We start from the raw sequence: 288,358 nt of genomic DNA, 5'->3' as shown, positions 1-288,358 counted from the left end.
TGAGATTCTTATCTTCAATTAACCACAAAAAGCTGGAAGTGGAGATATGGCTCAAGTGGTAGCACATTAACCTTGAGCAAAAAGTTCACAGACAGGCCCTCAGTTCAAACCCTAGTAATAATATAAACACAAAAAGTCAATAAATGTGGCATACCTCATATAGGCAATGAAAAAAATTTTAATCTTATGATCATCTTAACACAGTCACAGAAGCATTTAACACAACTAATCAGTTTTGCATGATAAAACACTAAACAAAGAATATAGGAATTTATCTTCATATTTAAATATATGAAAAGTTTACAGTTAACATCATACTCAATGGCGAAACAGACTTTTCCTCTAAGATAGGAAACAAGGGAAAGACGCTAATCTTTTCACCTCTTTAACAAAGTATCAAGAGTTTTAACATGGGGAAATTAGTCAAGAAAAAGAAGTAGAAAATACCATTTGGAAAGTAAAAAGTAAACTGAACTATTTGGAGAGGCCACAATATTATAAGAAGAAAGCAAAGGACTACACATATGCACAAGCATGCATGCATGTGCACACACACACACGTAGTTAGAACTAATAAATTCAGCAAAGTTGTAGATCACAAAAGCAACATCAGGATATATTGCACCTATAAACTGACAAGTTGAGTGGCAAACCCCCTTCTACAACTACTTAAGATAGTAAAAATATAATTTTTAAAAATTCTATTAACTTTTATGTAAGTATGTATGCATGTATGTAGTATGTATGTAGTTATATTTTTTTGCTGGTCCTGGGGCTTGAACTCAGGGCCTGGGCCCTATCCCTTAACCTCTGTGCTCAACGCTAGCACTCTACCACAGTGCCACTTTCGGCTTTTTCTGAGTAGTTTATTGGAGATAAGAGTCTCATGGACTTTCCTGCCCAAACTGGCTTCAAACCACAATCCTCAGATCTCAGCCTCCTGCATAACTAGGCTTACAGGCATGAGTCACCAGCACCTGGCTTCTATTGCATTTTATACACCCGCAATAAGCAATCTGAAAAGGAAATTAAGAAAACCATCACATTTATAAAACCATTAAGCAGAATAAAATATTTAGGAATAAACTGATAAGGAAGCAAAAGACTTGTATGCTAAAAACTACAAAGTATTGCTGGAAGAAACTCAGGAAAACACCAATGAATCTTGGGTTCAATACCTAGGTATCAATCTAAACAAAGAAGTGAAGGACCTCTATCACAACAACTACAGAATTGGGCTGGGATGGGGGTGGGGGGGCAACTGAAGATATTAGAAAGTGGAACCACCTCCCATGTTCCTGGATTGACAGAATTAACACGGTAAAAATGGCAATACTGCCTAAGGCAATCTACCAGTTCAACACATTACCCATCAGGATATGGTATTTGCAGGTGATATTTCAAATACTGAATGCCATAGAAAAACAAACTCATAACCCAACAAAATGAATATCAGGAACCGACACTTGAAATATATAGGGAGAAGATCAAGGGGAAGGAAGTAGACTAACAAAGAGAAGAAGAGGGGAGAATTCTGTCATAAATATTCATTACATATCCAATGAACCTGGGAAAACTGAGAGGAAGGATTGGGTTGAAAGGAATGGAGGAGAATGGTGAAAGGAGTGACATCAATGAAGATGCGTTGCATTTAGAAACTAATTTGTTGAATGGTGACTCCTTTGAACAACCACTTAAACATAATTAAAATACAATTTTAAAAAAAGATGCCACCATGTGAACGAACCTTAAACACATCAGGCTAAGTGGAAAATCATAGTCACAAAAGGACAGATATTATTATAATTCTGCTTATATGAGCCAGCTAAAATGATGGTTTCAGTCATAGGACTTGAAAAAGTACAGCTTTGTGCCCATAGTTAGTAAAGCTTGTGATATCATGACATAATGGTAAATGTGTAAGTACTGTAATTGTAATTGTATGCTGTTTGGTATGTATTTTGAGTATAGGGTTAACTTTCCTACAAAGAGCAGGAATCCATCACCTTTTATAAGTTTCAAGCTGTCTTCTCCTCTTCTAAGTATCTACTGTGTGCAACCACCTGCTGACTTCTCCCAAATTCACCTCACCTTACTGTACAATTTCTAAACTGCAGTGCGGCTCTTCAGGACTTACATCCACTTTCTTTAGTCCACCAATTAGAATTCCTCTTGGGATAATGGCTTGATTTCAAACCAAGGTTTGGGCCCATGTGCACAGTGCCCTGACTGCACTTCCCAGAACCCCTTTGCTCATGGATCTGTTGCCCACTTTACTGCAGTTCCACATGTTTTAATGTCGTTTTCCCTGTGTCTCCCTTGACCAGCATAGACAAACCCTACTCCTTTCCTATCTAGAATTCTCCTGTGCAGTACTTGCTTCAGCAGGAATAAACTAGGCATGGATGAAACAGGAGCCACCAGGGGACCTTCAAGATTCTTATGAAGGTATTGGGCTACAGGTTGAACATCTGGTTATTAGGCCATCAGCCAGGATGATGAAGTCTCCTTTGATAGAGATACTGTAAACCTCAACAGACAAGTCCTCAGAGACCCATCAGCAACAGGAAAGGGCTAAAGTTCATAGTTACTGTCCAAAGAGAGATGTCAAAACTGAAATTAGAGGGGGAAAAAAACATCATAAGATACTCTTTGTCCCAGGTCCCTAAGATAGAGCCTTTTAAAACTCTCACAGAGAAATTAAAAGTATCTTGTGTTTTAATACACATTGACCCTGGTTTCTAACAGAGCTAAAGCATTTGCCATTTCCTGAGTGCTAGAAACATTATTTGTTTCAGTAAAGCTCTAGGTAAGCTCCTGGATAGACCTAGGATAGAGACTGGTTGCCAGTGAATGAAAAAATGGAACTTTCACCCTCTGACTTCCAGGTAGGAAAGAGAGACTGAAGGTTAATTTGATCACCAAGAGCCAATGATGTTGTCAATCATGACTATATAACAAACCTTCATAAACCCCCAAAGTACAGAGTTTGAAGAGCTTCCAGTTTACTGAACCACTTTGTGAGAGTATTCTTCTTTTCCTGTCCCTGGCAAATGGTCCATTTGAAGCTTCAACCCCAGGATCTTCAATAACCTCTCTTCTCCAGTACATTCCCACCTTCCAATTTCTCCAGTGCCTTAAGGATGGCTTTCCTTGACAGATAGCACAGATAATCAGCTCCTAGAAGACCACAAAATTTCCACCTCCTCTTTGCTGCTACTGATAGCCCTTTCCTTTAAAGCTTTCTGCTCTTTCCCTTTCTGTTCATGATGGGTTTCTTTCCTGTTTTAGACCACAGCTATGTAGTTATAATGTGTTTTTATCATTTTACTTATAACTTATCTGCACCAGATGGCAGAGAAGTGAATTTTCTGGAAGCATTCAGTCCACCATTAAAAATACAGAGGTGCATTTATTAATATGGGAAGATATATATGATACATGTGAGAGAAAATAAATGATCAGACTGGAGGCATGCATGCACTATGCCTAAAGAAATGGAGGTTACAGTCAGGTTTGGGGGCTGATTAGCACAGAGGTAGGTTTAGGATACCTTGGATCGCACACTAGAAGAAATATAAGAAGAGGAATGCAAAGGAGACAGTTTGAAGGCAGTACATTCAGTCCTTGTGGGATCACGCCAACCTCATCACTGTTCCAAATACAACAGCAGCTCTGTGCTCCAATCTGGCAAATCTGGAAGGGATGGTCAGGTGACACTCATCTTGTCATCACCATAGAGATATCTGCTTTATCCTTTCCCTCACTCCCACCCCTGAATGCGGTTCCTTTGGTCTCAGCTTCAGTTTGACCACTGCCAAACTGTCACCACATCTCTTCTGTTCAGTTTCTGCTTACTTGCTTCTACTGCCTCTCCACCTCTGTTCACAGCTTTCTTTGCTGTTTGTCTATCTTGGGGATAGAATCCAGAGCCTTGCACACGCTAGGCAAATGTTCTGTCACTGACCCACATTTCCAGTCTATGCATTCTCTGCTTGCATTTTTCCACCTCTCTACTTCTTTCCCTCTCTACCTCTCTACTTTTCACCTGTTTATTCTCCTGCTCTAACTCCAAAAGAAGGACAAAATTTACTGCATTTTGTGCATTACTGCACAAAAATTAGTGCGTTTTCTGTCCAGCATATGGCAAATTTTTTGGTTAAAATTCTCACCTTTCATTCGAGAGAGACTTCTGGTTGCTAGGTGTCAGGTCTAAATATGTTATCTTTCCCTTTAGGATGAGCGTTGATACCAGTTCCCTGTGTAGTAGCCAGGATTACAAAAACATGACCTGAACTGGACATTCCTACACCTGTAGTTACTTGACTCTGGGAAATATGTATACAGATAGATACTTGGAGCACAAGAATGCACATTACAGCATTAAGAGGAGTAAGTGTGAATGGGTGAGATCTTAACTTTCTTTTCCTTTTTTTCTTCCTTTTTTCCCTTACTTAAGTAAAAGAATATTTTTTTCTCGTGTAAAATTTTAATGCTTGGCAAAGCTAAATATATGTTGACATTTATATTTCTTTAAGCCTGCTGTAAATTGTACAATCTATTTAAGTGATGTTCTCTGGCATAATAACTTGATTAATAGACTTGGAGTTAGAGATACCAAAGGATTTTATTCTTTGATTCACTGGAATGCATAAATGCAACAATGTTTGTCTCTATTAGCCATGTGTTTGGAAAGTCAGGGCATTCAAACCCCAAAGCACCAACGTACTTTCTGTGGAAGATTACCCGTGTGGGGCTACCTTAGAGGAAACAAGCCAAAGATTTGTTTTCAAAGTCAAATTGACAGAATGGCAAGCATGATCACATCTACTTTCCAAAACTTGGAATGATCTAATTATAATGTTGATGGCCTGCTACATTTGCATGGCAACTACACTATAAAATAAAATTTCAGGCATTTCCTCACACTTCCTTCTGAAGCAATTCTGTAAACTAGATAAAAACATAGTATCATCTCCAATTTCTAGTTGAGCAATTGGCACTCAAGAGACTAAATAAAATTATGAGTGGGAATGAGATAGAGACATGTTGACTTCGGGTTCATTTTTGCACTTTCCAGAACAAAACTGAGGAATAAAAATGAGAAGCATTTCTAGTTCTAAACACTATTACAACTCTCCTTAGTTACCTGAATCATCTGCCATATATGACTCATACGTATCCTCAAATGCTAATAAAATGACATCAAGTCCCAAAAAAAAACAACAACATTTTTTTTCTTCTTTATTGTGTTGCAGATGGTCCTGACATGTTCAAATTCTCATGTGACACTGATTTCTGCTTTTGAGGCTCAGCTGGGGTAGTGGCTGTACCTGTTTCATTCAAACATGTCTGACATACCAAAATATCCACCGGCTGCAGAAAGAAAAGCGATGTGTAACCTAAAATAACTTTAAGATATTTAGCATCACTATCCTGCAGCCAGTAGTTCTCTCACGTTAAAATTTCCAAGATCTTTAAAGAGCATAAAATACGGAATATCAAGAAAACTTGTGCTTTAAATAACAATACAAAACTTTGCTCCCATAAATTAGTCAAATAGAGTTGGTCCTTTACTGTTGTTGTTGTTGTTGTTTGTTTGATGTTTTCCATTTCAAGAAGCCTTGAGTTGAAGAGGCAGGTTTAGGCAAGTATGGAAGGTACCTTCAAGGAACCAAGTGATGGATATTATTCTGTCTATCTACTGGTCACAAATAAGTACTGCATTTCCAGGCCTCATGTCCACATTCAAAGGAGAAGGAAAAGAGGCTTCTCTGTTCACTTTTCTCTGTTCACTTCTTTTATGTTATTTTATTTTTGTTTAATTGTATTGGTTATTTTATAAATGCAGAGAGGCTTTCCCAGAAATTTCCACAAAAGAAGTCCCCTTATAATTCAGGATCTCATCAGCCAGGACATGTTGACATGAAAACTTTTCCTTGCAAAAGAGGCTAGGAAATAGAGCAGGAGCAGGCTTATCATTACCAAATTATGATCAATCACAGACTACTATCTTAAGCTGGATATATGATTACTGTAGACAAAACCTAAGTTTGGTTCTAGTGATATTCATGGACCACACATTACGTGGTACTGCTAATAGATACTTGAGTCCAGAGCAAATAAGGCTGGGTTGTCGTAAAATGTAAGGTAAGCTGGGTGCTAGTAGATCATGCTTATAATCCTAACTACTCAGGAGGCTGAGATCTGTGGATCGAGGTTCCAAGCCAGCCTGGGCAGAGAAATCTGTGAGACTCTTATCTCCAATTAAAACTCCAGAAAAGCCAGAAGTGGAGCAGTTGCTCAAGTAGTAGAGTGCTAGCCTTGAGCAGAAGTTAAGGAATGGTGCTCAGTCTCTGAGGTCAAGCCCCAGGACCAGCACATAAAAACAAAGTGAGGGGACAGCATCCCCCATCCAGCTTCCTAGCCCTATCCCAAATGTGCAATGAGCTGATTGTTTTCCTTATACTTGAAATGAATAAAATAGGAAAAAAAACTGAAACTTTCAGTGTTGTATATGTAAGACCATATACTTATATAGACGATTTAGTTAACCAAACTATGTGTATATGCAGGAGTAAAACTCCATGAAGTCAATCTTTGGAACCCTTTAACAAAATGAATATCAGGAAGATGAAATGAATTTGAATGGGGGGATAGTGGAAAGGTGGAGGATGAATTTAAAAAAGAACGGGAGGAAAATATAGCAACACTCAATGTTTATACATAATGAGGAAGTAGGAAATAGGAAATGAGTCTTGGGGGAATGGAGGTGAATGATGGAAGGGATGGTTCTGATCTGGACACTTTAAACATGTTCAGTTGTAATCCCTCTGAACAAACTTTTGAAGTTTAGAAAACAAAATGTTTCAGTGTTGTCAATAACAATGTTTTCGTACATGTCTATTTTCAAATGTCTATTTGCCACCTGAAGAAAGCTTTGGAACCTATGATCTTACAAGACCTGTAAGTCTCTGAATGGATCTGTTCCAGGGATGTGGATTTTGAATGGCAGCAGAGCTGGCCTGGAATGACACTGCCAGGAGCAACATACCACCAAGAGGCTTACAATGATTCAAATTGCTCAAATGTCCATGAGCCATTTTCATTATCCTTACTGACAATTAGGTTTGATGGCAAGATGAAATAATTAGTCAACAATGAATATAGAGCATATAGATAGCTCTTCCATATTGAAAGAAATTCAGTGGTAGGAAGTTTAGGAAGACAGGGCCTTTTTCTGTGAATGACTAGTATGGAAATAAGCTTACGAAGAGAAGCCAGGAAAATATATAGTCACTGAATTCATTAACAGAATTAACATTCAATGTGGCCTTCAAGCTATGGCTTTACAAATTATCTAAGATAATTGACATAAAATGTGCTACAGTAACAAATGATACTTCAATTACTTCTTTGCCAGTATGCTTTACAAAGATCACTGATACTTAAGACAGTCTACCTTGTGTGTGTGTGTGTGTGTGTGTGTGTGTGTGTGTGTGTGTGTGTGTGTGTGTGTGTGTGCTCGCTTCTTGGAGGGCATTGTAGCAGTGACTTGTTATGCTTAACATCTTTCTTTGTTGACTTTGTCCATGTTAACAGAGCTACCATTTGTTTCTCAGTCACCCTCTCGACTCTAAAGGACATGAAAGCTGGGGCAATTTCAGTGTGTCTCAATGGTGATTGGTTATGTTTTAGTTCAGAACACATTCTTGAGGTGAGAGACTGATTCCCACACTGCATGGCATTTGTCACCTGCAGTTCCCACACATTAAATGCCAATAACAACTCTCAATCATTCTAATGACCACACATTCAATGAAAACCAAAGTAATAGATTAGCAAGAGGTCACCTATGAAAAATGTCATCTCTCCTGTTAGCTTTTTAATTATTTTTATTATGGCAAAGAAGGTTAGCAGTGACAATTCACAGATGTGTGCGGTGTATTTCTCTGTAACACGCTTCCACTGTCTTCACTACACTGTGCTTGCTTTTTCCAACTCCACAACCCCACTGGTCCCTGGATAGTCCACCTTTGATACTTCTATATCATTACCACCACCACCATCACCATCTTTAGGTACAGATTCCATATATGAGCAAAAACATGTGATACTTGCCTTTTTTTTTTGAGCTTGGCTTAGTTTGCTCAAATTGATGATCTCAAATTCTGTTTTCCTGCAAATAATATGATTTCATTATTATTTGTGGCAGAATAATATTCCATTGTGTGTATATCTATTATATTTTCTTTATCCACCACTTGACTATTGAACACTGCCTCAATAAACATGGTGTGCAGGTATCTCCCTTATAAGCTGATTTTTTACTCCTTTGGATATATGATCAGGAGTGGTATAGCAAAATATACCCATAAGAATTTAGGTCTGCTACCTTTTAGTTTTTTCAAGAACTTTAAGATTTTTAATGAACCTCCATACTGATTTCCATGGTAGTTGCACTAGTTTATGTTCCTACCAAGAGTGTGTATGCTTTCCTTAATTCCATATCCTCACCAGCATTTGTTGTTTGTTTTCTTGATTACCATTCTGACTGGGATGAGATGTAATCTCAGTGTAGTTGTGATTTGCACTTTCTTTATGGGATAGATGTGGAATGTTTCTTTCTATATTAGCTAGTTATGCTTCTGAGAACTGTCCAATTCATTTGCTCATTTATTAATTAGACTACTTGATCTTTTGGAGTTTGTATTTTGAACTCTTTATATATTATGGAGTTTAATTCTTTATCTATTGAGTAGCTGGAAAAAAATTTCATCCATCCTGCATGTTGTTTCTGGTAATTGTTTACTTTGCTATTTATAAGCTTTTAATTTAATACAGTTCCATTTGTCAATTATTGTTCTAATTTACAATCCAATTGATGGCCTTTCGGAAAATAATTGCTAATATCTTCAAGTGCTTCCCTGTAATGGTTTCAATCTTATATAAGGTATTTGATCCACCTTTAATTGATTTTTGTACACAATGAAAGGTAAAGTCTAGTTTCAGATTTCTATGTATAAATAACCAGTTTTCCCAGCCCCTGATGAAGAAACTATCCTTCCAACAATGTATGTTTTATTGCCTTTGTTAAAAAATCAGGTGCATGTCGCTGTGTGGGTTTATTTCTGAGACCTTTTGTTTTAGAGGTTGTGTCTGTTTTTATGCCAGTACCATGCTGATTTGGTTACTATGAGTCTGTAATACAATTTGAAATCTGGTATTGTGATGCCTCCAATGTTACCCTTTTTTTGCTCAGGATTGCTTTTGATATTAGGAGGTCTCCATAAATAAATGTTCATAATAAATAAATAAATAAGAAGCAGCATTTTGTATTGATGTTTCACCCTATGGCATTAACTGGAGGGCCTTATATTTTACTCTGTTAAGAAAAAAGGACTAAGTGTTCTGAATAGGATGAGTTGGGGGTGAGGGCAAAGGCAGAATGGGTTCCACAAATAAGACAGACAGGGGGCTAGGAAAGCATTGTGCACAACATCGTGCTTGTACATCCTGAAGAAAGAACTCAAAAATATTTTCATTCCTATGCCCCCTATTTCCTTTTACCAAATGAGCTTAGTGGCATTTTACTCTCATAGCAGAGCCTGCTGCCTTTGTTAAAGGAACAATAGGCATTTCACTAAATAGGAAGGAAAGAAAAAGACCATTTCCTTGACAATGGGATAGACATTTCCTGGGCAGGAATGTATCAAGCCCTCCTTTGGGATCACAGGCATGTGCCACCACACTCAGCTCAACCCAGTTTTAGGATCTGGCATACCTAAGTACAGTTCTGTTGTGGTGAGTGCCAATATAGTTATGGACTACATAAAACCATGTTTGTGCAATAGAAAGACTAAAAACTTCGTTCTCTATCCAAGAGTCAAATCTCAAGCTCACCATTGACCAGCAGTAGAATTTTAGAAAGGCTAATCATGTCTCTATCTTTCCTCGTTTCTAAAATACTTATCTCATGAAAGTAGTGTGAAAATTAAATTGACATAATAGGATCAAGTAAAAGCTTCCCACCTAGCCAATAGCAGCTTTGACTCATAAAATAAGAAAAATTCTACTTTCCTTCTTATTCTGGAAAAGCCTCACTCCTTTTTTGAGACTTTGACCCTGGAATGTCTTCTCTGGACATTTCCAAAACATCCCTGACTCGTGGCTGGGCTGGGCATTTCTCCTTTAGATGTTTTATCTCTGTGCTTCTGCCACTAGATTCAGAATTTAGAAAAATCCAGGGGCTGATTCTGATGTTTACACCCTAGCTTCTCCTGTGTAAGAGGTGCTAAATGTACATTTGATATTTGAAAGCTGATTTAATAAATTCCTTCATAAAGTTCTACAAAGCCACACCTCAAAATGTTTTTTTTTTAACAATTTTCTTCCTACTCTCACCAGCCAGAGGAGCAGCAATCTTATCACTGAAACAGAAAACTTTGAAGTTCCTTGATAACTGCATGAGTAATGCCAATGAACAGATCAAAAGAATCTCTAAGGGCCTGTTTTTCTCTTGATTTTGAAAGCCAATGTCTAAACTGAGATTTTTGTGACAAGATGTGATAATTGCTTTAGGACAAGCAAGAGATAACTTTCAGTTACCTCTCTTTTTTTCACTCTGAGGCCATTTCCCTCTTAAATGAATGTGGGGTTAAAAGCAAAGAGATGGTAGAATCCAAATCATTATTCATTTAAGACCTGAATACACACAGCGGAGCCAAGGATAACTGTCTGCAGTTGTCATCCTATTGGCTATTTGTCTCCTCTCCCAACAGGGCAGTCACATACTCTGCTGTCTTCACCAAATGGGAAATGAAAAGATATCTATTGCTAAAAGGGAAGAGAAGTTATCTATTACTAATTTATTCTGCCAGCCTTCATGCATTTTGCATACATAATTGTGTTTAATCATCCCAAAAGTCCTGAGGTAGTTAAGCAATTTATTATCAGTTTTATAGGTAGGTCTATCCCTAAACACACAGAGACATTTGGTAACTTGCACAAGACCAAACAGGCTATGAGAAGCTCAGATTTCTCACACCAGATTTTCTCAATAGAGACTGCATTGCTTCATTCATTTACAGACTTTGGGGTCAAAAGGATCAAGTTGCAGCAATTGAACATCCTGCATGCATATACAGTCTGTGGATACATTAACTACTTGATTTAATTCTATTTTATTTATTTAGTGCCTGATCTGGAGTTTGAACTCCAGACTTAGGCATTGGCCCTTAGCTTTTTTCTTTCTTTTTTTTCCTTTTTTTTCCCCCCCTTAAGGCCAGTGTCCTACCACTTGTGTCACAGCTCCACTTCTAGCTTTTTGGTGGTTAATTGGAGATAAGAAGGTCTCATATTTGTCTGCCTGAGTTAGTTTCAAACCTTGATTTCATTCTCCTGAGTAGCTTAGATTACATCACCTGAGTAACTGGGGTTACCGACATGAACCATTAGTGCCCAGCTTGACAACTTTTAAAATATTTCCTTCTAACACTCTGAAATAAATATTACATTATTCATTCTACTGTGCAAAGAGCACACCAGAACTTCTTGCTCCTATCTAACTAGAACTTAGTACCTATTGGTTAATATTTCCCCATCGCCTCTCCCCTGACTCCTGTTGCTCTCCCCAGCCTGTGGTACCAACCATTCCACTCTCAACTTCCATGAAACCTTTCAGTTTCCACACATAACTGACACCATGCAGTACTTGTCTTCCTGTATCTATCTTATTCTCTTAGCATAATGATCTCCAGTTCTATCCATGTTGTTAGAAACACACACACACACACACACACACACACACACATCACATTTTCCTTACCCATTCATCAGTCAATGGATGATTAGTTTGTGAAGTATTTCTTGGCTTTGTGAATGGCAGTATTGCAGTGGGCATGGGAGGGCCCCATGAACTTGTGCTAATTGCAACTAGCTTTCTCCAAGGACACAGGCTGTGAATGGGATATCTGTTTTCTGTTCTTCCTTCAGCTTAAGATCTATAACTCAGGTCCTCTCTTCCTCATTACCATGACTAGGCCATCAGTGCTCGGTCTCTAACATCAATTGTTATGTATTAAGAACAGTACTGTTCCAACTATCCATATCCCAAATAATTTCTTAAAGACATTTTAAGGGTCATGGCTCCCCTCACCTCTCTTCAACACTACTTCTGTCATAATCTTTCATGATTTCAATGAATATAAAAATGGTCTGGGTAACACTTGGCATTTGTATTTTTTTGAAATCCTTTCCCCTAGTGATGTTGCTCACTTAATCTCAGCTACTAACTCTCCCAAAACCAACATTAACAATAAGAGCAATCCATCCAGCAGGTATTCTGCTCTCTGACACTACATCTATATTTCTGCTTGGTCCTTTCCAGTGCCCAACCTCCAATAATTGTTTGGGCCTTAACATAGATAAGGAAGAACATCAAGACTATTATCTTACCAACCTCTGTCCCAATTCCTTTTCTTTCTTCCTTCCTTTCTTCTTTCCTCCTTTCCTTCTTTGCTTCCTTCTTTCATTTTTGCAGAACTGGGAATTGAAGCCAGGACTTTGCACATGCTAGGCAAATACTCTTAAATAGTGTTTTTTTCCATGAAAAACTATTTTTTTCAAAGAGAAGCCCTTTAAAGGGCACCAGTCAATCTCTTTTTCTTTGATGATTTCAATGTTGTGCATGAGAATATACAATGATACCTTTATATACTACATTTTGTGTAGTATATAGGGTTAAAGCAATTTCCTATCAGTTAATGGATCCAGGATTTTTTTAAGCTGTTTTCAGCAGGCAAAAACAACCTGTCAGGATAGTTGATTAAGTGCTCTCTGCCTCCTACACATACAAATACATAAATTCAATAACGGGGGGAAAAAAATCAGCCAGCCATTTGTTTGGCATTTGAAAACAAAGAAACCAATCAATAAACCACTTCTGAGCTGTGTGTAGATGGGTGTTGTCTGTTGTTGCTGCTCTTCTTTAGACAAGTACTGTTTTAGGGTTTAGATAAATTCCATTTATTCTGTTGTGTAGCCACTGATTGTCTAGCACTGGATGATGGCCTACAAGAAAACAAGCTAAGCCTTTCTCCCAAGAACTTCAGGCTAAAAAGGTGGAAAGAGCAATATAAACACAAAGAAAACCATCAGGAAAGACTTAATGGAAGAAACAAATACTTGCGAGGTTACATGAAGATTTCAAGTCACCAATTTTTTTTTTTCCCTAAGAGCTGACCTTTAGAATTAAGGTTTTAGTAGTCTATGTATTCCAGTAAATTATGACAAATCAGAAATGCTACTATTAAGAGGGACCCCTGGGGCAAAACTCCTTACCAAACCAATTTGAATTCAAATTGACAGCAAAATATACAAAGAGGAAAATAGGCAGTATTTCCAGCACTGCTTTATAAAGATAATTAACTTTTATGTATTCAGACACAGGAAGATGCTGCATAATGGAGAACTAGGACTATTTTAGGATGTTACTAAAGATGCAAACATTTCAGAAGACTCCCTCCCCTAAACTCACCCTTTCTGAATTATTGTGCCCATTACCAACCCTATGGGTAAATCAGAAAATTACTGAAATGCAAATTGAACAGAGCAATTTATCTGTGACTGAAAATATCTCTGAGTTAATAGAGCTCTGCTGATGAGATCTAAACAAGACCAGGCAACAGTGGTACCTAATTTACAATGGTGTTATTTAGCAACATAAATTTAACCATGAGCAATATATATCATGAAATCATAAATAAACACCAGTGGAAAATGAAGGGGGAAAATGAGGAGCTACATAGAACGTGCTTTATTAAAGGAGAAAAATGATTGTAAGAGCATCAAATTAATGCTAAATATATGGTCAGAATTTCAAATCGGTGAAAGTAATTAAGCTAGGATATTTAAAATCATGTTTCACTTTATTTTCCACTCTAGATTTACAAATAAGCAATTCAACTTACTTAGTAATTTAAACTATCTTTTAAGATTTCCAAAGAAGAGTATCTCTCCATCAAACTGCCATTGTGCCCAAAATTCCCATTATTAAAAATGTACAGATTTAAGTGGTGTACTGATGCCTCAAATCTGTAGTCCTACCTACTCTGGAGAATGGGCTCCAGATCATATTTGTTCAAAGCCAGCCTGAACAGAAAAGTCCACAAAACTGTGTATGCAATTATTAGGAAAAAAAACTAGACCGATAGCATGGCTCAAATGGAAGCACACCAGCATGAGCAAGAAAGCCAAGCCTCTGAGCTCAAGCCTCATTGCCAGAGGGAAAAGATTGCAGGTGTCCAATATTCCATATTAAAATGCATATACTAGACATTACTTTGAAAATGAACTCTACAACTTGGCATTTGAAAACAAAGAAACCAATCAATAAACCACTTCCGAGCTGTGTAGGGAAGTAGAGAGGAGGAAAACTGGGAGAGAATGAGGGAGGGGGTGACACTGTACAAAAGGAAATATACTTATTACCTGGCTTATGTAACTGCAATCCCTCTGTACATCACCTTTACAATAAAATTTTTTAAAAGACAAACCCAAAAGCAGTAGACAGAAAGAAATAATAAAAAAATTGGAGAAAAAATACCAATCCCAAGAATCAATGAACACAAAGTTGGTCCTTGGAAAGATAAATGAAGCCAGGCGCCAGTAGCTCACACCTGCAATACTAGATACTCAGGAGGTAGAGATCTGAGGATTGCCATTTGAAGCCAGCCCAGGCAGAAAAGTCCCTGTGAAACTCTTATCTCCAATTAACCACTCAAAAACCAGAAGTGGTGCTATGACTCAGGTGGTAGAGTGCTATCCTTGAGCACAAAGAGACTCAGAGACAGCACCCAGGCTCTGAGCTCAAACGCCACAACCAACAAAAACAAGAAAGAAACAAAGGAAGAAAGGAAACAATAAATGAAATTGACAAGTATTTATTCTTCATCCTAATTTCTCCATCCAAGCTAACAGCAATGACACATGCATGCACAATATTGAAAGACACATAGAGCTCCCCTATGACCCAGCAATCCCACTTTTGGGCATTTACCCAAATGTTTACAAACAAGACCACACTAAAGCTACCAGCACAACTATGTTTATTGCAGCATTATTTATCATAGCTAAGATATGGAACCAACCCAGATGCCCCTCAGTAGATGAATGGATCAAGAAAATGTGGTATATATGCACAATGGAACTCTATGCCTCCATCAGAAAGAATGACATTGCCCCATTTGTTAGGAAATGGAAAGACTTGGAAAAAATTATATTAAGTGAAGTAAGCCAAGCCCAAAGAAACATAGGTCCCATGGTATCTCTTATTTGCAATATCTAGTATATGTATGAGTCAAGCAGAAAAGGTCAGATAATGTGATGTTAGGAAAATGAACCCTTAGATATGTATTTTAATGTTTTTTTCTTTCATGCATTTGTTTCTAACTCATTTATAAGATTATTTCTTTGTTGCTTTGTATGTCCCTCCCCCACAGTATAACCCCTGCTTTCACTGTATTTGATGTCGGTATAATTTGTGGAGGAGATGGGGAAAAACAAGTTGTTTAAGGATACAGGTGGACCTGTTGCAACTATGAGAAATACAAGTTGTCATGTCAAAAACAAACTTTACAACTTTGGGGGGGGCGGAATTAGGTGGGGGGGGGCTGGGGGAGGCTGGGAAGGGATGTGAAGGGTAAACAAAGGAGGAGGCTGCAAACTTGATAAGAAATGTACTCATTATCTTGCCCATGTAATTGTAACCCCCTCTGTACAGTATGTTCACAAAAAATTAAAATTAAAAAAAAACAATGTTGAAAGAAAGAAAGGAGAAGGGAAGAGTGTGAGGAACAGGAAGGAGGAAAGAGAGAGAGGAGAGAAAGAAAGAGAGATGGAGGGAAGGGAAGAGAGAGAAAGAGGGATGGAGGAAGGATGGAAAGGAAAGGTAGGAAGAGTGGGAAGGGAAGGGAAAGGAAGGGAAGGGAAGGGAAGGGAAGGGAAAGGAAGGGAAGGGAAGGGAAGGGAAGGGAAGGGAAAGGAAAGGAAGGGAAGGGAAGGGAAATATATGTGGATCCCAAACAAAAGAACCTGAGAATTGTGAAGGAAACAGAAGCTACAGACTGGCTAGGGCCAGGATGGGGAAACCAGAATGGAGCTCTGGAAAGAGGCTGAGCCCAATCACTGCCCACTCTCTGACAGGAGCCATGGCTTCCTGGAAACTTACCAGGGTCAGGGAAGAGCAGAAAACAAGCTAGCCCTCAACTGAAAGCAGAAATAAATTTTCTCCTTTGCTCAAAAACCAAATCCACATTATTTCCCAAGGTCACTGTATAGGCTCCAAATTCCATTGTAATATGATCTGTCTTGCTAGACAAAGAATAGTAAGCACTCTTCTCAGTCCAATCAACTAAAGCTACCTAGGACAAAAATGCCACAAGAACACTGAACTTAATGGCTCATTGCTTTGAGGGAGACAGCACCTCTACAGAAATGTGGCTGTTCTCACCAAGCAAAGGCTAAAAAGAGAATTTGGACAGGATTTGAAGAAGAGTTCAATTCAGGGGAAATTTAAATGAAGATGTGTGGGTTTTCTTGACCATCTTAACCATCTTTTTTTTAAGTGGTCCTGGGGATTGAACTCTGCATATCATACTTGCTAGTCAAGAGTTTCACTACTTGAGCCAAACCTCCATCCTTGTTTACTGAAACCTCCATCCTTGTTTTCAAGGCAAAGATTTGCTTCATGCTCAAGCTGAAAGGCTGTTATCCTTCTATTTGTGCTTCCTTATGTCACTAGGGATGACAAGTGAGCATCCCTGCACCCAGCTATTATGTTTCTCCTCAGCTGGGATGACAGATGTAAGCAACCATGCCCAAATACTGCTTGAAACAGAGTCTTGTGAAATTCTTTTTGCCTGGGCTAGCTGTGAACCATTATCCTCTCATCTCTCTCCCCCAAGTAGCTAAGATTACAGACTAAAGCCATTAAGCCCAGCCATCTTAATCATCTTCATCACACCATCCAATGACAATAAGAGCATTTACATTGTCATGCAGCTATCATGACTGTCTTTCCACAAACTGTTTTCATCTTGCACAACTGAAACTGTGCACATCAAACGCTTTCTCTTTCCTGCTTCCATCCCCTTCAGATAGCAGCCAGCATCCTACTCTCTGTCTCTGAATCTGACTATGCTGGTACCACATGTGAGCAGAATCATACAGTGTATCTGTCCACTGAGCAGAATATCCTCAGGATTCATCCACGATGTAGCCGGTTTCATAATTCCTTTCCTGTTTAAGGCAGAACAATATTCCCTTACATGTACAATCCACGTCTTATGAATCCACTTGTCCATAAGGGACACAAGGTTTTGTTCCCACCTTTCAGCTGCTAGGAATAAATGCTTCTATAAATATTGCTGTCCAAACATCTCTCTGAGTTCCTGCTTTCAATTATTTTTGCTATATATCCAGATGTGTAATTGTAGGATTATATGGTTATACTGTATTTAATTATTTGTAGAACTGCCAAGCTGTTTCCCATGGTAGCTCTGGCATTTTATTACTCAGTATGTAAGGGTTCCAGTTTCTCCACATCCTTGGGCACATTTGTGATTTTACGTGTTTTTCATTATAGCCATCCTACTGGGTGTGAAGTGGTACCTCATTGTGGAATGAAAGGACTCAACATGAAACAGGACTAAGTATGAAAAGGTCAACATCAGGTCAAGATCTTATTTCCTTGAAAATTGCAAAATTAAATGAATGTGAAATGTTGTGTTTCAAAAATTCTTCCCTAAAGCATTCTGAGTCGGAAATAAAGGTTGCTTCTCTATCACCAGATAACTTAGATCTTTCATGTAAAAACTGAAAACTTCATTCTACCCATCTACTTTCAAACTGTGAAATTTCAGACAACCTATGATTTTAGAAAACAACATTTCTCAATGTGTATGCAAAGAAAGACCCCTTCAAAAAGAGGGTTGTTGTGACATTTTACAATGGCAGAACGTCCTTGGGAGGAGTATTAGTTGCTGCTAGCTTTGCAGCTGTCTTTATCTGCATCCGGTATCCCAGAATGATGAATAGTGGGAAGATATTTGACTTTTCTTATTGAAATTAAATTTTACTTTCTTAGCATCAAAGGAGAAACGGAAAGAAAGAAAAAGTCAAAAATGAACTCTTTCCTTTTCAGGTTGGTCTATGCCTGTCATCTCAGTACCCAGGAGCCTGTGATACGGAGATCATAGTTCAAAGCCAGCCTGAACTACATAGCAATACCCTGTCGCAAAACAAACAGAAATTTCCTGCTTAACATAAGATAGTGAGCCGCACCTGCATGACCTTTAGCTCACAGAATAGCTGTGCAGAACCACTACCGCTCTTTTGAGTTTTAAGTTTTATGTTGAGGTTGACAGCACTTACTCAATAACCTTGATACTGGACAATTGAAGACATAAAACTTCACCCTGCCTTTCAAAGGTGAGTTATTACTATTACCACCATTTGTTTGTAGCTGAACAAATCGTTCAAAGACTGGAGATGTGGCCAGCACTGAAAGCAAAGGCATTCATTCCTCCCTCCTTCCATGTTGAGTGAGGATCATGAACACAGAATTATCTACCAAGGGAATCAGGGAAGAGACTCCTAAGAGTCTCTTCCCACAAGTTATTCCATTGACTCAGACTATATATATATATATATATATATATATATATATATATATATATATATAAAGAGATGGCTGAATTCTCTTAATATTGTGGTCTTTCTCTTTAAGTAGAAGGAATGAATAATGAGCACATGAGAATGAATTGGCAAACTGTGTGGTCTCTATTCACGGCTTCATAATGAGCAACTAGCTGAGCATGAGGGGCAATTCTGCTACTAAAACCTTTCCACACCACCCAGACAGGAAGATCATGTTATTTTTTCAGAGCAAATTGGAAACCATCTATGTATTTAGCTGGAATATCTGATGGTATTTAAATGAACTGTTTGGAAATGACCATGAGAGACTTTGCAACATTAGTTAAGACTTCCTTTGGGGACCTTGTTTTTTGAGATCCAGCTTTCTGAGCCAGTTGTTTTTTTGTTTTTTTGGGTGTGTGTGGGGGGGGGGTGTTGTTTGTTTTGTTTCGTTTTAATGAAGATGAAGCATTATGGTAGGCGATAAATACAGACCCTAGGCTACAGTTCGCATTTGACAAAGGACTGAGGCCAAAACAAAACATGTGAGAGAGCTAACTGGCCTTTTCACCTTACTTGCTCCTTGCTGAAAACCAAGCATTTTAGCCCCTCACCATCATGACAAAGAAAGCAGACCAGTATGACCAGTTCATCCAACAGGTTTGCGATTAGAGGAATAATCACTTGGCCCCCTAATTTTCCTGCCACCATAGGAACTATAAATGGCATTCTAGGAGCCACAAATTGCTAGCAAACACTTGGTGCGTGAGGGAAATTCTCTTATTGTGTAAATGGATCTGTTCCCACCCTAAAATTACTGCCTGTCCCTGGCAAAATGATTTGGAAGCCATGTTACTGCCTGCTGAGTTGTATAAAATCAGACTCATTTCATAGGAAAAAAAAAGCTATTCTCTCTCTGATAGTCCCTCAAAATGGAGATTGCCAATTTGGGGTCAAACCAGGAGGCCGAAGGATTGGTCATTTTCATTTTTTTTGCTGTTGTTGTTGTTTGTTTGTTTTGGGGTTTTTCCCTGCCTTTTTCTTCTTCTCAGCATAGCTATCTCCAGAATTGTCATGGCCCCAAAGGAACTTCCCGTTCGAATTATCAGCTGAGAACACATTTTTTTTCCTATTCTTTTCCTCAGTGTAATTCTAGGTCTTCACTTTCTAAAATGCCTCCTCCCATTTACTCCTACCATCCCCAAAGATCCACTATTACTAAGTGCCTAACTTCTCACCTCCTTTGTAGAGCAGTATTGCTTGCAAATACACATTTCACATTGTCTTCTTTGTGCTGCTAAAGTAGCTCAGTGCATTCTCCTCTGATCAACTGTCTCCCTGTTCAACTGTAATGCTCTGCAAATCAGAAACTAGATTCCATTCAGCTTTGCATCCTTCAAACAGATCACACATAGTTGATCTTTGGAATATACTTGGTCCTAAATAATTAATGTTTAGCAATAAATGTATCTTCTAATTCACAATTTACCTGTCCTTTTATAAAAGACAACTTCATCAGGGTTGAGATACTTATTTTGATCTATAAAAAAGATTTGCTTCATAAGACTATATGTATTGCATGTCACTGATCTGAGCAACCCAGATAGACAAAAACTATATTGCTACCTATAATCAGAGGAGTTCACCAGCTAGTGGGGAAACAAACCTGAAGGCTAATGATGACAAGGTGAGAGTAGAAGACTAAATCTAGTGCTATTAAGTAGAAGAATAAATCAAATTTTGTCAGGAGTAGCTGAGAAGTCTCAATCGCAGAAGCAACCTTTAAAGGTGATCTTAAATGGGAAAGATTTTCCAAGTCTAGAAGCATGAAAGGCATGCTAGGAGAAAGGAACACCTTCTGAAAACAAAAGTTGTAAGTCAAACAGTGTAAGGAAGGAAGGCCACATGGAGTTGTGCTCAACCCAAGCCCTGCTGGTGGGCTTTTGAAGGTAATCTGTTCATTCATCTTCCCTGTCCTACATTTGAGAACTATAGGTCCCTCCCACTAGGTAGGGACAGGGAATTTCACGACAGTTAATAGCTTCTGAACTCTTCTCAAAGAAGGAAAAGCTTTCCTTGGTTTTCCATGAGGTTCTCAGTAGCAGCCTATATGTACAAGCCAAGAATCTTTTATTTTCATTTTTTATTGATTTTGTTATGTTTGTTTTTTTGTGTATGTGGTACTGAGGAATTGAACTCAGGGCCTCATGCATGCTAAGCCTCATACCCAGCCTAAGCCAAGATTCTTATTGACAGAAAAGGTTTCAGAGGCCTCCGTATCTGAAGGCTCAGAGAGATTTCCTAAGGCAGTCCCCTCAATCATTCTATCATCTCTGTGTGTCGCTGAGTTACAAAGACCCTTGGATACAAACTCTAGAGCAAGACCAAGTAACCAGCTAGAGAGATTCTCATATAACCATAGGACTGACCCAAGTTCTTACCAGTAGAAACCAAGGTGTGTTATTTGACCTATTTTTCCTTCCTCATTGCTATTTTGTCATCTGTGCTTGTACCTGAAATGACTTCTTATAAGGCTCTGAGAACTGGGCGAGGTACCAAATAGTCATGTGGAAACAACACATATTTAAAAATTCTGATTAGGTTGTTCTTTTAAATCAAGTCCAGCATTAACCATGTTTCTGAATTATCATTAATTTTTTATCTGCACTCCTCCTGATTTAAGTGGCCTGGAGAGACTATATTAGGCTGGCTCGCATCATTGGCTAAAATATAATATGTATCAACTTTAAGAGACTTTGACCTACAAAAGTCCTGATTCAACTCCTGTGTATTATGTCTCTCTTCCTCTTTGGGATCCCTCTTGTTAGTCCTGTCAGTTTTGTAGACATCAGACTCCATCCCCCTCCCTTATCTGTTCAAGGTCTCTGTAGAGGTCCCTGCCTTACTCCTGACCTCTTTCCTGTCTAGACTAGTGGTTTTCCAAGCTGGATATATAGTATACTCATCCGGGAAGTTTGCTTTTGTTTGGTTTGTTTTTATTAAATGTCCAGGCTTCCCTAGCCAAATAAATCAGATCTAGACTTGGGGAATTGCTACATTTTAGAAGCTCCAAAGAAATTCTACTTCGTAGCCAAGGTTAAGAATCACTGTTTCAAATAATTTTTAAAAAAAAACTTTCAAAAGTTCAAGAATCCTTTGATCAAGAGAACAGAAACCAAAATGTGAAAAGAAAAAAAAAAGGAGAGAATGAAATTGCTTTGATTGATGAAACATGGAAGGAAACATACTCATGAAAGATTCTATAAAAACCTCCAAGACTTGGGAGGGAGAGTACTATCTAAAAATCACACCTTTACTTCCTTCTCCATTCTGTGAAAATGTACTTTACCCAAAAGTCACAGCTTTAAACTGAACATTGACAATTATTTTCTGTAAAGAGCCAGTAAGTAAATATTCCAGGCTTTGTGAGCCAGGTAATCTCCATTGCAACTATTCAATATGATTATTGTTGTGCACAAATGCAACACAGACAATGTATAGTAAAACTTTGTTTACCCAAACAACCTGTGGGACTGTGTTGTGGTGCCAGCCATAGTTTGCCAACAGCTGCTTTAAGACATTATACTCTAACTATTTATTATATATTTATTATGCTCTAATTGTTACTCTTTCGAACGAAATGGTTGTAGTCATTTTGACCCTTTATCAAATAGTCACTACATAATACTTGTGTAAAAACTGCCTTGGCCTATAAGAGCTCTAGCTTCTATTAGCTGAAGCATCAACATTCAGTTCAAATCTGAACCAACCTGAACTATAGCAATCCAGGAACAGTGCAAAGGGTTCTATAGATAAGCCCACATCAACTGAGATGGTCACTTTTTAGAGCTCAGGGGTTGGTCTTTTCTCTACACTTTAGAAGGTACATTTGCTTTTGTGCTGCTGGGTCTAGCTTAGTTTTCTCTTGGGCCACATTTGAGATTGATTTTGTCTTCCTTGTCTGACAGAAGAGCACTCTGGTCTTCTGTCATGCTGCTCCTCAGATTCTAGAACTCATTTATTTAAGAGCATTTTCTCAACCACATTCATTTTGTTGCTTTCAGTCTCCAATCCTCTTGACACTCAATTTTCTTTCTCACTCAAGAAATGCTTTGATTTCTTTTATACTAATATTCCCCCATAAATCAAATGAATATAAATGGTTGGGCTAGTTAAAGATATGAATGTTGAAATATTTCATAAGAAATGTATTGGTAATTGCAATTTACTTTGAAATGCAATTAAAAAACTAAGATGGATTCATAGATGAATAGTAAGATGAATTGATAGGAGATAAAATAAGTACAATATTAGTAGAATCTAGGTATATGGATATTTACTGTAAAATTCTTTGAAATATTATGTATTTAATATTTTGATTATATAATGTTAAAATCAAATGTTGGGATATTCATGAAAAGTAATTTATTCATACAAATTATGTCAGTGTTTGATTCAAGACGTGAAAACTAGGATCAGCAGGTGAGAATCACCCCGCTTGGAGTACTAATTATGAATAATGTTATCACCATGGAGCCTGATTAGATTCAAATATTTTATTCTATTTTACTCTGTCATCATTGCTCTGAAATTCTGTTTAATGCTAAGTACTAAATGAAGAGTTCTGTGGCAGGCATAATTTTTTCCTTTTCTCTTTGGATCTCAGGTACTCAGAATTGGATCCGTTATAATGTTTTTATATAGCCTCTAATCACTGGCTCATTCGTGGCCTACTTCTATTCATTTATTTATTATTTGTTCATTTATAGCAAGCACCTGAAAATCTACCACCCAAAATAAAAGCCAGAAGGATCTTGATAACATCTACACAGCTACTAGGTAGAGCCGATTAGGGATTAATGTCATTTTTGCAGGACTGGATTAACTTGGTTCTTTCTGCACATGGTTGATTTCCTCTCTACTTTAGTCTCATGTTATGACACAGGCAGGAGACCCTTTTCAGGGGTACTAGCACCATGTTGTTTGGACCTTCTGATATCCAGAATTATGGGACAAATATAGATAGGTTCCCTAGCTTTGTCTGTCTGTCTGTCTGTCTGCCTGTTTATTCTGGGGCTTGAACCTAGGGCCTAGGCCTATATCCCTGAGATTTTTGTCTGAGTCTAGTGATCTACTACTTGAGCTACAGCTCCATTTCCAGCATTTTGGGCAGTTAATTAGAGATACGACTTTCCTGCCTGAGTTGGCATTGAACTGCAATCTTTAGATCTCAGCTTCCCAAGTAGCTAGGATTACAGGTGTGAGTGACTGGCACCCAGCAAGATTGATAGATAGGTAGATAGATAGATAGATAGATAGATAGATAGATAGATAGATAGATAGATAGAGAGAGAGAGAGAGAGAGAGAGAGATAGAGAGAGAGAGAGAGAGAGAAGATACAGATATAGCAATACAAAACAGACTAAGATAATGGGAGTTGTTTTTTTCCACTTAATACTATATTAGAGACATAATTATATTGTTGCAAAATTGCTATCATTCCTTTGGTGACTCCTTTTTGACTATATTCACTTAGATGAACCTAGCATTTATTTCTTCTCTTTGGTTATAAGCATTTGTTTCCAAGTTTTATTATGATGAACGTCCTAATATGAATCCTGTGCTTTATATGTATAAGAATACACTTTGAGCACATACCTAGGAATGAATTACTAGCTATTAAAGTACATTAAGTTCAACATTAGAAGATAGTGGCAACTTCTTTTCCAAAATACTTGCACCATTTCCACTCCCTCCCGTAACATTGCCTGCATCCCTAGACTGCATTGAATCCAGTAATACATAATACAAGCTAATGGAATCATTTAATATTCCATATACATAGAGGAATGATGGAGTAGAAAGTTCAAGATATGCTTCTTAGGGATGAGAAGAAAGTAACGACTAGATTTGTCTCTTCTTCTCTATTGAGATTCACTGAAGTCATCTAAATAGATGTGTGTTTTTCTCCTTCCATTCTTATTTTCTTAGTTTTGACACTGTGTATGGGGTGGACTCTCTTGGGTTTTCCTCCATCTTAGAGGCTATGAAAATATTTACCCTTTTATTTCCAGGCAAAGCTAAAAAAAGAAAAAAAGAAACTCCTCTCTACAGTAATTCTTTTCTTCTGGGCAAAATGCACTAACCCCTTACTTGCCACTTCTAAAAAGTTATTTGTCTTTCCCTGTCTGTCAGTTTTCTTCTGTCCAGTGAATGTCATAGTAGTTGGACATTAGAGATGCCAAATCAATTCGCCTTGATATTTAGCATCCAGATATGGATCTGCTATAAGAAATAAATTGATGGGATTTATTTGGTAGCTAATGTAAGTCCAGTCTGGCTGTGGATTTTCCATTCATGTCCAGCCTGTCCCAATTGTCTGATGGACAATGCCAAAAATAATGGTCTTGGGTGGTCCTACTGATAAGCCTATGACTCCTCCTCAGCCCCCATCCTACAAGCTTTTATGCATTTATTCTGCACATCAGTTCCCCCAGATAAGGGAGAAAGCTGGTACCGCTGCTGCAGGTTCGAGGGTCACCTTAGGTGTTCTGACAGCCCAAAATTCAGTATGCTGTTCCTGCCTGACAGTGAGACTCCTCAGCAAAGCAGTCTTATCAGATAGCAAGTTTCATTATGCATTGTCCACCAGGGACTCCACTAAAAGCAATAAATTCATTTCACTGTGCCAGTCTCTGGACTATTAAAGCATTTTAGTCTTGTTTCTCCTTTAACCTCCCATGAGCCAAATATTCACTCTGACAAAATGCTATTCATTACAAAGTTAAGATGACTTTGACTCTATTTTTCTTGCACATAATACAATGAAAACGCTTTGTCCTAGATTCATCTCCAGCCCGATGGAATTACAGATAAAAACATGCCAAGATGGACAGTCTTTTTTTTTTCCTCCAAAAATGGATTGAAATTACCTCTCGCTATCTATGTCGTGCTTAGATAAAGAGTCGCTGGAAAAAAAATGTTATTCTGCTCATTTTTAATATCCTGTCCAATATACATTGCTTAAGGGAGAATGATGGGGGAAAATAAAGAAGAAAGAAGAAAAGTGAAATATCACTAGAATATTAAAAAGATCAAATCCCCTTTACTCCTCTTTTATCTGCATGTATTTTCGCCTGTCCATTTCTCCTGTACTGAGAGTTAACAAGTAGTTGGGGGAACTTGTTGGAGTTGTGAACACCCCCAATCTGGGCACATGATAGACTCTCAGATATATCTCACTGATTGATTCACTTAAGCAAAAATTATAGCTGTATTTGATTCATGATCTAAGTCAGCTACAGGTCCAAATCGTGTCTCTCATACATATTAAAATTGAGGAAATTTATTAACCTCTTGAGGCCTCCATAAAGTGAATGAAATAGTGCTTCCTTCCTAGATTTATTATAAAGATTAAATGAAATAACACACGCATTTAAACGGAGTGAGGAAACGAAAGTAAGTATTTACTTTGTTTTTCCCCATCCTCTCTTCAATGTAAAGATTTAAAGTGAGAATTCAGAAAGGAGGAGACCATAGAACTGGATTGTTAGGAGTCTGTTATATCTAGTCAATATAGGAGATGTGATTACTCCTCTACCTACATGGAAGGAATAAATACTGAAAATTCAGTCATCGTGTTTGATTGAATTATAGTGCTTTGAATGTTTCATATAAAAACTATAAAAGGATTTCTTTCCAGTTAGAAAATGTTGGCTATCTATGTATTCCACGAACCAGGATTTATTCTGGTCTTACATATGTAAGTTCCTCCATCCTCTGTATCAGGGACTTCATAGCTGTGTTTGTATGACTTGTACAAAATTTTTCCTAGTTTCTTCTTCCCTCTCATTAACTGACTATTCTTCTCAACTTTCTTATTTTCTACATCACTGCATGCTATGCACCTTTGCAAATCACCGTGTACCCTAATCGAATTACTCTGTTGATTAATTGAAACTCTATTCTCTTGATTTTCTCCTTATGTCTCTGCCTGAGGTATTTTTCTCCTCAGGTGATAGGGACACTGGGGGCTTGTCAGCTCTGGCAGCTGAATCCCAGGGAGTTCTGTTGCTTCCACACCCATGGTAAGCCCTGTCCTACAAGAAGAAGAGATTTGGGCTGAAATTTCCAGAACCTTGGTGAAAGCCCCCTTCCCCCATGTGCCAAGAAAATGTGATCCAAACCATTCACCTTCTCTCTTTTTTCAATTGTTTTCAGTTATTTACTCTTTCTCTGGAAATGTTCCCACGCATTCTCTTTTAAATAGAGTAATTCTTAAATAGCTGATATTGTCACTCTTGGTTTCCTAAACATATTGTTTCTCAGTTATTTATTATTTTTCTAGAAATGTTCCCACTCATTCTCTTTTAAATAATTCTTAAATAGCTGATATCATCCTCCTAGAGAGTATGTGTAGAATCTATAAAGGGACTAAAATCATCTATTAATGTGTTCCTAGACTATGAGACAATTTTTGAAGGGCATCATTAGACCTTTGTATTATGACAGAGGCAGATAATGATGGTTGAATAAGGACAAATAATTCTCCAGCTTAAAGTTCTATATTTATGTTTTGGTATGTTCAAATAACATCAATTATTAACCAACTGGGAAAGTTTCCAAGTTCTGTAACAAAATATATAACACCAGAAGGCATTTGCCTTAGTAGGGTCTACTTGCTGAGTCTTATTCACTATGTCTTAGCAGCTTTGAGTTTTTAGAGAATGTTTAGAAGTCTCCCTAATGTATGTACTGCTAACTGGGGAGATCTCTATTTGGATTTCTTAAAGAAAAGACTGGTAGAAGCCCAAAGGCAAGTCTGCTAACTTCAGTCTCAGAGAGATAATTGAAAGTTGTTCACCAGCAAATCCACCACTGTTGAGTTTAGGATTATTTTTTAGTTGTCCTAAGGATTCCACTCTTAATGCCAGGATACACTATGATGTGTATCAGAGCCTAAGATGTTCTCATGTGAATAGGAGAATGGATTTTTGTGGAGAAGAAAATTCATAGTATTTAAGATATGGATTAGTATTATCCATACTTCGTAGCAATGAAATTTTCATTTTTCCTAAAATCCTTTCATCATTTATGTAATTCTCAAAAGTAGGGGAAGTTGAAAAAGTAAGAAATAAAAAAAATTTTATTTTGCATGACTGGTTTTTCTAACATGTGCAAATAAGACCAGACTTTCAAACATATATAATTAAGTAATTTTCTGAATAGAAAATTCTGGTCTCATTAGGATCATTCTTTGACTTTCTTCTGAGATGAGCATTTTGTTGAAGATTTACTTTTAAAGGAATTAAGACTAAGGTGAGTAAATACAAAATGGAGCTACTATGAGTTTGTACCCCTCAAATGTTGGGGTACAAAAGATGACAGAGCAAGTCAGTTATCCTGCTGAGCCTTAATAGCTCCTGCACAAGACACAGGAATTCAATGGATCCATGTATCTAGAGTGACTGCCTCATTAGCTGCTTCCTCCAAATTAACTGTGAAGCCCAGGTCTCTAGCCTGTCTTAAGTGATGGGCCTGGAGTCTGTGATATGCAGTTGAGGACCAAAAGGATGGAAAAGTGTGTGGTATAGTGTCCACTAACATCTTCTGTACACCCGCACCTCAGCTCAGTTCACAAGCTCAGAGGAGAACCATGTGGGGCTGTTCAACACTGAATATCACATCATATAGATAACTGTGCTAGCCAAGCAATCAAGTAACTTCTCTATACGAATCTCTAATTCCAGAGAAGTAAAAGTTGTTGCTCAAATCTACCTGAAACAAGACAGTGACTGGGAATTTACTAAAAATCCATGTGTTAAAGATTCCATGTCCATGGTTAATCTTTCAACCAGGCTGTTTCTCTCCCTAGGATATACTGGGCATGAAATGTGAGCCTTAGAGTCAATTCCATAATACAGGAATCAATAAAACCCTAACATTTTTGACGCTAGCACATAGAGGCATAGATGAAAATATTCCCTGTGGGTTTTTAAGGAGGGAAAATGCATGGAAGCATCGTAATCTATTAAAAAGGAAGATGTTTCACAGATCTAGGGTATGATTGTTTCACTGCATTATTTCATCATTTGTATTTCCTAGAAAATTCCATACCACTGAATTTCCAGATGTTTCAAAGTGACTCAGAAAGTCAAACAGTTGGAGCATTGGGACTCTATCTTTGTTGAGAATTCCAAAGGAACTCATTATATCTTTGCTATGTCATCTGAAGACATATATTCCCAAAATAGCCATTGTAATGTAGGTGATTGATAGCAATTGGATCCTATAACATCATTCAGGTGCACTTGCGCTACACTATCCCTAATACCAAATGACAAACTATACATAACCATCCCCCTCTCCTTATTTATTGCTCATTCTGTGAAAGCAATGTCAATTTTTTTTCTCTGAACAGCAGACCTAACAAAGACTTACATTTTCTTTTTATTCCTCCCCTGAGGAGCAAATTTCACAAGAAACAGAGTTACATCAACCAAAAGCAATTTGTGTACCTAAAGTATTCAGAAATGCTCAGACTGCAGAATCATTATTAGTATTCCATTGCACATTTTGTTCCTAACAAGCACTCCTTGGCCCTACAAGAGGTAATAATTGAGCTCTTCTTCATCCACTTGGAATTAGTTTGTCCGTGGGGAGGTCACAGTACTGCCAGATTAGCAGCCCTTGACGATAACCTCATAATTATATTAAACTATGGCCTAACCAGCCTCTTCTAGCAGTTTCATTTGGAAAACAAAACAAACAACAAAGGGGAAAAAAACACCTTCACCATTCTTTCCACACCCTGAAGGTCATAAAATAAGCAGTGAAGGTCACAGCAAGGTGGACCTGGAAGTTGATTTCTGAATTACATTAGTAAAGAGACAGAGCCCTCTGCCTCTTGTTGAGACTCACAGGTATTTGCAAGACCCTATTAGATGGCATGCTCTGAGTCATAAGGAACTAAAGAAAGTGAACAAAATGCATTTTCCCCTGGAGTTTTCTCATCTTAATTGATTTTAGCCTGTTGTCTCTTCCCTTCTATCCCCCACATCTAGTTCAGATCTAGTTAATTGTAATAATGTCAAGATGCAATCTGAAGTATTCAAAATACAAACCTTGTGGAGATTTGAATTATCTTTTTGATGCCACTAATTTAAGTGGCAGATCTAAACATTTGCTAGACCTTGCATTATGTATTTTACATTTACCGTCTGTTTTCAGGTTCACCACAATCTACTGAAACAGATTGTAGATACATCAATCAACCATGGAATTTGGTGTTCCCTTAATGGTAGAGCCAGATTCCATAACAGTGGCATACAGCCTGTCTTTTCCAAAGCCAACTACAAATATGAACAAGCAAATTCTACAACCTCCCTTTGTACTAAAATCCAGCTCTATCTTCCCTTTATAACAATTCCAAAAGAATCCATTTTATCTTCCTGTAAGTCATCTGAAGACTTACATTCCTAAAATAACCACTGTCATGTAACTAATAGAAATCATATCCCATAGTATCATTTAAATGCACTTGCTCTATACTAAATGGGGGAGGAAGGATGAATCTAACTGTAAATAAATCTAAAGTGAAAGCAGTAAGATCTGAATCTATGGGTACTGGGATCTACATATTTGATTAAGCTCCTAAAGTTTTAACCCAATTGATCAAATCTGATAAATTACAGGGTAAAGTACTTCCCTCTGTGGCCTCAGGAAAACTAAACCCACAAGAAATGTTCACTACAATGAAAGCCTATTTGTTAAGAGTCCAGGAACAATTACAGGATGTGTTGAGCAGAAAAGAATAGCCATTCATTGGGTCAGGATGTGTTCACAGTATAAAGAGGAGTTGAGCAAAGCTGAGAGGAAGCTGAATTAGTCAAATGTCAACACAGAACCAAGCTGGTCTGAGCCCTTGGGCAGCTGCTCTGGAAATGCCTTGAATGTTGTCACTGTTTAAAGTGATAGCTTCAAACCTTACCCAACCTTATTTTAAATGCCTTTCACTCTAGTAGACAGACAAGCTGCATAAGTCCTTCCAGAAATCTTGGCAATACTTGATGATTCTAGAGAAAAGTGGGAAGAGAAGTTTGACTGTTGGTTTAATCCTTTGTGCCCCCATGGCCAAACATAGTGCTGAGGCCAGAGGAGGGACTCAACTGGTATTTGTGAAGACAGTAAGTGAGGGAAAGAATGAGTGGGTCACATTCAAAGGCCATTAACAAACAAGGTGAAAAAATGTGGGATTCAAGGTTGTTCATCAAGAGGGAACAGAAAGAGCCATTGCTGAGCTCTGAGGAATGAAATGGAAGTCACCAGAAAAGTGCTCAGGACCCACTCACTAAGAGCCCAGCCATTGACTAGCACAGGAAGAACAAGAACTATGTCCTACCTCCAAGGACAGTGGGATGGAAGGAAACAGAGAGATACACTTCAACTTTGTCCTCTCCTGGCTATACAGTCTCTGGCTGTACAGTATTGCTCCCAAGGTGGGTTTTGTGAATCCTTCTTTTCCTCTCACAATACTTAGTACATTTTTTACAATTACTTATTTTACTATTATTCCTTTTTAGACAGTTAACTTTAAAAGAAGAGTTACCATTCAAGAGTGGGGCTTTTCCCCCATTTTTGTGTTCACAGAAATTAAATATGATTGCAATGCTTGATTAATAACAGTGGAGAAAGAAAAAGGAAGGAAGAAAGGAAGGAAGGAAGGAAGGAAGGAAGGAAGGAAGGAAGAAAAAAAGGAGGGAGGGAGGGAGGGAGGGAGGGAAAATGAAGATTGATCTCCAATTTCAATCACAGGCAAGAAAAAGAAAATTTTAACAGCAAAAGACACTAGGATTGTGTTGTTTCTAAGCTTCTAACCTAGAAAGGTCCTGATGTCCACCATGTAATAATATAAAATCTCTCTCTACACAAACTAGGGACTGCAAGTCTAAAACTTAGAAGGGAGGAATGGATTAGGAGATGCAGGCTGTAACTTAACAGTAATTTCTAGGTCAGTTGCAAATGATTACCATTAATAATTACAAGCTTTTATTGAGTCCTTTCTATTTTCAGTGTTTTAGAATCATTAATTTATTATTCCTCACAACACCCCTATGAGGTAGATCATTATTAGTATCACATTACACATGCACTAAGATGTCAAGTTGGATTTAATTGACCCAGGAATGTAGCTATTCTTAGTAGTTCATTTGCTCCTCTGCTTTCTGGTCTTAAAAATCTATTGATGCTGCCTAGAGGGTGATACTGCTAAAGTGCAATTTAGAGAGAAACATTGCAGACAACCAAGAGAGTCACAGGAACAGAGTGGGTACTAAATTTCTGAAAGGTAAGAGCTTCCAGAGAACAGCCACAATGTATTCTAGAAGCAAATGCATTAGCTTCTAACCATTTCCTAAAAGACAGCTTTTCTCCTAAGGTTACTACCACCTTGGAAATATAATTTTAGAGCAGTTTGTACAATTTGGCCTTACATTGTTGTGGCAGATTTCCCACCATTGGTCTATGTGAATCCCAAGACCAAATTCCCGTATTCATATAGAAGCTACTTGTGATAAGATGTTTGCTCCACAGACTAAACCTAATACGATTACTTGCTCAGAATAGCATTGTCCAAGAAGGCTAGAGAATCCATGGGGTAGCATTTGATTACTGAACAAAAGGGCTTCATCTGCCAGACATGGTTTTAGTTGCCTGAAAGAGGAAGTTTTTCTTTGCCTTGTAAAGAAAACAGAACTATTCTAGTCATCCATCTGTGAAGCCTTCTGAATAGGCACAGAAATTGTCCTGGTGGTAAGTGGAATTGTTTTTCTCTGAAAGATACACTGGAGCCCTAATTCCCAGTAATCATGTCATGATTCTGATTTCCAAATCATGACATGAATTGGAAATAAGGCCTTTATAGAGGCAATAAAGATAAACATGAAATCACTAGTTTAGGAACTAATTCACTGTGACTGGTATCCCCCCAAAAGGAGAAATTTGAACACAGACAAGCATACAAGGAAGATGGCTATATGATGATTGAAGACTAAGAGTAAAGCCTTGAGAAGCCAAGGAACACTGAAGCTTGGCAGCAAACCAGCTATCAAAGGTAAGAAAAGGGAAGGAAGGATCTTTTCCTATGAGTTTTAGAGGGAATATGTCTCTGATCACACCTTGGTTTTGGATTTCTTCCCTCCAGATCTATAAGACAATGAATTACTGTTCTAAGTTACATAGCTTGTTGTACGTTGCTTTGGAAGCCATGGGAAACTAACATAGCCCCATAACAGATTAATCTCAAAAGAAGATGAAAAATGACACACTACCCCAGGCCAATGCTAGAGTGTCCAGTTATACCTAGTGCTCCCTACTATACAATATCCTGGGTGTAAAAGTTGATCTCCATCAATCAGATCATTGGGCAGTATTTTGCATTGTTACACTATTAATTATAAACATGACCACAGCACTATACTAGGGATATTTTCTGCTAAAAAAAAGAGACTGTCATAAATAAAAAGCAATATTCATAGTTTGTTAAAGATCCTTCATTTGGAGATAGATGCCTTTGGTTACACAAAAAAATGATTGCAAGGTGCTGGCAAAATTGGTTAACTACTTGTAGAAAACTAAAGCTAGATCCTTATATATCACCCTGCACCAGAATCAACTCCAAATGGATCAAAGACCTCGGAGTCAAAGCAGACACTCTGAAAACATTAAAGGATGGAATAGGAGAAACCCTAGGTCTCCTTGGCTCAGTCCAAAATTTTCTTAATAGAGACCCAGAAACACAACAAATCAAAGAAAGGTTGGACAAATAGGATTGCATGAAGTTGCAGAGCTTCTGCATGGCAAAGGACATAGCTAGCAACATCAATAGAAAGCCTATGGATTAGGAGAAGATCTTCACGAGCCATACAATAGTCAAGGGTTTCATATCTAAAATATACTTGGAACTCAAAAAATTAAATCCCCCAACAACAAATCCTCAAAGAAACAACTGCCCAATAAATAAGTGGGCGAAAGACTTAAAGAGAAACTTCTCTGAAGAGGAAAGAAGGATGGCCAATAGACACATGAAGAAATGCTCAACCTCCCTAGCCATAAAAGAAATGCAAATCAAAACAACATTGAGATACCACCTCACTCCAGTTAGAATGGCTAAAATCAAGAACTCTAATAACAACAGATGCTGGAGGGGATGTGGACAGAAGGGAGCCTTACTGCATTGTTGGTGGGAGTGTAAACTTGTCCAACACTTTGGAAAGTAGTATGGAGGTTCCTCAAAAGAATCCACATAGAGCTCCCCTATGACCCAGCAATCCCACTTTTGGGCATTTACCCAAATGTTTACAAACAAGACCACACTAAAGCTACCAGCACAACTATGTTTATTGCAGCATTATTTACTATAGCTAAGATATGGAACCAACCTAGATGACCCTCAGTAGATGAATGGATCAAGAAAATGTGGTATATATCCACAAAGGAATTCTATGCCTCCATCAGAAAAAATGACATTGGCCCATTTGTTAGGAAATGGAAAGGCTTGGAAAAAATTATATTAAGTGAAGTAAGCCAGGCACAAAGAAACATAAATCCCATGGTTTCCCTTATTTGCAATAACTAGTATATGTCTGAGTCAAGCAGAAAAGGTCAGATAAGGTGATGTTAGGGAAATGAACCCTAAGATATGTATTCAAATGTTTTTTTTCTTTCATGCGATTGTTTCTAACGCATTTATAAGATTATTTCTTTGTTGCTTTGTATGTCCCTCCCCCACAGTATAACCCCTGCTTTCACTGTATTTGATGTCGGTATAATTTGTGGAGGGGAAGGGGAAAAACAAATCATTTAAATAAGGATCCATTGCAACAATGAGATGTACAAGTCGTTATGTCAAAAACGAACTTTACAACTTTCGTAGGGGTAGGGGAGGAGGATTGGGTGGGGGGGGCAGAGAAGGGGGAGGATGGGAAGGGATGAGAAGGGGAAACAAAGGAGGAGACTACAATGCTTGATAAGAAATGTATTCATTATCTTGCCCATATAATTGTAACTCCTCTGTACAGTATTTTCACAATAAAAAAATGAATGCAAAAATGGTGAATGGTATGATATAAATGCTCACCTTACTAGTAGGCATCTCAAACAATGAGAAAACATTTGCAAATTCCACATTAAAAAAAAAGAAATAATAAACAGGGAAACTGATGAAATAAGAAATATGCTACAAGAAAATCAACAAAGTCAAAACTTGGCTCTTTGAAAATACATCCTAAAGTGAAAGGTATTTATCACAACTAATAAGAAAAATAGAAGCCGGGCGCTGGTGGCTCACGCCTGTAATCCTAGCTACTCAGGAGGCTGAGATCTGAGGATCGCGGTTCAAAGCCAGCCCGGGCAGGATAGACCGTGAGACTCCTATCTCCAATAAACCACCAGAAAACCGGAAGTGGCTCTGTAGCTCAAGTGGTAGAGCACTCGCCTTGAGCTGAAGAGCTGAGGGACAGCGCCCAGGCCCAGAGTTCAAGCCCCAAGACCAACAAAAAAAAAGAAAAGAAAAGAAAAATAGAAGAGGAGGCACAAATTTCCAAATATTAAAAATGAAAAAAGATGTTGATAAGAGGATACGAACAACATTGTGCCCATAAGTTTGGCAACAAGCTTTAGCAAATGCTATAATAGAATCACTTCCCATGTTGCTTTATGAAGCTAGTATGATCTTTTTGTTTTTTCTTTCTTTTTGGTGGTACTATGGTTTGAATGCAAGAGCTTGCATTTATTACACACGTATTTTACAACTGGAGCCATGCCTCTAAGCCACCAGCATAATTTTCCTACCAAATACCGGACAGTGACATTATAAGAAAGAAAAATGTAGAGCAACAGTGTCATGAGTATAATGAGAAAATCATAAATGATATATTAGCCAGACTAAGAAAAGGAAGCATTTTTAAATACAAAAAAAGTTCAAATAAGTAAAAGAATAATCACAGGCATCAATTTAAAATTTTGACATTGTAAAAATCTAAATTCTCCAACACCTAGACATATAGATTAAAACAGATACCAATTTTAAAAATCCAAAAAGTTTATTTTTGTGAGAATTAGCAAAATGTTGTAAAGTTTACACAAAAATATACATAATATAAGATAGCCAAGACAATCTTGAAGAACAAGCGGGTGGACTTACACCACTAAATACTTGACTTACTATAGAGCTGTAGTAATGAAGATTGTGATTCCACAAAAAACAGACAGGTTGATGGTAGAAAATATCATACCCAGTAAGAGGAAATGTTTCAACTTGATGTGCAGTTTTTCAACAAAGAAGATACTCCAGTGCAGTGGGGAAAAGGATAAAGTTTTCAATAAAAGTCAATTGGACATCCATATAGAAAAAACATAGCTTGATTCCTACCTCACACCACATAAAAATAAATTCTACATGATTGCAGAACTAAATATGTAAGGTAAAATTCTTCTAGATGAGAGAATAGTTTCATAATCCAGATTTCTCAACAAGACACAAAAAGCACTGTTCATAAAAAATGGACTTCAAGCTTCACTGAACTGAAGAAATTATTATACATATGTTATATATAAATTATATATACATAGATTGTAAGGTCCTCTCCTGGATGGCGAGCAGACTCCGCCCTCCTCGCAGCCAAGTCTCCGCCCAGTATCTGAGTTACCTAGGCAACTGGCAAGCCTGGAAGAAGTTGCATCTGCTGAGGTCACATCTTAGATGTGGCCACACCTTCTCCCATCTGTTCACATCTCCCTTAACCTGGCCACACCTTCCCCCTCCCCTACCCTAGATAAGGCATGGCTGGGGGTCAGATGCTCTCTTTCCCAGCCAGGGGGAGTGCCAACCTGGCCTGGTGCCAGCAGGTCTACTGAATAAACCTACCCCTTACCTGAGTACCACGTGCATAGTGTTGTTTTTACTTAGCAGCCTCTTTAAAAACCTAATATATATATATAGAGAGAGAGAGACATATAATTTTATATATTTTAAAACAGATAATTCTTAAGATCAACAGAAAATAAGTAAAAAGATAGCTTTTAACAGAAAAAAGTCAAAATGGCCAAAAACTATGTAAGATGTTCAAGATCAATAGTCACCAAAATTTAATACAGATTAAAACCGCAGAGATACCATGATACAACCACCCAAAGAACTCATCTGAAGTAGACCTACACAAAACTTGTTGATAAGGATGCACTCCTGATAAGAATATAAATGGCACAATCACTTAAAAAGTGGTTTGATAGTTTCTACCAAAGCTAAAGATACATCGACTTTATGATGAGTCAAAGAGAATAACATAAGGTGGGAGCCAGTGGCTCACATCCATAATCCTAGCTATCCAGGAGGCTGAGATCTGGGGATTGTGGTTCAAAGCCAGTCCAGCCAGGAAAGTTCATGAGATTCTTATCTCCAATTAACCTCCAAAAACTCAAGGCCGGAATAACACAAGGATGGGAGGGGGAGGGGAGGGGAGGGGAGGGGAGGGGAGGGAAGGGGAGGGAAGGGAAGGGAAAGAAGGTTGGCTTGTAGGATTTATATCTAACAAGGCACATACACATTCATGACACTAGCAGCACATTCCTAATAGCTAAATAATGGGTAAAACCCCTATATCCAACAAAACAAAGTAAATTGAAATGTCATACAACAGCAGGAATAAACCAACTATTGTTATGCTCAAAAACAAAAATATACTTCAGGGGCTGGGAAGGTGGCTCAGTGGTAGAGTGCTTGCCTTGCATGCCTGAGGCCCTGGGTTCGATTCCTCAGCACCACATAAGCAAAAAGAAAAAAAAGCCGGAAGTGGTTCTGTGGCTCAAGTGGTAGAGTGCCAGCCTTGAGCTGAAGAGCTGAGGGACAATGCCCAGGCCCAGGCCCCACGACGGGACCCCAAAAAAAAAATATATATATATATGTATATATATATATATACATATATATATATATATATACACTTCATAAACATAATCATGAACAAAAGAATCCAGATACAAGATTAGATTCTCTATAGTTGATTCTAATATTTAATGGAAGTTCAAAATGGGAAAACTTCATCATAGATTATAGATGTCAGAAGGCAGGAAGTAATTATGACTTTTTGTGTGGTTGTTTATGACAGCACTGGGGTTTGAACTCAGGACCTTACACTCACCAGGTAAGCCCTTGAACCCTAGTTCTAGTCCTTATTGCTCTGAATATTCTTCAAATAAGTTCTCACTTTTTGCCTGAACTGGCTCTGACCTCAGCGTATGGCTAAGATTACAGGTGAGATGCACCACACTGGCAAATGATTAATCTCCTGGTTGGGATATGGGTACACAGAGATGTTCATCTTGAAAGTTAAGCTATGCATGATTTGTGCACTTTTTATTTGCATACAATGAAAAACTTGAAAAACTACATATTGATGAGTCTAAAACTCAGAATTTTTTAATCTGACGGATTCTTTCATTTGAGGACTGAAAAGAATGATTGACATGCCTTTGATCAGTAAGTATGTAGAAATGGAAGGATGAATTCACACCCTACTGTAAAAGTTTTTTAGTGCCATGCTGAGGACTTAACAATGCATTCATCAGATCATGGAGACTTGGTGGTTATTATTAAGTGGAACAATAGATCTGATCCTTATTTGTGGAAGAAAATGTTTTAGAAGAAATGAGAAAAAGACAGGAAAGCTAGATAAGATAATGTCAAACTGATGAGGAAAAATGTAAGCCTGATGCAGCAGGAAGGAAGGAAGGAAGGAAGGAAGGAAGGAAGGAAGGAAGGAAGGAAGGAAGGAAGGAAGGAAGGAAGGAAGGGAGGGAGGGAGGAAAGGAGGGAGGGAAAACATATTTCACCATGTTGGAACATGTCTGCCACTTTATCTAAACCTGTTGGCTAAACAAATACAGATTCTAAAATGGCTAGTTATGCTTGGCAAGTTTCCATCTTTCCAACTCAGGAGTTTCATCATTGTTGATGGCTCAGGGCAAAGAGTGAGGACCCGATGGACGTGCTGTCAAAGAGTTTTTATTCTGACAAGCACTTGGGTGCTAGTTCTTGTCATGGTTCATATCTCAGGGCATATCCATGCACAGAATCTCCTGTGAAGTTAAGAGAAAAAGTTAAGCTTTCTGATAAAAATCACAGGACAGGAACGTCACCACAGGACAATAAGAGTGGACCTTATTTTCTTCACTTGGGTAATGTGTGGTGTTAACATAAATTGGAAATGGTAAGAAATAACAAAGGAAAGAGAAAGAAACAAAGTAATATAGAGAAATACATACCCTGTAGGGTATGCATTAGCTTATTTGTGGCTTCTATGTGTAATCAGAATGTTCCTCCAGCCCTCTGGACACAAGAAATCACCATGGTTAATGAGTAAGAATCCAGAAAAAGACATGAAATCTCACATCTTTTTGTTCTGTTTCCATAGATTAAATTCTGATGATTTATGTAAAGCTTATGAGATGGGGTTATATGGAGGAACGAGTCAACGTAGCAGAACTGAACTTGTAAGGTTGGCTTTCAGTGACATCTAAGCCTTTAGATTTCAGGAGTGTCTCTACCATTAATAGATCAGTAGTTCAACGTGCCTCAACTTTATGGACAATGTTGTTTGTGTATGTATAGTTAATATTCTTCAAATGGACAACTAATAGATTATATGTGTATATGTGTGTGAATATGTACATGCATGTCTGTCAACACACACATGTGAAGAAAAAGACTCAGAGAGAGCAAGAGAGAGAGACAAAGGACTTATTTTAAGAACCTGGCTCATGGGAACATGGAGCCTGGAAAGTGCAAAGCCTGCAGGATAGGTCAACTGACTGGAGATCCTGGCAGACCTCAATGTTTCCGTTCAAGTCCCAAGGGCATGTGATGGGAGATTCCTTGTTAATCAGGGAAGGTCAATACAGATCTTCAAATGATAGGGTGAGGCCTACCTACACTAAGAAGGCAAACTGATATACTGAAGATCTACCAAATTAAATGTAAATCTCCTCTGAAAACACATTCTCAAAAGCATCCAATAGTGTCTAACCAAGCACCTGGGCACTGTACCCTGACCAAAAATATAAGATTAACTATCACAGCCAGATAACAGTGGCTCATGCAGTAATCCTAGCTATTCAAGAGGCTGAAATCTCAGCATCTAGAGACTTGAAAACAACCCAAGCAGAAAAGTGTGCAGGATTCCATCTCCAAAATTACCAGCAAAAAAGCTAAGCTAGAAGCATGGCTCAATTGTTAGAGTACTACCTCTGAGTTCAAACCTGTGTGAAAAAATAAAAATAAATATCTGCATATCTTCTAGAAATCTAAAAATTTGATATGCAACAGAGAGATGTAGGCTGTGTAGACTCCTATGAAAACCTTTGGTACTGGTTTTAAATCTTCACTGGTAGATAACTCTTTTTTTTTTTTAGATTGGTCATGGGGCTTTGAATTCAGAGCCTGGGCACTCTCTCTGAGCTCTTTTGCTCAAAGATAGCTCTCCCAAAGCTCCATTTCTGGTTTTTGAGTGGTTACTGGGTGATTAGAGTCTCATGGGAACTTTTCTGCCTGGGTTGACTTCAAACCATCATCCTCAGATCTCAGCTTCCTGAGTAAATAGGATTATAGGCTTGAGCCACTCGAGTCTGATTCAGCTTCTTACTGGAAAATGTAATGCTTCCTATGTAACTCCTTGGAAAAGGGCCCTTGGAAAACTTACATTGTCAACCCATATGCCTTTCCCCCTTTATTGCTTTGCTGGGTATCCTTTGCTACAATGGATCGGAGTTGTGATTGTGACTAGGTGTTGAGTCCTGTGCATTCTCCTAGTGAATAATTAAACCTGTGGATGGCCTTTGGGATCCCAACATGGGGTACTACAAGAGCCTATCTTGTTCCTTTCTTCCATGGAAATATGGCAAAAGATATAATAAAAGCTAACCACACATTGTATGAAAAGGGCATTATAATGAACAACAAAGAATGCTCAAAAGAAACTAGTGATTTTGTAGTAAGTTGGAAATATGAAATGCTACATAAATGCTAAGTAATAACAATCCTGCAAATTATACTTTTCCATTAGTTCCAAAGGACATCTTTACAGATTTTTCACAGAAAATAGACTTAATTGTGTATATCTAGCAATAGCTGTTGTAAACCATTTCAATCGACATAGAGTTATTTTTAGTGATAAAGGAAAGTGCAGAGCTCCATTAACTAAGGGGGAAAATGTTTGGGAAGTATTGAATGAAAAATCAAGCCTAATAGGCATTGAAATTAGTTTATTTGAATCATAAGGAAATATTTCATGTATAATGCTCTCTGGGTTTTTGCTTAATAGGCATACTAATTAACTTCCCAAACTCAATAAAAATATAGGAAATTTACCTATGTTCAGCACTTGACAAATAAATCATGGTAATTACCATTCACATAGCCAATAATGATTCTTCTAACTCAGACTAATCAGTAAGACTGCTTTGAAATAAGTATTCTTTTTTTCAATAAATCACATATGTAAAATGACTCCTGCTGGCCAGGAGTTTTGATGATGTGGTAACAGAAGTGTCCTACATCTTTCACTCAATATTAATGTTCTTCCACATCCACCTATAGTAAGATAAATGAATATTCCCAGAGCACTAGAAAACTCAGATGAAGTTTCTAAGAGTATTGGTGACATAGTCCTTGCATTTTTTTTTTTACTACAGGGTGCTTTGTGTTTCATTGTTGCACTATGGAAAGAAATGCAAAATATTTTAAAAAAACAAAAAGTCACAGAAGATAAATCATCTAAAGCCTATATAATTAGTGAGGTGATTAAAACCATATATCAAGACCATTTCATTAAACTTTGGTATCATAAACAAGATTAGTATTCAATTACCTGACATTTAAACAAGAGAGCAGTGATTTTGAGTAGAATTTCAGATCCAGTCAACATTGCCTGGAAACTTGTTAACAATCCAAATTCTTGGAGTGGAGTGGTAAAGTGCTCAAGGTCCTGAGTTCAAACCCCAGCACTGGGGAATAAAAGCAAAAACAAAACAAAAATCCATACTTCTTCAGCAACTAAAATTACCCTCTTTCCCCTGACTGCCACATGTTAGAACCGTCCTTGCTGTCAACTCCACTGAAGGAGACTGAAGGAGACTTTGTTACCCTTCCCAGGCTTTACTCCTGAATAAAGCCTGTTGGTCTGTTGAGTTCACATCTTTTTCCTCTTTTTCTATTCTTACAAAAATTGTCTATAAGTGTAAAACCTCTTAAAAGTAGTTATTGAACTTTTGAAAAGCTACTAGCCATAATGAAGGTATACTAAAGCTTAATATTTTTCTTTTAAAAATGTAAGTGAGCTGGGTGCCAGTGGTTCATACCTATAATCCTAGATACTTAGCAGGCTGAGATATGAGGATGTCAGTTTGAAGCCAGCCAGGGAAGGAAAGTCTATAAGACTCTTATCTCCAATTAACCACCAAAAAAGCTGAGAGTGAAGATGTGGCTCAAGTGGCAGAGCACTAGTCTTGAGCAAAAAAAGCTCGGAGGTGGTGCTCAGGCCCTGAGTTCCAAGTCCAGAACACACACACACACACACACACAGAGTAAATGTATGTATTGAGTTAGGATAACTGTTACACATTTCTGATTTAATAAACTAATCGTAAGGAAGAATAAAAGAGTTGGCTAGAAATGTTGGGAGATTCTTTGACATGTGAGTTCAATTCATGGACCTGCTATTACATAACATAATGGCTTCCTCCATTTTCTCAGCTATAAAACTAGAGTTTCACATTATGTCTATGATCACTTTCAATTCTAAAATTCCATGTTTCTCCTTTGAATATTGTCATTTTCATTTTATTTGGGAAAGCCCTCTCACTACAAGAATAAAGAACAATGATGCAAAATAAAGACTCAGTGGGTATTTGTCCCTTTTGATGCCCTCATTACTACTTTTGAGAAGATTAAGTATGGGTAACATGGTCTCTATGAAAACTTTGTTCATGATCTTTCTGTTTTATGTCCAGGTAGATCCATCAGCAGACACTTTTGCATGACCACCAGAACTTGTCAAAAGCCAGCTCAGGTCTTCAGCAAGACCATACCACTAGAGATATACAAAACAAACAGGCAGGGCCTTTACAACACCAAAACATAGTGGAATTTGGTCTTTCACATTTGCTAGCAGGCAGCAACAACATCATGGAATTGACAGGCATTAGCAATTCCAGAATGCGGTCTTGGTGGCTGATGCCTATAACCCTAACTACTCAGGAGGATGAGATCTAAGGATTGCGGTTCGAAGCCGGTCCCAGCAGCAAAGTCCCTGTGAGACTCTTACTCCAGTTAACCATTCAAAAATCAGAAGTGGCACTGTAGCTCAATTGGTAGAGTGCTAGTCTTGAGCACAAAGAGGCAGCCCTGAGTTCAAGTTCCACAATCTACAAAAACAAAAGAATAAGGTCATTTTACCCAAATCATTTTGGGTATAAATGTGTGGCATATTTCATTGTTACAGGCCAGGACCTTTGTGTCCTGTGGTTAGCAAGCATTCCAGCTGACATCATACTGTACTTGTTCCCTACAACACTAACTCAAAATAAATCATGGTTGGAAAAGAATTCCTGCCACTGATTCGCTCATATTGGACCATCATTGGTAATCTAGAAGCCAGAACTCCTGAGAAAAGAGAACTATAAAATAAACAGGAAGAACACCGTTCCAATTAGACAAACTAAGAGTGATGGGCCAGGAATGCTGTGAATGATCCACAGGCGCCATTTATTAGGTAGGCTTGAGAAGCAATACAGTACGGACTCAGAAAATACTTCTACTAACATTATTGTTAATGTACCTCTGAAAGAAGTTTGTTAATCTCTTGTGTTTTGGTTATTTATATATGCTTTGAGTTCACTTGATCAGTAAGTTCTGAGTATACTCAGTAGCTACCAAGAAAGAGCCACCAGGCTCCCTATCTAAACCCATGTGTCTGACTCTGTAGAGCTCCCCACTCTAAATAGCTGCTCTTCTGATGTCCTCCATCTCTCTAAGCCTCGATAATCATGATTACAAGTTCTCCAATGTTAATCAAGGCTTAAGATATTAAGCCAGCCAAACCAATAAAAGCGTGGTACAATTAAAGTTAAGCACCTCTTTTTTGTGCTTGAGAAATGCCATAATGATGCTCTTGCTCTTTAGAAAGGATTGGCTGAAGTCTATAGATTTTCAATAAGGTAAAATTTCCAAAGGGATTTGTTTATCAGAGGAGCAAAAGACAAACACTTAAAAGAATTTGAAAGAATTTGAGAATGCCATATTGGCAAGCTCTGTAGAGATAATTACCCACATTTGTCACTTTTTATCCATTTTCTTTTTCTACTTTTTTTTCTGGAAGGGAATTCCAATGTAACATTTGATAATAGAACAACTCCTCCTGATTGTAATAACGCTTGAACTATAAACCCTAATGACTCTGCTGTAACAGTTGGTTGATATTCAAATATTCAGAGATCCTATAAAGACACTGAGCAGTAGTATCTGTCACCTTGCCCTTGGGTGTCCTTGGCTTGGCATGTTCTCTTTCAAGGGATATTGTAGTAGGATTCTGAGATTCTACTCACAGAGTGCAACCAGCCATACCGTATTCTGTGTGTAGAAGCAACTGATAAGGGCCTCATCTAATGCTTGTAATGTTATTCCTTCTCTCTGTGTGTTCATTGAGAAACAGGGTCATCAATGATACTACTACATAAGTACAAGTGATCAGACCTTGCTGTTTTATATTTATTAAATGTCTCTGATGTTGTTGATGTTATACAAAATAGAAGCACTGTTGTTATTGGACATGTGATTCTATGAAGCCCTCAACATAAGGCTACCAAGAGTTATAAATATTTGCAACCTTCTGCATGGAAGTACCCATAATGCCAAGACAATATTCAAAGTATTTAATAACCCCTGTGACATGGACACTAATGATCCAAGATGCAACCAATGATTAATGTTAACCCTATCTCTTCTTTTTCTGCACGCAGCAAAAATAAAATGTGATGGAATATAAAGATAGAAGTACAAAACAATAGCTCCAGAGGAAATAGAGTAAAATTTATCTTTATTATCCCTTACTAAACTAAATTTTTGAAAAGATAGCATGTCTTCTTGGCAGAGAAAGAAATGCCATTATAACAATGCTCTAAAATTCTAATCATAGACACTTTAACTCAGCATGTATTTTGACAGACCATTTTGAAGGAAGAAATAAGATTCTGTTTCTGGAGACAGAGACCGTTCTTCATAATGCAGGTATTTAGGCCAGTCTGATAAGTTCTGAGATACCAGAACTTTCATATGTAGCTGGGATGGGAGTACACACTTAATATTTTAGCATTGATCCATGCATAGAGACTATAATGAAGGCACTAGGAAACTATATTCTGTGCTGTTGTTCTGCAACCATAATTACCCATTTCTCTGTGATACCCATAATTATTTCTTCTCAGTTGTGCAGAAACAATGTATATAGTCTGAGCTTCAGGAAAGTTCTAGGGAAGTATATAGTAGCTTAAATCTAAGATTATTGAAAGAGTGAGTATAATGCATCAAATGGGAAGGATCTAGTCCTGCCTTCTTATGGGTAAAAGGACAGGAAAGATTAGATAGTGGTAGATAAAGGAGAAAGAAACAGTGAACAAAACAGTCATAATATTCAATATATATGTATATATAATTGGGACTAGAAAAATTGAGGAAATAGGTGAGGTATGAGCAATGGGCAAGAATTATGGAAGGGGTGACATCAATCAAGAGGTATTATACTCATAAACTGACATGTAGAGTTGAAATCCCTTTGTATAACTAAAGATAATGAGGAAATTTGAATTTATAAATCAATAAAACCCAAATGGTAAAATATATATATATATATATATATATATATATATAAATGAAGATTAGCTGAGTGCCTGTGGCTCATGCTTGTAATCCTAGCTACTCAGGAAGCTGAGATCTAAGGATTGTGGTTTGAAGCCAGCCAGGTCAGGAAAGTTTGTGAGACTTCTCTCAAGAAACTATAAGAAAAGCCAGAAGTGGAATTTTGGCTCAAGTAGTAGAGCAAAAGTCTTGAGCAAGAGAAGCTAGGGGACAACATGTAGGCCCTACACCGGTGGTGGGAGGGGAAGGGGCAGGGAATGAGAGACAGAGAGAGACAGAGAGAGATTAGACCATTCCTTTTCTACTCCCTTTACCAGATATTATTTGAATGACTTGTTGCTTTGTGGGTCATGGGGCTTGAACTCAGGGCCTGGGTGCTGTTTTTGAGCCTCTTTGTGCTCAGGGCTGGAGCTCTACCACTTTGAGCCACAATGCCCTTTACAGTTTTTTGCAGTAGTTAATTGGAGATAAGAGTCTTATTGGGGATTTTTTTTTTCTACCGGGGCTGGCTTCGAACTGCAGTCCTCAGATCTCAGCCTCCTGATTACAGTCGTGAACCACTGGAGCCCACCAGTTGAAGGACATTTCATTTATATTGAAAGGGTTGAATTTCCTTTTATTGGGAGATGGTGTGTGTGTATGTGTGTGTGTGTGTGTGTGTGTGTGTGTGTGTGTGTGTGTGTGTGTGTGTACTAGGGCTTGTTCTCAGGGTTTAGGCACTGTCTCTTAATATTTTTGCTCAAGGCTGGCACTCTACCAAATGAGCCATACCGCCTTTTATTTTCTTAAGCATCAGTTTCTCCTGTATTATTGGTATCTCCGTGTAGAATGTGAATACGACTGGAAGTCCTGTGCCTTGCATCTTCAGCATTATGTGAGCTGACAAATAAAAAAAAATAGACTAAATGGGTAGCTTAAGCAAACAAATTTATTTTCTCAGGATTTTGGAGGTTAGAAGTCTAAGATCAGGTTGCCAGAATGGTTGTTGTTCTTGGCTTATAGAGGACCATTTTTTCCCTGTGTGCTCACATAAGGGTAGAGGAGAAAGAAACTCCTTGATGTCTCTTGCTATAAGGACAGTAACCTCATAATGAAGGCCCCTCCTTCAGGATTTCACCTATATTTAATTACCTCACTACATAATTCTGAAGTAAAAAGTAGGATGTGAAATGCCAAGCCCTTTTCTGTCACTTTCTGTTCCCAAGGCTGTAGCCCAAACCAGGGAGCAATGGAAGAAGGCTATGTAAGCTGAAACCAGAATTCCCATATGCATTGTCTAAACAACAATGAGAAAAGAAACTGGAAGATTCTATAAGGGGAACCTGCTTCCTGTACATAAATGAAGCCAACTGTTCCTTGGAATGCTAGCCATACAACAATCAAAAGGCAATTTATGATGGCAAAGCCACATGTGATCTAGACAATAAACGCCTTATCCTGCAGTAAGTAGTGCAGTCAACAGGTTTGTGACAAGGACAAATGCCCTAGGTCCAGCCACTGCCACTATCCCCTTGTAGCAGATGCTATGGAGAGGTTAAGCATCCAGAAATGCTCTGTGGACAGGATATTATTGGAGAGACACTGTGAAAAACAAAAGTATTATTTGTCGACCTGCTGCCAGTAGACTTCAGGAGAATTTTTTGTCTTATCCATTGCCACTAGACTCCAGCAGGAAGGAAGTTGGATACATAGTCCATAGTGAAGAGGATAAGCACCACTCTGACTTTTGACAGAGAAGCAGTATAGAAAGGAAGGGCTACAGTTCAGCAGCTGCCAGTGGACCTTAGACCTTCAGAGCAGGGTGGAGAGTGCTCTGAACTCCTGGTAGACACTTCCTTTTTCCCTCTGCTGATAGCTTTCCTGTATCTTGCACACCACCATTGGGGTAGTGATACTCTTACTTCTGATCCCTAATTCTTAAACTCATAGTAGAAACAGCCTCTTGTACTGGATTGCTGATTTCATCTTCTAGAGGACATGATTACAGTCTTGTAAAGTACTGCCACCTAAACTGATTCTGTAACTAACTTTCTTCCATAAACTTTTCCTGTGTTCTAGCAAGCCCTTTGATTCAGGATAATGGGGAAGACCAGTAAATTCTATAACAGCAGTCTCATTGCTGTGCTTAATGAGTTCCTTGACCACAGAAATATTATTATGCTTATACCATGAAAGTATATAAGGCATTATATAAATCCACACAGAAGAATTGGCAGAAGAATTGCATGTAGGAAATGCAAACATGTAAGATTAAAATATTATCTATTGTATGATGAAAATGGTCTCAGTGCATTCAACCTGCCCCAGATAGTGGTCTGGGATCACTCCACAGAATGATGTTGTATTGGGAATTAGTTTGATATTATTGCTAGTAGATTAAACACTCAGCTGGGGTCATACTAAAGTAGGTGTTGCTGAATAGAGACGCGTGTTTCTGAGTCAATGCACAACCTCCTTCCCTACCATCCCTGTTTCCAAACCCAGAGAGGTGGTGAGGGAAAGAAGCTGTTCCACAGAATGGGTCATTCTGGTCCCCTAATTAAAAATTCTCCTATCTCAGGTCAATTCTTGGTGAAAATTCACACAAAACACAAATATCTTCATGTGTTTTTTTCAATCTGAGAGGCCTACCTACATGTCTTTCCCCTAGATGGCCTTCTCACTAATTTTCCATTCGTGTTCCTTCCCAATTTTTAATCATTCATCCAAACCATGAATTGATAGATAATTGGACATCAAGCCATTTCTCCTTCTAACAAAATGAATATCCAGGTACACTGGGAGGACTTTCCTCTGCTATTTTTCATGGCTGTCCCAGAAAGGGAAAACAGCTACCCACTTCAGAGGATGCTCAAATATCAAATACAACCACCTGTAAACCAGGACCAAATTTCCTATTCCTCAGTCATTTGACATCAGAGAACTCTCCAGAATTTTGGGCTAAGAGACAGGGAAGTTAATGTAAGAGGAATAGGAACCACTGTGGCTCAAGCGGTAGAGCACTTGCCTTGAGCTGAAGAGCACAGGGACAGCCCAGGCCCAGAGTTCAGGCCCCACAACTGACAAAGAAAAAAAAGGGGGAGAAAGAGGGAAAAAGAGAGGGAGAAAAGTGAGAGGGGAGGGAGAAAGAGAGGCAGGAAGAGAATGATGAGCTTTAAAGATGGAGGAAGCTGGGTGAAGCCAATGAATACAAGCTTCTTGTTCCCTTCAGAGCCATTGAAAGACACTAACACTTTTCATACTTTGCCCTTGCTCAGTGAAACTGATGACAAACTTCTAACCCAAGAATTATAAGAGGCTTAAATTTTGTCATGATATTTTAAGAAATAGAAAACAAGTGGAAACAACGTAGCTTATACTGAGGTCAATAATACATTCTGCTTTGAGTCATTCCTTGAATTGCTTTCTTTACTGGTTTCCAGAACACTGCACTACACTGTCTTTACTCTTTCTCCACTGGCTACTACTCCCTAGTAGGACTAGATCACACCTTTGGGTGATCTCATTTATTTATGGTTTTAAAACCTTTCTATATGAGCATATGACTCATAACTTGTATCTTCACTCTGGCTTCTCTTCTGAGCTCTAGGCTCGAATATGCAATTACATTAGAATGTCTAAGAGTAATGTTAAACTTAGAAAGTCCAAAAATAGATTCCCGATCTTCCTCTGAAATGATGCCCCATCTAACAGAAAACAATTTCTCAGGATAACCCTTGGAGTCATTACTGATTCTTCTCTTTGTCTTGAAACTATGATTTCTTCCATTTTAATAGTTTCTTCCTCCACAGGGTATATGCTCAAGACATCAGTTGGAGAAGGCTTAGAAAAATACATTAGATCTTGGCATTCCCCTGATCAACTCATTCACAATCTTCCAACTCAAAGCACAGGTATGACTTGAAGGCCCTGTATCATCTGCCCTCCTGTTACTCATTTTATCTCTATTTGTCTCCTTCATGAACATTGCTTTATAAATACATGAGCTCCCATAGTGTGCCAGCTCTCATTCACTCCTAAGTCTGTATTGGAATTTTCTTGTCCCAGATATACACATGCTCCTTTATCTTAGCTAGATCTTGGCTCAGATAATCCATTTTAACTTAACTTCCACATCCAAAATTTACAGTTATTTCTACTGCACTGTTTTCCCCAATTCTTATTTTTCCCTATCACTTACTATCATCTGAAATAAAACAGATATCTATTTGGTTACTGTTGCTTTTCCCTAAGAGTGTGTGTGTGTGTGTGTGTGTGTGTGTGTGTGTGTGTGTGTGTGTGTGTGTGTAACGTTTATAAGAGGTCTGGGGGTGTGGATCAAGTGGTAGAGCACAATCTTCAGTCTGGCCAAAAAAACAAAAAGTAAGTTTCCTAAGAGTAAGAACATTTATTTTGTCCACTTCAGTATTCCAGGAATGTAGAATTATGACTTGTACTCACTTTCCTTTTATTAAATATTTGATGAATTACCAAATGCATGGATGACACTGAAAGTTTACTTTTCATAATGATATAATATCAGCTTCACTGGTGTTGAGCTTATTGATTACTGAAACCAACCTAACACATATTAAATGTCTCAATAAAATGTGGCTACACCCAAAGTCTTACTAGAATCATGGATGTGAATAGAATCCTCCCCAAAAATATATACACTGCCATTTTTTAGAAGCTATATCTGCTAGAAACACTGTTATGGGAATTATTTCTTCCATAGGAGAATGAGTATCTTTGCATCTCAAAGCAAAAGTTAAGCTCTGGAAGAGACTGGGCTCTCTGTGAGCACAAACTTTGATTCTACTTCTAAAATTCCAGCAAAGGTATTTGAATTTTTATAAGAAGTATTACAGAATGGAGTCAAAACTCATACACAAGGGAAGGGGTAACAATGCTCGACAAGAAATGTACTCATTGCCTTACTCACATAACTGTAACCTCTCTGTACAGCACTTGACAATAACATAAAATTTTTAAAAACTCATACACAGAACCAGTATATCTTGCATCAAATTGACCTGTGACCTTGGATGAGTTACCTAAGTTTTCAGTTCCTCTGTTAATAATAGCACTGACATTACAGTTAGTGTGAAGAGTCATTGAATTGATTCAGACAAGGTGCTTAGGACAGTGAGCAATACAATAAGTACTGTACTTGTTTTAGCTGCTGTTTTAGACTAGGGTTTTAAGCTTCTTGTTAAATATGGAGGCATCATCTTTGAATGCTAACTCAATACAGTCTGTACACTGCTTTTATAATCAAATTGTGCTGGAGAGGAAACCCAGAGTTGTGTGCATGCTAGGTGGTCACTGTACCACAGAACTGTCTCATATCCCTACATAATGATATGTTTTCCTAGAGACTCCTCCAGTGCAGCTCCTGCAGCCTTCCATTGTGTTTTATTCTCCCTCCCTGACTGGACCCTAAACACTACACATCCTGGAGCAATTCTAATTTGTTTCGGTGGGGTGTGCCACCTGACACACCAGTGACTACAAGGGCCTTTTCAGCTCTGCAACTTTAGCTTGTTCTCATTTGGAAAAATCAGCTGGTACTTTCATATCCTCTACCATAGTAGTTAAAAATAACAAATCTATTTCACAGTTGCATAGTCCTAAATCTGGCATGGTTCTCACTGGGCTCACATCAAGATATTGTCAGGACTGCATTATTTTCTGGAATCTCTAGGAGATAATTCATTCCCATTTCCCACTTCTCAAGACTGCCCACATACCATGGCTTTTGATTTCCTTCTTTCACAGCTAATAATGACTAGTTGAATCGTGATTTAAGTGGTTTTTTTGAGGGGGAGGTTGGTAGGATTTTAGTTTGATTTGGTGATACTGGATTTTGAACTCAAGGTCTTGCACTTACCAGGGGTCACAGCTCCACAGCTCTTTTTGTTTAAAATGTTTTTCAGATATGATATTTTCCCTCATGTGGTTGGCTCTTTTCAGGTATTTAGAGGTACCTTCTTCTGCAAACAATCTAGACTTCAGGAACTATGACTGTGTTGGTTTCTTTTGAGGCAGCTCTGATAGATTCCCATACCACATAACTACAGTAAGAAAGAATTATTCACACTTACCCAGAAATACAATAAATCAAAGAAAGGTTGGACAAATGGGATTGCATGAAACTACAGAGTTTCTGCATGGCAAAGGACATAGCTAGCAAGGTCAATAGAAAGCCTGTGGATTGGGAGAGGTCAATAGAAAGCCCATAGATTGGGAGAAGATCTTCACTAGCCATATAACGGACAAGGGTCTTATATCTAAAATATACTTAGAACTCAAAAAACTAAATCCCCCAACAACAAATCCCCAAAGAAACAACCACCCCTTCAACAAGTGGACTAAAGACTTAACGAGAAACTTCACTGAAAAGGAAATAAGAATGGCATGAAGAACTCATGAAGAAATGCTCAACTTCTCTAGCCATAAAAGAAATGCAAATCAAAACAACATTGAGATTCCACCTCACCCCAGTGAGAAGGGCTATCATCAAGAACTCTAATAACAACAGATGCTGGAGGGGATGTGGACAGAAGGGAACCTTACTGCATTGTTGGTGAGAGTGTAAATTGTTCAACCACTTTGGAAAGCAGTATGGAGGTTCCTCAAAAGACTCCACATAGAGCTCCCCTATGACCCAGCAATCCCACTTTTGGGCATTTACCCAAACGATCACAAACAAGGCCATACTAAAGCTACCAGCACAATTATGTTTATTGCAGCATTATTTACCCTAGCTAAGATATGGAACCAACCCAGATGACCCTCAGTAGATGAATGGATCAAGAAAATGTGAGATATATATATATATATATATATATATATATATATATATATGAATGCTATGCCTCCATCAGAAAGAAGGCATTGCCCCATTTGTTAGGAAATGGAAAGACTTGGAAAAAATTATATTAAGTGAAGTAAGCTAGGCCCAAAGAAACATACGTCTAGTTATTTGCAATAACTAGTATATGTCTAAGATAAGCAGAAAAGGTCAAAAGCTATGTATATATGACCATATAAGATGATGTTAAACGAAATGAACCCCAAGATAGGGACACAAATATTTTTTTCTTTCTTGCTATTGTTTTAAACGTATTTATAATGTACTATGTGATTTTTTTGTTTCTTTGTATGTTCCTCCCCCACGGTATAACCCCTGTTTTCACTGTGTTTGATGTCGGTGCCCTGCATCTTGTATATACACTTCTCCAATTTGGGGACAGAAAGGGAAAAAACAAAATGCTTAAATAGGGATACAGGTTATCCATTGTAACAATGAGATGTACAAGACACTATGTTGAAAAACGAACTTTACAACTTGGGGTGGGGGAGGGAGGAACTGTGGAGGTGGGGAGGGAAGGGATTGTAGGGGATAAACAAAGGAGGAGGTAACAATGCTCAATAGGAAATGTACTCATTACCTTACTCATGTAACTGTAACCCCTCTGTACACTATTTTTTTTTTTTTGGTCCGGTCATGGGGCCTGAACTCTGGGCCTGGGCGCTGTCTCTCAGCTCTTCAGCTCAAGGCTAGCGCTCTACCACTTGAGCCATAGCTCCACTTCCGGCTTTTTTCTTTTTGCTTATGTGGTGCTGAGGAATCGAATCCAGGGCCTCAGGCATGCAGGGCAAGCACTCTACCACTGAGCCACCTTCCCAGCCCTCTGTACACTATTTTTACAATAAAAAACATTTAAAAAAAGAATTATTCCCCCCTTCCCAAACAATAGAGGCTCTTTTTGGTTTCAAACTTGTTAAACTTTGCTTTAAGACACAGAAAAGCAAAGAAAAAAATGTATAACAGCAAATGCTGTCTCGTGGGTGATTTATTCTAAGCAATTCAACAACAAAACAAAGACCTAACTTTGCTTAATATAATTTTTCCAAGTCTTTCCATTTTCTTGCCAATGGATCAATGTCATTCTTCCTGAAGTATAGAATTCCATTTGTTAGTGTGTGTGTGTGTGTGTGTGTGTGTGTGTGTGTGTGTGTGTGTGTGTACCACATTTTTTCTTGACCCATTCATCCACCAGGCCAAAAGAACATAGGTTGCATGGTTTCCCCTTTTGTAATAACTAGAATATGTCAATAAATCTACAAGCAAATACAATGTATAGTAAAAGGTAAATACTAATTCAAGGACATGGTTAATTAAACAACACTAAACATTTATGCAGTAAGAACAAAGGAGGACAATCTTAACAGAAGAACACAAGGGCTCAATAGCTATGTTCATATGACCACATAAAATGATACTTATCAAAATGAACTCTAAAAAATGGAAACAAGAGTTTTTTTTAACATACTGTTTTTAGGTTTTTTATCTTTGTTCCTTTGGTTTATTCCCTTTTGTCACTGTTTTTTATTTCTGTATGCTTGTCATGTATATAAGTTTATCTGATTTGGGGAGGGAAGCACAGGAGCAATGGGACAAAGAGTGAAACAATCCAGCAGTGAAACCAACTAGACACTATGTTGGAAATGAACTATACTACTTGGAGGGAAGTGGGGAGGGAGAGGGAAAACTGGGAGAAAATGAGGGAGACAATGACACTGTTCAAAAAGAAATGCAGGAGAAAATGAGGGAGGGCAGTAACAGTGTTTAAAAAGAAATGTACTCATTACCTTATGTAATTATGAACTTATTTTATGTAACTGTAACCCCTCTGTTCATCACCTTTACAATAAATTTAAAAATAAATAAATATAACAAAAAGAAATATATTCATTACCTGACTTATGTAACTATAACTCCTCTGTACAATGAAATTTAAATTTTAAAAAAAGTAACAAGAAAAAAAAAGACCTAAGTTCAAGATATGGAAGAAGACAAAGAGAAATTTCACAGAAAGACCACTGAATTCAAGCACATTTTATTTGCAGTATTTCTGATTTATGAAATCTACTAATTCTCTGATACCTCATGCAGTATCCCCTCTGCAAATTAAAGCATCTTCTAGAGCAACTGAAAGCTTTAATTCCTTGGGAAGGATGCTAAGCAGTTGATACAGGAGATCTTTAGATTACTACAATTTCCCTCTCTATACTAAACTATTTTGCTTTTTCCTTAAACAAAACTTCTTTTGATACAATGTGGTTAGCATGATTGCAGATAATGGAATTGTCTACCTGTTTCAAAGAAAAGATTTCTGTGGGTTTCTGGATAGAAATACCGATGAGAGTGTTAACACTTTAAGTCTTGGTACCAGAGGCTTTTCTGACATGAGATTAGCTTATTTTCCTCCAAGACTAAGAATATAACACTGTTTTGGCTAAACTACTGGCTGGTGCTGGTAGATTCGGAGGAAATATATAAATCAATAGGATGTATATCAAGCCTAATTGAAATATGGAACCCCTGCAAGTTTAGATATTGTGTAACTTTCAAAATGTGTCCATACAACTGCCCTAGAGGAAATACATCAGAACACAGTTCAAAGGTCTTTTGAATTAGTACCTTTTCTTTTATGTCAACAGTGTGGCTTAAGAAAACATACTATTTGCTCACAATTTTGAAGCAGTTGTATCTTGTTCTCATGCAAACTTTTTTTTTTTTTTTGGTCTGGTCGTGGGGCCTGAACTCTAGGCCTGGCCGCTGTCCCTCAGCTCTTCAGCTCAAGGCTAGTGCTCTACCACTTGAGCCACAGTGCCACTTCCAGCTTTTTTTTTTTTTCTGCTTATGTGGTGCTGAGGAATCGAACCCAGGGCCTCATGTATGGAAGGCAAGCGCTCTACCACTGAGCCACCTTCCCAGCTCTCATGCAAACTTTTTAAAAATATGCAATGTTACTCTACTGTGATCCTCAACAATTCTTGGAAATAGTTGGATATTTGTCCTCAATCTTAATCTTGGTTATAAAAGGAAGTTGTGAGGAGAAAATTAACAATAGTGGTCATTTCATATTTATATCTAGACCAGATAAGAGAATGGAGCTAATGTTTGAGAAATGCTAACTCTTTTAATATTCATAAAGATATTCCAGTGACGTCAGAATTTTTGACTAACAGAACTGAAGCATATCTACAAAGATCAGCCAACAAAGGAATGAAACTGTAGTTGTAGTTAGAGCACTAGTCTTCAGCAATAAAAGCTATGCCTGAGTGTGAGCCCCTGAGTTCAGGCCCAGTACCAGCACAAAGAACAACAATGATCAGCCAACTACTAATTGTCAGAGATGTGACCTAAGCCTAAGTTTGACTGGCTCCAGATTTTGCTTTTTCTCCTATGTCAAAATGCATCCCTTGTGGAGCCACGCTTAACCACAGGTTAGGTAGTGCTCTCTGTCCTTTCATGTTTAGAGCTCCACATTAGTCCACATGGCCCTAATAGCTTTATAAATACTTAATGGTAAGTACTTTTAATACTCTCCACTGAGAACGCGAAAAGCAAATTTCAATTGAGTGACTACATTTTCAGGATGCAATTTACCCATCGAGTAGTTCCAGGCAATCCAGTCTTACTCTATTCAGCTGAATTTTTCTATTTTCTTTGTACAGACAGTGTCGATGCATTCTGAGTTAGCTTGATTGTTGCTTCTGTGATATATGAGTAACAGGCCATCAGGGGACCAAATAAGATATTCATAATGCTTCCCATTCAGGAAGAAGGCCATTCTCAAGGGGCCTATCGAAAGTTATGGATATCTGACCTATTATATTGATTCACCTCCCATTCCTCAGTGTGATTCTGTGATTCAGGGGCTTAGTGCTGACTTGGCATTGTACTCTGAAATCATCATTCACATTTTCCAAGTCTTCATGATAAAGAAAGAACTTACTCCTTTCGCACTGATCATCGTTACAGCAAGTGAAACTTCATAGCTAGTTGTATATTCCTTTCCAAGCAGTCCATATGGAGTTATTAGCAGAGAGAGAAGTTGGCATTGCTTCTACTTCTGAGAGCCCTGTGAAAACTCAAAGAATAGTATTTGAATATATTTTTTCAGGGATTATTATTATTATTGAACATAAAGCCTCATGTTTACCAGGCATGTGTTCTACCATTGACCCATCCCTTTCAGCCCTTTTTTTCACTGGTTATTTTTTAAAATAAGGTCCCACTTATTGCTTGGGGTGGGAGCTAGATTTCAATCCACCTATTTTGGGCTTCCTTCATTCCTGGGATGACAAGAACATGCCACTGTGCTGAGTTATGAATTTAGAAAGGGCTTTACAAACCTTTCTCTACAGGCTGGCCTCAAACCATATTCTTCTCATTCTTAGCCTCTCAAGTATCTAAGACTGGCTGTGTGCTGGTGGCTCACACCTGTAATCCTAGCTACTCATGAGGCTGAGGTCTGAGGCTTGCAGTTTGAAGACAGCCCAGGCAGGAAAGACCATGAGGCTTTTCTCTCCAATAAACTACTACACAAAAAAAGCTGGAAAGTGGAACTGTGGGCTCAAGAGGTAAAGCACTAGCCTTGAGCAAAAAAGCTAAGGGAGGGCATTCAGGCCCTGAGTTTAAGCTTCAGGACCAACACACACACACACACACACACACACACACACACACACACACACACACACACACACACACACACACACACACACACACACACACACACACACCTAGAACTACATGTATAAGCCATGTACCCAGCTTCTTTAGGATTTTTATTTTTTTGCTGTACTGGGGTTTGAACTCATGACCTTGCACTTGTTAGGCAGATGCTCCACCACTTGAGCCATACCCAGGCCCTTAAGGAATTATTTTTAAAGAAGACTTGGACCTTTTTTTTTGGGGGGGGGGTCCGGTCGTGGGGCCTGAACTCTGGGCCTGGGCACTGTCCCTCAGCTCTTCAGCTCAAGGCTAGCGCTCTACCACTTGAGCCACAGCGCTACTTCCAGCTTTTTTCTTTTTGCTTATGTGGTGCTAAGGAATTGAACCCAGGGCCTAGGCATGCAAGGCAAGCACTCTACCACTGAGCCACCTTCCCAGACCAACTTGGACATTTTGATACCTTGATAAAAATAATTCCTCACATTATTAGCAATAATTTACACTGCATCCAGAGTCAATTTGTATTGACACTTCTTGCTTTCTGCCAGATATAGAAAGATCTAGTCATGAATCCATTACTTCAAGTGAGCCAACATTTTGCAATACACAACAGTAGGAAACAAAGAAAGGGTAGTAATGAAGTCCATTACTACCCTCCCAAGTCTATCAAACCACCCCTCCCCCAAAATATAACTTTTGGGAAGTTTCTGTAAATCTTCAGTATTGAAAATAGGTAATGGTTTGTTGATTGTCTCCATCCAGAAAAACATCTACTTTGAAAAGTTTAGGAAGAATTTAAAGAATTTCATGGAAGAACCACATTTTTCTATGATATTAAAAACTTAATGTACACTGCCAGGCATTAAGTGAATGGAAAGACACCACCATAAAAAATATCTGTTCTGACTAAAGGATAAATGGTAGTTCCAGTATTCTCTTGTTGTTGTTGATGTTATTTGATAATGCTAAAATCAAAGACTTACAGTAAAATAGGCCAGGCAAAGAGTATGTTGTCTTTTGGATATCTTAAAATATAACTTTTTTGTGATTCTCAAGGTATTATACAGAGAGGCAACTGGAACATTCCTTTTTTTTGGACACTATCACCTCTTCCTTTGCTCCCAGTTTCATCCTCCCATTCCTCTCCACAAGTTACACAGTTCATTTTCCACATAGTATATACTGAAGAGTGATTGAATTTCTTCCCCTATTATTTTGTTTTACTGGTTGTCCTTGTTCCCATTTTCTTGTTTTTTTTTTTTTTAAACTAGTGCATTTTCTTAAATCTTTAGCATATTTTTGGGTAGGCTTTGAGCTTTAGTTACTTTGTGTATTTTGAAATGTTTATTGAGAGATTTTTGTTTTTTGACACTAGTTATTAGTTGTATTGTGCAATAAGTGATATCACTTCCCCCTTCGTATTTTGTAGTAGTACATATTTTTTACTTTTTTTACTCTGTATGTGAAGGATTACAACACAATTACCCTGCCATTTGCTTAAAACCAAGTGCTCCTATAAGCTCTTTTGGTATTTGTCCCTCTAGTGTGATCTATAAAAAGATGGTCAAGAGAGATTTCTAGTTTTTTGTATTAGTAGTATAAAAAGCTAATCTAGGGCTGGGAAGGTGGCTCAGTGGTAGAGCGCTTGCCTTGCATGCCTGAGGCCGTGGGTTCGATTCCTCAGCACCACATAAGCAAAAAAAAAAAAAAAAAAAAAAGCCGGAAGTGGTGCTGTGGCTCAAGTGGTAGAGTGCTAGCCTTGAGCTGAAGAGCTGAGGGACAGCGCCCAGGCCCAGAGTTCAAGCCCCACGACCGGAATAAAATAAATAAATAAAAGCTAATCTATACTATACGTTAGTGCAATAGTTCATATATATATATATTATCAACTATATATTATCAACTCTTTATTCAGATCACTAGTGCAAGAGTTTTAAAGTATTTGCATAATTAATTATAAAAATGCATAGCTTGGCAGTAAGCTACTTTGAAGAAGAGATCCAGGAATCATTGTTGAAGATCAGTCCAGGCATAGAATTTCATGAGACTCCTTCTCAACCAATGGTTGGATGAGATTGTGCATTTCTGTTATCTAAGCTACAGAGGAAGCCCAATGGCTGGGTGCAATGGCACGTACCTGTCATCCCCAGTGACATGGGAAAGCACAAGTAGAAGGATTGCAGTCCAGGATGTCCTGGGCATAAAGTATGACTCTATCTAAAAAATAACCAATGAGCCAGGCACCAGTGGCTCAAGCATGTGATCGTAGCTACTCAGGAGGCTAATATCTGAGGATCATAATTTGAAGCCATTCGATCAGGGAGGAAAGTCTATGAGACTCTTATTTCCAAATATCATACAACCACGCACACACACACACACACACACACACACACACACACACACACACACACACAGAGAGAGAGAGAGAGAGAGACACTCCAGAAGTAGAGCTCTGGTTCAAATGGTAGAGCATTAGCCTTAAACAAAAGAGCACAGGGATAGCACCCAGGTCTTTAGCTGTGGCTGAAGTGGTAATCATTTGCCTGGCCAGTATGAGGCTCTTAATTCAATCCTCAGAACTACTAGGGGCTCACGCCTGAAAACCTAGCTATTAATGAAGCTGAAATTGGGTGGACCATAATTTGAGTTTAGCCCAAGCAAAAAACTCTTAAGCATCTTACTCAACTTGCAGCTGGACAGAGTGGCATTAGCTTGACATCTCAGCTACGTAGTAAACTGAGATTGGGAGGATGAAGGTTCCAGGCTAGCAAGGACCAAGCTAGCCAAGGCAAAAGAATTTGTAAGATTCAATGGAATAAGCTAGATGTGTTGGTATGGCAGTCCAGGCACATGATAGGGCAAAAAGTGAGATCATATCTCAAAGCAAGCAGTATACAAAAAGAGCTGGAGGTATGGTTTAGTGGTAGAATACCTACCAGCAAATATGAGACTCTTGAGTTCAAATCCTAGGAATGCAAAAATAAAGTAGGACATTTTTGTTTTTAATAGACTTAAAATCTTAGTTTTAATATATACATTTTTGTACAGTTGACATAACAAGACCAAAAAGAGGTTCCTGAATATATTTTTCTTCTGTATAAGTGGAAAGGACAGTTTTCACATATAAGTGAGCTATTATTTTGAAAAGAACTTTATTATTTTGTAACTTACAGCAATAATTAGCCCTTAAATATGGTGACAATTCCTTACTGGTAAGTGTGAGATTACTATAGAAATTATTAGAGTGTAACTCAGTTGAATGATTTCTTCTGTACACATCCCATCATTCCAATAATTTATAAGTCTATTAACAATTAGGTTAATAAAGTATTACTGATGGAAATTAAGATTATCTAAGGGTAAAGTGTAGAAATTCATTTGGTGACCCTTATATGCCAATGTCTTTTACAAGAAGTTTAATACTATAGCAGTGGTAGAATGATAAATTACATCTTACTGTTGATATGAATGCTTGGATACACAGGTGTCATTTTGTTGTCATAGTACAACAGTGAAGTACAGAAATAAAAAAACTTAAATTCAAAATAAAGACTTAGGTAATAAAATACCATTTGTGCAAGGAAAACAAGAGTCAAAGCCAGGAATTTGTGCTCTGGTTTGGTTTTAGTTTGATGGTATACTTTTCTTATCCAGCCAATTTTTTTTTTTTTTTTTGGCCAATAGTACAAATGAGTAACAGGAAGGATGAAGTTAGTTATAATCCATCATTATATTTGATGAAAATTTAATGTCTATTCATCAATTATGTTCCTGATTTCATGAGTATATTTAATGAACACATAAAGCCACAATTATCCTTTAATGTAACAGTCTGCTTTATCCATCTAAATGTTTATTCTTAGGACATAGAATTTCCATCTGTGTCCACTCTTTTGGAATAATGTTGCTTATATATACTTCTAGGATGCCTACAGTAGGTATAGATACCGCAGAGTTTATATCATTCATGAATATATCTCCTTTGATGGCAGATACAAAACATCAAACAATCAAACAAAAATTGCAACTACAGATAGGGGAAAGAAAAATCAGCTGCTTAGTCTGTCATCTGAAGGGGAATGGTAGACCACAGTGAGGTTTTTTTTTTTTTTTTTTTATTTTTTTGGTCCAGTCGTGGGGCCTGAACTCTGGGCCTGGGCGCTGTCCCTCAGCTCTTCAGCTCAAGGCTAGTGCTCTACCACTTGAGCCACAGCGCCACTTCTGGCTTTTTTTCTTTTTGCTTATGTGGTGCTGAGGAATGGAACCCAGGGCCTCAATGCATGCAAGGCAAGCGCTCTACCACTGAGCCACCTTCCCAGCCCCCACAGTGAGGTTTTTAATCTCAGTTTGGAAGTGAAGAGGAAGGTTGAGTGAGAAGAATGGAGGAGGAAGAGAGACTTAGTTAAATTTTTTTGAAAGAGACCATGTTCATAATTAGTCGAGCTAAATTTAGGATGAGAAATAAAATAGAGATAACAAATTAGGGGAAAAAACCCAGGCACCAAAGTGGCGATACTCTTATCCAATAGATTTAAAAAAAAAAAAAAAAAAAAAAGCTGGAAATGGAGCTGTAGCTCAAGTAATAATTAACATTTATTAAACTATTGTTACTTCGATATTACAGAGGGGAAAGTGAGACCCAGCAGTAGCTGGCTAAATAGCTTCTTGGAATTTTACCTAGTTAGAAAACGGTTGAATCTGAATTTCAATTCTAACAATATTTTTAAAAGGGGGTTAAACAAAATATATAGAGAGTGAGAAAACTTACAGGAACAAGAGACTGGAGAAATACCTGGGGCCGGGGAAGATGGCTTCATTGTAACGATTAGGACTGACAGGTCGGTTTGTTAGTCACTTTAATCTAGCTAAATCACAATGATTAGAGGTGGGTACTGTTTCCAGTTTTCAGACCAGGACTTGACAGATGCTTGACCTGTGTTACACATCCACAGCTAGCTTTGGATCAAGGGAGGGAAGACAGGAGACTCAGGAACAGAAAGGCAGCAGGGAAAGGCAAGTAGATGGCAAGTAAGAAATCCAGGAAGTTTCCACTTGAGGCGGAGGCCGGTTCCAGCATTCAAACCTCTCCCGCGGGCCCGCCAGGCTGTCACAGATCCCGCCCCTCAATCACAAAGCCACGCCCCCTCCGCTCGCTGCTCTCGGAGCTCCCAATACTTCCCTCCTTCACTTTAACCCCGCCCACTCCGCCAGTATCATTTCCCGTGTGTCGGATGCTGATTGGCCCAGGCGTCGGAAGTGAGGGCGGGTGGTGGGGCCGTTGCCGCAGTGACAGTGCTGGGGGAGTCCGAAGATGGCGGCGTCGCGTCGCTCTCAGCATCATCACCACCATCATCAGCAACAGCTCCAGCCCGCCCCAGGGGCTTCGGCGCCGCCGCCGCCACCTCCCCCACCTCTCAGCCCCGGCCTGGCCCCGGGGACCACCCCGGCCTCGCCGACGGCTGGTGGCCTGGTCCCCTTCGCTTCCCCGCGGCACGGCCTAGCGCTGCCGGAGGGGGATGGCAGTCGGGAGCCTCCCGACAGGCCCCGATCCCCGGACCCGGTTGACAGCACCAGCTGTTGCAGCAGCACCAGCAGCACTGTGTGTACGGTCTCCGCCGTCCCCGGGGTCCCGGTGGCTTCCGTCTCATCTGCCGTCGGGGTCGCTCCTAACCCAGCCGGCGGTGGCAGCAACAATTCACCATCCTCTTCCTCTTCTCCGACTTCTTCCTCGTCTTCCTCTCCGTCGTCCCCTGGATCGAGTTTGGCCGAAAGCCCCGAGGCGGCTGGAGTGAGCACCACAACAACTTTGGGGCCTGGGGCCGCGGGGCCCGGGACGGGGGTCCCGGCGGTGAGCGGGGCGCTTCGGGAACTGCTGGAGGCCTGTCGCAATGGGGACGTGTCCCGGGTGAAGAGGCTGGTGGACGCCGCGAACGTGAACGCTAAGGACATGGCTGGCCGGAAGTCTTCTCCCTTGCACTTCGCGGCAGGTCAGAGACGAACGGTTTATTAAGAGTCTGGGGGGGGGATGTTGGGGGGGGGAACCGAGTGGTCGGATGAAGAAAAGTAGTTATTATGATGGGACAAAATGGGGGCGTGGCTATGGCTCTTTAACACCTCGTCGGAAGACCAGAGGCTACTTTCTTCAGTTCGCGCGGGGTGGTGGGGGCGTGGAAAGTGGGGCGGGGGGGATGTGCGTGCGAATCCATTCTTCAGTGTTTTGCAAAATGATAACTTACTTAAAAACTCCCTGTGGCACGGGTGGTCTCTGGATAGGGATCAACTTTCTCACTTGTGCGTGTGGAGCCAACCCCTTAGATTTGGGTAGCGCCCGTTGGGTCGTTTGTGTGCTAGTTTCCACAAAGTTAACGTCCCTTGGCGATTGCCCAAAATAAGTTTAATGCAATGCAACAAGTGTTTAAGTCCTTACCCGTAGCTTTAATATTAATAACACACTAGAAGTCGTATGTGGAGTGGAAGAAACAAGTTGACATTCTAGCTGGAGAGACCAAAGTGAGCCTTTATGAAACAACTGGGAAAAGAATTTTTGGATGCATTTCCCTAAGGGAAAGAAAACAGGCTTCGAAGTTGTGGACACTGCTGTTGTAGTTTATTCACAACTCAGTTCCTTAGTTTTCTCCTGGGCGTGAGATGATAGAGTAAGTTCCAAGTTTCTGGCACATGTATTATTCAGAAACAACGTGTGAATGTCTAAGCTCTGTACCCCACATTTGTCTTTGTCTTTATATATATATTTAAAGCAAGTAGATAACTGACTTTCAGAAACAACTTATATATGTTTATATTATAGAATGACTTGGGGAGGGAAGGGATAGGTAGGGAACAGAATGATGAAAGGAGTGACACTGATCAAGATTCGCCGGGGGACCTAAATGAATATGTGAAATTGTAACCCCTGGTACAACCATTTGAAAATTAACAAAATAGAGAGATACAGACTAAAAGCACTGTAATCTCATTGTTCAATTATGTCCTATTGAAATTAAAGGTAATATCAATACTAGAAACATTACATGTGTGTACTTATGTTATATATTATAAAGTTAAAATAGGACTGAAAGATACAAAATAAAAGTACCCCCCCCCCCTTACAAATACATACTGTGGATCCAGATGCCCTCTGTCAGGTTTCTTGTCACTCAATGTAAGTGACAGAACTTTATGTACTACTTAGTTTTTATTCCAAATCAGAAGATACTGCCTTCCTCATTTTACAGAAGAAAATGTGAGACACATATTGTTTAGATAAGTCTGGAGTCGCTCAAAAAGTAGTGGATTTATTGTGGATTCAGGCAGTTTGAGTTTAGAACTTGTGAAATCAAGCTTAAACTTTGGTAATTTATTCCTAGGTTAAGGTCACTTTGCATTTTTGTGAGGAATTTTTTTTTGGGGGGGGATAAGTAATTGACAAGCTTATGTACAAGAATTGCTTTCACATATTTCTTACTGTAGATCGTGCTAGAGATATATTTTACAGTGTCATATATATATAAAACCAAATCAAAAGTTTCAGGAATTGTATTTTTCCTTACACATGTGTTATATTGTGATAATACACTTCATCTTGTTAGCAAATACTGTTTGAAATCCATTAATGTATAAAACAGGAAGTCATTATTAGGTCACTGGGTCCCTTCTTGATATACAGGCGCCATTGTTAGGAATGTAATGAATAGAGTCAGAACCTTAACTGATATACTGATATTCATTCATTCAGGGGTTTTGGGTGTCTTTTTTTTTTTTTTTTTTTGAGAGAGAGAGTCTCATGCAGGCCAGGCTGGCCTTCAAACTTTAGATCTTTCTACCTCAGCCTCCCTAATGCTGAAACCACAAGTGGGGGTAACCACACCCAGCTTCTTTTTCTTTTAGGCTACATGAAAAACAAGTCCTAATTTTGTAAATCAACCAAAGTTACGAACTTTTGCATACTGTTTCCTATATTGCTTCACATATCTTGTCATTCTTTATCATATTTCTTTATAAATGATCACTAACAAGTGTAACTAAGTTATATTTCTGTATTAATATATTTGTTTAGGATAAGTCATACATAAAATAGGTCTTGTCTTCTAAACCACATCTTCTATTTGCTACGTTACTTTTAATTCTCATCTAGAGCTCCATGTGTACCCAGATGAGCTAGAATGCAAACAGTAAAACTATAGTTATGTTGTAGTTTTGAGACCTGCCTTTTTAGAAAAAAAATTGTTCAGTTATTGGAGAGAGACAATTATAAAATTCTCCATGATACAGAAACAGAACAGTTTATCCCACTTTCGTGTTTGTGTGCATAATATAAAGTCTTGTGAAAGTTTGTTTACATCATGTGCAGGATGAGTAGTTTAATTTTTAGTTAACTGTTAGTTGGTTATACTAGTCATTGAAGTGTCATGGAATAACTGGATTGAAGACAGGAAATTGGTAAAATTCTTGGATGAAAGGTTTAAAATTTTCAGTGTAGTTCCACAAATTTCTTACTGCTTATAAATCATGTGTTAAATACTGATATAACTTTTGAGTGGCAGATGCTTCTTAACTTCATGGAGTTTATAGTGTAGTAAGGAGGCTTAAAGAACAACAATAAGAACTCCACAAAACTTGTAACTTTGAGTGATAGGAAAACACATTTTATTGTTTTCTTTGGAGTGTGTCATAGGGCTGTTATTTTGGGTTTGGATTAGTTAGAAAGTCTTTCTTGATAAAGTTTTTTAAAGCAGGATTTGAAGGATATGAGACTAAGCTAGCCAAGCAAATGATAGAAGGACTAATAATAACTAATTCCTTTACTTCTATTTACAAATGAGTTTACAGTTCTATAACATGAAATGAAACATTTTTAATGACTGTAGCAATAATATTAAGCTATATTTAAAATAATTTTGACTTTGTTTTATAAAGTTAAATTTTATTGTAAAGGTGATGTACAGAGGGATTGCAATTATATAAGTACATAAGTACATGTACATTATGTACATGAGTACATTTCTTTTTGAACAATGTTACCTACCTCCTCTTTCATTTTCTCCCACTTTTCCTCCCCACTCTTGGCTTTATTTTTATTACAATAATAGGTACCGTATTCTTTCTAGCAGAATTGTAGAACAACAGTATTAATTGGAATCATCCCAACCTCAGAACATAATCTTCATTTTCTGAAGTTGACATAAATTCACAAAATATTAATTCATTCTGAACTACTGTTTCTAATTATCTAATAATGCAGTTTGTGTGTGTGTACCACAAGCATGTAGGGCTTGAACTCAGGCTTCACACTTTTGCTTGGCTTTTTCTTCTCAAGGCTGGTGCTCCTGGAACATGAATCCTATTTCTCCTTTCAGTTTTTTACTGGTTATTTGGAGATTACAGTCTCTGGAATTTGTTGCCCAGTCTGGCTTTGAATCTGGATCCTCAGATCTCAGCCTCCCCAGTAGTTAGGATTTTACAGCTGTGAATCACTGGCTCCTTACTGATGGGCTTTTTTTTTTTTTTTTTTTTTTTTTAATTGTTGACTAGAGTTTATATGCGACCTTCTTATATAGATATGACCCTTGGTTCTAGTTTCCTATTGTTCACTGTATAGTACTCAAAGAACTTTTTAAAATAGCCAATTTGGAGTGATAGCATCCTAGGTTATAGTTGTGATACTTATGCTAAAGGACCAATGTAAGTCTGATAAAGTCTTTTTTATAGGATAAGGTCAAATGAGATTTTTTTTAAACAAGGCTTTAACAAAGATTCTGAGATTTCATAGTAGTTTAAATTGAAGAAATGTTGAAATAGTATTCCTGGTGGTAAATGTTACTTGTGTTATAGTATGAAATACAAGTTATTTTAGTATCAGAACTACTGAAATTTGTATTCCAGTTTTGTTTTCTTTTGATTTGGGTAGTATCTACTACAACACATGCTTTACCCTACAATGATTGCTCAACTCATTCCCGAGTTTTTAGCAGCACAAATGATTTTTTTATATTTGTTTTTTTGTCTAGTAAAAATCAGGGTATCTTTTAGACTGTTGCCTATCAGTGGATAAGAAAATGAGACTATGCTTCAGTTCTAGGTGGGAATTTTTTTTTTAAATATATTTTTATTGTGAAAACAGAGGGGTTACAATTACCTGGGTAAGATAATGAGCACATTTCTTATCAAGCATTGTAGCCTCCTGCTTTGTTTCCCCTTCCCATCCCTTCCTATTGTTCCTCCCCCCCCCCCCCCCACCAAAGTTGTAAAGTTCGTTTTTGGACATAAGGACTTGTACATCTCATTGTTGCAATGGGTCCTCCTGTATCCCTGGTTTAACAATTTGTTTTTTCCCTTCCCCTCCACATATACCAACATCATATATAGTGAAAGCAGGGGTTGTATCTAGGTGGGAATTGTTTTGAACGTTTTTATACTTTGGTAAGGTTCCCTCCCTCCTTGCCTTCCTTCCTTCCTTCTTTCTTTTCCATCTTTTCCTTCTCCTTTTTTGAGACAGACATCCAGCCTGTCCTTGAACTTTCGGTCTTTTTGCCTCAGGCTTCCTGCTTTATACCACTTTGCTTGACTCCTTGGTAATCCTTTGAAGCCCATGTTCTACCTCGGGGTTGAAGGGTCTAATTGCGTAATAGAAGAAAAGAAATTACTTTCTTCCTAGACTTAAAAATGTTGATTGTAAATGGTTTTTAAAACCTTTTTGGGGAGATGATTCTGGTGTTTGTACTCAGGCCTTTTGATTGCTGAGCAAGTGCTCTGTTTATTTTTCCTACAGGGTCTTGAGTTTTTGACCTAGGTTATCTCAGTGATTCCTCTACCTTCACCTCTTGTGTAGCTAAGATTGTCAGTGTCTGCCTCACTACAGTACTTGCCTTGTTTGTAAAAACACAGATGTTTTGCCTGGCCTGGCCTCCATGATCCTCCCATTTCTGCCTTTCAAATTATGATTACCTAGTGTTTTCTTAAATCTTACACTTTCTTTAAGGAATTTCTTTTTAAACTTACATAGAATGTCTGGTTAGAACTATGTGTGAAATGTCTCTTTTTTTGCTTTAATGATATTCATGGGAAGTGAATGATTTACAGAATACATTTTCTACTTTTGAGATATTATATAAATGTTTCTCCAATAGTGAAAAGTTGGTAACAAGCCAAGTGTTAAACTGTAGAGAAATATATTATAGAGTTGTTACTGTATATTATCTACCAGTATATTAATCTATCAGTCTTTCTTTAAGTGCACATACATGTAAATTAGAAACACCTGTGCAGCTGCTCTGACCATGCCTATCATTATCTAGAGTTTACTATTGTTTAAAGATTTGATCAAATCATGCAAGTATATTCATCGAGTTTTGACAAATGCAAAACACTCACATTAGTCAAACCAGCACAGAAAATCATAACCTCAACCTTCTCTTATGTCCTACCTGATCCTTGTCTCTGCTTCCGCCTCAACTACGTTAGAGAGCAAAATCTGCCTATTTACAAGTTCCTATAAATGGAGCACTTAGTATTTTTTCTGTAAAATTTTATATATGTAGCCTGTATTAGAAGTTTCTAGCTACCATAGAATAGATTTCATCAGATAAATATACTATAGACTGTTAGCAAAATGCAGTTCTTTGAAAGTGGTGGTACTGAGGTCTGCCTCTGTTTTCACTGGGCAGTTCACATCATGGAAATTGACTTAAAGATATCTTTCTTCAAGTGAGAAAGCAAGACAAAGTGAACAAAATGGAATCTCAGAAGTGTTATCCAATCTCAGAAGTGTTATCATACTATTTTTGTCTGTTCATTAGAAGGAAGTCAGTAGGTCCAGCCCAAACACAAGGGGAGGGAATCCCAAAGCCAAACCCAGTCATCTATTTATCTACAATTACATTTTGAGAAGTACTTCATTTGTGTGTGAACACCCACCAGAGTGTGCTTACGCAGTCTTCCATGGTGCTGTTCAAAGGTCTTCAGGGTCACTATCTGATCTTTCTTTTCCTGTGATAACAGTTCCTTTTGGAATATGTTCCAAAGGCCCAGCCTAAGGCTCTGTTCTAGTAAAATAGGCAGTATATTCTAAAAAATGATCAAAAGCACAGTGTAGTAAATACATAAATCAGGAATGTAGTAACTTATGATCCTTATCAAGTCCTGTGCCCTGTCCACAGTTGTAAGTGCTCCAGTTTTATATGATTAGTAATAGCACCATCCCCACAAACATGGGAGTAATGTGTTATGCTGTGATTGTACTGGTGTCATTGTTAGAGTTTTTTTTTTTAGCATTATAACTGTATGGGACTACTGTCAGGTAAACATTCTGTTCTTAACCTCAGCATCCTTAATCCAGCCTCTTTAGCTTCTTTAGGAAAACTAGACATCATTAGTTTTTAGACTTAAGAGTTTAAAGTGTTAAGTTTTTCTCTAAGTCATTGCTTTAACTGATTTGAACTCTGGGCCTGGGCATTGTCCCTGAGTTCTTAAGTTCAAGGCTAGTGCTCTACCACTTGAGCCACAGCACCACTTCTGGTTTTTTGGTGGTTAATTGGAGATAAGAGTCTCCATGACTTTCCTGTCTGGGCTGGCTTTGAACTTCGATCCTTAGATCTCAGCCTCTTGAGTAGTCAGGATTACAAGCGTGAGCCACTGGCGCCCATCTTAACTGATTTTTTAAAGTGTTATGTTTCTATTACCATTTGGTTTGAAGTGTTTTCTAATTTCCTTTGTGGTTTCTTAGCCTTTAAAGAATTTCATCAATATGTTTTTTAATTTTTAAAATTTTGGAGTTTCCAGATGTTATTATTTTTGTCTAATTAATTTTGCTGGGGTAAAAAGACATATTGTATTAATTCAGTCTTTTCAGATTTACTGAGCCTTAGGTGCTCAAGATAACTAATTTTTAAAACTCACTTTGCTTTCAAGTGATAGAAGAAAGTTTTGTTTTTGTGTGTTTTTCTGTGAAGGCTTCATCAGATTTCCAAGATTGCTTTTTCCCCTTAGTGAATTGCCAGGTTCTTGGTGGAAACTTGTTTTGCCTGCTTGTTCAGGTATCTGTTTATAGAATTCAAGTAGCATGACGTTAACCTTTTTTTTTCCTTGAGGTTCTCCTCCCCCCCCCCCCCCCCCCCCCCCCCCCCCCCCCCGCAGTCCTGGGACTTGAACCCAGGGCCTGGAAGCTATCATTGAGACACTTTGTGCTCAAGGTTAGCGTTCTACCACTTGAACCACAGCCACTTCCAGAGTAGTTTATTGGAGATAAGAATAGAATCTCTTGGGCCTTTCTGCCCCAGGCTGGCTTCCAGCCTCGGATTCTCAGATCACAGCCTCCTGAGTAGCTAGGAGTGAGTACAAGCATGAGCCATCAGTGCCCAGCTCAGAGGTTTTCTGTTTTTGTTTTTGTTTTGTTTTTGACAGCTCCTTATTCCCTTTAAACAAATTAACCTTTTCCCCACTTAATTAGCCCGAGGAAAGGGAGAAATAAAGAACTGTAGTTGGTGGCAGCTGTTCCTTTTTTTTCTGGCTGGTAACTTTTTTTTTTCCTGTTCTATGATACATATTTAAAAGTGAAGAAATATTTGGTAGTTAGCAGATGGATTTCCCTTTCTACAAGTTCAAACCGGTTAAAAAAAAATTAAAGGCGCTTTAAATTGATCAATTGTCTAAGAAATCTTAAGTTTTCATATCATCACTTATAAAGGAAACTTCCCAATGTACAGTTAATTATAATTATTTTTTAAAGCTATTTAGGGTATGATGTGTACCCAGGAGTTTCTGAAAAAAATCAGATGCATGTGTTCTGATACATTCAGGGGAGCCATTTTGTTAATGAGTTCCTCTCCACCTTGTTAATGAGTTATGTGTGTTCACCCTTCCCCAGTGCATTAGGCTCTTCTCTTGTTGCGATTGGAATTTTTTTTTTTTTTTTGTTGGTCAGGGGCTTGAACTCAGGGCATTGTCTTTGAGCTCTTTCACTCAAGGTTATTGCTCTACTACTTTAAGCCACAGCTTCACTTCTGGTTTTCTAATGGTTAATTGGAGATAAAGAGGTAAAGAATCTCATGGGAACTTTCCTGCCTAGGTTGGTTTTGAACGGTGATCCTCAGAGCTCAACCTTCTGAGTAGCTTGAATTACAGGTGTGAGCCACTAGCACCTGGCAGTTTTTGTAGGCTTTTTGGTTGTTTTCTGTTTTGTTTTTCTTTTTAGAAATAAAAATAACAGTATTGAAGTTAATGACATTTTAGCTATTTTAAAATTAATGTCTTATGTTTCTTCTTTGCAGAAAAATATTTCCACTGAGAATAAAAGATTTCTTTTGAACTAATATTTAGAGAAAACAATTAAAAACTTGATTATCTTTTCTACTCCTCAAAATATACTCCACAAAAAATTAGCAATAGAATAATGTAACTGTAGTCTGTTGCAATCTTATGAAAGCCTATAGGTGTTCCTTACATATTTGAATCAGGGAGCTTTTAAGTTAACACTTTTGGTTTCTGATTTTTCTAAAATGTATTATAATTTTTATATATCAATCTCCTTTATCATTAAAGAACAAGGTCACAGAGCTATTTAGTGATAGACGACATTGAAATCCAGATGTGGTTGTTTAAAATTTTTTTTGGCCTGAGCTGCTGACTTGGAAGTTGGCAGCACTGAGGAATAAAATCTGTTGAGTTATTTTGTCATTTGACAGTTTTTGTGCTTTCTCAAATTGGTTTTCTCATGGTACAAGTAATTGTACAAGTTTGGAAATACAAAAGAACAAATATTTTGTAATCTTAGTCATTTAAGTCAGCCAGTAGTAATTTAAGGCATGTTCTCTCTAACCCTTTTCTAAGCATTGAGTGTAAAACTTGCCAGTATAAGTAGACCACTGCACATTGTAAATATTATAATATTGGAGTACAATATTTATTGTACTCAATACAATATTTATTGTATTGAAATCTTTGAGGAGCCTCCTGTTTAGATGGAAAAGGGATATTTTAGCTAGTCTTTCAGACTGCTGTAAATATTAAGGAAATCATGCTGGATGCTAGTGGCTCACACCTGTAATCCTTGCTAGTCAGGAGGCTGAGATATGAGGATCATTGTTCAAAGCCAGCCCAGGCAGGAAAGTCTGGAAGTGGCGCTGTGGCTCAAGTGGTAGAGCAGTAGCCTTGAGCTGAAGAGCGCAGGGACAGTGCCCAGGCCCAGAGTTCAAGCCCCACGACCGACCAAAAAAAAGAAAAAATTAAGGAAACCTTGAAGATAAAAGTTTTCTATATGTTTTGATTCATGGAAGCACAGTACATAAAATATATAGGAGTCACAAGTATATGATACTAGATTGTACACTTAATATGATTAATATGGTAAATTTTAAGACTATTGTCACAATTCAAATGAAAAATAAAGGGAGGTAACATAGTATTTTGTTAGTAGTAGTTTTAGGGAGAACCTTTGTGTTACTATTACTAACATTATGGAAAACAACTCCTAGTAATGTTGAGGACATCCTTTTATTTCATTTCTTCTATCAATTCCCTAGAGTGACTCTAGCACTTTTCTGGCACTGTCCCTAAGTGGTTTTTGTTTTTGTTTTTTGTTTTGCTTCTTTTGCTCAAAGCTAGCATTCTACCACTTGGCTTTTTCCTTTTTCTTTTTGTTAAGTGGATCTAAGTGTCTCACTGACTGACTTTCCTTTTTTGGGTTGGCTTTAAACCCTGACCTTCAGACCTTAGAATTACTGGCATAATCCACCAGTGGCTCTAGAAATGTTCCTTCTCCCCCCACCCCTCATGTATATATACCTATCATTTACTTTATAGTAAATTTGTTTTATGTTATGTAATTAATAGCAACAATAATATAGAACCATTAGTACAGCATATTGTAGTAAATACTATGGGAATGTAACCTTTTTCATCTCAGTATTTCCTTATTAAGTTGAGAACTTTAATTTTTTCCCCTCAATTTGGAATATGTGAGAGTTTTTTGGCTTATCTGAGTTATCAGGGTCTCTTTCTGGAGCTTTGAGATCATTTTGTTAGCATGCTTTTGAGGATCTGATGGAATGATGGAAGGCATGGACATGCTTTAATATTTGAACACCATTTTTTTTCCCCCATGCTGAGGCCTGAACTCAGGGCCTGGGTGCTGTCCCTGAGTTTTGTTGTTGTTTTTTTTTTTTTTTTTTTTTTGCTCAAGGGTAGCACTCTACCAGTAGAGCCAAAGTTTTACCTCTGACTTTTTTTAGTAGTAAATTGGAAATAAGAATCTCAGAGACTTCCTCCAGCTGGCTTCCAACCATGACTCTCAGATCTCAGGCTCCTGAGTAGATAGGATTATAAGTGTGAGCCACTGGTGCCAAACTGAAAACCAAATTTTAACAAGTTTCAGAGGAGATCATAAATTTCCTGAAGCAGTATAACCATGAGTCTCAAGCTTTACATGGCAGTTACCTGGAGGATTTGCTAAAACAGGGTTGGGCCACAATTCCAGCATTTCCTATTTATAATGAAGCCTGATAATTTGAATTTTTAAAAATTTTATTGTCAAAGTGATGTACAGAGGGGTAGTGATTACATTTCTTGTCTAATGTATTACCCCTTCCCTCATTTTTCTCCCTCTTTCCCTCCCCCCACCAAGAATTTGAATTTTTAATAAAGCATAAGATTGCTGATACTTTCTAAGAGCAGTGAATCTTAACTCTGGATCAATTTGTTCTGGAGATAAAAGTGTTCTGGAGATACTTCAGAATCAGGTGAGAATCATTACTTGAGGACATATCAAACCTAGTGAAGACTCAAGTCTAGTGAGATTAAATGCATTTAATATTTATGCAAATTTATGATTTCAAAAGTATTTTGATAGTTGGTACTATTTATGAGCTTATAAGGAAGTTTTTATCTATGAGGAAAAAACAGGCTTAATATTTTTGATATTGGAATGATATAAGACTTCGATTCTGAATCTAAAATGAAATAAGTGTAATAGCTGAAAGCTTTATGACAGTGCTCCACACGTAATCCTAGAGTTTTTTGCCTGTAGGTTTATGTCTTACTATAAACTTTCTTCTCTAAAAGGTTGTACTTTTTCATATTCATAACCAGCCATAAGTTTTTAAAAATGAAATTTGTCATATATACAGAAATGCGCAACAAATCAGTGCTGTGGATTTGACTCAAGTTCTAGAACACCTGCCTAACAAATGCAAAGCCCTGATTTCAAGTCCCAGTACCTCCAAAAAAAGTTCACAAATCATAAGTTGTGCAAAAAGCAGTCTAACAAAGTGAATACACATGATTGTGACTAGTACCTAAGTCAAGCATTAGAACATTACTGGCCATTCACAAGCCCCAAGGTGTATCTAACCCTTTACCACCTACAGATTAGTTTTTGTCTGTTTTTGGTATTTATATAAATGGTATTAAATATTTGTTACTATTTTGTGTGACATTCAGCTATCTAATCTAGTTGTAGTTTATTTTCATTGGTGTATAGAATTCTACTACTTATTATAGATGAGCATTTGGATAGTTTCTATTGAATACATAGTTTTTACGTATTTACTATGTATTTATCAAATAATGTAGTCTATTAAATATGTATTTTATGTATTGAATACATACTTTTTGTGTATTCACTGATGTGAATTATAGACATTCAATGTTTATTCCTATATACATTTTGTTTATCTCTAATCGACATCATTTAGTACACATTTCTTTTTTTTTAATTTGTATATCTGAAGGCATTGATTTTTTTCTTTAACAATTGCTATTTCCAATTCAATTATCTTTTTTTTGCTTTTTGATGGTTTATATTTTCTATGCTTATTATAGTCATTGCAAAGATGAAATTGAACATTCCTTTATTTTTATAGCAGGTTATGTTTTCTTTCTGAAGTATTTAAAATTTTCTTTGCATTTGATATTGTTAGATTTTGCTATAATGTGTATGTCAATTCTGCTTAACATTCTACACACTCATAACCTGGACTATTGTATTTCCCATTAATTATGAGAGGTTCTGTTATTATTTTTGCAGTGCTTTCTCCCCATCCTCCATCTCTTTCCAGTCTCTTCTCATTCTCTCCATTTATCCCTTTCACATACCTTGTGGCAGAGTTCTTTATGGGTTTAGGCTTGGGGTGGGATTGGTGTAACCCTTTGTTTTAGGTTTTATTCTTTCTGGAAGCTTGGGAGAAATAGACATACCTCACAGTAAAGAGTCACTGAAATGGTGATTGTTCCACACCTTTATCTCAGTTTTCTTAGCCCTTTTCTTCCAGGTCCTATCACTTTTTTTGCAATTACCCAGTTTGTAGCCAACCTGTACTGTGTGCTCTCTGTTATTCTCTTATTCTTTGGCTAGAAAGGGGCAGGAAATTCTGCTTCTACAATAGGGAGACAATGTAGCAAAGTTCAGGAGTGAAAGCTGTTTATCCTCTATAGAGAATACCTAATCTTTTGCCATTATGCTAATTTTTCTTTTCACAATGAAACCTAACCTTTTTTTTTTTTTCTACCTAAGAAATCATTTCATACAGTGTTTTAATGTTTGTTTATTTACTTTTATGACAGACTTGGGCTTGAACTGACCTGTGGGCACTGTTTTTGAGGTATTTTTGCTCAGACCAGCACTCTACCACTTTGAGTCACTATACCACATCTGGCTTTTTGGTAGTTTATTGGTCTTACCAGCTTTCCTACCCTGTCTTCCAATTGCTATCTTCAGATCTCAGCTTCCTGAGTAGCTAGGATTTAAGGTGTGAGCCACCTGCACCTGGCTATGTTTGTTTATTTTTAAGCTTTGCTGGTCCTTTTGCTTCTGTTAATTTTTCCATTGGTTTTAGGGAGGGCACATTCTTTTATTTATAATGCTTGATTAAATACTTTTACCTAAGCATGTTTAACTTTTTCTAATCAAGTTATATAAAATGGAAAAAATTAATCACTGCTTGCTTTTGACTACAGATAAATCTATGCAGCATCACAAATCATTTTGTTGTTTACTAAAATTATTTTCAAAACAACAGGAAATATATTTCCCTTTGTGACTTCTGATTAAGCAATCAAAAGCTAACATATAATGATTAAAAGCTATTATGGCTATTATTGAAATTGAAAAAGAAGCAGTTTATGACTGAATATTAAGTAGAAAATAAGCTTTTATTTATCACAGAATATTTATCATAAAGTAGCAGAAATCTCTTACTAGTTATCTGGATAGGGCTGTGTGTGTGCGTGTAAGTTTTTTCACTATAGCTTTGATAGTAGTTCAGCTGGGAGAATCACCTTTTAACAATGACTTTGCTTACCACATCAGTTTAAAATACTCTCAGCATCTTAAGTTTTCCTCAGTTTACTAAATTTTGGAAGTCAAACTTATAAGTGATAAGCTTTTTTTTAGAATTACAAATTTTAATATTAGCCAAGCTTGTTTCTTTGAAGCTTTAATTCTAAAATGCTGAACATAAGTGAAACAACTTTCTGTTTCTGCATGTAGACCTGGCAATATATACCAATGACCCATATTGGATAGTAAAACATTTTTTGGATGGCCTTTGGATGGCCCCAGGCTTCTTGGGTTTCCACATATCAGATCTGGCCATTCACCCCCAAACACTAAATAAAGGGATATGAGAAGGGCGACGAGAAAGGAGATATTTCATGGCACAGATATGCCATGGAAAGATAGCACTTCAGCTGTCTTCAGCTGTCTTGAAGGTTCAGACATGAGAAGGTTCAGAAACTAGGGGAAAGGGAGGAAAGGTATGAATAATTATTATGGTTGATGATCTAGTTTTGGGAGGAATTCCAGAGAAGTTTCTGTTACTGTCATCACTAATCAGGATAAATAAGTCATCATTGCCTATTGGGTGGCCTGTTCTGGGGAGCTCTGGTGTTCTGTTTAGGTAGTTTGGGTCTTTTTCTTAAAGATGTTATGATCTAGTCCTGTCCTCAGAACACAAACTGATTGTGAATCCACTGAAGAGAGAACGGCTTAGGACAAGGACACTTAAAAAATGGAGGTAGGAATGCTAAACTTTTCTCCTGTTTTTAGTTATTTGATGGACCCAAGTAAGTTGTCATTGTTTTTCAGGAAAAGCGGCTTTTACATTGGCTGCACACCTTTTAAAATTAGAATAGGAAAATTAAGTATATTTTACTGGCTATGTTATGAATTTATATTTTCTTCACAGTACCAGAATTTCTACATAGTATATTTAAATTTTTTCGTTTTATATGTGGCATAGTATCATTTTTATTGAGCGTTTAGGGGAAGGTGGCTCAGTGGTAGAGTGCTTGCCTTGCATGCATAAGGACCTGGGTTTGATTCCTCAGCACCACATAAGGAGAAAAAGCCAGAAGTGGGGCTGAGGCTCAAGTGGTAGAGTGCTAGCCTTGAGCTGAAGAGCTGAGGGACAGCACCCAGGCCCAGAGTTCAAGCCCCACGACTGACAAAAAAAAAGAAAGAAAGAAAATGTCAAAGTTTAACAACTTGTATTTAATTTAGCAGTTGGGGAGGAGTTATTCTTCAAAGTGAACTTTTTATAGTTACCACTTGACCCTTCTGCAAAGGACACACAAACTGAGTTGCTCAAACTAAAATCCTTGGTACACTCATCATTGCTTTGGAAACTATCCTGGTTCTGTCTTCCTTGACCCATCTGTCCAGTTCTGTGTCACCATCAGTTCTTGCCCAGACAGTGGTATATATTTTTTAACTGTTTTCTTCTGATTTTACTCTTAACTGCTTCTGTTTATTTGTTTAATTAATTTTGAGACAGTGATACCTAGCCAATAAGACCCAAAACTCAAGCTCTCAATCATAATAGCTCCCTTCATAGTTCTTAGAGGCTTGCACTACTACACCAGACTCTAATTTATTTTATTTCTAAAAATTATTAATTTTGTTTATTTTTGTGCCATTCCTGGGGCTTGAACCCAAGGTTTGGGCTCTGTCCCTCTATCCCTCAGCTTTTTTGCTTACTTCTTATGCCATAGCTTGTAGTTAATTGGAGATAAGAGTCTCCAGGGCTTTTCCTCCCCAAGCTGGCGCCAAGCCATGATCCTGAGATCTCAGCCTCCTGAGTAGCTAGGATTACAGACACCAGACATGAGCACCTAGCTCCAATTTATTTTTACATAGCTGGCTAATAATCTTAAACAGATACTCAAATAGAATAAAGTAATTTCTTTTGTAAATGACTTCTCATATACTTACAATAGAAGTCTAAAATTTTAACTATAATTTATAAAACTGTTATATACTCTTACTTATTCTCCCCAAATTCTTCACTATTTTTGTTTGAGGCAGCTGCTTAACTATAAAAGATATGATTTTTCAGCCTGTTTTTATAGGTGGACAAAGTATTTTTGGCTCAAGTAGAGAGGCAGTTCCTTTTTAATAATAAAAAGGCTAAGGGAAGAGCCCCCCCTTTTTTTTTTTTTTTGGGGTCCAGTCATGGGGCCTGAACTCTGGGCCTGGGTGCTGTCCCTCAGCTCTTCAGCTCAAGGCTAGCACTCTACTACTTGAGCCACAGCGCCACTTCCGGCTTGTTTTTTTTCTTCTGCTTATGTGGTACTGAGGAATCGAATCCAGGGCCTCAAGCATGCAAGGTGAGCACTCTACCACTGAGCCACCTTCCCAGCCCAGCCCTTTTCTTCTGTAAAGGCTTCTTGTTGTATCTCCATTTCTGATGTCTAGGTTCTATTCTTGTCTGAGTAAGTAGGACAACCATGAGGTAACCAACAAGTGGAAGGGAGTACCCAGATTCTAAGGATGTCTGTGGAAAGAGTCTTAATGGGCTCCTAATAACTATTGCTAGGCTGCTCAGTGAGCCTGGGTTGCCTCTTTCAGACAAGTTGTGTGAGACAAATGAATCCTTCCTGTAGTTGGCTGTTGTAACTTGGAACTGAATGCGTTCTTATCAGATATAAAAGGACCTACACAATCAAGGCTTTACCTGTCTTTCTGACCTCATCTTACCACCTCTGCTGTTGACTGGGCTCTAGCCACATTAAACTGGCTACCTAACAAATGCTTGCTCACTTCCAAATTCTGCCATGACTGAAAGGCTGTAAGTGACCTGATCCTGTTGACTCTTCTAATGTATCATTGCCTTCTTTATTACAGTAGCAACAAACATATTAAGATAATCATATCTTGTTCTTCATATTGGATAAGAAAAGTACCCATGATACAGTGGAAGAATAGAATAGTGATGGTAGAGGGAAGAAGAATATGTTCAAATCATAAAATTAAATAGAACTCATCTTCTGTAAATTTGGGCCAGTATTTAAAAACAAGTCACAGGTGGTGATTATTGTATTAGCATGTTCCCTATACTTGTAGTTCCAGTGACTAACAGAATTTAGTTATTTTCACTCAAAATTATCAGCTTCATTTGCAGGGTATTGTGCACAGAGACATTGTAATTCATAGCCATGGAAACATAGCTTTACTTTGGAGACATGTACTTCATATTTGCGTTTCCTGAGTGAATGAATTTCTGTAGCTAGCAGGAGGACATATCTTGAAATGAATCTCTACTTTCTTTACTATTTTCTACATGGTTCTCACTTATTTAATATATGCATAAATGGAAGAAGAAGACACGATTCTTTTACTGCCTTTTAGTTTTCTGCTAACATTACCTAGTCAGTAATAGCATGGAGGCAGTGATATCTAGCCAATCAGATCTAATGAAACATAAAAGGGGAAAATCATTAACAAATATGATCTTTTAAAGATGCTAATATGCAGTTTCCCATTGTGATGTAGATTGTAATGTTATTATTAACATTCATCTTACTTTAAAATTAATGACCATTTTTGCCTTGTGTTGATTTCACTAAATCCTAATCATACTGGCTTTTGCCTAATGCTGCTGGTCCTTCACTCCTTGGTTTGTCCTCCCTGGTGTAATTTACTTTTCCAGTTGTTTGCCTGTACTGTGTTTGAGAACCTATCTAACCTGGCCTTTTCTGTAAGAATATTATAACACTTCTTACCAGTGTTCTGATTCTGAATTCTCTGATGCCCACATTTTCAGTTATCTGCCTCGTGGCAGACAATCCAAGGTGCATTCATTTCACTGAACAACCTATTTTACATAGTTTGGCCACCGGTTCTTCCAAAAAGAGATATTTTAGCATCTTTAGTTTTTCTTTTCAGAATCCCCTGTAACTAAACTATTACAATGTTTTTCCATTCCTTTCCTGTTTTCTAACGCTATATTGTGTTTTGTGATTTGTGCTAGATCTGGTTGTCAGCACTATTTAAGTAATCTCCGAAAATACAGAGATGAGTGTTGTAATACAGTTTTTGTCTTGTGAAGCTTAAAGAGAAAATGAGCGCCTTGAACAGGAATCTTGTCTCCTTTACTTTGTATGGTAGCAGAGATGTCCATCCAAATAACAAGTGATTAAGAACAGGTTTTTGAATTCACAGCCAATGACTAGAGCATAAACTTTCTGAATTCCATTTCTGTAGCACGAGAAGATCTGTGGGAATGAAGCTCATGCTTTTGTTTTGTTTCATCCTTTTTACTGTAAAGTACAATACTCCCGGGCATATTTGTTGATATTGTTAAAGATTTTCCAAAGACTTTTAGAAATAAAATGGACTCAGTGTACACCACATCTCTCCTGTTCTCTTTAGGTTTTGGGAGAAAGGATGTTGTAGAACACTTACTGCAGATGGGTGCCAATGTCCATGCTCGTGATGATGGAGGGCTCATCCCACTTCATAATGCCTGTTCTTTTGGCCATGCTGAGGTTGTGAGTCTGTTACTGTGCCAAGGAGCAGATCCAAATGCCAGGGATAACTGGAACTATACACCTCTGCATGAAGCTGCTATCAAAGGGAAAATTGATGTCTGCATTGGTAAGTATTATTTCATAATATAAATGTGAAGCTCACCTGGTATACAATGAGTGCTTTTCTTACCATGGTAGTGGTGTAAATACCCTCAGAATGGGTAAAGGCTTATTGCTTCTTTTAAAGGAAGTCTTTTCAGTCAAAAGGGAAATAGACAAATGATCATCTAAAACTGGTTATGCACAAGATTCACAACATTAATGCTCCAAATGCAAGGAAAATACCAACTGATATAGAACTAAATACCAACTGATGTAGAACTAAATTTTGATGAATTACTCCTGTCAGATTTAATATACAGACTCTTCATAGAAAGACTGCAGGCTGTTGATCCTCTTATCAATGAAGAACTATTCTAAAGAACAAATTCTTAATGAATTGATGACATATTTGGATACTATATGTGATAGAGAAAATCCTCCTGTGTTAAAGCAAAAGCCTTTAAGTTGCTAAAATTCAACACTAGCCAGTTAGTACTGGAAAGCTCTGAGCATGTATTTTGAATGCAGTAGTTCGAACTTAGTATTTTTAATATGTGCCTAGAGAGAAAATAATTTCAGACCAAAATGAACTTTTCAGCCATTTGAAGTGCCTAAGTCATATGAATTTATATTCAGCAGCATTTCTGATCTGCTTATGTGTCTATTTATTCTTGTGTTACTGTGTTAAGCTTTTAAACTCTGAAATCTACTAGTTAACCTCTAGAGGACAAGCGTACTTTCTCCTGAGTGTCTTCAGTTTCAAGATGATAAATGATGATTTAGCCCAAGGCAGATCGAGTTAAGTAATTGTTGTCTTTCTGAATAATAGCCAATTCATTATAATTGTTTTCTATATGCTAAACTTGAAATACATGTCATTTTAAAATATGTACTGATAGTACCATTATTAAGACTTTCTCCTAATAGTGATTATTCCTTCTTCTTAAACACCTATTCTAGCCTCCAACATATTTGTCAGTTTTTCTGAAATTATAATGCCTTAATAACATTCTCTGTTGTTATCCTTTGTCACTTTATTGCTTTGAGCCTTTGAATGTTTTGGCCTTAGAGCTCCTTAACACATTTCGTTTTCAGTTGATTCTCTCATTTCTTCCTCAGTTTCTTAGTGCCCAGTTACATCCAGGACTAAGGTGTCACATGAGACTGACAACCTTGGTATACTTCAGGGATTTCTAAAAGCGATTCCTGTAGGATACTGTCGATTATTGGATGTGTTAGACAAAACAGTGATCTAAAAATGTCAATATCTTAAATCCTAGAACCTAGGAATATATAAATTTGCATGACAGATTTGTTGTTTGTGCTTTAGGTGTCTACATAAGAATCCATTGCCAGATCCTAGGTCATGGAGATTTAAACCCTATATTCTGCCTATATATTTTGTTTGTTTGTTTTTGTTTTGTAAGTGCAGTTGCTCGATTCATTAGCTAAAAGTTTGTTAGTTTATGTGATGTTTGTGCTTTCCTTTTTGTTGCATGGTGTTCCATTGTATGGACCAGGCTGGTTGTTTCTGTTAGGAAGAAGGCTGCTGGGAACATATGTATCTTTGTGTGGGCATATAATTTCCGTTTCTGGGTGGATCCCTAGAAGTAGGAATACAGTTCTGATAGAGTATAAACATCTACTCTCATTGACACCTAGAAGGAGATGTCAATCCTCTATCCAGTGAATAGGCCCAGGTTTTAGTGCCCGCCCTGCTGCTTCCCTCTCTTAGTGTCTCTATCTGCCTGATTCTGTCTGTTTCTCTCTCTCTCTCTTTGATGGTACTGCGGTTTGAACTCAGAGACTCACACACAAGTGCTCTATCACTTAAATTTATTTCACCTACATGCCCTCACTTTATAATTTAGCTTGTTTTTCAGAAAATAGGGCTTGTGCTTTCACCTTGACCAGCCTCGGATCGTCAGCCTCTGTCTCCTGAGGATCTGGGATTACACACTTTCACTACTATGCCCAGGCTAGATTCCGATCTCTTAAACAGAAACATAAAGTGTGCATTTAAGCATGTTCAAACTGATTGAATGCCTTGTTTGATGCACCTTCAGTATTCTACTCACATCTTTGTTGGTTGTCGGCTTGTAGACTCATTGTTCATTACTGGAATCTAATTTTGTGCATAGGAAATTGTATGGAGTGACAAGGCAGTTCACAAGCAGGTGGCTTGGTTTATCTGACTTTTGCATTAGTATTATGGATAAGGAAACTGAGTAATTTTCTACTTCTTGATTAGGTGATATTTTGAGTTTAATTTAAAGTAATGGGAATTTATCTGTGTGCCAGACATAGGCATGTAAATATACAAATGCATAGCACATTTTATAGTCAAATTATGCTTAGATTGTCTGTTATTTATCATGTGACTTTTTCATGAGGGTGTGAGTAGTGGCATATTGATTTTAATCATGTGACTTTTTACAATAGATTTTCTATGAAGAATAGAAGTCATACCTTTGTTGTTACTGTAGATTAAACCCTTGTTTTACCTATCTCAGGAGGAGATGATGAGTTGAAGTTGAAGGGAGGTACAAAGGTGGTAAGTTGGCCCAGAAATACTGTGGCAAGATAGTATTAGCAAATGGTTCTCCTATGAGATATGTCAAAGTACTCAGCCAAGTAATTTCACTAATATTTATGTCTTCTGCATGAGACATATGGTTCAGACTACCTACCGTTTTCCTGAGGAAGAAAGAAGAAAGTTGCTCCTTGGCTGCAGTCTGTAATGATGATATAACACTTGTCATAATGGAAATGCTTTCTGGATTCAGAACCATACAAGGGCTGAGTTTAGTGGCTCAAGTCTGTAATCCTTGCTGCTCAGGTGTCAGAGATCAGGAAAATCTCAGTTTGAGACTAGCCTGAGCAAAAAATAAGACTCCCTCATTTCAACATACAAGCTGGGTATAATGGTACACAGGAGACATAGGTAAGAAGGTTTCTAGCCAAGCAGAGTTTGATCAAATGGTGAGACAAAGGTCAATGGAGGAACCAATGCAATAGTGATACTCACAAGACACTACATCAGAAATGATATGTACAACTGGCGGGGCGGGGGGGGGGGGGCAGAGTTGTCGGGGAGGGAAAGTGGGAGAAAAATGAGGGAGGGGATAACAAGTTAGACAAGAAATGTACTCACTACCTTACTTAGGCAACTGTAACCCCTCCACATCGCCTTGATAATAAAAAATAAGAAAAAATTCAAGACCCAATAACTACAACAAATAAGGGGGGGAGGGGAGGTTTTTAGGTGGGCGTGGCTCAAATAATACTAGGGTTTGAAATGAGGGCCTCAGACCAATGCTCTACCAATTGAGCCACATACCCACCCTTACTTTTTTGGTGGTTATTTTGGAGCTGGAATCTCACAGACTTTTCTTCTGGACTCTTAACCACAATCTCCAGATTTCAGTAGCTAGGATTATAGGCATGAGCTATAGCATTTAGATTGAGCTTCCTTAGGCTGATGACTCACCTACTTATTTTCAAACTGCTTTCAAGAAGGTGAGCATGTTTATGCATTGACCAGACAAATTTAGTAATAGTTTGGTAGGCATTCTAGGTAATGCATAAGTCAGTATGTATTTGCTGAGTATACACATACACATGATTTATGTATAGTTTTATATTTACTTATTCTGTTTCATTAGAATTCCTGGGAAAGCCCTAGTTAGTATGAATGTGTTCAATCTCCTAAGGCCTTAAGAAATATGGTATGGATATTTAAGAAGACAAATAGCAAATAAATAAAATTAAAACCTTCATTTTTAAAAAAAGTGATATAAGGCTTTACTTAATTCTTGTCTGTCAATTTAAAAGGTTATACATTTACATTTACTTTGTACTGACCATGAGATGTTAGTACAATCTACAGATGAGAGATACAGATGAAAATGGTATTTGAAACAAGTGGTTCATGTACTCAGGCAGTTCCTGATTTGCATGGTTATCATTGTCATCTAAAACTTAAAGATGTTAGAAAAGTTTCCTTGCTATATAAAGTTCCATGGTTTGTGGGATTTGGAGGTACAGTTGGAGGTAATGATTTCAAGAGTAATGAAATCATTACTCTTGTTTTAGTTCTAGATTCATTTAAATGTGCTCGTCTTTTGTGCATTGGGTGTATGCTAGAATTTTCATCTGAAAACAAAATCCATAATTAAGAATGTAAACCTCGCTGTGAGATTTACTCATATTTTATCCTCAGATGACAGTATAAATAAGATTTACTTAAAAATATGACTATAGTATCCAAATATATTCTTATTGTGGGTCAAGACTGAAATTTTCTAAATTTGCTGTGGTGCAGATAATCATGGGTACAAATAGAGGATACATATTTTGTTTGTCTGTTTGGAGCATGATTTGGAGTGTAGTCTTTGCAGAAAATATACCCTTGAACATGAGGAATGCTCTTGGCTATAAGCAGAAATGTTCTAGTGGATCCAGTAAATGGCAGTTATGACTGCCATGGGCAATTTTTCAAGTCATGGGTTCCAGTGTTCCCACAAGGGAATTATTTGATTTAATTCATTGGGAAGAGGATACTGCACAGGAATAGCATATAAGTCACTTAGGACAAATGTACATATGTGCCTTTTAGAATTCACAGAAGGAGAAGAAAGTTTGAGTTATGGTTCTGAGATAATCTTTGTTTTTTCTTGTATAGAATGATGGATTAGAAATCAAATGCTTGGTGCTAGAAATAGGTATGAAATCTCCTTTATCACTTACCTGTGAATTTAGTGTTTAATTTTTCATTTATAAAGTGGGCATCATGTGTATTACATAAGATCGTTCTCCATGTTAAAAGAAGTGAAGTATGTAAATCAAGTACAACTTCTCTATATGCTGTTTCCTTCTGCTTCTCCACCTTTGAGTGTCAGGAAGGTATTCACATAGATGGTTTTATATTCCTACACAAATGACACTCAGAAAGCTTTATGACTGATATTACACACACTACTGTTGGTCACCATCACTGTGAATTAAATGTTTTGCCCTTTTTTTTTGTAATGTTAGAAACTTTAGTTGTGCTTTGATAAGACATGAGGTAAGTTTTACCCTTATTAGTTAGTTGTTTTTTTTTAATCAAAAACATTGCTTGTAGCATTATGAAGTATTATTGCTACCAATGTTTTCTCCACAAGCATTTCAATATCAAGAGTATGGAATTCTACTAGCTTGCTGCAACCAAATATAAAGTGGAGGAAATCTCTATGAAATTGAAGAAGTATGAATAATGTATACTATTTTAAACAGCAGATTAATTATGAGTAAATAGTTGTCTTTCAAGCTGTCAGAGAGCATCATAGTTGCTACTTGTGAAAATTGTAACTCAATAGCAATAGAGGGTTAGGCGGAAGAGACATTTCACTAAAATGAAGCAGTGATAACATATTTGAAACATATGTAAAATATATGCTTGAATACTGTCATTAAAAATAATTGGTTGGCCCCCAAAGATTGTACATATCTGTAGTCCTAGCACTTGACAGATGGAGGCAAGAGGATGATGCCTTAGTTCAATTCAGTGTGCTTTTAGTAGTGTGTCCATTTATTTTTGAAGGGCAGATTGAAAAGATTCTGATTTGGACAACACAGGGTGTTTATTGGTTTTTGGTATATGTCCCAAACCAAGTATATATTTAGTGATAAATATATACTGTCACATTTAATTAGAACAACAGTTCTCTGAGTTAGGTGATGTTTCATGAAAGAAGAAATTGAAATCGACAGTGGTGAAGTAACTTCCCCAAGGTCAGGTAAGTTACTAAGGAGAGCAATATTGTGAAACTCAGGGTTGCCTGACACTTGGGAGAGTACTTTCAGATTTTACTCTCTAAGAGAGATGCTGTATTATAATGATTCTTGTATTCTAGGCCCTTCCTTATCTTGTAGTAAATTGAGGCTTTATAGTAAATATTGTTGATTCTGCTCATTGCAGAAAAGGATTTATTTAATCTTGGATACATTATGCTTCTCTAGAGTAGTTTGTATATAAGTTGCCACAGATATAGTGTACTTAAAAAAATTTGCCAAATGCTCATGACTCATGCCTGTAATCCTAGCTATTCAGGAGGCTGAGACTTGAGGATTGTGTTGTGGAGCCAACCTGGGCAGGAAAGGCTGTTAAGACCCTTACCTTCAATAAACTACTACAAAAGCTGGATGTTGAACTATGGCTCAAGTGGTAGAACATTCTCTCTCTCTCTCTCTCTCTCTCTCTCTCACTCTCACACACACACATCTTGGATTGGTGTGATATTATGTGCCTATAACTTCAGTACCTGGGAGGCTGAGACAAGAATTCAGAGCCAAACTGGCTATATCCTGTCCATTATCCATCCCTCACTCCAAATAATAATACATTAAATTAAATTTAAAATCTTGATTTTCCATATTTATCAGAAAGAACACTAAGAACAAAATTTAATTGGGAGTTTTAAAAAAAATTATTATGAATTTTTTTTTTTGTTGGTCACGGGGTTTGAACTCTGGGCCCTAAGCGCTGTCCCTCAGCTCTTCAACTCAAGGCGAGCACTCTATTACTTGGGCCACAGTGCCACTTCTAGTTTTCTGGTGGTTTTTAAGAGATAAGAGTCTCATGGACTTTCCTGCCCAGGTTGGCTTTGAACTGTGATCTCAGATCACAGCCTCCTAAGTAGCTGGGATTACAGGCATGAGCCACTAGTGCCCGGCTTATTATGAAATTTTGTATCAGTATTTTACCATAAAGATTGATGAGATACATTTAACTCATTGAATTACAAATAAAATAACTCTTCCATATAAAGTCTAAAATCTTATCCATTTGTAATAATTTTTTGAGTAATTAAATATTTTTAAATGTCTTCAGGGAATTGTAATATGCATTTGCTTCAATAGTCTGAGTATATATAAAATACTCTTTCATACTGTTGTGAAATAGATGCTGTTACTGTCTCCTGACTTAAAGAGAAAATGGGAGTGAGCCTAGGTGCAGTAGCTTCCTGGGTGCCAGAAGTAGATCCTGCAGGACTGGGATTCTCACCTATGCGGCCTGGGCCCTTAGCCAAGACTGCATGTCATGTTGCCGTCAGAGACTGAAGGGACTTAGGGACAGAAAACTTGAGTATTTAAACTTAAAAAAAAGAAATGGAGCCATTTTCTCACCATGAAGTACATGGAAAATAGTTATAAATGGGTATCTGTAGAAAAGATATGTAAAGGCAAATAGTTCACTGGGGGGAAATGAGAGAGAGACAGACAGACAGACAGACAGGCAGGCAGGCAGACAGTAGGATTTGGTTTCAGAGCCTTGTGCTTGCTAGGTAAGCAGTCTTACCACTTAAGCCTTCAGTCTATTTTTCATATAAAATCCTGTGCTTTTTGCCCAAAGCCAGCCTGGGTCATGATCCTCTGTCTATACCTCCCATGTAGCTGCAATTACAGATGCACAACTACCATGGGCTTACTTGTTAAGATGGAGTTCTCCTAACTTTTTGCCTAGGCTGGCCTTGAATCATAATCCTGTTACTACCTGCTGAGTAGCTGGGCTTACTGCTGTGAATTTTGTAAAATAGAAAGTTACTTGACTATTCAAAGACTTCAGATTAAGTTAACACTTTTATTTTACAGTAGGTTCTAATGCTACCACTATATTTAATATCATTTAACTGACAGGAAAAATGATTCAAGTTTGTCTTTCTGTTAGTTACATATTAATCATTTTAAACAATAGCTTCATGACTCTTGAAGAACATATTTAACCAGTATACATAAAGATGATTTTGAGGAAAAATATCACTTTCCTTATAAAAATACTATGTATTTGAGCAAATACAAATAATGTACAAATATGTAGAATATGGAGGAAAAATCCCGGTTGTTTCACTGTCCTGGGGATATAACCAATGTTTTTTGTGAATCCATCCATTTACTGTGTATTAAGTATTTTTAAAACAATTTTGAATGGAAGATGTGTTATTGTAATGAATATCCATTATGGTACGTACCTAAATATTCTTCTCTCCATACTAATCCTTTCCTATTACCATTCTTTATGTTTCTCTTACTTGGCCAAACTTAATTCTGGAACCAGATATTGAGTCTAGTGGGACCAAGTTCTCATTACTGAGAATTTGGGATTAATACACAGATAGGAATTCTGTGCTTCCATAAGAAAGAATGGCATTGCCCCTTTTGTAAAAAAATGAAAAGACTTGGAAAAAATCATATTAAGTGAAGCAAACCAGACCCAAAGAATCATAGGCTCCATGGTTTCCCTTACCTGTAATTGTTCTATGTCTATGGTAGTCCTAGCAGAGGATCACAATAGCTAAATAGCTATGTACATATGACCTTGTAAAACAATGCTAATCAAAATGAACTCTAAGCTATGGAAACAAGAGGTTTTTCTTCGGTGTTGTTGTTTTTAATGTACTGTTTGAAGTTACTTCTTTTTTCTTTCCTTTCCCCCACTTTGGTTTATTCCCTGTTGTCACTATTTTTTTTATTTTGGTACTCTGATTTGGGGAAGGGAAGGGGAACAACAAAATGGCAAGACAAAGGACAAAGGGTGAACCAATGCAACAGTGATACTCACGAGACACCATATTGGAAATGAACTTCGCAATTTGGCAGGGAGGAAATGAGGGGAAGGGAGGGCAAGTGGGAGAAAACGAGGGAGGGGGTAACAATGTTCAACAAGAAATGTACTCATTACCTTATGTCTATGACTGTAACCCCTCTGTACATCTCCCTTACAATAAAATTTTAAAAATATAAAAGTGAGTGGGTTTGCCTCTCAGGGGAATGGTTTTTGCAAAATAGGTATGGATAGCAACAATATGAATTTTTAGACATTTCTTTCACCAAGGTGAAAAACACCTATTTGGTAAAGTCAAACATACATAGAGCATAGCATCTTAAATTTAGATGGATTCTGTTTTGGGGTTTTTGTTGTTGTTTTGTTTTTGTCAGTTGTGGGGCCTAAACTCTGGGCCTGGTCGCTGTCCCTGAGCTCTTCAGCTCAAGGCTAGCACTCTACCACTTAAACCACAGCGCCACTTCCGGCTTTTTCTGCTTATGTGGTGCTGAGGAATCGAACCCAGGGCCTCATGCATGCAAGGCAAGCACTCTACCACTGAGCCACCTTCCGAGCCCCTTAGCTGGATTCTTAAAGAACATTTTTGCCCTTAACTATTACTGTTTTATACTTTATTATTACTAGTTTACCGATTTACTATTTTATTATTATAGTTTACCTTATGTTTTATGTTTTCTTTGTTTTATGTTTTCAAACCACAGAAATCTGTCTTCAAATGAATGATAACTTACAGTAGCCAGATATATAAAAGTGTTAAGAGTTGGGAAGAACTTAGAACTCAGACCTTGATTAATATTCTACCTTACATGTGTCAGGGGGGAAGGAAAGATAGGTCATAAAAACCTAGACAGTTTCTCAGTCAGGGCAGCCTGTCTCTTGAGAGGATATTTAGCTCAAATGTACAGGGACATTTTTGGTTGGCATCATTGGGAATAATCACTGATAGCAGGCAGATCTAAGTCATGGTTAATGTTATACATCGTAGAAGGGACAGGACAACTCACTGTTAAATACAGTATATACAGAAGGACAAAAGGGGAAAGCCAAAGTCTGACTATAGCTGGCAAAGATGCAACAAGCTTCTTTTAGCTTTTATTATTGGTAGAGACAGCAAGAAGGAAAGTCCAGTGTACTGAGTCTCTGTGTTCCTTGTGCCTCCTCCCAAAAAAAGATGACGTTGAAAGAAAAAGAGCCAATGAAGAGTTGTGGGATACTCTGAAGAAACAAAAGGAACCCCACACTTCCTAGGAAGTGGCTGTGATACAACACTGTAAAGGCTATTTCCAGTCCTCTCTGCTCCCAGAGATACAGGGTATTGAAGTGACACTCATATTAACTACATTCACACATTATCTGCTCACCTGTAAGGCCCACTTGCACAGTCTTCAGGGCACCACAGTGGAGTGACTTCCCAGTATCCACAGAAAAGATCTGATTCAAACTAGAGATTCTCAGTCCCAGAGGAGTAGCCCTATTCAGTAGAAATAGGCCAGATGCATAGTAATTTAAAATTTTGGGGAGCTACTTTAAAAAGAAAATGTGTATTATCAATTTAAAGATGTAATTTATTTATTTTTATTTTTTATTTATTGATTTTTTTTTTTTTTTTTTTTGGTCGGTCATGGGGCTTGAACTCTGGGCCTGGGCGCTGTCCCTGCACTCTTCAGCTCAAGGCAAGCGCTCTACCTCTTGAGCCACAGCTCCACTTCCGGTTTTCTAGTGGTTTATTGGAGATAAGAGTCTCACAGTTTCCTGCCCAGGCTGGCTTTGAATGGTGATGGAGATAAGAGTCTTACAGACTTTCCTGACCAGGCAGAATTTGAATGGAGAGCCTCAGATCTTAGCCTCCTGAGTAGCTAAGATTACAGGCATGAACCACCAGCGCCCAGCTGATGTAGCTTATTTTTACACCATGCATACAGAATATTACTTCAACACATAATGTTTATAAGACAATGAGTTTTTTGTGTTTTTTTTTGTTTTGTTTTTTGTTTTTGCTGGGCATGGGTCTTGAACTCAGGGCCTGGGCACTGTCCCTGAGCCTCTGTATGCTAAAGGTTAGAGTTCTACTACTTGAGCCACAGTGCCACTTCCGGCTTTTCTGTTATTGTGGTACTAAGGAATCGAACCAAGTGCTTCATACATGTTAGGCAAGCACTTTACCACAAAGCTACATTTCCAGCCTAACAATTAGTGGTTTTTTTGGTTGTTGTTTTGTTTTTTTGCCAGTCATGGGGCTTGAACTCAGGGCCTGAGTACTGTCCCTCAACTCTTCAGCTCAAGACTAGTGCTCTAGCACTTAAGCTTTTTCTGTGTATGTGGTACTCAGGAATCAAACCCAGGGTTTCATGCATGCTACGCAAGCACTCTACTGCTGAACCACCTTCCCAGTCCGACAATGAGATTTTTCAAAATATTTTTTTCAACTAGTTTCTGAAGTATGCTGTTTGTTTTGTACTTAAAGCAAGCCTCAGTTAAACAGAATTTTTATGAGTAGCACCTGGATTTTACAAAATATACTGTGGAAAAATTAGAGTAATGTACCAGTGTATTAGAAACATGCTAACCATTTCCCTATAACTGAGTCAATTAGTAGTTTTTAAATTTAAATTAACCAAAATTAAATACAACTAAAAATTCAGACCATCACTCTCCACTTTCCAAGGATTCAGTGGTCACTGGAGGTCAGAAGCTACCATATTGGTAGGTATACCTGTAGAATTTTAAGACATTATTAATCAATTAATCAGATTATTTTATGCGTGAAGCGGTCAAGACTACAAAGCCATTACTTTAGTACTTTTTCCTGAACCCTAATCTAGCCTGGTTCTCTGCTAATGATGCTAAAAAACTCTAATGTCCACTTTAGAAGAGCTTTATAAATGGTCACATTAGGTTATGTATTATGTAATGTGGTGGTTTTCAGGTTCCTCCAAAGAATATTAATTAAGACGAAAAAGCTTGCTTTACTAAATTAATGTCCTAATCATTCGGTGCAGAAGATGCCATTGAGCATCAAAGAAATGCTTGTCATATTCTCAAGAGTATGTAAAGGGAGAAGAGAGCTGATTACTCTTTCGCTTCATTTAATGTGATAATACGCAGTATTTATCTCCAATGAATGTTAGAATTCAAATAATGTAAATTAATAATTTATTCATATGTCAGAATGCACTGTTAAAGTATATATTAATTGAAAAGAAGCCTTAAAATAAATGTAAAGATAAAAATAAAATATTTTAACAAGGAAAATACTTATTGGATGCCAGTGGCCTATGACAGTAAAAATAAAATATTTTAACAAGGAAAATATTTATTGGATGCCAGTGGCCTATGACAGTAATCCTAGCTGAGGCTTGTAGGATTGAGGTTCAAAGCTAGCCTGGTTGGCAAAGTCTTTGAGACTCCATTTCCAGTTAACAGGGAAAAAGCTGGCTTGGAGTATATCACCAGCTGTGAACAAGAATGCAAAAACCTCTGAGTTTCATGTTTGGATACTGGCACCAAGTAGGAAAAAAGTGTAAGATTTATATCTCAGAGTTTAAAAAAAAATTGGGGGGCAGGTACTGGTAAGGGGTGCTAATGAAGCCTAGACTTGTGGCTCTTGTTTACAGGTAGTATTGTGAAAACCCTTTGAATCTATCTACTTTCCTTTTTTAAAAAATACTTTAAAAAGTATAGCATAATAGAATTGGTTTCACTTAAGTCTATCTTAAAATAAAAAAATGATTTTAGCAGCAAATTGAGGCATTTTTACAAATATACACAGCTGTAATTAAATCTCTGTTTTAGGTATAGTATATATAATGTTACATGTATGTTAAGGTAAGACCATAGAAATAATCTTCAGTGTATCTTATGTACTTGCATGTTTTCTATTGAAGTATCAACTACTTCCTTAGAATTGTTCCTAATTTATACATGAAAGCATTTTTCTGAATGAGTTTATCCTGTTTGGACTAATGAAACCTGTAGATTGTAATCTTTTGTTAATAGTTGCAGGAAAATATCATGCAGTATTTCTTGAAATATGTTTCTTGTTGTTTTTACTTTTCTTTTAAGACCTCATAGTATGTTAGATCTTCTTGTTTCATCCTGTCACTGATTTTTTTCTATTCCATGCTGCATTAGTGAAATACCCATTGGTTTATTCTGATTCTAGTCTATGGTTAAACCAAAATATGAACATTATTGAGTTACAACATAAAAACCACTTTATTGAGTTTATAGTAATGACATAAAATGAATTAATTTTAAGTACACAGTTTTTGAGTTTTGATAAATGTATATAGCCCTGAAACCAGTATCACAAAAAAAAAAAAAAAAATGTTTTCACCATTCCAAAAAGTTCTCTGCTATCAACTTACAGTTAATCCCATCTATTCTAACACCTTCAGTAGTACCTGATCTGTTTTCTAGGATTAATTTTATATTATCTAAATGTGTACTTTAGTATTTTGAAGATTTATCCCTATTGTCATCAACAGTTTGTTTCCTTTTATAATTGAGAGTAGTATTCTGTTGTATAAAATGTCACAATTAAAGAAAGCTTTTCACTTGTTGATATTCAGATTGTTTCTAATTTTTGACTAGCATAAATAAACCTGAACATTTATGTGCAAATCGTTTTATATTCCTCAGAATTAAGGGCCTCATATTTGCCAGGGAGACATTCTACTATTGGAGCTACACTCCTACTCTCCTGTGCAAATCTTTTGTTTGAACCTAGAGAGGTTTTATGTTTGGATTTTTTCCCCATTTTTTTTTTTTTTTTTTTTTTTGGTGTAAAATCCCTACTACAGGGATATATGTTGGGTCATATGGTAGTGTAGCTTTTTGGTAAAGTACTAATTATTTTAAGGCTCAGAGATTTTTTTCCCTCCTAACATATCCCAAAGTCATGATGATTATTTTTCTATTATTTTCTACACATGTTATTGTTTTAGTCACATTTAAGTCTGTGGTCCCATTCAAATTTGTTTGTATGATGAGGGTATGAGTTATTTGATGTTTTTTGTTCTTTTCTATAAAGCTTATCAATTCCATTGCAATTTATTGAAAAAATCATTTGGCTTTAGATACATTAGCTTATTTCTGAGACATCGTCTGTTCCATATGTGTGTGCTCATGTTTGTATCCTTAGTCTAATATAGCATATTTATTGCTGTTGCTTTATAATAAATCTTGGAATTAGATCATGTGAATCAGCTCTTCAGTTCTGTAATTTCTTACTTGATTCTCAGAATATGTCTGTTTTTAAGTCTTTAAAATTATTTAATTGCTGCCTCAAAATCTTTGCTAACTAAACCAACTCCTAAGCCAACATAGCCATGGTTTCTAATGAGTCTTACCTTTCCTTTTTCCTAGGTCATGTCATTCTTCGTTATATACTAACAAGTTTGCAGATCAAAATGCTGTAATAACTATGAAGCCTTTATTTTATCTTCCTCTGAAGAAATTTTATTCTTATTATAGCAGATAATTCAATTGCTGGTTCAAAATCATCCTGAATTTGTGAAAGTTTGGTTTTAAGGTTTATTACATTTGTGGAAAGTCTTAAGTGTTTTTCCCCATGTTTCTTTAACATAAGGAGACTTAGTCTACATACATACTATCTCCTATGCAAAGCATGTCTGTACTTGCTTTTAGTTTTTCTTAGTACATGTCTAGACATATGCTTATCAAGGTCAGAAATTCCCAAATGTTTAGTCTTGTTGCATTCTAAAAAATTACATGAACAATTGTTCACGTGGGTCATATATACTATATTAAAATAAAAACTAAAGGCTTAATTTATTTTGCAGATAACAAATCCCTATATAGTAGCATGAACTTTTTTTATGACAAAACTCTTCTGAAATGAAAATAATAAAAGGGGAATTACTTTTCTATTATACAAATTGCTTTAATATTTGAATTAATTGTATTTTTATATCTGCTACTGGTTGCAGTGTTTTGACAGATTGAAAATATGAAGAATATCCAGAATTACAGTTGGAAAGAGAAGGATATATTGACAGTCTCCTTATGTAATTGTGAATATTCTTTAATACTCCACACTTGACAGTACTAGTTATGGAATCTGAAGCCATATCAGAAACATTTTTATCTGTCTGAATGTGAATTTCTACATTCATATTCATTCTGGTGACATTTATATGAAAATAACCATAATATTTGATACAATATAATAAAATATGGATAGATTCTCGAGTTTTTCTGGAACTATAATCCTGCCAGTCTTTGACTCCTACATAGCTTGGGATGACATGTATATACATACCACTGTTACCAGCTATGGATGGAGAAGGGATCTCATAAAGATCTCCAAGATCTCCAGGTTTCCATACTCAGACTCTGATCCAGCCTTAGACCTCCTGTTCTCAGTCTCCAAACAAGAAACTTTAAAATGTTGAATAGAATTTATTATAAAATCATCAGAGGTACAGTACTTTTCAATGTACAAGACAACTATTGGCTTGAGATGTAAGGGAATACAGTGGCATTTTCCAAACATATTTACCCTAGGGATTCCTTTTGCTCTTTATTTTCTGCTGATAGTACTTTGGCTGACTGATTATTGATTAGCTCTTAGATGAGTTACGAAGTTGTATCTTCTGTTTGAAATCTAGTTAAGATCATTGGCTTATAATCTAAGAGAGGTCAGATAAATTCATCTGCCATTACTGAAAACAGAAAACTTGTCTCTTAATTCTGAATAAAGTAAGGAAACCTACTTATATGTAAAATAGCAATTGTTACTTGAATTTCCATGCTTACAAAAGTGGCAAATAAACTCTTGATTATTAAAAGATACATTAGTTTGGCTGCATTTATGCCCAAATAAGTATAGCTTACATTCAAAAATAAATGAGTTTTTAAGTTTGTTTCTTGAAGCCTGTGTGTAGCAGAGTCCTGTAAATGAAGGTTGTTAGCTAAAATTTGGTCTTTTAGTTTTGCTAAAAATTTTAAGTTTTGTTTGCTTTAAAAAATCAAGGAACTGGGCTGGGAAGGTGGCTCAGTGGTAGAGTGCTTGCCTTTCATGCTTGAGGCCCTGGGTTCGATTCCTCAGCACCACATAAGCAAAAAAGAAAAAAGCCGGAAGTGGCACTGTGACTCAAGTGGTAGAGCACTAGCCTTGAGCTGAAGAGCTGAGGGACAGCGCCCAGGACCAGAGTTCAGGCCCCATGACCGGACCCAAAAAAAAAACACTAATCAAAAAACCAAGGAACTTTTTCCTTTCTGTGATTAAATTTTTGAAACTAATCCAGTGTGAATATCTGTACTCAGAGAATAAGATACTTGCAAATAGTTGGAAAACATTTAACATAAACATCATTTTAAATTGAGTGTCATCATCATTAGTAATTTTAGAATCTTAATGTATTTCTAAATTCACATCAACAGAATTTTTAATACTTTTAATAGTGTTGTTCTTGCCACTTCAAGTAAAAACAGCTAAAACACTTTTTGATGTGTATACTAAAAGGTTTCTATAATTTTAGCTTTAAAAATTCATATTCTGTTTCTTCTTTTCTGTCTTCTTTACTCAGTTAATAATACCTGTAGTTAAATAAAGTTTATTATAAGTACTTTGTATTTGTCTCAGAATTTGACTTAGTATAGCTTTGCATAAATGTAGAAATATTTGCAAGTCTTAAAATGATGTAAATGTTTAACTATAATAGTTTTGAGGAATGAAATGAAACATGGCTATAGTTACATTTTTTTGAATCCAGTTTACAGTAGCTGAATGCTTCCCAAGAAATGGGAAAAACCACATGTCCTTTTGCAAGGGCTCATTTGAAAATGAAGGTGGTATCTTATCTTTATCTTAGCCTTGTTTTAACTATCCATTGTTTGATTGCTGTTTATTTTTTCTACCTCTTTCTTCAGAAGGAAGTAAAATTGAGATGTATCAGCAGAACAACAGATGTTGGGATTTGGGATTTGATAATGTCTCATTTGGCTAATGAATAGTATGAGAGTTTTGAATGGCCATAATACTCTTCAATTTATGTACTGGATGTTATTCAGACTTTACTTTTCTTGTTTTCCTTTCAAGCCATATATTGTATTTTATGTGTATTTATTGTGGCATTTTACTGTTGTAGAAGTTATTTTAGTGTGCTGTCAATATTGACTATGTAAGATGAATTTCTAATTATTTAGAATAGCCACTTTTTATTATTCTCTCTGGTAGCTCAGAACTTTGAAAGTAAATTTTAAAGCAGCAGAATTTTAGATGGCACCATTTCAAGTACACTTTGGCAGGCCTGAAAGCTGTCATTGTTGTCGCCTTTGCTTGTGTATATGCCATTCTTCCATGTTAGAAAATAATTGCACTAAAATCCCCCAAGAACAGTGTGTACCAGACAGCTTTCAGAGATTATGGTCTCAACTTTTAGTTTTATTGTCTTTTGATAAAATATTACAAAAAAATCTTTGAAGCTTTAAAAAAAAATTAGCACAATGACTCAGGTCTTCTGTAACTGTAAAAGAATGTTCCTCTCTAGTGAATGTGCCTGTCCTCAGGTTCAGTAATATAGAGATAGCTATGATCTCAAAGGCTTAGAAGAAATACATTTCAAGAAAACAGTGATTCCTTTTAAAGGTGCCCAAAACAAAATACAGATGTGACTTATATTGTACTGGAACATTTCTACTACAAAACAGGAAGGTCAGAATAGGTATAATACTGATTACAATGAAAAAAAATTGAGGTTTTAGTTCACTTTTTAAGTAGTGGTCAGGCTTTCAATAATTAACTGCTTATTAAGACCTACCAATAAAAACTCCCACTATAGAATTGTCAAATTCCATTAGGTAAAAATATTTATTTACCTATTGCTTAAGCAGGTTGTGAGGTTGAAAAGGTATGAAATAAACTCTGCTTTTCATTGTAGCTCTTTTTTGGGGTTTCCTACCCTCTGCATGTGACCACTAAGTAAAGTCAGAGATAGTTAAGAGCTTTTAGTTGATTTTTGAGTATGCTTTATGTTAAAGATGATTTATAAACCAAATCTTCACATTGAGATTTGTTCTTCCTGGAATAAAAAGTCCTATTCATTATAAAGCTCTTTTTATTATTATAAAAGAATATTTTACTTACCTTTTGAATTGGTTTATAACTATCTGGAAGGTGATTATATTTATTGCTTGCATCAAATAATCAACTAATATACATAAAGTACCCCTTCTGCAGGAGCTGCATCTAAGATTCATACTGGAAACCTTGGAGAGTTGAACTTGATATACACTTTATATATATACTTTACTATACAGAAATATATACCACCTGTGATAAAGTTTAAATAAATAAATCAGACACAACGGAGATTAGTAACAATAACAAATATTAAAATGGAATAATGATCACAGTTATTTTGAAAATTCTAAAATTATCGAAATAGATATAATGATGCTATAACCAGCATGAGTTTCTTTTTTAAATATAGTTTCAAAGATAGAAGATTGACTTTTTTCTTTCCTTATGTAGAAAACTTCTATGTTTTCACATAAAGAAAATACTTAGACTTCTTTTGGTATATTTTAATTACCAGCCTCACCACTCTTGTGTTTTGGGGCCATTATTAAGATAAGGATTATTTGAATACAAGCACTGTACTGCCTGTATACTGTAAGGCTGCAGAGTTAATCTAATAACCAGATGACTACTCAGTGACTCATGGGTTGTTAGGGTAGACTGTGGACACACTGGACAAAGGAATGATTCACCTCCTACACTGATGGAGCAGGACAGCGTGAGATTTCATCACCTACCCTGAATGTTGCACAGTGTGAATTGAAATTTAGGAATTGTTTCTTTTCTCTTCCTTTCTTTTATCCTTGTCTTTTTTTTCACTCTTTCTCCCTCCCTTTTTTCCTCCCTTCCTTTCTTCCTTCCTTTTTCTTTTATTTTTTCTCTTTTTTTCTCTCTTTCTTTCTGAGAGGAACAGTACTGGAGTTTGAACTCATTTACCACTTAAGCCATGTTCCTAACCTAGAATTGCTTCTTTTAAGGAATTTTCCATATACTAATTTTGCCTAAAAGTTGGCTGCAGTACAGAATCTACAGAAAATGGAGTTGCAGATAAAGGGGAGTAACTGTAAAAAGCCTATGGAAGATCTTACTGCATTGTTTCAAATCATGGATAGTTTTTTTTAATTTTTTTTTATTGTAAAGGTACTGTACAGAGGGGTTACAGTTACATGAGTAAGACAGTGAGTACATTTCTGGTCAAGCATTGTTACCTCCCCTTTTGTTCTCCCACTATCTCTTCCCTCCCCCACCTCCCTCAATCCTTATGGATAGTTTTAAAATCCCAAGTCCAGAAGTACCCAAGGTTGATGTGCGCTACTGTTAGTAGTGTCTTAGTTCTGTGCATGGTTTTTTTTTTCATTGTTATTGTAAAGGTGATGTACAGAGAAGTTACAATTACATAAGTCAGGTAAAGAGTATATCTCTTTTTGGACAACATCACTCCTTACCTTGCTCTCTCCCTATTAATTCTGTGTATTTTTTATCCACCATAACAAAGCCATTGACTTGACTTGTCCTCTAAAGGAAAAAGAGCTTTATAAATAATGTCAGGATCATCTCCCAAATATTCCACAAGAATGTTAATACTTTAGTATGAACATGTTAATGAAAATTGGGGCATACCAATGTTATGGCTTAAAACTTGTAATTGAACTATACATATTTGAAACTTTTCAATGTACAAGTTGGTATTTGTGATCTGAAATGCTTTAGATCAGGAGCCTTTTGGATTTCAGATATTTGGGGCTTGAGAATATTTTCATGTATGTGAGGAAATATTTGGGGGTTGAGATTTAAGTCTAAACACAAAATTCATTTGTTTCATATATGACTTACACACTTAGTCTAAAAATGACATCATATAGTATTTTCAGTGCACCAGTATTTTGTCTGTGACCAATCAATCACATGAAGTAAATGTTCTGTTTTCCTCTTGTTTTGTCATATAGGTAACTTAAAAGCTTGATATTTTGCACTGACTGATTTTTTGGCTGTTCATATCTTCCTCCATCATACCAGAGGTGGCCCAGAAATGTTTGGAATTAATAAAATACTATATCTGAGTTTTACTTCAACAGTCATTAGGTCTTTTGTAAGAGCCTCTAAATCTAAGTATCTTTATTGTAGCTATTTTCTATCCAATAAAACATATGGTGACTGCATTTATGCTTCTAAAATTTTTACTGGAAAGATTATTATAGTAGACAGGTCCCTTTTGCAACATGACTGCAGGGAACTACAGTTGCATGCATTGCTGTCTGTTAAACTTCTTGGAAGTGAGCCAGTATGTTATGGTGGGTTTCATATGTACGCGGTGAGCCACTAAAAGGCTTGCACAGTACTACAAGTATACAGAGGAGAGGAAGCATTTGGAAATTCAGCAGTAAAGCAGCAGCAGCAACAAGCAGCCACAGTGGTAGTAAAGATAGGGGAGGTTCACAGTTAGCATAGTTCCCAGTGTGAGGCAGTGAGCACATAGCTTCCCCTACTGCTGCCCAGAGGTGGCAAACCAAAACTGTATATTGGCACGATTCTTCTACTTTCATGTTTATGATGTCAAGTCATGTGATGATACTGTACCATAAGTTGCCAACTTCACTTTCCTCTGGAGAAGATCCTTTGCTGCAGTGCTTTTTTTTCCCCTTTCTCTTTCTTTCTTTCTTTTTTTTTTTCTTGAAAGAGAAAAAATTGTGCAATGTATGTTTATGCCTACACCATGCCGAGGCGACACTTACCAGTAAATAATCTCTGTATCCCCGAGGTAAGATACTGTTTCTGCTTTCCCTGCACAGTGCTGCTGCAGCACGGAGCTGATCCAAACATTCGGAACACTGATGGGAAATCAGCCTTGGACCTGGCAGATCCTTCAGCAAAAGCTGTCCTTACAGGTAAGAAAACAGAGCTACCAAATTATTTTTCTGTGAAACAACTAGCTTGGTTTTTGTTTTGTTGTTGTTGTTTAAATAAAATCCTCATTAAAAAAAAATAAAAGTCTTCATCTTTAAAATCTTTTTCTTGTTTATTCACTATTGGAACTAAAAGAAAATATAATTACTACTTTATTATTGATGGAATATCTGTCTTATTAATTGTTGTGCTGTCATAAACACAGACAATAAGATTGCTATACCACTTAGAATTATAGCAATAAATCATACTATGTGTTAGTCACTCCTCTTTTATCTTTCTTGTGGTTTCAGTTGCAGTATAATTCTTATGCCTTATCCTCTCAGTTGTTTCTTTTTAAGACCTTCACTATTGAGCAGGCAAGGACATTTGTATCATTATAAAAGTAGTTTTGATTAGAAAGACAACCTGCTGCCTTAGTACTTGGATCGATAGTTAAGTAAAATGTGCAGCTGCTTTCCCCCTTGCCATCCTGTTTACATTTTTGTCATGTATTTTCACTTTTTACTGTGACAGCCAGATTATTTTTAACTAGGGCAATATGTTATCTTTCTTTTTTTACTTCGACAATGCAAATTTTTGGCTTAAGTATTAGTTTTATTAAAGCAGATTCTAAGAGCCAGCAAAGGTAGTTTTAGAATAGAAAAAAAACTCTCAAAATAATAGAGAAAATAATGCTATACCTGATAGGTTCCTGAGCAACTGTTTTCATTGATCTTCATTCTCAGAATGCTGCATTGAATCTATTTTTGTTTTTATTCTTAGCATCTTAGTCCCTCTGCCTTTGCCCTCTTTTACTTAACTGACCTTTGTGATTTGGAGCCTTTTGTTACTGCAGAGCTAACTGTATTGTTTTAGGTTGTGTGAAAGTAAATGATTTTTAGCTACCTTTTACATTTGCTCTGGTTGAAGAAAATAAGTCTTCTGTTCTCATTTAAGTTTTAGAGTACATGCTGTGTATTTTTACAATGATTTTGAGATGATTGGAAGATGTTTATATACCAAAAGCTCTTAAAATATATGAAAATTTACTTAATTATTCTGCATAGAAGCACAACTTCCCACTGTGCTAAAATTAATATAATCACAGCTCAATCAATTAATCTCCACTAATATAGGTTAGATGATTGAGATGCTGAATCAAGATAATATATCCCAGAAGAATAAAGCTATTTAAGTCAATAAAAATAAGAGATTTAAATGTAAATATATATATATGTAGTTTTAAATAACAAAATGAAAATGCATAGTCTTAGGCCCTACTTGGCTTCTGTAGCCTTTTCAGTTTCTTCTTTTAACAAAACAGTAACAATAGCAGATTTTAGAATGGTCTCTTGATCAAAGAAATACTGTTTGTAGAAACAGAGATGCAGTATATTATTTTGCTGAGCAAGACTGTCTCCCTATCTGTGTCCTCCCTCTGACCTTTCCTCCTCTCCAACTCTCAATGCCTGTCAATTCATTGCTCCACTCATTTGATGCATCATTGCTTTTAGATCTACATTTACTTTTTAAGAGACAAAGCTGAAATATAAGTTGTTAAGAATAAGCTGCTATGCCCAAATTTGTAGTGAATTGTGGGGAAAATGATTGGGAAAGAGCTTTGAAGACTAAAGATTCTTGGAGGACAGATATTCTATTATTAAACATGCTTTGAAAGCCATGCAATCACAGTAGTTTTGTTTATACATGAAGATAGTAAATTCTTTTTGGTTATAATACTGATTTTAATAAAAGCATTTACTTTTTAAAATGGTAAACAACTTTTCAGAAATGATTTAAAAGTAAAACAAAGTCTAGTAATAGTTTGTTAGAAATACAAATTAGTTCTACTTCTACATTCATGTTATACAATACAGCTAAATAACACTTAGGTAAAAGTATTCCAAAATGTCCTTCCGCCCTTCTGGGTTTTTTATTAAACAATTCTTTCAAATAGAATTATGGTTGAAGTTAATATTTCCAAAGCTAAATTTAAAGATTAAGCATTGATTTTTAAAAAGGGACGTGGGTTTGGGGTGTAGCTTTTACTTAACATGTACAAAGTGCTCTCTATGTTCAATCCCCAGCACCACAAACTAAAAACAAGCAGGGCATTTTTTTGAAAGTAATGTTTTAGAGGTATTAGACTTATTTCAAGTGATATTATGCCAGATGCAATTGCAGTACCATTACTTGACAATGAATTTTTGTCCTTGAATTTTTGTTTTCTCTTTAGGAATATACTTGCTGAAAACCTCTTTCCCATGTCCCATCATTTATGTATTTCTGTCTGATGGCCAAAACTTCCTTAAAGGAAATTAACAAAGTGAAAATAACTTTTTATAGAATGCTTAAAAATATATGCTTGGTTAATGCTATTTTATGTAAAGAATTCATGGAGTTTCAGAAGGCTATGAAACAAGGATGTGCCCTTAGTTTCACAGTTAAAGAACACTACTATATAGCCATTTGCTTTGGATAATGCACTTAGTCACTTAAAAGAGGATATAATTGGAAAGACTGATTATACCCCATTGAATTATACTCTGTTGAATTATGCTCTGCCTTATGAGCTGCAGTTCAACTCCTGCCTTTTTGGAGATAAAAATCTCATAGTCTTTCCTGCCTGGGCTGGCTACAAACTGGGATACTCAGAACTCAGCCTCTTGAGTAGCTTAGGGTTATAGGCATGAGCCCACCAATGCCTGGTTTATTTATTTATGTATTTTTTAAAACAGGGTTATAAAAAAATCTGAAACAGCTCAAGTAAGTTATTGAAGAAGATATTGGTGTGTTATGAAGATGGAGCTTTAAAGTAGCAAATTATTTTGAGTATCTTTTGTGATTATAAAAATATATTCAGGGGCTGGGAAGGTGGCTCAGTGGTAGAGTGCTTGCCTTGCATGCCTGAGGCCCTGGGTTCGATTCCTCAGCACCACATAAGCAAAAAGAAAAAGCTGGAAGTGGCGCTGTGGCTCAAGTGGTAGAGTGCTAGCCTTGAGCTGAGAGCTGAGGGACAGTGCCCAGGCCCAGAGTTCAGGCCCCACGACCGGACCCCTCCAGAAAAAATATATATATTCAGAAACTGGGGGGACCTAGGAAAAATGCTGAAAAATATTCATAAGTTTCCTACCTAGAAATGACATTGTGATGTATTTCATGACTTTTATCTGAGTGAACATACCTTACACTTGATTTTCTTCAATCAAATCAATTATTTAATCAAATGATTTCATTAGTATATAGTACCTACATAATAATAGTATATTATATAGCACCTACATAATATGTGTACTTATGTCTAATTTGGTAGCATAGGTGTTCCCAGAAAGCACTATATTCTGCAACTTAAATTTGTAATTACTTCATAGTTCCATTCTATGGATATACTTTGAGTCAATACCCTAACACCTAATATTTACGTATATTGCTTTTTGCTTTTATTCTTTGTAAGTTTGAAGTCATTTTATTGGTTTCACTGCTGTTGTACTTGTTTTCCATTATCAGTTTTAGCACACAAACATGATGGACATGTCTGTGCTTGACTTTGAAGAGCCACATTTTAGGTAAAATTAGTAGAGAAAGGGAATTTTCCTTAAAGATAGCTAAGAAAAGTATTTGCTTGCCCCATCATCCACTGCTTTCTACAATTTTACAGAGCCAAAATATGTAATCTATGAAGACTTAAATGATCTAGACTTGGCTTACCTAGGTTTGACTGAAGGTTTGCTCACATCACAATACAGTGTTCTGTTCACATTAGTAATTTGGTCTGCTATACTTTAAGGTTTCCATCCAGACATTTCTAATCACCATCACTCTTTAGCTCTGGTCTATACCTTCACTTTCTTTCTTTCATGACAGCGGCAGCTTAATGGATCTCTCTGAAACGCATTCACTTTTCTTTATTTGTAGCTGGAGTAATTCTTCTAAATCATAAATTAGCCCCATATTCAGAAAAATCTTTACCATATTCCCAATGTCTTCAGTCAAAATCCCATTTCCAGAGCTATGTCCTGTCACAATCTGTCTTCTCTCTTGTGTGCCTTTCTTCTCCCTTGATTTGTGTTCAGCTGTGTGAGTTAGCTGCTCTAGAACATTACTATCAGTTGAATCTACCCAGGTGTTTACAACTCAGAGGATCCTTCCTGTGAACAGTCTCATTAGCTAATGGTTTATTTGGTGACTTTATTGATATCTGAAATCATATTTTTTGTTTTGTTATTTATTTTGTGCTAATAAAAGGAAAGATAGACAGGAGTTTGGACTTTGGTTTGTGTTATTTGCTTACTTACTCCAGGACTTAGAAGGATACATGAATGATTAGATAAATACATCTAAACTGCCACTGGAAACTTTGAGAGCAGTGTGTATTTTTCAGGTTCTACCGTACTCATCAGTTCATTGTTTATTTTTGATATCATGTTATATGTTGTAATATCTTAACATGTTTTCTACATCCAAGATCGCTTGCAATCTCAAACCATACATGAATATTAGAAATGTTTTATTGGTAAGATAAGATGATGTGTAGGTACTTATCTTTAAGGAGTTGCCATTTAGCAAAGCAGTTTATGAATATACCTCTTGATCTTTCTTACTTTTATAAGATATATATTGAATTCTTGACTGCATTTGGTAGACTTCTTAGTTGGCATCTCTAACTTTACTGTTCTGAAAAAAACAAACAACAACGTTCACATCAGACTTATGTGATCAGGGCCTCATCTTCACTCTTTTGGTCATTCTTTTTTGTGTGTGTGTGTCCGGTCTGAACTCTGGGCCTGGGCGCTGTCCCTCAGCTCTTCAGCTCAAGGCTAGCGCTCTACCACTTGAGCCACAGTGCCAGTTCCGGCTTTTTTTCTTTTTGCTTATGTGGTGCTGAGGAATCGAACCCAGGGCCTAATGCATGCAAGGCAAGCGCTCTACCACATCTAGTTACAGTATAGTACAGAATATTGTACAAGGTGTGTCATGCTGTGAGTTTGGTGATCTAAATCAGATTCCTCACACTGAATTTTTTATCTGTCAGTTATGGAGAAGTCCAGTTGTGAAGCATGTATTCTATAAAGTAACCAAAATGAGACATTTTCATATTTTTTTCAAGAAAAGCTTATTAAAAAAGCTTGGTATGGCCAGGCACCAGTGGCTCATGCTGTAATCCTAGCTACTCAGGAGGCTGAGATTTGAGGATTGCAGTTCAAAGCAAGCCCAGGCAGGAAAGTCCCTGAGACTCTTATCTCCAATTAATAAAAAAGCTTGGTCTGACAATCGACCAGAGTTTTTTTGTTTTTTGTTTTGTTTTGTTTTGGTCTTGAGGCTTGAACTCTGGTTCTGGGCACTGTCCCTCAGCTCTTCAGCTCAAGTTAAGACTCTACCACTTGAGCCACAGCATCATTTCTGATTTTCTGGTGGTTTATTAGAGTCTCATGGACTTTCCTGTCTAGGCTGGCTTTGAACTGGGATTCTCAGACCTCAGCTTCCTGAGTAGGTAGGATTACAGCCATGAACCACTGGTACCCTGCTTTCAACCAGGGTTTTATCAGGGGAAAATTACTGAATTGAAAAAAATCCTGATTAAAAAAAATTTCCCTTAGTATTATGATAAAGGAAGTTGAAACTTGTTGGAATAGAACTGATTACTCATTTTAAAAAAATGTTGAAAAAAACTAACCTTTTAATTTTTAAAAAACAATTACTGGTATTAAATTAAAATTAAAATTTGAATTTTTATTTAATTTTTAATCAGTGTTTAAAATTTGAGACATGAATAGGATAACTTTAAGTTTTGTTATTAAAAGTGGTTAAAAAACTTTTTAAAATGTTAAAATGTAAAAATAATTGAGAGGAATATAAAGCAATTACCTTTCTTTACTGAAAGGCCATATCCGACATTAGAAATTTGTTCTAGTAAACAAATATATCAAAGGCTTATATAAAATCTAATTAATTTCTCCTTAGCACCGATTTGTTAGTAATTTACCCTAAATTTGCTCTGTATATTATTTGTAGCAAGTAAGCTATACTTGATGTTAGACATCTTTATGTAAAATACAACAATCTCCTAAGTGTTTATATGAGCCAGGTATAAAATCAGATGAATTTGTAAACTCAGAGCTAACCCATTAATATGTGATGACATTTGTTAAAATAATACCTCTCTATTGGATAAAGTTTCTTCCTTTAAGCAAAAAGAAAGGAAAAGTAAAGAAAGTTAAAGGTGGAGATGAATGAGATTGCAGTTGTTTGCATTCTGGGCAAAATGTAAGACACCCCCCCCCCCCCCCCCCCCCCCCCCCAGTTTAAGAAATAACTTGGAGGTTGGTGCCAGTAGATCACACTTGTAATCCTAGGAGGCTGAGTCCTGAAGGAGTTCAGTTCAAAGCCACAGAAGTTCTCAAGACTTCACCTTTAGTTAACCAGCAAAATGCTGGACTGCTGGAGAGTGGCTCAAGTGATAGTATACTGTCTAGCAAGCATTAGGTCTTCAGTTCAAACCCCAGTACTGCTAATGAATGGATGAATGAATGAACGAATAAATGAAATGAGAAGAGCAAGAAGGTAAATTTATCTTAACAATATTGCAAGAATCATCATTGTATAATCTTAATAAAATGACTTAATTTAAGCTATATTGATCATAAAAGTTTATGAATTGTTTTAAGCCTTCTCTCTAGTTAGTAAGCTTGAACAATATTAACCTGATCCTGGAAAAATATTTTAAATCTATAGGAAATATAAAAATATATGAAATACAAGTAATTTTGACACATTGTAAATGTTTGAACTATTTATAGGTGAAAAGGAGCTCAAATAATATAAATAGGCCATATATGATTTTCTGTTAATAACATACATACAAATAACTTGTAAATTTCTACCTATCTCTTTCTTTAATCCCATCAGTCTAGTACTTTACACTCTTCTCAAAGTCTAGTACTTTACACTCTTCTCAAAGCCTTTTAGTGTAATTAGACATATCAGTCTTAGATCATTAAACCAATTTGAGGATTCATGCCTGAAGTCTCTGCACTCAAGAAGAGGCAGGGTGGTTGCTAGTTTGAGATTAACCTGGGCTTTGTAGTGATTTTATAGTTACCTTGAATTACACAAGAAGACCCTGTTTTCAAAAATCAAGAACTGCAGACATCGCTCCTCCGTGGTGGAAGGCTGCCTTAAAACAAAAATCACCTTTGATCACGAAAAATACCATGCCTATAATCATGCCTATAATCTTAGCTACTACTTGAGGCAGATAACAGCTCAGTTGCAGTCTAGCCCAGTCAAAAATTTTGTGATATCTCATCACAACAGAAAAAGCTGGGTATGGTAGTACACGAGACTGACATCCTCACTATAATGGGGAATTTAATATGAGGATGGTGGTACAGGCCAACCCAGGCAAAGTGTGATACCCTATCTGAAAACTAACCAGTGCATAAAAGGGCTGGGGGGCCTGGCTCATGCAGTAGAGCACCTGCTTTAGCAAGTATGAAGCCTGGAGTTCAGAGCCCTCAGCCTTTCCTCCCCACAAAAAGTTTTAATTGTGGGATGCCTAATAATCTGTTAGATACACTGAGAGTAGCTGTAATTTTTTTTTAGTGAACTGTAGCAACCATGTAGCATTTTCATTATAATTTGGATTAGAACTTCAACTGCAACCAAATTGCTGCTATTTGAATGGTTCTTTAAAATTTTTATATAACAAAGTTTTGTTGCTAATAACTACGTTCTTAAAAGAGCACCTAATATTAGGATTTACTTATATTTTGAATTTTTGAGTAAACTTTTATTTTGACATTATTGTAGATTTGCATGCAGTTGTGAGAAATAATACAAAGAAACCCCTTGTAACCTTCACCAGTGTCCCCTTATATTAATGTCTAGTGAAACTAGCATATGGCCATGACTAGAATCAGTTCTGATGCAGTCAAGATACAGAGCATTCCCATTCTAGGAGACAATGTTCTATAGTTTTACCCTTCTTATAATGTCTTTGTCTAGTTGTTGTTTTTTTTTTTCAATTAAGATGTCACTGGCCTAGTAGATAGGTTAGGAAGTATTCCCTTGCTTTTATTTTCCTTAAAAAAATTATGTGATATGACTGTAATTTTATCACTAATTTTCTGTTAGAATTTACTACAAACCTTTGGACTGGTATCCTTCCTCTTCTTTTTCTCCTTGTCTTCTCCTCCTCCACTTCTCTATTACTTAATAGATAAAAAACTAGTCAGATTATCAACACTTCTTGTGTGAATTTTGGGAGTAATGTGTCATTAAAAGGATTGGATAATTTCTGTCTTAATTCTTAAATTTGTATGTAGATTTGTTTGTGTATTTTTCTTTCATTAGGCGTTTGATGTCTATAGGGTCTGTAGTAATCTTGCCTGTTTCATGACGGATATTACTGATATTTTCTCTTTCACTGTCAATATCATTGAGGTTTATTGATTTTGAGAAATACTTTCTTAATTCAGTCTTTTGCTATTTCTTTTTAGACTTCCACTAACAAATGAGACTTTTCAAAATACATTGTTCAGATTCTTATTATTTTAAGTTTTATCAATTGCCTTAGAATATTGCTTTGTAGTTTAATTCTTTTGCATGCATAACACTGATTTTTAATCACTGATTTTCAATTTTTGGAGTATGTTTTGCAGATATGTGAAAAGAATGGTTCTTGAGATTTTTAGATGGAGTAGTCTAGAAGTATAGGTTGAATCCTATTGGCTGGTGGTGTTACTGAGTTTTTCCTTATCCTTGCTAATTTTTTTTTTTTTTTTTTGCCTACTTCAATCAGTAGTGAGTAAAGAACAAGAAATGAAAGCCAGCACCAGTGGCTCACTCCTGTAATCCAAGCTGAGGATTACAGGAGGCTAAAATCTGAGGATCGCGGTTCAAAGCCAGCCTGGGCAGGAAAGTCCATGAGACTCTTTTATCTCCAATAAACCACCAGAAAACTTGAGCTGTGGCTCAAGTTGTAGAGTGTTTGCTTGAGCTGAAGAACTGAGGGACAGGGTCAAGCACCATGACTGACCAAAAAGAAAAAGTAGGAAATGAGATTTCTAGCTATAATTGTGGATTTGTCTCTTTTTCCTTTAGGTGTTACTAGTTTTTGTTTCATGTATTTTGTAGCTTTGTTGCCTGGTACGTACATGTTTAGGATTATTTTATCTTTTTGGTGATTTGGTCTTTTTTCATTACATAAAGCCTTATTGCTGATATGTTTTTTCACTAAATTCTATTTTAGCTGATGTTGACATAGACTCTCCTGGATTTTTTTTTTCACCTCCTGAGATGATTTTGTGACAAATATGTGGCTACCCACTTACACTTTCAACCTGCCAATATGACTATATTGAAACTGAGTTTTTTGTTTCTTTGTTTTTTTTTTTTTTTTGGTCAGTCATGGCGCTGAGGAATCGAAACCAGGACCTCATGAAGGCAAGCACTCTACCACTGGGCCACCTTTCCAGCCCACACCTGAATTTCTTTTTTTGGGGGGTTGGGGTCCGGTCGTGGGGCCTGAACTCTGGGCCTGGATGCTGTCCCTCAGCTCTTTAGCTCAAGGCTAGCACTTCCGGCTTTTTTCTTTTTGCTTATGTGGTGCTGAGGAATCGAACCCAGGACCTCATGCATGCAAGGCAAGCACTCTACCACTAAGCCACCTTCCCAGCCCCCTGAATTTCTTTTGAACAGAATATAGTTGCACAATAACTTTTACATCTGCACTGTCAATTTCTAATTGGTATATTTAGACCCTGACTGCTGTCTTCTGATTTTGCTTGAACTATAATACAGTAAGTTTATTTTTTCTTCAATGGCTGGGTTTATGAAAATTTGTTGTAGTGGTAGTGGAAGCTAATAGAAGCTAATAGAATACTGTTTTTCTTTTTCATTCAGTTTGAGATCTTCCAACTCCTTGGTATGGCAAGTAGTGTTGTTGTTTTTTTTTAATTGTGAAAATACCTTACAGAAGGGTTACAATTACAAGGTAATGAGTACATTTCTTTTTTTCTTTTTCTTTTTAAATTTATTGTGAAAATAACATACAGAGGGGTTACAATTACATGGGCAAGGTAATGGGTGCATTTCTTACCAAGGATTGTTTCCTCCTCCTTTGTTTCCCCTTCCTGTCCCTTCCTATCCCCCCATCTCCCCACCCCCACCCCTTGCCAAAGTTGTAAAGTTCATTGTTTGACATACATCTTGTATATGTCATTGTTACAATGGGTCCACCTGTATCCCTATTTAAACAATTTTTTTCCCTTCCCCTCCACAAATTATACCAACATCAAATACAGTGAAAACGGGTTATACTGTGGGGGAGGGACATACAAAGCAACAAATAAATAATCTTATTATAAATATGTTAGAAACAATAGCAAGAAAGAAGAAACATTTGAGTCCTTAACCTGGGGTTCATTTCGCCTAACATCAACTTATCTGACCATTTCTGCTTGTCTCAGACATACTAGTTATTGCAAATAAGGGAAACCATGGGACCTATGTTTCTTTGGACCTGGCTTACTTCACTTAATATAATTTTTTCCAAGTCTTTCCATTTCCTAACAAATGGGGCAATGTCATTCTTTCTGATGGAGGCATAGAATTCCATTGTGTATATACACCGCATTTTCTTGATCCCCTCATCTACTGAGGGGTATCTGGGTTGATCGCATATCTTAGCTATGGTAAGTAATGCTGCAATAAACATAGTTGTGCTGGTAGCTTTAGTAAGGTCTTGTTTGTGAAAATTTGGGTAAATGCCTAAAAGTAGGATTGTTGGGTCATAGGGTAGCTCTGTGGGGAGTCTTTTGAGGAGCCTCCATACCGTTTTCCAAAGTGGTTGAACAAGTTTACACTCCCACCAACAATGCAGTAAGGTTTTCTTCTGTCCACATCCCCTCCAGCATCTGTTGTTATTAGAGTTCTTGATTATGCAAGTAGTGTTTTTTATCAACTCCTGGACATTCAGATTATGGTGTAAGATACTGTTATTTAAACCTGATAGGCTTAATTTTACTAATTTTTACTTTATATTGCTCTGGCAAGAGAACTTCAAGGTTTGGTAGCACTGCTTCCTTATAGTCAGTTGAAAGCAGAAGAATATGATTCCTGCCTGGTCAATTTTGACACCTCAGAGGGAGCAGTATTTCTGTCTCCCTATGAAGACTCTATTGATAGTTTTCTGGCTTGGAAATAGTAGTTCCTTATTATTTTACCCACTGGCCTCCACTGACATCATGAGGTTGAGAATGGCTTTGTTACTATTAAGTGGTAATGAAAGACATGATTCTCTACTAGGCCTTCTCAGACACCACTCCAGTAAGAAGATGTAAGAGCCTGTTGCTCTTGCTGGCTGGGACTGGAAGTTAGTTCATGATCCACATGTAGTCTCTCCACTAATGCTCTGGGGAGGAGGGATAAAATAAAATGTCTTGGCAGAAATGAAAGTCCAGGTTCCTGGGTTTCTCATTAAAGCTTAGTGATGAAAGTACACATACAGGTTCATCATTAGGTCTTGACTGGCATGGGTTGGCTAGGCTTCATATCAAGGAGGTGTTTAGCTGTGTGCAGTACTAGTCACATACTAATACACAGAGCATAACTGTCGGATATCTTAGTGCTTTTGGAGGGGAAAGAGGGTGCTGATCCTGGGATTTGAACTCAGGGCTTGGGTGCTGCCCTTCACTTTTTTGCTCACTCTACAACTTAGCCGTATCTCCACTTCCTGATTTTTGGTAGTTAATTGGAGATAAGAATCTCATAGATTTTCATTCCCTGCCTGATTTGAACCTCAGTTTTCAGATCTCAGTCTCTCAAGTAGCTAGGCTAACAAGGGTGAGCCACCTATGCCCACCTTTGTTTTAGCTTTTAAAATGGCATAAAAACCAAAATTATGTTTTGGCATTTACAGTTGAAATTAATAATTGTGACTAAAAAAGAATTTGTCAATAGCCTACTCCTTTATCAACTGGTAACTGGGCGAAAAGTCTACAGTCAGGCTTTTTCATTATCTTCTTTTTATGCCATTTACTCTTAAGCTCAACATTAAGGTCGGAATTGTCCATCAGCAAGTATTTTCCTACTTTGTCTAAGTAAGAAGAACTATTTTTAAAAACATTAAAAAGTCACTGAACATATGGCATAAGGTTTTTATTGTATAAAAAAATCGGAGATGTTATTGAGTGGTAAAGGGAATAATAGCAATTATTTAGGATTGAGGAGGCACCATAATTAAAGTAACTTGGCTGTTAGAGAATTTACTACTGGAAATTTTGCCAAATGCCATCTCTTTCCTGCTATAACTCCACCTTTGTTGTGCAGTGTCATGTGGTTGTATTGTATTACTCATTCAACGAGGCTGAGAAAACTGTGATGCCAAATAAATAAATAAATAATACATGTTAGTCTAAAAACTAAAACCTTCTTCAAACAGATCCCTACTTTTATAACTAGTATGTATAGGAGAACTATCTTTACACCTAAATACCTTCCAGCATGCTATTTAAGTGGATATCAACAAAGGAGTATGCTAGCTGATAGGATAGTAAAAGGCGAATTCAGTTATACCCCTTTACTCAGGAGGGCTTGGAAGAAGCTTTGGAAGAGAAGTAGGGTTGTTGATGACCCCAGGAGGCAGTGCTATTCTTAAATACCCTCTCTGCTATAGAGAAGACATTGCTAGCAGCAAGTTTGTGACTATACAAGGTAGAGGTTAATTGCTAGAAGAAAATGTAGTAGTTGAGTTTAATGGGAAATGGGCATTGTGTATTATATAATTCAGTCATTGTTCCATGTGAAATCTAATTTAGTCTTTTGAAATTCTTAGGTTTGCATTCCTTCAGCACTTACTTGATATTAGGTACTATGCTATGTGCTTTTCTAGAGTTCAACAAATCATCCCTGTTTTTTTGTTGTTGTTTGGTAGTACTGCGTTTGAACTCAGGACCTTATGCTTGCTAGACTGGTGCCCTGCCACTTGAGCCAGCCCTCGAGCAGTATTTCATCTCATAAAGTACCTGCATTTTGTGTGTTGAGTGTAGAAAATAGAGTACAGCACCACACTTATAATGGTTCCATGTTTTGCACTTGACTTTCTTTTCTACAAGGACTGTATGCTGGCAGAAAGTTAGGTTCTGTCTTTTTTCCCCTGAGTGCTTATCCATCTATCAACATCTTGCCAACACCTATTATAAAATACTTCATTTATTTCTTAAGAAACTTATATCCTTAGACTTGTACTGTTCCATTGGTCTATTAATGCTGGTTCTTGATCCATATCATTTTAACAATTAGAAGTTTCAATATTAGTAAGCTCATGTTTTCCATTTCTTCAGGGCTTTGTAGCAACTGGAAAAATTTAAATAATCAGTTTATTTCATCTCAATTATTCTACTTAGAGTAAAATTTAAACTTCTGTCTGGCCCCATTTATGTACCTGATAATATTTCATGATTTTCCTGTTCCTTCTTATGTTGTAGCTGTACTGACCTCCTTCCTATTACTCAAGTTGGTTTATCTTAGACTCTTTTACTACCTTCACTGTCTACTCTTTGGAGTGCTGGTTCCTTTGTTTGTGATGCTTTATACTCAAATATTTATGTAATTGCTTTTCTTGATATTTAGTCTTTGTTATTGAACATAATACAGATAATCAGTTATATACAGATATATTCAGAATTGTTGTCACTAGGCTTCTGTAGTCCAGAAAGAATCATAATTCTAGATAATGTTAAAACCTATTAAGAGATTTTAAAATGCATAAAATTTTTATTGATTGCTGTGGGTACAAAGAGAATTTTTTTTGTGTGTGTATGTCCAGTCATGGGGCCTGAACTCTGGGCCTGGGCATTGTCCCTCAGCTCTTCAGCTCAAGGCTAGTGCTCTACCACTTGAGCCACAACACCACTTCTGGCTTTTTTCTTTCTGCTTATGTGGTGCTGAGGAATCGAACCCAGGGCATCATGCATACAAGGCAAGCACTCTACCACTGAGCCACCTTCCCAGCCCCTACACACAGAATTTTATAATTTCATCTAGAAGATCTTGGTAGTACCCATTTCCTTTATATTGTATCATTTTTTCCCTCAATTAAGTAGTATGTAAATCCTCATGAGTGTTCTTTATTAATTAAATTTATTTTTAAACAAAGTAATATATATATAACTACACACACACACACACACACACACACACACACACACACACACACACACACACACACACACACACACACACACACACACACACACACACACACACACACACACACACACACACACACACACTTCTTTTTTGTCGGTCTTGGGGCCTGAACTCTGGGCCTGGGCACTGTCCCTCAGCTCTTCAGCTCAAGGCTAGTGCTCTACCACTTGAGCCATAGCACCACTTCCAGCTTTTTTCTTCTTATGTGGGGCTGAGGAATTGAACCCAGGGCCATACTCTACCGCTGGGCCACCTTCCCAGCCCCACTAAGTAATTTTTGATTGTGTAGATTCTTATAAATCTCGTGTATGTTCTTACTTAAGCATTAGAAGTTTCATATCTGTAATTGGATTGATTTCAGATATTTAGTAGTTTACTAGGTCATTAAACAGTTTCACTAACATTTATTAACCCTCCGGAAGTTTATGTAGTAAGAATTCTCTAAAAGGTGTCAAAGGGAATGGTTCTTGAGAAGTCTTCCTCTAGAAAGGCACAGTGGTATACCTGTAATCCCAGACTCAAAGGCTGAGGCAGAATGATTGACATTCAAAGCAGCTTGAGTTGCATAGCAAGACCCCTTTTTCAAAACAAGCAAGAACCAAGCAACAAAAAAGCACATGCCTAGCAACTGTGAGGCCCTGAGTACAAACCCCATTAAAATTCTTTTTCACTCTCTTACTCTTTCTCTTTCTCTCTATTCTTTCTTTCTCCTTCTCCTTCTCTCTCTCTTTTTCTCTCCCTCTCTCCTCCTCTCTCCCCTTCTCCCCCCTACACACATACACACACACACACACACACAAACACACAAAACAATAATAACAACAAAAATTCAAAGGAAAGGTGAGAATGCTAGGGGAAGAGAAAGGGAAGAGGAAGCAAAGAGAAAGGAAAGAACAGAGAAAAGAAAATGCCTCTCCCAGTCTTAGCTATGACATTTTCTTATTAATGCACCATTTTTGTGCATTTTAGGGTTAGACCAAGATTGAGATCTAGTCTAAGACTGAGAACAATTTCATCCATACTGAGATACAGTTTGTGAGTATACATAATGTTTTTTATTAACAATCATAAAATGTAATGATGAAAAGGAAGCAATTGCTATTTGATAAAATGAGTTGTTATCTAAAGTAGTCAAAGAAAGTTTACTACAAAACTAAGCTAATGGAGGGTTCTGCTATTTAGATAAACAACCTTGTTTCTTTGGTTTGCTGATTTTGTAGATTTAGATACAACAGTGAAAAGATAAATTTAGCTGGGTACTAGTGGCTCATGCCTAAAGTTCAGACCCCGGGCAGACAAATAAATCCTCAAGTGTCTTATCCCTAGTTAACATAGACATAGCTCCAGTGGTAGAGGGCCAGCTGAGGGGGCGGGGGGGGGGGGGGGGGGGGAGAGAAGACAACCAGCAGGAATTGAGAGGCCCTGACCATCCTTTTCTCCATATAATTTTTCTTTTCCTTTTTTGAAATATCTGAGAGTTGCTTGAAGATATTATGGTACTTTACTGCTGAAAATATTAGCATATAATATCTGCTAAGAATAAAGACATTAGGTTATATAACCAGGATCTAATTATCACATTTGAGTAGGTAAGCATTATTACAGTACTATGTAATGCACAATTCATCTTAATGTTTTATAAGAATATTTCTTTTCCATCAGTACCCAGTTAACTCTGAATAGTTCTCTAAACCCTTGAACTCTTTTGTGGACACTTAAAAAATGGTGTATCATTTCATCAATACCTAGTTGTCATTTGTTTTCTACAGATGCTCTCAGTATCCACTGTATTGTTGGCCATTTTTAAAAACATGTTTTACTTTTGGTTTGATAACTATGGCAATATTTACTGTCATTTATTTATATTAGATGCTTTAGAAATGCATTATGAAACCGCTTTAAAAGTTGTATTAAGAAGCCAGCATGGTGGTACACTCATATCATTCCAGTATGCAAAGTGGTAGAAGCAGGAAAATCACAAGTTCAAGGTCAACTTGGGCTACATAGTGAGATGCTGTTTCAAAAAAAAAAAAAAGTCAAAATAAGACTTTTAGTTTCACCTCTCAAAATTTGCTAATGGCCCTCTCAAAAGACTTTTATACATTAGTGATCCAGCCTTAATTTCCTAACAATGTATATTCGCAACTACAAAAATATATAAACAATAATTTTCCACTTAGAAACTGTGGCCTGTCAGTTACCACATGATAGGAAGGCTGAGAAGCAGATTTCTAGCTTTACTTATTATGTCTTTAAGAAGGATAGTAACCCCATTCTGTAGCTTGGTTGCAACCCTGAGAAAAGCCAAATAAGAACATTCAGCTAACCACTCCCAGATTCCTGGACCTCAGAAACTTTATGAAATAATATTTATTCTTCTAAGCTGCCAAGCATTGAGAAACTTGTTAGGCAGAAATAGATGATTAATATACAGTGAGACAGTTTTTAAGACTTAATTGCTTTTGCAAAATGAAATGTAAGAAGTATAAGCAGGAAACATTGAAATTGATTATGTATAAGAAAACATATTCTAAAGTATACCATCTTAGTATAAATTTAAGTTTAGGAAACATTGATACTCTACTTATTAAAAAATAAAATTACATCAATGATCGGAGGAAAACACTAAAAGTTAAATGGTCCTGGGAACAAACAATCCATCTGTATTTCTAATACCGACGTTAAAGGAAATGAAGAATAACTAACTCAGCCAGGCACTGGTGGCTCATGCATGTAATCCCAGCTACTCAGGAGGCTGAGATCTGAGAATCGTGGTTCAAAGTCTGCCTGGGCAGGAAAGTCCATGAGACTCTTATCTTCAATTAACCACCAGAAAATGGGAAGTTGTGCAGTGGCTCAAGTGGTAGAGTGCTAGCCTTGAGCTGAAGGGTACAGGGACATTGCCCAAGCCCTGAGTTGAAGCCCATGACCACCACCAACAACAAAAAAGAATAATTAACTCAAGTAGCTTTTGAGCCCAACACAGGGGCGAGGAAAATTTCAAACAAACTCTGTATTTTTAAGGGTTTTTTTGAAGTGTGTAATATTGTAATTCTGAAAATTTACATATAATGCAGAACTGAGTGTATAAATAAGTGTGTTGGGAAGCAAGGCTTTTTTATGTGGAAGGGCAAATAGTGTGGAATGGGGGAAGACCAAAGAAAACGTTGAGTAGGATTGAAGTGTAGGTGTCAAAATCATTGTGTGTGGAAGACAGGATAGGGTTAAGGCAGTTCTGCTGCAGAAAATACCTTCAAGCAGTGGGACTTATAGAGCCCAGCTTCTTCCTGCAACTGTTTGTACTTGCTGTTCCTTACATGGTATAAAAGTGCATCAGAACTCTGAAAAAAAAAAGATTTTTTTTTTGTTTAATAGGAAAGGAATGGATCATACAATCCTGAACAGGGTGTTGTTCTAAAAATTAAACGCGTACTAAAACAAGAATAATGATAATGGAGCCATTTCATAGGAACATGGAAGCCATTTTGAAGTGTTCCTATTAACTGAACTTGGGAACATTTAACTATTAAAATGAATGATATCAGTAAGAAGCTATATAACCCATTCAATAAAGTAGGAGTAGGAGAGTTCATGTAGGGATGATAAAGAATGTGTGTGATATATCGCAATGTATTCCAACCTTATTAATATCTATTATGTACATACCTCTAAAAAAGAATATAGACAAAATATAAAAATTGGTGAATTTGAGCAAAGGGTTTTACAGAAATTCTCTGTGTTTGAAATTATGCTAATTGGAAGTTTTAAAATGACCCCATCTCATTTTCGATCAGAAAATTTTATAAACATTGCTATGATTATTAATTCTCCTTGTCTTTTACACTATTCTGAAGAAAACTATTGGGCTTTAAGTTTGTTGAGGTTGTTTTGAAGTAAATGCAATCTATATCTTTCTTTTTGTCTTGCTTTTGCCAGTAAACTCAGTGTTCTTAATTGGGAGAATATGTTCTCTGCATTCTTTGAGAATTCATTACCTTAGTTTCACACTTGGTAGATACTAATTCCAAGGAAGTGTTTTATCTAAATTAGCCTTCTTTGTTTTCTGCATATGACTGTTAAATCTGGGGTGAGCAATATTTTTTCTTTGAAGGGAAAGAATCAGGCCCAATTCTTAGAATTGGTATACCTCTTGATGTGGACTTTAAGAGAATCTCCTGAATTGACAGTCTTGAGTGGAAAAGGAAGGGCATACAGTTCATCATCTGCTTAACTTTTTGAGTGAAAGTGAAACAAATGTATAATTATTTGAAGACTGAGCATCATTTTGTACATGGTAATTTCTCTTGAAATAAATAGTACTTACTAGTTTTATTAGGGAGGCACTCAGGTAAGGAAATAATTAGCTAGGAACTAAATAAAGAAAACTTTACTGTATGAACAAACTGTTCATTATTTATAGATTATGAGAATTTGTCTTCTGCTGTTTTGTCAAAGTGTTCTTTCTGAAGAGAAGTAATGTTCTGTGTACCAGTTTTGTTTATAGTCTTTCCCTCAGGGTTCTTCCTTTGTGGAGAAGAATGTATTGTTTTTTTAAAAAATTCTAGTTATATGTATTGGGCTTCAGTGTTTAGAAATGGGCCCCAGGTGAGTATAAAAGAATCTTTTTTCTCTATTGATGTTCCAATCTTTCCATATGTTGGTTTTCTGTTATTCTATTACCCTCCATTACACTGCGAGTGAGTGATATATTGCTTATGACAGAACATAAAAATGACTCTTGTTTTAAAGAAGTTATTAGAATGCCAGGGGCATAACAGACAGACATGGGAGAGTATCTGCAGAATAACAGCACATTTTATGAACTTGCTTGTAAAATAAGTCTTCTTTTTATTTAAAAAAACCTAATAAGGAAAAATAAAATAACCTCCTACCTATACTCTTTGCAAAAGAAGGACAAACATGTAAGTGGAAATATTAATGATTTTAAAAGAGAAGTTAGGTGAAGAAGATTAAAGAGGGCAAAGAATGTCAGCAGTGGAAAATATGTAAAGTATTTAATATCATCATACCAAAACCTTATCTTATTTGTTTTTTTGTTTGTTTGTTTTTTGTTGGTCATGGGACCTGGGGCTTGGCTTGGGCACTGTCCCTGTGCTCTTCAGCTCAAGGCAAATGCTCTACCGCTTGAGCCACAGCACCACTTCGGGTTTTCTGGTGGTTTATTGGAGATAAAGAGTCTCACAGACTTTTCTGCCCAGGTTGGTTTTGAACCGTCACCCTCAGATCTCAGCCTCCTGAGTAGCTAGGATTACAGGCGTGAGCCTATAATTTCTTTTAAGGGCAGGTTTGTATACATACTTTTCTCAGTATTGAATTCTTAGGAATGTTTGGCATCTTTTTCCTTGTGGTTATATTCATCATGGCTCCCATGTGAGTGCTGATCTTGAGTTATTAAAGTTTACTTTGGGCCAAATCAGGAAAAGAAAGAAAATAACTGTGACCATGCAGCCACATTCATATATACATTGGATTTACTTTTTTTCTCCTAGGATATAGGATAATGTTAAATAATAGATTGTAGTTTTTGTTTCAGAAAAAAAAAAGAATGGAAAAGGTTAAATATTTTCAGTTCAGATACTATAAACTCAGAAAGAAAAAAAATGATACATTGTTAAAGATGACTTAGTCAAGATAGTTTTTCCAAGAAATATTTTGAAATGTGAAATAGAAGTCTTTAAAATGTATTAAAAGCCATAAGAGCTGAAGGAGATTGAATATTATTTATAATGGAAAAAATAGAGCCAGAATTTACAAAAGCCCTATAATGGAAATAAATGTTCATTCAGTGCAGCATCAGTGCCAAGAGTACAAGGCTAAAGAACATTTTAAAGAACTTTCTATAAGATTAATGTACAAGAGGTGGACTTAAGGGAGTCACAAGGTAAATTGGGTTTTTGGGAAGCTCAATAGACTACAAGAAGATTTATAATTACAAAATGACTCCTTTCCTACAGTTTCCCTCCAAACATGTCTTACTCAACATTATCATGACCTTTTTTTCCTACAAACCTGAATTGATCATCACACTCCAACTTTAGTAGTGCCTTTGTCCATTAGTGTGATATAGTCATGAATGTTTTGTGTTGTTATTTAAAGCAACCTTCAATATTATTTTGTAGCTTCTTTTGATCAAAAATTCAGTAAAACTTATCCATTTAAAAACAAAAAGACATCTTTAATTGGCATGAAAAACTAACATTCCAGGCTGGGAAGGTGGCTCAGTGGTAGAGTGCTTGTCTTGCATGCCTGAGGCCCTGGGTTCGATTCCTCAGCACCACATAAGCAAAAAGAAAAAAGCTGGAAGTGGCGCTGTGGCTCAAGTGGTAGAGCGCTAGCCTTGACCTGAAGAGCTGAGGGACAGCGCCCAGGCCCAGAGTTCAGGCCCCATGACCAGACCCAAAAAAAAAAAAAAGAAAAAAGACAAACTAACATTCCAAGACCCCGCATGCACAAACTGTAAGTTGTTTAAACGTGAAAAGAATACCTTATCAACAGTTACTATTCTTGGGATATAAGAGTAGTTTTCTTTTGATTTGACCTATCATTTCTCTTTGAGCTAGAAACTGAAACTTAATTTTTATTGAAATAGCAAAGTATATGTGGTCACTTTAAAACATGCCACAGAGTTGGTTTATACATATTTACAAATATGTATAAATATATATGTGTAAAATCTTGTTCGTATGCCCATTAATTGTTTGGCTTTCTGGCTTTCCTAAGTAGTTTTCAACATTACATATTTTTATCACATGGAAGATTATATTAACAATGTTTTATATAGTACTTGTTGCATTTGAATTTCTTGGTGTTTTGTTTTTAATGTAGCCTTGATTTAGCTAAGTAAACTTAATAACCAATGAAGTTTTCCCTCAGAATCTGATAAATTTTTAGATTTTGTTTTGTGTCAGGAGTGATGGGTAAGGTGAAAACCATACTTATCCTCCTATAAATACATGAAGCTTGATGATAACAAAAGACCAAGCAGGCAAGTTCAACAATGAGAGACTACAAGGTATAATTGTTTAAAAAAAAAAAACTCTCATGGACCTGTGCAGTGCATGCAAACTTTTTAATTAAAAATATATGGGCTGGGAAGGTGGCTCATGAGACCCTGGGTTAGATTGTTCAGCACCACATAAACAGAAGAAGCCAGAAGTGGTACTGTGGCTCAAGTGGTAGAGCACTAGCCTTGAGCTACACAGCTGAGGGGCAGCATCCAGTCCCGGAGTTAAAGTCTCATGACCGACAAAAATAAAAAAATAAAATGTAGCTATGTAGGGACAATGTTAAGAGATCTCTGTAGTAATTTTTATATTGTTGTGTGCTGGTCTTAGCAAGGTTAGACTTATCTTTAAATAAAACTATGCTATTTTAGTTAGATTACAGTATGTTCCCTGAATTAGAAAGTAAATCAGTGTACACAGTATGTTCAAGACTTTCTTCAGTGATATGGGTAGTAACGGTAGGAGATAAAATTTGATACAAGAGTAGTCTGAAGGCAAGTTGATCATATTAAGATTTCATTTTTTAATTTGTCAGCTATATAGTAGAAATAAAAACATTGTTTTTCTTTTTATGTGGCAATCCTGGGGCTTGAGTTCAGGGCCTGAGCTCTGTCCCTAATATTTTTTACTCAAGACTAGCATTCTACCACTTGAGCCACAGCTCCACTTCTGGCTTTTTGGTGGTTAATTGGTGATAAGAGTCTGCTGGACTTTCCAACTGGGACGGTCTTCAGACTGCAATCCTCAGATTTCAGCCTCCTGATTTTATATATTTATATATACATATATATTATATAGTTATATGAAATTGTATTTATGTGCTTATATATAATTTATATATTTATATTATTTACATATATTTATATAATATTTATTTTATATGCATATATAAAAATATACTTTTTTGAGAAGAAAATAGCACCTGATATATGGGACTTGGCCTGACATACTGGGTAATGTGATTTCTATGCATCCTGGCAGTTTTATGGAACACCAAACATAAACCTGTTAGTGTAGATCATGTCTCAGTGATGTAAAATAAGGCTGCTTCATGATTTTTGTTTAAGCACTGACAAAAACAAAGTGTCTATGTAAGGTATAACATACCAGCGCATCCTCCTCTCCTAGTTAATCTGAATGACAGCAACTTACCCTGTCAGAATTGGTCTCATTTTCTAGTAGCCAACAATCCAGAGCAGATCTGTTTCTTTATGTCCTTTTCCTTGGCTTTTCTAACCAAAGTGTAACTGGAAGAATAGAGTCTTTTTCACATCATTCTACTGAGATATCTTACTGTTAGTCTGCAGGATGTTTTCCCTCACTGCAATGAAGAATAAGCCCAATTTGTTTAACTAGGTGCATTGTTAGTGATCTTTGACTAGAAGGCATTGACGCTTTTCTTAAACATGTTTCTCAAGGTATAATTTGTTCTTTCCAATATTTAGGAATTGAATGTTATAGGGGGGAGAGAGAAAGACTCTTTCAAGTTATCATGATTGTTAGCAGTTGAATGTCACACACACACACACACACACACACACACACACACAATGGTAAAAAGGCAGTCACACACACACACACACACACACACACACACACACACACACACACACACACACACACACACACACACACACACACACACACACACACACACACACACACACACACACACACACTGGTAAAAAGGCAGTCCCAGGCTGGGAAGGTGGTTCAGTGGTAGAGTGCTTGCCTTGCCTGCATGAGGCTCTGGGTTCGATTCCTCAGCACTACATAAGCAAAAAAAGCTGCAAGAGGTTCTGTGGCTCAAGTGGTAGAGTGCTAGTCTTGAGCTGAAGAGCTGAGGGACAGTGCCCAGACCCAGAGTTCAGGTCCCACGACTGACCAAAAAAAAAAAAAAAAGGCACTGTGCCAACTCAGGAAATTTCATAGTGGACAATAATATATTAATCATGTAATGAAAGTGAACAGGGCATGATGACTCATGTGTGTAATCTCAAGCTACTAGGGAAATGGATATGAGAAGGCCCATGATTTGAGGCCAAACAAACCAAGGCCTAAAAGGTTGGAGAGAACCATCTCATTAAACAAGCCAGGCATGGTAGTTTTTATATCTATAATTCCAACTACTCAGTAGGACAATTGAGGACCAAGGTCAACCCGTGCAAAAAACAGAAGACCTTATCTGAAAAATAACTATAGTTTAAAAAGGGTTGTGAGGATAGTTCAAATAATAGATAGAGTTCCAGTCTAGCAAGAATGAGGACTGCTAAAAAAGATCTGATTTTTAAACCTCTTCCCTTTATAGACTGTACCTCCTTCTACTATATTATATAACAAGCAGTATAATAATGCTTGAAATTTTGTTAATTTGGTATAGGGTACAGAATTCCAGTTACCTTGGCTCAATACCTTGCCCAAACTTGAAATTTTGGAATTTAGTCACACAAGCCCTGGTGCTAGAGTATTCCTAACAACATACAACATGTACACACGCATACATACTTTAAAAAATTTTTTGTTGTAAGGATGTCCAGGGATTACAGTTACATAAGTAAGGTAATGAGTACATTTCTTGTCAAACATCGTAACCCTCTCCTCGTTTTCTCCCACTTTCTCTCCCCCGTACTCCCTACCCTCCCAAGTTGTAAAGTTCATTTCCAACATAGTGTCTTGTGAATATTGCTGTTGCATTGGTTCATCCTTTGTCTCACCATTTTGTTATTCTTCTTCCCTTCCGCAGATCAGATAGGCATATATACAAGACACAGGGTACTAAAACAAACAAACAAAAAAAGTGACAATGGGATAAAACAAAATTGGGGGGAAAATGAAGAAAAAAAATTACTTCACAGTACAATAAAAACAAAAAAAACCCTTGTTTCCATATCTTGGAGTTCATTTAATTAGCATCATTTTATATGGTCATGTGTACATTTAGCAATTGTGATGCTTTCTAAAGGACGATCCTAGACCTACATTAATTATTCCAAATGAGGGAAACTATAGAGCCTATGTTTCTTTGGGTCTGGCTTGCTTCACTTATGATTTTTTTCCAAGTGTTTCCATTTCTTACGAATGGGGTGATGTCATTCTTTCTGATGGAAGCATAGAATTTTAAAATCTTATTTCTAAGAGTACTTTTTGTGTGTAAATCCTTGACAGTGAGAGGCATAAAAGACACGTGCTTTGCAACTCCATCATAACGATTTACACAGAAGGGCTGATAACCAGCTGTGGTGATATATTTATTCTGTATCTTTCCTGAAAGAACACACTATGAGTTTCATCATCATTTAGGAGATGTCTGTTTCAAAGTTGTTTTCTGTAGGACAGGAAGGTTTATCTTGTCATAAAAATTATACATCTCACACAGAGCTGAGAATAAATCTTAAACGTTTCTTCTTAGGTTTTGTTTTTTAGCAAATACCAGCAACCAAGTATTCCAAGGCAAAATCAGTATACTCCTCGGACTTAAATTTGTAAGTCTCCCTAAGGTCTTGCAGATAATTCTTTATCAGCTTGATATAGAAGTTTTTGACTTAAGTCTTTTTAAGGCTATCTAGATGGGAAAATATTAGGCTGTCAGGAATCCCAAAATAGCCTGCTGAAATTTTATACCAATTACAAACCTCTTAGGTAGTCTTTGTCACCATTCCTAGATAATTATATGCAGAAGCCATTACACGAATGACTGAGTCTATCAATTAAGTCACATTTACTCAAATGAATGTATAGTATCTTTTGCAAGCACAGACTAGAGATTATGTGAAGAGAATACTTTTAGTTTTTGAATGGTGCTAGTTCGTCTTAATTATAGCATTCTCTAAAATTTATGGCTATTAAAGCATCACAAATTTAAAATGTGAATTTATGTAAAGTAGTTTTCTATTTATGTTACACTGAGATTACTACAGATGTATTTAAAATTTTGTGTCTGAATGCTATTTGGTCTGGAAACAGATAATTTGAGATGGTACACAATGAACCCAAATGATACCATTCTTTTATAACATGACCAGTCTTAACCTACATGACTATATAATTTGCCATTGTTATTTAAAATACAAAATAAGTCTTTTAATGTTGACATAAGATCTTAGTTTAATCTACTTTAGAATATTGGATGTTTTTCTCCTTTAAGTATTTTAGCCCTAATTTCTCATCAGGTCTTCTTTGAAGATACTTTAATTCTTAAGTTAAAATAAATTCTACTGGACTGGGTGCAGGGCTTAAGTGGTAGAGAACTAAGTTCAAATCCTCAGTACTATCAAAACTACTTACGTGCACAGAATGAATTCTAGCAGGCAATCACTGGTGGATCATGCTTGTAATCCTAATGACTCAGGAAAATTGAATTTAAAGCCAGCAGACACAACAGATCCATGAGATTCTTATCTGCACTTAACCAACAAAAAAAAAACAGAAGTGTACGCGTGGTTCTAGTGATAGTGAGAGAGGCCCTGAGTTAAAACTCTGGTACCAACACATACACACACACACACACACTACAGTACCTTTAGTGAAATGTGTCATCTCTTTATAGTTTATATTGTAAATAAATTAGTATTAAATATAAGTATTTTTGTAACTCACAAAAGTTCATCTAAACTCACATAGAAACAGGAAACTGATCATTTTATTTCTATTGGAGGACTACTATGAGGATAGTCTAAGATGTTTGTAAATGCCACAAGTCTATTGGGCAGGTAGCATGCAAACATGGATACACTATACAGAGGGCTGGCTCATATTCTGGGTTGGGTGGAACAGAATGGCTAGAGATTTCTTTAGATCACCCAGAGTGGCATGCAACTTGATTATTTCTGGAATTGTCCATTTCATATTTTTGCCCTGTACATGACCCTATTATAGCTGACACCCTAGGAAGCCAACTGCTCTAATTCTGTAGGCTACTGTGCATTAGTTTCATGTATTCCAAGTCAATTAATTTAATTATTCTAGATATCAAAATCTGAAGATGCTCAAGTCCCTTAAATAAAACAGTGTAGTATTTTAAGTGTTTTATTATTGTTATTGTAAAGGTGATATATAGAAGGATTACCATTACATAAGTCAGGTAATGAGTATTTTTCTTTTTGAACAATGTCACCTCTTTCCTCTTCTCAGTTTTTCCCTTTGGGCCTTCCCACCCCACAAGTTGTATAGTTCATTTTTAACATAGTGTCTAGTGAGTATCACTGCTACATGTGTTCAACCTTTATCCCATTTCTGTGTTCCTCGTTCTACTCCCCCAAAGAGATAAACTTACATACAAGACAAAAGATAAAAAATTCAAGAACAGCAACAAAGGAATAGGGAAATCCCCCAAATACCTCATTTCCATTTCTTGGAGTACATTTCAATAAACATAATTTTATATAATCATATGCACATAGTATTAAGCCTTTGTGGTCCTCTCCTGAGATTATCCTGCTTTGGTCTTACTGTGTAAATGTCTAGAGTTCTATCTAATTTATCTGTCCAAAAGTATTTTTTTTTCTTTTACCATCCAAAACAAAACAGTGTAGTGTTTTTAAACAAGATCTTTTTTTTTTCCACTTAGAACTGAAGTAAGTAAGTAACTGAAGTACTTACAATAAGCACCTTATAACTTTCTCCATTGGTCTAAATTTGATCTTTTGGAAACCTGTGAGTAAAGTTAATCCTTTTGTACTCTTAATTTTTCAAGTATTGGAAGAGAGTTACCAAAATTTAAAGCCTTTTTGCAATCTTCTTTGCAAAAGAAGAAAATATGCATGTTTTTAATGCTTATACTATACAGCACAGAAACTGTGGTTTTCTCTTATATATTAGGTGCTGTACACATCCTGCTTGCTTAGGTTGTTTTGATCAATAGAGTTACAATTTTGCAGAGATGATTGTTACTTAACATGAGCAAAGGCTTATTTTTCCTTCCAATCTTTTTAATTTACAGAAGAGGATGGATGGTGATGTATAAAACATGTCCTTTGGTATGTGATAATAGAGGAAGATAGTTGAGCAGAAATGGTTAAAACTAAAGCATGAATCAGATTTGGTAAACAATTTCCTAAGCTACCAATTGGCAAGATGCTAATTATTATCTTAGAAAAATTAAGGGGTACTTTTCAACTTCAAGTTAAACAAATTACTTACTACCTGTTACAGGTGCTAGGAGACAGTTCCAACATTGTATGTTTATGTCTTGGTACCTACAGAGAGTTTGGTTACAGAATCCCTCATGGATACCAAAATCTACAGCTGCTCAGTCCCTATTTAGAACAGTATAGTATTTGCATACAGTCTATGCACAACTTTCCATATAGTTTAAACCATCTTATTGGATACTTCCAACACCTAATTCAGAGTACATGCTGGGTAGATGCTGTTTAACAGTAGGTGCTATGTAAATAGTTTTATGCAGTATTGTTTAGGATACAATCTGTACATGCTTCCTCCTCCACCCCTGAATATTTTCCGTCCTTGGATGGTTGAATCCATGGAAACAACCCATAGATATAGAGGCTGTACAAGGTAAAATTACAAAGGCCACTAACCAACAAACCAGCCTGCATGAGCGTGCGCGCACGCGCACACACACACACACACACACACATACACACACACACACACACACACACACACACACACATGTTCAGAGGCATTCCATTTTGGCTGCTGTTTTTCTGTTTTGCATGATTCTGGTCACTTAATGCCTCCTGATGAACACAGAAGGAAGAGCTATTGGTGTAGTATTCCTGAACGACTAGAGAACAGTTGTCTTTTTTCCTTTTCCTTTGTTGTACGTATTTCATACTAAGCTCTTAGATGTCCCAGAAATAACTGGAGAGTGAAATTGAATAAAATAATTTGGTTTTAGTCTAGGACATGTTTCTTGGCACTGTGGAACCTAAGTATGGAAAAGTAAAATTTATTTGAAACGAAAAAATACTCAAAAAATGTTGGAAAATACCAACATTAGGAGGGGATTGAGAATAATCCAAGGGTAATAAGTGTTGACTTTGCAGCTTTAGCAATTTCTTCAGAGAACCATCTGCTCTTCAACACTTTTAACATAAAAATTTATTTGTGCCTGTTTTGTCTTTTCTGACTTGAGCTTCTTGAAATCGGATACTAAATCCTATATTCATGCACATCTCTCAAGAATGCTCAATGCATTTCTTTGAATAAAAAGGAACATTCCTTTCTTACTTTTCTATCCCTAGATTTACATGTCTTTCTTTAAAAGAGTGTGTTAGCACGGTATGATGGCATGACAGTAATTCCAGCACTAAGAAGGCTGAAGCAGAAAGATCTCAAGTGAATGCCACCCTGAGCTACATAGCCAAACCCTTTCTCAAAAAACAAAAACAAGACAACAAAGCAAATAAAAGACTGTCTCTCGGGGCTGGGAAGGTGGCTCAGTGGTAGACTGCTTGCCTTGCATGCCTGAGGCCCTGGGTTCGATTCCTCAGCACCACATAAGCAAAAAGACAAAAGCCAGAAGTGGTGCTGTGGCTCAAGTGGTAGAGCGCTAGCCTTGAGCTGAAGAGCTGAGGAACAGCGCCCAGGCCCAGAGTTCAGGCCCCACGACCAGACCCCCCTCCAAAAAAAATGAGAAAAAATTTTATTATCAATAAACTTCATTTTATGCAAAGAACTTACTTTTAGCTTCTATTTGGAGAATGCTAGATAAATGGTAAATGGTGAATTCATAATATAGTTTATAATACAATTTGTTTTTATATTTTTTATACATAAATCTTTTGTTTTTACAAGCCATAGTGATTATTTGATATACTTTACTAATAGATTATAAAATAAGTTATGCTGAATAATTGAAATACTTTTTTGAAACAGTGCCAAATTTCAGACATATAAAACAAATACAAGCATGGCTCACTTTTATTTTATTTTTTGTAAAATATGAAATAGTACCCGAGGATAAATTAAATGTTCATGTGTTCAACTAGCTTAATGATTTTTATTTTAGCATGAAGATAGAAAATAATATTGCAAAATGATTATCATATGCATATTTGTGTCTTGCTCAAAGACCACTTGGAAATGCATTCATCTTCAGTTACATTCATCTGGATTTTTTTTGTTGTTGTTGCCGAGGCTGTACAGTTTGTTTAAATTTAAACATTGGGGGAATTAGGAGAGGGTCTGGGCTAATACTAGCTGTTTCTAAAGAAATGAGCCAGCCGAGCCTGCAGCCCCTGTACTTGGGAGACTGAGGCAGCAGGGTTGTGAGTTGGAAGCTAACCTGAGCTATGTAGTGAGATCCTATCTCAGCAGCATGGGGATATTTAGTAGTGGTTTGACCAGATGAGTGGGAGTTCTTTGTTTCTTAAGTCCTGTTAATTTTGTCGTATCACCTAACATTTTGGATTTAGCATCCACTTATCAGGGAGACCATGTACCATTTGTCTCTTTGCTCTTGGCTTACCTCGCTCAACATGATTTCTTCTAGCTCCATCCATTCCCCTGCAAATGCCATTATTTTGTCATTTCTAATGGCTGCATAATATTCCATTGTGTATAGATACCACAAATTTTGTGGTGGGGCATCTGGGTTGTTTCCATATCCTAGCTATTATGAACAGTGCTGCAATAAACATGGAGGTGCACGTGTCCTTGTATACTGGTTCCTGTTGTTCAGGGTAGATGCCTAGAAGTGGTATGACTGTGTCATAAGAGAGGTCAATCTTTAGCTTTCTAAGGACCCTCCAGACTGCTTTCCAAAGTGGTTGTATAAGAGTACATTTCCACCAGCAGTGTAATAGGGTTCCTCTTTCTCCACATCCCCTCCAGCATTTGTCGTTGGCTGATTTGTGGATGTGGGACATTCTGACTGGAGTAAGGTGGTATCTCAGGGTTGTCTTTATTTGCATTTCCTTCACCACCAGGGATGATGAACATTTCCAAACTTAATATTTTAAAATGTTGCATATTAACTTTTGGTCAAGCTTCATACTGTTCCATTTCAGGGATGGTATATATTTTACATATACTTCTTTTTTTTTTTTTTTTTTTTTTTTTTAATTTTATTTTATTTTATTTGAGAACATACTGTACAGAGGGGTTACAATTACATGGGCAGGATAATGCATACATTTCTTACCAAGCATTGCATCCTCCTCCTTTGTTTACCCTTCACCTCCCTTCCCAGCCTCCCCCCTCCCTCCCACCCAATCATACCCCCCTTCCCCCCCCCCCAACGACATTGTAAAGCTGGTTTTGACATGACATTTTGTACTTCTCATTGTTGCAACAGGTCCACCTGAATCCTTAAACGACTTGTTTGTCCCCATCTCCTCCACATGTTATACTGACATCAAATATAGTGAAAGCAGGGGTTACACTGTGGGGGAGGGACATACAAAGCAACAAAGAAATAATCTTATAAATGCATTAGAAACACATGCATGAAAGAAACAAAAACATTAAAATACATATTTGAGGTTTTGTTTTCCTAACATCACATTATCTGACTTTTTCCGCTTGACTCATACCTATACTAGATATTGCAAATAAGGGAAACCATGGGACCTATGTTTCTTTGGGCCTGGCTTACTTCACTTAATATAATTTTTTCCAAGCCTTTCCATTTCCTAACAAATGGGGAAATGTCATTCTTTCTGATGGAGGCATAGAATTCCATTGTGTATATATACCACATCTTCTTGATCCATTCATCTACTGAGGGGCATCTGGGTTGGTTCCATGTCTTAGCTATGGTAAATAATTACATATACTTCTTGAAACAATTGTATGTAATTTCAAGTAACTACGAAACTTAAATTTAAAAAAGCAAATATGAATGAAATATAGAACTTTTTTTATTATGACTGATCATTGGTGATATACTGAACAGTTTTCAAAAGTCTTTCAGCAGGTAGAACATTAAGAATGTATATATTATGATGTTGGGAGCTTATTACCAATCTATACCTCTTTTAAGGAAGTAGATGTTTACTTCTAGTGAAATTTTATTACTATCAGTAAGATTCTATGTTTTGGATGTGGAAAAGGGACAGTTCATCTGCATTTTTTTTTTTCCTTATTCTTTGAAATGGCTTCCATATTTTCTTGGGAATTATTTAAAACTCTGTTTTTGATATTATGTGACTAAATGGTATATCATTTTCTGTAGCTTTCTCTTCCTACTGTGGTTATAGTCTTCCAGAGACCTAGCAAAATTTAAAAAGACAGTAAGATAAAATGCCACTTTCTTTTTATTTAAATAAAAGCCATTTTATTATACAGAAAGTTAGTGAGGAGAGGAAAAATCCATTTCTGAGATTCTTTAAATACTATTTCTTCTAATCAAAGGTCTTTGAAAGGTATTAATGGATTGGAGGTCCTACTTTCCTAGTGATTCACAAGAAGAAATAAGAAATAATGAGTAAATTAAAAACTTTGAAATTTGAATCACTTTATCATCATAATTATCATCATCGTCATTTTGTGTTGGGGTTTTTTCATTAGCCAAGCACTATTGGCTGTTTTATTTGTGTTATCCTTGACCTTCAGAGCAACCTCATAAAGTATTATCTTTCTCTTTTTAAAAATGAGAAGCATGGAACTCAGAGAAAGGTTAAATGACTTGGCTAAACTCACATGGGGAGAAAATAGCAGAACCAAGATTCATTGTAGATGCCTGACCCAAGGTAATATCTTTGCTGGAACTCACTAGACATTCCCAAGTTAGGTTCAGGCCATGTTCCTTCAAAGAACATGTGTATGGGGAGGAGGTGGTGGGAGTAGTTACGTTGTTTCCATGGCCATGTTGCATATACCACCTTTATCTTTATGAGGAAAGTTCAAATTATGGGAGGAAAAAAATTAGAGGTGAGATGGAAAGAAGTGAAAGGGAGGTGAGCAAAAGTACATTATAAATGGCCATGAAACAAATTACTAACATTTGTTGGTTAAGGGAACTAACCACATAGGCAAGGATAGGCTTGATTTTAGGGTCCTCTTTCTTGACCTTATCAATGCTGGCTTACCTTCCAATGCTGGCTCCTTCCCTTCCTGCTCTCCCTGGTTCTTTGTCTTCTCTGGTCTCTGTCTTTTTCCTCATTGTCTCTATTTTCCATCTGTATGAATTTTGGATTATTTTGTAGGCTCCTTAAGTGTTGAGAAACACGGCTGACCAATGACAACCCATAGCTCTCTCCCACTTGTGTCTGAAGAATCTTGAGAATTCTGGGCATTGGGGAGGCAATGGATCCGTACTTGGATCAATCACTGCTCTGCAGATGGAGTGTGATGATTAACTAGGGCAGGAACAGGGAACTGGAACAGGGAACTCTACCAGTCACAAGATCTAAGCATAGAAGGAACAATTCCCATAAACAGTGGTGAGTGAAATTATGCAAACTTTGTCACAGGCATTTGAATAGACAAAAATAACATGTTTGCTATCTATTTGTATTTGTCTCTATTTTAACCTAGTACTAGAAGCTAACTCCTTGCGTTAAAAATGCTTTTATCAAAAATTTAAATTTTAATTCTTCTGCAACCAAAAGGAGTTCTGAATATAGTTACAATTCCAGTGTTAGTACTCAACTTTCAGAATATACAAACATATTTTAGTTGATAAAGAATGTTATTTTTTTATTTTATTGCTAGTTTAGCCAATTAGGTAGCATCACCGTTTTTCTTTAAGTGTTCATCATATATTTTTCAAGCAGTTCATTTTCCAAAATAAGATCTAGGCTAAGTAAAATTTGCTCTGTATGCTATAACCCTAAGTGATGAATTTCTTGTGTTTTATGAAAGAAAATTTCTGTATTTCCAGCAACTTCTAGTGAATACATTAGAGAGTATCTGTTTTCTGTTTAACAGTAGAACAGTCTTTTAGAGCCAGTACTCACTGTATTTAAATTTTTTTCAATTTCCCATTGTTAGCTGTAGTAAGCACAATAATGCTTTCCCAGAGATGTCTGCATACTAAGTCCTTTAGGTTTGATATTTTACCTGATGGGGAAAAGGAACTTTGCAGATGTGATTAAATTAAGGATCATAAGGTGGGGTTGTTTGGTTGGGCACAATTTAATCACAAGGTCTTTATGAGAAGAAGGGTCAGAATCAGAAGATGTGACTATGGAACCCAAGGTCCTCATGACATATTACCACAAGCAAGGAATGCTTGAATGCTTTTTTAGATTTGTTTACTTATATATTTGAATAGTTGATTTTGGGGGTCGAGGCAGTAGAGGGCTTCCAATAGCAGGGCATTGCATTTGTCTTCATTAAATATTCATGTTGTTCATGTGATGTTCAGCTATCAATTTGTAGTGTTTCAGTGTTTTTCACCCTAATCTCCAGTTCCATAAGGCTAGATTTTGTTTCTTTTCTCTAGATAGTCACGTATTGCTTGTCTCTTTTACCAAGAAATAGTGAATCCTGCCAGTTCCCTTTACCCTTTGCTAAGGACTTCATTAGTAGGAAGGGACTATACAAAATTTCTTTTGGTAGAGTTGTTCATCTCTACAACGTTAAGTAAAAGGGATGAGTTGTGTGTTTGGCACTTCACATGTACTTTCAGCACATCTCAGCCTATACATATGGTGGTCTTTTAAAAAGCTTCTGCACTCTGTCATCACAAAGCACTACTGGTTTCTTAGCGTATTGAAGCATGTTTACAACATGCTGAATACCTGTGAATTCTCATCAGTATTGCATGTATCTTCACAAACTTCATTTTTTTTGCTTGATTATTATATAAGAAGGCATCTTTAGCCATCTTACAGTCTACTTATCTACCTAGAGAAATTTTTAGGTTTTTTTTTCTCCCTCTTTAATTACTACCTTTTCTTTCACTGGTCGTCTTCCTGTCTCTTACTTTTGTCATGTTTTCCTTCCCTTCCCTTCTCTTTCCTCCCTGTCACTCCCCACTTACCACATAAATGTCCAATTGTTGTACTCTGACTCTCTGAAATGCCTGATATTTAGGAGAGTCTTATTCCCTTATTTGCTTCTGTGGTAATAGTTTATGCTTGTTTACTAATTGCAGTTCTACTGTTGTAATTTTTGTAGCTGATGATAATTTTAGGTTGTCTAACCACTGGTCACAGCTAGTTGTTAGTTGGATATTGAACATCATAAATGGGCCTAGTGCCGTATGTTGAAGTGATATTTGAAGTAGTATGGACTAAAATAAAATATATTACTAAATTAGTTTCTCCTGTTTCTTTTCTTTTTTAATATAGCTACTTATACTTCTATTGCACAGCACTTTTTGCATTAAAATTAGTGAAATATGTAGATTCACTAGTGTAAAGGAAAAGAGTAAATAAAATGTATTTTTTAAATAATAAAGGCATGGCATTCTGAGCCATATTGGAGAAGTACAAATAACCTTGTACATCACTACAAATTAGTATATAGTCTGATGGAAACTCATAATAATTGACTCTCAATTGTCAAGAAAAGTTGTATTATGTTTGGAATAATTCAGTTTTAATTTGTAAAAGCATATAATATATTTCAGAAAGAAATTCAAGAAGAGAGAAATTAAAATACTAAATTAATAGTTACATTGAAAGCTTGACTATCTGGATTGATTTAATCCTTAAATGTTCCAAGAATTCATTTCTAGAGTAGCAACTTTTTAGTGAGGCTATATGATTTATATGAGAATTAATAAATCCATGGGAGAAAAATAAGTCTATTAAACCATTTAAAACACTTTTTCTTAATATTTATGTTACTTTGTGTGAAGTATTATATTTTAGTGATTGCTTCAAAAATCTTTTTTTTATTAAACCTGTAAGCAACATTGATCTTTTTATTTAAAAAACTTTTGTATGTGGTAGCTATAGTCTTAGAGCTGTGAAGATATATGAACAAAGCACGTTGTGATTTATAGGAACCATACTGTTATCTTTGCAAAGAAAATTGCTTCCCTGCAGCCCTTGCTTTTATCAGCGTGCTTTGCCCTTTCAGTGCATCAGCCTACTGAGGCCTTAAAGTTTGGAGACACCTATTTGGAGATTCAAGACCTCTGCTTCTATGACAAATACAATCTTAAGGAATTGCAGGCTATGTGAAAGTGCATATGACTATTTCTTGAACAATTTAAGAACTATATTAATTCTGTCTTATTGATATTTTCTTCATATGTTTTATCCTTGATTCATGAAGAGTCTCTGAAAGATGGAATGACTTTGCAATTTTCATTTTTTTAAGAAGCATCAATTTTGATTTACTTCTCCAACTAATGAGCTTCACCCTCTCCTTTTCTTAATCCCGATTTTCCCCAAAAGTATCAGTAAATCTTTTGCTCAGACACATAAGATGTTAGTGAAGTTTTAAGTCTTCATTTTTTACTACTCATTTGTTATTTCTTTGAGTTACATTATTCATTTAAAAATGTATATTCACTGTCTACAATATGCCAAGGGCAAATAAATCTTGAATCAGAAGGATAAAAAGTTATAGCTTTAGAGCTAACACACCAGGAATGGTGCCAGGCCCAGTTTCATACTCTTAGCAAGCTACCAGACACAGTTCTACTGATGAGTCTTAACACTTGTATGCACATCAGCAGTCAGATTCCTTGAGGCAGAATGGTTGAAAACCATTTTTAGGAGGAAACAGCTTTTAGACCAAGGATTTACCTTAGGTTGGGAGAGACGGTGTATCTCTGTCTGTGTAAATAAAAGATTTAAATCCGAGAAATGATAGTGCCTAGTATTTGGGGTTCATAAGTCACTTTTAAGTAGCTAACTCTTTGTATTTAGATAAGAATTCAAAATTTTGTATATAGTTTTTCCAGACTTGATGCATTCCATGAAATGTGAAGTTCCCAGTAACTTCATGGAATTACCAGATTTGTTCAATCAGATCTCAGAACAGGCTCATTAGCAAGATTAACTAGTATGAGTCCTTTATTTTCTATGTGATTAAGACTCAGAATAGGCAGATCACTTGCCTAAAAATGTAAAATCATATAGTGGCAAGTAGGATTAGTATATGTGCCCTTTGTTAGTACTTTTGATTGACTTGACGTCTTGAAGGAAGTTATTTGTAAGCTTGGCCATGCATTTTAATGAGTGGAGATGGATTAAAAGGTTGATCGTTTTCAAGAGTATTTGGGGGAAAGTGAATAAAAGTTTATGGTATGTGATGGAAAGATGAAGAAGTATAGAGAACATTGTATAGTGAGTTTAAAAAATCAATTTAGGCTATATCTTAACAGGATTTTGAATGTCAGGCTACAGACTATTATTTTAAAGCATAGAAACAGGGAGTCATACACTTACTCTATTTTGTTTCTAATTTTATTATATTTTGAGTAAGGGGGTAAAGTAAATGAAGAGAAATTAATGTGGTAACTGAATTAAGAGATGTAGACATTGAGGGTTAGTTACAGAATTATTGGAAAAGTGTAGTACGAGTACATAAATAAATGGTGGCAGTAAGAATAGAATTAGAGAGAAGGCATTAAGTGTAGAAGAGCTTGTAATTTGATGTGTCAGTGTAATAGGTGACTTGAGATCTCCTGTTACAGAGCTACAAGTTAATGAAAATTGACAGTACAATTGAAAATAGATTAATAGTTTGTCCAATAATCTTTCTGAACCTGTGTAAGCATAGGAGCAATCATTTTGTTGATGTAGGCTGTACCTGATATCATCACCACAGCCAGTCATTCGATACTGAGGAATACTCATTAACTTACAATAACTCATTTAAATAATAGTTTAACAATTAATTTAGTTATTGAAATTGAACAATCTAATTCTTGTGTTTTCTTTTTTGTCTTTTGGCAGTACTAGAGATGGAATTCAAAGCCTGGAGATTTCTAGGCTGGCACTCTATAACTTTGAACCATGTTTTCAGTCTCATGATTTTTAGTCTTCCAGTTTCAAGAGAGACACTGAGGTTCCACCCACAAGGAATTTCATACATAGTAAAGAAAATGTTCTTTAATAGAAGAGAAGCAGTTTTGTGCAATACTCTATCTAAAAGATCGTAAAAAGGGAGGGCTTTTGATATAATATGTTTAGAAAGCCAATTTGTTCTTTCTTGGTCATAATATTATGGCAGAATATTAGGACAAAATCTAATGTAGTTGAATGTACTATTAAAAATGTAGCTATTCTTTTATAAAGTTAACATTATGAACTATTGAGCTATTATCATTGCTTTGGATTTTAGCTCATTTCTTTCTACTTTGCTTTATTTCATTTTTTTTTAGTTGAGAGATAAATGAGAATGAGAAAACATTGAGGAAATATTTATAAGTCTAAGAAGTAAAAATAGCATACTTGTGTTTTTTAAAAATATTATTTATAGGGGGAGAAGAGGTGGGAGGGAGCTGGGAAGGGATGCGAAGGGGAAACAAAGGAGGAGGCAACAATGCTTGATAAGAAATGTACTCATTATCTTGCCCATGTAATTGTAAACCCTCTGTATGGTATTTTCACAATTAAAAAAATCAGAATTAGTCCAAAAAAATTATTTACACCATTTTGTATTAGAATACATAAACTATGATATAAACCAGCAACCCCCCATTAGTGGATATTCATTCACCCAAGAGAAAAGCACTCGTATGTTCATTCGAAATTCTGTCTGAACGTTTAGATTTGTTAAAAATGAATCACCCAAAGGTAGAAACAGCCCAAGTGTCTATTAACTAGCAAATGGGCATGGACATATAATGTAATATTACTTAATAAAAGGAAACAAACTACTGACATGTCTAACACTACGGATGAAACTCAAAAGCATTTATAGTAAGTAAAATAAACTAGATGAGTACCCATGGCTCATGCTTGTGGTATTAGCCACCCAAGAGACTGAGGCCTTGAGGATCATTTAGTCTGGGAAGAAAAATCTGTGAGACTAGATTTCTAATTAACTAGGAAAAAGTTGGTGGGCCAGAAGTGTGGCTTCCATAGTAGAGCACCAGCTATGAGCAAGCAAAATGATGGAGTGCCAGGCACCCAAGTTTCAGCCCTAGTATAAGCAGATTTTTTAAACAGACTTGAACAAAAGAAACTAAATTCAAAATACTCAGTGCATTAATTTAGATGATATTCTATACGTTTAAAATGTAGGGACATTGGAGCTGTGGATATGACGTAGTGATAGTACTTGCCTACCAAGTTCACTGCTCGGAGTTCTATCTGCAGCAAAATATAAAAGAAAGAAAAAGAAGGAGGGAGAGAAGGAAGAGAGAGGGAATGAATTTAAAATGAGTGAATTTAAAAACAAAGCACCACCAAAGATATAAGAACAGAAATGAGACCAATGGTTGTCATGAAATGGGATTTTAGGGGAGCTTGAGGGAACTTTATGAGGTAATAGGAATATTCTATGTTTTTAGTGGTCATTCAACTATGTACATTTGTCAAAAGTTACAGAATTAACCAGGTAGTGATGGCTCATGCCTATAATCCTAGATACTCAGGAGGCTGAGATCTGAGGATCATGGTTCAAAGCCAGCCTTGGTAGGGCAGTCTGTGAGACTCTCATCTCCAATTAACCACCAAAAAGCCAGAAATAGAGCTGTGCTCAAGTGGTAGAGCACTGGCCTTAGCAAGAAATGTTCAGGGACAATGCCCAGGTCCTGAGTTCAAGCCCTAGGACTTGCACCAAAAAAAAAAAAAAAAAAGTATAGAATTATATGTGTAAAATAGTTAACTGAATGTCAGTTATATATCAATAAATAAGTACATTGCAAAAACAAAGAAAAAGACGACTCATCTATTTTTTTTATTATAACAGTTCTCAGTGGAGGGCTGGGAATGTGGCTCAGTGGTAGAGTGCTTGCCTTGCATGCATGAGGCCCTGGGTTCGATTTCTCAGCACCATATAAGCAGAAAAAAGCCAGAAATTTCAAATTTATTTGTTGACAACACAATTAATATGTCACCTAAATTCATATCTTTTCCCCTCAATAAGCTGTAGCTAGAGAAATCAATTTCTTATGTTTGCTGGCACCTTGATGAAAAGGTATTTATATCGTGCCCTAGTCATTTACTAATCTATAATCTTAGCTACTCCAGACACTAAAAGCTGGGAGAATTATGGTGCAAAGCCAGCCAGAGCAGAAAAGTCTGAAACTCCAACTCCAAAATAACCAACAGGCAGTGCTCAAGCAGTAGTAGCTCATCAGCTGAGGAAGCAAGCCAAATATTTATGAAGCCTACAGTTCAAACTTCAGTTCAGGAGGGAAAAAAAAGGGACATCTATATCAAAATTATCAGTGTATGATGTTGCTTAACACTCAACAGTACAAAAGTCTCTAATTGAGATGCTTGTCTGAAATCTTTACATAGCTCTTCCCTTGAGATATCTCCTAAGTTCAGAAATTAAATCACATTATGGAAAATGCATTGATCATTTGAAGAGATCTAGAATGAATTTTCTTTAATCATTTTTCCTTGGCCCACTGACCAGTACTTACAAGCTCATCTGAAAGTTCAAGTGCTTTTAAGTAGTTCTGGTATGAAAATTTGGCTTGTTATGTTAAAGTAGTTTAAAACTAGTGATTGTCTTTGCTGTAAACAATTGTATTCTTGCTATTCTTATTTTCTCTCTTTTGCTTACACCACTTCTTTTAAAGCTTAGATTTAGCAGTTTTTGTGCTCACATATTAGTTCAGAGCCTGACAGACTAGTGGATAATACTCAGTTAAACTTAGATGATCCATTTAACTGCTTCATACCAGTTTGATTGACCATAAGCAACTATATGGTAGATGGTCTCTTAGAGTGATTATGAAACTGCGGGTAAAGGTGGTAGGGAGAAGGTGACTTTCCAGTTGCCATATCTGCATTTCCTATAAAGCAAAAGGGCATTGGTAGATGTGTGCATTATGTGATGTGAAAGCTGAGAAAACAGAGGTCAAAATTCTTTTGTAGTCCCTTACTACTTAGGAATTTGATTTCACATTCATAATCTTTTCTTGTTATTCCAGCTCAAAAAGCTCATGTGACTCACTTTTTACAAACCTATATCTGGTTTGTTGGAGCCAACTGGCAAAAGCCACTTACTCTGTCAAAATTGAGAGAAGTCAGTAGTCAGTTTTCCCCCATTTATATTCAAAAGACAATTTTCCTGCACACTAAGTGATAGAGAGGTTATTTCTATTTCAAAAATAAAGAGCAGGGGCTGGGAAGGTGGCTCAGTGGTGGCACAGTGTTTGCCTTGCATGCATGAGACCCTGCATTCGATTCCTCAGCACCATATAAGCAGAAAAAGCCAGAAGTAGCGCTGTGGCTCAAGTAGTAGAGCGCTTGCCTTGAGCTGAAGAGCTGAGGGACAGTACCTAAGGCCCAGAGTTCAGGCCCCACGACTGACAAGAAAGGGGAGGGAGGGAGGGAGGGAGGGGAGAGAGGGAAGCGAGGGAGGAAAGGGAAGGGAGAGAGGGAGGAAGGGCAGTCACCCTGCAAGAAAGAAAGAAAGAAAGGAAGAGCAGTCACCAGGCACCAATGGCTCACACCTGTTATCCTAGATACTCAGGAGACTGAGATGTAAGGATTGAGGTTTGAAGCCAGCCTAGGCAGAATAGTCCATGAAGTGCTTATCTCCAGTTAATACCAAAAAGCCAGATGTGGAGCTGTGGTTCAAGTGGTAGAGTACTAGATTTAAGGGGGAAAAAAAACTTAGGGACAATGCCCAGACCCCGAGTTCAAGCACCAGGACCACTACCCACACAATGAAGGAATGAACAAACAATGAATGAATGAATGAATGAATGAAATAACTAGGCTTAGGCCTGCCTTTCTCTTCCTCCCTCCCTCCCTCCCTCCCTCCCTCCCTCCCTCCCTCTCTCTCTTTCTTTCTCTCTCTCTCTCTCTCTCTCATTTTTTCTTTCTTTCTTTCCTACTTGAACTAGGCCTGGGCATGTCCCTGAGCTTTTTTACTCAAAGCTAGTGCTCTATCACATGAGCCACAGCTCCACTTCTAGTTCTTTTGGTATTGGAGATAAGAGTCTCATGGACTTTCATGCCTGAGCTGGCTTTGGATCCTGATCCTAAGATCTCAGCCTCCTAGAATTATAGGCATGAGCCACTGGAGCCTAGCAACATGGCTTTTTAAAAATGTTTAATCTGTATATTTACGTGTATTATTAATTACTTGATAATAGCGACAGTTCAGATTTCAGAAAGTAAACTTTGTGTCTAACTTATTTTTGCTTCACTTTATAAATAAAAATATTTTAAGCTATTTATTTTTTCCACATCTGGCTGCTATTATCTTGACTATAATTGCCTAGTTTCCTTTCTAGCTGATCTATTGCTAGTTTTTATCGAGATGTTATTAAAGAATATAAATGCTCCATGGGGATCAGTCTCAGCCAGAATATTTTCAGTTTCTCAGCTAAAATGAAACAGATCTGGTGGTTTGGCTATTAGTAAGTAGTCAGATTTGTTGTCAGAGTGCGTGAAGGGCTCTCAATTCATTATATTAGTTGTTCCTGCAAGGTAGCATTTGAAAAATGGCTTCAGCTGTTTATGGATTGTGGTCCTTGGGCACCAGATAGTGGATGCTGGAATGTATTGCAGAAAAGCTGATTATACTACTAGGATCTGTAACAGTAAGAGTAAAAAGTCATTTGTAATACCTGTGTCTGGCTCTGTTGGATATAGTTATATTTTTATTTCCTTCTGAAAGCTTTACCTTATTATCAGCTTATCTCGGAAGGAATAACATTTTGCAGAAATGTGACTTTGGGTGAAAATATCAATAAGCTATGCATGAGAGAAGTGTATAGAGAAAGACTGATTTGAACTTTGATACTTTGCCCTGTTTATTACCTAGCTTATTGGAGTCATGATTCACCATGACTGAAATTTCAATCATAGTCACTTCCTGTTCACAATGTTACTATATTTTTACTGAATAACATCAAAGAATGTATATTTACCACACGATATAATTGCTTTGTGGTCACAGCTCAGTTCTCTGACACTGTGTCTGTTCTTTCCCTCTACCTCTTCCTTTCTCCTTCCTTTCTTCCCCTCCATTTCTTGTTTCCTGTCCCCCTTCTTTCCTGTCCAAGAGCAGTTTGTATTTTATATAATCACAAATATTGCAGATGTTTAAATGTACTTTATCTCCCTACCCCCTTGTATATTTCAGTATTACTGCTTTCAGAAGAAAGTTCAGATTTCTCAACCTAGGGAATCATTCATGATCCTTTAATTTATTTTGTGCCTCATCCTTACTCATGATCCTGCAGGTGTTCTCTGATTCATATTTGATATTTTAGAAGTACCATTTCCCTTTGCATTTCTATCTGTGCAGTTGCTTTCTTCGCCCATACTCTATTCCCCTAAAAATCACTTCTTTCTTTGACACTTTGCTCTGGTGTCTCCTCTTCCAAGAAGGCTTCCTCAATCACAACTAACCTGCCTCTTATTATTCCCACTTAGACTAGCCAGTAAACTCATAATAACATTTTGTAAGATTTTTATAACCATATGATCATAATATATAATAGTATAACCATACTGTAATCATACATTTACTTATATAACTTTCAATAAAATAATACTCCTTAAGGTTAGAGATGATTATGTCTTATCTTTGAATCTGGCATATAGGCTTTTCAAATGAATGAGTGACTTTTATAAATACATTCTGTAATTTGATTTGCTTAGGTCTTGACTTCTCAGGCAAATAATTGTAAGGAGGGCTTTGATATTTTTCTCACAAGGGACTTTTTTGATTGACTCTTAACATCTGTGTCTCTACCTATTCATTTCCCATATTACTACCTAAAATGTTTGTTTAAGGAATATATGTGAGACTTGTTGGCTAGAGGATATAATAATATTGCTTTTATGTTGTTAAAGAACATGGAATATATTTTATGAAAAAATTGGAATGACTAATTCTGTGATCATGAAATTGTACATTCTAGCTTATCGTTATATATTGTGAAACCTGTGGCTTTATTAGCATATAATATTTCCATTTAGAAAAGAATAGGCATTGAACTGCTTCCTCATCTGAAAGTAACATGGTTATACTCTGTAGGTTTTAACCTAGTCTTAATCTAAGAGGCTAAAGAATATCTGCTAATAATGGATTATGGAATTTAAACATGTGATTTGTGATCTTGAGGTATCATTATTGTATTTGAATCATTCTTATAGCAAAGTAGAAACAAAGTATGAAGAAATTAGTATTTTCACATAAGATCTTAAAAAATACTTTAGTTATTTCATGTTAGACTCTTTTCACTTAAAATAGCATTATATACTTAATATTTGTATTCATGTAATGATTTGTTAAAACACTGTGTAATTATGATATAGCCAACTGAGTCAGTTATTGTAGCTGAATCATAGTCCTGGCTGTTCTTTATTTAATGAATGAACAAACACTGTATTATTAAGATTCAATGTCCTTCAATTGCACTTGCTTGCAAAACAAACTTATTAGATCTTAAATACCCTAAGAAATACGTTACTATGTATTTTTAGATATATTTTTATTTTTAGTCTGTGATATATTTTGAAAAATTCCTTGTGAAATTATACAAGGGGGAAAATTACCCATGTCACAATAATTGAGTATCTACTCATTCTCAAAGACCTCAACCTGCTTTAAAAACTATTTTTGAGAATTGTGACTTGTCAATTTCCTGTGGAAGATATATAAAGTATAAAGGCTTAATACACATTAGTTTATTACTGCCATTTAAGAATACGTTCCCTGTTTTGGTTTTGGAGCGCTGCCTCCAAGAGGTTCATAGCATTTGGTACGTAGTTCACGTATTTGTAGTCTACAGACCTTCCCTCGCGAGGCAGGGGCTTCATGGTTCTGATATTTGCATTTTCTACTGGTAGAAAGCTCAACGATGGTAATTAATTAAAAAAAAAAAAAAGAACTTTCATGTCGTTACAAATAAAACTGAGGGCTTTTTTTTCAAGACTAGTAATTTATACCTTTAAAGAGCCACATTATTTTGCTTTTGTCTCAGAATGTATTATGCTTCACAAGTTTACTGTGACAGCCTGAATAGAAAAGGGGGGAGGGGACATTGTCTTCAGCTGGCATGCTGTTATCAGAGGGAATGTGTTTCTGGACATGAGATTTAGCATTCATTGGTTGTCTGAAGAAAGCTATTTCATCTGAGGATTGGACAAGAAGCTGCGTCAATTTGCTGCCCGTCTCCAAGGCACTGGTGATGCTGCCTTCACAAGCTGGCTAACGTCACGGCTCCATCACCCAGCGGGGTGTGGACTCTCTTTTTCTCTTCTTCCCTATTTAATTCTCTATTTGCTGCCTACTGCATTTCTTAATCTGTCTTCTGCCAAATGCTAACAGCATGATATTTTGCAATCATCTAGGTGAATACAAGAAAGACGAACTCCTAGAAGCTGCTAGGTAAGTGATTCCATTCATTTTTAAGTGAGTATAATGCATTTAAGAGAGAAAACGGGGAGGGCAGGTGGAGGACTATGAAAATTATAACGTGTTATTGTCTTGCTGGGATTTTAGGCAATAATATGGATAGACACTTATACTAAATATTTGTATACTTTACATGGTTAGTAAATATGACAGTATCTTTCACTAGATAATGATTACAAGGTTAATTTTATTTGGAACATTTCTTAATGTACCTACAAATCTTAGTTGGCAAGCCTCATTCTGATCTGAAGATTTTCCAGCAAAGCTTAATGAAGGGTATAAAGTAAATGTTAAAATCCTCACCTGATTTTTGTTGTTGTTCCTTGCTATGTATAATTTAAATAACAGATTGTATGTATCTTTTAACTGCAGTGTTTTAAATCATTAGTCAGAATAAAGTTTGTTATAATTCTTTAAAAATATAGAAAGCTACATTATCCAAGATATATCACTACATAATGAATAGCAAGAATTAATTGAATATTGTTAGGGATTCATTTTGATTCACATAATAAATTAAAGCAAAGCCCTATTTTCCACCCTTTTGTGAAAATATATCTATAAATATGCATAAGAAGCTCGGTATCTTATAGAAATTTACTTACTACCTTTTTGTAGGAGCGGTAATGAAGAAAAACTAATGGCTTTACTGACTCCTCTAAATGTGAATTGCCATGCAAGTGATGGGCGAAAGGTAAGTTCTTTCAAATGTAATTTCCTCCAATCATTTCTTGCTTTATATTGAAAATGTTGAAGTAGACATGCATATGTATACACCTATCTCTATGCATATAGACACACATACATACTTATACTTTTACTCTAGTATCTTTTTCCTATACAATGAAATCCAGCTCTGTTATTGGCAGTTGTGACATGTTCACAGAGCTGGTGAAGCATGGATCTTAAGTAAGATTTTCTCTTAAATGTCAGATACTGAAAGTTGCAGCTTTGCCAGTGACTAAAATTAGCACATATTTCTGTATATAATAATGGAGATTGAAAAGATGTATGCCCTATTTACTCATTTTTGTTAGAACATTCGCATTTTTTATTTCTTATTTAGCATAATTTGTTTGCTAGATATTAGTACTTGTTTCATTAAAGCTGAAAAAATAGTAATGATTTTTAGGTATATGTAACAGCTCTGCTTGTTAATTTTTATTTACTAAGTTCTAACTGTGACATTGAAAGAAAATAGATTAAGAGAGAAATGTTGTACAATGTGTACAGTTGGCATACATATGAGGGAATGTATAAAATGTGCACTGTCTGCTTCGTATTCTTCTTGAATATACATCCAAGTGTGAACCTTTACATCCTTAGTAATTGACTGCAAAGTTTTTCAGTGATTTACCTAATAGACTGAAAAACAGAGCATTCCCTGCTTCTGTAAACCAGGGGAGATTTACCCAGTACTATTTCTGACTTTAGGGAAGTGTTTTAACTCCTTATTTTCCTTTCATTTTGAAGTTGCTTTGGGGATTTTAAAACTCATATGGGTCTTGAAGATCCATATTTTATTTGAATTCTAGGAGTAGATGAAGTAACTTCTATGATTGTGTAAAAAAGGCCTTCTCATCTACGGTTAGTGTAGCGGTAGTGTTTAGACACATCTTTTAATGCCTAGCATACTTCAGTTTTCCATAGCCATTTAAATACTATTGAATTTGTGTGAAATTGCTATCTCAGGAGTCAGTTTCTATCACAGCTTATTCTTTCATTCTTACTCTTATACCCCGATAGCTTCTTTTCTAGTGTAGAAAGAAAATCATGATAAAGTAGCAGAATCACTGCTTCTTAATAAGTCACCTCTTCTCTTTGCTTTCTTCCCTATACAAGTGTATAGAACACTGTTATTTTTCCTTCTCCTCAAAGGAGAAGCCAATATATTTCTTACTTAAATTCTGCAGCTGCTTTTCTGTATTCTGTGACATTTGGCAAAGGATTCTACACATTGCAGTTGTTCATACATTTTTTTTTTTCTGTTCTGCTGTTTAGTATTTTGAACAGGACCAAGCATGGCACTTTGCATGTAGCAGCTTAAGCTACAACTCTGTTGTCCTATGATAAACATAATTTTATTCTCTGAGTGAGAAAATTATCTTCATTCTTTGTTATTTAGAAAGTTATATAGAAATGTGGAAATAGGAGGTTTTATATTTTCTGCTACTATTACTTTGTGTTATTTTATTGTTTATTAATTGAATAACATGAGGGAGAACTGGTATTTTAATGTATAGAGCATTTTAATGAACACACTGGAAGGTTACTGATGTATAAATAAAATGATGCTCTTCCAGAATATACTTTTATACTTTAGATTTTCAGTTTTTAAATTAGATAGATAAAGAAAATTAGACTCAACATTTATTAGATTTTAATGCTATGCGTGTATCATATGGAGTCATTTATAGTTGTTACATATGAAACAAGTAAAATGTCATAGGTTAAGTGGAATTGTATTTAGAGTTTATCCTCATTTCTGGCACAGATAATTATTGTTCAGTGTACTACTTGCAGCAAAACCAAACATAAATGTTTTCAGAAATAGTGGAGATTGAGTTTAAGAGCCATTCATTATGACACAATCTTCTGCTTTCTTGATGGTAATGTCAGGAAAAAAAATGTAAGCACATCTAGCTGTTGAATAACAAGTATCTATCTCAGATATTTAGTATATTTTCAAATGCTTAGCTAAAATGAGGAATTCTGCCATCATATTAATGAGAGAATCAAGGTACTATTTTATGTGCAGTCAAGCAAATATAGAACATGTTATAAGACCTCATCCTTTTTTAGAAGTATTCCAAAGGACTGTTTCACCATTTAGATGAATTCTGTTCTCTTGGTTTTTACTACAAGCCTTGGTTTGTAAATTTAAAGAGTCTATGGAAATGTTAATTCAGTAGCGCTTTGGGATAAAAAAAAATATTCCTCTTAGAGTGCTTTGTAGGTGGAGAATTTACTTTGAGATGTGTAGGGGTTTGAGAATTTAGTGTTCCTTTTTAATGTAATGTGTGGGATTGTACAATGAGAGGGTAAATAGATTTGTAGCTCTTTGCTGTGAATTGGTGACTAATTTTATATATATATATTTTGATTTCCCACAGACATTTGTTTTTGCAGCCTATAGAATTCTGAAAATAGTGGCATATCTATGTGCTTTCACTTTTGTCAAAAGATAAAATGTTTATTGTCAGGCACCACAGTGCATGCCTATAATCTCAACACTTGGGAGGCTGAGATAGGAGGATCTAGAATTTGAGGCTACATAACAAAACCCTGTCTCAAAAATAAAGTTTAAATTGGGTTTTGTGATTCAAGAATTATAAAACACCTCTACAAAATAGAATATTCTACAAAATAGAATACTCTTCTTAGCTGAGGTAAGTAAAGAAAACAAAAAGTAGATTGGTCATGTCGAAGTTACTCATTCTGGAAAGGTTGAAGAAAAGAAAACTTATTTTTCATGCTAGCTGAAAGTGATCTGTTTGGGGATTTGGCCATCATTCTCTCTTTTTACCCTGATTTCCCAGAAAGTCAGATAAAGAACTCAGTTCAGGCTTGTTGGCATGGAACTCTAACATGAATAACTCCATTTTGGTCTGGTTTCTCATACATAGTAAAGGACCCCAGTTGAAACTAATACCGCCTATAAATTTGATTTACCATTTTGCATGTAAATCAAAATTTCAGTTTGACTACTCTAGGTAGTTCGGTAGTTCATTAAAAAAGAACAAAGGCAAAACATTTTGAGAAATATTTTGTTCTAAAATGCCATCTTCATACAATTATATTCATGTTTTTAATGACAGCTACTTTAGAAATACAGCAGATGAATATAATTTTTTCTCTTTTCCATCTCCTGTCCATTATAGTCAGATTTTACATTCCATGACTCCTACTTGTAGTGAAGACTACCAGAACTTTAAAACAGCCTATTTTCCTTCTAGACCATTTTGTTTTTTATTTTTTTTAAAGGTTGGAAAAATTACTTTATGAAGCCTTAAGAAGCATTGAGTATAATTAAATTGTAATCCAAGTTTAGATGCAATTTAATAGTTCATTTCAAAAATAAAAGTTGTTATAGGAGAAATCATGAAATTTCCTAACACTTGATTTTAATACATTGCGCTAATTATCTAAATTCAGAGGAACCAGTATTTACAAGAGATGGAAGTATTTATGAAAAAACTTAGACCATTTTATTTCTATATTCTCTTAGTTTTTATCAGTGTTAGATGTTTGATTAGAAATTACCAGTGTTGAATCCTTGTTTTGATTTCTAAATTTTATGTAGTAGTGTTTTCTTGTTGTTAGTATTTTTGTAAGTATACTTTTACTATAATGAAAATAATTGATGATATCTCAAATTTATTTTAATATTCATCCATTTTGAGAGTTTTATTTTGTCCTTCTATGTATTATTCCTTTTTCTTTGCATTCTTTAGTTCCTTCCCAAACGAGTGACTTAAATTCATTTCTCTTTTATAACGATTAGATAAGAAGTAAGATAACTGTATATATAGTTCCTCAATAAGAAGAATATATAACTTTATATACATCTACTGTGCCTTCTACTGCTTTGATTATATCTTACCAAATAATGATAATAGTTAATACTTGATTGGTTCCACTTTATAAGATATTCCATGTAATTCTGATATTTCAAGTTTGTTTTTGCTCATTTTCATTTGTTTTTATTCAACAAAACTCTAATACCAATGGGAAGATAAATAAATGTATAGCTAATGATACTTGCTTACAAAGAGCTCATAAGTTGATTGAATGATTAAGACATTGTCCAGGCATCGAAGCTAATGTCCCCAAAAAGATATATTCCTCCTGTTGTTTATAAAGTGAAGGTGAGGAGATTTTAGATCTTTTTTTAAGCATTAGACTATATGCTTTTCTGAAAGAGACAGACAGGCAATTGGAAGCACATGATTTAATTCAGAAAAATTAACTGAAAGCTTGCTTTAAAATGTCAGATTTCTACTGTACAATGTTTGCTTCCATAAAATAATAATGAATAAGACTGGGAGCAGAGAAAACTGGTATTTAAAAGTACTTTCACATGGATATCAATGAGAAATAAAGTAGAATTTTGTGTCATACCTTGAAGACATCATGAACAAACTATGTTCTACTTGAAAGAGCAAATATATTACAAGGTCAGAAAGATTGGTTTTTATTCTTGGCTCTTCCTCTTTCAAAGTGGGTAACAGTGGCTATAGAATTCTTAGTTTACTCATTTTTAAATGAGGATAGCACACCCATTGCACAAAACATTTAATAGGGTGAGTTGACATGACTAACACACAGTAGAACCTCAGTAAATTAGACTTTACTGCTTTGATCATTTGTTTGAAACTTTTGAACATGTTTAGACTAGTCAGATACATATATCAACATTCTTTGCATCTTTACTTAAATTGTTCTTCTTATCAATATTTGTAACTTTTGAATAAAATAAGCTACAAGGGTGTGACTGTTTTATACATCTCAAATTTGTGTTTAACAAATAGTAAACTATTTCATAAAGAAAAAAACAAATTTGCAAGAAAGTGTTGAACATTTTAATAATTTATGGTTATTGCATAAAATACATGAAGTTTATGGTTACACATAATGCAGTGGAAAAGAAATACAATTTCAAATTTCAAGTAAAATAAGCTGGAGGTTATCAAATAATCTACAAAACATATAATTGAATTGATTCTTTTGGAGTTTGACCTTCCCTTCAAACTCTATTTACCACGAACTTTAAATTAGTAACTTACAAACTCAGAAATGGTTTTGAGATATAGTGCCATTTAAAAGTACATATTCACCAGACACCAGTGGCTCATATCTATAATCCTAGCTACTCAAGAGGCTGATCTGAGAATTGAGGTTCAATGCTAGCTTAGGCAGGAAAACTTCAAGAGACTCCTATCACCAATAAACCACTAAAAAAGCCAAGAAGTAGAGCTGTGGCTTAAGTGGTAGAGCACTTGCCTGAGTGAAAAAGCTAAGGGAGCATCCAGCACCAAACAAAACAAAATAAACCATTAAAAAAGAAGAAGAAGAAGAAACGAACATCTATTTACTGACTGTGGTGGCTCATGCCTGTAATCCTAGCCACTTGGGAGACAGCAGTCAGATCACAATTTGAGGCAACCCCAGGCAAAAGGCTCACAAGACATCATCTCAACCAATAAAAGCTGGGTGTGATGGCATGTCCCTTATCCTAGCTACCTATTAAAAAGAATAAAAGCCAAAGGCTGAGGTTGTAGCTCAAGTAACAGCTCCTGCCTAGCAAGCACAAAGCGCTAAGTTCAGACTTTTGTAAAGGGGGAAAAACACAACATACTCATTAAAAATTAACATTTGGCTGAAAATAATGCCACAGTATTCACTTGAAAACACCCATGAGGAACAGGAAAGATGCAATTGCTGTAATTTTTTTCTACCTATGTTTAAGTTTTAGGATTATATACATTTGAATAGAATTTCTCATTGTTTTTGGTCCAACAGCTCCCTCTTACAGTTTCTCTAAATATCATCTTGGAGAGGACTTAACTATCATTACGTGGTATATCGTTACTGTGAGTCCTCTTAGTGACCCATGCTTCTTATTATTCACGCCCTTATCTAGTTCCCTCCCACTCTGACTCTGATCTTTTCTGGGACTGGTTAGATGAATAAAAGAAGGTGGAAATAATCTGTGTCCATTTCAAGACAAGCCCTGGATTGGCTTGGTGGCTACTGGAACCCAGCCACAGGCAGCCTAAGTAACTGTCTAGTGAAGTCCACTTGGAAAATAACTGAGTCTCTAGCCAGCAGTATCTCCTGAACTCCCAGTCAAGCTTGTCAATGATCCTGTCTAGGCCTCACAGACATTCTGGCCTCACTTGAGTCCAACCTCTAGGTGACATCACTGTCCTCGCACATTAGCTCATACTACATAGAGCAGAACTTCCTAGGTAGCACACCATTGTTGGATGGTTGTTATGTAGTAATAAGTAACTGACTAAGAAAAACAACTCAATCATAAGCAAGAAAGAGCGCATCTGTTTTCAGACAGATTACTGAATAATTTTTCCATAGCTACCTTAAAGGATAAGTGAGGATTTCTAAATAGTTACCAAATATATTTACTTATTAAGATATGTCTACTTATTTTCAAGTTGTATCTTATTGTCGTTTGCTTTCCCCCACCCCTTAGTGTATCTTTTGAAATCATGATGTTATGGGAAAAAGCAAGAACTTGAATCTAGAAGACCAAATGTTAACTCTTATTAGCTATATGATTCTAGAAAGTTTTATTGTATCTTGTTTTTTAAAACCAAAATATGAAGGGATTCAATTCTAGCCTACAGTATATTTTATTACTTAGTTTTCAGCTAATTTAGCAGTAGTGACAGTAATACATGGTTGGATAGGTAGCATCACACTAAGCAGAACAGTGTTTAGAACAAAGTTTATTTTCTTGGCCTTACTGCCCTTATTATCTTCCTTGTTCTTGCCAAAACTTGCTGGGTACAAAGTCATGCCATTTTTTAAAAAAATTATTAAGCTTCCCACTTTTTTGGTTCCTAGTTACTTGGGATTACAAACAGGTCAAAATTAGTTAACTCTCCATCAGAGAATTCTTGAAGTACTTTAGATTTAATTATATATCTAATCAAATCACTTTTTTAGAGTGTGTCTTGCTGAGCTATGTCTATCATACTATAATGCAGAAATCCATTAGTGTAATTTTTCTTGCCTGCTTATGTTGAGAAAGCTTTGTGCTCTTGTATATATATTTACGTTGTAACAATAAATCTTTTTTTAAAATTTCACAATATCTATTTAAAAATTTTTGTTCAGGAATAATTACCACAGAAACAATCACTGTTTAGTCAAGCATGACATTTTTACTGATGTGGTCATTAATACCCCTGCCAACTTAGCTCTTTCTATCTGAAAAATGACTTGAATATAAGGGGACTGCAGTTAGAAAGCAGATGATAAAACTTGGTTGTCCATTTTACCTCTATTTAGCCATCCTCCTATTAGATTTGAATTCTCCTGCATTTATATCCAGAAGCATAGTTTGCCTGAAATTTCCCACAAGTAGACCAGTTGAGTGACAGGAAGAGAGTGAGTACTAAATCATTTATCTGTGAACTCCTTGATTCACTATTACAGTCTTAAAAAATGACACTTAAGCATTTGCTTTAAAATTGTTACAAACTCAAGCAGGTGCTGGTGGCTCACACCTGTAATCCTGAGTACCCAGAAAGCTGAGATCTGAGGATCACAGTTCGAGGCCAACCTGGGCAATAAAGTCCAGAAGACTCTAATCCAAAATGCCAGAAGTGGAACTTTGGCTTCAGTGGTAGAGTGCTAGCTTTGAGCAAAAGAGTTCAAGGTAGTGCTCAAGCCCTGAGTTCAAGCCCCAGGACCAGCACACACACTCAAAGTTATAATCTTTAAGTTTAAAGTATTTTTGTCCAAACTTTTATCTTAGCAAGGTAGATTACAGCTGCAGAGTACATTAAGAAACATTTAAGGAAGCTTTGGATACTGCTAATATCCCTTATTAGCAGTTGAACAGGGTGGTAGGTGGGTGTTTCATTATGCTTTAACTTCCACATGTTTTGTGTATAAAATATTATATGATGCAGAGCTAGAAATAGGCTGTAATGATTATGATTTCGTACTGTCTTTACAACAAACTATTTAATAACACTTGATACTAATACTCAGCAAAAGTTCTTAAATCCTTTAAGAATGACCCTATATTTAAAGAATGAACTTTAAGCTGGTGGCTCATGCCTATAATCCTAGCTACTCAGGAGGCTGAGATCTGAGGATCATGGTTCAAAGCCAGTCTGTGAGACTCTTATCTCCAATAAACCACTAGAAAACCGGAAGTGGCGCTGTGGCTCAAGTGGTAGAGCACTCGCCTTGAGCTGAAGAGCTGAGGGACAGCACCCAGGCCCAGAGTTCAGGCCCCATGACCAGACCTCCCCCCCCCCCCCCAAAAAAAAAAAAAGAATGGCATCAGTAGTAAACTTGTAAAACATACTATAAATAACATGTATAGTCACTTTGAAGAGCATATTTTACTAGCCAAACTAGTAAATTTAGGAGACTAATTGTAAATGTATAGTCCTTCACATTTTAATTTTTCTTTTGTAAAGATGCTTTAATTTTTAGAAGTAATATAATGCTTAACTCTTGAGTGCCATCAATACTTGCATTAAAATAATCTCCTGTTTTCAAAGAAGGTTGAATACCTTGTTAGAATTGAAAAGAAGGCTGTGGGCAGGAAATAGAATTAGCTCTGTTCTGGCATCCTTTGGCTTCTGCTTTCATATGTGTAAATCTAGAAACAACAAGGACTTTATCAAGGACTGTGAAGGAACCTAGATTTGTCTGTTTCCAAAGTCCTAGAGGTCTCAACTACACTCAGATGAATTAAAGGAATTTTCCAATCTCCTAGTTTACATTAAAAGTCTACTTAGTGATGATCTACCTACTCTACTATAGAATGTTTCCTTCCTATGTAATCTTTAAGTTCCAGTTAGTACAAACAACTTGTTTCCTCTTTCAGGGACAAATCATCTATTTATTGTATGTTACTTAGAATCTTTGAAACTTGCCTATGAAAACCTAAGATTGCAAATACTGATTATAGAAAGATGTGAACATTTTTTTCAAGCTGTGAAATAGGTTACCATCAGACCAAGAAATCTTGTTTCCCTAAACAGCTGTGTCTCATTTAAACACCAAAAAACTAACATTGCACCTTGAGAGTAGCAAGCTCCCTCACCCTCATAGGACCTCTGTGAAAGTAGTACACTAGACACTCATTTCCATTCATACACTTTAGTTCTTTTGCTGATTCTGGAAAGCTGAGACTGGAAAAGAGAAATGCAAATTGCTAGCTGCTGGAGAATCCCCTTGGAGTTTCCACAGTGATAATGTTAAGTTAAAATTGAATTAAGTTGGCATTCAGAATTCTTTTCTAACAAAGATTATCCTTTGAGATTCCTGTTCTTTTGTTTTTCATTGCTTTTTTCTTTTTTTTTCTTCCTAATATGTACACTTAAAATAAAGAAAATTCTTTATATTCTTACTTAAAAATACATTTTTTTCCAGTGGCGCTGTGGCTCAAGTGGTAGAGCACTCGCCTTGAGCTGAAGAGCTGAGGGACAGCGCCCAGACCCAGAGTTCAAGCCCCATGACTGACCAAAAAAAAAAAACCAAAAAACAAATGTACATTTAATGCCGAGAGCCGGTGGCTCACGCCTGTAATCCTAGCTACTCAGGAGGCTGAGATCTGAGGATCACGGTTCAAAGCCAGCCCAGGCAGGAAAGTCCGTGAGACTCATCTCCCATAAGGTACTAGAAAACCAGAAGTGGCGCTGTGGCTCAAGCAGTAGAGCATTCACCTTGAGCTGAAGAGCTGAGGGACAGTGCCCAAGCCCTGAGTTCAAGCCCTGTGACCTACAACAACAACAACAACAAACACATTTTTCCATTTGAAATAATGGAATGCTTGTTTTATAGCCTTCTGTAACCTTTCAAAAACCTGAAATTTCCTCCTGAAGATGAGTATGTCTTTGGAAAAACATCTGGAGACTATAATATATCAATTATTATCCCTGTCTACTCACAAAATATATCTAGAATTCATAGAATCTTATTTGGAAGAAGCTGTAAACAGTATAGTGCAGCCTCCCAAGACGTGTTAAAGCATTCACTATGAATAACTGAGACTTAAGAGAGGTCATTCATTGGTTTAGATCAGTTTCTATTTTGATTTAGTGCCTTGTTTAGGGTGTCACACTTTAAGAATGAATATTGCCCAACTACAAGGTAAATAGGAAGGTAGTCAGGTAAGAAGTCTGCAAGTAGCAGGTGAAGTTGCTGAAGGGGATTAGTTCAAGAAGAAACCACATTGACTATCTTTTAGTGATACATAGAAACATTCTTTTTTTTTTTTAATTGTGAAAATACTATACAGAGGGGTTACAATTACATGGGCAAGATAATGATTACATTTCTTATCAAGCATTGTAGCCCCCTCCTTTGTTTCCTCTTCCTATCCCTTCCCATTCTCCCCCCCCCCCCCTTTCCCACCCAATCCTCCCTGCCCTCCCATAGAAACATTCTTAAATGGGATTGATTCAGCTCCAATTTCAATTTTAAGATTCCTCCTTGTCCTGCTGTACTTATTATTTTTAGGTAGTTTCTATTGAGGAATCCAACAGTTTCTAAAGATCTGACCATACTGTTAGTATTTATGTGTGGTACCCTATGGATTAGAATGCTGAAACATTCAGAATCAAAAGATCCCTGTTTGCAAATACTAATACTTTATGCCATTCAGCCATTCTAATCCATTTCTGAAGGAAAAGGAGGAAGCCCAAATAAGGGTTCTGAAGTCAGAGTGTGTGTACTTGATCCCTAATGATTAGCATCCTGTTCTTCAATTCCTTCATTTCCCTGCAAAATCAGTAGTTTGCCTCGAAAGTAGTTGCTGTGTAAACAAGTTACGTGTGTTATGCACTTTGTAATGCTGTTTGTAATAGTCTTGGAATTAAGAAATTTCAAGGAATGCTATCTGTACTATTGAAATACCTCTTCAAAGACAGGTATCAGCAAAGAGGTATATTTATTACCATGAATTCATGCCTATATTGATTCTCTAGATTTTAATTTCTTTAGATTCTGGTCTTAGCTACATTGTCTCAAAAGAGCTTCTTGGCTCTTTTCTTCTTGACAGATTAATTATGGTGGGAATTTAATAAAGGTCTGAATATGTTGTTTATTTATTTCCATAGGAATTTTGTGTTAATGACAAAAATAGTATTATATTTGTAGAAGGGAAATACTGATCTATTTTAATCAAATAATAGATTTCTAATGAGACACATTTTGATAAAATAGGGCAAAATGGGAATACTTAAATAACCATTTATAGGCAATGGGCAAATAACGATGGTGCAGCCACACAATGGAAACATTGTACAGCCATTACAAAGAATAAGACTTCTATGTAATAACATTTAAGGAGAAAAAAAGCCAATGTAATATGATCCTATCTGTGTGACAAAGAAGATAGCAACAAAAAGAACTCAAAGAGGAAAAATATACATGCTCATAGAAAAAAAAAATTAAGTCAAGCCAAGACAGACAAAGAACATGTGTTTTTCCCCCCCTCATATGTGGAAGCTAGAACTAATTTATAAATGTACAAGTAAACATATATGGGGATGTATGCAAGTATACACCAAAGTATGATATTTGCAAGGGAGAATTCGCATAATGTAATTCTGTAGAAAACTAACTTCCAATACAACAAAATGAACGCCAGGAAACTGGCACTAGAAAGGTGGGGAGGGCCCTGGAGATGTGTGAGGGGTGAATGAAGAGAGGAAAGGGGAATGCGGTCATAATGTTCAGTGCATATCCTATGAAATTAAGGAAGCTAAGAGGAAGAGTTAGGTTGGAAAGGATAGGGAAGAATGTTGAAAGGGGGTGATACCATTCAAGGTGCATTATACTTATAAACTGTTTTGTTGAATGGTAACTCCTTTCTACAACTACTTAAAGATAATAAAAATACTGTTTCAAAAAAGCTGTGAATTCAGACTGTTTTCTCAACTTAGTGATGATCAGAATATATAATATATGTAGTACCTTGAAAACAATAATGGATGGTACAGTACATAGTAATTATTTGTATTTTAACATTTGGAATAGATGAATAAAATAAATTGAAACTCTTATGAAATTCCAAGGCCAAATAGAAGACAGTAAAAAATGAAAGTACATTAAAGTATATTAGAGCCTGTGTATAAAACTGGTAAAATATTTAAGCTTTAAATGAGCAAAGATGGAAAGTTGCTATGGTTACAGAAAAGTTTTTAATTAAAATTGTTTCTGACTTAAAAGTGAGGAGTTTGATTATTTTAATTACTATGTTAAATTTTAGCAGAGAGCCTTTTAATAACTTGTTTCAAATTAAAATATGGCAAATGTGGTTTAGAAAAAACTTCGATTTATTTATATTGTATATGTGAGACATAAAATGGAAGATTAAATACTATATTGGCATATTTCATTTGGATATATTGTAGCAAATTAGTACTGATTCACTCATAGCTAGAAGCTGTATAAAATGAATGAAGTATATTGTCCTTTTAGTTTCAACTAAAATTTTTTCAAAACATTTGTTAGAGATGCTTTTCAATCTTTCCTGTAGCATGTTTCCAGTTATAAGGAAGATAGTCCCTTGAATGACTCTCAGAACAAGAATGGTTTGTGTTAGAAAGAAATAAGTAATTCAAGATTGGCAGAATAGAGCTTGCTTACTGAAGGCCTTGAGCAGTAAAGGAAGTAGATGATGATGTGTTAGTCCATTGGATACCACATAAAGAAAAGAAGTATATTTGACTCACCAATCTTGTGACTGGAAGATACTGATGGCATGGTACCAGCATCTAACAAGGGCCACTTGGCTGCTTCACCACAAAAGGTGGATAGCATCCTATGGTACTGTGTATTTTGTGAGATGGAGGGAAGGAGAGATCACAGGAAGAAAAAGGAAGCAAAAGAGGATGATAAGCCAAACTTGTATAATAGCCTACTCTTGTAATAACCAATAGTTTAGTTCTTCTGTAATGATATCTCACTCCCATGAGAAACCCATTAATCTCTGAAAGATCCCAGTATTTCTGGACATTGGTAGGCTAGGCACCAAGACTCAACATGAATTTTAGTGAGGACAAAGCATTTTCAATCCATAGCAGATGGCTATTCCCTTTCCAGGAGTAAATGATCTCATCTGGTTATGAAATGTTAATGTGAGGCATTTCAGCCCAGTATTTTTTATGTTAACTTTTGCTGTGTTGTTTAACTATCTATACATACAGATTAAATAACAAAGTCAGAATTTTTTTTACCTGAATAAAAGATGTGTTGTTCTTTCTCTTTTCCAGTCTACTCCTTTACATCTAGCAGCAGGATACAACAGAGTAAGGATAGTTCAGCTGCTCCTTCAGCATGGCGCGGATGTACATGCCAAAGACAAAGGGTAGGTGTCCCATTTGTTTCTTGTTAATGGTTTCATTATGGAGTACTTTGTTTTCATCTTTTGATACTCTACAAAGTTTAACCTCTATAGACAGTTTTTCTCAATGGTAATCAATTTTCAGCTCTTAATTTATATTTCAGTAAACAGATTGAATATTGGGATAGTCTTGTAGCATAGTTATCATACTCCTAAAGGTATTAGAAGATCAATATACCAAATAGACAATACTCTTAATTCTATGAGTCTTTTTCCTCTAAAGAAATGTTAGACATCTAAACTAAGAAAATAAGTTAGTAAGAGGGAAATGGATAAAAAACAGAAAACAACAACAAAACGGTTCTGTCATTTATTTTATGTATGAATGGGTGAATTTGGGGAAACATTCTACTTTTCTGCCTAGAATCCAGGAATATAGATACTGAGTTTGCTATCTTTTCTTAAAAATCTAAGACAGTTGACTACCCAGTTGAGATAGATTATATCACACTCCGGTGACTGACAGCTTAAAGAAGAGATGCCCCCCTCCCTGCTACTTTGATATCAGGAAGCATAGAAATTAACTCAGTACTTGAGACAGTTATGAGAAGGGGAATCCATCCATTTCAAATCTGCTCTTTTCTGTGCTGTTTCTCCTTTGCCTTTGCTGGGTTTAGTGCCATATGTGAACAGTATTTAATGAGAATAGGGGCAAAAATGCCTGGTGCTCTTATCCATCCTGTTTCTTTATACATATCTGAAAACAGATGAGTGTACAATAGGTGAGTCATCAAGAGAAATATACCACAGAAAAGGGTTGTTGTTTTTCATTACTCATTTAGAATACTTTTGATATTTGAGTTATAGTAGTTTGGATATTTAATTCTTATACTGGAAATTGCCATGAAAGTAAATTCAAATTGTAGGAATATTTCTGTTCATTGCCAACTAACATTTCCTGAACATAATTGATAAATAAAGCATGCAATTATTGTCACATGATCTTCCTCTTATGTCACCATTCTTCTAATCGGTATTTACCATCATTTGTAAGGACTATACAAAATATATAAGAGCAATGAAGGAAATTATGAACATAGCTATACTCTGAATTATTTTATTAAGTACTTAGAGGGTTTTATATAATGATGCTTGAATTTATTCACTTTTTTTGTTTTAGCACTTCACAAATAAATGTTTGACATTTTAATGTGCCTCTTTTCATTTAGTGGGCTTGTGCCTCTTCATAATGCGTGTTCATATGGACATTATGAAGTCACAGAACTGCTACTAAAGGTGAGAGAGATTAAAAATTTGGGGTATCATTTGCTTCTTTTTTGGAGGTGGTATTGGGGCTTGAACTCATTTGCTCAACTCTGGCACTCTACCACTTGAGCTATAGTCCTTTTCTAGCTTTTTGGTGGTTAATTGGAGATGAAAATAGCATGGACTTTTCCTGTTCAGACTGGCTTCAAACCATGATCCTCAGATCCCAGCTTCCTGAGTAACCTGTATTAAAGGTGTGAGCCGCCAGCACTTGGCTATTTGCTTTTTTCTTTAACTTGTTCCTCCGTATTTTGACCAATAAGATTTTTGCAAGAGAGGGTTGTTGAGAGTATTTTTATTGCTTAAGAATTTTTAAACACTTAGTTGACTTAAATTGTTATTGTAAACAATCATATTTCAAAAAGTTATAACAGAAATTTCCAATGAAATAAATGTTTTATAAGTTTAATTTAATCCTTTGAAATGATTGCTAACATAAAACTTTGTTCCTCAATTCAGCATGGAGCGTGTGTTAATGCTATGGATCTCTGGCAGTTTACTCCTCTGCATGAGGCTGCTTCCAAAAATCGTGTAGAAGTCTGCTCTCTGTTACTTAGCCATGGTGCTGACCCTACATTAGTCAACTGTCATGGCAAAAGTGCTGTGGATATGGCTCCAACTCCTGAGCTCCGGGAGAGATTGACTTGTATGTATTACTATGCTAAGAACAGTATCTAGCTATAAATTTGGAGTATCATTGTTTAGTTATTAGGATTGATTTATAATCCTTATTTCTAATCATACACTCTTCTTCATGAATTCCAAGAACTTTAAATATCCATACTATATATACTCTACGTTTACTCAAAATGAATTCTAATTCATACATTGAGGCTACTTTTTGTTTCTTTTAGGCTGATGAAGATGAGTCACCAACAACCATTTATAGTTGTTAACTATGTGACAGACACTAGGAATATAGCAGTGGACAAGTCAGAGCTCAGATCTCAGAACTTAGAGAGCTTATCTTTTTGTGCCACTGATAATAGATGCTTCCTAACACTGAGCGCTCATTATTTCCCAAGCCTTGCGAAGTTGTGCAATCATAGTTTTTTTTATTGAATGCTATTTCCCAAGTATAATCACATAGCTAGATTTAAATGAGATGATCTCATGGAAATAATTTTCACAGTTACTGATTCATATTGCCTATACATTTATAAATAGGTATTTAAATAAATATTTTGCTTTAGATATACAACATTTAGGAAGCTAGTAGAGAGAGTTTACATATACCCCACATACAGTTCTTCTATATTATGAACATGTTGCATTAGTATGGTACATTTGCAGCAACTAATCAATCAATATTGATGCATTATTAACTGAAATCCATTGCATTTAAATTTCCTTATTTTTTTTGCCCCAAGTCATGTACTTTGAGGAATTTAGCAGTGATAAAGAGCCATTGAATAAGAATTATAGAAAAATCATCCTTTTCCTAACTTGCTATAACTTATTATACAAATACTAGCTGTGCAACAAATATTTCTTGAGACTATGACATGACAAACTTTGTTAAGGAAAAAGTGTGCTGTAGCACATTTGATATGTTAATGCATTCTGTGTTAAAGCTAAAGGCAACTGCTATGAGCCTCACAGGCAGCCCTAACTCAATAATACAGGAGGTCAGGAAGGCTTATTCAGAGAATCTAATATCTTCCAAATATAATCGTTAAAGAATAAAGCATGCAGTACACGTGCACTGGTGTTGGTGGCAATGTCTTTCTCTGTCTTTTACAAGAAGGATTGTAATCAAGCACTCAGAAGAATGGAAAGATGTGAAAAAGCATAGTACTATTCAACCACAAGCCTTTGTAACTGTTAAACAATGTATTAAGTCATACACCATCTGTGTGTTTAAAAAAGTATTTATTGACATGATTTAGATGTGTTTTTTAAAGTCTCATTTATGTCTGAAAATAATAAAATAGTAATTGTTTTTTGAAAAACTTTCAAACTACAGAAATTCTCATGTATTTCAGTTCTCTATGTGAAAACATAACCATTATTAACATTTTGATGAATATTTCTCTACATGTCTTCTGCATCTCTGAATGTTTTGCATTGTTATGACAATAGAAGCAGAAGCATAACAGTAGCATAAAAAAATGGACCGGCCTATTCTTTGCTACTTGAATTTTTATGTATGCATTTTGTCAATATATATTATCCTATTTTGTTTTATCTATGAACTGCAAAATATTCCCTTGTGTGTGTTCACAAATTATTTACCTAGCTTCCTTTTGGAGACTATCTAGGTTGCCTGTTTTTAAAACTTTGTTGTAATAAAAATGTCTTTATATGTGAATCTTTATGAATTCTGAGGTATGAAGTCTTATTTCAGAGCATACATATGCCAAAACTTTTCAGTAATGTACTTTATCCTTTACATTGCTGTACTACTGCTTTAGGTAGAATAGAGGGAAATATAAAGTTAATAATTTCCCTACTCACAGTAGGCATTTTTAAAATTTTTTTTGTTTTTTTGAAACAAGGTCTCTGTAGTCCATATTGGCCTTGATCTCACAATATCACCCAGTTTAGTCTCTCTGAACTTTAGATATACAACATTTATAACCCGTCTGCCTCAGTCCCAAGTGCTAGGGTTTTAAGTGCATATTTTTATGCCCAGCAGGTTTTTTTAAATGAACTTTAAACTATTATATGTCAATTATTTCATTGACAGATGAATTCAAAGGTCATTCTTTACTACAAGCAGCTAGAGAAGCAGACCTAGCCAAAGTTAAAAAAACACTCGCTTTGGAGATCATTAATTTCAAACAACCACAGTCTCATGAAACAGCACTGGTAAGCTTTTATTATTAATCCATTCCTTGGATCTAGTAGTAGTGCAAACACAAAATAATGCTTTTCATTCCCAAAATCTGTAAGTAGCTTTATTATCTGAAATGCCAAGAATTTGCATTTTGATATTGGTTGCACCGTTGTTTAAATTTGGTTCAGGGCATGTTTCTTGTCATGGATGAGAGAATAGACATTTATTCAGCCTTGATTTGGAAATTATTTTATCTTTGTTTTTACCCAAGCTTAGTGTATTAAGTCTGCCTTTCTGGCTAATTCTTCCATAAAATATAAAGTGCAGTCTTCCTGATAGAATCTTCTTTATGTGTATGTTTATTAGATAAAATAATGTACTTGTTTTCTGTAGGAAATTAAAGTATGTTTTCAGAAATACTTGCCAGCTTTGTGAGCAAATGTATTCAGATAACTGTTTGTATTTGTGTGGAAAGATGATAGTTACAAATAATTTTCTATCCCAGGCTATACAAATTGCCCTCATAGCTATATACATACATACATATATACACATATACATATATATGTATATATATTGTAATATGCTCTCAGAAAGATTTGCTTAATCGCTGGTTAGTGATCCTTTCTGAATTCAGAACTTTAAGCGTATGTGATACTTATCTTGGACCTTTATATGTCAGTTAGCATTCTTTTTATTTTTTTGACAGTTACTTTTTTAAAAAAAATTACTTTTATATCTCCAATGGTTCAAAGAAGTTTATTTAATATCCTTGCACATATGTGGCATAGATGTCAAACTTCAGTCAATGTCTTCTGAAAATACTATTAAAAGATTCACCAGGAAGTGGTATTGTGGCTCTAGTGGTAGAGTGCTAGCCTTGAGCTAAAGAGCTGAGGGACCGCACCCAGGTCCAGAGTTCAAGGGCCCACAACTGACCAAAAAAGAAAGATTCACCAAACTGAAATGGGTCATCTCTATTTACATTTAACTAAATATCAGTCCAACTGAGTCGCAGTTACATTCAGTCTACCAGTATTAAGCAAAGAGATATTCAAAGCCACAAAATAAACCTGACCAACTCATTTGGAGTGGCCATTTTAGTGGGTTGTTATAAGTCATTTTTTATTTTAATACAAAAACTAATATAAAAAAGCAAAATATAAAAGTTGTATAAATATTAAGATAAATCTAAAAATATTCTTTCCTCTAAACTGTTCAAGTTACTCACATTCTTTCCAATCCCTGGGCATGTAAGCCCTGATCTTAGGGTGTGTATCAGTGCAATGATTTGAAAAATACGGCTTATATGACTGATAGCCCAGTGAAGGCTTGAGTAGTTCATTTGCAGTGTTCTAACACTTCCAGTGGATTGTTTGCTGAATAATTAAATATTGGGCTAAAGGAAAGAAATACTGGCTAACAAATTCTCCTGATGCTTAACCAAGAACACAATTTCACCTTAGTGTGAAGACTTAGTGTTTCCTACTTGCAGTGTATTTAGAGAAAATGGTGATCCACCTCCATAATGTAAAACATGTAATTGTGTTCTGATATTTCTAGGTAAGTGACCTAAGCAGAAAATACATACTATTTAATTCAGAAGTCTTTAACATAGAAGTTGTTTTATTGACTTAGTTCTTCTGCCACCTTTATAGCACTGTGCTGTGGCTTCCTTGCATCCCAAACGGAAACAAGTAACAGAACTGTTACTTAGAAAAGGAGCAAATGTCAATGAAAAAAATAAAGAGTAAGTACAGTTTTAGCAGTTGTTCAGTTCTCTTAGGGAAATTAACCAAAAATGGGAGAGGAAATGACCTTCTCCTTTCCTCCTCCTCGTAGTTTCATGACTCCCCTGCATGTTGCAGCAGAAAGAGCTCATAATGACGTCATGGAGGTTCTGCACAAGCACGGAGCAAAGGTAAGGCCACAATGGTGGCTCTGAAGACTGACTTTGCTCTTAGATTACTGTGAGCTAACTTCATAGGTTGTCTTAAAAAGCTAATTAAAATAATATTTTTAACAAAAAATATACTTTTGTTGTAATTTATTGTCAGACTTCTGAAAGCAGTACAGCAATAAAAATGTCATTTGAAATAGATTTTGATTATATATATGTATATATATTATTTTTGTTAATACTAGAATTGGTATATTTTGGTAGATAACTTTTCTATGATAGTTTGTCAGAAAATAATTTATGTAAATGATAGTTGAAACACTCCATTATCCTCTCAAACTGAAAATAATTTTTTCAACCTATATACTCAGAAATAAAAAATTTTAACAAATTGCTATTGATATTACCTGGATGGCATATTCTGAAATTCTGAATTACTTGAGGGAGCATGAAAGCATGGTTACTTTTCAAAGGTGACTTGAACTTGAAAATGTTTAAATCTAAAAGAGTGTGTATTAACAATGAAAATAAGAGGTTCAAATTTTAATAGTAATTGTATGATGACAAAGGACTATTACTTGGCATGTGATATTTTCTCAAAAAGATGGTCAGACTCTTAATGATAAAAATTACATAGTTTAACAAGGTGACTTTTTAAAGGAAATTTTAAAGAAAAGATCATTTGAATAGAGATTTTTTTTGGGGGGGTCTGGTCGTGGGGCCTGAACTCTGGGCCTGTGCGCTGTCCCTCAGTTCTTCAGCTCAAGGCTAGCACTCTACCACTTGAGCCACAGTGCCACTTCCAGCTTTTTTCTTTTTGCTTATGTGGTGCTAAGGAATCGAACCCAGGGCCTCAGGCATGCAATGCAAGCGCTCTACCACTAAGCCGCCTTCCCAGCCCCTGTATAGAGATTTTTATAATATTCTGTGACTTTGCTAAAATTAAATGTATTGCCTGGCCATCATATCTATATATAACTGTAATTTAAAAACATAAAAATAGAATTTTCTAACTATCACAACTAAACCTATAATCAGTCCCTCAAATCATAATGATAATTCTCTATAAGATTTTAAATTTTAAATAGAGCCAAGGACTGTTTTACATCATAGCAATTAAAATGTTTTTAAATTTTAATTATTTAATTTTTCCATCATTTGTGATTGTTCTTTTTATATTTATCCACAATGCATTATAATAGTACAGCTTGGCTAGAATTTTATAAATATGTATATGTATATTGCAAGAGTTCTTGAAATTTTCTTACCTATAGGATATGGGATTTAAATATTTCCTTTAAAGGGACTTTGATATGTTGAATTTCATTACACTGAGCTAAAATGAAAGGGAACAAAATTGTACAGGCTTCTTGCTTAGTTTTTAGGTACTTACTACATTATTGTTTTAACAGTAGGCTTAAAACACTATGCTAAGTGAGCTTTCTGCTACACTTATGAGCATCATGGTTCTCACTGACTGTTTTTGAAGTATTTCATAACATTTATAGTGCTCTTTAAAAATTATGAATAATGCCGGGCATCTTTGGCTCATGCCTGAAATCCTAGCTACTCAAGAGGCTGAGAACTGAGGATCGCAGTGCAAAGCCATCCTGGGCAGGAATGATCTCCAATAAACCACTCAGAAAACTGGAAGTGGCACTGTGGTTCAAGTGGTAGAATGCTTGCCTTGAGCTGAAGTGCTGAGGGACAGCGCCCAGGCCCAGAGTTCAAGCCCCATGTCCAAACCCCTCCTATACTGAAATAACAAGATATTTGTACAAAAATTAGTTTGGCAGCTTAATTTTTCTATTGATAAGTGTCAATGATTGTGTTTTTCTCTTGTTATGCATAAACAGCTTTTTTGCTGGAAAATGTGATGGAATTAAATACATTGATATCTCATGGTGTGTTTTATGAAAAATTATGAGGAATCTAAATGAATTCTTACCTGAACAAGAACGACAGCTTTAGTAGTAATCAGACTGAAAATTGGGAAAACAATTGCCTCAAATCCTTTTCCTAACCTAGGTGTGCAAAGGGGTTATAGTGGAAATGTTTTAAACAACCATCATGTATCTGAAAATGTACTACATTCCCTTATCAGGAACCTTCTAGAAGACCTAGAGCCTCTATATAGTTCAATCTGTATTAATAAAATTAATTTAACTTGATAGATCTTTCTGGTTGTTAAGGAGAGTGTCAGGAAGTAGAAAATGGGAAGATGATCATTTAGGAGAGGGAAAGGCATGTGATATTTCAATAAGTTACTCAAAAAGGATAACTAAATAGAAGATAATACTTTTAGAACCAGTGAGCAAAAGTTAATAATGAATATCTGGTATTTTCTAAAAAACTTTCATAGTTAGTTTTTCTCTTGTATTCATAAACAGCTTTGTTATGTGGCCAAAGAAAAGAAAAGAATAAAAGAATGTATAGTAGGAATAAAGGGATGCTTTAATTTCACGTGCCCATCCAATGATGTTTCAGATGAATGCACTGGACACCCTTGGTCAGACTGCTTTGCATCGAGCTGCACTAGCAGGTCATCTGCAGACCTGCCGCCTCCTACTGAGCTATGGCTCTGATCCTTCCATCATCTCCCTACAAGGCTTCACTGCAGCACAGATGGGGAATGAAGCAGTGCAGCAGATCCTGAGTGGTGAGTCAAAGGAGCTTCATTAGACTTCACACTTTCTATCCCCTCTCCGCCAAAATGCCCAGATCTAGACGCCACTTGTATTAAGTAGCTCTTTATAGTGTTTTTGTTGGCCATAATATTTTTGTCATACCTTCCCTTGCTTGTATTTTAACCTGTAGTCTTTCCTATCTCCATCTTTTAGTGAGATAAGGAAGGTTTCATAAAAAAGAAGGAGGCACACTTTTAGTTTTTTTAGTTTGAAAGACTGATTCATGGGTAACATCAAAGGGGACTAGAAATTCATATGAACAGATGGAATTATGGTAGCTATAATACCAATGAAATAGAGAAGATTAAAAATCATTTCTCTGGTAATAACTTTTATTTATTTATTTTTGGTAATAAATTTTAATTAATTGTCCTTATATGTGAAATAGTGCAACCTACTTTGTCATTCTTAACTTCATTTACGCTATTATGAAATTGTAGTATCCTTTCTTGGTTAAAATATAAATACTTTAACTCTTTCTCATAGTTTTAAAAAATATTCTTATATATGTATAATACACCTTACCTGATTGGAAAATTACACCCTTGACTGGGCATCCTCCATCAAGATAGTTGTACCTAGCCAGGAGCTAGTGGCCCATACCTGTAATCCTAGCTACTCATGAGGCTGAGACCTGAGGATAGCATTTCAAAGCCAAAAGTAGAGCTGTAGTTCAAGTTGGTAGAGTGCTAACCTTGAGCACAAATGCTCAGGGATAGTGCCCAGGCCCAGAGTTCAAGCTCAAGGATCAGTCTTCCCTAACCCCCCCAAAAAGATAGGTGTGTCAACTTCAAATTCTTACAGTTCAAATTATATATCCTTATTAATTGTGTCTTTCCAATGCTGACATCTAAAAATATCCAAAGTTTTAACTCTATGTATATAATCGTTCTTTTTGTTTGTTCAGATGATAAAGTAAAAATGCCTCCAGATATCCACAGGATGTTGTAGTAAGTTTTATTAACTGCCAGAGACACAGTTATAGCAACATGATATAGATGCAGAAACATCCTTGCCTGTGAATGCAATCGTATATTATACTTAAGAGTGGAGACCTGATTCAGGCAAGAACACAATAAAGGCAACCAAAGAAAGAGCCAAGATTTGACAAATTGACCTCAACAGAAAAGCAAATGCCTTCTGAATAGTCTCTGTGAACAAAGGAATCTGAAGATAAGTGAGGGTGTAGTTCCTTTCCTCAACAATTTCACACACTAACAAATGTAATACAGTACTCTCTTTTAATGAAGAACAATTCAAAATTGTTTTATTACATGAAACTTACTTTTTCTTCTCTTGAATCTTAGTATTTTATCTGCTATGTGTCATTAAAAGGTTCAGATAAATAGTTTATCTTCCATTGAAGAATTCTTGCAATGTAGATTTTATAAAAGTAATTCTTGTAACAAAGCGCTTTAGAAGAGCTGAAGTATTTCTTCTGAAATCTAAAACCTTTTTCATAGTCTCACTTGATCTTCCCACCTGGACGGTGGACTCAAAAGCTATCTCTGATAATAAGATAATGTAGTCTTAAACCTGAAAGAGACTTTTAGGCAAACTAACTTTCCCTTTTTAACTATAAAAATGAAAATGACATGATTTTTCCATGATAAAGTGCCGACTGAATGTCCTGATCTCTGAAGCTCAGCACTTTTATGTGGAGGTGTGCTTCTTGTAAAAGCCATACTTAATGTCTGTGGTGATATAAACTTTTTTTTAAGACCCTATTTATTTGGACCAGTGTAGAATGAATTTTCAATTATATTCAGTTAATGAAAATATCTACATTTGTCAGTCTCTATTTAGTCAGTATTCTAATTAGCTTTGGTATCATACCCTCCAGTTATGCAGACATTTTTAATTGCATTTCCCTGACCACATTCAGTCAGTGTGAACATTACAGTGTCTATAGCAGGCTTCGGTGTTGACTGATTATGCATTCTACAATCACTCTAATTTCAGGAGTAGTGTTTCTTTATATTGAGGACATTGAAGCTTAAAAGAAAAATGAACCAGTGAGTAATAGCAGTTAAGTGGCTAGATCAATGGCAAAGCTTTGTAAATGTATTAGAAAAGGTGTTTGGATCCCTTGGTTCTAGCTTTCCTCCCATTTTCAATGTTTTGAGCAAAAATAAATAAATAAATAGATAGATATATAGATACAATGGTAGGGATAGAAAAGGATTTGTGTTTATTAGAGGGTTTCTTTTTTTAATTTGGCTTAGGATAAGGTAGATACAGCTTGAGGTAAGAAAGCAGTTATTTCTGATCTGGGAAAGTTGGAGGAAATACTGCATCCCAGGAATTTCCAACCCCTTAATCTCATCACATCCTCCCTGTCACGTCTAAGACCAGCAGTAACCTTTCTTTTCCTTTACACAGAGAGCACACCTATACGTACTTCAGATGTGGACTACCGACTCTTGGAAGCATCGAAAGCTGGTGATTTGGAAACTGTGAAGGTAAATCAATGCCCTTAACATCTGGAGTGGCTCTCTTGAAATTTGCTATCCAATTCATTGTTAAACCTCTGAGTAGAGCTACTCAAATCCAAACCAGTAGAATTGCTACATGTGCTTATTATAATTAATATATATTTCATAGACTACTGCCTTTATGTTTCATAAAGAGTGCATTCACAATGAGAGTCACATTTGTTTTTATCAAAGGAATACAAATGTCCAAGCAAAACAAGGCTTTACAGATGAAAAATTAGACCTTCTGGGACTGGTAAGGTAGCCCAGTGGTAGAGTGCTTGCCTTGCATGCATGAGGCCTGGGTTTGATTCCTTAGCACCACATAAGCAGAAAAAGCCGGAATTGGCACTATGGCTTAAGTAGTAGAGCGCAAGCCTTGAGCTGAAGAGTGAGGGACAGCATCCAGGCCCAGAGTTAAGGCCCCACGACTGACCTTCTGCTTTAGAAAGTATTAGAAATTATATGCTAGACAAAAAGGCTATTTGCTGAGTTAAGTGTTTAAAATTATAAAAGGAGGAAAGATGTAAAATTGCTTTAGAATTCAAAAGTAATGAAATAGAATAAAAAACTGCAAATATTTAATAAGTAGATAGGCTTTTGCCTTTTGAAGCTCCTACTTCCTTGCCTCATTTCCATCTCCCAATATTCTCTGTAAAAGGAACTAAATGATTATTTGGAATATAAGAATCTGGGGGAAAGTAACGTCATGGACATCTTCAGCATATAAGATGCCATAAAAACTATTTACTACTAATTTTTTACTCATACTTAACCATCCTGTAAAGGCTACACCTGTTTATACTGTTGCATTGGAGTTGTTTCAACACAAATGTTGGAGGGACACAAATATTCAAATCAGACTTCCAGTCAAGATCTCAGTAGAAAAGGAGATCGTTCAAGTTCTTAAAGAAGAGTAGCTCATTTCATTGGCAGGAGTGGCAGCAAGATTGGCAAATGCCAGAAGCCTCTGCATCAAGCCTGGCAGTATAGAAAAATGCCCCTCTTTGCTTTATGTTCTTTGACTTCTTTTTATCCCCCTTGGCATCACTTCCCTGCAATCAGATAATTAAGAAAATAGGCCATGATCATGGCAAAAAGATCAGTAGAGTGGCTTTTGTCTTCATTCTGCCCTTGGTTTACTTATCTGTAAAAATGGAGGTGATGGTTAACCTCACAGATTTCATAGTTCCCCTACTGAAAGAAAGTGACTTCTTTTAAACTGTAAATTATTTTTCAAATACTATTATTGTAATTTATCTATCACCATTGATGAGGTGACCTCATTCCTTTCTTTACATCCTCCTGTTTTGTAAACAAATGTAACTAAGCTTAGAAATTATATTGTGATTGTGCTGAGTAACACTGAAAGAAACAAAAGGAGGCAGAGAATAGATTTGGAGGACATCTTCAAAGAGATGGAAGTAAAGGTGAAAGTTAAAATATGACTTGTAGAGTTAAATTTCTTCCCCAAACCACATAAAGCATTTACTGTGTGGCTTTACTATAGTGAATCAAAGGGCCAAGCGAATGGCCCAAGCAGAAAAATCATTTTCCAGAACCATTTTGCCTGCGTGATCTACATTAGAGCAGACAGGAACTCTAGCTCTGTAGTCTACCTGTAGATCTTATTTGACCAAAGAATAGCTAAGAGCATTGTAATTCAAGCAAATACATAGTGACAAGCAGTCTCAGGAGGGAAGACTTACAGGGAAGAGGAAGGCTTCATATGCTTGGAAGTGCCTGTCTTGTTCTTTAGGATTTGGGCCAGGAGATGTTGACAGATGAAATGATCATCTACATGATGAGAATGTGTAGTCACTGAAAGTTAAGCATAATGCTTTATTTGAGACATCATGTGTGTTTCTAATCTTTAGAAGTATTCATTAGAAATTATGGTATATCTAAGATGTTACCCTATTATAGAGAAAAATCTAAGAATAAATATTATTCCTTTTGTGTTTGTCTCTGTTTGCATCATAAAAGCAACTTTGCAGCCCACAAAATGTGAATTGCAGAGACCTGGAGGGCCGGCATTCTACCCCCTTACACTTCGCGGCAGGTTACAATCGTGTGTCTGTCGTGGAGTACCTTCTACACCATGGTGCCGATGTCCATGCCAAAGACAAGGGGTATGTGAAAACTCAGCTGTTTGGGATTTATTCCTTTCATACGTTGTAAGATATGTTAAATGTTTTTGAAGTTTTAGCTTTTTTCCCCCTTAAAAAATAATGAGTGGTTGGATAGAAGCTGAAGTGTCAGGTACAAGTTCAAGTCCTGATGTGAGACCTAAAAAAATATTAATATGAATTAAAATACAGAAACTTACTGTACAGGAAGTGGCGCTGTAGCTCAAGTGGTAGAGCACTCGCTTTGAGCTGAAGAGCTGAGGGACAGCACCCAGACCCAGAGTTCAAGCCCCACAACTGACAAAAAAAAAAAAAAGAAACTTACTGTACAAAAAATGAAAATTTGCCAGGCACCATTAGCTCACACCTGTAATCCTAGCTACACAGAAGGCTGAGATCTGAGGATTGCAGTTCAAAGCCAGCCCAGGCAAGAAAGTCTGTGAAACTCTTATTTCCAATAGACTACCAGAAAACTGGAAGTAGCGCTGTAGCTCAAGTGGTAGAGTTCTAGCCTTGAGTTAAAAAGCTGAGGGACAGCACTCAGGCTCAGAGTTCAAGCCCCATGACTGACAAAAAAAAAAAGAAAAAGAAAAGAAAACTATTATCCTATTCTCTGCAGATAAAACATAACATTTTTGCATGTAATTCTGTAATTATTTCAAATGGTAATCTAGGGTATATGTGATAGTGGCAGATTTAACAAAAATGATACCATCCTATACAGTCTGCCTTATAGTTTGCTTTCTTTTACCCAGTAATATATCAGTATTTAGTAGCTCATCTGAATATCTTAAGGCTCATCTATTGGGTTTATTGCATTCATAATATGAAGGCTTTCATATTGCTTGTTATTTATCTCCCCCTTTACTTGTTAAACATACATAATCTTTTCCAAAAAACTATCCATTCCAGAGGCATCCATATGAACAGAAACATAATTTTATTTTTATTAAACATTTTACCAAACAAAATATTCTACATTTTAAAATACTTTAAAATATTCTATGTTTTGTGGTAGTTTGGTAAATTATTTGACTTTATCCAGGCAGAATGTAAAGCAGTCATGGAACTTACTCAGAAATGTATAAAGAGATTGAGTTTTCCCACTCTTGAGTTAATTTCATATCAATACAAATTTCATATCAATACAACATTTTTCTGTGCAATTACATAGCCATATACTATAGGATGAAACTGCATTTTTTAGGCTTTACTTACCATCATGTGTTTAGTTATCTTTTTAAAGAGCTGCATTATACATAACATTCAATAATTATACTACTGGGACTTTCAAATAGTACAGTACATTAGAGAACAACCAATATTTGTTTCTATCCTATTACTCATTTTAACACCCTGCAAAGCTTTTTTTTTTTTTTTTTTTTAAGTACTAGGGATTTGTTTCCTTTGGGGTGCTGATCCTGGGGCTTGAACTAAGGGCACTAGTGCTCTACCACTTGAACCCAGCTACATTCCAGCTTTTTGGTAATTCATTAGATATAAGAATCTCAGGGACTTTCCTGTCTAACTGGCTTCAAACTGAGATCCTCAGATCTCAGCCTCTGGATTCAGCTTACAGGTGTGAGCCACTGGCACTGGGCTATTACTGTGGATTTTTGAAGTCCAGGCCTTGCACTTGCTAAGTAGTTGCTCTGCTTCATATACCACACCCCAACCCTTTTTTGTCTTTTTCTAATAGAGTCTGGACTTTTGTCCAAGACCAGTGCTCCTGCCTTATAGTTATCGTCCATCTAGCTGTGACACAGGCATGCACACTACTCTCTGCTTATTTGTTGAGATGGATTCTAATTTTTTGCCTAGACTGGCCATGAACTTCAGTCCCAGTCTTGCATCCTGAGTAACTGAGATTACAGGCACTAGCCACTATGCCCAGCTGCACAAACATTTTTCCAAGTGGCATTAATCTCTAAATAAAAAGGCAAGTCTTACCTTGTTTTTGACATATCTTAAATGTAACTTACCTTTCTGATAAACCCATTTTTATGAAGCATCTTTTTGTCCTAAATTACCTCAAAATAATTTTGCTAGTAAGTTAAGGAAATAAAAAAGTTTCTTATCTTTGTTATTGAGCTACAGACACCTCAAGTAGTGTGCACTTGTCTAGTAAGTGCAAGACTGATCTCAAACCCCAACCACCACCTACCCCGTACCACCACCACTACCACCAAAACAGAAGAATCCACACCCTACTAGCTCTGTAAAATCTTTGAACAAGTTTATAGTACGGATCATAGAGCACTTGCCTAGCATGCATGAGGCTCTAAGTTCAATTTTGAGTTCTGCCAAACATTAAGAAAAAAGAAAAAAGTTCATCATTATTTTCCCTTGTGAATATCAGAATCACTGTGTTGCAAATTTTCACTGTGTAGCACCTCAATATCTAAACCATTAATCTTGGAAACATAACAGATCATTACTAAGGAAAATATTCAGAAGCAAAGGCTAGGGAAAAAGCTCCGTTGGTAGATTGCTTGTCTAGTAAATACAAGGCCCTGATTCAGTCAGCATTGCCAAAAATGAAATAAAATTTGCAAAAACAGGGAAAAATACCCTAAAACTAGAACTTGCTCAAGTAAGTAGAATTTCATTGTGTGTCTTGGAAGTTAAGTATACAATTCTCATTTTCTTTCTCTGTCACTGTGTATTCAAGCTTAGCCTCAAACTTGGAAATCTCTAGCCTCAGCTTCCAAATGTGGGCTTATAGGCCACACCCAGCTACAATTTTTATTAGTAAAATCCCAAAAGAAGAAAATGTGAAAGATGGTGAAGCCAGATTGATAACTAGTTATGGATTTATAAAGTTGGCATCAATTTTTATATTTTAAAATCTTGAGTTAAATATTGTCCTGGAATTTTATTTTGGAAGTATCTTCCCATATGTACTTTAATACTAATGATTGCTGTGACATGTATATCCATCCACTCCCAGGAAACAGAAGAAAAGCCCTGACATTTAAAGGACCATTAAAAAAAATTATTAACTCTCATTAAAAGTGGCTGATTAAGCCGGGCGCCGGTGACTCATGCCTGTAATCCTAGCTACTCAGGAGGCTGAGATCTGAGGATCGCAGTTCAAAGCCAGCCTGGGCAGGAAAAGTCCATGAGACTCTTACCGCCAATAAACCACTAGAAAACCAGAAGTGGCGCTGTGGCTCAAGCTGTAGAGCACTTGCCTTGAGCTGAAGAGCTGAGGGACAGCACCCAAGCCCAGAGTTATGCCCCACTACAAACAAAACAAAACAAAACAAAAAAGTGGCTGATTATATCTTAAAAGACCAAATGAAAATTACTTCTTTTTTGACTGAGTACTGAGCACAGCTAAATTCTACAGAAGAGTATCACTTTTAAGACAATTGTTTTGACTCAAAGATTTGTTTCTTGTGTTTAGTGGCTTGGTGCCCCTCCACAATGCCTGTTCCTATGGGCACTATGAGGTCGCTGAGCTCTTAGTGAGGCATGGGGCATCTGTCAATGTGGCCGACTTGTGGAAATTTACCCCGCTCCATGAAGCAGCAGCCAAAGGAAAATATGAAATCTGCAAGCTCCTCCTAAAAGTATGTAGTTTAGACATTCAAAATTATAAAGTAACCGTCTGGGTTTTGGTTGTTACTTGAAATCAAATCAGTGTATTTGTCTTAAAAATAATAAGCAGTATAGAGATTATTTCCATTTCCTGTCTGAGTAGCATCTGTAATGTATTTCTAAGTGGATTTGATTAGTGTTATTTCGTCACAGTGGGTTTTGATTCAGTTTGCATTGCTTGAAAATGGTACAAGGAGTAACAAGTTCTTCGCTCTAGTTGGTCTTTTTCCTGTTATTTTATTATTGTTAACTAACTCATTATCAAACATAGATATCTATGAAAACTCAAATATCAGATGCTTTTTAAAATACAGTTTAGGCTAAAGAGGTAGCTCAGTAGTAGAGTGCTTATCTAGCAAGAAAAGGGCCAGAGTTCAGGCCCCAGTATACACAGTACACACACACACACACACACACACACACACACACACACACACACACACACACACACACACACACACAATTGTTTAAATAGATTTGGGGAATATATGTGACATAGTAGAAGTAGTAATTTATGAACCTAATAATAATCAATAATTACATATTTTTAAGTTAAGAGCCATAGGAAAAATGACCATATATACATTTATATGTTCTATTTTCAGAAAAGGGCATGAGTCTTGAAACTCAGTATATTTGGCAATAGTTGGTGTGGAATAACTTCCAGGTCATTACAACTCGGTTTAGCTTGAATTATTCTTAATTTCTACAGTGGGGCAGCAATCTGTATCAGGCCTTTAGTAAAAATCATTGATTTTTGTTTATTTCATAGGTATAAGTAATTAAACTTTTTAAAGTCAAGGTAATTTTAATGCATTTATCCCTAATATTGTGATAGTTGTTAAGACTTAATGAAAATATAAAAAACAATTTGAAGTATTTGTCTTACCAGTGACCTTTTAGATACTTTTTGCATCTGTGTCTTCTTATTCTTTCTTCTTTATTGTAATACCTTGGAATATCCTTCCATAATTAAAGGAAAAAGTATATTATGTGACGGTAAGAGATAACTCAACCCTTCTTCATCATTAAATAGTAACTTAAATTAAGAATTTATATAACAATGCAAGATGATGTTTTTCTTTTACAAGATGCATAAAGAACATATATATACATATATATATATATCTTTCCAGGTATATGAAGATACGTTGTAAGTGAAATCCATAAAGGTATCCCTGTTCACTGCCTTCCCACCTCCTTACAGAAAGTACACATTCTATTTGGTTTTCCTCTTTTGTAGCATGGAGCAGATCCAACTAAAAAAAACAGAGATGGAAATACACCTCTAGATTTGGTCAAAGAAGGAGACACAGATATTCAAGACTTGCTGAGAGGGGATGCTGCCTTGTTGGATGCTGCCAAGAAGGGCTGCCTGGCAAGAGTGCAGAAACTTTGTACACCAGAGAATATCAACTGCAGAGACACCCAGGGCAGGAATTCCACTCCGCTGCATCTGGCAGGTGAGCACCAGGTTGCTTACAGATCTCACCCTCCTGCCTTAAATAACCACTCACCAAAAGCTGAGAGAAACACGAGGAACTGAGGATAATACTTGGTGCCAAGCTGCTGATTGACATGTTTTGTTCAGTTTCCTTTTGAAGGCTTTTATCTGAGAGTAGTATTAGCTTTTAAAGTGAAAATTTTAAATCTTAAAGTTTTCTGGTCGTTATCCATGAATATTTAATTTTTTTTCCTCTTATGTTGTTTGTCATATTTACTCTCAATAGCGGGCTATAATAACCTGGAAGTAGCTGAATATCTTCTAGAACATGGAGCAGATGTAAATGCCCAGGACAAAGGTGGTTTAATTCCTCTTCATAATGCTGCATCTTATGGGGTGAGTTCAAGTTAAAATCAAGAATTGGTGGCACTTCCTGCTCTATTGAATGTATACACCCTTAAGGACCAGATATCTAACAGCATTATTCAGTACGTCTCTAATTTTATATCAATCTTTGTCATCTCATTCCAGTTAAATTTAACTGCATTTGTCCAACAGCTATGCTTTTTAAAACTTTTTGCACTCTCTACATTATCTGATATTTGTAGACACAAATAAAATACTTTCAACTTTACCTGAAGTAAACTTTAGAAACTATAAAAGCCAGGGGACTCTTACGCTTGTTTATGTTATTTAGCATCTTAAATATTCAAGCAAGTGGTTGAGTAGTGGAGATAGAATTTGATAGTGTTCAGATGAAGTAAAATCCACAGTTAAGAGTCCAGAATAGGCTGGGCGTTGGTGGTTCATGCCGCCGTCGTGAGGCTGAGATCTGAGGATCACAGTTCAAAGCCAGCTCAGGCAGGAAAGTCCACGAGACTCTTATCTCCAATAAACCACTAGAAAACCGGAAGTGGCGCTGTGGCTCAAGCGGTAGAGCGCTTGCCTTGAGCTGAAGAGCGCAAGGACAGCGCCCAAGCCCAGAGTTCAAGCCCCATGACCAACCAAAAAAAAAGAGTCCAGAATAATCTTTTCAAACACTGTAACTATAAACATCAACTAGAAGAAGAATATATTATTATGCCTAGGTGCCATTTGTCAGAACAGGCTGTCAGTCATTACAGCCTTCTCCTTGCTGCAGTAGAAGTAAGAAGTGTTTCTGTGCTTGCCTATTCTTCCTCATATCACTGTTTGACTATACAAATCCACAGATGCCAGGTGGCCTCACAGTGGGATTCTCTGCTGAAGAGAGGATGCTTCTTAGATTTGCAAAGCCCTGATAAATTATAAATAAAATCCAAACCTACCACCTTGATCTTCATATTTTCCCTTCATACTCTTCTCCCTTGCTCTTCACAGTATCCACAGCTTTCTCAGCCCATTATGCAATGACCAATCTTGACTAATACTCCACTTCAGTTGAATAAACAGAAAAGAAATTTTATTTCCAAGCATGGTATAAACTAATTGAAGATTATTCTATTATATAGCTATATATGTGTGTATGAATATATACTTATATATATATAAGTATATATATACTTATATATATATAAGTATATATATACTTATATATATACATACACATACATATATAATAAAATTATACACATAACAAATTACACACAAACTTATATACTAAAATTATAATATTGAATTTTTTCTTTCCAGAGGTGATTTTTTAACATTTTCAGAATTTCCTTTTAGTATTCCTTCACATAAATTCCCATTTTCATTGTGCAACAGCTATTTCCACTGTATATCTGTTATGCAAATACCTGTTACTAATGCACTACATATTCTTTTTTGTATAATCTTTTTATCTTTAAGTTGTAAGTATACATGTATACCATTTGGAGTCTCATTTTCAACATTTAGCATGGTCCTTCCCTCCATATTGTATTTTACTAATCCCTTTCTAAGTTTCTATTAAAGGTGTATAAATACACCCTTAAAAAGCTAATGGGATAATGGGATCATTTGGAGATAAATCATAATCTTTCATCCTCTGTAAGGGTAGGTTGTAGCAGTAGAATGATCTGCTATAATGAAGCTCATATGACACTCTTAACTGTAAACTACAGTAAGTCCCCCCATATTGTCTTCTGTGTCCTATCCTTTTTCTCCTTCTAGCCTCCATCACTCCCTAGAGGGGGAAGAATGATTCCATGAGTCAGTGCATGTGTGAAGTATATTCTGTAAGCTATGGGCACTGTAAAACTGAAAGATAACACTCTTGTTATAAGAAAACTCACTTCCTGAAGTCCCTGTACTAAGCCAGTCAGAATAAGGGCTGCATGCCCTTATCCTGTACTAAAGGACAAACCAATGTTTGACCAGCTCAACATCACAATTAAGTAGACACAGATTAAATGATTAGCCTGGAGATAAAAATAATAAAATGAGATGTCTCAAAACACATAATTATTTAGGTATACATTTATGTTTTGGTGATTATTCTTCAGTACATCGTTAACATTTTTTACCCTGGAGAGCTTGGGCTGTGTATCTGTACCTATCTTCTATATAAAAAAGGATTGCCATGTCAGTTTTTCCAAGTGGAGAGCAAACATACACTTTTAAGAAGCTTTACAAGGTTCATGAAAGTTTATACTAATGGCAATGTATCTTATTCTGTTTAGTATAATGCTTTGTGTGGTTTTTTTACTCCTTTAGCAGGGCTTGAACTCAGGACCTCATGTTTGCTGGGTTTTCTTGCTCACTGCTGGCATTCTACTACTTGAGCCACACCTCCAACCTGACTATTTTGGAGATAGGTTCAAAGGGATTACCAGGCTAGCTTTGAACCACAATCCTGCAGATTTCAGTCTTTTAAGTAACAAGGATTACAGGCATGAGCTTCTGGCACCCAGTTTGCCTTGTGTTTTTTAATGTACACTTCCATAGGACAGTTCATTTCTTTGCTATTAAATAAATGTAAAATATTGACTTATCTCTCACATCTTTCACCACAATGCATGTCAATCCGTTGGTTAGCTTTCTCTCAATTTTTTTTTATATTCCAATATTTTCCCTAAAAAAATATGTGAGGGATCTTATGACTTCAAAACAAAGACTGTGTGTTATCTTAAAGTTGGCCTGGGCATCGTTCCTTAGCTTTTTAGTTTAAGGCTAGCACTCTGCCACTTGAGCCCACAACTCCACTTCTGGCTTTTTCGTGGTTAATTGGAGATAAGAGTCTCACCTGGGCTGGCTTTGAACCTCAATCTTCTGATCTAATCCTCTGAGTAGCTAGGGTTATAGTCATGAGCCACCAGTGCTCAGCTTAAGTAACTTTAGCTGGAGCCTAGACACTTCTTCCCATCCTTCCCACCTTTCCAAAATTAAAGCATTTCAGTCTTTTTATGTTGTATTGTCATTTAAAGCATTTCTATTGTAGTTGGATTCCAAAACACTGTTAAATTGGCTTTTTCTCCTAGAAATATTCCAACCAAGTTGAGTTCCTTTTCTAGATCTTCCAGTTCAATATTTTGTTGTTATAGAGTGACGAGAGCTGAGCTGCAGCATATTTATTGGATTTGTGGGTCTTAATTTTCAGTTACTATTTTTGTTCCAGTGGTATAGCTACTTAAAACAATTAAAGGGCTTAGCTTAAGCATTGTTTTTAGTGTACTTGAATAGTGATAAACTCCTTCCTGTCCATTGCTCTTTCAGATGTTTGTCAGCAGATTCAACAAACATGTAATTGGTTTCTCTAAGCAGAGGCTACAAATTCAACATAAAAAAAGTTTAATAATACATAACTCATTTTATATACATATACATAGACAAACTCATAATTTTCCTTGGAATATCTAATTTTAGAAGTCCATGTAAATTAGTCTACTAAATAATATTATTATTAGAGTGAACATGGAAATAGAGAAAAATTAATCATCAGAAGCACAGTAAGAGCTTATAACCTCACTTGGGAGAGGATTGAAATTACTCCATATTTTTGGATTTGCTGAGCAAAAATTGGTCTTTCCCACACACATTCATTGAATAAGGGAGATAAATTACTAGGTTTTATTTTGATAGATGGGACCACTGTTTCCATCTTTCATGTTGTAAAGTTTAAAGTTAATTTTGTAATTATCAAAGTCCCAGCTAGTTTGAGTGTACTGCCTTTTTTTCCCCTTTTGGCCATATATTACCAGCTGTAGGAAACATTTTTTAGGAGATAATTCACGTATACTTTCATATAAGATAAATTTTCTTCATTTTGTTCTTCAAAATTGAAATTCATGAAATCAGTAATTATTGTACTTTCCGAAAAACCTTTAATACTGTCTCAGGAAAAGTACTTGTTCTTTTTCAAAGTCAGTATATCTTCAAGAGACCCTTTATCTCGGAATCTTTCTTTTTTCCTCTCCATCTTATCCATTTTCACATCAGTCCAAAGAGTTCAGTATAATATAGTTAAGCAGAATCATGAGTTAAAAGGAACTCTCAGCAGAAAATGTGCTTCTGAATTATTAAAAGTGACCAGTTATCCAAAAGGTGTCAAGTACCCAAAATCTGAAATGGATCTCAGAAGTACTTAATGATTACTATTTTGCCAATCTAATAGTTCTAAATGTTTTCAAAATAAAAAATTATTCTTAATATTATTTATAATCTAATTGTTAGCTGAATACCAATAGCTTACTCCTGTAATCCTGGTTACTAAGGGGCCTGAGATCTGAGGACCAAGACTTGAAGCCAGCCAAGGCAGACAAACCAAGGGACTCTTCTTACTTCTAATAACCAGCAAAAAGCTAGAAACAGAGGTGTAACTCAAGTAGTAAAATGAGTAGAAAAGCTAAGCAAGAGACCCTGAGCTCAAGCCCCAGTACCAGAACCAAAACAAAAAAGTCTTAATTGTTGAATCAATGTTTCATGTTCCTATTAAAATTTTTTTTCTTTTTGTTGGTCATGGGGCTTGAACTCCAGGCTAGTGTTCTACCACTGTGAGCCACTGCACCATTTCCAGTTTTCTGCTGATTTAAGTGGAGATGAGTCTCATAGACTTTCCTGCCTGGGCTGGCTTTGAACCTTGATCCTCAAATCTCAGCTTTCTGAATAGCAAGGATTATAAGCATGAGCCAGCTGGCACCCGGCCACATTAGGAGCTTTCTTCATTAAAAATTTTTCTGTACTTATTACCCCTTTTGTCTATTCTCCTTTTCCAAAATAGTGATGTTAGTAGACTTTATCTCCCTTATAATAGTTTTTCTGTAGTACACTTCTTACTGAGCTCATTTGTCATATAGCTAGAACTGTTAGTGCAGTACCCCAGAGTTCCTTATCCTAAATTTCAGGACCCTACTGGATATTCAGCTAGTGTTTAGGGTTGTTGGGTGAGTGGGTAGGAGAGGGTAAGCCAATAAATAAATGATGGCCTCTCCTCTGTGTTCCAGTGTTTTCCACCAAACTAGTTACAGAGTATCATTGCATTCATACTTTACTTCAAAAGCCATATACTACAAGAGAGTCTTAACCTTTCTTACATTTTCCTTTCTACCTAGTTTCTAGTAGTCTTTTATTTTTTAATCTTCTGTAAACTCCTCCCCTACCACCATAGTTATCTGACTTTTCATGTGCTTTTTTTGTAGTGAATGTTTTTCTAAACCCCCCTTTTTCCCTCTTTCAAAACTTTTTTTTTGGTTGTGAGGCTTGAACTCAGGGTCTAGGCCACTGTCCCTGAGCTTTTGTTTTGTTTTTTTTTAGTCCGTCATGGGGCTTGAACTCTGGGCTTGGGCGCTGTCCCTGCACTCTTCAGCTTAAGGCGAGCGCTCTACCGCTTGAGCCACAGTGCCACTTCTGGTTTTCTAGTGGTTTACTGGAGATAAGTCTCACAGACTTTCCTGCCTGGGCTAGCTTAGAACCCTGATCCTCAGACCTCAGCCTCCTGGGTAGCTAGGATTACAGGCATGAGCCACTGGTGCCTGGCTATCCCTGAGCTTTTTTTACTCAAGGCTAACACTCTGCCACTTTGAACTTCAGCTCCACTTCTAGTTTTCTGGTGATTAGAGATGGGAGTCTCACAGACTTTCTTATATAGGCCGGCTTAGAACTGCAATCCTCAGATCTCAGCCTCCTAAATAGCTAGATTACAGCTGTAAGCCACCAGTGAATACTGGGTTCAAAAACTTCTGAACTTAGCTCTTCATTATCATTCTTGACTTAGGGTCTCATCACCTCATTCCACTCACTTTTTCTCCTCTAAATCATTTTTAACACTGCAAACTATTTTTTTTATAAATTTTCATTTTATTATGCTACTTTCCCAAAGGTTGGAAAAAAGACAGAATCTTTGCAATTAGCATCTTAATAACTAAATCTGATCATAGCAGGTTAGAAGACAAATATGAATATTAGAAGAGAACCAGTGGATTGAACCATTAATAGAAGACTTGACAACCTGAGCAAGTTCATTTTATGTGTTTTTAAAATAAAACTGAATATGTTAGAAGACTAAAAAAAAAGTTACGTGCAGAATTACAGGGTAAAAAAAATAACTGAAACTTGCGTCCTCAAAGGAAGCAAGTCCAAAAAAAAGTCCAAAATATAGATAGAGTCATGAAATACGAGTATAGAGTAAGTTGTTAGTAGAAACAAGTATACATGATGGAACTTTACTTATGCCTAACTATTTACATTTTCTTGTTTTTCTCAGCATGTTGACATAGCTGCTTTACTAATCAAATACAATACATGTGTAAATGCAACCGATAAGTGGGCATTTACTCCTCTTCATGAAGCAGCCCAAAAAGGAAGGACACAGTTATGTGCCCTACTCCTAGCACATGGTGCAGATCCAACTATGAAGAATCAAGAAGGTCAGACACCTTTAGATTTGGCAACCGTAAGTCTTCATTTCAGATTTTTGGCAATCCTCCTTATAACTTTAGAGGTACATCCTAGGGCTAAGAACGTTTACCTTCCATCAGACTTAGCTTTGCTTAGAATAAGAATACATAAGTTCATATTTCTTATGTTGTTTAAAACTGTTAAAGTAGAAGTTAACTATTCTAACTATTCTGCCCACTTAGTTTGTGAGAATGGGAAACATGAATCTTAGGAAAGCATTCTAGCATGTATCCTTTAAGAATTCTATTTAGTAAAATACCTTATACCTTCTGTGTGTGGCTGATATTATCTGACTTTCTCTGAAGCCATGTTTCATTGACAGAACTCTGGATTTGGTCTTTGAGGCTATTTCTTACTTAATGAAACTTTTACTGGGGAAAAGCTGGAATACCGAATAATTTTACTTTCCAACCTAGCAAATTGTAGATGAATATATTTATTTAAAGTGAACTAAACAGTTACAGTTCATTCCTGTACTTTATCAGGTGCAGATAAGCCAGCCAGTTCATTTGGCAGAGTTCTTTATAGAAATCCTAGCCACATCTGCAAGTACATTAGGTTCATGTTTTCCTGTGCCAATATTGGCAAAAATCTACACAGAACCAAGCTCCCCTTCCTTTAGTCATCAGTAGCAATTGCCTAATTTCTAGATTGACAAACATTCACCAAGCCCTCCTTCCTGCCCCAGCCACGTCTTATATTTTTCTTACTGCCACACTCATTCCACTAATATACACCAATAACCATGTTTAACCATTTCTTAATCATTAAAGAAAAAAATCACAAAAAATGGCTACTTAGTTAAAAAAAATTATAACCTTGTATTTTTGTGTTTGATGATTATTATTTTTAGGCTGACGATATCCGAGCATTGCTGATAGATGCCATGCCCCCAGAGGCCTTACCTACCTGTTTCAAACCTCAGGCAACCGTAGTGAGTGCCTCTCTCATCTCACCAGCATCCACTCCCTCCTGCCTCTCTGCTGCCAGCAGCATAGATAACCTGACTGGCCCTTTAGCAGAGTTGGCAGTGGGAGGGGCCTCCAATGCAGGGGATGGTGCAGCTGGAACAGAAAGGAAGGAAGGAGAAGGTAGGAATTCCTGTGAATGCTTATCTGTATCTTACTGAATACTTCATTTATAGATATCCTGTAAATTTTCACACTTACAACATGTTGTAAGAAATATTTTATGTGGGGTCTGAGGAGGATCACAGCTCAAGGCCAATTTGAGCTACCTGATAAAACTCAGTCTCAAAAACACAAACAAAGAACACTCCATAAAAAGTTCTTAATAATGTATACCTGAGTTTCCAACCATTGTTGAGTGAGTAGGTCTTAGTACTGAAATTCAGACAGAAAACTCAAACAGGTTATTTAAGGAATGAAAGCTAAAATAAGAGCTGGGACATTTATATATTTAATTCATTAAAAATAGTAAACTATCCTCCATTTTATCCTATAATAAAATACATTTTATTATGTGAGAATTAATACTGTATTATAGTCTCAACATATGTAATTTTTCATTTTACTTCTGTATTCCACCTACATTATTAGAATTAATATAAGTATTACATATGTGACAAAACACTCTGCTTTCACTTCTCAACCAAACTCAGAATACCTTAAAAAATTTACAGAAAACTTTTATATTCTACTTGATACTATGTAAAATCTTCTATACATCCAACCAGAGGTGTCAGGATATATGGCTTAAACTAGATACTGAAGTTTCCTTTAGCTTCATAATTTTTCTATTTTAGTTGCGGGTCTTGACATGAATATCAGCCAGTTCCTAAAAACGCTTGGCCTTGAACACCTGCGGGATATCTTTGAAACAGAACAGGTAAACTTTTTAAAACTGTGTTTGCATCTTTTAAATTCAGTTTTAACTTATTTATTGCCACCTATTATTTCTTCTCTTCTTGGCAGCTTTTTTTTTTTGGGTCCGGTTGTGGGGCCTGAACTCTGGGCCTGGGCACTGTCCCTCAGCTCTTCAGCTCAAGGCTAGCGCTCTACCACTCGAGCCACAGCGCCACTTCTGGCTCTTTTCTTTTTGCTTATGTGGTGCTGAGGAATCAAACCCAGGCTTCAGGCATGCGAGGCAAGTGCTCTACCACTGAGCCACCTTCCCAGCCCCATTGGCAGCTATTTTTGAACCTATATCACATTTCTATTGAAGCCAGGGGAGCCTAGTATTTTATATTTCTCCCCCAAATCCTGTAGCAGTTAATAGTCTTTGTTATTCAGTTCATAACCAGCCCAGGCAGGAAAGTCTGAGATGCTCACCTCCAGTTAACCACCAAAAAATCCAAAAGTGGAGCTGTGGCACAAGTCATGAAGCACTATCTGAGCATAAAAGTTCAAGGGCAGCACCCAGGCCATGAGTTCAAGCCCCAGGATTGGCACGGGAAAAAAATTCTTTATGAGACATAGTTTTCAAATTTTTCACTGACCTATGCCCACTTCTGGTTTATTTTTTTCCCTCTTACCAGCTGTGTGAAACTGGGTTAAAAGACATTGAACCTCTTATTTCCATTACCTGTTAAATTACAATGCTTATAAATATCTGGAGGTTAAAATTCTTTGTCATATTATGGTTTTATTTGCCAATTTTTAAAACATGCTTCAGTGAGGCAAGAAGTCTTTTTCTTTGCTGGTGAAGACTATATAGAAACAATTTCCTCTTCCTGTCATTTAATTCATCTTCTGTATTATAGATTTTTATGAGAATATTATAAACAGTAAGTTATATAAGTTATTTCTTCCCTGAAGGATTTGGTTATATAAAGCATTACTCCTGCTCTGGCTACATTAGCCACCTTAGCCCTTTGTTCCAAATTGTGAAAGTCACACATATCATTCAAAAAAGACCAATTTTTTCATAGAATTTTAGATTCTATTTCAGTTGGTTTACATTATGATTTACAGCCTTTTTTTATTCCTAACTTTTCATTGTATATTCTTCATGAGCAACTGACTTCCAGTAGCATGTTTACCTCACTTTATTGATTTTAATACTTTAATAGATCAGTTTTCCATCAGTCCTTCTGACAACTTATCCTTTTGTGGTTGTTTTCTCAATCAGTTTCATGGTTTTCCTTTTCACTGCAAATTTGTTCCAAATAAATCAGTGTTCCATTGATTTTCTTTTGGCCAAAATAATTCCTATGTTCTTTTTTTGGTCAGTATATTGACTGCTACACTTAATGTATATTACCTAATGCTGTTCCTTTCCTCCAGACTAATGATATTGTCTTTGTTTATATTGATCTATTTGAAACTGATCTTCTGGCCCAATTGTCAAGTAATCAAGTTTATTTTTATTTCAATTGTAGATGTTATTTATCTAGCCTTTTGTAATAACGGAACAGATGTAGTTAATTCTTTCTTACATTAACATATTGAAGCAAGTCAGTAATAAGTAATGATGGTCACAATAGTTATATAGCTGAGAGCAGTAAAGGTGCATGCCTGACTTAATTCCTGTCTGCTTAGCTGAGGCCAAGGGAACTATTTTGTCTGCTAAGACACTTTATAATATCTTCCTGCCTTTTGTTTCTATTCATGGATACCTCTCTCCCAATAGAGTGGGAACGTTGTTTAGTTTCTGGTCCCAAGAAATTATCTTTCAGACTATCATAATTTCAACTTCCACACTTACTCTCAGAAGTCTCTGAACTAAATTGTATTGTTTCATGTAGACATTTAACTAAGCTTTGTATCAAACAATGTTACCCAAATCCCTTATAATTGATTAAATGTGGTACTAATGTTACTTCAGCACCTACTTTTCTTTTATAATGCTAATTTTCTCTTCCCATCCCAGGTAAAATGGACAGATTTCAGAAACAAGAGGCAACTCTCTAGAAGAAGTGACATTTGCTTTATATGAAGGATGATTTTAGTTCACATACAAATGATCTTTATTCTAAAGATGATAGTTATATCTTAATGTGTGTTAGATATAAATAATTAGCCCAACAAATTTGATTTTCTCGATAAACCTAAGTTAAGGTTTAAAATAAAGTGAGTTACTATCGTTTAAAAGCATGATTTTCAAAATAATATTTCTCATATTTTAGAGAGTTGTGAATGAATGAAGACAAAACTAAATTCTGTAGCTTTTCTTCCAGTGGTAGTGCCTATTAAATATGAGAACGAATTAGACACCATTTAACTCAAAGCAACTGAATTTAAAATTGTTATTTCAGGTTTCTAGTCACCGCTTTTAATAAATATGAATAAATATAAGGTCTATAATCTTAACTACTCAGAAAGCTGAGATCTGGAGGATTGAGAATCGAAACCAGTTCAGGCAAAAAAAAAAAAAAATCCATGAAATTCCATCTCCAGTTAACCAGCCAAAAGCTAGGTTGGAAATGTAGTAGAGTACCAGCTGTGAGCAACAAGCTGAGTGAGGGAGAGAGTAAAAGCATTGAGTTCAAGCTTCAGAACTGGGGAAAAGGGAAGGAAAGAAGGAAGGAAGGAAGGAAGGCAGGCAGAGGATCAAGTTATATATCATGACTTTTGACATTTGTTGAGCATATATTATATTTTAATATCTTGTACTTTCCACAGCCGGTGCTGCGAATTAAAACCAGGGCCTCTGACATTCTAAGCAACTACTCTACCACTCACCTATATCCCTGACCTTCTGAGGTTTTTATGACTTTTCTTAGCCTCAGTTTCCTCATAAGGCTCTAGTAGAACTTTCATTGGTATATTTGATGGATAGCAAGCACATAATGAATATTGGCTAGAGAGATGATGGTAAATGGCTTGGTGGAACTGCAGTAATACGTTTGTATTCAGTTGCAGGTAAAGTTGGGCCATTCTCTCTTTTTCAAGATTCCAAATATTTTTGATTCCTTCTATCCTTTAGCCAATATCCTAATGAATGATTTCTTTTTTTCCTTTTGGTTATTTTCATGTTTATTCTTTCTGTGGGACTATGAGCATCAAATTGGATAAATGTCAAAATGGCTGGGCAGAGGTACCTCACACATGTAATCCTAACTGATCAGGAGGCTAAGATCCAAGGACTATGGGCAGAAAAGGCCACAATACTCATTTCTAATTAGCTAGTAAAAAGCTGGACTAGAGATATAACTCAAAGTAGTAGAGTGCCAGCTCTGAGCAAGCAAGCTAAGTGAGAAATCATAATACTCTGAGGCTCACCACACACAAAAAGATAGCACGGGCATATTAGTATATCTACTGCTGTATGAGAAAAACTACTCCAAAACTTAATAGCTTAAAATAACCATAATTTATTATCTCAGATTCTGTGGATAAGAATGCAGGCCTGGCTTAGTTGGTTGTCTCTGGTTTAAGATCTCTCGTCAAGTTACTGTCAAAGCTGTCAGCCAAGTCTTGCAGTCTCATCTGAAGGCTCATCTAACTGGTGGAGATCCACTTCCAAGGTTACTCACAGTGGTTGAATAGCCTTATGCCATGTATATTGGCTGTCTGTTGCTGCTGAAAAAATGGCCACAAACCTAGCAGCTTCAAACAACACACATTTTGTGGAGCAGGATCTGTGTAGTTGTCTCATAAGGTTGCAGTCAAGTATCAGCTAGGGCTGGAATCTCATTCTGAAGTCTCAGCTGAAAAAATGATCCCCTTCCAGATTTATATGGTTCTTGACAAATGCAGATCTTTTCTGTCTGTTGGACTGAAGGCCTCAGTCCTTACCACATTAGCCTCTCTAATGGGCATCTTATTTTATCCAACTCCACAAGGAGGAAAAGAGGATCTTCCAATCAACACCCTGTCACCATAGCTATATTATTCTTGGGTAGAAACAAGTCAGTAGGCCATCCTGCACTCCAGAAGAAGGGGCTCACACAAGGTGTGAATGTGAATGTAAGAAGTGGCAGTCATGCTCTCTCTGTAGCCAGCTTCCCCCAGCTGAGCCCTCCACGAGAGTGAGAGCCCAAGATACGCACCATGATCTAAGAATTCTATCCCATTGCTTCAACTGCATTGTATTTGTTAGGAATGTATCAATACGTTTAGGGTCTTCTGTCTGGATTGAAATCTGTTCCCTTGTCAATACTCAAGAGCAGCACTTCAGTCCAAACAGATACTTAAAGCCATTGTAGACTAAGAGATCTACCCTCAGCCTAGCTTTCTAAAGTAAGTGGCCTCATGTCTATTTGTCAGAGTATTTTGGGTGGTCGTAGTGATAGTTAGGTCTGGGTTTTATTTTTTTTTTATGATTGAGAGACTAAAAAAGAAAATAGAGAGGAGAGAGAAAGAGTTCTGATCCTGGCCCACTACTTGTGTTAGATAAATACTGAATGTCACTTCAGAGAAGGTTGAGGCGTCTGAGTTGTAGTTGTTGCATAAATATGATCCCATTTCTATGCCAACTTTACTTAAAGTGACAGAATATTTAGAAGAAGAAGAAGAAAGGATATTATTGATAATGTGGTTCACAATCTTTATTAAAATCACATGTAGCCAAAAATAGTAAAGGCTCCTATTTTGTGAAATATCCTATTCTGTTTCAGAGATGTGTGTTTCAGATTGGTGCTTTTTGAAAGCTCTACTGAAAACTTCCTTTGAGCAATTTCAAGTGAATTGCCCATTTTGTCCAATAGAGCAATTATTTCTTAAATAGCCACTTAGCAGCAATATAGTAAATTACTTCAGAGAATGAGCAATGTATGTTCATTGCACTGAGATGATCAGACTTAAAAATTTCACTCTGACGATAAAAATCAGCAGAGCCCTATATCTTAGTTCTCAGGTTTTTCAAAAAAGTATTTTATATAAGTAGAAAAGTAGAAAAGGCTATGGATATGGTTTAGAATCTTACATGAATGTCTGTTTTTAAAAAAGATTACTCTTTCTTTTCCAAAGAAAGAAAGTGAAAGGCCAGTCTTGTAGACCAGTGTTTGTATTGTATTGTCACAGAACAAGCCTCTTGTGGGCTGAAAATGACAGGTGTGTGGCTGCCCAAGATCTCATCTCATGAAATCAGAACACTGCCACTTGGTGGTGCTAGAGTCACAGTTACTTTCATTCACAAAGGTATTACTGGAGCCAACTAATTATCTCCGTCTACAGGGATGAATAAGCAAAAATAAAAATGCTATTTTGTGCAAAAATAAAATGTGTGTTTTTCAGCCCGGATTGATAAATCTGAGAATTTGAGAGCTTATAAATTACTTCCTCTCTTGTCCTAATTGGAATTCCTGATATAGCTTCTTTATCACATGGTCTGAAATCACATTCAGTACTTCAAATCCACATTTCATTACTTTCTTTTTTTGTTTTGTTTTTTCTTGTTTTTTTTTGTTTTTTGTCGGCCATGGGGCTTGAACTCTGGGCTTGGGTGCTATCCTTCAGCTCAAGTCGAGTGCTCTACTGCTTGAGCCACAGCACCACTTCCCATTTTCTAGTGGTTTATTGAAGATAAGAGTCTCACGGACTTTCCTACCTGGGCTGGCTTTGAACCGTGATCCTCAGATCTCAGCCTCCTGATTAGCTAGGATTACAGGGGTGTAGCTAGGATTACAGGGGTGAGCCACCAGCGCCCCACTCATTTCATTACTTTCTAAGCAGCATATTCCTGGCTTGAATATTCCTGACACAGAGAATTTTCTTATCTTTACCTAAAATCTGCTTACCATATTCTGTTTAGTTATAACAATCACAATACCAATTACTTTTCCCTTTTCTCTACTATTCATTTCTACTGCCTCCTGGACAGTGGAATCTGTGATTTCCCCGTTTGACGAGTTATCCATGTCTTATCTATCTTAAGGCAGGTAAAAGATGGTAGAACTCAGTAATGTGAAGGAAATGCAACAATGATCATTTATATTTCTATAATACTGCTCCTTTTTTAATTCCACATCAGTTATAGCAAATTAGATGTATTTTTGTTAAGCTAAAAACTTGATAATTAAAGCAATGAAAGGAAAGCTGTAAAGTCCTGCTCATAAAGGAAACAAAAGAGTTGTATTTGTATGGAATCATAACATTATAGGCAACTGGAAATACCTTCATTCCCTGAGGAACTGCTACAGATTTACAACTAATTTTTACTTTCATTTTTCAGATTACACTAGATGTTTTGGCTGACATGGGTCATGAAGAGTTGAAAGAAATAGGGATCAACGCATATGGACATCGCCACAAATTAATCAAAGGAGTAGAAAGACTTTTAGGTGGACAACAAGGTAAGCTGGCAGAAAAAAAATTATGTTAACAATGCAAGATAAATGTCAAGGCTGGCATTTTAGCTCAGACAATCTGGCCCCAAAGCCCAACATGTAACTGATAGAGTACCTTCTGCTTTCTCATCTCAGTTACTGGCAACATACTTCTCCAGTTGAAAATACCTGTGAGTTCTCCTTTCTGTTCCTACATTTTATCTCCTACATTTCTCTGGAATTTTTAAACACCACCATCTTGTTGCTCTCACCAAACCCAAGTCACCATGACCTCTCTCCAGGACCATCACATCACTTTCCAGCTTATCTGCAACTTTCCGCTATTACCTCCCTCCCCTGCCTTCTGCACACGGACCACCCCAACCCTTTTGAATGAGTATGTGATCCAGCATTCTTGGGCTCAAACCCTTCAATAAAATCCTGTTGCTTTGGGAATAAAGTCAGATACTTAAAACCTGTCTTTCATAAATTACCCCTTTACTGCTTATTGAACCTTTATCCCTTCTTTTTGACCATTAACTCAGGTGTTTTTGTTTTGTTTTGTTTTGTTTTTCCATTTTCCTTTGTTGTCAAAAGTCCCTTATCTTTTTCTTTCATGCTTATCATTTCTCTTAGAAATACATTTCATTATAGGAAAGCAAGAAAAGATAAGGAAAACAACTTGATAATATGCAGAGCTAAGAAAATTGCAATGATGTGAAACTGAAAGGGGGTGTCTGTTTGCTTGCTTGTTTGCTGGTCCTGGGCACTGTCCCTGAGCCTCATTGTACTCAAGGCTAGCACTCTACCACTTGAGCCACAGTACCATTTCCAGCTTTTTCTGGGAAGTTATTAGAGATAAGAGTCTTACGGACTTTTCTGCCCAGGCTGGCTTTGAACAGTGGTTCTCAAATCTCACCTTCCTGAGTACCTAGGATTACAGATGGGAGCCACCAGCGTCTGACTTAAAAGGAGGTTTTGAACTAGATTCCTACTTACTTATCTGTATATTATACTCCATCCATAAAATTAACTGGGAAGTTCATGTTAGTGAACATTTGAAGCTAGTAAAGGATAATTCTTACATTTTACACATGACACACTGTGATTTCTCTAATGTCAGACATATTTTTTTCATGGGCATTCATGATATGAGTTTAGTTCAACAAATACTATTAAAACCTACTGAGTAGAAGGTACTCTGAAAGAATAGATCAAATAAATTCCCTAAAATATCATAATTTATTCTGTCTTTGTTTTAGTTGTTAAATACACTCTTATGTTTGACATTGAAAATGAAAATAGTTTAAGTTATGTCTCATAATGTCAGTTATTTATTAAGTTCCTCTAACATAGGGCCAAGGTAGTATGGACTTTTATTTTACATGTTTATTTTTTTCTCTCTTTCAGGAACCAATCCTTACTTGACTTTTCATTGTGTAAATCAGGGAACTATTTTGCTAGATCTTGCTCCAGAAGATAAAGAATATCAGTCAGTAGAAGAAGAGGTAATGGACATAAAAATTTTAATTTTCTGACTCCTATTAAACCTGTTTTCTAGTCAGCATAAGCTCATCTATAATTTCCTATAATCACTTGCCTGTTAATAGTCTCCATTAGTGATCACAGTAATAGAATATTGCCAAAATTGAAATAGGACTGTAGGTTAGAACATCACAGTGCTTCAGATTATACCACTGTAGATTAGAACTATAACACGTCATATGTTTATTGTCCAGTATGTGGGGTAGATATCTTTTTCTGGAGACTTCCTTGAAATTCATGTAAGTACACATCCTACTAAAACTATTTTCTAAACAATATGTTTAATTTTCACATATGGTTCAGAAGTCAGCTGCCAATTTCTCCAATCATAATTATTTCAGTCAAAATAGGATGACTATTTGTATGGATGTCCTGAGAGAGAGATGGTATAGAAATCACTTTTTGTCAGAGCTTTGGTTAATCTCTATTTTCTCATGTCACTAAATTTGTTAAACAATTTGTTAGTGAACTCCTATTTACTAATTCTGAGTTTTTGGCTATTCACTGAAACCATATGGGAAACTTGAAATATTGGAAACAGAGGAAATATCTTTAGAATTAATACACCAGTGTGTTTATATAAAGTTAAAACATTTTATTCTACAGATGCAGAGTACTATTCGAGAACATAGAGATGGTGGGAATGCTGGTGGCATCTTTAACAGATACAATGTCATTCGAGTAAGTTTTAAAGCTTTGATGGTAATAATAGGCTTGCTTACCCAAAAATTAAATCTTGATGAAGTGGAGTTAGCAGATATAAATGATGCCAGTAGACATCAGAATTAACCCCAAAATACAGAATAACAAAAAGTATAAGTAAAAATCATTAAGAGGAATAGTAGCTGAATTCCACTGACATGACTGTCACTTAAGTAAAACAAACAAGAAAACAAAACTGACCCTACCTAAGTAAAACACTTTTCCTAGTAAATTAGGAACTTACCTCTTATTGATAGTTAACTTTCTTTTTCTCATCCTTTATTAAAGATTCAAAAAGTTGTCAACAAGAAGTTGAGAGAGCGATTCTGTCACAGACAAAAGGAAGTATCTGAAGAGAACCACAACCATCACAATGAGCGCATGCTCTTTCATGGTACGTACCATGGAGTCTTTGCAGACGTCCCTCCAAGCTTTGGCAGAAAATTAATACAGGGTTGGTTGTGTTCAAATGTCTTGTTTTGATTCTGTTTCTCAAATACTTACTGTTGGTACTAGCTAGTGTTTCATGTCAGTATTAGCTTTCAAAGCACATGCAGAAAGTAATGTATATAGTTGACTCACCTAGTAAAGTATATTTTGTTGTAAGTTAGTGTAATTCTTTTTTTTTGGGGGGGGGGGGGGGTCCGGTCATGGGGCCTGAACTCTGGGCCTGGGCGCTGTCCCTCAGCTCTTCAGCTCAAGGCTAGCACTCTACCACTTGAGCCACAACGCCACTTTCGGCTTTTTTCTTTTTGCTTATGTGGTGCTGAGGAGTCCAACCCAGGGCCTCAGGCATGCAAGGCAAGCGCTCTACCACTGAGCCACCTTCCCAGCCCATAAGTTAGTGTAATTCTTAAGCTCATCACAATCATGATTGCATGTAAAATACTCTTGTTCTTAACACTATCTTAAAAGATACATGTCACATTCTTTGCTGATTCTAGTAAAGTACAATAATTTATATATAATCAGCCAGCTTAGAAAATGAATTTGCATTATTAATTGCTGAATATATTGAGAAAAATATGCTACTAATTGAAATTCTATTAAAAAACTAATCTATTGTTATACTTTTAGGTTCTCCTTTCATTAATGCCATTATTCATAAAGGGTTTGATGAGCGACATGCTTACATCGGAGGAATGTTTGGAGCTGGAATTTATTTTGCTGAAAACTCCTCTAAAAGCAACCAGTATGTTTATGGGATTGGTGGAGGAACAGGCTGCCCCACACACAAAGATAGGTCATGTTATATATGTCACAGGTAAGCATCCTGCCTTTAGTGTGATGGCTACCACCTTAACCAACCACACTTGCCTCTCAGTCTCTATAGATGTCACAGATTCTCCACAGTCTTACCCCCTAATAAACCAGCCATGCTTAAAAGTTGGACAAAGCAGGTACTAGTGGTTAAAACCAGACATATTTACTTACCAGCCATAGGTTATAATAGAATTGTGTAAATCTTGGTCTCCTTTCTCCTTGGTCTTCACTTGCCTTTCTTCACAGTCAGAACTAGGAAAGGCAGTTCCGTAGCAAGTGCAGTTGATTGCTTTAAGAAGCTGTATGAAGTACTGCATCTCAGAGGCTCTCAGAACAATACTGTATTCATAGGAGAAAGAGATGAGTTTATCCACTGTTTTCTCGCTTGCACTGATCAACATCTACACCAGCACTTGGGCACCCTGTACAACACAAGCCACTGAGTAGACATGAGCCAGTACTATCCACTTGGCTACTTACAACTTATAGCCTCATGGGTTGGCCAGGCATAACACCAACAGAGAAACCTTGGAGGCAGAAAGAAGAAGTCAGGACCTGGCAGGTCAAGAGGTATTTCATAGAGCTGACTTGGAATGCCAAAGCCTCTTCCTAATGTTGAACAGATTCATTCTTTCTTAGACCCACAAGAAAACACAATATCAAACCAGCATCCCTAGAAAATCACAAGTAATATCCAACTTAAAAAAAAAAAGAAAGAAAAAGAAAATCTAGTCAGGATCCAATTATGCTAGGTCCAACATAAATTTTAGTTGGCCCCAAATAATCTCATAGTGTTCATAACACAAAGAAACAATTTAACTAGATAACTTTATATTTAACAGTGTAACCAATTTCACTGATTAAACTTTTATATCATTTAGATTAGGAGTTGGCCTTTTCTTTAAAGGTCTTGGTAGTAATTACTTTAGGCTTTGCAGCCTTGTGATCCCTATCACAATGACTAGGTTTGACTCAGTACTACAAAAGTTTCTATAGACTATCTGTAAATAAAAGTGAGGCTTCATTCCAGTACAGTTGTGTTTGCAAAAGCAGGAGGAAGCTAGAGTGGACACACGATAGTTTATATACTGTTTTTCTCAGACAACCTTCCTTATTCCTTAGCCCCTGTAATCTGCACTGCACTAATTCATTCTTCACCCAGGTAATATGATTTCCAGCCACATAGTTAAGCTAAGTATTGTTGTTCATGTTCCACTCTATTACGTATCCCCATTTTGACTTTTTCCTCATAACAAAAAATAAGCCCAATCTTAATTTCAGATGTGGTGCCTTTCTGCTTGTTTTCTTTACATTTTACCTATCCATTCATGCAGCTTTCTCTAATATTTCTCTTTATCCACTAAGCACTACTTAAAGCCACACATTTTCTGTGGTTCCTAAAACATACCAGAATGACCTTATACTTTCACTATTGACCTTGATTATATTTGTATTGTAAATCAATATATCAATTTCTGTCCTATTCCCCCACAAAAATTTGAAAATAACATTTAAGTTAGCTTGCCTTTTATTAAACTTAGCTTTTTTAAAAAACAATCTTAATAATTACATTATTCGAAGATATATAGCTTCCTTCTAATATTGCTCTTCTTTTTTCTTTAGACAAATGCTTTTCTGTAGAGTGACCCTTGGAAAATCTTTTCTGCAATTCAGCACCATGAAAATGGCTCATGCTCCTCCAGGTCATCATTCAGTTATTGGTAGACCAAGTGTCAATGGGCTGGCATATGCTGAATATGTCATCTACAGAGGCGAACAGGTGTGTTACTCATTGAATAAGTATGACTAGATTATTAAACATGTCCACATGTTTTTTTCTTGCATTTTAAATGTTAAAAAGTAGGGTTTTTAATTATCTTAAACTCTTTATTACAGATACTATATCATCAATCAAGTAATTTAGATATGAGCATTCAGCAGATATATTTGAGGACTCAAAATACTTTCCTCCCCCAAATGAGTATTATTTTTCAGCCACTTGAGATACCATGTCTACTTTTATCATTATTTTATAGTTAGTGATAAAGGATTCCTGTGTAGTATACAAACTAGAGGATTTTTTTTTAACTTTTCTTGTTCCAGTTGCTGTCTTCATAGTGATTTCTGGTTAAGGTTTCTCATCAGCCATCCTTTTGTTCCCATCAAAAAGATGCTAAAAGCCAGGCGCTGGTAGCTCACGCCTGTAATCCTAGCTACTCAGGAGGCTGAGATCTGAGGATCGCGGTTCAAAGCCAGCCCAGGCAGGAGACTCCTATCTCCAATAAACCACCAGAAAACCAGACGTGGGACTGTAGCTCAAGTGGTAGAGTGCTCGCCTTGAGCTGAAGAGCTGAGGGACAGTGCCCAGGCCCAGAGTTCAAGCCCAATGACCGACAAAAAAAAAAAGAGTATAAAGAAAATATGGGGGGGGGTGGATATTGGGGAAGGAAGCAAGTGTAAATCTGAGCCATTGTCTTTTCTGTTAATTAGCTATAAAAAATGGTACTTGAACTATCTCAACATATCTCACCCTTACTCCTTCTAGGTGAGATTTAGGATTACATCATTTTCTACAATTAATTTGAATTCTGCTCAGCAGAATTAGTCTTTTATTTAGAAACTTTTATTGACCATATGCTGTGTGACAGAGTTTGCTACATGAAGTAAAGACAGATATTATTGTTGCTTCCTGCCTTAGTTTTACTGTTTATGGCACATGCCTTATTTTATTTTATTTTATTTTATTTTTGGGTCCAGTCGTGGGGCCTGAACTCTGGGCGTGGGTGCTGTCCCTCAGCCCAAGACTAGCGGTCTACCACTTGAGCCCAGCGCCACTTCCAGCTTTTTTTTTTTTTGCTTATGTGGTGCTGAGGAATCAAACCCAGGGCCTCAGGCATGCAAGGCAAGTGCTCTCCCACTGAGCCACCTTCCCAGCCCCGGCATGCCTTATTATTAAGGGATAAATTAAGTGTGACAAATTTACACTATTCTGAATAGAAATTGATGGCTGAAGTATAGCTCAGATGTAGAATTGTTGCCTAGTACCTTCAAGGTCCTGAGTTCCATCCCCAGTACAGAAAAAAAGCAGGGGGAAAGAAATACAGATAATATCTGGTTTTCTAGACGGTAGGATTTAACGTGTTTATTTACAAATTAGTAGGTAGACCTGTTGGTTGGTCAGATCCCAATTGCTTTGCTGGATTTCCCAGGTTCTTTGGGGCCAGGTAGAATGCTGGTTCAGATTAATAACCACTGAGGCTTCTCAATAAGTATAACTTTAATATGACACCTACCAGAAGGGTGAGTTGTTTTTCTTCTTGTCCTTTCTAGGCATACCCAGAGTATCTCATCACATACCAGATTGTGAAACCAGAAGCCCCCTCACAGACCGCCACAGCTGCAGAACAGAAGACCTAGTAAATGCCTCCCCACCCCCAGTAAAAACCAGATCGAATGCCAACCTGGGACTAGATTACAGTGGATTGTGTTCAACAACAAAAAAAAAATCCATAGTCTCTTCATCCTTGACAGCCTAGAAATAAGCTACTCGTCTTTTATAAAGCATTGCGATAGTGATAAGTATATTATGAATAACAAATACTCAACTGCTACTGTTCCCTTTGAGGGAATGTTTACAAGGGCGGCCTTTTAACATATCTCAGGCTCATTCTCATTGCAGTTACCCATTTCTTAAGCCAGATTTCTTTGATCTAGACTTGGAAATGGAAAAAGAAAACCAATACTGTCTCATATGTTCATAATCGCACACTACATTTGCTTTATGTGTATGACATATAACAGACATACACATATGACAGGCTCATTGAACTTTTTTTCAAACATGCATCATTGGTGCTTTTTTACTTTGAAAATGAGCCCCGAGCCCTTCCCAGGATATTTTGAACAAGTCACACTGAATAATACCATTAACAGTGTAGTGCAGCCTGAGCTTCTGGCTAAGCAAGATGCTATTTCCACTTTTTTGTTGGTTTTGTATCTGTGCTTGTTGTGAACACAAATGAAGATGAAAAGGAAAAACATCAAACTTTAATTTCCTTTTTCTAGTCTGCCCAGCTTACAAGGGAAGACACAGACCATCAGGCTGACTTAGGAGCTGATGAGATATTAGAGCCAGGAACAGCCACTTCCTTTTTCCAGTACAGCCTGCTGCATGGGGAGTTCAGGACAGTGCTGGAACCCAGAAAGCATAGTCAGGAACACATCTGAGTGAAGTAATTATGACTTCTGTTCCCCAGTGAACTGCCTACAAGGCGCTGGCTAGTCAGCCTACAAACAGGGAGCTTGATGAGAAGCACCTGGCTGTGCACATTGCAGCCAAGAAGCGTGGAAGGGACTTCTCACAGAATAGGTGACACTTCCCTTCAGTCGCCCTGTACCACCAGAACTGGGGTCCTCAAAAGTAACTGCCTTATTCCCAAAGTCAGTGAACCTATTGTACTTCATTAAGGTCTCAAAACATTTTATTGTCTCTTTAGTTTAGAAAGCTAGGACTCAACCTGTGTAATAGATGTACACAAATGCAAGAACTTTTTGACTTCAGATTTGAAGGGTATTTTGAGTAGCATGCTTCAAATAGTTTATAAAGATCTCTGCACTAAATTTTTGAGCTATTCTTAATATATTTAGACAAAAAATTGAAACCAAAGCCCTTTTGGTTATTTTTTTTAATGAATTTGATAAGGAAGCACCATACTGCTTCTTCTCCCCAACATTTGCAAAGTACATATTGACAGTAATGAAAGTTACCCACTTCAGTCCTTAGGCTTGCCCTGTTCACCATGACTGAGTATTGGGCAGAGTGCATATTTTTATTTACTTGACATGCTGTGCATCTCACTCAGCTTTGAAGCAAAAGTAATGTGAACATCATAGAAAAATAAGAACCAGTGTAAACCTGCCACATCCATTGAAAGTCCTGAAAACTAATATAACTTTTCTTTTTAGTGCAGTCTGATTAAGCTGTGACCTCCTTTAAGTTTCCAAACGTGAAATAAAATGGCTACATGCAAAATCTTAGAAATAAGCTCTCGAAATAACCTTTTTTTGTGGCTTTAGCCCAATGCTAGAACGAGGCACTGAGACTGCTGAATTTTCTATTTGAAGCTTGCATGGGTCCTCAAAGCTCAGCCAAGAGTTAGCGCTACCTGCTGCTTCTGTTGAAGTGTCAGTGGCCATGGGTCCTCAAAGCTCAACCAAGAGTTAGTGCTACCTGCTGCTTCTGTTGAAGTGTCAGTGACCTAGGCTGGGTGCTTTTTTTTTGGCTGTGTATTTAGTGGCACTAGAGGGCTTTTTTCCTCCTTCCCTTCTTTTTTGCTGTGTGTAAAATGGTTGAAGACCTGGCTCTCGGTGTCATTTTCAGTAGCTGTGGAGTGTGTATTACTCGCCCTCACCTCCAACATAGTCAGAACAGTAAATACAGCTGTGAGTTTTAGTTAAATAAACAAGTTAATATGGTGTAGATATGGACAGCTCTATAGCTTCATTAAAAAGATAAACCACTACCCAACTGTGGTTGGATGTTGTGTTATTTCCATCATATACTAATTAGATTCATACATGTGCCAGTTTTAAATGTGGGCTTTACACTTGAGAAGTTAAGATTGTGGTTCATTCAACTGCCAGTGTTCTATGTCTGATGTTCTGTATACCTAGTAAAGGTACATGTAAAGAAGACATCGCAGCGCTTTTAGTCGATTCAAGCATGTCATAGGTCTTGAAAGAGTGTATGTACATTATCAATTAAAGAGATTAGGTTAAGGGATATATCACAGGAGCCAAATAGATTTTTTCAGAACTTGAAAGCCAAAGGTCATCATGAGTATACTTAAAAGTTAGCAAAAGTTGATCACACTTGGAATTTCCATATATAGTAATGTGAGGAACCTTCTGGAATATAAAAGTGTGGCATTAAATTTAACTAGGCTCTGTTTAATTTCTTATATATGCACTATTGAAAAACACAAGTTTGGGACTCCCTGAAACACACCTTCTGATTCCCAAACTGAACAGAAGAGAGAATCCTGACATTTCTGCCATTGCTACCAGCTTTTACCAGAGTTCAAATCAAAGGGCTTCTTTAGGTCTGAGGGGCCCAGTTTTCCAGGGTTTTTTTGTTTGTTTGTTTGTTTGTTTGTTTGTTGTGGCTAAACTGGGGATATTTAGGCATAAATTAAGTGCTCTAAATACTTTCCTTCTTGGACTTACCTTTGCCTTTCCCTCAATTGCTAGTTGTAATTTTAGAAAGCTCTAATTGCCTTTTACCCCACTTATTTTCTCTCTTCATCTTGAGTCTTACAAAAAGAATCTGGGTATCTCTCCATTTCCATATCACAACCAGAACTGTGCTCAAAATTTCTGCCAGTTTGTTAGCAAACGACCACATGGAACCCAGAGTTTTTCTTCTACACAAAATGATAGCAGTACACCAGGATTCTTATTTTCTCTTCCTCTTTAGCAATCCAGAATTTCTAGCCAAGTAGAAATTCTAGCCAAGCAGCTTACGTAAATAAACAATATTGTGTGTAGTCACAAAATAACAAGCATCCTTGTGCTCCTTTGAGCTTGATGATATTGGCTGATCTCCCTTTGCTGTCTTAAAATAGCCAAGTGCATTGAAACATATAGAGAAATGCCTAAACATGACAAGCAAACACTAATATAGATTCACTTTCTATTGTCATAGATATTGTACAAAAACAAAATTTTGTTTAAAGCAGGAAAACAGTTCTACCAAATGCAATAGGCTGTTGAGATTTTTCTCTATTTCAGCATATTCTCTAAATGCACAAAGTGTTATTAAACATTGTTCTCCTTCCCTTTTCAAATGTGCATTAAATGGATTCCTGTAAATGGTCTCACAAACAGTTTTCTAAGCGGCTTTCCACCAGTGCACCTAGACCTCAGTTGTGTGATATCTATGGTAGCCTTCTGACTGTGTTTCTTTCAGAGTAATTATCTTCCTACAGCTACGGACTTTAGTCATTCAACAAATGTTCAAACCTGACATTAAACTAGGGTTTAGTGTGTCAGACATTTACTTAAAGACTGAAGTTTGTAGGATGTTAAATCAATGACAGAGAAATGAAAATAATACTTGCTACTCTGAGCACATCTAACATTGGGAAAGGAAGAACAGTCCAAAAATACCACCTTTTAAGAGAGGCTGCTTCTGGCAACTTGTGCATTCTGCAATTAATAGGCAGTTTTTCTTCTTAAGAAAGCCTTAACTTGGCAGACATTTTTTAATCTTTTATATCCTGATGTGTGAAACAGTCTAATTCTATTTCTTAGCATTGGAACGGTGTCACTGAATGGGGTATGTCTCCATGTATTACGTATATGGTAAGCTGACGAGGGAATATTTCCTAATACGCCCTCACATACAACAGCGAACAGAATCAATACGTTCCAATTTCTCCATATCTGAAACTCCTCATATCTTGTGGTTTGGAGAAATGCTAAGATTTCAAAGCCTGTTAAATTGTACATATGGGAATATAATAACAACCGTGATACCATGTAGCATTTGCACAGTGTGCGAGCTATTTTTTAATCATTTTAAAATAGAAACTATGATATATTAAACTGAACACCTGTAGGAAACTGAAGATTTTATATACTAAAAGACCAAATATGGTCATAGTGAGACCTATTTTATACTTCTGCCAGAGCGTTCTGCAGAAGCCCTTTGAGGTAACATTCACACTGTAGGAGGATTGCATTTGTACTCTCCTTTGGCCTTCTCTCCCTTACACTGGGCATCTCTGTACCACTCCTCCATCATCTTTTCCAAGAGTTCCCTCACCCTCCAGAATTCAGATTGTTTTTGTCATTTTTGTCTGTCTATTTCCACAGGCATCCCTGAGTGTGCCCCATGATTCAGTTTAGTAGTGAAGTGTCCACATACTCTGCTGTCCTTCCCAATGTTCAGGACAAACAGTTGGGGAACACTACAATGAAAGAAAGTTAAGAAGAACCTAAGTCTCGCAGGCCAACAGCCTAGAGCTAGGAGGTAGCCCTGACTGTAACCATTGCTTCTGCTCCCATTGTTCTACAGCTTCTTATCTTTGTGGTAATAATTGTCTTTCATACCTACAAAACTAAAAAGGTACTTTGATGCACAAGGTTTCTGAGAAACATTTACAAACCAGCTTTGAGGAAATCTAGAATGTTTCCTGGCAGCATTGAGTAGTAGTTGTATTTTCTCATTGTGATATTGTTTTGTGTAAGTAAGTAGTGGCCTTTTGGTTCTTATCCGTGTTGTTTTATTTAGTCTGTGTGCCCACCAAAGACCAGAGTTCATTTGTCTATTTATAGGATTGTCAGATAGAACATAAGAAGGCCTGTTAAACTGGAATTTCAAAGTTTTTTACATTGTGTTTCATGCAATATTTAGCATATCCTTACAGTTTAAAGTGGGGAAGAGATTCTTTACTTACATGAAATCTAGGTTTAACTGTGCATCCTGGGCTTTTGCTTTGTTTTCTCTATCTGGCAATCCCAGCTATTTGGTCATGGAAAGTTGCTCACAGCATGGAAATTCTTCTAGTCTTTGTGTCTTTGCCTAAAGGCCTCTTTACCCTCACCCTCTAACTTACTTTCCAAAGAGGGCATCAGGAACTTAACTGACGCCATGGTGGGGTTTCTATTTAAAACATCTCGGTGATTGTATTTAACCTGTAATTGTGCTTTGGCTTAACATCTAACTTACACTACTTGTAATTCATTAATATTCAATAAAAAAATTTATAAAGTATGCTGTGTGGATAGCAGTCCACTTTTAAGTGTTTTTCTTTAACTGTTGCAGCAGTCTGACTAGCCTCAACACAGCTGATCTAAAGCTGTCAGAACTCATATCACAATATTCCTTCATCTTCCTTGTGAGACCAGGGTTTAAAGTTCTTTATTCCCACCTCCAGGTCCCTGTGGGAGTTAAGAAGTACAGCAGTAGCAGGGGGTACGTGGGTTCCCTTTAGTAAAGCCCTATGCCACAGCTCACAGGTCCCACTTGATAGTCCAGAGACTCAGCCCTGCCCACATCTTAGACTGGAAGAAAGAAAAGGAGGATTATGTGCTCAAGGCAATGATTAATAATAAAAAATCTAGCACAGCCACACATAAACACTTACAACCTAAGCATGGGGGGGGGGGGGGGCGAGGCAGGAAGACATAAAGTTCCAAGCAAACCTGAACTTTAAGCAAGACCCTGTCTTTAAAAAAAAAAATGCCTAGCATAGAGAACAGAGGGTATGTTTCTCATTTGTTCCCTTCTCTCTCCATGCTTAATGACCCATTAGGTGGCAGGTTCAAAGCCACAGTTTATTAGTAAACTGTCAGCACAAATGTCAGTCACAAGAGGTTGCTAAGTACTTAGAAGCCCTACAAGAAGAGAAGACAGTATGGAACCCATAAGATTTACCCAGGGCTCTAGACCATCATTAATCAACAACCCTGAAAAATCCTTTAACCTCCATTGACAGGTAAAGTGACTGAAAGTGGTGAAGTTCTTCCCACTGTAAGGCTAAATGCAGTAGCTACATGCCAAGCCCTGGCCATGGAGCTGTGGTGTTACACTGGAGTGGAAGTAGAGTTGATGTCACTATATAACTTTATATATCTTGTCTCCCATGATAGATTCTGAATGCCCTTTAGACTCCGCTTCCCCCCTTTGGTTATTGTATTAGGAAACAGAAATTGGACGTGATCAGAATTGGACACAAAAGGCAAGTCGAATATAAAATTAAAAAAACAAAAAACTTCAGAGCTAGAAATGTGGCTTAGTGGTAGAATGCTTACCTAGCATGCATGAAGCCCTGGTTCTATTCCTTAGGACCACAGAAACACAAAAAGCCAAAAGTGGTGCTGTGGTTCAGGCCTTGAAGAAAAAAGCTCAGGGACAGTGCCCAGGCCCTAAGTTCAAGACTCAGGAAAAAAAAACAAAACAAAACTTCATCAATATGGTTTCCGTTATGACATTAAGAATCCACATTTTTATCTGAACCTCTTGAGTAGTTGCTTTGTGGGAGGTGTGGGCCACAAAGCATTTCCTAAAGGAAAAGTAAATCTTCCTAATATAAAGGGATGAGTGCTTGGGGGCAGCAAATTTTGAAGAACTACTAGTTGCATTGCCTATCATGGTAGTTCTCACCCAGAGTCAGGTTGGAAGCTACAGGCCCTGTGTACAGTACTTTGCTTTTATTTTTCCCTACTTTACTATTCTAAGCCAAAATAAAAGGCCTCTGTACCAAAGGAGTACCTGCTCCCTCCTGTCAGCCTGGGGCCTCACTGCCTTGCCTTGTAGTTGGCATCTGTTCAGATGGCCTGAACATTGTAGAAATGGAAGATGGAGTCTTCCTTTGTTTTCAAGTAAGACATAACATGTTAAAATGATGCTTGACATTTCCTGCCCAAGAACTGATTAGTAAACTAAGTCTGTTAATAATTCTACTTAGAATCAGTAGTGAAAAGTGTCGCATCCACCTCGACCAGCAAGGAAGACACGACCCGGGATTCTTCTCAAAGCAGTTTATTCAGGACCCTTGATTGTTAGCTTCTTCCTTGCCCCGCACCCGCACTCCCGTTATAAGCCTCCTGGATGGCCAATCCCGAGGTGCCACGTGGCATATACCAATAGGGTCGCAAACACGGAAGCAAACTAGGAGCCAAGTCATAGCCATATAAGGAGTTGTTTTTCACAGAGAGCACTCGCCATCGGGAAGGCGGAAGGCGGAAGCCAGCGCCATCTTTGGCTTGGCCGTGCCATGCGGCCGCGCCATCTTTGGTCGGCGCCCGCAGCTCTCCACAGAAAAGCATACGATGGGAGGTGATATTGGATTGACTGACTTGGCTGAAGTCAGGAAACCAGTGTCTGCCCTAGATCACTAAATGACTCCATAGTTGGAAGGAAACGAGGATTCTCTACTTTTCTATCTGCTAACTAGGAATCCTATACCAAACAGGACTGCTTGGAAATATACAAGATGATACAAGTTACCACAAACAAATCTGAGAAAACATCTCCAATAAAATAGCAAAAAGCCAAAAGTAAAGTGTGGCTCAAGCAGTAGAGTACCTGCCTTGAGTGAAAAAGCTAAGCAAGAACACAAGGCCCTGGAATTCAAGTCCCAATAAAATGTATTTTAAAACGTTAAGCTCTAATAATACAATAGTATGTTCAGCTCAGAAGTACAGGAACTCCAAGTCCTTCCTTTGTCTTGGATTGAATGCACCTTCTTCCCCCAAAGTCATGTGCTGGCTTTTTATACACCTCAATGCAACAGGGTTGAGAAGTGGAATCTTACTGGGTCAAGGACTTCCCTCTAGTGAATGGGTTTTAATGGCTTTGTGAGTGAGCCTGTAATAAAAGCAAATGTAGTACCTCCTCTTGCTGCCTTGTGCTCTTGTTCTGAAACTTCTCCACTACAAAACTATAAGTAATAAATCTGTTCTTCATTGATTATGATCTGTAGTTCCGTTAAAGCAGTACAAAGTAGACAAGGAGCTGTTCTCCCCTCTAAATCATAACAGCAGGATGGTTTCTTACGTTTTCGTGAGACAGCGTCCTGCAGTGTAGTAGACTAGGCTGGCCTGGAACTTGCCATTCTGCCTAAGCCTGCTGAATGCTCGGATTAAAGCAGGACTCTTTTCAAGAAAAGGTAAAACAAGCAGAAGTGGTTGAAAATGTATTTATTTTTCTTCAAATGATCTTTTTCAAGCAATAAATAAAAACAGACATGTTAATGTTCCTAAAAAAACAAAACTCCCCTAAACTATATACATCCTAGAGAAATACAGGCATATCAAATGTAGAAATGATGCCACTCAGAAAGACAGGGCTATTTACACAAGTTAGAAGTATTGCATTGCTGTCTTGCAGGAGTCTCTTCTTGAATGACTCATAGCTCTAAGGAAGGCAAAAAAGGCAGGGTACAGGGAAACCTTCAGCACATCTTGATGGACAAGCAGGTTTCCAGGAAACACAGTAATACTCAGGCATGGTATTGCCTTTCGGGGAGCATGGAAAGACACCCCAGGACTCCAGAGCACCCCATCTCATTCCCCAGACAGCTGGGATGATGACAAACACCAGTGACCAACACCTGGCTGGGATTGCTTTGAGACAAGCCAGCTCTGGGTTGCCAAGATCCAGTCCCCCAAAGCATCCTGCCATCCTGTCCCAAACATGGTTATCTATGGGCAGCACCCAGGGAACATTGGGCTCATGCTTGGATCCACCCACACAAGTTCCACTTTGCCATCAGGACTTTGAAGGTTGTCCAGGTGGTTCTAATGGGCAGCCACCAGGAACCACTGCTTCACTGTGTCACAGGCAACTTCATTCCCTTCCTTTTTGAATCAACCATATTCCTGCTATCCCTCCCTCTTCTCAAGGGCGCTCTCTTATTCCTCAAGGCGTTCCAACCTTGTTGCAAACAGCCCCTGAGAACAATGGCCTCAGGAAGGAATGAAGCTCAGAGCTGCCACTACATGCTCTCCAGTGCTTCTGCCTAATACTGCTCCTATGAGGAAGTCCAGCCCCTTCCCTTCATGGCAGCTCCATGAACACCATAGGGTAAGACAAGATCCTGGGAGAGGACATCCACCTTTCTCACTCTCTATGGTACATACCTAATTTTCCCTTTTGTGACCAATAGCAAACGTAAGTAAGCAGTGAAGTGGCCATGGTTTCTGCCATTTTAGAAATTGCCTATGTGCTGACTTCACCTCAGGGAAAGACAATTGCATGCCGATGCGCACTGACCCTGAATTAGTGTCTTCATTAGAGCTATTCCGACTCATCAGAAAGCCTTCTGGTCGAACAACAATTTTTTTTTAAAAAAAGAGGTCCCCCTTTCAACCAAGCCAATGTCCTATTTTATTTCTAAGAGTTTGGGACCCATGCTGTCATCAAGTACAAAGAAAATGACTTTATATATAGCCATTTGACATTTGTGATTGAAGACTTGAATTGGGACACAGGGAAAAGACATCTAAAGCTAGTCCTGAGTTCCCACTGTCCATAGGTTTGGAGTGCAGTCTGGGAACAAGGACATATTTGGCAAATGGACACTCATGGTATAAAAGGTGACTGTTCTCCAGGCTACCCTCCCCCCCACTGCTCTGCAGTAGCCCCTCCACCACTCTTGGAAGCCCATGGCTGCTTTTTTTTCAGCTACAAAACTCTCTTGACCTCATCCTTCATCAAACATGAAGCAACTTCCAAGAATCCAGGAAAACGTGGAAATGTCCAACTGCATAATCTCTACAAAGGTCCACCCATCCAGGAGCCCCAGCCTCTTCACTCCATGAAAATGCAGTGAAGCAGCTCCCAGAGAAGTAAGGTGCCTATGCCTTCCTACAAACAGGAAGTGGGAACTCTGGCCTCACCGGAAGGCAGGGCTAGACACAGGCAGACAGGACAAGGATGCTGATGCCAACACAGGTTCGTAGTTCACAGAAGTAAACGTTAACGAACCTGGGCCTGCCTGGGATGCCGGATAAGAACAAGCATTCCATGATTGTGACATTGAGGCTTGAAGTTATTTGGGTGAGCAAGAATGTTCACTGAGATCTAGACTCCCAAAGGACTAATGGAGACATGCTCTCATTTCTAGACAAGTTTGCAATGGCCTCTATTCTGGCACTCTGTAACAACACTATTCCACAACATTACAAATGAAGAAACACACAGTTTGTTCCCTCTTCCCTACCTCCTCCCTCCGCCCTCCCCCTAGAAAGCATCCTTCCCCTTCCCAAGCCATTCCTCCATTGGACAGGCCCCTTAAAATGGCCTTAGCCCAAGAAAGGATTCAAAATGGCTCCCAAGTACCCATGATGCACTTGCCAGGAGCCAGCAGCCAACCCTTTACCCCTTAAACCCCAAAACCTCTCACCCACTGGACTCAAAGAGACCTGAAACATGAAATCCACTCTCCCTTTTATTCAAAAGAGGGCCTTCAAAAATGTTCAACAAGGATCTAAAAATGCAAGGATTTGTTATGCTTCAAGTAAAGCCACTAAAATTAAAAACTACACTATGTGGGAAAGAGAATTCATTTCTGGTATCTCTACTCATCTGGCTTCTTCCCCTTGGCCTTATCAAATGATGTGCCATAGGAAAAATCTGAATTGTACCCAGTTTTCCAAGAGAACCTGATAGAACATGGCACAAATCACAGACAATATGCAAGGCCTAGGCAGGTGACGTAACTGAAAAATGCTCCCACCATCCAACTGATCATAGGAGAGAAAAGATTGTATGCTCGTGGCCTCTAGGCCCAGGAACCAGCTGCAAAAGTAACAAACAGTCCTCTCTCTTCTTTCTCCTCCTAGCCATCCACCCCCTTCTCAGTGGCAAAATAATCATCACGCTAACTGGCACAGACCTTGAAGTCACCATCTACTGCCCCAATGCTTAAACATCTGCATGCAACTGCACTCTGGTGATGGATGTCAACATAAATACATTCTAAATTCACTGTTACTAAACTTGTTGGACTTACATACTCTAAGGGAAAAAAAAATCTCAATAAATACTTTATTATTAAGCATAATTACTCACCTGCTGGTGAATAATTAGAAATGAAAACCACATCCTAGAACATTTTGCAAGGCAAAATTCCCATGACAACAACAACAACAACAGGACTTGCACACAAAACCAGGCACTTCTGGCAAACTTGTTTTCTTCTTGCCCCTCCCTCCCTCCCACCCTACCATCATCTAATAAAATGGGACTAGCACATTTGCCAGGATTTGGGGGGGGGGGGGAAATCTCATAACTTCAAGCCTTAATTGTTTAAAAAAATGAGGTAAGAAATTTCTACCTGACAAAGTAAAACTGACACATGAACCAAATCCAGGTTTTCTCTCGCCACTGATGGCCACCATTATTGCTCTAAATTGGAGTGTTTTGTGAGTTTGTTTTTAAATGTGTAATCAGAGTCCTTATTGCCATTCTAGCTGGCCCCGTGGATGGCCAAGGAGAAATGGATGGGGACAGCACTTGGTCACCTGTCCCCACTAGTCTCTACTTGCTCTCCTATGCGTTGCTCATGCCCTGGCTAGGATGGAAGCCACTTCTGGCTCTGGGGGTTCACAGCCTGGCTCTAACAGCTGGGGGAAGTGGTAATGGGGCTATGCAGGTATGGCAGGCTGCTGGGGGCTGAGTGCACCCCCACGGAGACAGGGAAGCTGAAGACAAACTGGGAGGTGGGAGTAGGGGTGGCCTTGCCCCGTTCACGCAGGGGGCCGGAAGGGCTGGCAGCCTCCACAGCACAGGATGTGGCCAGCACCTGGGATTCAAACTGCAGCAGCTGCCCCATGAAGCTGAAGTTGGGCGAGATAATGCTCCGGCGCTGTTTGACGAACTCAAAGGCTTCTTCCAGCCTCACCCGCTTCTTCATCATCAGGTAGGCCAGGCAGATGGTGGCCGAGCGTGAGATGCCAGCCTGGCAATGCACCAGCACCCGCCCGCGGCAATCCTTCACTGCATCTGGGCAGAGAGCACAACATGATTAGGGCTTGATTCTACACCCACCCAGTGGCAGGTGCAGGTGGCTTACGCCAGGACATGGGGAGAAAAGACGATGAGAAGCTCTTGATGGAAAAGCCATGAGACTAGAGATTTGGAAGTTAAGCCTATTTTCTAGGCTTAACCAAAACACTCCACTTGGGGAGGGGGGAGTCAAATCCCACAATCAGTTGGATCCTATCTACATTCAAGGATTTCCATTTGCATAAACAAGTCTCCTATCTTCCTTTCCATTCAAAAAATCTTATGCCTGGGGCCACAAAGACGGTTACTGCTCTGTTAGTCATGCACAGGTGAAGGAATTGTCCACAGAACATCCAACAGATGGCCTTCATGCTGAGCAAGGGGCCACTGGGCCTGCCAGCACAGCAGGGTTAAATCCCATCCATACCAGTCTCAGTGCCCCTCCCTCTCTCCCATAGCTCACACCCCCTAGGCCGGGGCTGGCATACCGATGTACTCGATGGCTTCCATGAACCAAGAGCTGATGTCCGCCTTGTGGTTATCCTCCACCGGGATGCACTTGTACTGGTAGTGGCCTTCAAAGTGGTTCGGGCAGTCCGAGGAGACATTTAGCAGGGCTGTGATCCCCAGGGCGTCCAGCATGTCTCTCCGGGCAGCATGATAGGCACTGCCAAGGTAGAGGAAGGGGAGGATCTCCACAGGACCCCCCTGCACCAGAAAGGAAACACAGCAGCCCCAAACACTGTGAGTGTAAGGCACCCTTTCAGGAAAAGGCCTGAAGTACAGCCAATCCAGGGGGGAACTTTCTAAACCCTAGGGAGATGCCTGCTGGATACAGCCTTTCCGGCTCCCCAAACCCCTTTTGGAGCTCCTTAATGGGGTGCCTGGGCTCTGTGGGATTTCTGCACAGCCTTTATACACTTTAGTAGGTGGTCAGTGAAACCAGGACAAGTCAAGCCCATAAGCGCCACCTTCTGGCTCAACTCTCCAGCATCAATGTGGCTGCAGGCACACCAGGCTGGCTTTTCTGTGTGTGTGCCACAGTAGGAGTTCACACCTCATCTGCATGGTGTGCTTGGCTGTCTTCACTGAGTGCATCAGAAGCAAAAGGAGAGGTAGAGGCACAATGAGGGAAAATGGCCTACTAAACTCAGGATGAGATTTACAGGGCAAAGTTGGAGAACCCTGTAATTTCATCCCCAGGGCCATCTAACTGGAAGGACTGGAGTACTAGGCTTGAAAGAAATTCAGGGGCTTAAACTGGCTTCCATAGAGAAGGGTGTGTGGCTGGTATGTGGGAGGGGAAACTGCCTGACTGTTGGAGAACCATGGACTCATTCTATGGCTTTTCTTTCCAAGTAGAGTCCTCTGAGCTTCCTGAGGCAATCTGCCCCATGTCTCCATTCATAACTCTGGAGACTATAAAAGCTGGGCATCATGGCACAGGTTTGGGGGATCCAAAGTTGTAGACCAGCCTGGCTACATAGGAAACCCCTGTTTCTAAAACAAAACTCTGGAGGCTAATTCAAGGATAATGTCTTTGTGGAAAAAAAAAAAAAAAATGAGTTTTAAAAAAAGAGAGGAGGGAAAGAATTCCAAAGGGCAGATAGACCATACTTAACACTCTACCCTAATACTCCAGGTTCACCACAGTCTCCTCATAATACATTTGAAGCCTTAAAAATATAGGAATTGCTTATGAAACTGTAATGCAGCTGAACGTCACCTTAATAACAATTTTTAAAATTGTAATTATATATATTATATATATATTATATATATTCAATTTCCAGAACACCTCCCTCCTCTGCCAAAAATATGGAAATTCCAGAAAGAAGCTGGACTCACCCACCCTCCTTCCATACCGGGGGATGGGGTGGGGGGTTTGTACCTGGTCATGCAGGGGTGTCCCACAAGAGCTACAGCCCAGGTCCAAGGACTCCATGGCACTGGGGGGCACAGGAGGCGGGATAGCTGCCAGAGCCTTGGTTTTGGAGCAAAATTCTGGATACTCAGAAGAAAATCTCTCATAGCCACCTGTTAAAGGAAATGAAATTCAGGTTAATGGGATCATTAAGCCAGCTAGAAAGAACTGGAATAAAACACCAAGCTGAAGAGAGAAGCCGATTCTGTGGCTGCCACTTGGTGGCGCTGTGGGCCTACAGATAATACTTACAGAGATTATTTCCACAGAAGTCAAGTCTGCCTTTGGCCAGAACTGCATCCAGACTGAAAGCTTATGGGGGCAAGACTTTGTTTTAGAATGAAGATACACAAAAGAAGATGTGAGGGTTTGTACCAAAGGGAATGGACTCTCCAGTGTGGTAATCAGTTCCTCCGGGTGACAGCAAGGAACAGACAAGGGACTGGCTACGGTGGAGTTCCATGAGAAACAAAGCAGCTTTGCAGATGTGATCTGGACCCACAGATATGCCTGGCATCCCCAGCGCCAACTCTGCAGGGTCTCAGCTATGGAGTAGATGCTAAGTGCGTAGCGTCACCAGCAAATAAACAGCCACTCCATCAACAAGGGCCCTAAACAAGGAGGTCCCAGCATCATCCTCTAAAGCAACTCTTCCTGCCCAGCCCTCCTTTCAGATTCTTTGATGGGGCAAAGGGCTGAGTTCCTGACTTGAGCCTTCCAACTGTGGATCATCTTTTCCACTTTGAAATGAAACAAGATAAGGGGCCGAGTCATCCAAGCCAGTTGGGTACATTGCTGCCCAGCCAGAGCCTGAGGGCAGAGGTGGGCAGGGAAGGACTCGGAGCTGCAAGAAGACGCACGCACACTGGAGCCTGTTGTCTGATCTTCTTGTGATCTCTGGAACTTTGCTTGTGGGCAACTTCCCATGTCAGGCCCTGCCTTTATTTTTGTATAGTGTAGTTTCTGTATGGCCAGAATTTGTATTCATTTTCAGTAAATGCCTACATACTAGGCAAAAGCTGCCCTCCTCAAGGGCCCATTTTACTGAAGAAAACGCTAAGGGTGGATGGTGCCCTAAGTGGCCAGCTCCCTCCCATCTTTATGGCTGTGATAAGACCCCCACTCCCTCCAGCTGTCCCAGGTCACTATCCAATGAAGGGGCAGACCTATGACAATCAGTCACCTGCCTGTAATCCCAACCCTCAAAGCCAGCTTCCTATTGCTTCTGAAAGGAAGGGAAATAATTCTTTGCCACATCATAAGGCTTAGAGAAACAGGGCACCCACTTTTTCCTCTGTGACCTGCGGCTTCTCCGTTCCCCTCCTCCCCTCCCTCTGGATATAAATGGATACCTCTGTGGTCACAGCCCTCCTTCCTGCTGAGTCACAGTGACCTGTCTCCGTGCCAGTGGCTGGCAACTGCCAGCTTCTCATGTGTTCAGCCACCATCTCATCCCAGGGCCACCCCCCACACACACCATTAGAACCTCCATCTGTCCCCTTCCCTTATGAGGTTGCCTACAGACCTGCTACCCAGCATGCAGTGCCTCAAGTTAGGGGAGGGGTCGCGGTGGAGAAGCAGAGAATGTCTGTAGTCCAAGTCTACTGATAGACTCCATGCCCAGGAGACCCAGAAGTTCTGGTTCACTCTGCTCTTTGCAAAAGTGCAAGAAGAAACAGCTGGATCACAGAACTGTTTTTTTGTTTTTTGTTTTTGTTTTTTTGAGTCCGGTCGTGGGGCCTGAACTCTGGGCCTGGGCGCTGTCCCTCAGCTCTTCAGCTCAAGGCTAGCGCTCCACCACTTGAGCCACAGCACCACTGCTGGCTTTTTTCCTTTTGCTTATGTGGTGCTGAGGAATCAAACCCAGGGCCTCAGGCATGCAAGGCAAGCGCTCTACCACTGAGCCAACTTCCCAGCCCATGGATCACCGAACTGTAATTGAAACTTGAAACCTGTATCTAAATGTTGCCTGTCACTCTATGTTCTACAGGAACTGCGCGCGCGTGTGTGTGTGTGTGTGTGTGTGTGTGTGTGTGTGTGTGTACGCATGCCAATACTGGGGCTTGAACTCAGGGCCTCATGCTCTCACTCAGCTGTTTTGATCAAGGCTGGTGCTCTACTACTTGAACCGCTCCTCAACTTCCATCTTTTTGTTGGCAAATTGGAGATAAAAGTCTCCCTGAGCTGAATTTGAACCTCAATCCTCCTATCTCAGCCTCTAAATAGCTAGGATTATAGGTGTGAGCCACTAATGCCAGGCAGGCACTGAACATTTTTTAACAAAATGTTGGTCTGATTTTTTAACAAAATGTCTTATTATATGTGAGAAGAGCCATCAAAATACACTTAAAACAACAGCGCAAGGTTTTGAGTGTAACTAGCAAAAACTGCCCACTTAAAACAAATGGGTCTTCAAGATGGTAAAGTCGCAGGGCAGGTGCCCTGGGAGGCCTGGGAGTCGCTTTGAGAGAATGGTCCCTTTTGCAGAGAAGGCACAGAGCGGCGGCAGCCCAACCTAAAGTTCCAGAAAGGGCTCAGGTTCTGCAGATAGGTTGATTCAAACTATCCGCTGCAGCCTTCATCCTCTCTCATCTCTCTGAGCCTCATCCTCATCCTCAGCAATACAAGATGGTTCCTTTTCCCTTGTGGAGTCTCTAGAAGACTGATTCAGCTGGTGCTCTGTGCCTGGCATCAAGCAGATGGTTATAATATGATGGTTCCCCCTCTTGGCACCTATGCTGAGAGGAGCCCTTGGCAGAGATCCTCAAAGACCAGAGAGAAACAAGGGCCTGTGTTACACTGGCTGCTTCCCAGTCTCTTGACAGCCCTGTCCAGGGCGTTTCTGATGTGTTCCTGGCAGTCTTGAAACCTGGTAGACAGAGGAAGGGCAGATCCCACACTTCCTGAACTCTGCATTCCCTTCTAGGCAAGAGCTCCACCTCCTCCTGGGGCCAACCAACCAGACTCCCTGGTGCAGGGCGCCCGGAGGGCAAGGACCTCATAGCCCAGGAGGTAGAGCGGAAACCACACCAGACCTGAGAGGGACCTTGTGTCATCTCCCCCAGGCAGATGGTTAACAGGACAGAGAGAGAAAGTCATGGCCTGGAAAAGACACTTAGAGCAGAGCAGGAAAATGAACACAGAAAAGTCAGTTCCCTCTGGGGGAATTCAAATAACAGGCGGAAAGAAACTAATGGAGAAGCAGATTATTTGCCCAAGGGACAAACGAGAGCCATGGAAGGTTGTCTTCCCAGACTATAGCAGCTCAGTAAGGGTTTGTGTTTTGCAGGGTTTTATTTTATTTGCTTCCTGAGCTGAGGATGGCTTAGAGACCTGGCTGGTCCTTACAAGGTACCTGCGGTAGAGTCAAGTGCATATATCCCCACAAGATGGAAAAAGCCACTTATGTCCAATACCCCCTTATCATGGGAATCATCTGGGTTAGTAACTATAGCTACCAGCTACCAGTAATCCTAGCTACTCAGGAAGCTGAGATCTGAGGATTGAGGTTCGAACCCAGCCTAGGCAAGAAATTCCAAGAGACGCTTATCTCCAGTTAGCCACAGAAAAGCTGAAAGTGGAGCTGTGGCTCAAGTGACAAAGAATGCCAGCTTAAAAAAAAAAAACAAAAAGGAGGGCCAGCTTTGAGAGTTTAGGCCCTAAAGTATACACATACACACACATACACGCACTCACACACATACACACGCATATGTACACGCACACGCTAGCTACCATGACTAAGGAATGCTACCACATGTCAGGCTCTCTCCTGTATCCAACTGGCCCTGTGAAGTGCACAAGCTCTGATTTTATAAATAGGAAACTAAAGCCGAGAGCAGCCAGCAACCCATTTGAGCACAGGTAAGGGTGCAAAATTGTCTGGTGCTCTCAAAACCAGATTTCTTCTACCTTGACCATCATTTCTGTCTTTCACCCTTCCCAGTGGCTCTTCCCTAAGCAACAGGGCCTGCTAGCTTACTCAAGTGAGCCCCATCTTCTTGCAAAAGCAGGAGGGACTCCAGCAGGGCACTGCTGATAGGTTACCAAACTCTGCCCCACACAGACTTCTTTTATGGATCATTAGGAGGCATGAGTAGTATAGTTTAAAGATGAAAGGCAATAGATTAGAAATGCAAAGAAGACACTAGGACTAGGGCTTGAACTGAAGGCCTCACCCTCCTATTTGGCTTTTTCACTCTGCATTCTACCACTTGAGCCACGTCTCCACTTCCAGCTTTTAGCTGGTTAACTGGTGATGAGTATCTTCCAGATTTGTCCACCCATGAACCTCAGATCTCAGCCTCCTGAGTAGCTAGGATAACAGGCATGAGCCATGGGTACCCTGCAGCTGTTGCAATTGTTGAGTGCATGTACTGCATCATGCAACATCTGTTTCAGGAGTACATGAATCTCTGCTGGAGCCTAATGCAAACCTTTTTTTTTTTTCAAGGTTTGAACCCAGAGCATTCAGTTTGATGGATTTGCTTGCTCATCTGGTACTTTACCACTTGAGACACACCCAGTACTGGGATATGTGTGTATATATCCTACTTTTAAATCTCCCACGTTCAACAAGAAAGAATAAGAAAAGGATTTCACCATTTCTTTAGAGGCAAAACTGCATCTATAGTTCAGCTCCTTCTCACAGTCACACAGGAGCACAGCAATGATTATTCAAAATTGAGTGGCCTGATGATCCCCCTTGCAACAAATGCTCCAGGAAGGCTGCCACCCTGAAGTAAGAGATAATATATGTGAAAGTACTTCACAAAGAGCGTCAAAGCACTGGTAATATTATAATAAGACTTCTAATGGGATCTGGGATGAGAAAGACTATTAAGGTTTGGTGGGGAGAGCTGTCATTTTTTTTTAAACACCAGTACTGAGGCTTGAACTCAGGCCCTCTTGTTCTTTCTTAACCTTTCAGCTCAAAGCTAGTACTCTACCACTTGAGCCACACTTCTACTTCCTACCTTTTTGCTGGTTAAATGGAAGTAAGAATCTCTCTGATTTTTCTACCCAGGCTGAGATTTTTTTTAGCCTTGCTGAAGCTTTTGAGCTTTTGATCTTCCGATCTCAGACTCCTGAGTAGAGGATTACAGGCATGAGCCACCAACACTGGACAAGGGCCTGTAATGTTTTAAAAACCAGAGAGAGTCACTACCTCCTAGATCTTGTTCATGATCTTGCTCCAACCTAGCAAGAAATTAATCTGAGTTGTTTGAAGGTCATTTGCCTCAGGGAACTTTACGTGGGAGGTAAGCACCTACGTAAATGCTGAGCAGTCTTTAAAACTTGGCCAAGTGGACTTCTCACCATGGAACTCCTGGCTCAGAGAAAGCTGTCCTTTTAGAGCCAGCTGCCAATCTCTAATACCCCACACTCAGGGCTACCTTGTCTGTCTATGGCCCTCCCAGCCTATCTGCTGTGTTCAACAGGATGGCTTCCTTCTGAGAACAAACTTGTCTCCCCTACTATGCTTCCTCTTTGTTAGCTCCAGGTACGGAGACCTGCAATCCGGTTGCATATTTTGGCTTTTTAAAGGACTTTCTTGGCTCCTGAAAATGGCCACCCTTTCTCTCTGCCTTTGTTGTCCTGGCAGTCCAAGCCGGTGAGTATGGCTCACCCGCCTACAAAATCCAGGACAAGCCCAAAGGAAACTGATGGTCCATTCTAGCGATCAAAGTTGCCCCTCCATTTCACACCTGCGCCCTGCCTTTTGTTGGCATGGAAACATCCAGTTCACTTGATGCAATGTTGGAACTTTGCTTCATTCATTAGAATTATGTAATGAATGGCAATGGAGGTCAGAAATGATTTGTAAGTCTTACCATTTTTTGTAATTCTAAACACTCCTGATCACCGGCTGCCAGGAAGGCTTTGTGTTATATTTGCAAACTGAAAAGCCCGTCATTTCATTCAGAGGGTACAAGTGGCAGGAAAACCTAGCAAACCCCTAGAGCTATGCTGTGGGGGAGGGGACACCAACAGCTGGAGATGACAATCCAGAAAAGAAAAAGACAGCCACAGCTCCCTTCTCTTTCCCTATGCCCTATACTTTACTCACCAAATCCAATATACTCTGTTTTTGTTTTTTTGTGTCAGTCCAGGGCGTGGGCACTGTCCCTGAGATTTTGGGTTCAAGGACAGCACTCTACCACTTGAGCCACAGCTCTATTTCTGGCTTTTTTGGTGCTTCATTGGAGATAAGAGTCACAGATTTTGCTGCCCTTGCTGGCTTTGAATAATCATCCTCATATCTCAGCCTCCTGAGGAACTAGGATTACAGACATAAGCCACTGGTGGCCAACTTTTGACTATTGAGAGACATGGTCTTGCTATATGGCCCAAGCTGGCCTCAAACTCTTGGTCTCCTGAATGCTGGAATTATAGGCATGTACCATCATGCCACAGAAACCAGCTGTGTGTGTGTGTGTGTGAGAGAGAGAGAGAGAGAGAGAGAGAGAAAGAGACAGACAGACACATAGAGTGAGTGTGTGTCACAGGGCTTAAACTCAAGGCCTGAGTGCTGTCTCAAGAGTTTTTGCTTAAGGCTATTTGGAGATTAGAGATGAGAGTTCTCCTGCTTGGGCTGGCTTCAAAATGAAATAGATCCTCAGATCTCAGCTTCTTCAGCAGCTAGGATTACAAGTGTGAGCCACTACCAGCATCTGGCCAAATCCCTTATATCGATAGGCCCAGGGACTAGAGAGTGGAGAAAGTAACTGATCTATCTAGATCATCATTCAAATTGCTCAAAATAGCTAGGATAGTTTTGCAATCATGACTGGAATAAACTCACAAAGGTCAGGAGTCAAATTCTCCACAGGAAGGAAACAACTTTTTTTTAATTTGAGTTTGTGTGTGTACACACACATACACACACACACACACACACACACACACCTACACCTAAAATCCTTTATGTATGTATGTGTGTGTGCCAGTCCTGGGGCTTTAACTCAGAGCCTGGGCATTGTCCTTGAGGTTCTGTTTGTTTTGCTCACCGTTAGCGCTTTACCACTGGAGACACAGCTCTATCTACTTCCAGCTCGTTTTGTGGTTAACTGGAGATAAGAGTCTCACAGACTTTTCTGCCTGGACTGCCTTTAAACCATGATCCTGTGATCTCAACATCCTGAGTGGCTAGGATTACAGAGGAGAGCCACTGTTATGAAGTCCCACGTGGCCTCAAATGTTCCATCCGCCTAAATGTTGGGATATAGTTGTATACTACCATGACCAGCTGAAATCTTTTTGTGTAAGAAATTAATTTGCTATTGGGGGATACAAGAAATGACTTTTATTAATGCAAGAAAATTATCTTTTACGATAACATAAGTTGAGAAACTCTAATTGGAAAATGAAGGGGAGAAAGGAATTTGAAAGAAGTATACTGTATAAAATTAAAGAACTTAAATGTCAAAATTGTCTCTAAAACTGTCTTGCAAGATTTTAAGTCAAAGACTTTTCTAAAATTCATCCAATTTTGGGCAGGGAATGTGGCTTTGTGGTACAATGCTTGCCTAGCATGCATGAAGCCCTGGGTTCGATTCCTCAGTGCTACATAAACAGAAAAGGCCAGAAGTGGTGCTGTGGCTCAAGTGGTAGAGCCGGCTAGCCTTGAGCACAGAGAGGCTCAGGGACAGTGCCCAGGCCCTGAGTTCAAGCGCCAGGAAAAATCACCCAAGCTTGAAATCTAACGAAATGAAAACGCTGCATGATTTTAGTGCCTTTTGTAAGACTTGGGTCTTATGAAATGTACAGGGTATAAGTTTTATTGATGTTCAGCGAAGTTTATTCCTATCTTTATGAATTCTCACTTGTGGAAACAGTTACTAACCACCTGCAAATGAGTAACCAGTCTCCCTTTGAAGAGACAGAAATAGAAAACCTACATTTTTAAGTGCAATTAATTAGAAAATTAGATAAGCCTTGGCTGGAAAGAATGACATCACTTCTGAAAATATTACCATCTTTTATCCCCCTTACCCCCACTCTATTTGCCCAACGTTCTGCCCTCCACTGCCCAGCCACCTGCACACATCAGGTGACACACAGGAGGGTCCTGTTTGCAAGCTGGAAACTATAACTCCAGAGGGAACGGAGTTACTCAACCCTTAATCAATTCCAGCACTTCAGTAGAGAGACTCTAAGGGCCTTTTTCTTTCTTTCCTTCTCAGCATTCCCTCCTTTAGATCCCTATGCCAGGATCCCCACCCGCGCACAAAGCCATCTCCGAACCGCTGGAGTGCCCACTTACAGTAAGCCCCGTGTCTCTGTAGCCCAGAAGCCCCTGTGTCCCTCCCCCTGATGGCACCTTCCGCAGGGTGTGGCAGCAGGCACTGCTTCTTTTGCCCCTCTAGGGATGCCTTGCATTCGTGAGCAAAGGGAAGCAAAGGAACTGGGCCTTGAGGCCGGCCTCTGCTCAGTACAGGATCCACGCAGCTAAGCCTTGAATAGAATAGGCAGACGCTCGCCCACTGCTACTCAGCAAGCGGGATAATTCCCCCACTTGGATTTCTAGGCGCGGGCTCCCATGGGCGGCTGAACTAACTTGGGGCTGGGTGAAGCTGGGGGAGAAGGGACTATTCTCGCAGACAGATGCGAAGCCTCCCGGGCCAATGACCCAGGCACGCTCCTCCTCAGAGAATGGGGTCCTTTTGAGGGCCAGGGGATGGCCTTCCCTGCCAAAATTGGACAGACAGAAGGATACACAGGAGTCCAGAGAAGAAATGCTTCTTAAGGCCACGCACCTCGCCACCCATCGGGGCACTGTCATTTTACCCTGAGCCCGCCGGCTCAGCACCGTGTTTTGGGGGAACAGAAGAGTAACAAGGCGGCGCCCAGGGCCCGGAGGTTAAATCTTACAAGTGTACCTCCCTCCCGGCCCGGGCAAAGGGCCACAGTATCTGCGTCCCCGGAAGGAAACCGGAGGGCCAAGGCCACGGAGCTACCGCTGCAGAGATGTCTTCCAGGAAGAAAAAGAAAACACAACAAACCCCCGACTCCACGTGGAGCTGGAGTCGGCCCCAGCCCAGAGGACCTGGATGGCGGGGTCCATGGAGGAAGGCGTGCGCTTGGACACCAAACCGGGCGGGACTCGAGGCTGGCACCTACACCCCGAATCCTCCTGAAGGAATCTGTCTCCCGGTCCCCACCCCACGCCAGCCCCAGGCCGCCAAGGCCGCAGGCCCTAACAATAGCGCAGGCGCCCACCCTGGGCCGGGGCCGGGCTCCAGAGGCCCCGCGCGAGCGCGCGCTTTGCTCCGCGTCCACGCCGCTGGACGAACCGGGCATGGGGCCCCGGACCAGCCCCTTCCAGGCACTTGCTCCGAAAGCGCTTTGGGAAGCTGGGCGGGACTGGGCTCCCCCGGAGGTGCCATCGCCCCCCTCCCCCCCCCACCACCACCGAAGAAGAGAAAAAACAAAAACACAAAAGGGGGGAAAAAAATCAGCAAAATCGCCTTAACAGTTCAACCACAGGTCAACAGCAGCACTTCCTCAGCAGCTGACGGGTCAAATGGTCAGGAAACAACTGCTGACAACAAAGCCCCTCGCTGTTCCGCAGAGGCAAACCCCGTACCCCCCCCCCCCAGCTCCCCAGCACTGTCGTGGTGCTTTACCTCCCCCCGCCCCGATCCCCCCCCCCCCCCGTCTCCCTTCCTTTCCGGTGATCTGATTGAGAAAGGAAAGCGAAGGAGAGGGCGCCCGGCGCCTGCAGGGAAAGGAGCGGCTCTTTGAAGGCGGGGGGCGGGGGGGGGGGGTCCGCCACGCCGGCGGAAGCGCAGCCCCGACCCCGGCGAAAGAACGCGCGGAATGCGGCGGCGGGAGGAAGGGGCGCGGCAGGGGGCGCCGCGACGCACGCGCCGGCCCGCACACCCGCCGACTCCCGCCGCGGGGCGGCTCGCGAGCGCTGCCTCCGCGGGATTGGGTTAGCACGCGGTCCTTCGGGGGGCGGCTGTCTTCCTCCTCGGACCCGCCGCCTCCCGACCGTCACGGAGTTCTCGGCGGGGTTCACTGGAAGCAGGCACGCGCCGCCATCGGTGGAGAAGGGTGTCTGAACAAAAGGTCGTTCCCTCCCCGCCGCCAACATGGGCAAGCGGATGGCCCACGCGGGTTGGGCCTGGCGTCCTCCCAGATAACTAACTCCCCGTTTCCCTCCAGCCTCTGCTCGTGGTTTCCCAGGTCTAGCCTGAGACCAGGGGAGTCGGTCACTTTCCAGAAATCTCCTTGTTAGGCGGCGGGGAGGAGAGAGGTGGCGGATCGCTCCCCGATCTCGTTTCGGCTTTTACCAAAAGACTGGGCTTCCAGTCGGCACCAGCAAGAGCGATCCTACTTCTGCACCTCAACCTTCCACCGCTCCTCTCCGTTATCAGGGTCACTATAGGCCCCCCCGCAAGCCGAACCCACAGGCCTCTATCTGGTCCCCGCCCGCACGGCGGTACTTGAGGTCGCCTCCTGGGACTCCAAGCCGGGCCGCGCACAGTGGCTTCTCCGGAACCGTTAGCGAGAACCCGTAAAAGAGGACGCGTGCGGGGCTGCACAGGTGACCTGAGAAACGCGCCTGCCACCTTGCCGAGGACCTGGATATCGCACTCGCACAACACTCGAAAACAACCTGGCGACCCCTAACACTCCAACGCGCACAAAGAAGCTCGGTGGGATCCCCGGAGCCAGGGATCTCTCCGATTCTCCCCCCACCCCTCCCCCGGCTTCACGAGAGGCACAGGCCACCACACTTCCCTTCCAATCACCCGCGTTTACCTTTGAGCAGACAGATGTCGGTGCGCTCCGCGTTCCGGCGCAGCGCCTGCACCACCAGCGACACGGTGCTGTCCTCGCGGAGGCTCTCGGCGCGCGGGCTGCGTTCGTCGTAGACGATCACGGCCGAGTAGAGGCCGGAGCGCAGGCGGGCGCGCACCTCTTCCTCGGCGGGCAGGATCTGCTCCAGGCTCACCGAGCCCTTGGCCCGCCGCCGCACGATGGTGTTGCAGCGCACGTTGACCGAGCCTCGGATGTAGCCCGCGCTGTGCGCCAGGAACGGTCTGCAATCCAGCAGCAGGCACTTGCCGCCGCTCAGCAGCCCCAGGGCGCCGTGGTTACCGCTGCCGCCCGCGCCGCCGCCGTTCTCGTCCCGGTTCATCAGCCTTTTGAGCACGCTGCAGTCCATCTCCCGAAGTTCCTCCATCGTCACCATGGCCACCGGGAACCGCGGCAGCTGGAAGCGCTCGGAGGCGAAGGGCACCCGGGAGCCAGCTAGTTACCAGACCTAGGGCAGGCGAGGGCTCAGAGGGGCGCCTGCAAAAGTGGGCTCAAACTTAGCTCACCTCTTCCCAGACCCCTTCCTCCACAGCCTCTCGGTCACATAGCAGTCCGAGCGGCCGGGTGGCGCGCGGGGCGGAGGGGAGGTGGCGGTGGGAGGAAGTGTGTGTACCGGAGAGGAGCCCGGGCTCCCCTCGTTTGTGGCCTCTAGTGTGTTTTTGCCGGTAGGGCTGTTTCGGCTACCACCCGCGCGGGCGCCGCCGTTCCCCACGCCCCGCCGGAGCTCCGCGCACAGCCCCAGCTAGAGTTTCCTCCTCGGCTTAAAGATTTATTAATGCTCCTCAGCTCTCCCCCGAGGAGGGGGAGGTCCATTACTACCTCCCGAGACTCCGCCCCTTTCCATTCTCGGCCTCGCGCCCGCCACGCCCCCCACGCTAGCTCCGCCCCCTCCGGGGCGCGTGAATGGAGCGCCGGCCCAGTCACGGGAACTCGACGTCACAAAGAGGAGTAAACAGGGCTCTGGGAGCTCGCCGCCAAACTCATTCATAAAACTGAGACCCAGAGGAAGAGGGAGGCAGCCTCCGACCCGCCGGCGAGCCGCGGCTCCCGGACCTTTGTGAATGGAGCGCGGCGAGGCGGCGCCTCTTACCTAGCCACGGCCGCCCTGGGCAGCCACCGAGCTTCCTGCCGGACCCAAGCCGCTCTGCGGCCACTCCACCCGGCCACTCGGGGGGTTGGCACGGAGAGGCTAGCCGAGAAGTCAGCCTAACAGGCCTGGGCTCGGGTTGGAGGTTCCACCCCGCCAAGTAGTCCCATGGGTCTCCCCAGCACCCCAGTGACAGAGGGACCCGGTGTCCCGCCGCCCACCGTAAAGGAAGAGCCGGGAGCCACCTCTCCCCAAACCGGCCGTGCCCGTTCTGCCCGGCCGATCTCGTCTTTGTTTTTAGTGCAACTCATCAGACGTTAGCGTAAGCATTAGCGTGATGGGTTTTCAGGCTGAGCCATGAAATCAGCTTTATAGCTTCCCGAGGAACGTGCGCAAACCCCAATTTAGAAGATGAAACAGAAAGCGCTCCCGCCCGAAGCCGCGTAATTGGAGAGAGGTGTGGGGTTTGTGGCTTTACGGCCCGGAGGGAAGCATTAATGGCCGGAATGCCCCCTCCCCTGCCCCCACTACGGAGGACTGCTGGGCGGCTCTCCAGTCCCAGCTTCCTAAAAGATGTTTGTTTAACCCTGGCGGGGGAGAAAACCCCGACAGTCTCCAGCTTTGAGGAAAACCCTCACTCACCCTCCTGCACACGTGTGAATTGTCTTTCTCAGGAAATGATAGAATGGGGGTCCCACATTTGGCGCCGGTGCGCTGCTCAGACCTCACAAGCCACACGCGCACAGAATGACGTTTGGAAAGGATGTCCTCAGCTCAGGGGCCCCTTCCAGTGTCTGCAAACCCTCTTTCCAGGTCACGAAGCATCCCCACCCCGGTTTCCCTAATGCATTTGATTTCCCCGAGGCCGCTTTTGGCCCGGGGGAAGGAGTGATGTGCGCACACGCGGCGGGGACCTTACAGAAGCCAAAACGGATTCGCCCGACATCTTGCCAAGTCTCGTTAGTGAGAATGAGTCTCCGAGCGAGGGAGTTAGAGGGCTCGCCCGCGGGCGGCTTCGGTGGCGACGAGGACGGACGCTGCGTCTCCGGCCGCTCCTGAAGTCCGATCCAGGCCACGAGGGCTGCGGGATCCTCCGGGTCCCCCCCCCAGCCCCAACCGGGGGCTCCCGGTTCTCCTGGCCCTCCGCCTTTGTTCGGGGCAGAGTGGCTCCCCAGAGCTCCCATCTCCATCCTCCACCCCACCCCACCCGCGGGGCCGACCCTCCACAATCGAGGGGGCTCCACTTCCGAGGTCTTCCGCGGTGTGCTTCTCCCCCAAATGCACCCCGAATCCTTTCCTCCCCCCCCCCCCCCCCGCCCATGTCAAGTAGGCTGAGAGAGGCGCGGGTCGTTCCAAAATCGGATTGCGCTGCAGAGATGCTGCCTTTACATCTTTCCCCATGGTCTTATCACGGATTCTTTGGTCTCATTTTGTTTTCCTTAAGGATGATCTTAAGGGGACTGACTTTTGGTCTCCCTCTGACATTGTCCACCTTGTAGTCCCCTCCCTGGAAGGTCGCCCCGAAGTGCAGACTAACGGAAGGTGTTTGGTGACAACCTGGGGCCCGCGGAGGACGGACCACAGAGACGCTCCGCGCCCCCCCACCCGTGGCGGGGCAGGCTCAGGGGGCCCGGGCCCATTTCTCATTCTGCTTCCCACCCCCACTCCCCCCAACTGTCCCGGGCTGATTAGTTCTCCGGCTCGCCCTGCCTAGGCTCAGAAATCCGACCCCTAGCAGGTACTGACGGCAGGACGGGCTTCTTTACAAAGACTCTGACTGGACATCTCTGGAAAGAGCCTGCAGCAGACGCCCATCTGGGCCAATTTCACACGAGCCGCCGGAGCTGGAGAGACGTCCCCGGGCGGCACTGGCCAGCCTGGGCCAGCCTTTGTTTCCCCAGTGGGCAGGGGGCGGGGGGGGGGGGGACCTGAGCCCAGCGTTCACGTGGCCCGTAAATAGCAGTTAAATCCGGGGAAGGGAGGGGGCGGCATGCCCACGGAACAAAGGGTTGTTTTCTGCACCTGACTGTAATCTGCGGTGGCAAAGCTCATAAATCCTTCAGGCGAATCACACGCAAGGGGTGGGGGCGGGCGCGTGTGCGTGTGTGCGCCCACGTGTGCGGGCACGCGCCTGCGCGCTGGTCCCTGGAGGGGCCAGCAACTTGGGACTCGGTTTGCTTTTAAGCCCAGCACCTCTCGCTTGGAAAGCGACGGCCTGATTCTTGAAAGAGATGAATGCAAACAAAAATCCCTTTCCCCCTCGGCTCTAGAATTAGCCTTTCAAGGTGTGAACGTCAACAAATGGGATTTAAATTGCCTCAGTGTCCACCGGCATACTGTACAAGTACCCCTGCCCCCTAGCTCATTTTCTTTTAAATTAAAATGTTTGGGCCATCTTTAAATGAATGCAAGGTAAGGGCTGTTGGACAAAATATAAAATTGGTGTCTAATTGGTCTGCAGGCTGAAAGTGGAAAACGCAATCACTTCAAACAGGAGCCTTGTTTATAAGTAGAAAACAAAGGCATTTGGGAAGAAGACTTTTGAATATCATCGCAAAGTTAATTAATCACATCTGCATGAACTGGAATGGGTTGTCTGGAAGAGAAATAAACCTCAGAGTTACACTGCTTTAAAAAAATTCCCTGCAACATCGAAGTCTAACTTCTCTTTCATCAGACAGCCCTTAGACAGACCTATTAGTCACTGGCAGGCTCCCACCAACCCCTGTTCTTGTTTAAGAACCTTTCTTTCCAATTAGGAAGTTGTGTGATCTGGGATTTTGAGCCCTAAGTGGAATCCCCAGGGAAGACTATGGCTTCTATTTTGGTTTTGATGCCAACCTCTGACTCACTGCTGTCCCAAAGTAACTGTATCAAACTTACCTTAAAAAAAAAGAAAAAAAGAAAAAAAAAACTGGGCACTGGTGGCTTACCGCTGTAATCCTAGCTATTCAGGAGGCTGAGATCTGAGGATCACAGTTCAAAGCCAGTCCGGGCAGGAAAGTCCCCTTCAGACTCTTATCTGTAATTAACCCTGAGAAAACCAGAAGTGGCTCTGTGGCTCAAGTGGTAGAGTGCTAACCTTGAACTGAAGAGCTGAGGGACAGCACCCAGCCAGGAGTTCAAGTCCCACAACTGACAATAAAAAAAAAAAAAACCATTAATGAGCCCAGTGCCAGTAACCCAAGCCTGTAGTCCTAGCTACTTAAGAGGCTGAGATCTAGGAACAGGGTTCAGAGTCAGCTCCAGCAGAAAAGCTTGTGAGACTCTGCTCCAATTATCCACCAAAATGGTAGATGTAGGACTGTCACTCAAGTGATAGAGCACCACAGTTGAGCAAAAAATCTAAGAGACAACAGCATACCCTGAGTTTAAGCTCCAGTACTGGCACACACACACACACACACACACACACACACAATTACTGAGTGAATAAAATGGTAGTCTAGTGGTTTCCTTTATTGCTTATACAAAGTATAATCTTGCTTGTTACTCTAAACTGGAATGAAAATAATTCATTTTACCTGTACCATTTTACCCTCAGCTAATAAAATGTTCAAAAGAACTGGGAGGCCAGCTCAAGGTCAAAAGAACTGGGAGGCCAGCTCAGGGTCAAAGTGGAGAAGGCAATTCACAGCATTGTCGTAGCAGTGTTTATACATAGAATTGGAAAGACAGAATCCATCTTAACCTGCATACCTCTGTCCATCAGGCCAACACTCAGAAGGGGCGAAAAGTCTTCCGCATTTACACCAAACATCACCAGAAAACCTCAAAAGCATCACATGGAGGTTTGGTTGCCATGATTGGTCTTTGTTTGTGTGGGGTGCCACTTGTTTATTTTCAATGGTTGACACCCTTGCACTTGGTAATGATTTAAAAGGATGAGTTTCTAACCCAGTGCCCTGAAGGAAGGTTTTAATGCATTACTTCATTTACTACATTATTTGAAAACGATTCCATCCAGAAGTGGGTAACATTTTTTTTTCTACCAAAAGCCATTTGGATATTTAAAATCTCATCTAAAGTCCTTACAAAATTATTACTCACATATGTGAATGATATCTTGGGCCTGATACTTTCAAAAGCCTGGTGTTCTTCAACCCTACAAGCTATGCCCTGATTTAGTCTAGAGCCTCCAACAAGGCTCTCTTCCTTTGACCAAAATTACTTCATAAGCAAGAGTTTGTATAGCACAATTTCTGGTGATATACTTTTTTTTCCCTTCTTTTTCTTTTTTGTCAGTCATAGGGCTTGAACTTCCCGTCTGAGTGCTGTCCCTAACCTCTTTTGCTCAAGGCTAGCCCTTTACCACAGCTCTATATGCAGTTTTCTGGTGGTTAGTTGGTGATAAGAGCCTCGTGGACTTTCCTTCTTGGGCTGAATTTGAACTGTGATCCTCAGATCTCAGTCTCCTGAGTAGCTAGGATTAGTGAGCCACTGGCACCTAGCATAAGTACATTTCTTTTTGAACAGTGTTACCCTTCATTTTCTCCCAGTTTTTTTCCCCTCCCTCCTCCCCCCATTCCCCTCTCTGTCTCCCACCCCCAGTTGTATAGCTCATTTCCAACATGGTGTCTAGTGAGTATCACTGCTGAATTTCACCCTTTGTCCCCTGGTGGTACGTTTCTAACCCTGTATAATTCTGAACAGGCGAGCCCTTGACAGCCCCAAACCAGAGTCCAATAGCCTTTTCATGCCCTTCTCAAAGACAAGCATACAAAAATGACATACATGAAAGGCAGTCTCTAGCCCCTTTCTGTCTCTCCTTTAGAATTCATACTCATGGGTACATGGACTTTATACTTATGGGTTCATATATTACAAACTCGGTTTGTGAGTTTTTGTTTTTGTTTTTGTTTTGTTTTGTTTACCTTTTCCCCCCTGCTATACTGGGGGGGGGGAGGGATTGATCCCAGAATTTCTCAATTGTTAGGCAAGTGCTCTACCACTTAAACCATGCCCTCAGTCAAAGTTCATGTTTTATTTATTTGGTCAATGTCTCATTATTTGGCTAATGTCCCATGCTTTCTGATGAAACCAGGAATTTTGCTAGGTATAGTGGTGCACATTTTAATCCAAGCACTTAGGAGGCAGAGGCAGAAAGATCTCCCAATGCAGCCAGAGATACATACAAAATCATCATCATCATCATTAATAATAGTTATAGTCATTAATGATAGTAATTATTATTAAGTATAAGAATAAAAACACTTTAGATTTTCAAAGGGAAATTTTGGACATTAGCACTCCAAACATAAAAATGGACTCGGCCTTTTGTGGTTAATCTAGGTTTTACATATTTTCTTATTCATTTATTCACTCATTGCACAAACATACTTAGCTGTGAGGGAAAGGGATTTGTGGAAGCATTGAGTGTGCTTTCGCAGTTTGCTATCTAGTCAGTCTAGCCTAGCTATCATGGGTGATGTATGCCATGGCACAGAGATGTATAATCAGTGTCCTAAGAGCGAATCATATGCCAGAGAACTCCAGAGAAAAGGGGATCAAATGGGTGGTGGGATTAGTGAAATTAAAGACAACCACCAAGAATAAAGAGCCTTTCATCCACTTACATGTTCACCTTGAGAGGCTATCCTTGCCATTTTTAGGAGTCTCTTGTTTTGTTTTGTTGTTGTTGTTTTTACTGTCATTTTCCCTCTGACATTCATTGTGCTCTGTCTTACATTCTTTTCCTTTCATTTGTTAACAGCTCTCTTCTCCAGTGGGTTTGCCTGCTAAAAATAGAAGAGCAATTGTCTGAAACTACAAGGGAGCTAAGATGATGCAAAGGCTCTGCAGAAAATCTATGGCATGGACAGGAAGCAACCTAAATGGGAGATGAGCTACATGCAAGCCCCGCCTGGCTTCCGTGTCATCTTCCTCAGTTATTATTCCTTATTAGTTACCTCGTCAAGACCATAAAATGTGGAAGCCACTTTTCCAAGGATCTAACAGTGTAGCTGTTTTCCATCACTTTGTGTGTTTGTGTGTGTGCACACACATGCACACGGGCACGCTGGTACTGGGACTTGAACTCAGGGATTCAGGCTCTCACTTAACTTTTTTCACTCGAGGCTAACACTCTACCACATAAGCAACATCTCTACCTCCCTGTACATATTTTCCAGACCAAATATTGGAGTGTGTGGTCAAGATGATGTATACAGATTTTTATATAAAATGTTCTACCAAGAAATCCACATAAAATCACACTTTTTTTTTTATTAAATCTTCTTTTATCAAAACAATAAGAAGATCTGAACTCAAGTCAAGTTGAGGAAGGTCTGGGATGGCAGGGCGAAATTCACTGGTAAAATGGTAGATGACATGAAGTAGGGGAGACCTCTGACCTGCGGCTGCCCATTCACTCTCACAGTTCTGGCTGGCATTATCCAATGATGTGTCTGCACTGATCCTGCAGGGGGTCCTGGACACCGTCCACTAGGTTGCTTAGTAAGCAAGGATGTGGGTCCTGCCATTTAGGTGTTCTGGCTCTTCTCTTGCATATCCTGGCTTATATAAGGATCAATTTGTTTGCATTGCAACCACCTCAGGGCTGTACCCGGTTCTGGGAAGTGTCTGACTTAGGGAGTCAGTGTCTGGGAGGGGTCTGACTTAGGTTTTGTTTGATAATGAGTAGATTCTAACCAGTGAATCAGTGACTTTAGAAACTCCATAGTTCTTTACAAACCTCTAAGTCCTAACAAGTGTCCTTTGAAGAGACACAAGAAACAGGTAGAGAACCAACATTTTCCAACTAGTATAGCAAAAACAAAGCAAAAGACTTCCAACCCCATATGAGATCCAGAAATTCATTTCTGTTGCAGTTGCAGTGTGTTGACAGCCTGCACAGCGCACTTCAGGGTCAGACTGTGGTGTTCGCTTGCAATCCCAGCTATGCCAGGGGCAGAGATGGGAGGGGCTCAGTTCCAGCCTGGCACAAGACAAAATTTGAGACTCTGTCTGAAAAATAAAACAAAACCAAAAAAAGGCTGAAAATGTGGCTTGAGTGGTAGAAGGCTTGTTTAGCAAAAGCCAAGCCATGAGTTCAAACTCAAATAAAAATGTAAAAAGAAGGGAGAAACTCACCTGCCACATACTTCTTGGTGGGCTGTCATTCTCAAGTGACTCCTGCCAGGTGACTCTTGTAGATTCCCAGTCCCACCTTCTCAAGCAGCCCTAGCCCCATAGCCCATAACTGCCTTGACCATCTTATGCCTTGGAAGTTATTCCTCTGAGGGCTGTTGCTTTTTTAATCCTCTATGGGAGGCAATCTTCTATATAATCAAAGTTTTAACTTTTAAAAATGTGTGGGCTTTCCAAAATTTTTTTACAAAAGGGATGCAGTAAAATGTGCTGTGTTCTTTTACAGAAAAAAGGTAGTACAGGCTCTTGGCCTTTTGGGTTGGAATTAGCATTGCAATCTACAGGGACTTACCCACTGAGGGAAACACCTAGTATCCCCTTATACAGTGTGTAATTGCATCTTGTTCTTTAACCTAGTTATTAGAGGTTAACTAATTAGCACCCAGCCAACTCCATTTTCTTCATCTAATTTACTTCCCTGTTTTTCCCCCTAGACTCACAAGATGCATGCCTTCTCTGTAGTAACGCACCTCTTGAGCTTCTCTATTGACTAACCAGGTAATGATATCCATGTTCTGTTCTCGGTGAGCAAGGTGCAAGGACCACCTAAATATCACTGCCTTGAACATAAGCTGTATGTTCTCTAGGCCAGGCTTTTATTTGGTGCCTTAGAAAAGGAAGAACACAAGATGTATACCAAAATAAATGTGGGTTTTGATAATAGCAAAAAAGCTAAGAGGTGGGGCTGGGAAGGTGGCTCAGTGGTAGAGCGCTTGCCTTGCATGCATGAGGCCCTGAGTTCAATTCCTCAGCACCACATAAGCAGAAAAAAGCCGGAAGTAATGTAACAATTGTATATATGTTAAATATTATATACAATATTATATTATATAATTAATATATATTATATAGTATAAAAGTTGCCACTTAAGCCTAATTTAGTAGTATTAATGCATTCCCAAAGTATTGCAATCACCGCCCTTCCAATTCCAGAACTTTTTTTTGTCCTGGCAAAAGGAATCTTGTATGTGTTAAACAGTTACTTCATTCCTACCACTCTGAACCCATGCAAATATCTGTTCTTTCTTCCTGAATCTATCTGTTCTAGGTGGCTCATATAAATGGAATAACAGAGCATATGTCCTTTTGTGGATGACTTGTTTTAGTCTCCATAATGTTTACAAGGTCCATCCTTGTAGTATGTATCAGGATTTTGTTTCTTTTTATGGGTGAGTAATATTTCATTATATTTATATGTATTAGCATTCAAATCAGCTTGGGGCTTTTGTCAATAATTTTTATGTGCATAAATATGCAAATACCTGACCGACTCCTTGTTCTGGATTCTCTTTTTTTTTTTTTTGTCAGTCGTAGGGCTTGAGCTCTGGGCCTGGGCACTATCCCTCAGCTCTTCAGCTCAAGACGAGCGCTCTACCGCTTGAGCCACAGCACTACTTCCAGCTTTCTAGTGGTTTATTGGAGATAAGAGTTTCACGGACTTTCCTGCCTGGGCTGGCTTTGAACCATGATCCTCAGATCTCAGCCTCCTGAGTAGCTAGGATTACAGGCGTGAGCCACCGGCACCGGGCTTGTTCTGGATTCTTTAGGGGCATATATCCAGAAATGAAATTACTAGATCATCTCTTTCATTATATGATTGACTTTTTGAGAAACAATCTGTTTAATCCTTTCTAATCTGTGTTCTATTTAGGTTCTGTGTCTAACACTAGCTTTTCTAATATTATATAGCAGAATTAAATATTTCTTAAATATTGCAGATGATTTAAATTATAGTTTCTGACAACATCATATGCTCTGTTGACATAAGTCCTATAATCCTCAGGACAAATTGAGCATGCTTAGAATGCTTAGAACAGGGACCTACAGCATTAATTACTATGACTCATGCTCCAGGAATATGTTAAGAGTTCTGTCCCCTGCAGTAATCCAACATTCCAGCCTCTCTGCCCCATTTCTGTTCTTTACATTCTTTCTCTTCTTTTATATTCTTTTACCTGTTACAACATACCATCAGTTGTTGGCCATCATTTCCATTCCTTTTTTGTGTCTTTGATGTTTGTCACCTGGGTACACAGTGTGTGTGCATGTATGCATGTGAACACACACACACACACACACACACACACACACACAGTTCCAGGAGATTCCCATGCAGGCAAGCAGTGTACAGTACTGTATTGGCTGCCTGACCAATTCCCCTTGGTCTTCATCCACTCCGTTAACAGGCCATGAACTTTTCAGATCCTGCCTTAAACTAACAGATATAATTCTCCCTGGTGTTTTAGGGGACCTCTGACCAAATTAGCTGCTTCTACTCAACTGAGATGTCCAAAGGTGGTCACACTGACATGGGCTTATGAGCTGCTAGCCATTCAGAATAGAATCAAGCTAAAGGGTCCACTCCCTGGCCTGAGACATAAATACTACATATATAGATTGTTCCCCTTTGAGAAGGAATATTTTTCATGCTTGTAATAAAATGTATTTAGGATATGCTGTCTTCTAAAACATGAGGTCAGATAGAGATTTTTTTCTCTTATAGTTTATACAAGCAAATAAAGATGGAGTGGAAAAAGGCAAATAGTTTAAGCCCATATCAGTGCAGAGGATTCTAGAGTAAGAATTTTTCTATGTGTTTGAAGACACGATATAACTTCTTTGTTATAAAGGCAAAAGACAGAGTTAACTGTCTTTTGCAGACACTTAGCCTTGGTTTGGAATGAGTCAAACATAGAAGTATGTTCTAAAACTGACCAACATTTCCACTTGGAATTTTTCAAGTCTGACAAATGCTAAAAATAACATGGTTTTCCTTTTGTTTTGTTTTTAACTTATAAAAGTTCATGATCACTAGGCACTGGTGGCTCATGCCTATAATCCTAGCTATTCAGGAGGCTGAGACATAAGGATCACTGTTGAAAGGCAGCCTGGGCAGGAAGTCTGTGAGACTCTTAATCTACAATTAACATCTCAAAAGTGGAAAATGGAGCTGTAGCTCCAGCAGTAAAGCACCAGCCTTCACTGAAAAAGCCAAGGGACAGTATCTAGTCCCTGAGTTCAAGCTCCAGTAACAGTGGCACGCGCGCGCACGCACACACACACACACATTTACTCACTCACACACGAATTCATGGTCCAGTATCATCTTTACAATTGACTACAGAATCAAGAAAAATGTTGAAGTTATGATCAAATTTCCCTTCTTTTCAGGGAAAGTCAGATAAGGTGTTCTCCCTGGACAAAATTCCTCATGACCTAGTATTACAGATTATTTAGTGTGTGTGAATATATAATGTATGTGATATTACATGATTATAGATGATGTGATTATATACTACATAATGTGATTTTATGTATGCTATATATTCACGGTATATGTGATTCACACACATGGTGTAATAAACACATGTAAATATATGCACATATATTTATATAAGTTAATTATATTTATATATCACATATATAAATATATATTTGGGTTCCTTTGTTGATTTTGAGCTGTGGGTATTTGCATGTGTGTGTGCACACGTGTGTGTGTGTGTGTGTGTGTGTGTATGTGCACTGAAGATTAAGGTCAGGTTCTTTTTTTGGGGGGAGTCCAGTCGTGGGGCCTGAACCCTGGGCCTGGGCGCTGTCCCTCAGCTCTTCAGCTCAAGGCTAGCGCTCTACCACTTGAGCCACAGTGCCACTTCTGGTTGCTTATGTAGTGCTGAGGAATCGAACCCAGGGCTTCAGGCATGCAAGGCAAGCGCTCTACCACTGAGCCAACTTCCCAACCCCGTAAGGCCAGGTTCTTTTGCATGCTAAGCTCACATGGTACCACTGAGCTCTCTTTCTGGCGATTTTTATTTCCATCTCATTTCCCACCTCCTTCTCTATTGTTGGGTTCAATTTTGTATTAACTTCCCAATTCCTTCCTCAGCCTTTGCAATCCAAAAGGGCTTTCTGGTTCCTCCTTCCTGTGGGCATTAACTCATGTTCACGTATAACTGGTATGCTCAAATTAAATGCTCAAAAAATTCAGGGGCCAATTTCCTTCCACCTCCAGCCTGACAGTGCACCTCCAATCAGTCCTTACCACACAGGGTCTGTCATCGGCAGAGGCTCACAGGCAGGAATGGAACCATCAGGGAGCACCCAGGAATAGACTTGTCATACTTCACTGTGTTTATTACAGAGGAGAAACAGTTGCTCAGCTTAGGTGACAGCAAGGAGTACCTGACATTCTACGTGGCCAACATCCTCAAGTCAACTTGTGTCTGCAGGCATAGAGGGACGGTGTGTAGAGGGACGGTGTGTGCCTGACCTCCTCCCTCTGTTCTCCTCCATTAAGTCCTGTCTTGAGGAGAACAAGAGGATCATTACAGCCAGGGGAATTAAAATGAAAAGATAGTTGGCTGTGACATATGCTATATGGAATTTTTTTTACAAAGGACATTATTAGCGAAGAGCTTTATGGACGCTTCCACTTTCTCCTCCTCTCTTCTTCCCTCTTGGGTGGTTTTTCCACTCTGAAGGTAAGTAACCACATGTAAGTACCCTGCCTTGGGTCTAGAAATCATGCAACATTCAATAAATTCTATAATACCACTGATTGGATGGCTTAAACAACAGAAATACATTTTTACATCATTCTGGAGGCAAGAAGTTCAAGGGCAAGGTGGTAATAGATTGGGTTCTTTTGAAACCATTCTTCATCGCTGGTCGGCAGCCATCTTGTTCCTGTGGTCTTTCCTCTCTGTGACTGTGTCCTAATTACTCCTTCTGTAGGAATAGGATCTACTCTAATGATCTCATTTTAGCTCAATTACTTCTTTAAAAATTTTATGTACAAGCATATCACATTCTGAGGCACTAGGGGTTAGGACGTCTACATGCAAATCTTTTTCTAGATGTTTGCATTTTTATTTTGTTATTATTTTAAGTAGCTGTTCAAAGGGATTTCAAATCAATATGTCAGTTTATGAGTATAATGCGTCTTGATCAATGTCACCACTTCCATTGCTCTCCATCTGTTCCAATCCCATCCATCCCCTCAACTTACCTAGTTCCATTTTCATGGAACATATGAATCCTAAGAGGACATAAGGTACCAGGAGGTGGAAACATGTTTTGGGGGAGGCCTAAGGGGGAACATATGAATGGAGGAAAAGGCTGAGCAAATACAATTGCTATATTTATTCAATGTAAATTATGTGAAAAATGAACTACATAACTTGAGGGTATGGTTAGGAAGGGGGAGGAGAATGATGGAAGGGGTGACAATGACCCAGAAACATTGTACTCATAACCTGACATATGGGATTATAAGTTCTTTGTACAACTACACAATAATAATAGTAATAATAATATATTTTAAAAAGAGGACATAGGGTAACAGTGAATCTGCAGAGGTTGAACTCCTCCACTGTTCTTCTGACATCAACACCTGGAACAGTTCTGTGTGGTGGAGACAGCCTGGGTTCTAAGAGGCAGTCAAGCTGGATTTAGACCCCAATTCTACCTGTGCCAAATGCATGACCTTAAGTTAGTTGCTTAATGTTTCTGAGCTGCAGTTTCCCTTGCTGCGAAATGGGGACAAAATATCCTACCTGAAGGCATGCTCAAGGATTGCTTCATCAAGATGTCATAGAAGAGCCTGTCATGGTACCTGGTTCAGTACCCTGCTCTCATATCTGGATTTTGGACCCAGGATTGTACATCCATTTCTGTATGTTCCCCAAGGTCGCTTCATCATCCAGAGATCGGGCAGATGCGTTTTCTTCTGATAAGGTGAGGGTCCCTCTCCAGGGCCAATTGCTTATGACCATCTGAGGACACCTCCTAAACTCCAGGAAGGACATCAGTCTCCTTAGACGCTCATCTCTTCCTGGTTTGTACAAGAATAGTGGAGTCTCTTCACAGCAGCTCTTTCCCTATCTAGATTCAGGCAGGGATGGAGGGAGATTGGCAAGTACTCACCTCCAAAGGATACTTTCCCTAAGACAAGTAAGGGGAAAGCCAAACGTCTGGAAAAGATTTTAGAGAGAATTGTGGGCTGAAATAAAATGGCTTCAGCGTTGGATGAAGGCCTAGGCAAACACACTGGCCCTCATTGTCAGATTCCAGTGATTCACAGTTTCTCAGGCTGGATAAGATGACCTCTTCCTTCATCAGCAGCATTTGAAGAAGCAATTGCTGAAAGCAGCTGAGGAGAGAAAGCTGAGGAGAAAAAAGAGAGATGGGAGCCAGGACTGCTAGGAGCCCTCATGTATTCTGGCTCCTGCAGGCAGTGTGTAGAAGATATCCCCAAAGACTGGAAAGAGTTTCTCCATGTGGAGTAGGGGTGCAAGACTGCTGGAATCCTGCATCTGCTGAGGCCACTCCCATCCTTCTCCCGCTGAGATGGGGGCTTCTCGTGTGTGTGATCTCTAGCAGACTACACCCTTTGGCTGAGGAATGAAGGGAGAATGGAGGCAAGGTTGACCATGCAAAGAGCAGCTGACCCATGGGGGCCATCATCACGGATGTCTCCCATCACATCTGTCCTGCTTTCGCTGCTTTTGGGCAGCTGGTTCTCAGCTTCTTCAGGAGGTGTTGAAAGGGAAAAGGTGACAGAGAGGAAAACCTATTTTGCATAGCAGGACCAGCTGAGTTAGAGAGCTTTCTAGACATTTTGAATTTCACAAGCGCTCTACCCAACATAATAGAAAATAGAGGTTAAATAGTATCTACCAATCTGTGGCTGAAATGCATCTGGTAGTTCTGTTGTGGGTCATGGGTTTGTTGGTTTTTTTTTATTATGAATAGGATGTCTTGTTGTCTACTTGATGCTTTGCTTGGAGTAGGAAAGGGAACATTGGATCAGATGTGAGCTTCTGAGACTCTTCCAATTTCTCTGGGAAGATTTAACTTTAGTCACTCTCAGCCAAGCCTGGCCATGTGTTCAGACTCCCTCTGTACCCACAGTAGGCCTTTAAACTTGCCCCAGTTCTGGATCAACATGATTTCTGCATTTCTGACTCTCATGCCACTTCTGGGCCTAGCTTCTTAAGACCTGAATCTCATTTCCTTGGCTAAGTCTGGTGGTCAGGTTGGGCTAGGTGCTGCCCATTGGACTCCTGCATCTTAGATTATGTATGGTTGCTCCATCTGTGGAAACTTTAGGCCCCGAACCCCCAGAGTGACCTCCAGTATCAGCTAAGGACATGTTGAAGCTGGCCACTGTGGCCACTGACCAATGGGATTTATATTTCCTACAGGCCACCAACCTGCCACAGTGAAATGTGGCAGGCTTCCTGGCTGAGCTCAGAGTCCTATGACCTGGGCAAGGGTTAGCCTGGAGAAGCACTGGCTATGGCATCTTCCAGAGCCATCCTTGGCTCTCTCGCTCTGTTCATAGACCACCTCCCTGACAGGTGGCCTGTCTTACTGTCTCCAGGCTGAAGACTCTACCACCTCTTACCTGGAATACTGTAGCCCCATGCTGGTGTGCCTTTGCTCTTAGTCTCACAATTCTGTTCCTTTCCCCTTGCTACACATCTTGTATGACCTCTGTTGCCTCCCATATCTACAGGGTCTTCTATGTGACCTCTTCTTCATTTCTACCTCTTGTCCTATATCATTACCCTTGCTCCATTCTCTCCAGCTATGGATCTCTTCTGACTTCCTTGGCTCACTGTTCTCTCTGCCCTAAATGCCCTTCTGGATCTTTTGAGAGAGTTCAAAGGAGATCTTGTCAAGCCTTGAGTGTATAGTTACAGAGTTGCCTTCTCTGACTCCTGTCCCACCTCTGCCTTATTCAGATCCTGGCTTTTTGAGAACTGGTTCCTGCCCCACTCTTAAGCAAAACCACAACCTAAACTCATCTCAAGGCAGCCTTAAGACTTCACTTTTTAATCAAGTAGAAATTTAGACTAAACTTTGTTTCCTATATGATATGTGGTGTCTTTCCTTTTAGTGCAGGGAGTTTCTAACTTTTCTCAAAGAAGGTGATGCTCCTTGAGAGACCAGCAGTTTATTCGTGTCTATAAATTTAGACACTTCTCCCTCATCATCTTGGTGTCATGCCATAACCAAGTTCTGTTTTCTTGGCATTCCACCCCCATATGATCCAATCTTCTCTCAAACTCTATCAGCATTCTATCTGCTCTGTTACAGCCCTTCCTCAGCTTCTTTGAAGAAAGTAAATTTGGCAAATATCCAGACATTCCTGTTATAGTAGGATGAATGTTTTCACTGGGCTCTGATAGTGAACCAAATTGGCAAACAAACAAAAACCTCTGACCTCATGAACCTTATATCATTTATAATCATAGGCAAGAAGCATCGCAAAACAGTTCTGCATGGGGTATCCTAGGTGTTGATAGGTTTCCAGAAAATAAAACAGATAAGAATAGGAATTTCGGACTTGTAATCTTGACTTAAATCAGCTTGGATATGCACAATTTTTAAGCTTTCTCACCTCTCTCTCTCCTTCCCTCTCTCCTTCCTTCTCTCTGTCTCTCTCTGTCTGTCTATTACTGGAGATTAAACTCAAGGGTTCACATTTGCTCAGCTGGTGCTTTACTACTGAGCCAGGCCTCCAATCTCTTTTTAATGCTGACAATTTTTCAGATAAACGCTCACTTCTTGCTTGGGCATGCACTTGAGCCATAATCCATCTGCTTCATGTTTCTCACATTGCAGGGATTACAGGCACACACTATCATGTCCAGCTTTTCTCCATAAATATGGAGTCTTCCTGACTTTCCTATCTGGACTGGTCTCTAACTCCTATCCTCCTGACTTTAGCCTCCTGGGTAGGTAAGATTATAGACATGAGCAATTGGCACTGAGCTCTTTGGTAAGGTTATAGACATGAGCAATTGACACTGGGCTCTTTTTGCTAGATAACAGTACCCTGGAAGGATTTTAAGATATTAGCTAGTGAGCCACTTCCCCCAAAAAGCCACTGCAAAGAAATAATCAAAAAACATCTCAAGCTGGAATATGCCAATTTACCAGTTATTAATACAGCAGACCTCCCAAATGGTTTGCACAGCCTGTTTTGAATTCCCAACAACACTTGCCACAATTCTGAAGTTCCTGTCCTCTGGTTGCGCTCATGAGGCCTCAGATTCTTCCCCCTCACCAGTGAACACACAGGACAGACGGCAGATGTGTCTGTCTGGGAGTACAGACTACAACCTTGTCAGATTCATCTGTGTAAAGTTTTGCTGAAAGGAACTACTATGTGGTTCAGGCAGAAAGGAGTTTATTATCCGGAATGCTGGCCCACACTGCACAGAAGGTGTGCAGGGAGTAGGGGTTAATCTAGGGACAGGGTGGGTAGGAGGTGTGGCCATGGCTGATGTGGATTTGGGAACCTCCCGTGCTCCGAAGAATCAGTGATGGGCCTGTCCAGGATATGACCTCAGAGAAAGGGAGGGAACTACCCCAGGTGTGCCAGTTACCTGGGTTATTAATGCTGGGCCAGGGCTTCTAGGGAAGGGGTGGCGTATACCCAGGAAGAACACTGGGGAAGTGGCCATTTTTCTCGGGCTGACCTAACAATATGCCCTGTTATGGAAAGGTACAAAATAGTCCTAAATGACCATAGCCACCTATACGGGCCAAATTTCACCATGCTATTTAATAAATTCTTAATTTCACAATTTGTTTCTATTGAGTATGTTAATTAGTAAAGTGTAGCTAGCTGCTTGAGCAGTAAATAACTAATATTTGGAGCCTTTGAAGTATGACCCATGCACTCTTGATTACATATAGGATGACCATCTCTAACACTGACGGTAGAGCTACAAACATAGTATATACTGTATATATACACTGCACGGATGATACTGAGGTTGTTTAAATTGTATGTTGTATAACAGGTGGCTTGGAAAACCATACTGGGAAAGCTTTGTAGGTGACAGAGGTGTGAACTACACATTCTCTCTCAGCCTCCGTGCTGAGAGAGCAGTGTATGCAATATGTAAGCCAGCTATCTTGTGCCTGTAAGAAACAGCAAGGAGCCAGGAGGTGGTGGCTCACACCCATAAACCTAGCTAACTCAGGAGGCTGAGATTTAAGGATTGCAGTTCAAATCCAGCCTTGGCAGAAAGATTGTAAGACTCTTACCTTCAGTTAGCCATGAAAACGCTGGACAGGGAGCTATGACTCAAGTGGTTAAGCACCAGCCTTGAGTGTAAAAACTAAGGAACAGAGACCAGACCCTATGTTCAAGTCCCCATGCTAACACAAAACAAAAGAAAGACAAGAAACAGCAAGAAAGCCAGCAAGGCTAAAGCCAGTGGTAGAAAGGAAGGGAAGAGAGTCGGTAATAGAAGTCATGGAGACTGGATCACATCAGCTTTGTAGTCAGTTCACCCTAAGATGGGAGCCATTGGAGAGTACCACAGAAGCGGCATATGACCTGGCCTCAGTCTCCTGGGATCCATGTAGCTGTTTTGAGAATGAACTTTAGGGAACAAGAATCAAAGGGAGAAGACCAATGAGGAAACTACTGAAAATAGGTTAGGTGAAACAGGTCATGGTAGAAAGAAGTGATCATATTTTTCATGTACACAGAAAGTGGAATAACATGATTTGATGATGGATTAGGTGGGATTTGAGAAAAAGAGAGAACTCCAACCTGACTCAAGATGCTTGGACTTTGGTAGGATATGGTGGTTTATGTCTGTAATCCCAGCTGTTCCGAAGATGGAGATGGGAAGGATTAAGGTTCAATGGTAAAAAGTTAGCATGACGCCCATCTCAACAAATAAGCTGGATGTGGTGATACACATCTAAAATCCTCTTGGATTTTAGAACACCACATGGTGTTCACTGGTGCCCTTGGTGGGATGGGCTTCAGGTAAGGAGCAGCTTAGAGTGGATTCAAGAAAAAGAAATGCAGACTGGGAGTATAAGTCACTCCTTTGATAAATATCTCATCAATATTGATAAAAAGGGTGCTTACTGTATTTCATGGTTATCTAATAAAATCTGTCATCTAGGACAGGAACCACATGAACAAGGCTGGAGGCACACCTGTCCTGAGAGCTTTGAGCCAGCTGAGGAAAGATCTGTGTAAGCAATGACAATTCTAAGTGACAAGTATTTTAATAAAGGCTAGACTCACTTCTGGGGAAGCATGAAGATGAGGAAATGAACTTTGAAGATGTCTAGGAAGGTAACACTGGAGCTAATAGAGAAGAAAGGGTGATGATGGCCAGGTAGAAACTTCCATGAAAGATGGAAGTGAGCGCAGGGAGGGGAATCTGCCATGTCTGGGAGATGTGCAATGTTGGATAGCCAGAAATGAGGTCTCCAGACACATCGATGAGGACCCTGTGTGGAAGCTGAACTTTCATCCTGTAAACAATAGAGAACACAGAGATTCTTAAAGAGTTATTAACTATTGAGATAAATAAACAAAAAATACACATGTTTATGGTGTACAAATATGACATTTTGAAATATGTATACACTGTAGAATGGCTGAATTGAGCTAATTAATGTAAGGTTATTAACATATCATCTCACATATTTAAGATTTGTGTGTGTCTTTTGAGTACCCTTAATATCTACTCTCAATAATTTTCAAGAATATATATATATATATATATATATATATATAGTGTGTGTGTGTGTGAGAGAGAGAGAGAGAGAGAGAGAGAGAGTGTGTGTGTGTGTGTGTGTTGATAATGGGGGCTTGAACTCAGGGCCTCATACTCTTGCTTGACTCTTAAGGCCAAAGCTCTACCACTTGAGCAACATTCTACTTTTGAATTTTTACTGGTTAATTGGAGGTAAGAATCGCACAATTTTGTCTGCCCAGACTGGCTTCAAATTGCAATCCCTACCCCCCTGAGTAGCTAGGATTACAGGTGTAAGCCATGATGCCTGACATACATTGTTATTTATTGGAGTCAACCACAAGATAAACTCTGGTTAAATATTATTCCTCTTCTCCCACTGAAATTTTGTATCATTGGCCCAACATTTTTACCTCCTACCTCTGGCAATCATGTTTCCATATCTCTGGTTCTGGGACTTCAGTTTTGTTAAATTCCATAGAAGTGAGATTCAATGTTGATAGTCTCCTGGAGTGACAGATCTAACTTGTTCTTCTGATCTCTGGAGTCTCAGAGGTAGAGACTAGAGCAGGTCTGGCAGAGTCTAGGCAAGAAACAGAGAACCTCAGATCGGAGGGGAGGTTTGGTGGAGGGTTGGAGGTTTAGAGGAACAAAACCCTGTTGACATTTGATAGAAGTCTTTAATTCATGTGCTTCAGACAAGAAGTACACTTGTTGTATGCAGAGAAAGGTCAGGGCGAGATTTCCAGAAGGTAGAACGAAACCAAATGTAGTGATGATGACAAATACTTATCAAGCATTTGCTATATGACAGAGCTGTTCAAAGGGTGACATTCACCCAATGAATGTCACTGCCTAGAACTGCCCTATGAAGTGGGCCCTGCCTGGTTTATTGCTCACCTCCTCAGAGTCTCTGAGCCCAGATGATGACTAGATGCGCTGGCTTGGAGAATTCTCTGGCCCCTCCTCCATGGTATTCATGGTGTCTGCACACCTGTCTCCTAGAACTGACCTAATCCAGGGCCCTTAGATAAACTATTCTAGAGAAGAAGGGCAAGGAGGAAGACAGTCAACCCAGAGCCAGGCCTGTCAGAGCTGAGTTGGGTGGTCAGACTATATTCCAGGTACATGCTGAGATGCTCCCTCCCTACCCTCTAGGACTAAAGCTAAGGAAAAGGAACATTCTAGAAATGATGATCCTTCAGAAGATAGGTGGGGATAGGCCAGCTATTTCACAATATCACATGGTAGTCAAGTTGCTCTGCTAGCAGGATCTTTCTCTCTCCAGGATTTCATCATTGCTGTGGAAAGCAGGGTTTTAAGGACCCTGTGGGTCTGGCTGGTCCTATGTCAATCTCTCCTTGTACATGATCAGATCCAGGGACAAGCCACATGCTCTCTTTCCTATCCCTCAGGGTTGTAAGGTTGCCAGAAACAAAATAACTCTCCACAAGAAAATGACACCAACCGCCAGGTGCTGCTGGCTCACACCCGTAATCTTAGCTACTCAAGAGGCTGAGATCTAAGGATCGTGGTTCAAAGCCAACCCAGGCAGGAAAGTCCGTGAGACTATCATCTCCAATAAACCACCAGAAAACCAGAAGCAACACTGTGTCACAAGTGGTAGAGCACTAGCCTTGAGCTGAAGAGCTCAGGGACAATGCCCAGGCCCAGAGTTCAAGCCCTACCACCACCAACAACAAAAAACAAAAAAAAAAGAAAGAAAATGACACCAACCTTGGAAGGACAGGAATCAGAACTACATCCATTGTACTTTGGGGATAAATGTGTACCAATTGTGCTGCTTAACAGGATGTCTTCTCAAGAGAATGGAAGTTCAATAGACTGAAGTAGGGGCTGAGTCCACTGTAGGAGGGCAGCTAGAAAACCATGGTGCTTTGGCCAAAAGCAGGAGTGCTGGGCAGATAAGATGCTGGGAAGCATCATTCCACTGCCTATGGTGTCTAGTTTGGGTCTCCCTCTGCCATGGATGTTTCTTCGATGATGCCATATGACAAACATCATGGTATCCAGCAATTGACTGAGCCATCCCTCTGTGGCTTCCTCCAAGTCCTGTCTTTTGGAATCTCTGTTTGGCTTCAGAGATACAGGTAATGTGATTTTAAAGGGAACTTCTTCCCACATCTACCAAACAGGTGATTATCCACAAAAGTAGTTTCGTAGAGCCCCATTTGGGCCCAAGCTAAGTTCAAGTTGAGTGGGAGTTTTCCTAAACAAATCTTAGACTGATTCTTCCAGAGTCACCAACATTCCTACCTGGCTGAACAAATCCAGTTTTTCCCTAGCAAGCTCTGTCCAGAGCTGGTCTCCAGGGAAGTCCATCCCTGCAGGAGACTGTGATACATACCTATGCAGGTAGAAGAGGCCCATAAATCTGGTTCTGCTCTTGGATGTCCTACTGTGGAACACAGGCAGGACAAGGTTCAGGAAAGAGGCAGACATCAGCTTCAGGGCACAGAAAACTCTCAGGAATCTGCCTAGTGTCATTCATTCACCCAGCACAGAGCTTTGTTTTGCCTTCTATTATGCCTCTCCTGCCTAGAGTGTGCCTGATCCATTTGGGAGTCACTAATTGTAGCATGAATGGGTAATAGCATTCTGTACAACCCCAGCTTGGAATTCTCTTCTCCAGTAGCTGGGACACACCGTGTAAATGAGCTCTGACTATACCTCTTTAATCAGCTCAGGCTTTGGGAGGCAGCGCAGTGACCAGGTCATCTGCTCTGCAGGGTTCAGGGCTGAGGATGAGTCAGGAGTCCCTTTGCCTTTAGCATGCAGCAGATGAGGCTGTGACATAGCTGGTGGCCCTTCTAGACAGCTGCTCACTGCAGACACAAACAGACACACACTGACCCAGTTGAGGAGTGCTGGAGGAGGAGAGTTATGCAATACAGACCATCTGGAGATCAAAGACTTGCTGTCTCACAACACCTTCTCCCATGTGGTGTTGTTCACAGGTCCTTTTTCTTTGACTGCAAAGGATACAAGGAAAAGGAGAAGAAAAGTTGTGCTGTGGAGAAAAGCTCCCGTTTATAGAGCTTTGGGCATTCATGGATGAGCGAGTTCCTTCCTCACTCCCGCTGCTGCCCATAGCCAGGAGCAGCTGGGCCTCCTTGGGAATCCCCAGTTTCCCATCCTTGGATGCTAAATTTATTGTCAGGTAACATCCCTCGGCCCCATTCCCCACTGTTCATGTTGGTGGAGGAGCCTACCTCAGCCCATCCACTTCCTGACCTTCTGCTCCTTCTGGGAGCAGAACTAGAGCTGTGGATGGAAAACCCTGACTATCAAAGCTGTCTCCCCAACAACCTATTCAAGCTCACCTGCTGCTCTGTTCAGCATGGCTGCTGCTGGCTAGTCATGGGGGCTTGTTGTGCCCCCAGACTCGCTCCTTGAGGATAACCTGTGGTGGCTCTATCCTAGTCTGCCTCTCACCTGTCTGACTAAGTCAGACAGCCCAAGAGCAGCAGCTCTGCCATTTGCAAGGGCAGGGTCAGCTTTCCCTCATTACAACTCCAGTGGTTACTTGGGCAGGTCTGGAGTGGGCCTGCTGCTAAGGAGTGCTGGCTGTGTGGGAATCCTCCCGCCCCTCTTCCCTGTCCTTGTACTTCTTGGCTGCTGCATTCCCTGTCTTAGTTTTGGAGTTGCTACCCAAGCAGTTGGTATGTCCTGCTTTCTATTCAACTCTGGTTAAGAAGCCCATCTACCAGAGAAGGTTTAAAGGGATTCAAGTTCAAGTGAGATCACGAACGAAATGAACCCTAAAATCATTTCAAAGTTAGGATTTCGTCATCCTCTATCTATTCCTTGCCTTTTTTTCCTTATGAGTTGTTTCAAGCAGAGTGCCAAGTACAAACAATAGAAACATGTAACTATTAATTGTTAGCTCTTAGCTTTCCCCCTGTTCATTCCAGCTCTAAATAAAACCAGATTTTTAAACTGAATATTTATTGGGGAATAATTTACATACAATATAACAAACAGCCCCTAAGTGTAGAGTGTGGTAAATTTGAATGGATGTATACACCTGTGTAATAAACACAGGGTACAGGACTCTTTTGTGCACGCTTTCCAGCCAAGTCCCCTTGCCATAGGCAATTACGGTCCTGATTCCTCGCACTGTACATTCATTTTGTCTGTTCAAGAATTTTCTATAAATAGCACCAAACAGAATGAACTTCCTTTTCTCATCATAACATTTTTTGAATTCCTACATGTGGCTTCAAGTCTTTGTAATTAGTTTCTGAATAATATTTCTTTAAATGGATATACCACTATTTATGTATTTATCCACTAATGGACTCTTGGTTCATATATTAGGAACCCAAGATAAATGAAGTCATGCATCTCTAGAATGAACTGTACAAGTATATTCATGAGTTTTGGCTCAAGGGTGTGGCTCAGTGGAAGGGGCTGTGCTTAACATATGCAAGGTCCTGGGTTCAATCTTCGGTGCAAATAAATAAATAGGGAAAAAAGGGAAGGAAAGCAAAGGGTAGGAAGGGAAGGAGGGAAGGAAAAAGGAGGACTTCCCTTCAGTGTTTGTCTTAATGTAAGGACAAATATGTTTCCTTAAAATGGTAAGTTTTAAAGTCTTCAAGTCTTTCCAGGCAAACATTTTGAGAGAAGCAAGGTGAGACAAGCCTTAGTTTGGCTCTTTTTCATGGAAGGATTCCAATATAAGGATCTAGAGATATTTATCTATTTTCTCTAACTTGGGTCAGAGCCTCAGGAAATTCAGTCTCCAGAGGTAAGAGGCTGCAGAGAGAACTCTGTGGTTCCGCTTCCGGCTCTGCAGGGCCTGCAGGTGAGACTCTGTGCACAACAAATGAGAACACTGGATTACAGGACAGTTTCTAGCTCTGTAATCTAGGCGTCCAGCATTAGATCTCTAAGCACAGAGATCACTGATCTTAGCACTGTGAATGTATCCCAGGGCAACTTCACAGCAGTCTCTAGTGCTTACTTTATTGTTATCATTTTGATATCAGTACTGGGTCTTGAACTCAGAGCATTGCATTTTTGCTTGGCTTTTTTCACTCAAGGCTGGTATTTTCCCACTTGAGTCACATCTCCACTTCTGGCTTTTTGCCAGAATTGGAGATAAGAGTCTCCCAGTTTTGTCTCCCCAGGCTGGTTTCAAACTTGAATCCTCAAATATCAGCCTCCCGAGGAGCCAGGATTACAGGTGTGCGCAACCAGCACCAGACTTCTTTTTTGTTCTAAAGACTCTGGTTCAATGTTCATTCCCATTGGGGTGTTTTCCTGCTTGGGACCCTTTTAGGGTCCAATTCCAAAATGCTTTCAGGAGACACATCAGTCTAGATAGGGAAAAATCTTCTTCTTCTTCCTCCTCTTCTTTTTTCTGTTACTAGACTTGAATTCAGGGCCTTGAGCTCAGCTTGCTTATGGCTGATGCACTATCACTTGAGCTATCCCTCCAGTCTAGCATTTTTTGGTTAGAGATGGGAGTCTTGTAGACTTTTCTACCTAGGCTGGCTTCATTAGACTCTACATCTTAGCCAACTGAAAGGATTTTCTGTTTCATATTCTTAGTGATAATACTTGTAAACATGACCCCATTGCCTTCAGAGGGTGGTGGAAGATTAGGAAATCCTCATCCTTTGGGTCTAAAAATAAGACTGTTGGTGATTTGGACAATCTGACTGTTCGAAAGAGCTGTAGCCTGATGGAATTCTACACCTCCATCAGAAAGAATGGCATCGCCCCATTTGTTAAGAAATGGAAAGACTTAGAAAAAATTATATTAAGTGAAGTAAGCCAGGCCCAAAGAAACATAGGTCCCATGGTTTCCCTTATTTGCAATAACTAGTATATGTCTAGGACAAGCAGAAAAGCTCAAAAGCTAAGTACATATGACCATATAAAATGATGTTAAGCAAAATGAGCCCCAAGATAGAGACGCAAGTGGTTTTATCGTTCTTGCTGTTGTTTTTAATGTACTTAGAATGTACCGTGTGATTTTTTTGGTTGCTTTTGTATGTTCTTCCCCCATGGTATAACCCCTGTTTTCACTGTATTTGATTCCAGTGCCCTGAATCTTGTATATGCATTTTTCTAATTTGGGGAGGGGAAGGGAAATAACAAAATGCTGAAATATGGATACAGGTTGACCCATTGTAACAAGGATATGTACAAGACACTATGTTGAAAATGAACTTTATAACTTTGGGGGGAGGGAGGAGTTGGGGAGGTAGGGAGGGAAGGCATGGTAGGGGAAAAAAAAGAAGGTAACAATGCTCGATAGGATATGTACTCATTACCTTACTCATGTTACTGTAACCCCCCTGTACAATATTTTTACAATAAAATACATACAAAAAACAAAAAAGGTCAAAAAGAAAGAGAAAAAACAAAGTGACAGAAAAAATAAAAGTAGAAAAGTAAAAGAGAGAGAGAGAGAGAGAGCTGTAACCTTGGGTTCATATCCCTACTCAGTCCCAGACACATGAATTAAAATATAGTTTGCAAAGAACACTGGGAAAGTTATTTGTGGTGTCCCTCCCTCAGCACAATCTCTCATTTTATAGGCACTATACCAAATTTCATATGAGCTGTCTAAGTACACATTTCAAGTGAAACATCCTTCATTTCCTGTTAGGACTTAAAAGTATTTTATACACTCAGCCTGACCTTTAAAGACCTTATTATAGCAGGAGGTGTTGTAAACATTCACTTTATGGAAGATCATAAGGATTTAAGTTTTCCTAGTTGATTGACAAAACAGCGGGCCTTGAACATTTCTGTTAGTTTACTTCATCCTATCTCTCAAAAGGTAGGAAGCCTATGTGCTTAGGAGGAGATGAAGCTGGCCCTGAATCCTAGATTTGCCCCCACTAGTCACCCTGGATTTTCAGCAAGTACTGAGATCACTACAGAGTTGGAAACAGATGGGCAGAGGCCCATTTCCAACAGCAATGTTCCTGGATTATGATGAATAACATCTTAGATTAAGTTCTGTCCACCATACAAATGTTCATTATCAGCAAGCTCTATGAAACAGTCACACAACCTGTTTTGTAGGATGCTGGCAGGTCCTTTGTAGGGAGCTTTTGTTTGGTGGTTCAGGGAACACCTTCTGGTAAATTTCCACAGGGAAGTGGAGAGACAGAGACCAATGGAATGCCTGATGACATGAGCCACTGGACTTGTCTACACTGTGTGTGTGTGTGTGTGTGTGTGTGTGTGTGTGTGTGTGTGCGCGCGTGCGTTCTGAAACTTGAACTTAGAACCTGTTGCTTGGCTTTGTAGCCCAAGACTGATGCTTTACTACTTGAACCACACCTCCACTTCTGCCATTTTCTTGCTTAATTGGAGTTAAGAATCTCACAAATTTTTCTTCCCTGGATGGTTTAGAATCTCAATCCCCAGCCTGGGGTTGCCTACATTCTAAGCCTCCCATATACCAGAACACTGGAGTCCATGTAGTATTTTTAACCAGTGACCTATTCATGTCACTAATAAAAACATTTCTAGCATTCTTACACTATAATTGATAAATTCTCTAGTGTACTTTTGTATGCTATAATTTAATGAGAAGTCATGAGTACTAAAGATACTTATAGTGGATTAAGGCATTTCATCTGTGAACCCCTCCTGGAGGAGTGGTTCCTGATTTGTCCTCTATTTACCCAGCCTTTACTTCCCCTATCATGGAGATTACAGGGATTTTGTCCAAGTATAATTGTTTTTCCTGGAAATATTTTTTTTTTCTTTTTGTTGGTCTTGGGGCTTGAACTCTGGGCCTGAGTGCTGTCCCTCAGCTCTTCAGCTCTAGTAGTAGGCTAGTGCTCTACCACTTGAACTACAGCGCCACTTCCAGTTTTCTGGTGGTTTATTGGAGGTAAGAGTTTTACAGACTTTCCTGCCTGGGCTGGCTTTGAACTGCAATCCTCAGTAGCTAGGATTACAGGCGTGAGCCACCGGCGTCCAGCTTGTTTTCTGGAAATATCTTTGACATAAATTTCTACACAAATAATGCAGCAGCCACTAAAGGCAAATTAATTAACTTCTCCAAGGTTCTGATTCCTCACCTGTGAAGTAGCAGTGGCATTACCTGCTAAGGGTTGTGGGAAAACTAAGGGGGGGGAATGTATGGAAACCATGCACAGTCATTCACACATATGCATACACTCAGTGACTGGTGCATAGCACTTCTAAATCTTAGTCCCTTGGTACATCCTTTTAGGGACACTAAAAAGTGAAAAAAAGACATCTGACTTGAGGGGATGGAAAAAAAAAAGCAAGGTATTAGGTGGAGATACCCCAGCGAAGGGAAACTAGGAGAGTTCTTGGGTCACACTTTCATTACATTCAGGTCTGTGTTTATTTCCCAACTATTTCAGGGGTCTATTATACTTTGAGTATAATAGAACAAAGGAGAATGCAAAATCAATATGGTAAACAAATGGCAACTGTTTCCCTTCCATTGCTCATGTTCAAGCACCTGTCTGCTTTACACCATACAAAAGGCTATCATTCAGCGATCCCAGACAGGGATGGATGGAGGGCAGACTACAGCTTAACCATATAGGCTCAGGGACACTGTTTCTTCTTCCTGTTCTAACTCTTCTTTCTCCACCCAGATTGCTTTCCAAGACCTGCAGCATACTGCATCCACAATACTTTGTCACCTGAATGTATTGCTTCAAATTCCAGCAATGTGCTGATGAACTCTTCGGATTTCACAGTCAGGAATATAGTAGTCCTTCCTTATGCTCAGTATTGTTTCAAGTTTTGCTTTTCAGTCTACAAAGTACCAAAAGAAGAATTCACGACATAATCAGTGCATAATATTTAAACTGCAGGTCATTCTGAGTGGCATGATGCAACCTTACTCTGTCTGCTATGACTCTTAGTTTAGTGTATCCATACTGTATGCACTGCCTCCACATTAGTTACTTAAGAGTGATCTCAGCCACCAAATCAACTATCTCTGCTGTATAGTATTGCAGTGCTTATGTTCAAGTAACCCCTATTATAGTTAATGCTGGCCCCAAAATACAAAAGTAGTGAAGCCAGGCACCGGTGGCTCACGCTTGTAATCCTAGCTACTCAGGAGGCTGAGATCTGAGGATCACAGTTCAAAGCCAGCCTAGACAGGAATGTCTGAGAAACTCTTATCTCCAGTAAACCACTCAGAAAACCAGAAGTGGAGCTGTAGCTCAAGTGGTAGAGCACTAACCTTGAGCTGAAGAGCTCAGGGACAGCGCCCAGGCCCAGAATTCAAGACCCAGGACCGACCAAAAAAAAAAATAATAATAATGAGTAGTTCTGGAAATTCTATGTCAAAGGGAAGCTATACAGTGCTTCCTACAAGTGGATATGTGAATATTCTTCAGCAAAAGAGTGTGAGTGTTTATACTAAGGGTTAATTTTGTATGAAATTGTGAACAAAGGAAACACTTCATGGAGTTTAAAAGCTGAACAGAGCAATGACCGCCAGAATAGAGGAAAGGACCAGACCATGTAACTTCACTCCACAAAGAAGTTCCCTTGCCTTCAGGGCAGGCTTCCCAAGAGCTGCAGAGCCACTTCTGGCTTTTTCTGTTTGTATGGTTGAGGAATTGAACCCAGGGCTTCATGCATGGTAGGCAAGTACTCTACCACTAAGCCACATTCCTAGTCCCCCAAGACCTTTATGGGTGCTTGGAAAATAAGGACAGTACTGACCCTGATATTTTCTATTTTTCACATACTATAACTCTTCCAGTTTGAGTTACAACAACAAAAACTAGTATAGGTTTCTATTTTCTTTTAATAAAAGGAAGAAAGGAAGGAGGAGAGAAAGAAAGAAAAAGAATAAAGAAAGAAGAAAGGGAGAGAGAAGGGTACCCCTGGGTTTCAGCTTGAACTCAGGGGCTTTGCATTCTCCTTCGTCATTCCCTCGCCCCATCAAGGCTGTGGCCCCCCTATTTGAGCCATACCTCTACCCCCAGATTTAGTTAATTAGAGATAAGCATCTCTTGGATTTATCTGCCTGGGCTGGCTGCAACCTTTTGATCCTCAGATCTCACCTTCCTAGGTAGCTATGATTACAGGTGTGAGCCACTGGACAGCCAGATCAGTTTATGCTATTTACTCTCTCAGATTATTGATGAGAAGATAAAATAGGATAACATCTATTTCCTTCAAAAATAAGCTAGAGTACTACTTAATAAGGTGGGATTTCAGGTCACTAAACTATTTTCAGTCCTTATAAACATAGATAATCAGAAATCTGACTGTATGGATGAATGTATCTTCTGGAAATAATGACCTTACAAGATGTAAATAAGATGCCAACCTGCCTCAGGAGACCGGCATAAGAATATCTATAATTGGTCACTTAATATGAATGAAAACTATTTAATTTTAAATTTCCCAACTCTTCTAATTTGTCAGCTTTACAGGTAGCTGTCTTAAGTAAGTTATTCTTCTACAAAGTGTGACCAATTTAAAGTTGTGCATGGAGTGACTGCAAAGAGGATTTGTGGGTTTTCTCTACCATCACTATTTAAGAGACGGAGACACTCAAATAGAAAAAGTTAAGATTCCTAACCTTTAAGCCAGGCGTCTTCCTGCTGAGGTGATGAGGCAGCCAGCATTCAAGGATATAACCAGCACATTCTTCTGTTGTAATCTCAGTGCAGAAGAATCTACTGGGGAGCTGAGAATGGTGGTAGATGCCTGAAATCTTAACAATCCAAAAAGTAGAGGCAGGAGAATCTTGAGTTCAAGGCCAGCTTGGGCAAAGGTAGCAGGAAGACTTTATTTCAAATAAAATGAAAAGAGGCTGGGGTTGAAGCTTATGTGGTAAAGTATTTGCCTTGCATTCCTTGTTTAATTCTTGACACTAAAAAACAACAATAGAAATTGGGAATATCTGTTTGAGCCGGGGATATTAGGAAAACTTTCCATAGCTTGGGGGCAGATGGAAGCTGAGAATCTGAAATCTTTCATTCACCTTGTGCCAGAAGTTCTTGTTCTGTAAATTCTTCATCCACAGCACCTCAGTCCTGAAACAAGATTCCATGTGCTTTGTAAGTTTCCAGCTTTGAGATCTTTCATTAGGAACTTGGGGAACAACTGTCAAACCAGCCGCTCATGCAGACAGCTGCAGAGCTGTGGGAGCAGCTGAGGTGGGGGATGGGGTCACACCTGTGTTTCTGGTGTTGGGCTGGAATGAATCAAAGCAGAGGAAGGGGGCTGGTTAGGGTGTGGAAGCTCAGCTCTGGATTTCCAAAGCCCAAGAGTCAATGTGGTCTTCACTAATTAAGCTATGGATTACAACCAAAGTGATAAACAGGCATTGCATTTGGTAATTGTCAGATGTTCGGCCAAGACCCATTTTAAAGTCTTTGAGCATTTCAGAGTCCCAGGGCCCAGATGGGATAGCTAGAGGGATGTACAGTAAATCACTGTGGCCTTCAAATTGATTCAGCTTGGTATTTTATTAAAGGCTTTTCTGGGCTGATTAGATTTTTGTCTCATGCTCGCTGCTTCCTCTCTACCATCTGCCAGAGGAAGCCAGAGGCCTTTACATTTGCAACCCTCTCCTCCCAGGTGGGATGACACGCTGCCAGGCTGACCGTCTTCCAGTGCTGGCTCTGCCCTGGGAAGGCTAGGGAGTGGCATACATGTGTGACCTTCTCTGTCCCCCTCCTTGGAACATCCAGTGAGCTTCAAGAGAAACAGAGCTTGGTATGTAACCCGTGGAAGGTTTACTGGTTATGGAATGTTCTAGAAGGTCATTGTAGTGCCATATTTAGTCTGCTAACACTGGAGAATCTGTCTTCCTCCTCAAGTCTATCCACCTTTGATGATGTCTCCAAGGCTTTAAATATTTGCCTCCCCTTGAAACTCCATCAAGAAAGCTTTGGGGGAACCTTTAGAATTGGTGTGTTGATGTGTACTAGGTCTCCTTTTAAGCAACTTCCAAGGAAATAGGATTTGACAAATGCAAGGAACGTGTTTTACAAACAGTTTGCCAGATGGCTCTTCTCTGCTTGTCATAGTAGTTGGTTTAGTGACTTGTGAGTAAATTTCCCTGCACAATTCCCACCGGAGTGGCACAGCTAGCAAGAACATGTGAGAAGAGCATCTAAATCAATCCGAGACAGAGAAGAGTTTTTAATCATAAAGCCCTTGGTGCTTTGAATCACACAAGAAGCTCACTGGAGTGTTTAAAAGAATTCAAAGGCCTGCACAGGAAGTCAGTCTGCCTCTCCACCACAAAACTAAATGGAGCCCAAGTTGGGCATGACGAGTTCTTACATCACTCCCCTACTTGGAGTAATCGGACTTTTCTCAGCATTTGGGATTGGATGTACCAAAATAGTGCATATGACAGTGACTTTTCTCAGGCTACATGGATCATAACCAGAAATAGCAAAATGCCAGTAGTTTCTCAAGGCCACGTATGTTCTATATTTTCCATACGGAAAAGTTGGGAGGAGCTTTTCAATTTCCTTCAAGGAAAATAGCTTTGTAACTATAATAGGCTACCACCAGCATTTGATGAAAACAGTAGAGGAGGCAGTCCACCACAAGCCAGAAATACTTCCCTCTTAACGTCTTTGTTCAATGGCAGAATAGTTATTATATCCTTATTTTTCCAAGTCTTAGGTTGAGCACACAATCATTTTCAATCTCTGAGGTCCTCAACAGCAGTTGCTTCAGGTGAGAAAACAGCTCCAAGTTGTTCATAGAGGGACTGCTATTATTTATGATTCTATTTACATTGATGGATGGGTATAGTAAATGTTCTTCTTTAGTTAAGACTAACTGGACAAAGAGGAAAGAGAGAAAGAAAAAAGGAAAGAAAGAGAGGAAGGGAGGGAGGGAGGAAGAGAGGGAGGAAGGAAGGAAGGAGATGGAAGGAAGGAAGGAAGGAAAGAGGGTGGGAAGGAGGGAATGATGGAGGGAGGGATGAAGAGATGGGAGAAAGAAGGAAAGTCCTCACAAGAGCTTTTGAAATGGAATTCAAGAGACATGGACTCTCTCTAGTTCCATATCTGCCATTGATTTAAATTATGACATAAACATCCAGGTCTCTATTTTTCCTATCTGTGAAATGGGGGTGAGAAGGGCTAAACTGCACAATATTCTTTGTGTATATGCTATTACTAGAGCTGGAACTCGGGGTCTGGGCACTATCCCTTAGATATTTTTGCTCAAGGTTGACTCTCTACCACTTGAGCTATACCTCCACTTCTGACTTTTTAGTGGTTAATTGGAGATAAGAGTCTCGTGGACTTTCTTGCCTAGATTGTCTTCAAACCATGAGCCTCAGATCTCAGCCTCCTGAGTAGCTAGGATTACAGTTGTGAGCTAAATGCACCCAATTCACACAACTTTTAAGATTATTTCTACTCTGAATATGAGATTATTCTTTTCTTTTGCAGTCCTTTTTAGATTATGCCTTATAAACCTTGAACTCCCTTTTTTTTGGAGTGGGTAGATATGTGGCATTTTCTCTAGAGAATTCTTTAAGTTCTTATACCATATAGGCATAAAGGGCTGGTATTTACCTCTGCAAGGAATTGCTTATATAACTTTTTGGTGTATTAAAGGGTCATCCACCAGCTGATAAGGCCTTTAAATCTCCATACTTTGACTATGTGAACCCAATGTGAATAAAAACCTGTTTTTAAGTACTTATCCCATGAGGCAACACCCATGCTAACTCTCCCAATCTCTGCACTTGTTTTTGCATTCTAATGAGAACTTTCCAATAATTTCTGGAGGTTGAGCCTGGACTCTGGTGGCTCACACCTATAATCTTAGCCACTCAGAAAGCTGAGATCTGAGGATCAAGGTTTGAAGCTAGCTGGGACACGAAAGTCTGTGAGACTTTTGCTCCTAATAAGGTGTGACTCAAATGGTAGATCTCTAGCCTTGAGCAAGAAACTTCAGGGACACAACCCAGGCCCTGAGTTCAAGCACTAGGACCAGCACACATGAAAAAAAATCTGTAGGTCACCTTCTGATTCCCAACCAACACCTCCATCCTTCTCTAAAGAGAGCCCCACTCCCTTGCCCTCACATTATTCTTCCAGTCCTTATCTGTGGTTTTCGTATGTTTGCTCATTTCCTGCTGTCTCTCTTTCCTTAGAAGGTCACAGGTCTCCTAGCTTCATCTTGTTTCCAGTTAGATCACCAATGTCAAACGAAAGCTCCCTAGGGACACCCAATAAATACTTACTAAATGAGCCAGCCTTTCCTGCTTCCCTCCATGTTCCTGCACAGCAACCTTCTTGCAATTCTTCACACACTGCACTCTTCATGTGTAATGCTACTTACTTGCTTATCCAGAAGGTCCCTGTCTCTGTCACAATCCTCTAAGTAGTACTTGTTTTGTATCTTCATCATAGCAAGGTAATGAAGGGATGTTTCAGAGCCCCATAAAGGGCTGGTTCTATTCATCTATGTATCCCAGAAGGCTGTTAGGAATCAAGTCAGACTTAATTTCATGCCCCACACTTAAACATGTAGTAATTAATGTGTAGTAGTAATTAATATGTAGTCCATGAAAGTCTGTGAATGGATGATTTTGTTCTGAAGTTTTGAATAACCAGATTTGTATTTGTTGACCTTGCACTTAGTACTTCTGAAGGGACCTGACTAAAGAAGATTCATGATGTTACTGGAGCTGGACTCTTGAGCCCAGAAATGGTAGAAATAAAACCAGAGCCTGAGAAATACAGGCCTGAATGCATAGTATGGGGCATCTGCTGGGGCCATGTGGGAGACTCAGTTCTGACCAACAGTAAATCGGAAGTAGCACCCTAAACAAAGGACAAGAGACAGTTAATATAGGAAGAGTTCCACCTAAAAGTTCCCATCCAGGCCTTTCATGTCAATAAGGGATTCACACTTACACAGAGTGTCCCGTCCTGATTGGTCAGTATTAGTCCTTCCATGAAAAAAAGGGAGTTGATATTACAGAGAATACTCAGTCCTGACTGGTCAATCTCTGGGCTCATTTGTAGGCACCTCATTGGTCAGCTTTGGCTACTAAAGTAGAGCAGATTTCTAGGAGATGACCCTTGTTTGCATCTGTGTTTGTAGCTGTTAGGTGTTTTTGTTTGTTTGCTTGCTTGTCTGGGTTGGTTTTGAACTCTCATACTCTTGCCTCAGACTCCACAGTGATAGCATTAGAGGTATGCTCTGTTTCTCTTTCAGTTCACTTCCATGTGTTTTAAATTCCAGGTCTGCTTATGAGTCCTGATTTGCTCTTTGCATCCTAGGTTGACTCTGTTGAGAAAGCACAAAGCAGGAAGAAGCCTTGTAGCTCTTTTTCCCAGTAACTGATCATTCTATGCTCATTTTGAATAGCTTCTCAGTGGAATGACCACCTGGGAACAGAAAAATAACTGAGAGTGAGAACACTGAACAGTATGAGCAGGTGTTCCCTGCTGCTGCCTTTCCCCAGAGGCTCCAGGCTCACAAAAAAGTATAAATCCCTTGGTCATGCTGCATTTGGCCCTGTCTCCATAATTTACACAATAGATTCCCATTAGTTGTTTGCAGCCCAAGAACTGTGCAAGTGCTGGTGGTGTTTTCTAGTACTTGTATGGTCACACATTCATCTAAGATCCTGCAGTAAACAAATGACAAGAGCATCAGCTTCACCCACTGCAGGTGCTATTTGGTAAAGATTGCTTTACCAAATTCCAGCAAGAAAAGGATCTGCTAGATGAGCAGTGCACACAGAATGCAAGAAAACTATGCCTTGTCATTACCCCAGGAGTAAGAGGTAATAACACTATATGGGGAAAAATAACACTGGAAAAACAATACTGCATTCTATAAGTAGTTATTGTCTTAGAGTGAATTTTTCGGTTTTGTAAAAGGCATGGAAAACAGGAAGGGTAGGGTAATAAATAACATTTATTATTATTATTTTTGGGGTCCGGTCATGGGGCCTGAAGTCTGGGCCTGGGTGCTGTCCCTCAGCTCTTCAGCTCAAGGCTAACACTCTATCACTTGAGCCACAGTGCCACGTCTGGCTTTTTTCTTTTTGCTTATGTGGTGCTGAAGAATCGAACCCAGGGCCTCATGCATGCAAGGCAAGCGCTCTACCACTGAGCCATCTTCCCAGCCCCCAATAAATAACATTTATAAAGGTAAGTTTACCCTTCTTACTCCTTCCCACTCTCATCTTCTTTTGTCCTTGTACCTTCCTCCATGAGACTAAGGTAAAACACATCAAGGTAAATGAAACCTGGGAATCACCCAGCAGAAATTCAGGAACAAACACTATTTTGGTAGGCTAGTGCTCTACCATTTGAGTCACAAATCTACTTCTGGCTTTTTGATGGTTAATTGTGAAGGAAAGTTTTGTGGATTTTCCTATCTGGGCTGGCTTCAAAATTTGATTCTCAGATATTAACCTCCTGAGTAGCTAGGATTACAGGCATGAGCAACCAACGCCCAGCTCAACAAACATTAATAAAGTAGTAGCTCTTTTCCTCTGACCTTATCTGTTTGCCTAGATAGTGTACTCTGGGAATTGAGCAAAGATGTATTAAAGAAAGACCCCTTTAGGGCTGGGAAGGTGGCTCAGTGGTAGAGTGCTTGCCTTGCATGCTTGAGGCCCTGGGTTCGATTCCTCAGCACCACATAAGCAAAAAGAAAAGAGCCGGAAGTGGTGCTGTGGCTCAAGTGGTAGAGCGCTAACCTTGAGCTGAAGAGCTGACAGCGCCCAGGCCCAGAGTTCAGGCTCCACGACTGGACCCCCCCAATAAAAAAGAAAGACCCCTTTAAACTGGGTGCTGGTGGCTTACACCTATAATCCTAGCTACTCAGAAGGCTAAGATATGGGAATCACAGTTCTTGCCAACCCAGGCAGAAAAAAAAAATGATGAGACTCTTATCTCCAATTAACCACCAAAAGGATTGAAGTGGAAATGTAGTTCAAGTGGTAGAGTGCCAGCCTTCAGTGGAAAAGCCAAGCGAGAGCACAAGGCTCTGACTTCAAGATCCACCAAAAGAGATAAAAGAAAATAAAAAGAAATCTATTCTTGGGGATGGGAGGTGCCTGAGAAAATGACTCCTCTGGGCACAGAAAGTATATGTAAAGAAAAATATGTACCTCAAGGATGGACACCTGTCTTGAAGAAAGCATCCAGCAGAAACCCATTCTTTCTTTACATGGATGCTTACGCATCTGTCATAATGACTCAAAGTGAATGTGCTGACCAATTTTGAAATCTCTAGGCCAAACTGATAAAAAGAGTATAAAAGCAAAGATGAGTAAATATACCGGGGTTTAGTCTAAGGAGAGCATTCAATCCTAAACTGAACCTGAGCCAAATCCCCAACCATAAACATATGCGATGTTAGAGCAGCCATTGATTGCATCTTTTATCACTCAGGCCCACACCCATGTCTGAGCCATATATTCTTCCCTTCTTTCCTTTGTTTTTCTTTTTTCTTCTTTTTTTGGTCCATCATGGGGCTTGAACTCTTGGCCTGCAGGCTGTCCCTGAGCTCTTCAGCTCAAGACTAGCACTTTATCACTTGAGTCACAGCACCACTTCCTGCTTTGCTTTTCTGATAAATGTTCTCAAGTCTCTACCTTGAGGTATCCTCAAACGCTTTTTTCTGTGACAACATCACAAACTCAGTGAGCCAGGGTCAGGCAGAGGTCTCCTCCCTTTTGGAGAATTCCTCTACAGAATATGACCAGTGTGGTAACAGGTATTTGAATCTTCCAAACCTGAATCTGTCAGGTCAAACTTCCTCAGTTACCCACAGGATGAGGCTGAATGAAAGTCCTTATCAGAGGTTAGTGCTTTGATCTTGGTCTCCCAGCCTCTAGGACCATTTGCTTTTTTGTGTTTTGTTTTTGTTTTTTTTCTTTTTGGATTAACCGGTCTGCAATCTTCCATTATAGCAACACAAATGGACTAAGATATTTATATAGTCAAGTTTTTTTTAAAATCAAGAGCAAGGAGAAAAAATAAGCTGACAAGAGAGCAGTATCAATTAGAGACAAGTTTAGGATTAGATATGATGCACATATTGCTTGCCAAATGTTTCTGGATCTTTCCACTTCCAGACACATTTTCAGATTATACTTTTCTACCTCCAGGAGGACTGGTTCTGACATTGAATTACGAGTAGAAGTGATCTGTATCCTACCTTGGCTGAAGCTAAGATGACCAACACCCCAGTTCATCTGAGAGTAAGAGGTTTCTCAGCATGTAGGACTTACAGAGCTAAACTAGGACAGTTTGGAAAGCTAGGTGAGTTTTCATGTTAGCTGAATCACTTACATGCTGATTCTTGATCCCTCCGCAATTCCCTCTACAAGGGAACAGAGGTACCTCATTATTCTAGATCCCCAGATCACTACAGGGAGTAGATCCTACCTGGCAGTCCATGATAATTATGTAGCCATAAATAAAAGTTCATTTTTTTTTGGTTGGTCATGGGGTTTAAACTCTGGGCCTGGGCACTTTCCCTCAGCTACTTAGCTCAAGGCTAGCTCTTTACCACTTGAACCACAGGATCACTTCTGGTTTTCTGGTGGTTTATTGGAGATAAGAGTCTCAGGGACTTTCCTTCCTGGGCTGGCTTTGAACTGTGATCCTCAGTTCTCAGCCTCCTGAGTAGCTAGGATTATAGGCATGAGCCACCAGAACCCGGCTAACTTCATTCTTATATAGTATGTACATTTGGGAGCTTTTTAGTTATTATTATTATTATTATTGCCGCACAGCCTGATTAATGAGTGGATAGAGGTGACAGTTGGGCTGTCACTGATAAGTGCTTTGCTCCCCCCCACCCCCACTCTTCTTTGTTTAGGAAGTGAAATCAGAAACAGCACAAAAGGAGTTGTAATGTCATATGATTTCTGAGCTAAATTTATCATTCTCATCTCTATAGAAGTATACATATTATCTAGAGTTGGTCATAAATGGCCTTCTATAAATGATGTTGGATAAGAACTGACTGGTAATGAATTCTCAATTTTCCCTTCAAGGATCAACAATGACCTATTACTTTAATTTCACAATCTAAAGCTATATTTTTAGGCTAAGAATAAACACACACACAGTGCAATGTTTTTCTATCTGATGATAAATTTTCTAGTTAAGTGTCTCAGTCTCAACAAGTAAAATTTTGTCATTTACTTTGTAGTGGGCTCACTACAATTATTTGCTAATTTTAAAAAGTTGCTATTGCTACTATTTTTATTTTGTGATAGAGACTCATTATGAAGTTTCAACCCTCAAACTGATAACCTTCTTCAATTTAAATAATATCCCAAAGGGACATATCCTCTTTATTTTTATTTTAGTTTTCTTTTATTTTTATGCCAGTACTAGGGCTTGAACTAAGGGCCAGAGAACTTTTCCTTAGCTTTTTTGTCCGAGGCTGGCTTCTCCCATGTGAGCTGAACCTCCACTTGTGGCTTGTTGCTGATTAATTGGAGATTAGACTCTAATTTTCTATTCAGACTGGCTTTGAACCATAATCCTTAGATCTCAACCTCCTGAGTAGCTAGTATTACAGGCATTAATCACAAGTGTCTGGCTGAACCTACCCTGTTTATACTTAACACTGTGGATTTAATTTCAATACAGGAAGCCCTGAAGGACATACTCAAACTGTATCCTAACTATAGTAAATTCTTACCCAATGGTAGGGTTAATAAATAACTTACCACCATAAACAAGGACAATTTTGAGAGTGGATGGAGGTGCTTTTCCTTAAATTGGAGCTGCAAGCATAATCCATGCTTATGTCAGGAAATATGAAGGCATAATTCCACTATAGGTGTGTATTATTGGGTATCACTGAACTCGACTGCCAATGGTCTCATTTACACAACATTCCTCCCCTTCACATACCTACTTTGCCTTCTCAATAGCTTTCCAAACAATGTTTGATTCAGAGGATACAGATTCATGGTAAGTTTACATTAAAGAGACATTATATATTGGGCCAAAATGTCATGTAGGGGGGCTTGTCCTTATGTCATCCTTTTTATGGTTTCCCTTATTTGCAATAACTAGTACCTGTCTGAGAAGGGCAGAAAAGGTCAGATAAGATGATGTTAAGCAAAATGAACCCCAAGATAAGGACACAAGTGTTTTTTTTCTTGCTTGCTATTGTTTCTAATGTATTTATAAGGTACCACGTGATTATTTTGTTACTTTACATGTCCCTCCCCCATGGTATAACCCTTGTTTTCACTGTATGTGATGTTGGCATAATTTGGAGGGGAAGGGAAAAAAAATTGTTTAAATAGGGATACAGATTGACCCACTGCAACAACAAGATGTACAAGACACTATGCCAAAAACGAACTTTACAATTTAGGCAGGGTAGTTGAAGTAGTTGTGGAGATAGGAGGGCAGGGATGGTAGGGGAAAAACAAAGGAGGAGGCAACAATGCTTGATAAGAAATGTACTCATTACCTTGCTCATGTAATTGTAACCCCTCTCTACAGTATTTTCACAGTAAAAAACTTAGTTTTCAAAAACTCTCGAGGGTGGAACTTACTTTTATACCTATGGTCTTTGGTTTATTCAATACATAATGCCTTATACTAATAACCTAAGTTACTTTGTTCTAATTTCTTTATCATAAAATAAACAGGATACAGCCTACTGTTAGGAAAACCTATCCCTCAATAGTCCAAATCTTATTTCTTTATTGTTAATTGGTAAGGGTGGGGTGTGAGCCAGGGTTGGGAGGGCAAGGGGAAGAAACCGTGGGAGTATAGTACATATTCTCATAGTCTCCCTTTCGAACAGTAGAAGAATGTGAACATATCAACAAGTTGGAATGTAGCCAATCTGCCTGGCTTTCTCCTTATGTTGGTGGGAAAGTGTTCGTTCTGAACATGAGTGCCTTATATGCCGACATTGCTGACTGCTGTGGGATATAGGAAATGTGCTTTGTTTGCCACTTTGACCTTGAGACCTTTGGCACAATGACCTAGAAAGAGAAGCTGGGAACTTTTAGGTCTTTTAAAGTTAACTTGCTTGGCCCTTTATGACTGGAATGTTCTAGCATTCTTTTTGTTTCCAGAGAAGTTGGTCATTGATATTAATGGCCCTTACAGAATTTTAAAGCAGGACCAAATGGGATCTATTTTGTTTTTATTTTATTAGTTTATTTTTATTTTTTTTCCCACATATTTGTCTCCAAAGATCTCAGCCTGCTGAGTAGCTAGGACTGCAGGCATGAACCACCATCACTGCCTTTCTATTTATTAGTTTTTATGACAGGATTTTACTATGTTGCCAAAGCTAGTCTTGAACTCATAAGCTTAAGCAATCCTTTCCCTCAGCCTTTCAAGTTGCTTTGACTGGAGTTTTGAACCACCAATCCTCCCCGCCCCCCCAATCCTCCCCCCCCCCCTTGCCCCCCCCCCGCCCCGCCCCAAAGTTGTAAAGTTCGTTTTCGACATAACGACTTGTACATCTCATAGTTGCAATGGGTCCACCTGTATCCCTATTTAAACGATTTGTGTTTCCCCTTCCCCTCCACAAATTATACTGACAAGCTTGATATATATTTTAAAACATACACATACACACACACACCATTGTACACCATTGCCTTTTTGTTATAAAGTTTCCTAGATTGGAGTTTTAGAAAAAAATAAAAATAAAGTTAAAGCCAATAACTTAACATTGTTTAGGGTTACAGAGTGTTTACCAGTGATCTAGTGATTCCTAAATGACGGATTCCATTCCTTTATGGGAATGCATTGTTTCCTCGCTCACAGGATCACAGGATCTAGAGTATGGAGATGAGGGATAAAACTGGATGGAGTCTAACAGACCAGCTCTTACTCAATGGCTTCTATACAGTGGAAGGTTCTAGACCACAGACACAGAACTCACTCATGACACAGGCACTGGCTTCACAGGATGTGGACAGTGGGAACACATAAGGATTAGATTGGGTCCATGTTTCATTATACTCCCTTTACAAAAATGCCACAAGAAGATACCATTATCCTTATTTAAATAAATTAAAATTCTTACCCAAGTCCTGATTAAATAGATAGCAACACCTAAAACTGGACCCGTCTGACCCGAAAGCCCTGCTTTCACCAATATCCTCTGCCATACTGAACATGTCTCGTGTGCACATTGCTACTGAAAACTAAGATATTTCTTTCTAAAACATGAAGGATCATTTAGCTAAAGACCATTCAAATGCAGCCAGGTGCTGGTGGCTCATGCCGATAATCTTTACTCAGAAAGCTGAGATCTGAGGATCAAGGTTCAAAGCCAGCCCAGGTAGAAAAGCCTGTGAAACTCATGTCTCCAATTAACCAGTAAAAAGCCAGAATTGAAGTTATGGCTCAAGTGGCAGAGGGTCAGCTTTGTGTGAAAAAGGCAAGTGAGTGTGTGAGGCCCTGAGTTCAAGCTCCACTAACCTCCTTCCCCATCAAAGGCAGTTAAGAGGCAGGAAAGCCCTCTGCCTTCCATCTCTATGGGCCTAAAAGAAAAACAGAAATTTACAAAGTCAGAAGGACTTCCCACACTCTCACCTTCCCGCCCAGCCCCCCACTCCCAAGACATGATGTCAATTCTCCTTTATAACCTTTATCAGCTAAGAGCTGAGTTAGAGGCCTCTGGGAGCAGGCTTTCTTCTCCAACAGTACACCCAAGATACCTTGTCCTTTGTCTTAGGACTTTTCTGAAAGTTATTGTTCTAGTTGAGGTGACATAAAAGCTGGACTCAAAGTCAGCACTTAGAGATGTTTGAATTGATATTATCCTATTTCATGTATGTCACATTCATTGATAAACTTCCTTGTTTTTCTCTTGTTAGTCTCATTCATACTGTACTTTCCTGTGACATATTGGGGGAACCATACCTTAAGCAGTGTTGGACAATATTTTCCTTAGCATCTTTGTGAGGAGTCTTTGGATTTTCTTTAGGTTTTGGCTTGACTTTAATCTTTTAAAGGAAGTTCACCCTTAGGAATCTAATACAATTTAGAATGCATTGAACTGTTATTTCTTTGGGTAGGTTTTTTAGTGTGGGCCAGTGGGTATAGATGGTCTTGCTTGAGGTTGGACCTTGTCCAGCAGCAGTGGGCTGTGGGCAATCCTATGATTGATGGGGCTGATGGACAGTTCTTTTCTAAAAAAAGCTCAACCCCAATCTACCTGAATCAGGAGCAGTCTACTTTCTGAAGAAGTCCTGGAAAATCCCCCATGCTGCAGGAATCAGCTACCCAAAAAAAGCCCAAACCTGGTTGCTCTAGTTATTGAAAGATCTTAAATGGAAAATAGTTCAGAACTTCAAGCTAAGAATTCAGGTTGGCTGACTTTTGAAAAAGGATTACTGTGTCTTTTCCCAAGCCAATTCTGCACGGAGGCTTAGTCATATAAGATGCAATAGTGCTGTGTGTGATCTCTGCTTTATCCTGTTGAAACCCAGGTAAGGCTTTGAGGTAGTTCATTCTGATTGTAGCATTAAAAGCAGTTTCCTTTTGGAGGAATATTTTGGAATATTTTACACATTTAATATGTTGCTTTTATTACTATTAAAATAAAAATAAATATTAAAGTTAATCTTTTCTTTTAGGATTGAACCCAGGACTTCCCACTTGCTAGGCATACAGTCTTCCACTTGAGCCACACCCCTAATCCTACGTTTTGTTTTTGAGATAGTCTTTCTAACATTGCCCCAGCTGATCTCAAATTTACAATGTTCTTGTCTCTGCTTCCTAGGCAGCTGATATTACGGGCATGCACCACTGTGCTCAGTAAAGATTTGTGAATTCTTAAGACTTCTACCATGTATTGGATGGGGGGGGGGCTCTAATTATGAGACTGTCCATTGTTTCTCATCAGCTCTATAAATGTCATCAACCAATAGCCAAGTCACTTATCACATTATGCATACTACCTCCAAATTAAAGGCCACTCTTTCTTTATTTTAGTTGGTTGAGAAGCATTCTGTCTTCTACATGTTTTACTTGCATAGGAACTCATTAGTAAATATATCTAGCTCCTTCAACATTCAGAAGGTACAAGAAGTCCACTCTCTGGAAAGCAAATAGTGTTATCAGTTTCTTGTATATTTCTCCTGGCATTTTTCTTGTTATATAAGCAAATACACACACATATGCACACCCCCCTGCCCCGACAAGTACACTAAAAACAAAGATAAATACATTTTGGTTTTTACCCCTTAGGGCTGGCTGCCTTACCAATCTGACCATTCATCTTTTCCTTTGTGACTGACAATCCTAGCTTCTTACTCAAGACTCTAATCTTTACAAAAACAAAACCAAGAGTGAACAAATAAAAAATAAAAAAAACATTGTTACTTATTTCTCATCCTCAAACACATATGTCTTGTAATTTTTCATCCCAGCCTAAAATCAGATGATCACGTGGCTCTTTCAAGCAAGAACAAATAGGAGAGAGAAGGAGGTTGACTCTTCCTCTGTCCCCAAACTTGCTTCTCTGTGGCTTATAGACTGTGGACAAGTGTCCCTCAGGACGATGACCTTGGGGCCTCTTAGATCGTCCTTGTGACTCCTACCTCTGTCAGGATTCGCAGACATCCTCTCTGGTTTTCCTGGACTTTTCACCATCTTCTCTTTTCACTCTTGGAAAAATATGTTCTGTCACAGTAAAAGACAATCTGAAGTAAAAAAGCAATTTCTAAGCTTTCAGCCTGCTATTAATCTGTAGTATTTTTAGTGACAGCAAGAATCACATGGTTAGAACTTTTTTTTCCCCCAAAAAAGTGATTTATCCTCCTCTCCCACTGCAGCTCAGTTTTAGTCAGAATTAAATGCCGTGCCTTCCTCCTACCAGGTCTGCCAGCACTCTGAATCACAGTCTTTTTTTTTTTGAGGAGGAAAAAGAGGAGAGGCATGGTAATAGCTTGGTTTTCTCCTCTCAGTTCAGGGGGCCTACATGTCTCTTGCTGATCTGATTTAAGATTTTTTTTTTCAGTGCTAAATATCGCCATCAGGAAATGTGCTTAGTTTTTCCTGAAAGAAAAAAAAGTCCTACAGACAAGGTCATCTGGCTGTCCCGATGGTGTTTGTCAGATGGCTTCAAACACAGTGACTCATAGTCACAGGTTGGAATAAACCTACTTGCTATCATTTATTAAAAATGAACTCCCACCAGGACGGAGGGGAGGGAGAGAGGGAAGTCAACTGTCTGGTGTAAATCATGTCTCTAGAGCCCAGTGCTGATGAAATCATTTTTTAATGACACAGTCTCTAAAATAGCCCAAGCTCCCTAATTTTTGTGTGTCTTTCTTTTGGTTTCTGTTTGTTTGGGTTTACAATAGGTCCTTGAAATAGTGTAGCTCTCCCATGGCCTATGGAGCCATTGGAGGAGGACCCATTCTGCATTTTTCCTTTCCTTCAGGAAATAGGCTACTTTGGGGTTACAGGGGAAGAATGTCTTTAGTGTTCAGGAGGGGTCTGGTGCCAAAGTGTGGCATTTGAGTGACCATATTTTGTCCTTGTCTCTAGTGGCTTTCCCTGTGGTCGATGGACTATTCTAGGTGGGTCAGCTGGAGATGTCTGTCCTAATGGGGTCAGCTGACCTCACCAGCAATAGCTCAAGGTATTGTTACAGTTTCCTAATCTAGATATTCTGTTTAGGCAAAAAGGTTCACTATAATGGTTATGATCCCCAGAGGACACCATCAATTTTGAATGCGAAATTAGAACTGCCAGTATAGCAGAGCACAGCTCACGGGCCAGCTCATTTCCTCCTTGTGAACTTAGGTGTGTACAAAATGACTTTTAACTTTAGGGAAGGTCTGGGTGGAACTAGACTTTAGGAGCAGACTTAAAGTGAACATCTTTCCTTGTTCTCTAGGGGTGTGTGTGTGTGTGTGTGTGTGTGTGTGTGTGTGTGTGTGTGTGTGTGTGTGTGTGTGTGTGTGTGTGTGTGTGTGTGTGTGTGTGTGTGTGTGTGTGTGTGTGTGTGTGTGTGTGTGTGAAGAATCTAACAAAAGGAGCTTTACAGATCATCTGTTTATTTACTATTTACTTTTTGTTGGCGGTACTGAATTTAAACTCTGCCTTCACCCTTCAATGTTCTTCTTAGGCTATGTCCTCAGTCTTCTTTGTGTTTTTCTATTGTTATTGTTGTTGCTACTAGGATTTGAATTCAAGGCCTCTTGCTTTTCCCTCAAGACTGGCATTCTTCTACTTGAGCCATACCCCCACTTCCAGCTTTTTGGTAGTTAATTGGAGATAAGTCTGTTTTCCTGGTTAGTTTTGAACCTTAATCCTCAGATGAATAGCCAAGATTACAGTTGTGATCCACTGATGTAGAAGTTCTTTCGTTTTAGTTATCTTCCAGATTGAGTATGTCCCACGGCTAACCTTGGAATTTGATCATCTTACTTCTCCTTCTCAAACTGCTAGAATAATAGACATGTGCTACTACACCGACCCTTTTTTTTTTTTAAGTCGTGGGGCTTGAACTCTGGGCCTGGGCGCTGTCCCTTAGCTCTTTAGCTCAAGGCTAGCGCTTTACCACTTTGAGCCACTGCACCACTTCTGGCTTTTTCTGCTTAAGTGGTGCTGAGAAATGGAACCCTGGGCCTCATGCACGCAAGGCAAGCACTCTACCACTGAGCCACCTTCCCAGCCCCCACCTGGCTTATTTTAAGGATCAGGTCTCACTAACTTCTTGCCATACAGGTCTCCAACTACCAGCCTCATATCTTCACCTATATATATTGCAAGTTCTGAATAAGAATAATAAACATCCACATGCTAAAAAATCAGACAAGTGTTATACAGTGAAAATAGAATAATTCTCCCATCTTTGTTCCTAGTTGTCCAATTTTAATCCATGGAAACTCATTTCTTGTGAGGTATTCCATTGGTGTAGATTGCATGTGTAGGTATTTCTTCCACTTTTATGTCATATGTACATATGGGACTACTCTGTGTACACTGCTATAGACTTCTTTTTCACTTATCATCATATCTTGGACATCTTTCCAAGATGTCTTATATCTCCATTGTATGGATATACCATAATTTGATGGGCATCTCTGTTACTTACAACCTTTTTCTATTACAAAAACTGCTGAGGTGAGCGAGATGATTTAAGGTATATTTCTACCATGGACCACTGTAAAATATCCATTTCTTATATCAGAGAAATGTCTTGTGGGTGACATAGCCTTGTGAACCCGGCTCAGTGGCTTTCTTCCTGGACAATGAAAACCACTGACAAATTCATACCACCTGTTTCAGATCCCCCTTCCATCTCACCTCTGCCCTGTCAGGTCTCAGGTTTACCAATCCTCTTCCTCCTTCCTGTGTACAATGTGGTTCATTGTACTCCATCCTTTTACTTAGACTCTTACTGCAGTGAGCACTTCTCTAATCTCCTGTGTTGCCAAGGTTAAATATAGACATACACAAAGCCTCTCAGTCATAGCTTTAGAGAAAAATTTGTGTTACTTTAGGGATATATCATGTGTACATGAATGTGTATGTTTAACCAATATTACCCTCAGAAGATTTACATTTGTACCTATGACATAGGTTAGTAGTGTGGAAAAGTTGAGTAAAAGCTCATTCACACCACTACCTTATTTTTCCCCCCTGAGGCCAGTCGATAACCAATAGGTCAGGAAAAGATATGACTGGTATTTCAACATTGTACTATTTTTTTTAATGTATGTGTGCTATATCCCATATGTTCCTAGGTTGTGGATAGCCTTGCAAGTCTCCCAGCACTTCCAACATTTTACCTCCCAAAGAAATTCCCAAATAATATGAACCTATGAATCTCTGAGTGTTCACTCCTCTGGGGAGTAGAGAGGTGGGACATGAAGGCATCATAATGAACAGTTATCTACAATGTCTCCTATACAGATGCTTGCGTTCCAAGAGCTATGTCACTGAAAAACAAAACTCATTAGGGTAAGCTAGCCATGTGCAAAATAGGCCTCCAGGTGTATAATGACTGACACACTCAACATTTATTTCCTGCTCCCATGGCAAGAGGACAGTGGAACAGTTCAGCATTAGGATTCCAGCTGGAGGCCTTGTTGGCTATGACTCATGACTCCCAAGAATCCCTTGCAGGTCACCTCTGTTCCATCTACCTGGAAGGAGACAGACTATAGAGGACTGATGCAGGTTGACTTTAATGGGCCAGACGTAGAAGAGGTGATATCACTTCTGCTCACTCAAATCCCCTTAGCCAGCCATCAGCCCTAATGAGGGCTACCTAATTACAGGGGAGCCTGAGGCTGGGCTTCTACTTCTACCAATAACTCTTCATTGTGGCAGGGGATCTAGTTCTTTATTACACACATAGATTCTTTTCTCTTTAATCAGTAGTACAACTCATCAGCTTTAAACCTGTATTTGTGAGAAGCTGTAGATACTGTGGATACTATGGATGCCCTATCCAATTCAATTCTCACAGGTAGATACTGTTGTGGATATTATCAATATATTTGATATTTGTCTATCAAATTTCTTGCCCGAGTTTATACATCTGGTAAACCTTGGAACTGAGATTTATATCCGGGCCTACTTGGTTCTCATACCTAGTGTTTTTTATCTTTATGATACCCTGCCTAGGTAGGATGGCTACCTCTGAGCCTCTAATGGCTAAAACAGAAGACAAAGACACACTCCAATGTTTAATTTGGTTTTCTCAGTGTGTGTATGTGTGTGTGTGTGTCTGTGTCTGTGTGTGTGTCTGTGTGTGTATGTGTTTATGTTTTTACTTTTAAAAGCAACAGCAAGGAAAAGACCAAGGTTGTCATTTTGATAATTGTCACATTACTCTTTTCTACTTCTGCCTTAATTATCTCAAATCTGGAACAGCTTCTATTATTCTCAAGGCTTCGATTTCTATCCTATAAAGATGACTCCCAAATCTTTATCTTCAGCCCAAATATTTCCTCTTGTTGTAGACTTATATTTCTGCCCTAGCACCCCTATGAACACCCAGTGTTCAACATGTCCCCACACTGAAGCACTTTCTTAGGTTCATTCATCAGCAGCTCATTGACTTCATGAACTTCCCAAAGTGTGGGTGCCTGACATTTGTTTTTCCATCACTGCTAAGCTTTACGAGAGGAAGTCAATCTACAGCTATTTTGCATGTTTTCTAGACAGTCCAAATGTCATCATGGCCGCCTATAGGGCTGAGGGACTATTTTGAGCAAGTGATGATGATTATCTGAAGAAAACACCCTCTGTGTGAGTCTTCTCTTTTCACTTTCTGTTTGACACTGAGGAGGCGGGAGGACCTGGAGACCACATGCATCCTTCGGCTCTGGGCCACAGCCTGCGTCAGGGCTGCCCACTCAAGGAGACACACTCACACCTGTGAAAGTGATCACGGGACTCCCATGCATACCTTCTATGGTCACAAGTTCTTCCTTCCAAATGAGTTGTCTTTTTTACCTTTGAGCTGATCTGAATGCAGGCAAGTCTTAAGGAACCAGTTCATTCTCCAAAAGCGTGCTCTAGAGAGTTTGTTAGAAAATGTTCTTCCTTAGCAAGCTCAGGCTACGAACACAGAGAGCTCTCTGAGGCAGTTTGTCTCTAAGGAAAACCCAGGATACTTGTTAGAGACCTCAGTCTTGGTTAGAGTGAGGCTGATAATGAACAGGTTCTGATGATTAAATATTAAAAGCCACAGACACCAAGACATCTGGAATAAAGAAAGATGCAAAAATCGCAATGAGTGATCAAGGAATTTAATTTAATTTCTATTTTCTACTGCCTATTATGCTTTGTCCCAGATAATTTATTGTGAGTATGAAAGAAAATATTTCTATTTGGTTTTTCCTTCTCACATCCCAGCCACTATTGCTAATCTTTATGAACAACCATATAAACTGTATTGGATGGATGAGACATTTAAAATGGCAAGGTTTTCTCCTTTACATTCTAGTATCTGTAGCCACAATTCTATGACAAAGGAAAATGCTTACCTTTGTACTTCTATATTCCCTGGTATGATTCCTGGCACAAAATAGGCCTTAGAAAACATTTCTAGGGTAAAGGGAGAAATGAAACTATGAACTAATTAGAATGATGATCTAACCCAATGTGGTAGCTCACACCTGTAATCCTAGCTACATAGGAGGCCAAGATCTGAGGAACAAGGTTTAAAGCTGAGGCAAGAACATCTGTAATACTCTTATCTCCAATTAACTACCAAAATCTAGAAGTAGCTCAAGTAGTAGAGTGCCAGTCTGCAGTGAAAAAGCCCTAAGTTCAAACTCTACTACCAACCCCCCCCCCCCAATACAAGAAACTGAAGCATCCAAACCCTATCTTACTACTCTGCAGTGCAAGAAAGTGCCTACTGTGGGTTTAAACAAGGAGATGAAGGGAAAAACAAAAACAAACCAAAACAAGACCACTCCCCCTCCCCGGGAACACTTGGTTCTTCTAAACATCTATGATATCATTGGCTATGACTGGAAGTGTAAAGTAATACCCTTCCTTTGGGCCTCTCATAGGAATATGTGTGGTGGGGGAGAAAACAGTAGGCAATGGGGTAGGATTATTAGAAATGGAAATGGCTGCTTTTTTATTGTAAAGATACTATGCAGAGGGGTTACAGTTACATGAGTAAAGTAATGAGTGTATTTCCTCTTGAGCGTTTTTATCCCCTCCTTTGTTTTCCCAGGCCATCCCTTCCCACCCCACCTCCCCAGCTCCTCCTTCCCCCGCTCCTCCTTCCCCCGCCCCACAGAAATTGTAAAAATCTTTTTGTTTAACATAGTGTCTTGTGCATCTCATTGCTACAATGGGCCAGCCTGTATTCTTGTTTCAGCATTTTATTATTTCCCTTTCCTTCCCTTCCCCATATTAGAAAAATGTTTATACAAGATGCAGGGTACCAAAATCAAATACAGTGAAAAGAGGGGTTATACCATGGGGGAAGAACATATGAGAGAAACAAAAGAAATCACATAGTACATTATAAGTACATTAAAAACAACAGCAACAAAGATAAAACCACTTGTGTCTTTATATTGGGGTTCATTTGTCTTAGCACCATATTATATGGTCATATGTATATAGCTTTTGACCTTTTTCTATTTGTCTGTTAAGATTATCCTAGAAGTATACTAGTTATTGCAAATAAGGGAAACCATGGAACCTATGTTTCTTTGGGTCTTGCTTACTTCACGTAGTATAATTTTTTCCAAGTTTTTCCATTTCCTAACAAATGGGGTGGTATCATTCTTCCTGATAGAGGCATAGAATACCATATTTTCTTGATCCATTCATCTATATAAGGGGCATCTGGGCTGGTTCCATATCTTAGCTATGGAGAATAATGCTGCAATAAACATAGTTGTGCTGGTAAGCTTTAGTATGGCCTTGTTTGCAATCATTTGGGTAAATGCCCAAAAGTGGGATTGCTGGATCATAGGGGAGCTCTATGTGGAGTCTTTTGAGAAACCTCCATATTGCTTTCCAAAGGGTTGAACAAGTTACACTCCCACCAACAATGCAGTAGGGGTCCCTTTTGGCCACATCCCCTCCAGCATCTGTTAATAGATTTCTTGTTTATAGCCCATTCTAACTGGGGTGAGGTGGAATCTCAATGTTGTTTGGATTTGCATTTCTTTTTCTTTTATTTTTTTTACGAATTTTTTTTATTGTGAAAATACTGTACAGAGGGGTTACAATTACATGGGCAAGATAGTGAGTACATTTCTTATCAAGCATTGTAGCCTCCTCCTTTCTTTACCCTTCCCATCCCTTCCCATCCTCCCTCCCCTCCCCCCCAATCCTCCCCCCCACCCAAGTTGTAAAGTTCGTTTTTGACATGACAACTTGTACTTTTCACTGTTGCAACAGGTCCACCTGTATCCTTATTTAAACGACTTGTTTTTCCCCTTCCCCTCCACAAATTATACCAACATCAAATACAGTGAAAGCAGGGTTATACTGTTGGGGAGGGACATACAAAGCAACAAAGAAATAATCTTATAATTGCATTAGAAACAAATGCATGAAAGAAACAAAACATTTAAAATACATATCTTAGGGTTCATTTTCCTAACATCACCTTATCAGACCTTTTCTGCTTGACTCAGACATATACTAGATATTGCAAATAAGGGAACTCATGGGACCTATGTTTCTTTGGGCCTGGCTTACTTCACTTAATATAATTTTTTCCAAGTCTTTCCATTTCCTAACAAATAGGGCAATGTCAGTCTTTCTGATGGAGGCATAGAATTCCATTGTGTATATATACCACATTTTCTTGATCCATTCATCTACTGAGGGGCATCTGGGTTGGTTCCAGATCTTAGCTATGGTAAATAATGCTGCAATAAACATAGTTGTGCTGGTAGCTTTAGTGTGGTCTTGTTTGTAAACATTTGGGTAAATGTCCAAAAGTGGGACTGCTGGGTCATAGGGGAGCTCTATGGAAACTTCTCTGAAGAAGAAAGAAGGATGGCCAATAGACACATGAAGAAATGCTCAACCTCCCTAGCCATAAAAGAAATGCAAATCAAAACAACATTGAGATACCACCTCACTCCAGTTAGAATGGCAAAAATCAAGAACTCTAACAACAACAGATGCTGGAGGGGATGTGGACAGAAGGGAACCTTACTTCATTGTTGGTGGGAGTGTAAACTTGTTCAACCACTTTGGAAAGCAGTATGGAGGTTCCTCAAAAGACTTCACATAGAACTCCCCTATGACCCAGCAGTCCCACTTTTGCATTTCTTTTATGGCCAGAGAAGTTGAGCATTTCTTTATGTGTCTATTTGCCATTCTTATTTCCTCTTCAGAGAAGTTTAAATCTTTAACCCACTTGTTGATGGGGCAGTTGTTTCTTTGAGGATATGTTGCTGGGGGATTTAATTTTTTGAGTTCTTAGTATATTTTAGATATGAGACCCTTGTCCTTTGTATGGCTAGTAAAGATCTTCTCCCAATCCGTGGGCTTTCTATTGATCTTGCTAGCTATGTCCTTTGCCATGGAGAAGGTCTGCAGTTTCATGCAATCCCATTTGTGCAACCTTTCTTTGATTTGTTGTGTTTCTGGGTCTCTATTAAGAAAATTTCAGCCTGTGCCAAGGAGTCCTAGAGTTTCTCCTATTCTTTCCTGTAATGTTTTCAGGGTGTCTGCTTTGAATCCAATGTTTTTGATCCATTTGGAGTTGATTCTGGTGCAGGGTGATATATAAGGATCTAGCTATAGTTTTCTACAGGTGTTTAGCCAATTTTGCCAGCACCATTTACTGAAAAGGTTGTCTTTCTTCCATTCTATTTTTTTAGCTACCTTGTCGAAGATTAGGTGGCTATAAGTCTGTGGGCTCTTTTCTTCAGTCCTATTTCATTGGTCCTCAGGTCTATTCTTGTGCCAGTACCAAGCTATTTTGATTATTATGGCTTTGTAGTAGAGTTTGAAATTTGGTATTGATTTTCCTTCAATACTATTCCTTCTGCTGATGTTAATCCTTCCATTGGAGTATGGGAGGTTTTTCCATGGAAGTGGCTGCTTTATAGCCTGTAAGCAAGGATCATTTGGGCTATTACCTTGCTTTCCTACTCTGCATATTACCTCTGAAATAATTGATATGTCCTGTGCTGTGGTCAGGAGTGTAGTTTATCAGACCACTTCTGTAGCCTCAGAGTATATGGGAACTATTTTTTGCTTCCCTTATCCATGAACTGAGAGGATAGCTCTCTTTAGAAGGAGCACAGTAGGGGCTGGGAATGTGGCTCAGTGGTAGAGTGCTTGCCTCAATTGCATGAGGCCCTGGGTTCAGTTCCTCAGCACCACATAAACAGAATAAGCCGGAAGTGGTGCTGTGGCTCAGGTGAGCTATCCTTGAGCTGAAGAGACCCAGAGTTCAAGAGCCATGACTGACAAAAAATAATAAAAGGAGCACAGTAGCTAAATGATGGTCTTGGGAAAGTCCGCAATAACAATAGTCCTGACTTCTAACAACAGATTGATGTCACCAGTTGTTCAACACTGAGAATGGGAATCTTGTTGCTTTTGTTTGGCACCTAGAGATTGGGTCACATTTCTCACCATACATTGTGAACTCTGAAACACCAAAAGCAAATCTAAGTGATTATTTTATACTAAAAGTATATCTAGTACCCTACCCATATGTCAAAAAAAAAAAACCTATGACTTAATACAAAGGTAGGATGCTGCCTTCACCATTAGCATACCTTCAATTTTTAAAAATATTGATTAAGCTCTAGGTACTGTGCTAGGTAACTTACATATGTTATTTTACCCTCATATAAATTCCCCTGAAAGTGAGTAATGCTGTTCACCTTGCTTTCCAAATTCAAAGCTTAGTCTCAAAGGCATTGAGGAATTTTCTTTTGGTGTAGCTATCATTATATATCATATTGTTAGCCTCTTTTTTTATTGGTTAAAAAATTGCAACTCAACTGTACTAGATAATGCCGAGCGTTTTCCAAAGGGATTTTACCACCTTGTGCTCTCACCACCAATACTGAAGAGTTTCCTTAGCAACCAAGTGGTTATAATATCTATAATCCTAAGTACTCAGGAGATGAGATGTGAAGGATCACAGTTTGAAGCTAGCCAGGGCAGAAAAGTCCAAAAGACTCTATCTCCAATTAACCAGCTAATATTGGACTAGAGGTGTAGCTCAATGGTAGAGTACCAGCTGAGAATAAGCAAGACCAACTGGAGCTCCAGACCCTGAGTTAAATCCCAAGTTTCTTTCTTCTAATTCTTTCAACAGTTAATACTGTCAAATTTCTTCATTTCCCAAAACTGTAAATTGTAAGTTGAGAGTCTATTGTTAGTTTAGTTTACTCTTTGCTAATTATCAAGGCAATTGATAGATCACTCTTGGTTGGTACTCTGCCGCTTAAGCCATACCTCCACTTCTGGCTTAAGAGTCTCATGGATTTGTCTGCCAGGGATAGCTTCAAATTGTGATCCTTCCTCAGATCTCAGTTTCTTGAGTAAGTAGGATTATAGATATGAGCCACTGATACATGGCTTCAGTTATATTTTTTAAGAGCCACAAATGCAATATACATAGAGAACACATAGTCAATAAAGGCTTTTGATCCAGAAAATAAAGGCCACCATACCTCAACAACAAAAAGACACATTACCTATCAACAAATGGAGAAAAGATTTAGCAAGCTCTTCTCTATAGAAAATAGCATATGAGAAGATGCTCAGAACTATTTCTTCAGGGAAATGTATATTGAAACCACAGTGAGTTACCTGAGTTCACCACACTAAGTTCACCTCAGTGGCTAAGAGGAAAACAGTTGTGATCTTATGAAAAGATAGCCAGGACTCTTGTGCTTTGCTGGTAAGAATGAAAAATGGTGGAATCACTTCGAAGAACAATTCGGAAATGTCTGTGAATTTAATTACATACTTACCATATGATCCAGTAATCCCCCTTCCTAAATATTTACCTAAGAGATGAAAACCCCAATACCTGTGTGCAAACAAAACTGTAGATCAGCTTTATTCATAATAGATCTAAAGTGGAAACAATACAAATGTCCTTCAATTAATAAATATTGATTTTCAAAATCATGAAGCATCCATATGATGAAAACCAATCCACAATAGAAAGGAGGAGCTGGCTGATATTTGTATCAACATGGATGATTCTGAAAGCATTATGTTAATGGGCAAAGAAACCAAACACTAAAGGCTACATGCTGCATGATTCCATGTATCCAACATTCTGGAAAAGGTCATAGAAAAAAAGTAAATCCATAGATCTGTGTATGCAAGAAGTGGTGATTGAGTGAGGAGATTTTAATGCTAAGGGGTCCAAGGAAACATTTAGGGGTCAGGGAAATGTTTTACCTTAGTATTGTGGTTACTTAGCTGCAGCTGTTATAAATTTATTAATTAAAAAACAAACCTTTTTTTCATTGTACATGCAAGGTTTTGGGTTTGTTACTACAGAAAAAAATAATGTGATTGTATGCAAATTCTGTTTCATGCAAATTATATGCACATTTTGTATGCTGATATTTTCATTATTAGGAAAAAGTACTTTGGGGAGGTATAAAATGTCAGATCTCACAATGGCTCATCTATTCCCCTATTAAAAATGGGAGAGGGAGCCGAGCACCGGTGGCTCACGCTTGTAATCCTAGCTACTCAGGAGGCTGAGATCTGAGGATCACAGTTCAAAGCCAGTGCAGGCAGGAAAGTCTGTGAGACTCTTATCTCCAATTAACCACCAGAAAACTGCAAGTGGTGCTGTGGCCCAAGTGGTAGAGCGCTAACCTTGAGCTGAAGAGCTGAGGGACAGCGCCCAGGCCCAGAGTTCAAGCCCCACAACTGACAAAAAGAAAAAAAAATGAGAGGGGATAATTTCTTCCCAATATCCCAAACAAATCTTGGAGCAATTCCATAAGACCTCTTGGTTTCGTGAAGAAACCAATACTAGTCTTTCTTCATTGGCGGATCATTACCAGCCGATTTCCCATTATGTGAGGTGAAGATTGAGTAATTCCAGCTCCCACACCTTAAAATACACACAAACTTCCACATATTGTTGCACCTGAATTGGATAAGTCAGTACTCAACACTGTGATGTACATAACTATGGCTATTTGCTTACAGATGAGCTATGTTAAAACACTCACTTTTTCATTCTGCATGGAGTTGAATGTCCTTAGGTTTCCAGAACCTCTTCATAGGTCCAAAGGGACAAGGCAGCTTTGAAGAGGGAAAGGAGAAGCAAGGAGTCCTAGTCCTCAGAACAAAAGCACCTCACATATCAGCCAGAACCCAGGGCATTTGCTGGGAAATAGAAGAACTTGATTATTCAGACGATCCACTATAGTGGTAATATAAGCATAACTCACAGGATTGTTTTGAAGATTAATATAGACATAGTAAATTGGTGCATTGATGTCCATCTTATCACAGAAATTTCAGTGTGGAATTTTAGATAGCAGTGCTTGTTTCCACAATAAATAGGAATATTTTCCAATTTGCCTTCCTTGATCCCAACTGTTCTGGATTTTTATTGGCAGCAATATTCTTCTAATAATGTTCAGAGCATCCCTGTACACAATTAATTTGGTGTGGATTTTTAAATACAAAATTTAAAATCCATTTAGATTCCCTTAAATGAGTCTCAGTGGAAAGCCTACTGTCAGCTTGATGAGTTTGCCCTTAGGGGAAGGAGGCAGAATGGGATTCATCCAGACTAATGGAATAATTAATGAAATGTATTTAAGACTAAAAATGGTCTAGCTATATTGCATAGGCTAGACTTGAACTCTCCATTCTCTTGCTCTGGACTTCGAAATAGCTGAGATTACAGATGTATACCAATATACACAACCTCTTTTATATTATTAAGTTTGAAGTGTTTTCCAACTCTCTCTGTGAAGATACTGTTTTCTTAGAGACTCAATTGGTATATGAGTGGCAAGATCAGAGTCAAGATTGTAATAGAAGAACATTGTCTGCTCCGATCTGGGAAGTGTAGCTCCATGGTAGAGCACTTTGCCTAACACATGTGAGCCCCTTGGCTCTTGAGTGTGTTCAAGCACACGTGTGCATACACACACATACATATACAGGTTTACTTGGTTAGAGTTTACTCCTGGATCCAGGGCTTGCAGGTGTGGGTTAGGCAACTGATATAATGTGTTAAATTCCACAGTGTATAATGCAAAACCATTTTTTCTATTCTTGGCAGTTGAGGCCCATAGTTCAGGGAGGAAGTCTGCAGCTGTCTAAGGCAGTCTAGTGTAGTGGCTGAGACCATAGGACATTTCATTCTGCCTAACTTTGGAATTACACATACCTCACTTTGATTGCCTGCTCTCTCTGTACTACTGTGTGTTCTTAAATAAATTAGTACGCCTTCTTGGTCTGTCATATTCCATCTGAAGAACTAGAGTAATTTATGGAAGTTAGGTTTGGCATTGAATATTGGAAAGGGTTTTGGGGTGCCTGGTCCATACCTGTTTGTTACACAATTTAATTAATGACTTTAGATGGAAGAATGGCTAGCTTTTGGTCAAAAGCATACATGTTCATTCTCCCTTCCTTCTCAATGAGAATAAAAGAAAAGTTGAAACATTGTCATAGAGATTAGAAAACCAAACCAGCTACATTGTCCAGCCTCTCTTTCAGCTAGAAACTTAGGTCCTTTCATGAGATTTGTGTATGTGATGATAGTGAGCTAGTAGGCCTTTCCCCATTGCATTTGACTATTATCTGGATGCAAGGAAGGTCCTAGGTTCATGGAATATTCTTGAGTACCAGTCCAATTTTACAAGTGGTAAGAAGTAAGATATTTTTTCTTCTACCTTTCAGAATCTTTTTACTTTACCCCTGGGTTTCAGCTATGTTGATAAGTTCTTGAACTCCATAGTGGCTCTGACAGCTTTTGACCTCATGATACTTTCTTGATTTTCACAGAGCTTATAGTCTTCTTGGGGTCCATTCTGTGACCTTGTGAAAGTTTCTCCTAGAGACTCACTTTAGATCCCACTTCACCAGGCTTTCTGCCATACCTATAATTAATCCCCTTTGTGCTTATGATGAGTAGAATGGATTGTTTGAAGCACCAAAATGCTAACTTTGAAAAACTTTATTGTTATTATAAAGGTATAGAGGGTTACAGTTATGTTAGTCAAGAGTACATTTCTTTCTCGGTAAAATGTCACCCCTTCCCTTGCTCTCTCCCAGTCAAAATGCTAACTTTTTTGTGTGTTTGTGTGCCAGTACTGAGGCTTGAACTCAGGGCCTGGGGATCCTCCCTTAGCTTTTTCACACAAGGCTGGTGCTCTCACTTGAGCCATGGCTCCACTTCCCTCTTTTTGGTGGTTAATTGGAGATGAATCTTATCAACTTTTTTCCCAGACTAGCTTTGAACCATGATCCTCAGATTTCACCCTCTCCATAAGCTGGGATTATAAGTGTGAGCCACAAGTGCCTGGTCCAACGTGCCAACTTAAATAGGAAACAAGACCCCTGGGGAGAAGAAAAAAGCATTGAAAGATAAGGGAAATAGGACACATACCACACAAGAGGACCAGGGAAGAAAGAGACTGATAAAGTAACACCAACTATTGCTGACAGTTCAAACAGAACATGAAAACTCAAGAAAGAATGAGTAAAATCCTGTTGAAACTTAAAATTACAGAGACTTGGGCATGGGAATTGTGGAAGAAATTGGAGAGCATCAAGTATTTTTTTTTTTAGTAAAATCTTTACATGATATAAAGTCTTTCTACTAGCCTCTTTCTCTATTAAGAAAGTCTAAGAGGTGCTGGGTAGGTAGTTCAGTGGTAGAGCGCTTGCCTTGCATGCATGAGGCCCTCGGTTCGATTCCTCAGCACCACAGAAGCAGAAAAAGCCGGCAGTGGGGCTGAGGCTCAAGTTGTAGAGCGCTGGTCTACAGCTGAAGAGCTGGGGGACAGTGTCCAGGCCCAGAGTTCAGGCCCCACAACCGACAAAAAAGAAGACACAGCCACTCTCAGAAAATTATTCCATAAATAGTGTGAATAACCATTTTGTAGAAAATGATTGCTTTAGTTTTTGTTTTGTTTTGTTTTCATCGTTTGTGGGGCTTGAATTCTGGGCCTGGGCGCTGTCTCTCAACTCTTCAGCTCAAGACTAGCACTCTAACAATTGAGCCACAGCGCCACTTCTAGTTTTATGGTGGTTTATTGGAGATAAGAGTCTCACAGACTTTCCTGCCTGGACTTGCTTTGAACCAAGATCCTCAGATCTCAGCCTCCTGAGTAGCTAGGATTACAGGCATGAGCCACTAGCGCATGGCTTGCTTTAGTTTTTGTCTTGAAAAGATTGGGTATATGGAGACTCCATAAGCTATCCTGGGGGTTGGGAAGTTATTAATAAGTTGTTCTTTCCCACCTTGATGATGAAATCTATTTTCTCCCCTGGGGATATTTCTATTTCAGAGGTGGATCTGTCGCAAGTATACAGGGCATTTAGTATTACAGAAGCATCCTAAGCCATTAAGCATAACAACCATTTTGATGATGTTTCATTCAACTGTGGCTTGAAATAATCCTGCATCTAAGACTTCTTAAGAAAACTCTCCCATTAGCACATTTATCCACATGTGTCTAGAGATAACAGCTCTTAGGGAAATGTCAGCACACTTATTGGTCTTCGACTATCACTGGTTTATCAGCAAGCATGCTGTGAAAAGGGCACTTGAGTGTAAAGAAAGCAACTATTACTTTAGTCATCTGTCTGGGTAGCAAATTGGGACCATTGTGCCATGTTCATACAAGATATGGGTGACAGTTTCAGAAAAGGGTTGCTGTGCCTGGCCTTATCAACAATAGGGAGGAGTTAAGAGCTTATAGCTGCCTCTGACAGTTGAAGTCTCTTTAGAAAAAGGTCTCCAGCCAGGCACCAGTGGCTCACGCTTATAATCCTAGCTATTCAGGAGGCTGAGATCTGAGGATTGCGGTTCAAAGCCATTCCGAGCAGGAAAGTTCATGAGACTCTTATCTCCAATAAAACACTAGAAAACTGGAAGTAGCGCTGTGGCTCAAGTGGTAGAGCACTCGCCTTGAGCTGAAGAGTGCAGGGACAGCGCCCAGGCCCAGAGTTCAACCCCCACGAACAACAACAACAACAAAAAGTCTCTATGCTCAGCCAGTTAGAATATTACCAGTAAACACCAAGAGGAAACTAAGCATCCACACAACAGATGAAACAATTCACTGATCTACTGATGCAGCATATATAATATAGCCACACAGTCTGTAGCTTCCTTTGAGCCATGGAATATGACAAAGTGATGTCTGAGCCTAGACTACAAGGGGTCTTGCAACTTGTGTTTTCAGCCCCTTTGGAATGCCACCTCTGTAGTGTAAAGAAGCCCAGGCTAGCCCACTAGAGAACAAAACTATAAGGAACCAAGATGTACCATCTTAGTTGAGACCCTTCAATCCAAATAATCCCTAACCAACCAACCTGTCAATCAGTCCCAGAAAAAGTCACCTACCCTATTGGTTCTATTCCAGCTTACCTACAGATATGTGAGTAAAGAAAATGGTTTTGGTTTTAAGCCACTAAATCTTGGAGTATTTGTTATGCAGCCACAAGTAGCACAATGAGTTATATTACAAGTGAGTTAACCAAGTTCACAGGAAAATCAGAGAGAGATTTCATGTTATAGGTTATGATGATCAATGTAAAGCCACACTAAGTTTTAAAATGATTATACATCTTCAAATTAGATTCTCCTTGACACACAATTAGATATTGTGTGTGTGTGTGTGTGTGTGTATGTGTGTGTGTGTGTGCGCGCCCACGCATGCGTTTGTATGTGGGTGTTTGGACAAATGTACTCATCAACAAAAGATCATATTTTTAGATGTGACCCCAAAAGATAATGCATTCAACTACCTTTCTGTTTTAGAAATCCCTTCTGTTTGATGAAGAGGTATGGTTGGATAGAAGGAGTAATTTCTAATGTCCTCTGACACCATGGGATAACTATAACTTATAACAGTTAACTTTATATATTCACAGAGCAATGATATTTGATGGATTACCTCATCTGATATGGTCCTGACACATTATATATACATACTGAAATATCACACTTCCCTTATAAATATGGATGATACTATGCATCAGTTGGAAAAATAAAACATGCATTCAAAAGAAAAAAAGTCACTTTCATCATACCTCTAAACAAGGACCCCAGCTTGATCTATTTTAGTCAAGGGAGTTTCTTATGACTTAAGCTTGTTTCTGCCAATGCTAGTGGTTGAGGTGTTATCCCTTAGGCCAAGGTGGCCATCCAATAATTTCTAGTGTTCTTCATTCTGTTTTCTGGAGCTGTAGCTACAGATACACCCAAGTCTTCTTTCTTCCTGCCTTCCTGGACAAGCATTCCCTTCAACTTACATAGTTAGAGGTTGTTTTTTTCTATCTGTTCCTTCTATAATCAATTGTTTCCAGATTGTTGATAATTCATATTTATATTGTTGGTAAGGTATGGCTTTTGGTTCATTTGCTTTTGTGCCAGTACTGGGCTTGAACTCAGTGCCTGATGCTCTCACTTGACTTTTTCTGCTCAAGGCTGGAGCTTTACCATTTGAGCCACTCCTCCATCTCTAGCTTTTTTCTGGTTAACTGGAGATAAATCTCACTGAGTTTTCTTCCGGGTCTGGCTTTGAACCAGGATCCTTAGAGCTCAGCCTCCTGAGGAGCTAGAATTAGAGATGTGAGCCTGGCTTTTTCTTTTCTCTTCTTTTCTTTTCAGATAGTATCTGGCTTTAAACTTGTGATCCTCAACTTCAGCCTCAGTAATAGTTGGAATTATAGGCATACACCACCATGTCCAGTTTTAATATTGCATTCTTGAGAATCTGAAGACAGTCATCGCATTATCATCTGTGTTGTTAATATTATTCACAAAACAATAAGAAAATGAGTTGTTTCATTCATTATTCTATTGTTTTGTACCATTTTACAATTTATCCCTCCTGCTTTTATGCTGCATATGCATGAAATGAACATATGTCATTCAAATTGTTGTGTGAAGCAGTTAACACTTTATTGTTCCATGTCCAGGAAGCAGTGAGTAAGGCATTCATCTCTAATGTGGATTAACCTTTTTGATTTAACAAATGCTAAGCATATATCACAGTATTCCTAAATTATGTTAAATGGAATGGTATGGAATTTAAGTGACAATGAGAGGCAGAGAGGAGAAGTAGTCATCAGAAATCAGCTTTCTAATGTTACCTATATAACACATTACGATAGACTTCGTGGCCTAGGACAAGATACCTGTGAACTCAGGTTTCTGTGGGTGAGGAATCTGCATGTGGCTTAGCTGGGTTCTTGCTTACACTGCACAAGCCTATATATGATCTGTCCAGAATACATTCTCCATCCAGAGGTTGACTTAAACAACTTAGATTGTTGGCAGGATTTATTTTCTTGTGGCTGAATGAACAGGGGCCTGGACTTCTAGGCTTACTCAACATGACTGCTCCTTTTATCAAGTCAGCAAGAAGAACATGTCTAGTATTACAGCAAGGTGACAACTTATATGGGTGGATCCCTGTAATTAAGGGAGTGACATGTCACCTTTGCCATATTCTGTTGGTTGCAAGCAAGTCATGGGCCACCCATATTCAAGGGAAGAGGACCTAGGAAGATATGAATGTGAGCCATCTGGCTGTCTACCTTAGGCTTGGAGTTT

General features: G+C 38.6%; 2 protein-coding genes and 1 long non-coding RNA gene across 3 annotated transcripts; 1 reads left to right on the top strand and 2 right to left on the bottom strand.

Moving 5' to 3' along the window:
* The first annotated feature begins 62,441 nt into the window (after positions 1–62,441).
* Tnks (tankyrase) lies at positions 62,442–204,720 on the top strand. The gene is made up of 27 exons (XM_042700029.1): positions 62,442–63,163; positions 80,815–81,039; positions 101,455–101,550; positions 146,103–146,139; positions 146,785–146,860; positions 160,155–160,249; positions 161,455–161,521; positions 162,011–162,197; positions 164,241–164,362; positions 165,989–166,080; positions 166,173–166,251; positions 168,718–168,889; positions 171,300–171,379; positions 173,378–173,523; positions 176,930–177,095; positions 178,367–178,586; positions 178,854–178,963; positions 185,229–185,417; positions 186,276–186,513; positions 187,188–187,270; positions 193,499–193,619; positions 195,003–195,100; positions 195,744–195,818; positions 196,128–196,233; positions 196,917–197,103; positions 198,726–198,882; positions 200,433–204,720. The coding sequence occupies exons 1-27, from the start codon at positions 62,488–62,490 to the stop codon at positions 200,517–200,519; spliced, it is 3,987 nt and encodes a 1,328-aa protein (XP_042555963.1). The 5' UTR covers positions 62,442–62,487; the 3' UTR covers positions 200,520–204,720.
* LOC122125448 lies at positions 201,657–205,872 on the bottom strand. Its single transcript, XR_006150760.1, has 2 exons — positions 202,361–205,872; positions 201,657–202,273 (listed from the first exon to the last, which is right to left on the bottom strand). It is a non-coding gene; the product is annotated as an uncharacterized LOC122125448 (long non-coding RNA).
* A 4,088-nt stretch (positions 205,873–209,960) lies between these two features.
* Positions 209,961–226,118, bottom strand: Dusp4 (dual specificity phosphatase 4). The gene is made up of 4 exons (XM_042702049.1): positions 225,314–226,118; positions 214,511–214,656; positions 213,108–213,327; positions 209,961–212,616 (listed from the first exon to the last, which is right to left on the bottom strand). The coding sequence occupies exons 1-4, from the start codon at positions 225,744–225,746 to the stop codon at positions 212,231–212,233; spliced, it is 1,185 nt and encodes a 394-aa protein (XP_042557983.1). The 5' UTR covers positions 225,747–226,118; the 3' UTR covers positions 209,961–212,230.
* Positions 226,119–288,358: the final 62,240 nt, after the last annotated feature.

The sequence above is a fragment of the Dipodomys spectabilis genome, unplaced genomic scaffold (assembly GCF_019054845.1).
Source record: "Dipodomys spectabilis isolate Male_0828 unplaced genomic scaffold, ASM1905484v1 ptg000009l, whole genome shotgun sequence".
Taxonomy (NCBI): Eukaryota; Metazoa; Chordata; class Mammalia; order Rodentia; family Heteromyidae; genus Dipodomys; species Dipodomys spectabilis.
The sequence above is the reverse complement of the archived record's forward strand: the minus strand, read 5'-3'. Positions and strand labels throughout refer to the sequence as shown.

Bases quoted from the DNA above. Each gene is read 5' to 3' on its own strand.
- Dusp4 (XM_042702049.1), bottom strand. From the start codon at position 225,746: ATGGTGACGATGGAGGAACTTCGGGAGATGGACTGCAGCGTGCTCAAA. The intron at 214,657-225,313 runs GTAAACGCGGGT...TTCCTTTAACAG, and splicing joins CGACATCTGTCTGCTCAAAG to GTGGCTATGAGAGATTTTCT. The intron at 213,328-214,510 runs GTACAAACCCCC...TTTCTGGTGCAG, and splicing joins GGACACCCCTGCATGACCAG to GGGGGTCCTGTGGAGATCCT.
- Tnks (XM_042700029.1), top strand. From the start codon at position 62,488: ATGGCGGCGTCGCGTCGCTCTCAGCATCATCACCACCATCATCAGCAA. The intron at 146,861-160,154 runs GTAAGTTCTTTC...TCTCTTTTCCAG, and splicing joins ATGCAAGTGATGGGCGAAAG to TCTACTCCTTTACATCTAGC. The intron at 185,418-186,275 runs GTAAGTCTTCAT...TATTATTTTTAG, and splicing joins CACCTTTAGATTTGGCAACC to GCTGACGATATCCGAGCATT.